Here is a 288358-nt window from a genome sequence, read left to right as displayed (position 1 = left end):
GACCTAGAAAATAGATCAATAGGATATCATTTAAGAATTATTGAACTACTTGAAAAATGTAAAAAAGAAATTAGACATCATATTTCAAAACTTATCAAGAAAAAAGTATCATACATTCTTGAGTTGGGGATGAAATATAAAATGAAAGAATATCAATCACTAACTGAAAGAGAACCCAAAATGAAAATTCCTAGGAATTTTAGAACCAAATTTCAAAACTCCAAGCTCAAGGAGAAAATATTATACAGAAAGAAATAATTCAATTATCATGAATCTTCAGTCAGGATAACACAAATTTTAGCGACTTCTCCATTAATGAACAAGAAGACTTGCAATGTGATACTCTGGAGGGCAAAGCACTTAGGATTGCAACCAAGAATAACATACCCAGCAAAACTGAGTATAATCCTTCAGAAGAACAATGGCTATTCAATGAAGTAGAGGATTCCTGTTTTTCAAGCATTTATGATTAAAAAAAGACCAGAGCTAACTAGAAAATTTGACTTTTAAATATAAGACCCAAGAGAAGCATAAAAATGTAAATATATAAGAAAAATCACAAGAGTTTCATTAAGATTAAACTGTTTAGATTTCAACATGGGAAGATGATACTTGTAATTCCAATGAATTTTATCATTATTAGGGCAATTAGAAGGAGTATAAACAGAGGCATGAATATGAATTGATAAAGGTATGATTTAAAAAAAAAGATTTAGGGGGTGAAGATTAGGGATACATTGGGAGAAGGGAGAGGGTAGAGGTAGAAATGGGAAAAATTATCTCACATAGAAGAGTCACTTGTACAGTGGAAGAGAATAAGGGGGTAGGGCATGTAATGCTTGAATCTTATTCTCATCAGAATTGACTCAAAGAGGGAATAAAATATGCATTGGAATTTAGAAATCTATCTTGCCTTATAGGGAAGTGGGAGGAAAGAGAAATAAGATTAGCCAGGATGGTTCAAGAAAGGGCAAATTGGGAAGGATGGTAGTCAGAAGCAAAAATGACTTTTGAGAAAGGTCAGAAAGAAGAGAGAGAAAGAGAAAGATAATTGGGTGGGTGGGGAGATAAGATGGAAGGAAATGCACAGCTCAAAATCATAACTTTGAATATGTGAATGAATTTGCCCATAAAATAGAAGCAGATAGCAGAGTGGATTAAAAACAGAATCCAACAATGTGCTGATTACAAGAAACATATTTGAAGCATAAAGACATACACCCAGGGTAAAGCTAAAGAGCTAAAACAATCTATTATGCTTCAGATGAGGCAAAAAAAAAAGTCAGGGGTAGCTATCATGATCTTAGAGAAAACAAAATTTAAAAAAATAGATGTATTTAGAAGAGATAAGAGGGGCAGATAAGTGCCACAAATAGATAGAGCATCAGGTCTGGAGTCAAGAAACCCTGAGTTCAAATTCAACCCCAGACACCTGATACTTGCTGTGTGACTTTGGACAAATCACTTAAACCCCATTACACAACAATGCCCCCCCAAGAAAAAGCAAGGAAAACTACATTTTGCTAAAAAGGCACTATGGACAGTGAAATAACATCAATACTAAACATATATATTCCAAATGGTACACTATCCAAATTCTTAAAGAAAAAATTAAACGAATTATGGAAGATAATAAACTGTAAAACTGTCTTAGTGGGGGAGTGGCAGCTAGGCTGCATAGTGGTTAGAGCCCTAGTCCCAGAGTCAGAAGGATCTGAGTTCAAATCCAGCCTCAGACATGAAATAATTAACTATGAGACCTTGGGCAAGTCACTTACCTCCATTGCCTTGTCCAAAAAAAAAAACTATATTAGTATGGGGATCTCAACGTTACCCTCTCTGAACTAGAAATAAGTTAAGGAGAGAAATAGAATTTTATAAAATTTAGCTATGATAGATGTCTGGAGAAAACTCAATGGGGACAGAAAAGAACACCTTTTTCTCAGTAGTATATGATACCTATACAAATTAACCGTGCATTAGGACATAAGAACTTCAATACCAAATACAAAAAAAAAGCATAAATATTAAATGTATCTTTCCCAGGTCATAATGCAATAAAAATAATTTCAAAAAAGAACCATAAAAGCAAAGATTGAATATTATGTGAAAATTACATGATCTAATCCTAGAATGAATGGATCAAAGAACAAATCATAGAAATAGTCGATTTTATTAAAGAGAATGACAAAAATGAGAGAATATACCAAAATATATAGAGTGCCACTAAAGCAGAACTTAGAGAACAATGTATATATCTAAATGTTTATATTAAAAAATAGATAAAGAGGGGACAGTAAATAGAGCACCAGCCCTGGAGTCAGGAGGACCTGAGTTCAAATTTGATCTCAGACACTTAATAATTGCTTAACTGTGTGATCTTAGGAAAGTTACTGAACCCCATTGTCTTAAATAAATAAAATTTTTAAAAACTAGGTAAAGAAGAAATCAATGAACTTGATAAGGAACTAAAAATAAGAAAAAGAACAAATTTTAAAACCCTCATTTAAACATCAAATTAGAAATCCTGAAAATCAAGGGAGAAATCTTTAAAAATTGTTTTTGTTTTTTAGTTTTTGCAAGGCAATGGGGTTAAGTGGCTTGCCCAAGGCCACACAGCTAGGTAATTATTAAGTGTCTCAGGCAGGATTTGAACTCAGGTACTCCTGACTCCAAGGCCGGTGCTCTATCCACTGCGCCACCTAGCCACCTGTATTTTATTAATTTTTAAAGATTTAAGGGGGCGGCTAGGTGGCATAGTGGATAAAGCACCGGCCCTGGAGTCAGGAGTACCTGGGTTCAAATCCGGTCTCAGACACTTAATAATTACCTAGCTGTGTGGCCTTGGGCAAGCCACTTAACCCCATTTGCCTTGCAAAAAAAAATTAATAAAATAAGAAAACCATTGAACTAGGAGATGATTTTATGAAAAAAAAACAACCAATAATATAGATAAAGCATTGGTCAGTTTGATTTTAAAAGAAAAAGGAAAACAAAATCACCAGAATCAAAAAAGAAATAGGTGTAATCAACACTAATAAAGAGGAAATTAAAGCAATTATTAGGAGTTTTGTGCCAAATTATATGCCAATAAATATGAAAATCTAAATAAAATGTATGAATATTTATAAAAATATTAATTAGCCATATTAAAAGAAAAGAAAATTTATTATTTAAATAACCTCATCTTAGAAAAAGAAATTGAATAAATAAGTTCCCTAAGAAAAAAATCTCCAGGATCAGATGGATTCACAAGTGAATTCTAGCAAACATTTAAAGAACAATGCTAAAAAATCTATTCATCTACATATTCATATATTTCTATATACCCATATAATCTAATACTATATAAACTTTTAGAAAAATAGACAAAGAATTCCTATCAAATGTTTTGTGTGACAAAAATATGGTTCTGACACCTTAACCATAAAGAGAAGAAACAGAAATAAACCTATCAACCAATTTATCTAATGAATATTGATTCCAAAAATTTTAAATAAAATACTAGTAAAGAGATTCCAGCAATATGTCACAAAGATAATACACTCTGATCAAGTGAGATTTATACCAGAAATTCAAGGCTGGCTCAAAATTAGGAAAGCCATCAGCTAATTGACATCTTAATAGCAAAACCAAGAAAAATCATATTTATTTGAATAGATGCAGAAAAATCTTTTAGAAAAATACAGCATTCATTCCTATTTAAAATAAAGCAATACTGGAAAGCACTGGAATAAATGGAGCTTTCCCTAAAATAAGTGCTAAATCTAAAATCATCAACAAGTCTTATTTGCAATGGGGATAAGCTAGAAGCCATCCCAATAAGATCGGAAATGATGGAAGAATGTCCATTATCGCCATTATTATCAATATCATGTTAATTCTACCTTTAGCAATATGAAAAGAAAAAAAAGAAAGAATTAGAATAGGTAATGAGGAAATAAAACTCTCACACTTTGCAGACAATATGATGGCATACTTAAAATAGCCTTAGAAAAATCAACTAAAAAATGTTGGATCAACAACTTCAGCAATTTTGCAGAATATAAAATAAACCCACAGCAGTCGAGCATTTCTACATACTAACAACAAAGTCTAGCAGTGAGAGATAGAAGGAGAAATTCCATTTTAAATCATTGCAGACAATATAAAATACTTGGGAATTTGGCTGCAAAGACATACCACAGATTTTATGAACAAAATTACAAAACATTTTTTCCCACAAATAAATACAGATGTAAACAACTGGAAGAATAATAATTGGTAGTGGTTAGGCCAAGTCAATATAATAAAAATGACAGTTCTAAATTCATTTACTTATTCAGTGCCATGCCACTCAAACTATGAAAAAAATTTATAGAGCAAGAAAAACTAATCATAAAATTCAACTAGAAGAACAGAAATTCAAAAATATCAAGGCAATCAATGAAAAAATGAAGGTGACCTAGCAGTACCAGATCTCAAACTTTATTTCAAAGTGATAATCATCAAAATAATCCAATACTGGATAAGAAACATAATGGTAGACCAGTGGAAGAGATAATATTAAACGATAGTAAATGACCATAATAATCTAGTGATAAAAACAAGAGATATAAGATTTGGGGACAAGAACTCACAAGAATTTGACAAAAAAAAATTGCTGAAAAAACTAAAAAGTAATTGACACCCACTATGTATAGATTAACATTTTATGCCACAAGATCAGGTACATAATTTAGACATAAAAGGTGATATCAAAAGCAAATTAAGAGAGCACAAAATATCTTACCTGTTAGATCTATGGTCAGAAGAAGAGTATATGATCGCAAAAGACATAGCATTGTGGAAAGTAAATGAATAATTTTGATTACATGAAATTATAAAAAAAAATTGCACTAACAAAACTAATGCAGCAAAAATGAGAAGGAAAGCAGAAAACCAGTGAGGTGTGTGGTATTGCAGCAAGTTTCTGTGATAATAGTTCATTTCTCAGATAAGTAAGAGAACTGAAAATTTATAAAAACTTGAGTAATTCCCCAATTAATAAATGGCCAAAGGATATAAATAGGCAGCCTTAAGAAAAAGAAATTAAAGCTATTGATAGTCATAGGACAAAACACTCTAAATCACAATTTTTTATTGTGCATGTTATTTTATTTTTTCCATTACATGCAAAGAGAGTTTTCAACATTCATTTTTCATAAACTTTTGAGTCCCACATTTTTCTACTTCTCTCCCTTCCTTCCCCCTCCCCACGACAGCAAGTAATCAAATATAGGTTATACATGTTTAGCATATTTCTATATGAATCATGTTGTAAAAAAAATAAGAATTAAAGGGAAAATTGAGAAAAATTAAAAATAACATAAAACAAGATTCAAAAAGTGAAAATACTATGCTTTGGTTTGCATTCAGCTTCCATCACTTTTTCTCTGGATGAGGATGGCATTTTCCATGACAGTCTTTTAGTCTTTTAGAATTGTCCTTGGTCTGGGGGCAGCTAGGCGTAGTGAATAAAGCACCAGCCCTGGAGTCAGGAGTACCTGGGTTCAAATGCGACCTTAACAATTACCTAGCTGTGTGGCCTTGAGCAAGCCACTTAACCCCATTGCCTTGCAAAAGCCTTTAAAAAAAAAAAAAGAATTGTCCTTGGTCATTGAACTGCTGAGAGTAGTTATGTCCATCATAATTGATTTTTAAACTATGTTTCTTTGTACAATGTTCTTCATTCAGTATCACTTCTTGCAAGTCTTTCAAGGTTTTTCTTTTAAATCTGCCCATTCATAATTTCTTGTTTTTTAGATTTTTTTTCTTTGCAAGGCAATGGGGTTAAGTGGCTTGCCCAAGGCCACACAGCTAGGCATTTATTAAGTGTCTTGAGGTCGGATTTGAACTCAGGTACTCCTGATTCCAGGGCCGGTGTTCTATCCACAGCACCTCCTAGCTGCCCCCTCATTCATAATTTCTTTCAGAATAACAGTACTCTATCACATTCATATACCATAATGTATTCAGTCGTTCCCCAATTAGTGGGTACCTTCTCATTTTCCAATTCTTTGCCATTACCCCCCCAAAAAAGCTGCTATAAATATTTTTGTACAACAGGGTATTTTCTCCTTTATTGTGATCTTTTTGGGATAGAGGAGTACAAATTAAAACAACTCTGAGGTACCACTTAATACCTATCAGTTTGAAGAATATGACATAAAAAGAAAATGACAAATGTCTGAGGGAATAGGGGAAAAATACACTTTTGGTGGAGTTGTGAATTGATACAGCTATCCTAGAGAACAATTTGGAACTATGCCCAAAGAATTATAAAATTGTGCATACCTTTTGACCCCACAATACCACTACTACATCTATATCCCAAAGAGATTTTTAAAAATAAGGAAAAGTATTGTTATGTAGAAAAACATTTCTAAGAATAGCAAATATATGTGATGGCAAAGAATTGAAAATTGAAGGGAATGCCCATCAAGTAGGGAATGGCAGAACAAGTTATGGTTTATGATTGTGATAGAATACTACTATGCCATAAGAAATAATGAGTAGGATGCCTTCAGAAAAAAACTGAAAAGACAAACTGATGCAAAGTGAAATTAACCCAAGAACCAGAAAGCATTATACACAATAACAGCAATATTATATGATGATCAACAGTGAATGATAGGGGCTGCTAGGTGGCATAGCGGATAAAGCACTGGCCCTGGAGTCAGGAGTACCTGGGTTCAAATCCGGCCTCAGACACTTAATAATCACCTAGCCATGTGGCCTTGGGCAAGCCACTTAACCCTATTGCCTTGCAAAAACCTAAAAAATATAAGTGAGTGATGTAGCTATTCTGAGCAATACAATGACCTAAGATAATGCCAAAGGTCTTATGATGAAAAATCCTCTCCACCTCCAGAGAAAGAACTGATAGAGACTAAATGCAGATTGAAATATATTTTTTATTTTTCTTTCTTTTTTAGGTCTGGGGTTGCTATATAACTAATATGGAAATAGTTTGCATTATCATTATAGGAAGTTTGGACAAAAGTTGGTATATACATATATGTATATATACATATATATATATATATATATATATATATATTTGCTAGGCAATAGGGTTAAGTGGCTTGCCCAAGGCCACACGGCTAGGTGATTATTAAGTGTCTGAGGCCGGATTTGAACTCAGGTACTCCTGACTCCAGGGCCGGTGCTCTATCCCTTGCACCACCTAGCTGCCCCAGTCTATATATTTTTAATCATAAGAATTTTGATTATTAAAGCTTTTCTTTCTTATTCTGATTTGACTTCATCATGGGAATTGTTACCAAATAAAATTATATAGGCTAAAAAAAACAATAAAAATATAAATACTAATTTTTTACATGAACTCTGCAGAGACAGATCTTCAAAAAACTGATGGGGTAGGATGCCATATATTATTGGGAACAGCCATTGATTGCTTCTCAACCAAAAATAATACAAATTTTCAATCATTGTTTGAATTTAATTGACCAATTTTCAATCAGTTAATGTCATTAAATGGATGATAATATTGTGTGTGACCAACCTAGAAAGATTTGTTGCATATGCTTACCCTAATTACAACTATTTTTTTCTTTTTATAGAATTCCATAGAAGACTTTTGAGCATGTCATAATTCCATAAAAATCTAGGAGAAAAAAATCTGACTTAAACCTCTCAAAACAGATTAAGTAGGTATCTTTCTTTGATAGCAGCAATATTATTGTTTCAGTCACTTCAGGATGGTACTAAAGGTTTGTGAAAATCTGATCTGGTAGTATACAGGATAGATGTGGGACTGAGAGAAGGACTGGAGGCTCATTGCTTCAAGCACCTAGAATTGGAGCACTTATAAAGCAATAAGTGCTCCCAATAGTGATCTTATCATAAGGAAGCAATGCAAAACAGGAAAAAGAGGGGTAGTTTTAAAATCAAAGAAGTAGATTCAAGTCCTCTGTAACTTACTCTCTTTGCATCTAAGTATAAGTTACAACTTTCCTGGACATCAATTTCCTCAATTCTAAAATGAAAGATCTACAATTCTGCATCCTCCTTTATTTGGCACACTATGCTCCTATTAATGCTGTCTAAAAGTCAAATGGTCTTTTTGACTGCCATGCCATATTGCTGATTTATAGTGAGCCTGTAATCTATTTCATTGCCCTTTGGGTTTTAACCACAATGGAAAAGTATTCAGTACTTTATTTTTTTAAATAAATTTTATTTATATTTTTATTTTTATATTGCCCATAATTTTACCTCATCCCTGTTTCTTTCCCATCCAAAGTCAATCATTATATCACATAATTTTCATAGAAAATAGAAAGAAGAGCAACATCAATAAATACATTAAATAAACACATTATATACAATTTTCCTTACCCATGACCTCTCTATCTCTGCAAAAGAGTAAGAAGTATCTTCTCATAGGTCTGGGTGACCAAGCTTATTCTTAATAAATCCACAACATTCATTTTCTATTTTTAAGAATGTTGTTCATGGGGTGCCTAGGTGGCACAGTGGATAAAGCACCAGCCCTGGAGTCAGGAGTACCTGGGTTCAAATCCAGTCTCAGACACTTAATAATTATCTAGCTATGTGGCCTTGGGCAAGCCACTTAACCCCATTTGCCTTGCAAAAACCTAAAAAAAAAGTTGTGGTTCCTTTAGTTTATATTGTTGTAGTCATTGCATATATTGCTTTCCTGGTTCTGTTTATTTCATTTTACATCAGTTCATGCAAGTCTTTCCATATTTCTTTTTCTTTATCATTCATTATTTATTACAGATAATAGCAATTACATTCATGAACTACAATTTATCTAGTCATTTCTCAACTGACTGGCATCTACTCTTTTTTTACAATTCTTTGCTATCGTAAAAGTACTGCCATAAATATTTTGGTGTATAAGGAGCCTTTTTTAAAAAAAAATCATATTACTGGGATATATGACTAGCAGAGGCATCTCTAGATCAAAAAGGTAGGAATGTTTTAAGCACTTTATTTGAATACTTTTAAAATAATTTTCCAAATAGTTATGCTAATTAATAGTTCACCAAAAATGGATTAATGCTGCTTTCTACAATCTTTTCAATATAGACTTATTTCTACCTTTTTTGCTGAGTGTGAGGTGAAATTTCATGTTTTGAATTTGCATTTTTATTATTATTATTAGTGATTTAGAAAAATCTTTCATATAAGTTTGCAATTTTTATTTAAGAACTTCTTGTTCAGATCTATGCTTTGACTACTTTCCTATAGGGAAATGGTTTTGGTTTTTCATTTTTCTATTAGTTGTTCCTATGTCTTGGACACCAAACCTTTATCAAGAGATGTTTGATACAAAGATTATTCCTTCAGTCGACTCCTTCTCTTCTTATCCTAGATGTATTAATTTTATCCGTCGTGCAGAACTTTCAATGATCTAAAGCTACTGACATTTTATAATCAAAATTTTCCAACTAATACTCTAGAGTTAAAAATCATAAAACTCATAGAACACCATAACCTTAGAAGAATCAAGTCCAAAAATTCTTTTCAAAAACTTCCTTAAACAATGCAGATATAAAACCTTTTCCCATAACAGCATGAATCCAAGAGACTCTAGCAAAATGTCATTAATTTTCCTTATAAGATCTAGTCTAGACAATAAGACTCAAAGCTTTCAGGAGTCTATGTTTGGGGTGAATGGAGAAAAGTTCACATTACATTTTCTGGATGCCAAGAGCAAATTCTCTTCCTCCATCTAGTATTACCTGACAGTTCTGACCTCCAACCTGTGCCCAGAAAGGGATAAGATACTATGTGTAGGGAGGGATTAAGAAAGGTAGAAGGAATGAATTAGACTGTTTAGTTGCAATCTCAAGAATTAATCAGCCACTAACTTGCTCTTATTTCATTTCATTTCATACCAATGATTTCTGAGGTATATAGTTGATTATAGTCTAGTGTCATTGACATTCTGTCTTCTTCCTTAAACAGGATAGCCACCTTCACTTTTCAAAATTTCCTTTATATTTTTATATTATTTTATCTCATAACAATCTTATGTAATCAACAAGACAGGTTATAGTGTTTGGCTTCAACTAACCTTTCCAATCTTAGCTTTCCCTTCCCCTCAAATATTATCCTAATCAAATTGGACAATTCAATTCCTTCTTCTCATTCTTCTTTCATATCTGTGCTTCTGTTTCCCTGGACTCATTCCAGGAAACAACTCCCCATTTCCTTCAATTCCCTCTGTTGCTCCTTCTTTTATTCTATTTGGTTGCCTTTTTCTATACTCTACTTCTACCCCCTGAAGAAAGTGGACTCTTCTATCTCAAATTTCTCATATTACTTTTTTGCCTTTACCTCTTCTTTGTATATATTTCACTCTCCCTTTCATTCATTCAATAAAGTTGTTTTTGTATTTGCCTTTTCCTCCAATAGATTGTAAACTCCTTAGGAACAAATCTGTCATAATTATCTGTCAATTCACTGAGCCTCATATAGTACTTTGTACCTGTTTTTTAAATTGAATACTATGACTTGCATTAAAATATTCTTTAACTGTAGATTATTTTTTATATTTAATACCTCATTCATATATTTAAGATTAAAATTATCTGTCATTGCTGGATTATCTTCTTCACCATATCTGCAGATTCTTCCCTTTGCAGCTCCCCTTTAGGTTTTCTCCCTCCATTAAAAAAATAAGTTCCTAAAGGTCAGAGACAGATATTTTCTGTATCATCAGTGCTTAGCACAGGGTGTAGCCCATTGTAAGTGCTTCAGTGCCTCTCTATTTCTAGATCCCTAACATTTATTTGTCTGAGTGTTAATCTTTAGGCATCCCTGATCACATAAAACAGGACATGAGTTGCTAGGATGGATAAGCAAAAACTCTCATCATGGTCAGTATTATCAACGCCCCTCCAAAACAGGGACAATGAATCAATCAATCCACAAATATTTAATGAGTATCCACTCCAAGTTCATAATTGTGGTAGGCACCACGAGAGATACAGAGAAGGCAAGGAAAACATGATCCCTCCCCAAGGGAGCAATAAATCTACTTGGGAAGATCAGACACATTTAAAATCAGATAAAGACAGAATTTTGTTACAAAAGATGCCAATTTCTCCGTCATCCTTCCAGAAAATGAAGATAGGGATGGGGATTGAGAGGCTCCTGGGAGGATATTACAATAACAATATATTTGACTAAATACATGATATAAGTTATATATATTTTAAATTCATTAAAGTTTAAAACTGCCCTAAAACTTTCAGGATATCATATATGGCTTTGGATATATTATATGATTAGGTCCTCACAGATATCCTATGATAGAGGTGGTACCAATATTGACATTACTATTTTATAGATGAGAAAACATTAAGGAAACTAAAAGAAATTAAATAATTTGCCTATGATCAAACAGCTACTGTCAGTTTTGAGATTCAAAGAAATATTCCTGAATCCAACACTATGCCATATTATTTTTCATGATATATTCTTCTTTTCTCCTAATCTAGTTGTGAGTAGAATTCAAGTGTGCTATGAGATTCAAATTAGATTATGGAGATATGGAGATGAAGCATTTTGTGAACCTTAAAACATGATATGATAGTTATTATTATTGTTGATATTGTTAGTAACAATCTATGGTGAGCAGGTCTCCAGTCTAGTGATGTGTTCATTCCCTTATTTCTATTGTAATCCTGCTGACATTAGTTGATGTTTATAGAGTAATTCAGAAGTGTGGTTGTAAATGTTTACCATCCTGGATGGGGGAGAAGCATATACATATATGTGTGTGTGTTTGTATGTATACATATATATATATATATATATATATTAAGCACAGAAACCCATTTATCCAACTTGATAGCAAAACAGAAATCAGAGCCCCTAAACCTGAAGAGACTGAAGAGGTTCAAGAGCTTAAAGAGGATTAAACTATCTTTGCCTCCTGCTAACACCAGCTGTACTCTGACCCTCAAGCAGTCACATGGCATTGATCTTCATCAATAAAGGGTGTCCCTTACCAATAGGCTTTGCAATTCAAATTACATTCTTTCCCCATACTGAAACTCTTTGTAGGTCAGCAAAATCTGATTCAAAAATAAAAGCATTAGTACTTTAAACAAAGGTGATACCCTAGGTAACTTACCTTAGGTACCATTGAAACTGAGATATAACAAATGCGTATTGAGATGAAGGAGATGGTTTCAGCGAACTTTGGTAATACTTATATTGATTCAAAGAGAAGTGAGCAGAACCAGGGGAACAATCTATCCAGTAACAACAATATTGTAAAGATAATCAACTGTGAAAGATTTGGTAATTTTGATTACTACAGTGATCTACCACATTTTTCCAAATGACTCATGATGTAAATGCTATCTCCAAATAGGAAACTGATAATCTCATAGTATAGATTGCAACATATTTTTAATTTCCTCTATTTTTCTTGATTTGTAGAGGTGGGGGAGAAGAATGGTTAATGTAAAAATATTTTCCATTCATTCATTCATAGATATGAAGGATATCAAATTTTTTGACTTCCCAATGGTAGAAGAGTGGTAGAAGAACAAAAGAATTTGTAACTGAAAATAAAACCAAAATAATTTTTAAATGCAAATCAGCTGATATGCAGTAGATATATAATACCTGGGAGGATACTACAGTGACAACATGCTTAATTACATACAGGATATAATAATAATACACATTTCAAAAGTACACACATATCCAGATTACCCAGCAATCAACCAAAAATAAGAAAGCAAAGCTAGTAACACTTTCAATGAACCTATATATAAAATCAACTTAACTATAAGAAGGAGCATAAAACAATTAACAAAAAGACATTGCCATGCCATGAACACCACACAAAATAAAGTCAACCAAACATAATATTTTTTAAAATATAATTAACATATACAGCAGTAAGCACACAATCACATGGAAGTCACTTTTCACATAGGAAATCTCTAGTTTTATTGTCTAGATACAAGTGAAACCATATCTTTAAGTTTACCTGAAACATCATAACATAGACTACTGATTGATCTAATAAGTCAAGTTCTCCTGTCTCTGAAAGATCTCTTAGATCCTATACCAAAGCTAGTCATTGATATGGGCTGATCATCAGGATCATTATAAATTTGAATATCTGATAATGATGATGTTTGTTCTTCATTCTTGAAGAAGACCATGACATCAAGGAGGTGATGCCATGATGAGCACATGAATTGGATTTAAGTTGAGGTGGGGCTGGACTAAGGCACCAGCCTGTCTCCTCAGGAGCCATCTGGGTCCAGGGGTCAGATATAAATCAGGATGACTAGAGATGACCTTGACTGTGAGCAACCAGGATTAAGTGACTTGCCCAAGGTCAGTAAGTGTCAAGTGTCTGAGGCCAAATTTGAACTCAAATCTTCCTGAATCCAGAGCTGGTACTCTATCCCCTGAATCACTTAGTTGTTCTGTTCTATTCTATATGTATGTATGCATGCATATATGTATGTACATATATTTGTGTGTATGATACAGTACAAGATATAATATATCTCTGTTTATATATACATAAATATAAACATGTATCTTCATCTGGGCTGGCAGCCATTTTAAATTGGTTATCATTATGTTGTTCTTTTTAACATTTAATGTGCATTATTAATATTTTCTTAACTATAGGCAATCAGCAAAACAATAAATCAAGCCCTGATTTGTAGTGATTTTTGATTTCTTAGGAGAAAATGCTCACACATAACATTTAACAATTTCTCACAAGCTTATTGGAGTTGCCTCCAGTACATCCCTGATGGAATCTCTAAAATTCATCTGTAGTATATGAATCATAAGATTTAGCATTGTACCCCAAAGACATTTTTGACTTGCCCAAGAAAAATGAGTAAATTCAAACTGAGGTTTGGATTTTTGCTATATCACTGTCCCCTGAGATTTTTTCTTTTTGCTATACCACACTGTCCCTGTTTCTATCTATGTTTCTGTGTTCTCATATTAACTGTATTCTATCATAATCATGACAGATATAAATCAGGATGACTGGAGATTGCTCTGGATGCAAGACAACCAGGATTAAGCAACTTACCCAAGGTCACATAACTGACATAATCATATACTTAACTTAGCAGTGAAAATTATAAATGCTAAAGGATTTCAGAAGACTGAGAGGTCAAAGAGAGTTAGAATGAGTGAGAAAGAATTTATAGAGAAGAAACTGGAGGTCAGTCTTAAAGGATATCTCTCATTTGATTTGAAAGAGGAAAAAAAGTAATTTCAGGAAGAGGAAATAAAACATGTTAAGAGGTGAAAATGAGAATGAGGTTGGGGCGAATGACAAGAACAGTATGTCACCAATGAACTTCTTTATTTCATCAAGAAAGAATAAGAATGGATAGTCAAGGGATTTTTACATGCAAAAAAGTCAGTAGTTACTATCCATCTGAGAACTCTGATCTTGGAAAAGCAGAGTTCTAAGTATCACCAATAGCTTCACAGCTAAATTGCTTGGAAAATGGAATTTTAAAGGTGGAGAAATGATTTTATTTTTACAAATGATATTCTGATCCTGCTGGGAACTCCAGAAAAACTTACAACAGAGGAACTCAGTTTCCCAATGACTGGGTTTTTTTAAAATCAGAGTTGACATTTACATCAATTTTGCTGAAAGTGAATATTTTCTTTTTTTTTCTCCTCCAGTATAATGGGTGAGAATAGAAGCATTTCAATCCTAAAGCCAAGGGAAAATATATTTGAAACTACAGCCAGAGGGAAAAGATTAAGGCAAATACCTACTTCAGTCCCATCCATTAAGACACTCAGGATAGCAAATCGTGCCTGGGATTGATTGCCAGCATCCAGTGTAATGCATCCTGCTTCCAGACTTTGAATAGATGTCGCTCCATTGTCTAAATCCATTGCCTTCTCTTACCCCAAATCCTGAAAGACAAGAGGGAGGTGGTTGCTAATGGAGCAACCTGGTAAGATGTCTGAGGAACACTGACTTGAAAGAACCACCCCCTTAGACAGTACAAAATGATTTTCAATATTATGTTTCTGATTGGTTTGGGTCAAGTTCTCTTGAGAGAAGTCACCTGGATTGCTGGAACAACCTCCCTCCTTCCCCCACCCGGAATTCATTCTATTCACTTCTATGAAATCAGTCTTCCTGAAAACATTTTGCATACACCAAAAACCCTTTTATGACTCCCAATTGGCTACTGAATCAAATCTGAGGTCTACTACCTCATGGTCAAGGCCTCTCCATAGTCTACACCTACCTTACTTTCTAAACTTGATTTCTACTTTTTCACAGCATGTACCTTGTCCTCTAGAGTCAGTCTGGTTTCCTCCCTGTCCCCCATCCAATTTTCATTCCCATCTCTATTAAACTATTCTCTCTCCCTCTCTCTCTCTCTCTCTCTCTCTCTCTCTCTCTCTCTCTCTCTCTCACACACACACACACACACACACACACACACACACACACACACATTTTTCTCCCACTGCTTGTATGCAAGTCCAACCCATCTTTAAAAACTCAACTCAAGTTCCACCTCCTCCAATAAGACTTCTTTAATCATTCCAGCCCACATGCTTAGCTCTCATCTGAACTACTATAATACTGATTTTCTACATCATTCATTTGATTAATAAATTATAAAGAGCTTTGTAATAGGCTTTAACTATTTCATGTAGACATATCTTCTTCCCCAAAGCTGGATTTTTGAGCTTTAGGAGAACAGGAACCAGATCTTTTTTTTTCTTTGGTTTTTGCAAGGCAATGGGGTTAAATGACTTGCCCAAGATCAAACAGCTAAGTAATTTTTAAGTGTGTGAGGCTGGAGTTGAACTCAGGTCCTCCTGACTCCAAGGCAGGTGCTCTATCCACTGCAAAGCCTCATATATGTTACTTATGAAATATCACAAAAGCAAATTATTAAGTATCTACCATGTGACAAGCAATGCTCTAGGTATTGGCAGTGCAAAGAAAAAAATGAATCAGTCCCTGTCCAAGGATATCTTACATTTTATAGAAGGAGCTTTTAACTTGTCAAAGCTTAACTTAACAAAACTTTAACTTTAAAAAAACTTGTCTTTTTAAAAATATTTCATAACTTCTAATAGAATTGGTTTCTTCTGTCATTCTATTAATTTTATTTTATGTATTTAAAACCATCATTCTGAAAAGGGTTTTTTTTAGGTTTTTGCAAGGCAGATGGATTTAAGTGGCTTGCCCAAGGCCACACAGCTAGGTTTATTAAGTGTCTGAAACTGGATTTGAACCCCCTAAGAAGGGTTTTACAGGTTTCAACAGCCTGTCAGTGGGAGGTGATGCCATGACATAAGAGTGACTTGGATTTAAGGTGAGGAGAGGATTGTTGTGCAAAGTCATCAACTCACTTTCTTCTCCAGAGTCATCTGGATCCATTGGTTAGATATTGATCTGGATGCAGTAGGAAACCTTGATCTTTCTAAGCTAAGATCTTTAACAAATCTGTTTGAATGAGACAACTCCCATTTAGTGATGAAGGCTAAGTAAGAAAGAAATGAAGCAAATAATGACCATTCTTGATTGGTCGGAAAAAAAATCAATTAATCTGGAAGGTCTCCCACTGAAGTTCTGATGTATATCTGACCACTCGGCCAAGATGGTTCCAGAAGAGAGAGTGAGGTTTGTGTCTTTGCAAAGCAGCCCAACTCCCTCACTAAAATCCAATTCATTTGCATGTCATGGCATCACCTCCCTAGTGTCATGTACCTCTTCTAGAATAAAGGACAAACCCTAACCCATGTGAGTAGCAGCTGTTCCACTGCTGGCTAATTGGGCAACACAATTTCTTTCTCTCTTTTTCTCTTTTTCTATCTCTCTTCCTTCCTTCCTTCCTTCCTTCCTTCCTTCCTTCCTTTTTTCCCTATCTCTCTTTCCTTCTCTATCTTTCTTTCTTTCCATTTTTCTTCCTTTTCTTTGTTTCTTCTTTTCTTCCTCCCATCCTTTCATTCCTTACCTGCATGTGCCTTGCCCAAAGGAATGTAAATTTTGTTCACTGAAACCTGACAAGACATCCTATAAGTATGCACAAAATAAGGAAACACTCAGGAAAAAAGGTGACCCACCCTTGTGAGTTTGAGTTCAAGTAGACAGAGACGAGTAGATAAACTGCCAACCTAAGAATGCAGAGTTAAGGGAATAGAAAGATTAGGAAATCAAAATATAGGAAGTTTCATTAAAAACAAAATAGATGTCTATTGCCAGGAGAATAGTCAAACAAACTTTAGCACTTAAATATAATGGCATATTACAGAATACAGAGAATCATAGAAAAATCTATTTGAACAGAGTGAAGTAAGCAGAGTCAAGAAAATAATAAACATGGTCACTACAACTATGTAAATAGAAAAAACTGCACACCCAAAAAATCAAAAGTGCATGCCATAAAAATCAAACTGGAGTTTAATGAAGAGATATGAGAAGGTTCTCCCAAACCATTCCTTTGTGGATATGGGACGCCCACAGTCAATTATATGCATACTTTTAGACTTTTCAATCTATCAGTCAATTTTGTTTATTTTTTCCTCTCTAAAAAATACTATTCTTGTAAAAGATAGTTCACTGGGAGGAGGAGAGGGAAAGATATTTGAGGTAGCTATGATGATACAAGAAATAAAAAACATCAATAAAAACTTATTTTTTAGAAAAATTCAGGGAGTCCCAGGGAGTTGACATTTTGTCTGACTCTCTGATTTTCTGAAATTTGTTCTTTTTTTTAACTTCAGCTGTTTGTGTTCCTTGTACCCAACAAATGTGGGTCACCCTGCATGGTCTCTTGCCAATAGTCACCCCACTGAGCTACAGGCCCATATGCTTCTAAAGGGGAAAAAGGAAAAAAAAAATCTCTTCATAAAAGTCACGGTTTTCTTTTGCTAACCTCCTTTCCACAGACTTCCAAGCAAAAGTGGTAAGGTTATACTGTGAGAAGAATCAGAAAAACTGCTATTCTAAAAATTCCAAGAATAGATTCTTCAGTTCTGTTCAGCACTAGTCCCAGGCCATTCTTGGAAGAGGAAATGTCTTTCTGTATAGGTTGCATTCCTGGCATCACGTCTATGCTAAGTGGAATATTTTAAAAATAGTTTTAACAAGCATTCTGACACAGAGTCCATTCTACATGAGAAAAGATGTAATCACAGAGAACTCCATTTAGTGAAACCCAAGTTGCTGTGGGTGCTATCTGATGTCTTGGTGAAGAGGTGTCCTTTAGGAAGCCCATAGAGTGAAAGCACAATATAAAAATTGAGAATGCAGTGTTGGTTTGATATTAATAGCTCTAAACTACTTTCTCCACTCTTCTATTATCTGCTGCTTTGGAGATCATGACAAGGGATTATCTATACACAGAATGGCCATTAATCTTTATTAGATGCTGTAGAATAAAAGGTTTGGGGACCATCTTCCAGAGCTGCTACCACCCAGCCCCCTGCCCCTACCTTGAATGAAATAAATATTGTATTAAGTAACATTAAATCACACTCATATAATTCTTTAAAGTTAATGAAGTGCTTTCCATACAACTGTATGAGGTGGGAAGTATAAATATTACTCCCAATTTATAGGAGATGGAGATGCAAAATGGTAAGGTCAATGGAAAGTTGTCCTTGGAGTCAGAGAAACTCTGATTTTAAGCCCTGTCTCTGGCACATAATTGACCATATGACCCAGAACTAATAAATAATAATTAATTGATGTTCAGATTGTAGTACAAACATAAGAAGGAAACCTTAAAACCTCCACCCAACTGTTTCTTGTTTAATACCATTTGCAAAGGAAATTCTTCCCTTGTAACTCCCATCCTATCATTGTTAGAAAGGCTAAAACTTCTCCTAGAACTCTTTACACATTCCTCTAGACCTCTTCCACAAAGCTCAGAAGAAGAAAAGGAGGTAGAAGTAGTTATTCAATAGTATTATTCATCCATATCCTCTACAATGACCTGCTAAGATGTTGGCTTTGCAGGTGGGTCTATGATATGTTAAAAGCTGGAGCACCTATCTGCAGATGGTATCTCAAAATCTGAGAGTTAGTTTTAATAGCATATAACCCACAAAAACCAACCCTGAAGCTACATACCTTTCAATTCCCAGTCCAGCCTTCAAACAAAGGGGTAGGAGAGAGCATACTAGAATAACCACTGAAAGTCAAGTCAGGGGAAAAAAAGTCAAGTCAGGAAGATAAAGCTAGCCATTGAATGAAGAGATGAAAATAATACAAATGTCAATCCTGCCCAGATGGGGCAAGACACAATAAGGGAAGGTTATTTGATTGGTTTTAATCTTGAATTCTATCTCAGAAACAAACTACAGTGACATTCAAATCACAAGTATCTGGTCAGACTTGTAAATTGAAAAGAAAAAAGGATGCAGAATTCCTGGTGCAACTCATAAAAACCCCATAACACTACCATATAGTAACAATGAGAAGGGTTTAGATCTGAACATGATATCTGTTTATCCCAAAGGCAAATCCAAACTTATTTCTTTATCAAATAAAAGTAGAGATAATGTGAATAGCTATATCATAGTTGTTTACATGATTAAGAAATACAGAACTGAAACACAGAGTAAGATATTTAATGAAATTAGAGGGGTTAATACAACTGCACATTAGTCCCATGCTATGTTTTTTAACTATATCTCATTTCATTTGATCAGCAAAAACTATATTATGGTGTATATAAATCAATTAAATAAGAATTTCCTGGTAGAAACAATAAGAAACTGCCTTTCTTGGGGGAATAACTCCATTGTCAGTTTGGATAAAGAACCTTTTAGGACATTTAGGGATGGTGTGGAAGGAGAATCTTTGGCAGTATTTTCCCTTTTGGAAAAAATAATAGCACTCTTGGTCAATGTTGGAACTTAGTGGCAAGGCAGATGTGGATTAAAGCAAGGAAACAATACTTAGAAACAGTACTGAGTACACTGAGTGGAGAGACAAAGCAGATCCAGGGAACAACATCATCTGTACCTAGTTGGGGCAGTAGATGGAGTACTGGGCCTGGAATAAGGAAGACTCATTTTCCTGAGTTCAAATCTGGTCAGACACTTGCTAGCTATGTGAACCTGGACAAATCACTTAAAACCCTACTTGCCTCAGTTTTCTCATCTATAAAATGAACTGGAGAAGGAAAAGGCAAACTACTCTAGTATCTTTGCCAAGAAAACTCCCGATGGGGTCATGAATAGTCAGACGTGACTGAACAACAACAACAGCGCTGTCTAATGTTCTGTCAATGATGGTCACTTCAGCAATTATACTTGGCAGAGTCAAACATCATTCCTCAAAAAACTAGGTATACCTATCTGCTTGGTATAGCGTCTGTACATATAATTTTTCATGTGTTCACATCTTGCTTCTCAGTTTCTTAAGGGCACAGACCTTATCTTTCCCCTTTTAGATCTGATGCAGTATTCACTTACAGGGCTATGCTCAAGTCAGCACAGGAATTCCTAACTCTGGCTCTTATTAACTGTTATCATCTTGGTCAAGTCTCTTCACATTGCTGAAGTTGTTTCCTCTTCTGTTTTGGTTTAGTCAAGAACTATGATTGCATTGATGAAGGAAATTCTAAATGAGGATGTTTACTCTACTATTATAGATGACATCTCCAACTTCCCATCTTAGAGAGTTGTCTGTGAGCATTAAGGGTTAGATGCTTGAAGCCACCCAGATTTATTCAAGCTGAAACAATCACTTTTCTTCTTCCTGGGTAGCAACTCTCTTTGTAGCAGTTTGTGGTATCCTGGGGTCTCCCTGAGGTCCCACTTGAGGTAAGTGGTCAGGATCTCATTTCTCACTTCTTGGTGTCTCCTCCTCCCCTTCTCAAGTTGTAATGTGTTCTAGACTCTATTTCATATTATTCATCCATAGTTATACCCAGAGAAATTGACACTGTGATAGAAACAGTAAACCTCATCACTCTTAGGGAATCAAGAATAATATACTATAAGCAATGGCAAAAAAAAATACAGGAAAGTATGAAACCAAGAGCTAGACAATGTAGTTCTGACTCAGTCTCTCCAGAAGTTTAGAGAAGAAAGAGATTAGAATGTCCAGAGATGGAAGCCAGAGACTTGAGCTGAGCCTCAACGACCAAATAGGTCAGTGCTCAATTAACTAAGTGCTATGATGAATATAATCGAAAGCCAAAATGTTTGTTATAAACAAGAAGTACTTGAAAAGTCTCTAACCCTGGAGCCTGGACATATGTACCACTCTAGCAATGCTGTTCCTATAAGTGGTTTTTCAGAAACATTTATCATTTCTGATAAGCACTGCTGCATTCAGATGGCTCCTGATGTTTTTTCTTCAAAACAACCTTAGAAATCTTAATTCTTCCCTTGTTTCTAGCTTGTTTACTTTTCTCTTTTCTTTTGCTCTCAACTCTTCCTGTTGCATGGAGAGGGCTATTAAGAGCCACTTTCTAGATACAGTAGCCTTCTCCCTTGTCAGTTATGCAGAAATATATCTGTAGTTTTCTTGGGGAACCTAAGAAAACTGCTATCTCATCCTTTCCTTTAAAAAGAAACTTCAGGGGGCAGCTAGGTGGTGCAGTGGATAGAGTATCAGCCCTGGACTCAGGAGGACCTGAATTTAAATGTGATGTCAGATACTTAATAATTGCCTAGCTGTGTGACCTTGGGAAGTCACTTAACCCCATTGCCTTACCCCCCAAAAAAGAAAAAGAAACTTCATTTATCTTTTTAATTTAAAGTATATCAATGAAAGGCAGCATGGTACAGTAGACAGAGAACTGGTTTCAGAGCCAGGAACATTTTGGATTTAAGCCCTACTGGAATATGTGATCTTGGATAGGTTGTTAAATTCTCATTGTACTAGGCAACTCTCTAATGTTCTATCATTCATGGTAAAGGGAGTTTCTTGACTTCCTAGCCCCTACAGCAGAGTTGGTAAAAGATTGTTTTTTTATAGGAGATCTAAAGGAGATAGTTACCTACGAAGGATGATTTGAGGACTATGATAGGGACCAACCCAACTTCAATAACTAACATTCTCCTATTAGAGATTCATTCCTTGGGGTCTCAAAGGTTTCCTTTTTTAATTCTCATTCTACTTTTATTTTCCCCTGTGAATTGCTCCCTCTATTGGTGTATACTGGTGGGACCTCATAACCTTCATAGCGGGGAACTAGTCCAAGTGAAAATCAGCCTAGTGCCAGTTCTCATCAAAGGATTCTAGAGTTCAGCACTGGAAGCAATTTTAGGGACCTTTTAATCTAACCCCATAATTTTACAAGTGAAAAAATTTGAAACCCAGAGTAACTTACCCTGAGGTCATTCAAGTGGAAGACATAAAATACAGTATCCAAACATTGATCCTCAAGAGTCAGAAGCCAGTTCTCTTTTCTCTGTACCAATCTCAGTTCCTCCAGTCCCAATGTCATCATTGTCTTCATTATAAATACATTTTGTATTCTTGTCCATTTAGTGAGTTGCTGCACCCAAAAGGGATGTCACCTGATGGCCAAATTTCTAATGATATACTTCTTTGTTCTAAAGAAGTCCCAGTTTGTTGTTCAGTCCCATCTGACTCCTCAAGAATCCATGGACCATATTGACCATAAAGTTTTCTTGACAAAGATACTGGAGTGGTACGTCATTATATTCTTTAGTGAATTAAAGAAAACAGAAATTAAGTGACTTGCCTAGTGTCACATAACTGGCAAATTCTGAGATCAAATTTGAACTCAGGTCTTCTTGACTCCAGGCTATCTAGCAACCTTACTCTTTTAAGGAAGACAAGATCCTGTTTAAGTTATTTATTATTGTTGTAGACGTTATCATATTTTCCATTTAATAAGGTCTTCTATTCTGCTGACACTCCTTTGAGAATAAAGGTTCACTTATACCCAATGATAAGGCAAAGAGCACATCTTTTGTATACCATTATTGCTCATTTCTATTAATAATAGCAATAATATCAATATACAGTTTTTAGAAATGCTTTAATCCTTGTTATACCTTATTACCCCAAGCTAGATAATGCAGATATTATCTTCATACTGCAGATAACTAAATAATCTCAAAAAATGAATTAATCTTATGTCATGCAGCTAGTAAGAGTGATAGAACAAGGAATAAAACCTAGAACTTTCTTAGTTCACATAAGTATTCTTTCCACTCTCTGCTACATCTACATGCTACATCTTATGGTTTTTATCCAGCTCATTGCCAGACTCCAAATCCTCTTTGTTTAACTCACTGTAGCAGATGAAAGATGAAATGACTGAAGAAATAAAGTTTGGAGTTTCTGAGCATTTCAATTTATTAAGAAATATATGCCAACTGCTCAACATACCAGGATCAGTCCTTCTCAGCTCAGGCCCAGACCCTGAATATAGGGAGATAGACGTTTATACATTAAAACAATTAATCAAATAAGACCAATTAATTAAAAGAAAACAATTAATCAGTATACAAAATTAGGTAGTCAATTTGATTTCTAATTGAAGGAAAGATTAGGGATTTTCCAAGTTGAATAGGTGAGAGTGAATAAATACAGTTCCCTAAAAAGAACAATCAAAGGAACAATAATTGATTGATCAGTTGGGAGTCACTTTTCAGATAAGACATATGGGTTGCTAGAAATATATAACTGTGAGAAAACTTCTTTCATCAGTCTTTGAATCTGATCAGGTTTCTGGTTAATATAACCTTGGTCCTTAGTTGAGGTCTCCAAACTGCAAATAGAGGTAGTCCAGCTCCCCAGCCATGCAAGGCAAGGCTCAAATAATGTTAGGGTGTTCTTCCAACTCCCACAATTGAGAGAAGAAAATAAAGGTTTCTAACAAAATAGAAGTGGGATTAAACCCATAATTGAATAGAAAGAGAAATGAGCTAACTCAGAGCAGTCACAAGATGAAATCAGTGTAGTTGATTCAGTTCCCACAAATAACCATTTACTATGCTAATTCCCTCCATTTCATCACATAGGCCTATGGAACCTCCAAAATAAACTCACTTTCTCAGGAACACAAGAGACAAAAACAGGGTTCTTTCCTTGCTAAACTCTTAGTATTAAAACACATGTTCTTAATCTAGGGTCTAAAATAGTTTTACCACTGTATTTCAATATAATTTGGCTGCCTTTGTAATCCTACTAATTTTATTTTTAGCTTTCAAAATTATGATTCTGAGATGGGAATTCATACCCAACCAAAAAAGGGGTCTATGACACAAAACTGGTTAAGAACCTCAACACTACAAAGATGAAAATGACTATCAAACACTACAAAGGAAGAATACCTTGATCAGTTTGTTAGGAAATTGATTCTTGGTTGTAAATCAAGATCTTTTGCCTTCTGGAATATCATATTCCAAGCCCTATGAGCCCTTAATGTAGATGCTGCCAGATCCTATGTAATCCTGACTATAGAGCCATGGTAGTTGGATTGTTTGTTTCTGGCAGGTTTTAGTATTTTTCTCTTTGACTTGGGAGTTTTGGAATTTGGATATTATGTTCCTGGAAGTTTTTCTTTTGGGATCTCTTTCAGGAGGTGGCCAGTGAATTCCCTCAATTTCTATTTTACCCTCTGCTTCTAGGATCTCAGGGCAATTTTGATGTATTACTTCTTGAAAAATGAAGTCTAGGCTTTTTCAGGTAGCACAATAATTTTTAAATTATCTCTCCTGGATCTGTTTTCAAGGTCAGTTGTTTTTCCAATGAGATATTTCACATTTTCTTCTAATTTTTTTCGGAATATTTTCATTTCTTCCTGATTTCTCGCAAAGTCATCAGCTTCCTTTAGTTCCATTCTTCACTTGAAGGAGTTATTTTCTTCAGAGAGCTTTTTTTATCTCCTTTTCCAGCTGGCCAATTCTGTTTTTTAAGTCATTCTTCTCCTTTTTTGCCTTTTGTGTTGCTTTTTTTCCATTTGACCTAAACAGGTTTTTAGAATATTATTTTCTTCAGTATTTTCTGTATTTCTTTCACCAAGCTGCTGATTTGATTTTCATGATTTATCTGCATAGCTCTCATTTCTCCTCCCAATTTTTCCTCTACCTCCTTTAATTGCTTTTAAAGAATTTTTTGAGCTCATCTGTAGTCTGAGCTCATTTTTCTATTACTCTTGGAGGTTTGGGGCACAGAAGCTTCAATTTTGTCATCTTCTGAATCTTCCATGGGACTAAAGTAAATTTCTATGGTCAGCGTCTTCTTTTTCTTTTGTTTGCTTATTCCCTCAGTCTATGACTGATTTACTGCACTTCTTGGGGGGGGGGGGAGGCCAAGGTCTTATGAGAGGCTCTGACTGCTCTTTTGCCTGTGCTTTGGTCTATGGATGACCCCAGGCCCTTCCCTCTGCCCAGGAGCTGTGAGGAGAGTCCCTGCTCGACTATGGTATTTGGAGGCCCAGACTGTAACCTAGATTTGGGGATAGGAAAACAGCTGAGTCCTGCCTCAGGGAGATCAGAGAGGCCTCTGCAGTCTCCTCTGATTCCCTTACCATCTGTGGGATCTACTCTGGAGGTACAGGCTGGCTTCCCTGATTCCTACTGCATGTTCTTATTGCGGGGCTGCTCTGAGGCCAATGCTCCGCACTCACTCTGGTGTACCAGAGTTCTCTTACCATCACTTCAAGCTGTTCCCAGTGATCCCTGGGCCAGGAGGTCTGGAAACCACCCCCCCCCCGTCATGGACCCAGGTGCCCCCAGGGATCTAGGCACTCAGTCTGGCTGCATTGTAATCACAGTGGCTTTCCCAACCCCCATTCCAGTGAAAGACCTTTCCCATGGAACTTCTAAGTTGTCTTGGACTGGGAAATTGTAACATTCAGTCTTTCTGTGGGCTCTACCCCTCTAAATTTTGGCTAGAGTCATAATTTGACAGCTTTTGGAGTTTTTTTAGGGAGCAAGCTTCCGGGAATTCCTGCCTTCGCACAGCCATCTTGGTTCTGTGCTCCCAAACACACATACAGCTATATTACAAGAAAGTTTATTTACAGGTTGGATATATGTCCTGGACATTCTGAGACCTCAGCTTCTCTCCACTACCTCCATTCAGTTTCATACTGTTACCTGATATAATGGGATGACTCTAAACTGAAACTTATTCATTGACTGACAAATCTCTGCCTGGAATCAATATATAGTAAAAAGTCAATGACCACTCTCTACTACTGACCTGGCCCATTTACATAAAAACTGTCTGTCCCCTCCCCCTTGGTCCAATGATAACCTACTTGAACTCATTCCTCAATGATGATCATACTCCCATGCTGCTATAACCTCTCCAGTATGGGGGTGTATGGTACGTTGATAGAAAACTGGTACCTCTGGTGTGAAGGCTTCCTGAGTATCAGGTTAAGATAACCAATGCACTTCAAATCCATCAGTGGATTAGAGGTATATTTGTCCCAAGTATGTGAAGACTTCCTCCAATGGAAGGGGTAGATGAGAACAATTTATTCTGATGGACATGAATTCTGCCAAAGCAGGCTGTAGAGTACTAAGAATTTGGTCAGACACTGAAGATGCCAAGATCATTCAATGCCTCCTGGGCCATCACCCAGGGTTCTGACTTTTATCCTGCCACTGGAATTTGATGAATATGGAATTAAAAAACAAGGCTGATAATTTTGTGCAATTTTGCTTCATGAACTCATCACCTTGTAATATTATTGGTTCTATTCAAAAACAAAGATTGAATAACTATACTTTCCCCAGTGATTCTGAACCCTGTCATTGCTATCATCCAATTTTCATTGCCTCTTCTATCACTGCCCACTCAACTATTCTCATTTCCCTCAAATCAATCTACCCTCCCCAGCTCCCAATCAAAATTATCTAAGTTGTCCAGTATGCTCTCTGTACTGCATGTTCTGTTGGTGATAAATGTGCTTTCACTTTGAACTTTTTCCTTTATCAATCCCTAGATATTTTCTTGCCATGTGATCCTGGAAAAGTCTCAGTATCCTCACCTGTAAAATGGGAATAATAATAGCATTTACCTCCAGAGGTTGTTTGGGGATAAAATGAGACAATAATTGAAAATCACAAACAGTAAAAGCTTTGTAAATGTTAGCTATTGTTGCTGTTGCTATTATCAACACCATCTTCCTTCCTTCTTTTCTTTTTTTTTGCAAGGCAATGGGGTTAAGTGACTTGCCCAAGGCCACACAGCTAGGTAGTTATTAATTGTCTGAACCCAGATTTGAACTCAGGTTCTCCTGACTCCAGGGCTGGTGCTCAGTCCACTGTGCCACCTAGCCACCTCTTTTCTTACCTTCTTGAAATCACTGAGACAGATTCCTTGACTCTTTATAGCACTAGTTGCACTTTTACTCATAAACCCCCAACTCATTAGTCATGGTAGAAGAGTCACAATTTTCCTGATTTCCCAATGTCATTTCCAAGTTCTCCATATACTTCCTCACTCAATAACACTTTCTTCTTTGGGGTTCATTCAGATTATATTTATACTCAATTGATATCTAGCTATCAACAGTCTACTTCTAATACACGCTTCTTTTTTCCTCATTGACTCTGGTTCCTGGTTCACAGTTTTTCTCTCCTTTCTAAATTCAGTCCTTTCTGAGATGACTTCATCATACATGATACACTTTCAAACTCCCTAATATCACAGTTGTGCAATTTACTCATTTCTCATGATTTTGACTACACACAGAGATGGTCATACTCTTGATTCTACCATCACTGACAAAGATCCCACTTTCATATACATGAACTCTGAAAATCCTTTATCTGTTGTCATGTACCTTTTCCTCTTCCTTCAATCCTAAATCCTTGCTGTGACTTCAAATCCTTCAAATTACTCAGCTTTTTTTTTAATTAGACCATAATCTCTGTACTGGCTAGGTTCCCATTCCATCTTTACATTTACCCTTTGGGAAACCAGGTCAGCTTTATGCTATCCTCGAGTCCTTTGCCCCTTCTCCTATCTCTGATCTTGCCTTGTAAAGTCTCAATCTTAGATTACTACCACAACTACCTTCACTCCTACTCAAATACTATACTAAATAAAGGCACCCACCTTCTAATTGAGTCCACTACAATTTCTTTATATAATGTCAACTAGGCCTTTACTGTGGCAAGGCAATCCTTTTACATCTCCCTAAATAATGCACTATATCACACTCAACACATCAGTTTTCCCATACCTTTTTATCCTTTCTAAAAAAAAATAACTCCCCTCCTCTCCCTCTTATTTGATAACCTTGCCTCATATTTCACTGAAAAAAAATGAAGCCATTTATCAAGGTCTCTCTCTTTTCCTCTCCTTATTTCATAGTTCCCAGGTATTTACACCACTATTTTCTCCTTCACTGATGTGATGAATTCCTAGAAAGGAAACTCCTTTTCCCCCAAGACATATCAGTAACTCATCAATAATGTACAATTGTAAATGGCTTCCTGAAGGTTTACATGATTTGCCCAGGGTCATACAACTACTATATAAACCAAAGGAGCTGAATTTGGGTTTCTTGACTCCTTGGTGAGCCACTTATCTACTGTGCATGATGTGTAATGACATTTATAAAGTGTTTTAATGAATTTATCTTACTTGAATTTCCCAGCCATTCATTAGGTTGATTGCAGGGAGGTGATACTACATGTATTATTATTCCCATTTCACAGATAAGAAAAACATAGCTCAGAGAAATTAAAGTGATTTTTCTCCAAGGCCACAAGCTGGTAAATGTTAAAGGCAGAAATCTAACTTAGATCTTCCTGTCAAATATAGTCAAATATACTATATACTATGTCATGTTTCCACTGGATGTAGTGGATGAAGAGTTTAGACCTTTTTGATTGGTAATCAGGAGTCACTGGAAGCTATTTTATCACAGTTGCAAAATTATTAAATTTGTATTTTAAGAACAGTCTGGAGTTCAATTTAAAAAGGATTCCATCTGAGAAAAAATATAGAAGAACGATAGTTACACAAGAGGACTTGGTAAGAAGCTAGCACAATGAGCATATTGCCCAAATCTTTAGACATATGTAACTAAAGCACAGGTTGGCAGAGGCCCAATACAGTCATCCTTTGCAGAATAGGTGTCTTACTCTCCTCTTCTAGCCTAGTGTGGCATAGAAGGTGATCAAGGAGGACTAGCACCTCTGATGTAAGAGTTCACTGAGCTATTTTCAGGGCTGCTCATCTTCCCTTGATGTCTACCCGACCCTTGACTCTAATCTTTGACTCCAAGTAGCTGCAGCATTCATAGAGGTCTCACCCTAGTAAGCTATCTAAAGCAGGTTGAGGGTAACTGAGAGGATTCAACCTGTGGGTGAGTTAGGGAGATAACCACCCCAAGCATGTGAAAACTTCCCCCATGGAATGAGTGGCTGAGAATGAGTTTGTCCAATAGCCATGAAGGTGACTGAAGCAGGAAATGTGGAGTGTTTAGAGCTTGGTCAGATATCAAAGACATCAAGGCGATCCACTGCATCTCAGGCCATTGCCAATTTTCTTGACTTTTGTCCTGCCATTGGACTTCAAGACTGAAAAACAAAGTGAGACTGACAACTTTGTGGAACTCTGCCTCTCTTAAATCCTGTTCACACACAAGTCAAGACAACACTGCTTGGATACTAGAAAATGAAGGACAAACAACAACTAGTCTAGTCCTAATATCCTCATGTTCTCACATCATCTTACAGGTTCTCTGAATCCAAGTCCATAAGCACTTCCAGGCCAGTTAATATAGGAGACAGAAGTAAAATTAAGATAATGGTGATCCTAGTGTCTCCAATTCTCAAAATGTTGACTCAGGTACAAGGACTCAATTTTTTTTTTAACTCCTCCATTTCCCACTGTTTTAGCACCAACTCTGTCTCTTAGATTCATGGATTCAAGACCCATTTTTTTAATCCTCCACTGGAATTTCTCACTATTTTGGTCCCCAACTCTGACTCTTCTTAAAACTTTCTAGGCAGTAATTTACCAAAAGAAGTAAAAAAGCAGACCTGTCACCTTAATTGGGGTAGGTACTTCACTAACCAGCCATACAACTCTTCATTTATACCCTTGTTAAAAATCTCTTAGATTCATTAACTGTTAGAGCTGGAAAAGACACTAGAGATTAAACTCCTTCATTTTGCAGGTGAAAAGCCTTAGACACAAAACAAACAAATCTGTTAAATCTACCAAAGCTCACATTCTCAGCCAATACCGATTACTGTTGAGATTGCTCTTCTAAACTCCACACCACCTTTAGTAAACAATTTAACATGACAGAAGAAGAGGATAGTCTGTCATGCCCCAGTGCTCACTGCTGGTTTCCCCTTCACTTTTGATGGGAGACTGGGAATAAACTCAGCTGACACAAGTATACAGGTAGCTCTGGGCCCAATAAGAAATAATTTTAATCGCTAACCATATTTGCTGATTCCAGAGTAAGCTGTGTCTTTAATATGAAGCAGATCAATGCATATCACCAGACCAGTAAAACCAATGAATACCCCATTCCCATGATAGTAATGACAGAAGGAAAATCCCAGAAGCCTCATCATCAAAAGTGTCACTGCTAAGTGCTCCTTTCTAGCCTGTCTGTTCCACCTACACTCTCCTTACACTGTTCACTATAATGTCCATGTCAATGCAATTGGAAGTATCCCTGAGGAAACTTCCAGGTCCTGCACAAGTTGCTATTTTTATGGACTTCTGTCTCTGGGATACACAAAGTCCCATTTCCCCAATATGTTGGTAGTCATATTGGAAAAGAGTTTAGAAAATGAGCTAATTCCTCCTTAAAAAATCTCCTAACTTCTAGTTTAAGAATTGATCAGAAATAAAACATTTGATAGCTTTCTATGATAGTTAAAAACCTAAGTGAAGAACAAAATTCAGCTTGGGAAGCAGAACTGAGCTGACTATTCTGGGACTGGATAAAGTTTATGTCCAATGAGAAAACTAGAGTTACTATGAAATATCATTTGGTAAAAGAAATTTTATGTGAGGTGTGCCTATATATAGTCCAGGCAAGAGAATGAAGAGCTCAACTATGCTGGGAGGAATAGAAATGGAGAGGAGGGGAGAGATGGAATAAATGTTCAGAGGTGGAATATTAAGGACTTGACACCTGATTGGATATAAACATGAGAGCAGGGGAAGAAAGAGAAAGGAATCAAATATGTGTAGCCTGCCTTTGAGGGAGAAGGAGGGGGATGGGGAGGAGAAGAGGGGGAGGGAGAGGGGAGGGGAGGGGAGGGGAAGAAGGAGAGAATCTGACCTTAACTCTTGCATTTTCTTCCTCTTTGCACAATTCTTTTATACACTTATATTTAGAGCTTAACAAAGTGGCAAAATGGTGGTGCCATTAATTGAGAAAGGGAAATTGGGAGCAGGTTCTAGAAGAATAATGACTTCTGTTTTTACTTTAAAATTTTGTTGCATAGCACTAATCATGCCAATAATTCATCTCAGTTTATTGCATATTGAAACCAAGTGTTTTACATACCAAAACACCAAATTAAATTAAGGCAAATTCAATTACTTTATATTTAGATCTCCTTCAAAAAGTTTTAGCATAATTTAGATTATTTAATCTGAGATTAAAAGTTTGGATTTTGGTTTGGTTTGATTTTGAGGAAGGGAGCAGAATTTATATAGTCAGAGACTAAATTATCAGGATAACTTCCTCAGTTCTCCACTTCATTTCCTACCAATAAACCACAATCAATTTAATACTCATCTGCAAACATCAAATCAAGCAGTTAGTTTCCTGATGTGAAAAGCTCTTTTATGGGGTCCATTGAAATCCTCACCCAAGATAGTTGCTATTATGAAGTATTTGGATGTTTTAATTTGAATTTTTTTACTATATACAATTGCTACTAGGAATAGTTAAAATTATAAGCATACCACACACACACATATACACACACTCACACATACACACATATGTAAATATATAAATAAGCATCCTCATGGTTTGTTTTAAATAGTTATCACAAAGATTCCCAGATTTCATTTCAACTGATCCATAGTTCCATAGTGCTACCCTCAGCTCACCTCAGGAGCTCTTTCCCACCTCTCATGCTACTGGCAATGAAGTTGTACCAGCAGACTGGAGGATAGGACATAAATTTACATCAAATCCCACCATTATACCCTGGTCCTCTCTCCTTCTTTCCAATGCCATGGAGACCCCATCTTCAGAGTTTGGAAGTCTGCTCAAATTCCATTAGCCATCTTGAACACAGCTCTTTAGGAGTAAAAGCCTATCCAGGGCAGCAGCATTGAAGTACTACCTTTGTAAAGCTCTAAACTGGCAGTGCTCGGAAAAATAAGTCTGAATCACTTGTACCAAACCAGAGAACAGAAGGAGTGAGGCAGGTAATCAGGATGGGGCACTGTGTATATGAGGGCAATGAAGCAATCCACCAATTCTGAGGGGAAAGAACACGGAATCCACCTGGGTCAGTTCTGACCAACTATAAGTCAGATGGGATCAGAGAACTTGATTGGGGAACTGTAAATTGTCCAGTGTGAGAGGAAATTAAGATGCTTTAAAATAAAACCCCCAAGGGAACCAGAATGAGAGGGAAAGCAATCAGCAATTGAACAATAAGGAAAATAAATGGCAGAAAAGACTGAAAAGTACCAAAAATTTCTGAAAAAACTCAAAGTTCTTGAATACAAACAGGAAAAGGAAAAAAAGGAAAACTGTAGTAACAGCAGCTATAGTAAATGAGTTCAAGTATCTATGAATAAATACTGCAAATTAAAGGAAAATCATTCAGCACTTGATAAGGCAGGGGACCCTGTAAAATATGAAGAAAATACGGAAAGAACATGTTCTTCCTGAATGGTTTAAAAGACAAATGAGAATTATGAAAGCAGAATTTTTTCTGCACAGCAAAAATAATAAACAGAATAAAAAACTTGAATCTGCAATGTCAAACCTTAAACCCCCCCCCAAAAAAATGAGAAAACAGGTTGAAAATGAAAATACATAGAAGTAAAGGACAATCTAGAAGAAAGTGGCAAAAAACAATAATATTAACATCAAAAACAATCAAAAGAATAATATCATAAGGAAATAATAAAAGAGAACTGTCCAGAATGTCCAAAAATATTTATAGCAGCTTTTTTGTGGTGGCAAAGAACCGGAAATTGAAGGGATATGCATCAGTTGGGGAATATCTGAACAAATTGTGGTATATTAATGTGATGGAGTACCATTGTTCTATAAGAAATTATGAGGGATGGGATTTCACAAAATCTAGGAAACACTTGCATGAACTGATGAGTGAGCAGAACCAGAAGAACATTTTGCACATTAACATTATGAGATGATCAACTATGATGAGTTAGCTCATCTCAGCAATACAATAATCAAAGACAATTCTAAAGAGCTTGTGATGAAAATACAACCCATGTCTAGAGAAGGAGCAATAGAATATGAATGTAGACCAAAGCTTACTGTTTTCAATTTTTAAAAATTTGTTTTATGCATTATGTTTTTCCCTCTCACGTTTTTTCTTCCCTTCTTGATTTGATTCTTCTTTCACAACATGATTAATATGGATAAATGTTTAACATAGTTATTCATATATTGCCTATATTAGATTATTTCTGTCAGGGGAAGGAAAAGGAGGGGAGGGAAATGTAAAACTCAAAATCTTAGCAAAAAAAGAATTGTTGAAAACTATCTCTACATGCAGTTGGAAAAATAAAAAAATATATTTTTTTAATAATGAAGAGGTGAAGAGATTATGAAAAAGGGTAACATAGGGGTGTCTAGGTGGCACAGTGGATAAAGCACCGACCCTGGAGTCAGGAGTACCTGAGTTCAAATCCGGCCTCAGACACTTAATAATTACCTAGCTGTGTGGCCTTGGGCAAGCCACTTAACCCCATTTGCCTTGCAAAAACCTAAGGGAAAAAAAAGAAGAAGGGTAAAATATCACCTGTACAAAACTATTCATAGCAGCTCTGATTGTGGTGGCAAAGAATTGGAAATTGAGTGAATTTTCATCAACTGGGGAATGACTTAATAAACTGTAGTATATGTATGTGATGGAACACCATTGTTCAATTAGAAACCAGGAGGGATGGGACGCCTGGAAGGATTTGTATAAACTAATGCTGAGCGAGATGAGCAGAACCAGAAGAACACTGTACACCCTAACAGCAACATGGAGGTGATGATCAAACTTAATGACTTGCTCATACCAACAAGGGCAACAATCAGGCACAGTTTTGGGATATCTGCAATGGAGAATGCCATCTGTATCCTGAGAAAGAATTGTGGAGTTTGAACAATGACCAAAGACTGTTAACTTTAATTTTAAAAAATGTTATCTTATTATGTAATTCTGTTATATTTCATACTTTATGTTTCTTCCTTAAGGATATGATTTCTCTCTCATCACATTCAACTTAGATCAATGCATACCATAGAATCGATGTAAAGACTAAACAGACTGCTTTCTGTGGGGGTGGGGGGAGGGAAGCAAAATTAGAGGGAAAATCGTAAAATTCAAAATAAATAAAATCTTTCAAAATGAAAAAATTACCTAAATATAAAAAATAAAATAATGGAAAGGATTAGCTGAAGGGGATAAAAGGAAGGAGAACTCTATTAAATTAAGAAGAAAAAAGAGGGGGAAGAAATAAGTAACAAAATAAAATAACTGATAAAACTAAAGGAGAAGGGGTATCAAACAAGAAGAGGTCAGGATCAAGGGTGAATGGAAGTGTTATGGTAAGAATAAGGCCATATTTTTAAAAAAGATTAAAGAAAATGCAGAAATACATTACTGTTTATAGCAGAAGAGTGAACTTAAAACTGAAAAGTTTATACAGAGTCAACATTAATGCAACTAGGTTAAGAATTGTAGTAATCAAATAGTAAAAATAAACTTTGTATCAAATTTCTGTGATGAGAATTTGGTATATAATATATAAGCAACCAATAAATGCATGCATTAATAAATAGAAGACAAATGATTAGATAGATAGATAGATAGATAGATAGATAGATAGATAGTAACTCCAAATATATAAATGGTCAAGAGATATGAACAACTGTTCTCAAAAGATGAATTGCAAGATAATCACAATCATATGAAAAATGATCTAAATCAAAAATAATGAGAAGTGCAAATTAAAATAATTCTAAGATTTACCTTATACCCTACAAATTGGTAAAAAAAAAATGACCAAAAATGGCAACAACCTTTTTTGGGATTTTGGAAAGACACATTCATACATTATAAGTAAAACTGTAAAACAGTACAACTATTTTGGAAAACAATCCGGAATTATATCATTAAATTAAATAAAATATCCATGTCCTTTGAACAAGAGACTTCATTACTAGACATATACCCCAAGGAAGTCATTGATAAGAAAAAAGTCTCCATATAACCCTAAATACTGTTTGAAGCACCTTTTGTGATTTCTCAGAAATGGTAACAAAGTAATTACCCATCAATTGGGGAATGACTAAACATCAGAGTTGACATGGGTTGAAGATCTGAGGGATAAGTTTTTTTTTCCCCCAAAGATAAGCCAGTGACAAGCAAAAAAAAAAGTGAAAAAAGGTTTGAACTCCCCATCCTTGTCTTAAATTTGTGCTCTGACTTTCCCATTTTTGTCTTAAATCCTGGGACCCTCCCAGTACCCCTCCAACTTCTATAGAGTTGAAATGTTTTGCAAACTTGACTGTATGCCTTTCAGGCAAGGCATAAAAATTAAAATGACTCTTCTCAATATCTCTCTCTCTCTCTCTCTCTCTCTCTCTCTCTCTCTCTCTCTCTCTCTCTCTCTCTCTCTCTCTCTGTGATACCCATAGCTGTGATGGTTTAAAATGTCTTCTCAGGACAGCTAGGTGGTGCATTGGATAGAACACCGACCCTGGAGTCAGGAGTATCTGAGTTCAAATCCTGCCTCAGATATTTAACAATTACCTGGCTGTGTGGCCTTGGGCAAGCCACTTAACCCCATTGCCTTGCAAAAAAAAATAATAATAAAATAAAATAAAACATCTTCTCTATGTTGGTAATTCTGAAATCTAAAGCACCAGCCCCCTTATCTCTTCTGAGCTCTAGACTGATATTCTCAGTTTTCTGCTAGATATTTTCAAGTAGGCATACCATTGGCACCTCAAACTCATCAAAAATAAAACTAATTGACAGAGAAGGAAGAGCAAGCTGTAGTCGTTGCTTCACACATGGTCTGCACCCAAGGCCCCAGTAATGTAGCATTTCTGCTGGGCACTGGGGAATCGTTTCCAAAAATGTCCTGCCCTGCTGTGTCCTGTCATTTACTTCCTAGACTTTTCTGTATTATTTCAGACCCCTTTGTGCCAGTCCCTCGGAGAGTCCAGACAGGAGTGACTTCAGGTGCTTTGTTTCCAAGCCTAGTCCCAGGCTCCCGGGGCTCATCCAGCAAATACCTGGTGGAGTTTCAGGCAGGAAAAATGTCATTGAAAGGAACTGCAGTTACCCCAGATAAATGAAAAGGGCTTGTATATATTCAGCAAATTGATGATTCCCTCATTCATTTCTGTTGGAAGGATAGGACTTCTGGTACCCTAGAAGATGATTTAATTATTTTTCCTGATGACTGTGAATTTAAGCGAGTACCTCAGTGCACTACTGGTAGAGTATATATATACTGAAGTTCAAGGCTGGATCAAAGTGAATCTTCTTTTGGATGCAGGAGCGTAAGACTGAGAAGGATGAGGAACATTGCAGGAAAGTAAATGAACACTTGAATAATCCACCTATGCCAGGAGCTTTAGGTGCCAGCGAAAGTGGAGGCCATGAACTTTCAGCACTTGGAGGTGAAAGTGGTGTGTAGAGCCTTCTAGGTAACATGAGTCATAACCATCTCATGCAACTTATTGGACCAACTGGTTTGGGAGGACTTGGTGGGCTTGGTACACTGACAGGCCCTGGTCTGGCTAGCTTACTGGGGAGTGGAGGGCCTCCAACAAGAAGCTCTTCATCAAGCTCCTGAAGCCAGTCAGTTTCTGTAACCCCATCTTCCCACCTCTTCTTCTGCTCATGCTACACCAGCACCCAGTGCTCAAGCAATTGCCTCTGCAATTAGTCCAAGCCCTGCACCGAGTTCAGTTGACTTGGCCAGTGTACTAACTCCAAAATTCATGGCTCCTATTCTGGCCAATGCTGAAGTCCAAGAGCTGTTGCTGCCTTATCTTCCATCTGGAGAATCTCTTCCACAGACTGCAGAATAGATTCAGAATAGACTGACTTCTCCTCAGTTTCAGCAGGCATTAAGTATGTTCAGTGCTGCCTTAGCCTCAGGACAGCTTGGCCCACTTATGAGTCAGTTTGGTTTACCAACTGAAGCTGTTGATGCCCCAAATAAAGGTGATGTTGAAACATTTGCCAAAGCCATGCAGAACAATGCCAAGTCAGAACAAAAGGAAGATGATGCAAAGGACAAGAAAGACGAAGAGGAAGAGTTTAGATTAAATTATTTGCTATCTTTTAAGATATTGGAAACTCTTAGTAATTAAGTGACTTAGTAGTGTCACTAGTTTATTGCATATCATTATGCCTACATTCAGCCTACAAAATAAAGGACTTTCCTTTTAAAAAATAAAAATAAAACTAATTATCCAATTTACCTAGACCCCCCCCACCAACTTTTCTTTTTCTTTGATTTTTACCACTACTCTTCCTTCCAGTCACCCTTCTATCCTATTCCTTCTTTCTAACCAGTTTTTTAAGTTTTCTTTACATCTTCATCTGTTTGACCACAACCAACTTGTTCAGTCCTTCACTACTTTCCCCTTGGTCCATTGACTGAAATTACCTTTTAACTATTTTCCCTAAATTTAACCTCTCCTTGCTACAATTCATTCTCCATATTTTGCCATATTGATCCTATTAAAGTACAGGTATGTATAATTTCCCTGCTTAAAGATCTTCAGTGACTTCCTTTCACCTTAACTCATCTACTTAGCATTTGAAGTTATTCATAATCTCACTCTAGCCTGCTGGCATAATAGCATGGCAAGATTTGCAAAGCACTTTGAAAATATTATCTCATATGATCCTCACAACAGCCATTGGAGGTTGGTACACTAGCTGTCCTCATTTAGTCATCCCCATTATTCCTCTTCATGCTCTCTACATTAACCTTCTTACTAGTTCCAGTATATGACATCCATTTACCTCTCCTTCCTTCCCTGTTCACCTCACCTTCACTGAATGACTATCTCTCTGCAAAGCTCAGCACAAATGCCACCTCTAGGCATCTAAATGTGTAATGGGTAGATCTGAATTAAATCCTACCTGAAACACATAATAGTTCTATGACTTTGGGCAAGTCAATGATCTTCTGTCTGCCTCAGTTTCCTCATCTATAAAATTAAAATGACAGCACCTACTTCACTGAGTTGTTTTGCAAACCTCAAGGTGATATGTAAATGCTACATAATATTACTGTCTCCTAAAGAAACATTTCCTGATTCCTTTCATTGATATTGTTCTTCCCCACAAAATATTTTGTATTTATTTTTATGTATATTTATTGTGTATATTTTTTAATGTGTGAACATGTTGTATCTTCCACTGGAATGTATAAATCTTTCAGGGCAAGCAAGGATTGTTTCATTTTTGCCCTTATATCCCCAGCATCTATTATATGATCTGCCATGTAGATGGCATTTGATAAATGTCATTTGAAACTGAATTCTTCTTGAATCCAAGCTGGGGGTCAAGTTTACTGGAGAAAAAAAAGAGAAGTTTCTAAAAAACAAAAAGTACTTCCAGAACCCAAGTGGAGGAGTTCAGAGATGAATGAGAACTGGAGCCAAAAAACAGCAAGAGATAAAGGCTATGTAAATACAATGAGTCATTTATTATTTGTTTTGTCTGATCTTAATTTATATTAATATTTTTGGTCAAATCTATTGTAATAATCTATCTCCTGGTAATAAATGTCTAGAAATGACTCCAAAGCAGATCCCCAATTACAAGCATAAATAAAGCTACTTAGCTTACTTACTTCATTTGTTTTTCAAAGTTTCCACTATCTCTATTTATCCTCACAAGTTAGAATTATAAATGAAGACCTTTCAAATCAAAGTTCTTAAATATTTCTTCCACCCCAAGGGTAAATATGAACTAAAAAAGTATAATCAAAGAAAGAGAAATTTGTTCTTAGGTTAGTACTTTTATCAAATTAAGAGTTCAACTCTCAACATGGAATAGGAATCACAGATGAACTAAAGGACAAGATAGGGTAATTAAACAACTTATGATTTTCCTTCAAGAGTTGTAGATATTAACAATGTCATTTATACCTATTTTCAAATGAATTCCAAAACCAACTGAACATTTAAAATATTTTAAATTTTCCGCCATTTTGAATGATCCATACCAATTTATTGCTGCCTTAATTAGTTCATGTCGTAGAGTCAAAAGTTGAATGAATATGCAATAAAATCTACATAATCAAAGATAAAACCAGAAAGTGTAAATCATAAACAGAAGGATGACAACCGCTTTGAAGAAAAGTTGCTTATTTTTAAAGTTCTATTTAGATAGCACTGCCCTGTCTAATTTTTCTAGACTTTCAAGACAACCTTCCTTTCCAGTTAAGAATTGTGCAAACATTGCACATCTTCAACATGCCTTGCTAACCACAGATTCCATTATGTGTTTAATAATTGACTATTCAATAGAGCATTGATGCATTTTTGTCAGGAACTAATTCACCTTTGTCTTTGCATCAGCATGAATGTACAGTGAATCACAGATGTGATCTTACAAATGCTTTCAAGGGCTCCATTTCCTTTGGTGTTCTCAGTGTTATTCAGGCCAAGCGCTGTTCACAAAAAAAAAAAAAAAAAAAAAAAAAAAAAAAAAGTGTTCTTGCATGCTAAAACCATCCTGCAAATGTGATTTATGAAAGCAGGCGGGTTGCAAGACTACACCTTCTCCCTTCTAATGAGAATGAACAAATCACTCTATGCAAGGTGCTTAACCCAGGAACAAAAATTGTGGAGTGCAAAATTAACAAAAATGAATACCCTTACAACCTATTAAGGCAGAAGACCTGCCCAACAGGAAATCAAGTTGAAATAAGTTGGCAGAGAAAGCAGAGATTATAGAAATCATATGTCTCAGCTTTTCTGTAGTGAAAAAACAGGCAAGGAAAATCCCCACTGTATCCTGTCAAGCTCCTACCTTCCTTTTATTGATTTGAACTTATGAATTTTAGAAAACTTGCAAAAATACAAATGGTGTATATTTTGATGAACTGGCCACATTGTCCTATGTAATGCTCTCCTATGAAAGAAAACTCATAATCCTTTGGCTGACTAAGTAAGCCCAGGGCTGATGGTGTGGATCAGATGTTTAGGATGATTTGTATTATATTAACTTTGCAGACAAAAAAAAAACAGTTTATGAACTTATTCCACAACCATTCTTATTCATTGCAATCATCATGGTTGTATTAAGTCAATTCCTCTGGATTTCATTTCAAATGGGTGCTTGCATAGCCTGTGCTGGCTTATTCAATTAGATATAACAGAGACAGAGGACTTACTGCTGATTCTGGTTACAAGTGTCCAGAGATCAGCCTGCTTTGTGGGAAGAAGATAGTGAGCTGTTAGAATGGGTAGCATCGTACTCCTCTGCAATACATCTTTTGAATTATCCAATATTCTGGGTGGGAGAAACAAATCAGTCTTCCTGACCTTTTCAGAGGCTAGTATGTAATTTGATGACTCATATATTGTTATTCATCCTTTCAAAAATCTAACCACAAAATCTGATTCAATGATTTTTCTTGCCAATGGAACAGAGGTCATAGATTGAGTTTCTATTGTTTGGGGGTCAGGGGGAAGGAATCTAAATATTTTTTCTTTTTGAATTTGTTCTAAATTAACTCTCCATTAATTTTATCAAGCAATTCTTTGCTCTCATGTTTTAAACCTGAATGAAACAAAGTAGTTCCCCCAGGTTCAACTCCCATAATTTTCTTTGTGCTGATCATTGTTCTCAAGATTTTCATCAAGTTGACTTTAATACAGTCATGAAAATTAGCATGAACTCAGAAATCCAGGGCCTGAAAAAAAACTAAACTGTGGAATAGTTCAACACATGTGGAAAATATAGCCCTCTCTTCAAATGTTAGGTTGGAACTAAGTTTCAAACCAGATGATTATTAATTAATTATAAATTAATTTTATAAAAGTCATTTGAAAACTTTCCAAACATTATTGCTTAGTGTTCAAAACCTCTCAAATTAGTCTATCTGATGTAACCTCCCCAAAAGGCCATGATGTGGGTAATCAAAACAAATGAATGAGTTTGAGGTTAAAAAAAATAAGAACAAAACAGAATTCAACCAAGTTCCAAATAAATGAACAGATTGGGTGAAAACAAGGGTTCTTCAGAGCACTGGACCCTAGAGAAGGGAATCAAGTTAGAAAAACTGAGATGAGATAAAAATAGAAAGCATTTTTGAAAGAGTGGACTGTTAAACCGACCCACACTTTCAATTTCTGTATACTACTTATGGGTTGTTGCTATATTGTTGTTTTAAAGGTTTTTGCCTCATCCTGCATTGATGTCCCAGCATGCTCCTCAGCCCCAAGAACACTATGGTCCAACCAGAACTGGTGATTCAGCGGAGGGAAGACGGTATCTCTGCCATATTCCCATTTTCCAAACATATTCCCTTGACTCCCTGTTAGTGTCAGATGATTTGTGAAACCAATTTCCCTTTCTTAAAACCCCTTTCCTGGACTCTTCTTAATTGAAAAACTACTTAAACTATAGAGTTACCTCAAAAAGAGTCCCAAGAAAAATGTTAAAGAAAAAAAAATCATATAGTATAAGTGAGACAATGTGGTTCAATAGCAAGAGCACTGGCTCTGGGGTATGAGGGCCTGGATTCAAATCTTGACTTTGAAGTTTATAACCTGTTAGTTTGGACAAGAAACAACTCTAATGGCTTCAGTTTCCTTACCTATAAAGTAAACCAGATGACCTTTGAGGTCCCTTCTAGCTCTATATCTATTAGAGTAAGTAACGTTATTACCATTTCACTGAAAACCTTAAAATTAAAAGTCATTTAGCAAGGATTCATTCATTCATTCACTTATTTAATAGATACTTATTAAACAGCTATACAAGAAAAGCAGACCATAGCAGAAAGGTAAAAGTTGACCTTGGAGTCAGGAAACTTGGATTTATGTCCACCCTCTGACCCTCAGTAATGATGTTATTTAGACTGTAATGCAAGTAACTCACAATATAGATTTATATAGATTATAGATCAGTTGCCAATCTACTTTGGTAGGTAGAGTTTGATAGTCAGCAAACATTTATTAAGTGCCTATTATGTGAGGTTATGAAGATTTTGAATGCCACAAAAAGGTTTTGTATTTGATCCTGGAGTTGATAGGGAGCCACTGTAACCTAATGAGTAGGGAGTTACATGGTCTGACCACCTCTTTAGGAAAATCACTTTGGTGGATAATGGAGAATGGATTGTGGAGCAGAGAGAGAGAGACCTGAGAAAGGCAGATCAATAGGCTATTACGATAGTCCAAGAGTGAGTTTCTAAGGGCTTACTTGGGAGGTGGCAATAACAAAGGTGAAAAGATATATTGAAAGGCATCGCAAAGGTGAATTAAAGTAGCTTGGAAACAAACTGGATATGGTTGGGGATAAGGGAATAGGGGGAAGAAGGGTATAGGGGGAAGAAGGGTAAGAGAGAGTGAGAATTGAGGATGATACTAGGTTTGAGCTTGGAAGTATGGTGATGCTTCTGAATTAGGGTTAGGAAGGAGGATATTGGGGAAAGAAAAGTTCAATTTTTGATATGTGGAATTTAAGATATCTACTGAACATGTAGTTTGAAATGTCTGAAAGATCTGGAAATATAGATAGTAAATCAGCACAGTAGTTAGGATATGATGGGTAGTTTAGAGAATATTAACAAAGAGATGATCATTAAATCCATGAAAGCTGATAATATCCCAAGTAAAGGAGTATAGAAGAAAAGATAAGATGGCCCCAGACAGAACATTGGGAGATATTTATTGTTAAAGTGCCTGTATGCGAATCCAACAAAGAAGACTGAAAAAAGAGAGATTTGATAGGTAGGAGGAGAACCAGGAGAGAAGTTTCCTCAAACCCTGAGAGAAGAGAGTAACAAGAACAGGATGATTGGCTTTGGCCTTCCACTGTTGTCAGCTGCCAGGCCAGGCTTCGGTGCACAAACCTTCTGTGGAGAAACCATCTGGGATGTTACAAAACTTAATGAAAACTGTTTGGACTCCACTGAAGCCCTACTATACCTAGGTTTACCAGGAAATCTGGGTAGGAATGGGTGTGATGGGGTACATTGTTTACAAAATCAGAAGTGCTGATAAAAAAAGTAAAGTTTTGAAAGGTTCAAATTCAGCTGCTCATGGACATCATTAAGTGAATTTACCTTAGGATTTTTCATAACATCAAGCTGGTTGTAAATTTGGGCATTTGACAATGGAAGAAAGAATACAAGGATTTCCCATGTTAACTCTTAGGCTTCTATTCATACCATGAAATAAAGTCATATATATCTATATATCTATATCTATATATAGATATATAGATATAGATATATAGATATATAGATATATGTATATATATACATATATATGTACATATAATATCTTTATTTCTTTATTAAAAGAACAGGATGATCAATCAAATCAAAGGGTAAAGAGAAGTCAAGAATGAAAATTCAGAAAAAGCCATTGAATTTGACAATTGTGAGATCATAAATAACTTTAGAAAGAACTGCTCCAAAGGAAGATGAAGTCCATACTGTAAAGTTTCCATACCGGGAATTCTCCTCCCTGATTAACTCACAAGGCTGGGCAATCCTCTCCCCCACAAAGGGTCATAGTATTGTGCCAGATGCTATATGCTATGCAACAACTTTGCAGCTCTATTGAGCCTGAATAGGTATATGGTATTTGGAGCTTGATAACTAGAGCTATGCCTTAGTCTTAATTACACATTCATGGGCATACTCTGATTACCATGGTTTTACACACACACACACACACACACACACAGCACATAAAATACATACTCCTTTTTTAGCAATAAGTCAAGATGACTAGCAAAGGAAAGAAGGTAGCTCTACCTTATTCCCATTTTCCGAACATACTCCCTTGACTACCTATTAGTATATTCTTTTCCACATTCAAGGCTGCCCTTTGAAACTCTTTTAAACCCATTTTTGTTCTATATCACAATATTGGGGATGCTAAAACACTGATTTGCCTAAGGCCCTTCAGCCCCTAGAAGTGATCCTTGTAATGAGAATTATTGATTGCATTTTGTGAAAGTTTGTATTAGTTCTTTGGCTATTTCCATTATTCCCCTGATTTTAGCAGTAATTTGTCCATTTGCTTATTTTCTCAAAGGTATAGAGAATTCTAAAGGAATCCTCCTGGGATTTGAAGTTGAAATATCTCAAATTGGGTTTCAATTCTTAAACATTAGATACATGGATGAGTAATAAAATTGGATAAGTAGGCAATAAAGTAGACACTACCATCAATTTAGTCATCTGAATGGGAATGAGCTACTATTTAGATTACCTCATATTGAAGTTAAAATATTAGCCCTGTCCTTGCTCCACCCCAGCCCCATGGCATTGTTAACAAGTAACTTATCTTTCCTCTACACTTTTGATATTATCCTAGGTAAAACAAGCAGGAAATGCAATTTGTTGCTAAAATATTATAAAGAATATCCTGAAGTCATATATGGATTTTAAACTAAATACCATAGAGAAAACTAGGTGATACAGTAGATAAAGCACTGACTTTGGAGTCAGGAGAACCTGAATTCAAATCCAGCTTCAGACACTTATTAGCTGTATGACCCTGGACAAGTCACTTAACCTTGATTGCTTTAAAAAAAATTATCAATGCCCTAAGGTAATTTATCTCAATTCACATGTATAATCAATATTTGATTATGCTTATTTAAAGTTAACTTGATCAGGTGATATGGTATATTTCAGATATCAGGACAGTTTTCAATTATATAATTTGTAGTGTGCAGTGAAGTTGGTGATAAAGATTCTAATGGTATTAAGTATGGTCCTCACAGGATTTATTTTCTAAGTAGCTCATTGATCTCAATAGATAAGAGTATACTGGAAAGAGTGCTGATTTTGGAGTTGTAAAATCTTGGTTCATGTCCTGACTCTATCTTGGACAACGTCATGGCTTAGACAAGCTATCTTTCAGAGCCTCAGTTTCCTCATATATAAAATTAAGAATTTAGGAAAGATAAATTCTATTGTTTACTATTCTGAGATTCTGTGATTCCATAGAAGTAAAAATAGAAATCATACAACTTTGTGTTCTCAAGCTAAAAATTAGATACTTTCAGAGTAAAATTAAGGACTCAGTTATATGATTCATTGGGATACAGTTAGAATCTATAAAAATCAGGTGAAATCTTCTAGCCTTAAATTTAGAAATCATGCCTCACTGCTTTGGAAAAAAACAAACAGCTCTCTCACCAGCCATTTCCCAGTCTTCACTATTAGTCAATCTTCCTAAGTAGGTATGTCATATTTGAGTCAGAAACACTCCTTTTTCTTACCTCCTTCATTCCCTAGGTGAATAGATTGTAATGTACTCTCAATTTACTTCTCTTGATTGTTATCTACTTTAAAACTTCCTACTCTTGCACATAATAGGCACTTTATGAATGCTTATTGGAATGGATTGGATTAGATTTTCTTATTCAAGACTGTAACCTTCCAATTCTTGATCTGGTAGAAAATTACTGTCCCTCAATTCAATAATTTAACAGCTTCATTTTTGACAAGATTCAAGCCTAAAAATATCATATTAGGACCTTAATTATTCAGATTTTTAAAAACTTTTCTAAGTATTTATCATGCAGGAAAGCATTGTTCTGTTTGCAAATAATATTATTTGGACCTTGCAGTAGGAAAAGGATTTTTTCCTAGGAGGAAAAGGGGGGGAAAGGGAAAAAATTTATGTTGAATGGAAAATCAAAGGGAGATAATTCCAGAAATACTGCAGCTTCTGCAGTTGTTAGAAAATTGCAGCCATTTCATTGGATGAGAATCTATTTTTTTTTATTTCAAAGTGGATACTTCACCTTTCAAAGGGCTAATGTACTGACTACATATTGCACTCATTGCTCAAATTTCATCTTTTCATTAACAATAGCAAATAGCAAAATTGTGCCTGAACTGCAAAAATATTGGAGCCAATAGTTCACATTACAAGCAGAAAGAATACAGTCCACATTCTCCATTATTGGTTTAGTTCCACCAGGCTCAGCTATGCAGTGAGAACATGACTACTTAGTCCACTACCCTCATATACATAAACCTTATGCTAAACTGTGGGCATGAAACAAAGGAGGAGAATAAGAGAAAGGTGTATTCCAATGATCATGTGCCAAGGATGGTACAAATCACAAAAATTAGGAAATAATTGTTGCTTATTAATGCATACATCTCTATCACATACACAGAGAGAACTGCCTGATATTCCAATTCTAAAAGTATATTCAACTATTTGAATTGAACTTTCTTCATCCTTGCATATGAGTCTATGAAAAAATGGTTATTTATTATACATGCACATCTATTTATAAAGGAAGTTGTAGCCTGCATAGCAGTCATTCCCCAGTAAGACCTTCTCAGCAGATGGACTATACCAGTTGAGGTTAACTTTCAGGCCTCAAACCTGTTGGTGATTTAAGTGGATGGCTACACCAAGCAAAGAAGGTTTCTCCCAGAGGAATGTGTGGATGAGAACAGTTTGTTCCATGGACATGAAAGGGACTGGAGCAGGTCCTGTGGAATGCTTAGAGCTTGACCACACGTTGAAGATGCCAAAGTCATCCACTATTTCCTAGATCATCACCAATTGTCTTTATTTTTTGTCTTGCTTCTGAACATCAATGACTCTGGAAGAGAAAGAGAGAAGCTGACAGCTTTGTGTAACTCTGTCTCACTTTTATCCAGTTCTCACACAAATAAAGGCATCAACCTGGGATGTCACTGGTCCTCTTTGAAAACAAAGGACAAACAGCCACAATATGCATATGTGTATCTATGCGTATATAAACACGTATACATATGTACAAGAGAGAGAGAGAGAAGTCTCATCTAAAGTATCAGCATAAAGACACATTTACCCTTTCTGAAAATGATTCTGTGGGAAAAAGTTCCTTCTTCAGGGTCTATTTCTGTGGTAATGGCTGCTGAAGGGATAGGGTTAACTGTCACACTCAGTCACCATCGTCTGATGCTGATTTGCCAAAGAAAGGACAGGCCAATTAGTGTTTGGCAATAAGTCATCAGATGGCACAAATAAAGGGAATATGCAGTCTGCTTCTTCCTTCCTCAAGAGGCACTTAGCAATTCTTCTGTAGCAGTGATAACTTGAAGCACTGTTGCAGGTGCCATCTGGCACCTGAGCAGAGCATGGACCTGGGCCTAAATGTGACACAATAAAGATGGATGAAAGACTTGGGGCTTTGTGCAACCAATTACCATCATTTTGTGTGAGATCTGAGGTATTCAAACAACCCTGCACAGATGATCTGTACTCTAACACGATATTTATTGAATACAGACTGAAGCATGCTAAACAACAAAAAGAAAGTCTGCCTCCAGAGAGAAATTACTAACCAAAAGCTGTAGTTTCTTTTTTTGTCCTTCATTTTTTTTATTTTATTTTTTTATTTATTTTTATTAAAGATATTATATGAGTTTTACATTTTCCTCCAATCTTGCTTCCCTCCCCCCCTCCCCCCCATAGAGAGCACTCTGTCAGTCTTTACTTTATTTCCATGTTGTACCTTGATCCAAATTGGGTATGATGAGAGAGAAATCATATCCTTAAAGAGAAGAAAAGTCTGAGGTAACAAGATCAGACAATAAGCTATCTGGTTTTTTTTCTAAATTAAAGGGAATAGTCCTTGCACTTTGTTCAAACTCCACAGCTCCTTATCTGGATACAGATGGTACTCTCCTTTGCAGACTGCCCAAAATTGTTCCCAATTGTTGCCCTGATGGAATGAGCAAGTCCTTCAAGTTTGAGCATCACTCCCATGTTGCTGTTAGGGTGTACAGGGTTTTTCTGGTTCTGCTCATCTCACTCAGCATCAGTTCATGCAAATCCCTCCAAGTTTCCCTGAAATCCCGTCCCTCCTGGTTTCTAATAGAATAGTGTTCCATGACATACATATACCACACTTTGCTAAGCCATTCCCCAATTGAAGGACATTTACTGGATTTCCAATTCTTTGCCACCACAAACAGGGCTGCTATAAATATTTTTGTACAAGTAATGTTTTTACCCTTTTTCCTCATCTCTTCAGGGTATAGACCCAGTAGTGGTATTGCTGGGTCAAAGGGTATGCACATTTTTGTTGCCCTTTGGGCATAGTTCCAAATAGCTCTCCAGAAGGGTGGGATGAGTTCACAGCTCCACTAACAGTGTAATAGTGTCCCAGATTTCCCACATCCCTTCCAACAATGATCATTATCCTTCCTGGTCATACTGGCCAATCTGAGAGGTGTGAGGTGGTACCTCAGAGAAGCTTTAATTTGCATTTCTCTAATAATTAATGATTTAGAGCATTTTTTCATATGGCTATAGATTACTTTGATCTCCTCATCTGTAAATTGATTTCACATATCCTTTGACCATTTGTCAATTGGGGAGTGGCTTTTTGTTTTAAAAATATGATGTAGTTCTCTGTATATTTTAGAAATGAGTCCTTTGTCAGAATCATTAGTTGTAAAGATTGTTTCCCAATTTACTACATTTCTTTTGATCTTGGTTACATTGGTTTTATCTGTGCAAAAACTTTTTAATTTAATATAATTGAAATCATCTAATTGGATTTTGGTGATGTTCTCCAACTCTTCCTTAGTCATAAACTGTTCCCCTTTACATAGATCTGACAGTTAGACTAGTGCTTGATCTTCTAATTTGCTTATAGTATTGTTTTTTATGTCTATGTCCTGTAACCATTTGGATCTTATCTTGGTAAAGGGTGTGAGGTGTTGGTCTAATCTAAGTTTCTTCCATACTAACTTCCAATTTTCCCAACAATTTTTATCAAAGAGGGAGTTTTTATCCCAATGGCCAGACTCTTTGGGTTTATCAAACAGCAGCTTACTATAATCATCTCCTGCTTTTACACCTAGTCTATTCCACTGGTCCACCACTCTATTTCTTAACCAATACCAGATAGTTTTGATGACTGATGCTTTATGATATAATTTTAGATCGGGTAGGTCTAAGCCACCTTCTTTTCCACTTTTTTTCATTAAGCTCCTGGCAATTCTTGACTTTTTTATTTCTACATATGAATTTACTTACAATTTTTTCTAACTCGTTAAAGTAATTTTTTGGAATTTGGATTGGTAGGGAACTAAACAGATAGTTTAGTTTTGGTAGAATTGTCATTTTTATTATATTAGCTCTACCTATCCATGAGCAGTTGATATTTGCCCAGTTATTTAAATCTAATTTAATTTGTGTGAGTAGTGTTTTATAATTGTTTTCAAAAAGATTGTGAGTTTGTCTTGGCAAATAGACTCCCAAATATTTTATATTGCCTGAGGTTACTTTGAATGGGATTTCTCTTTCTAGCTCTTCCTGCTGTTTCTTGCTAGACATATATAGAAAAGTTGAGGATTTATGAGGGTTTATTTTATAACCTGCAACTTTGCTAAAATTGCTAATTGTTTCCAGTAGTTTTTTAGATGATTTCTTGGGATTCTCTAGGTAGACCATCATGTCATCTGCAAAGAGTGAGAGTTTTGTCTCTCCCTTCCCAATTCTAATTCCTTTAATTTCTTTTTCTTCTCTAACTGCTGATGCTAACATTTCTAATACAATATTAAATAGTAGTGGTGATAATGGGCATACTTGTTTCACCCCTGATCTTATTGGGAATGGTTCTAGCCTCTCCCCATTGAATATCATGCTTGTTGATGGTTTCAGATAGATACTGCTAATTATTTTAAGGAACAGTCCATTTATTCCTATACTCTCTAGTGTTTTTAATAGGAATGGATGCTGTATTTTGTCAAAAGCTTTTTCAGCATCTATTGATATGATCATATGATTTCTGATAGGTTTGTTATTGATATAATTGAGTATAGTAACAGTTTTCCTAATGTTGAACCAACCCTGCATTCCTGGAATAAATCCTACATGATCATAATGTATTATCCTAGTGATGACTTGTTGTAATCCTTTTGATAAGATTTTATTTAGGATTTTTGCATCTATATTCATCAGGGAGATAGGTCTATAATTTTCTTTCTCTGTTTTAACTCTTCCTGGTTTAGGTAACAGTACCATATTGGTTTCGTAGAAAGAGTTAGGCAGAGTTCCATCTTTACCTATTTTTCCAAAGAGTTTATATAGGATTGGAACCAATTGTTCCTTAAATGTTTGGTAGAATTCACTTGTGAATCCATCAGGCCCTGGAGATTTTTTTTTAGGGAGTTCAGTAATGGCTTGCTGAATTTCTTTTTCTGAAATAGGGTTGTTTAGGTATGTAATCTCTTTTTTTCATTTAACCTGGGCAACTTATATTTTTGTAAATATTCATCCATTTCACTTAGATTATCAAATTTATTGGCATAGAGTTGGGCAAAATAATTTCGAATTATTACTTTAATTTCCTCCTCATTGGTGGTGAGTTCACCTTTTTCATTTATGATACTAGCAATTTGGTTTTCTTCATTTTTTTAATCAAATTGACCAGAGGTTTATCAATTTTATTGGTTTTTTCATAATACCAACTTTTGGTTTTATTTATTAATTCAATAGTTTTTTGCTTTCAATTTTATTAATTTCTCCTTTAATTTTTAGAATTTCTAATTTGGTACTTAATTGGGGATTTTTTATTTGTTCTTTCTCTAATTTTTTTAGTTGCATGTTTAGTTCATTGATTTCCTCTTTCTCCAATTTATTCATATAAGCATTTAGAGCTACAATATATCCCCTGAGAGTTGCTTTGAATGAATCCCATAGGTTTTGGTATGTTGTTTCATTATTATCATTATCTAGGATAAAATGGTTAATTCTTTCTATAATTTGTTTTTTGGTCCACTCATTTTTCAAAATGAGGTTATTCAGTTCCTAATTGGTTCTGGGTCTATATCTCCTTGGTCCTGTATTCCATATAACTTTTATTGCATTGTGATCTGAGAAAGATGTATTCACAATTTCTGCCTTTCTGCAGTTGATCATTAGGTTTTTATATCCTAGTACATGGTCAATTTTTGTATAAGTTCCAGGTACTGCAGAGAAAAAGGTATATTCCTTCCTTTCCCCATTCAGTTTCCTCCATAAGTCTACCATATCTAATTTTTCTAACAATCTATTTACCTCCCTAATTTCTTTCTGGTTTGTTTTATGATTTGATTTATCTAGATCTGATAGTGGGAGGTTGAGGTCTCCCACTATTAGAGTTTTGCTGTCTATGTCTTCCTGTAATTCTTTCAGCTTCTCCTCTAAGAATTTGGGTGCTGTCCCACTGGGTGCATATATATTCAATATTGAAATGACTTTATTGTCTATGGTACCTTTTAGGAGGATAAATTTTCCTTCCTTATCTCTTTTAACGCTATTTTTGCTTCTGCTTTGTCTGAGATAAGGATTGCTACCCCTGCTTTTTTTACTTCAGCTGAAGAAAAATATATTTTGCTCCAACCTTTTACCTTTACTCTATATGTATCCCTCTGCTTCAAATGAGTTTCTTGTAAGCAGCATATTGTAGGATTCTGGTTTTTAATCCATTCTGCTATTTGCTTACGTTTTAAGGGAGAGTTCATTCCATTCACATTCGAGGTTATGATTACTAATTCTTTATTGCCCTCTGTGCTATCTTCCCTCTGTTTGCATTTTTCCCCCTTCCCCCACCTTTTATCCATATTCCCCAGTCTTTTGTTTCTGAAAACCACCCCCTTCACTGTTTTTCCTCCTATATCACACCCTCCCTTTTCTTTCCCCTTTCCCTTTTTCCCTTTTCCCTTCCCTTCCTTTTGTTATTTCCCCTTATTTCCCCATTCCCCCCTCCTCTTTTCCCCTTTTAATACCTGAAAGGTTAGATGTTTTGTAAGTTAACTGAGTATGTGTAGGTTGACTTTAAGCCAAATCTGATGAAAAGAAGATTCAGGTGTTTCTCCTCTGCTCTTCTTCCCCACTATTACCATAGGTTTTTTGTACCTCTTAGTGTAATGAGATTTACCCCATTCAATCCCTTCACTCCTCCCATCTCTTTCCTGTCCCCCTTTTTAAGGGCAGTAGTGTTTTTTTTAGATCCTTCTGTCTAAGTCATAGAAAATTCTGAGTGTCTGTCCCTTCTAGTTCTGTACATTCTGTCGAATAGAGTCAAAATTCCTGAGAGTTACTAGAGTCTTTCACCCAAGTGGGGTTAAAGCCCATTACATCCCATTGGATAGTAGTCTCATGGATAGGTCATGAATGTCCATCATTTCTTGCTGGGTGTATTCTCTCTGTTAGAGTTACATTTCTCAAGGTTTATGAGAATTATTTTTTACCCCCATGCTGTGGTTTAGCCAATTTCAACTTACTGGATTGCATTTTTTTTCTTTTACCACCCCCCCTTTTTTTTACCTTTTCATGTGTTTCTTGAACCTCCTCTTTGATGTCCAAATTTTCTGTTTAGCTCTGGCCTTTTCATCAGAAATTTTTGGAATTCTTCCATTTCGTTAAATGTCCATCTTTTTCCCTGGAAGAGAAAGCTCAGCTTTGCAGGAAAGTAGATTGTTGGCTGCATTCCAAGCTCCCTTGCTCTTCAAAATATCTCATTCCAGGCCCTTCGATCCCTTAAAGTTGATGCAGCCAGGTCCTGCGTGATCCTTACTGTGGCTCCTTGATATTTAAATGGCTTCTTTCTGGCTGTTTGCAGGATTTTCACTTTTATCTGATAGTTCTGCAGTTTGGCCACAACATTCCTTGGTGTTTTCATTTTAGGATCTTTTTCTGGTGGGGATCAATATACTCTTTCAATAACTACTTTGCCCTCCGATTCCATGATATCAGGGCAGTTTTCTATCACTAGATCCTGTAATATTAAGTCCAGGCTTTTTTTCTCTTCAATGTTTTCAGGAAGTCCTATAATTTTCAGGTTGCCCCTCTTCGATCTATTCTCGAGGTCAGTAGTTTTGTTGATGAGGAATTTTACATTTGCTTCTATTTTTTCTATTTTTTTATTTTATTTAACTGACTCTTGCTGTCTCATGGAGTCATTAGTTTCTGTAGACTCCATTATTTTTTGGGGGGAGGAGTTTTCTTCATTAACCTTTTGCAACTCCTTTTCCAATTGGTCAATTCTACTTTTGAAAGAGCTTTCCATTTGACCAATTGAGGTTTTGAGAGAATTAATTTCTTTTTGCATTTGCTCATTTGAGGATCTGAGAGAATTATTCTCATTTTGTAATTGTCCAATTGATGATCTGAGAGATTTATTCTCCTTTTGTGTTTGTCCAATTGTACTTTCTAAGGTATTAATTGTCTCCCCCCAAATTTTTAAGCTCCTTCCTTATTTCTTCAAGGAAGTCTTTCTGTGCTGGAGACCAGATTGTATTCTCCTCAGAGGTTCCAGGTCTCTGTAAGTTGGGGTCTTTCCCTTCCAGGAATTTTTCTATGGATCCACCTTTCCAGTGACCCTTCTTCATTATGCTAAGACCTTGAGTTGGGGGGGGTGGGGCTGGTTCACCTGGGCTTGAGATTGCTAAAGGCTTTACTGAGTGCAGTTTCTCTGGATGGCCAGTAGGAGGTGCTGGTTGCCCTCTCTGGAGTGTCTGTGACCTTGGTTGGGAGGCCTTCTCCCTTTGCCGGAAGGCAGGCGTTGGAACTATTGAATTCTTTTGCCTTCAATCAATGGTGGGCTTTACCCTGGCCTGAGGTCATTCCTCAGCTGGGCTGGTTCTTCTGCTCACACACCTGGACCTGAGGCAGAAGTAATTTGCCTTTGTTTGAGGAGAAGCCTCTGTGCAAAGGAGAGGTGCCCTCAGAGTTTCTCAGACCCAAGAAGCCTAGGGATGGTGTCTGCCATTCTCCTGCACCAGAATACTTCCCCCAGCTTGGTCCCGGAGCTCCAGGGGGACAGCACCAACACCAGCGCCTCTGCTTCCCCGCGGACCCAAGCCTCTTTCGTCCAGCCCCACTGCTGATCCAGCAGGTCTGCTCTCGGGCCCTCAGACTCCCGGTTCCAATTCAGCTGTTACTCTGGCTGATCCGGGGCAGATCTGCCTTTGGAGCCCAGACTCACCCACCCGGATTTGTCCAAGGCTGCTGCAGGAGACAAATCCTGAGGTAGCTGTTCTTCTGGCTTTTCTTTCTGGGTTTTCTGGATCGGATTTCTTTTAAGAGGTTTGTTTCATGTGATAGATGGGGAAGAGATCAGGAGTCTTTAGAACTGTGCCTGTCTTCTCTCCGCCATCTTGGCCAGGAGTCCCCCAAAAGCTGTAGTTTCAAAGTAAAAAGAATACTTTTTGTCACTTGAGAGTTCTTACAAGAGGCAAAAAGAGGAATTGTTTTTCCATCAGAATTGAGTATTTTTAGGATTTTTTTAAAAAAGTATTCTTAAGTTGTGACAACAGTAATGTCTTTAAAAAACTGCATAATCACAAAATTAAAGATTTAAAAATTCACATTTTACCAGGCATATCAATACTGTTGACATCATCTCCCCAAAAGTCTGAGATATAGCATAATCACTCTTTTAAAAACTCTTCCATAAGCAGAAGCAACTCATTACATTTTCAGATAGTTCTATTTGCTAAATAGATCTTTCATATATTGAGCTGAAGTCTGCTTCCTCATATTTATCATCTATTAATCCTAGTTACACACAGTTGCACAGACTATGTCAAATCCCTTTATCTCCCAATAAGACAATAAAACTTCTGAAAAAGCTATACCCAATGTTTTTTTTCTTTCCCAAGCTAAACACCATCAGTTTCCTCAATTTATCCTCAAATGACTTTTATTTTTTTTTTTTACTTTTTTTAATGACATTTTTAAGTCACCTATTATCCAGGTCACCCTCTAGCTATTAAATTCTCTCTCAAAATATGACACTCAGAATTGAACACAATGACCCAAAACAGGGCAAGAAAGGTGAACTTATTACCTCCCTTATTTTGGACATTGTATTTCCCTTAATTCAGACTAAGATTACATTGGAGTTTGTGGTTGTTACTGGGTTTTTTTTTTATCATGATTCTTTGTTGAGGTTTTAGTCAATGGGAACCCCTAAGAATTTTTTACATGACCCATTCTCTGAAGAGAGTTTGTTTAAGTGCAAAGAATATGGAATTTGGCATGAGGTTAGATCTACCTGAATTTGAATTATATCTGACTGTAACTAATTGTGTGGTTATATGCAAGTCAAATTACTTACATCTCTGATCCTTGCTTTCCTCATATATACAATGAAGATCTTTTGTACCTACCTCAGTCAATCGTTTTGAAGATCAAATAATGTATATAAAGCACTCGAGTGAATGTTAACTATTATTTTGTCATATCTTCTTAGTTCTATACATGTGTATTTGATTTTTTTGTAATTATAGCTATTGTATTTCATCTATTAAGATGAAGCCCATTGCTCCATAGCATCAAGATCTTTTTTGATCTTGATCTTGACTCCATTATTCAGCATAATAGGTATACTTCTCAGATTTATATCATAATTCAAACTGAAAAAGCACGTCAACTATTAAAAAGTAATTGGAAAAATTTTAAACAAAAAGGGATTGGTAAATTCAATCTTACAACAAGTTGCTGGAAGTCTCCCTCCAGATTAACACTGATCCATCATTTGAGAAGCTTTTAAAAATTATTCTTTTTATCTTTAAAAAACTATTCTTTTTATCTAGCCTACATTTCTGCATTTTATACATAAAGACATGATAAAATTCCTTTGGTTTATTGCTAAATTCCAAAGAGAAAAGATTTTCAACATATCCTTTAACTGTAATTTGTAGTACCCATCCTCTTTCCCCTTTCCAGAGAATTACGGAATATAAAATCTGTCTAACACAACCAGTACTTGACCAGGACTCCCTTCTGCAGCACCATAAATAAGTAATCTTCTAACCAACCTCTATTTAGCTACCAGTAGACTTGGACAGCCACTCAGGAGATCTTGTTCAGTTCTAAGGATCCAGGTCTGCGTGGGTCCCAAGCTCACTCTGCTAGGTTGTGTATACACTGCTGGATAAAAGTTCTAAATTAGGGCCATGTTCTTGGATGCTTTCAGAAAACTTTGAATCCATAATTTTACCTTTGTCTAAAAAGCAACATCAATTTATTGTTAAAGGCAAATGGACTTGTGGATTACCCAATAGGAAACCAAATCTCAAGCCCCTACCAACTGATGGAAGCTGCCTCCTTTAAAAACTTGCTTTATTTGAGGTTTCAGCTATGAGACCTTGGCATAGTGGAGACAACTCCACATAAAAGTTAACAAAAATTCTTAAGTACTATATACAACTAAGTCACAATGTATTTAGAATCAAATTTGCCCATCATATTTTATTATTTACATGCCCCTGAAAATAAGAGTTTCGCAAGACCTCTGAGTAACAGACACCATCAAGTAGCTTTTATATATTTGCAGTATTAATCTAGGACATTATTTCTCATTTGATGATTAAGGGTAAAATGTTGCAGATAAGATTGAGTATTTCAAGGAATGAACTCACAGACTTTTTGTAGTTTTAACAAGACATATAGCACATATTCTCTGGGAACCTTAGATGTGGGACATTATCAGTTTGCAATATTTAAACGAACAGCTTCTTACTATCATATCTGCAAAATCATTTCAACTTCATTCAATAATTCTCTCCCTCTCCTTCTCTCTCTCTCTCTCTCTCTCTCTCTCTCTCTCTCTCTCTTAAATTTTGATGTGTAGCCACAGATTCTACTGTTGAGCAAGGGATATGTCTGCTGTGCCTCTCAGCTACCCCACAGCAGAGACAGAGTGAAAGGAAAGAGAAAATATAGTACATGGTAGTGGAGAAGTACAAATGGAGGGAGTTGCAATCAGCAAAGGCAATGGTGGAAAAATATGGAAGTAACTTTTGTGATGGACTTATCATAAAGAATATGATCTACCCGCGACAGAGCTGGTGGTGTTGGAACACAGCCTGAAGCACATTTTTAATTATTATTATTTGGGGGGGGGGGGTGCATTGAAGGGCAAATGGGGCTAGGTGGCCTGCCTGGGGCCGCATAGCAGGGCGATCGGTCGTTGGGTGTCTGAGACCAGATTTGGACCCAGGTGCTCCTGGCTCCAGGGCCAGTGCTCTGTCTACTGCACCACCTAGCCATACCTACAATTGTTATTATTATTGTTTTTTAATTTTAATTTTTTCTCTTCCCTTTACTTTATTGCTCATTTGGGTCTATATTTATGTTTACTCTTAAACAAGAATATTTTAGTAATGTATAAAAAAACATTATTTGTACAAAATAAGAATAAATAAATAAATAAATGGGGGAAAAAGTACCAGGGTAGTAAACTTGGAGCTGCCACGATGTGGCAGCAACTATAGTAGCATAGCAATACAAACAGTTTTTGCTTTCTCTAAATTCACATTATGCAAATTCAATTTTACATAAAGAATTCTGAAAGAAATCTTCATTCCAAAAACTTATCTATGTTAACTTTGCTGTACAGTACTGTGCTCTCTCTCTCTCTCTCTCTCTCTCTCTCTCTCTCTCTCTCCCTATCCTGACTGGGGATTCCATGGAGAAACAATACCACCTCCAGAATGTAATGGAAGCTTGGTTTGAGAACTCCCAGTTGCCAGACCCCTGCCCCCTAATATTTTCTTTTTCTAGATTCAGGCCAGGTTTCAATGTGGCTGGTCCCTCTTGCTATATTTGGGAGATATCTGTACTTAGATTAAAACAGTCCAGGCAACTGAGAGCACCAAGATTCTTAGTGTTCTATTCTGAAATGCCAGAGAGTTCTAAGAAATCTAGCTCTCTGAAACAAAGAGATCCACGGAGGCCTAACTCTAGGAAATGGAGGTACAAGATAACAGGGACCTGGAGTAAGACTAAGCAGGGGCAAACCCCTTAGTCAAAAGTGCAGCAGGAACTAGAGCTATAAAGAAAGAAAATACTATCACTATAAAATCTTATTTTATAACTAAAGATGACCTAAAATCCAGCATAGAAAGAGAAAATAATTAACAACTATAAATAGAGATGCTAAGAAAAAAATGTACTTTCTACAAGAACTACATGAATACCTAAAAGAAATAAAACTAGATGCCAAACAGAAATTTATACCTATGAAAGGAAATCATGGGAGTAACCATCCCTTGAATCTTGCTTATACCTCAAATGTTCAAAGAAAAGGATAATTCACACTCAACAAATACACATACACAAATGAAGAGTTTGGTTTCAATTTATCAGAGGAATAGAAGAGAAAAGGAAGAAGGAAAAGAGTGGAAGAGAGTGAATAAATTCAAAAAGGGATTAATCATAAGTAAAACAAATTCAAAACTCAGAGAAGGGAATCTGAAGAAAGGTATAAAAGGAAATAAGAAAGGACAAGAATCTATGATAAAGAAAAGATGGAAAGCAAAAAAGAAAAAAGAAGTATAAGGGCATAGGATGGAAGAAAATATAAAAGCAATGATCGTAATTGAATGGGATGAGCTCTCCCATAAAATAGAAGAGAGCAAAATAGTTAAGATAGAAGAATCTAACATCTTGTTTACATGAAACACATTAGTAATAATATAAAGACTCACTCAAAATTAAAATGAGAGTTTGGAGTATAACAATTGCTGCTCTGGGCCCTAGAGCCAGAAGGCCAGGTAGGTTAGATTTCACCACTCCCCTAGGATTCTTCAATATCCTTAAGGAAGATTGGGAAGTGTTTAGCTTCTCTGCTATTGGCTCCAACTGATGGTATTCCCCCAAGTGTAGGGATGGGACCTGCAGCTCAGTTCCATTTAGCCACTAACAGTCAAATTAACTTTTATAAATAAGTATTTATATCAAAGACATAGTAATAACTACATAAACTTTTACTCCCCCCCCAAAATGAAAGAGGCATAATAATCTTTATCTATACCATCTCCCTTCTGGGAATAAAGGTAGAATTAGCTTCATAGCTTAATTCAATTCCTTTAGCATCCAGACCCAGTTCCAAATCTAAAATCCCTTTCAGATCCAAGTCCTAGGCACATTGACTTTATTGATCTTCCCTGTCAGACTGGAAGAGTACAATATTTCTCTGGAATTCTGGTTCCAAGGTCCCCATGACTTGAACTCCTGGACCTATTGGGAATCACTACCAGCACCTAAAACTGAAAAGGACATACAAAACAGAGCAAAAATGGACAATTTCTCATAATCAGAGTATTAGAGAAATATCAGGGGAATGAAGTCCTTTCCCTCCCATTGGGAAACAATTTTTACAAGATCTTTCTGATAAAAGTCCTATTTCTGAAATACATTTGAAACTGAGTCAAATTTATAAGAAGATTAGTCATTCAAAGAATATGAACAGATAGCTTTCAGATGAAGACATTAGATCTATAGTAGTAATAAAAATGCTCTAGATATTATTAATTAAAGGAAAGGAAATTAAAACAATTCTGAGGTGCCATCTCATACTTGTTAGATTGATTCATTTGATAGAAAAGGAGAATGCTGAAAAGAATATGGAAAAACTGGGACCTAATGTACTTTTGGTTGAATTATGAACTGATCCTACAATGCTGGAGAGCAAAGGACTATAAAACTGCATATACCCTTTGAGCCAGGAATAGCACCACTAGATTTGTATCCCAAAGAGATTATAAAAAGGGAAAAGGACCCACATGTACAAAAATATTTCTAGCAGCTCCCTTTGTAATGAAAATTGCAGTGATGTCCTCCAGTTGGGGAATGGCTGAACAAATAGTGTTAAATGAATGTAATGGAATATTACTGTGCTATAAGAAATAATGAGCAGGCCAGATTTCAGAAAAATCTGGAAAGACATGAATTGACACTGAATGAAGTAAGCAGAATCAAGAGAATATTGTACACAGTACCAGCAACGTGCTATGATCAAATATAACAGGTTAACCTCTTCTAAGCAATACAATGTTCCAAAACAATTCCAGAAGATTCAATATGGAAAATTCTATTCTCATCCAGAGAAAGAATTATGGAATCTGAATGAAGATCAAAGCATACAATTTTCCTTTTTATCCCCACATGGTCTGTCCCTTTTGTGCAGATTCTCCTTTCACAACATGACTAATATTGAAATACGTTTAGCAGGATTGTACATATATACCTTATATCTGATTGCTTGGTGTCTTAGGGAGGAAGAAGGGGAATGAGGGAGAGAGAAAAATTTATAACTGAAAATCATATAAAAATGAATGTTGATTGTTGGTGGAGCTGTGAACTCAGCCAACCTTTCTGGAGAGCAATTTGGAATTATACTCTAAGGGCAATAAAAATATGCATACCCTTTGATCCAGCAATACCACTTCTGGGTCTATACCCTGAAGAGATCATGAAAAAAGGGTAAAAGCATCACGTGTACAAAAATATTCATAGCAGCTCTGTTTGTGGTGGCAAAGAATTGGAACTGAGTGAATATCCGTCAGTTGGGGAACATTATACACAGCTACTTGACTCAGTGGATAGAGCACTGGCCCTGGGGACAGGAGGACCTGAGTTCAAATCTGACCTCAGACACTTAATAATTACCTAGCTGTGTGACCTTGGGAAAGTCACTTAACCCCACTGCCTTAACTAAATAATTTCTTTAAAAAGACCAAAGATACAAAGAACCAGAAGGCAAAGTAAGGATAGAAAGAATCTACTGATCATCTCCTGAAAGAAATATCAAAAGGCAAACTCTCAAGATTGTCATAGTCAAAACTCAATTCCAACATCAAAGAAAATTACTGTAAGCATACAGATAGCCCAAGTAAAAAGGGCAACATTAAGTAAGACCTGGCAGACTCTATCAAACAATCTTGTAATATATTCTCAAAGGGAAATGATATAGGCTTACAGTCACTTATCCTTTAGAGTTGATGACCATAATCCTAGAAAGAAAAAAATAAATAACCTTTTTTTTCCAAGGTTTTTGCAAGGCAAATGGGGTTAAGTGGCTTGCCCAAGGCCACACAGCTAGGTAATTATTAAGTGTCTGAGGTCAGATTTGAACCCAGGTCCTCCTGACTCCAGGGCCGGTGCTTTATCCACTGCGCCACCTAGCTGCCCCCATAAATAATCTTTAATACAAGAGAAGATTCATATATATTTCTGAAAAAAAAAGTTAAGTGGGAACTTGGAAGATAGTTAATACATATTCAAGAATCAAGAGAAATTTATAGAGGTCAATTTAGTTAATTAGTAAAAACTATATGATGATTTGTGCTAATATTCTAATAGAGGGAGAAGAAATAAGTATCCCTTCAGGAACTCCATGTTTTCAAAGAGCATTAAGGAGTGAATAAGAAAAATGGAGGTCCAGGGATGAATTGGTTCCACTATGAGAGTTAAGTAAAAAAAAAAAGAGTAAATGGAATACAAGAATAAACAGAGGAGGATAAGATGGTAGGCTTGCTTTTTCTTGTAATTGAACTGCATGTGAAAAAAGTGTACAACATTAATTTGGTTTGACTGAAAGATTAGTCCCCATATACATAAAAATATTTATTCTAGTTCATTAGTTACAGCTAAAAAATGGAAACAAAGTATATGCTCATTGATTAGGAAATGACTAAATAATTATGGTACATAAGTGTAATGGAATATTACTGTACTGTAAGAGATGATGACAGTGATGAATAGAAAGAAGCATGGAAAAAATCTAAATGAAATGATACAGAATGAAGTATGTAGAATCAAGAAAAGATCATACGGGGAAGCTAGCAGCAATGAGGATAAAGCACCAGCCTTGGAGTCAGAAGGACTTGAGTTCAAATTTGACCTCAGACACTTAATAATTATCTAGCTGGTGTGACCTTGGGCAAGTCACTTAACCCCATTGCCTTGCCAAAAAAAAAGAAAAGAAAAGAAAAGAAGAGACCATGCACAACTACAACAAACATGTTTATGCATACATACATGCAGATATAAATCAAAAGTGAATGTGCACAATATAAAGAACAGGTGTGAATTCAAAGAAGAGATGAAAAAACACCTTCCATCCCTCCCCTTTTCAGATATGTACAAGTATTGTACATATTTTCAGAACTTTTTGCTACATGGATTATTTATGATAATTTTTATCTTAGTTTTTCCATTTTATTCAAAAACTGCTATTTGTTACAGATAAGGGAAAAGCAAGAGGAAAGAGAAAGAAAACTTCAGAGAATAAAAGATATCAATAAAAACTTGTTTATAAAAAACGGTTATGGGAGCATTGAAGTATAATTAGCCACCTATAATCAAAGAAAAACCTCTTTCTTTGGCAAAAAGGCAATGTTTAATATCCATTTGTGAAAATTTTGAGTTTAAGTTTATGGGGGGGGTGAGGAGTTAAGGAAGGATTGCCATCAATTATAGTAAGGCAATCTAATTGTGATTTAATTTTTTTATTTTACTTTTTTTTATTTTAGTGTCTCTTCTATGGTAGAGTCAAATCTTGTGACTTTGGAACACAAGATTGGTACATTTTTTTATGCATAGTCTATTAAGGAAAGATTATTTTGTTACATTGCTAAAGTAGCCCCAGTTTGACCTTACGTTCTAGTAAAGTATTATATTGCTGTATTTAATAATCTATGAAAAAATTACTATTACATTTAGTATATATGCTTTGAGCTGCTAAAGATGGAAAGTAGAAAACAGAATAAAAAATAGAAAATGAAAATAAGTGAAATTTTAAATATTTGATCAAGACTTCTATTTTCAGGGAACCAATTACTATCTTGAGCTTTCAAGTATGAATGTGAGTAAAAGAATACTATTCTGAATTATTAAAATGACTAGGGGAGACTTTTTTAGATAAAAAAATTTATTTTAAAATAGAATATAGACTTCTAAGCTATCCTTTGCCTAAATATTTAACACAGAGATTTTGTAAAAAATAAAACAAAATTCTAGGTTTCATATAATCATCTGAAGTTGTGAATCAGATTTCATCATGGATCTAAATAATGGAAAATATTTTCCTTTCTAGTCACAGTAATTTGAATCAAGAAAAAGGCAAGTAAGAATTACTGGTGTCTAGATTCTGGAATATTTTTAATTACTTTTCATTTAAGGTATGCATAGAAACTGAAACTATAATAAAAGAATGACATAACTAGAAAATGATTTATAAAAGAATTTCTTATGATTAGTAGTATTTATTATTTAGGGTGCTTGTTTTTAAAATATTTAAGATTTGAAAAGTTTGTGCTCTTATTTTAAACATTCTCCCCATTCTTCTTACTTAATACTTGATTTTTGCAGTAAACTTTTGTCCTTATATTTAGTACAAAGTTAAATTTTAGTCTAGGTCAAAACCAAATCATTAATTCTGGTGCAGAATTAATGATGTTTAACATGTAATGATCTATAAATTCCAATTCACTTTTAGAATTAGTGCTCCTTTGTCCAAAAGAACCTAAAGTTAAATTGGTTTATCCAGAAAACTTGACTAAACTGTTTTTAAAGCAAATATTTTCAAATTCTTGTAGATCAACAACCCACTCTGGCTTCCACTTATTAGTGTCAGAGTCCTTCCCAGTCCAAGCTAAAAAGTTTTGGATGAAAGGGGGAAGGAAAAAGTATGGGAAAAGATCAGAGGAGAAATAAAAGTATAGAAGACATAGAAAAAAAAAGAAAAATTAAAGCAGAGTATAAGAGAACCACAGAAGACCTATGGGATGATCTTGTCTAATCTTTTCATTTTGCAGATGAAAACAATGAAGCTAAGAGATTAAATGACTTGAATAAGAAAAGAGGAAAGTAGTGAACTCAGTAGAAGCAAAGTATACAGGAAGAAGAGAGTGGATAGTGGTGTTAAAGGATGGAAGAATCTCAGTAAATAAGCCCAGGCCTAGAAAATATTAGATGCAGTCTAGTCACTTAAACAAATACAAACCCTACTACATAAATTATCACTATCATCTTAGAATTTTAGAACTTAAAAGGACCTTAAAGTTTGATATTTACTGTGCACTTGCTATATGATTTCAAGATACTGTAAAAAAACAAACAAACACATGCAAACATAGAGAGGCTAGGCAAAGATAAGATCTGGAAATGGTAGTTAATTTGGTTTGACTGAAACATTGGACATAGTATGACATAGTAGATAGAAATAATAATAATAATAACAATTATAGCAATCTGAGGTTTACAAAGCTCTTTATATATATATATATGTATATATATATATATATATATATATATATATATATATATATTATTTAATTTGAAATAGGATGTCCCATATTCAAATACCACACCAAGCATATCAGTGATGTTGGCCAAGGCCAGCCACTTAATCTTTCCTGGCTTCAGTTTACCCCTCTGTGAAAACACGAATAATTATACCTATAATACTACACAGGGTTGTCGTGAGAATCAAACAATACAATGTTTTTAAAATTCTTTGAAAATCGGGGAGGCTAGGTGGCACAGTGGATAAAGCACCGGCCCTGGAGTCAGGAGTACCTGGGTTCAAATCCGGTCTCAGACACTTAATAATTACCTAGCTGTGTGGCCTTGGGCAAGCTACTTAACCCCATTTGCCTTGCAAAAAAAAATTCTTCACAAATCTTCAGTACCATACATATATGCCAGTTATTACATGAAGTATGAACTAAGTGGATAGTTCATTGATCTAAATAGTACAATGACTTTCAACACCAGACTATGGATTTTATATTTTATCCTCCAGACAGTGAACAGCTATGGATTATTTTTTTTAGCTAGTGAGTGATCTGATATAATCATACCTTTCAGAAAATTAGTTAAGAAGTTATGAGATTCTGAATTAGGGTAAAGGCCATGGGAATGAAAAGGAAAGGACTAATGTGAGAGAAATTACATAAAAGAGAATTGGGCAATTAATTAGATAAGGGAATTGAGGGGTAGGGAAGAGTAATATCCAACTTGAAGGTTTCTAGTCTAGGTAAATGGGAGAAGTGCCAGGTTTTAAGAGACCAAAGTGTTATAGATTTAGAGCTGGAAGGGAAGGGATCCAATAGATCAACTGATTCTATCCCCATTTAACATTTAATAGATGAGGAAGCTGCAGAATCAAAATGTGAACACAAGTCCTCTGACTCTACTTCCAATACATGTTCCCCTAGTGAAACAGAAAGAGAAGTGTCAAAGAATGTACCCATAGTTGAAAATATTGTGCCAGACTATTTCCTAATCAAGAGAAAAATAACCAAGGGATATGACCAAGGCAGTTTGCAAATAAAAGGCAGGCTTTTAACAAGAGATGGGGACCAGACTTGTGATTTCATTGCTACAGGATACTCTAAGGTGAAGGGTCTTCAATGCAGATAGGCACCATCTCTGTAACTGATAGTCTTAGAAATTTGCCTAAAAAAGAACAGAGATTAAGTGACTTGCCCAGGGTCATACAACCATTATATATCAAGGGTAGAATTCAAATGCAGGTCATTCTGGTTTTAAGACCAGTCTTATATCTATGATTTTATACTGCCTCCAATAGAATAAAACAGCTAGGTGGTGCAGTGGCTAGAATACTGATCTTGGAGTCAGAAGGATGGAAGTTCAAATGTGACCTTGGGCAAGTCACCTAAAGCTTATTGCCTTACATCCAGGACCATCTCCAGTGATCCTGATTCATATCTGGCCACTGGTCCCAGATGGCTCTGGAAAAGAAAGTGAGCACCCCCCTCACTCAAATCCAATTCATATGCTTGTCATGGTAACACCTCCCTGATGTCATGGTCTTCTAAGGAGAATGAAGGACAAATATCATTGGCAAAAAAAGTGGAAAAACTCTGAATTTTTACATCATAACCATCAGACATAAAGTTACAATTGCTGAAAGGGATGTTGACACACACTGATGTGCTGTTGAAGCTGTGAATTGGTACAGCCATTCTGTAATTTGAAACTGTCCAAAATAATCACCAAATCCTTTGATATAGGAATGCACTACTAGACTTATACCCAAAGATATAAAAGACAAAGTAAAGGACTCATTTATACAAAAATATTTATAGCAACACTTTTGGTATAATACAAAACTGGAAAATAAAGGGATACTAGGGAATTTGGGAACTAGATAAGGAAATTATACTGTAGGAATGTAATTATTGTCCTGAACAAATAATGAAACAAATTTAAAGAAAATTCAAAACACTTTTATTAACTGATACAGAATAAAGTGAATGAAACTAAGAAAACATACGACCATAACATTATTAAGATAAGTTGGAGATTTCTTATATGATCTTTTTTTCTGGTACTCATTTATGAAAATGTGCATGTCAGTTGATAATTGTCAAGTTTAGAATAACAAAATAATTACTCAAAAAGAAAATATAAAACTAGAAATCACAGAGAAATCTAGGCTAAAGATACAAATTATAGAAGTTATCACTTAAGATTGAATAAGAAGAAAAAGAAAAGTGTGTTAAGAACAAAGTCTTTTGGAGATGTTCATATTTAAAGGACAGGTTGAAGAAGGAAAATATGGTTGTTTAGGATCATAGGACAATATATTTAAGGACTGGAAGATGTGACCATAGAGGCCATCTGATTCAAAATTCCATTATTTTACATATGAAAAAACAATTACAATTGTAAGCTTAGACAAATAACTTACTCAAGAATAAACAGGGAACAAGCGGGAGAGGGTGGGAGTTGAACATAAGTTCTTTGCCTCCAAAGTGAGTTTGTCATTAGATCATCAGGATAATAATAATAATAATAATGGCTAGGATTTATATAGCTCTTTAAATTTCACACTTACAAATATTACCTCATTTTATTTTCACAACAATATTTGAAGGCAAATGTTATTGCCAATTCCCATTTTATAGATGAGGAAACCACTTTGACATGGAGCTGCCTCTAGCTCCTAGTAGTAGCTTCTCTACAAGAGTTCAGGTTTAAAGAGGAGACCTGGAGAAGGTATGTGGTGTTCTAGAGGTATCTCCATGTCTAATTTTATGTTATACATTGTAGAAGTAAATGATTTTTATTTAATTATAAAGTAATATTAATTTAATAATAGATTGGTTTTATAATATATTATGAAACTATATCTTTGATATTTTTCAATATATTAATTTTAACTTATTAAAAGAGGTTTTTTAATCTGGATAGAAATGCAACCTGACAAAACTGACAAAGTTAACAGATATTATAAACCTTTGACTCAGACTGTCAAGAAAGGGACCTATGGGCAAGTTGAACTGAGTACAGTCAACTGCCTTCCCTAGATAAAGCATATCCTTTTATCTTGAAAAGCACAACCTTGCCCCCTATCTATAGCTACTTGGTGAATGCTCTTTGAACCCTATAAAACCATGAATATTCTTTGAACAAGTAATACTTCTACTAGGTCATATCCCAAAACGATTAAAAAAGAGAAAGGACCTATATATACAAAAATATCTTTAGCAGCTCTTTTGAAAGTGGCAAAGAACTGGAGACTGAAAGGATGTCCATGAATTGGGGAATTACTGAACTAGTCATATATGATTGTGATGGAATACTATTGAGCTATAAGAAATTATAAGAAGGATGCTCAGAAAAACCTAGACATATATGAATCGATGGACTGAAGTAAGCAGAATCAGGAGAATATTGTCTACATTAAAAGCAAAATTGTCTGATGATCAATTGTGAATGACTAAGTTATTCTTAGCAATACAGTGATCTAAGACAATTCTAAAGGACTTAGGGGAAATGCTGTCCACCTCCAGTGAAAGAACGATGAAGTCTGAATACAGATCAAATAATATTTTCTTTACTTTCATTTTTCTTGCTTTTTTGTATTTTTTTCCTCATTGTTTCACATTAGTTCACATTAGTGCACATGTATAACCCTTTATCAAATTGCTTTTCTGCTCAGTGAAGGAATGGGGAGAAAGGGAAAGAATTTGAGACTCAAAAATTGTTTTAAATGAATTTTTAAAATTTTTACATGTAAGTGGGTGGAAATAAAACAAGTTTTTTTTTTTAAGTGTATGGTGTAGTGAACAGAGAGCTATCCTAAAGACAGGAAGACTTGAATTCAAGAGCCATTTCTGTCACACTGTCTGCATGACCCTGACCAAGTCATTTAATTTCTTAGTGCTCTATATAAATAATTTTCAGAGAGATGCCATGCTACATTGGTGAAGAGAAAGACACCTCACCTGAAAGTTTTTTATACAAATGAAATCATGGAACTGGCTCATACTTACAGGTGTACACATTGTTTCCCCTAAGAATGGGGACATTGATTTTGTCTTTATGTCTCTGGCACTAAGTAAGCATAGAACCTGGTTCTAGTAGCCTTAATAATGGTTTGTTGCTTGATTAGTCAATGTCAAAATAATTGATAATATGGTAGAAATTGTTAATGTCAATTGTAATATTGCACCAATCTTCTTAAATGATCTTAGTAATGTCAGAATTTCAGTTTATCCTTGCATTCCATTTACTTTTTTTGGAGGAAGGGCTTTTTAAGATTTTATTTGAGTTTTACAATTTTTCCCCCTAATCTTACTTCCCTCTCCCCCACCCCCCCACAGAAGGCAATTTGTCAGTCTTTACATTGTTTCCATGGTATACATTGATCCAAATTGAATATGATGAGAGAGAAATCGTATCCTTAAGGAAGAAACAAAGTATAAGAGATAGCAAGATCAGACAATAAGATATCAGTTTTTTTTTTCTAAATTAAAGGTAACAGTCCTTGGTCTTTGTTCAAACTCCACATTTCTTTCTCTGGATACAAATGGTATTCTCCATTGCAGACAGCCCCAAATTGTCCCTGATTAGAAGGGGCTTTTTTTTTAAATGGAGAAATGGGATTAAGTGAGTTGCCCAAGGTCACACAGCTAGTAAAGATCAAGTGTCTGAGGTCAAATTTGAACCTTGATCCTCCTGACTCCAGAACCAGTGCTCTTTTTCATTGCCTGCTTTCCATTTCAATTATGTTGAGCTGAAATACATCCTAAACCCTCACTCTGAGTTCCTTGTAGAGGAACCTAACTTGAGTTGCATCTCGTCTTCTAAAGCCTTCCCTTGAGATACAAGGTATCAAAGGGCAAAATAGCCAGAATGAAGTGTTTTTTATTGCTCAAAGTGCCAAAGGCACCTGGCCTCACTATCTAATGTGACTCCCTCTTCCTTTTTTTCCTAAAATTCTAAGAATCTTTTCTTGTGAGTTTGCTGGTGGAGACATCAACGAGGATGGCAGGCTTGCTCCTGTTATCTCCATTAACTTTGCTTTCTTCCTCCACTCATGAATTTGATTTATGTCAAGACAGTAAGCCTTTAAGAAAGGCTTCTTGTTTGATTAGCCCTCGACCCACAAATGCAGACTGGGTCACAGTGATGGATTCACAAGTGCCGGCGGGATGAGACATTCTTCCTCAGCTCTCAGGATCTCCCCATCCAGCAGCACCCCTTCATGCCTCTTCCCTTGGGGAGTTCCTTCCACAGCCTTCATTTTCGGGGTTCTTCATTTCCCACCCTGCTGCTGCTTCTCCCTCCACGGCCTCTGCCAAGAGTACCTTTTTCCTAACCTTCGGCCTCTTAAAATCGGTCTATCCCCATTGGAACGTCATGCAAAGACTGACAAATTGCCTTCTGTGGGGGGTGGTAAGAGTAGGGGGAAAACTGTAAAACTCAAAATAAGTAAATTTTTTTAAAAAAATTATGTTAGTTCCTCGGTGGTTAAGGATGGGGGAGTAAAAGGAATGCTTCGGCGTTCTGCTTTTGCAGTATCCCCATCTCTCAGAGACTAAAACTGCTCGAGGCCCGGTTTTCCTCCAGTCCCAGCAGCAGCGCCTGGGGCTCCTCCAGCTGCCCGCAGTCTGGGAAGCCTTTGGCGCCTCCCCACTTGGTCCTGTGCGGCTCTGGTCCGCACATGAACTTGCCCTTGGTCTTCTCCCGGGGGGCGGGGGCCTCGCGCCAGCTGCAGAAGCGCCGCCTCTCGGAGGGGGAGGGGCTGAGGCCGGGAGCGCGCCTGCGGCTTGGCGGGCGGAAGCAAAAGCAAACCCGGAAACGGGCCCGGAAGGAGGCCCAGGTCTGAGAGGTGGGGGAGGGGAGGAGAAGGGAGAGGAAAAACAGAGCGGACCCGAGGGGGACCCGAAAACGGGTGTGTGCCTCGCACAGGAGGGGGTCAAGGCGAAAGTTCAACAACAGCAATAGTTAACTTCCGACCCTTCCCGGAGTCCCTCGGGGCCCAGAAGGTGTTCCCGTCTCATCCCGCGGGCGCTCGACGATTGGAGAACCTCGCTAAATCCCGCCTTCCGCGGGGGCAGCCTGACCAATGGCTGCGAGGTGGAGGGGAGGGGCCTGTGGGGGTGGGGCCCAGGGGCGGGGCTGCGAGGGCGCGCGAGCTCCTTCTGCGCCTCCCTGTGGGAGCCTCCACCTGACTGACGGGCCAGCCCCGTCTTAACTTGTCGGGATTAGCTGCCCGAGCGCTGCGCCCTTAAAACCCCGAGCCCGGCAGGTAAGAGTTGTGCCCCTTGGCGCCCCTTGGCGCCCCTCGCCTGCCCGCCAGCCGCCATTCGCTCATGCGCGCTGCGCGGAAGGCGAACTCTGCATTTCCTCAAGGCTCTTCTGAAACGGACACGGTGTGTCACTGACATGTTCGTCGTCCAATTAAAACGCTCCCCAGGCTCCCGCCCTCCGGGGCTTTTCCCTTGAAGCTACTTGACTTGGCACTTCTTGCCCCCGGAGATGACCTTCAGGTCCTGGCAGAGCTCGGAGGGGTGAAGTGGTGACAGACGTGGCCCCGATCTGACAGGGCGCTCTTGGGGCCTCCGGGATCACTCTTCGGATGACTTTCATTCCCGGGAAATCCGTTTGAGAGATCCCCAGATTCTCCGTCATGCTAGAAAGAGAGGCTGTGCGATGTCATGGAGGGGATACACAAGTGCGAGGCAGGAAAACTGGGGTCCGCAGACTTAGAATTTCTCGTTTTACGGATGATGCCCAAAGAGGGGAAAGCACTTGTCCAAGGTCACTGGGTAGTTAGAAGTGGTCGAGCTGAAATTCGAACTCCGGGTCTCGAATCCAAAATAAATCCACTCCTCTTTCCACTGTCCAACCTAAATCATCAAGGAGGTGACCCTATGGTGTTTGTAAGACCTGAGTTCAAATGCGACCCCAAATTCTTAGTCGCTGTGTGACCAGTCCCATAACCCCGTTTGCCTCGGTTTCCTCATCTATAAAAATGAACTGGAGGAGAAAGATAGCTCCAGTATCCCTGAATGCGACTGGAACAACACGACTTCAATCCAAACCAAGTTAGTCTTCTCAGTAACATTTTACAAAATCTCCAGTAAATTTGAAATTATATAGTTTTGGGATACAAACTATACTTAGTCCTAATGTTTAATGTTTAACCTCTCCTTTCCTGAGTTATATTCTACTTCTATTTAAGCCTTCTCTAATTCCTTGAAGCTTTGTTGTCTACTCGAACTCCAATTGAATTTGCTGGCTATAGCGTGTCATTTAGCATTTGATTATTTAATGATTCTTTCACTAAAGCTAGGAAGGTGCTGGGTAAATAACCTATGACTCTATACACACACACACACACACACACACACACACACACACACACAAATAAGACGTACTTATAAACTTAACCTGTATTTTTAACATTTTTCTCCATCACTTTCTTAAGTCTAGGTAATCTCCAAAACAATTACTCAAACTGTTATGTAAGTGCCAGTTTTCAGGTGAAAATGCTCACGCTAAAAATGTGAGCACACCCTTGAATAAAAAATCCTGCTTTTAATGGGAAGGTCACTTAAGATTTCTTGATGTTACAGATCAGGGCAAACTGGCAAATCTTAACCAGACTAGGGGCGGTTAGGTGGCACAGTGGATAAAGCACCGGCCGTGGAGTCAGGAGTACCTGGGTTCAGATTCAGTCTCAGACACTTAATAATTACCTAGCTGTGTGGCCTTGGGCAAGCCACTTAACTCTATTTACCTTGAAAAAAAAACCACCTAAAAAAATCTTAACCAGACTGAAAGTCTTTTGTATGGATCCCATATTGATTCTTGCCTGAAGCTAGCCTAAATTAGGATGGAGAGAAACCTTGCTGTCAGGTTGGCTGTCAGGTGATGAATTTTTTTACCCTAGTAATTCCAAAATATCTTTTAAGATGTGAACTATTTGCATAGTGGAGGCAATATCCACACTAATGAAATCTTGAAACTTGAAAGTATTTGCCATCTGTACTGTTGTTTCATAAGGCTTGTAAACTTATTGAGCAGTAAACTTATTGTCTTTTATTTCTCTTGTATTCCCTAAACTAGGCCACAGAACTCTTGGTAGATGCTTTGCAAATATTTGTTAGTTGGTTGATTTCTTTTCCTTTGTTTCATTTAAGTTTATTCAATAACCTCCATCATTTTGTGTATATAGACATAGGCTATTTGCTGATGAGAAATAAAGAGCAGACCACATGAGTCTTTATGCACAATTTGTTATTAAACAGAAGTGTGAAGCATGAGATCCTCACCTTTTCTTCTTTCAGGCAATAGTATCTCACTAGCTTGAAAAAATAAATTCACCTAATTAAGCCATTTAGTCTTCCATGGGCACTCTCATATGTGATATGTATATGTATAAACTTATATATGCATGTATATTTAATATTACTGTTTTTTAAATAAGGAAAAATAGGAGTGTTCATGATATAGTAGAGGGAATTGTGAATCAAAATACTTTCTGAGAGACTTTTCCCCATTGCCTAGCCAAAAAAGAATATTCTTAATCTTTGTCAGAGTATGCTATCTATTAAATGGGAAGGATAATTGAAGTGTAGGTAACTCTAAAAGTAGAAAGAAATGAAACTTTTTCATTTTTTTAAGTATTTGACATGTGATACTTTTTTCTAAAAATGGATGAAATTGTTCATTTGTACCTTTCAAGTTCTAGTTTCTTACCATTCAGATAAATCTGTGCATCCCCATCATTCAACTTTGGGGTATTGAAGTTCCTAAATGAATCCTGTCTTTACTATTGTCTGTCTTTGCTCATTTATCATGATTCATTGCAGCAAACAAACTTTTAAAATATGGCCTTCCTATAATTGCCAATTCATTTTGAAGTACTCTGGGTTCTTTATGAATACATCAGCCATAATAGTTTTGTTGTTTAGTTTAATCAACAATTAACCAGATAATTTCCCAATCTTTATCCTTCTCCCATGAAATCTTCCCTTTCTCCCCCATACCCACCCCCTTCAGGCCATGAAGACTTTGGGAAGGGTGATATTTTCTTTTTTTTTAAAAGATTTTATTTGAGTTTTACAATTTTTCCCCCAAACTTACTTCCCTCCCCCACCCCACCCCCACAGAAAGAAATTTGTCAGTCTTTACTTTGTTTCCATGTTGTACATTGATCCAAATTGAGTGTGATGAGAGAGAAATCCTATCCTTAAGGGAGAAACAAAAGTATAAGAGATAACAAGATCAGACAATAAGATATCTGTTTTTTTTTTCTAAATTAAAGGGAATAGTCCTTGAACTTTGTTCAAACTCCACGGTTCTTTATCTGGATGCAGATGGTATTCTCCATTGCAGACAGCCCAAAATTATCCCTGGTTGTTGCACTGATGGAAGGAGCAAGTCCATCAAGGTTGATCATCACCCCCATGTTGCTGTTGGGGTGTGCAGTGTTTTTCTGTTTCTGCTCATCTCACTCAGCATCAGTTCATGCAATTCCCTCCAGGCTTCCCTGAATTCCCATGGCTCCTGGTTTCTAATAGAACAATAGTGTTCCATTACAGACATAAGCCACAGTTTGCTAAGCCATTCCCCAATTAAAGGACATTTACTTGATTTCCAATTCTTTGCCACCACAAACAGGGCTGCTATGAATATTTTTTTACAAGTGATGTTTTTACCCTTTTTCTTCATCTCTTCAGGATATGGACCCAGTAGTGGTATTGCTGGATCAAAGGGTATGCTTATTTTTGTTGCCCTTTGGGCATTGTTCCAAATTTTTCTCCAGAGGAAGGGTGATATTTTCAACAAAAAGCTTTACACATTGAAAGGTACAAAGGGTATCATTATAAGTCAGTTATGTCTTCCCCTTTGCACTCAGGAAGGATGTAGTCTATTTGCCTTTCCTCTTATCAAATGTTCATGCATCTTCTTCTCTTAGCAATATGCTAGTTTCCAACTGAAATTCTTTCTCACTATGGAAAACGCAGGACTGTTGTAAAGCCCTCCATTTATTCAAATAAATATTTTTTCCTCTATGTAATCTATAAAAAGTAATGTTTCATATTATCAAGTTATAAGACTAAGGCATATGTCCTTTAACATTTTTTCAAATCAAATGCTGTAGAACTGTATCTCATGATATACCCCCCCAAAAAAAACAAACCAAAAAAACATTGCTTTTCCAGAACATCACCTCATGTGGGCTGTTCCAATGTGCTAAATACTCAAATATGTGTGTGTGTGTATATGTGTGTATATATGCACATGTATATATGTGTGCATATATGTGGGTATATATACATATATACGTGTGTGTGTGTGCGTGTGTGTGTGTGTTAGGTTTTTTGCAAGGCAATGGGGTTAAGTGGCTTGCGCAAGGCCACACAGCTAGGTGATTATTAAGTGTCTGAGAACGGATTTGAACTCAGGTACTCCTGATTTCAGGGCCGGTGCTCTATCCACTGCACCACCCAGCTGCCCCTCATAGTTATATTTTCATATAAAATCTTTGTTATTTGGAAAGGCTCACTGGTGAAGGGAGGAGAGTAAAAGTATATTAAGAAAATTAATATATTTTAAAAAGCAAAAGAGTAAAAAAACTTCGTTTCTTTTAAAAAGTATTTTTTCTCCTATTACAGGTAAAAAGTTTTTAACATTCAGTTTTTTATAAAATTTTGAGTTCTAAATTTTCTTCTTTCTCTCCCTCCTCCTAATACAATAAGCAATATTGATATGGGTTATTATGTGCAATCATGTGAAAAAATATTTTCATATTAGTCATATTCTAAAAGTAGAAACAAAACGAAAGGGGAAAAGGTATGAAAAAAATCAAAATGCAATTTGCATGAGACTCCCATCAGTTCTTGCTTTAAATGTGGATAGCATTTTGCAACATGAGTCTTGGAATTGTCTTGGCTCTTATTGCTGAGAAGAGCTAAGTCATTCATTAGCAAATCATCTCAAAATGTTGCTTTAATAGTAAAATTTTAAAAGTCCTTAGATTTAGAACATGGTTATATCTTCTAAAACATTGTGTTTCACTCTGGGTCAGGAATATCAGTGTATATGGAGAAGAGGGAGGGTTCACAAATCCATATAAACTTGGAGTATTGTTGATTTGTTCTTTTTCTTGCAGTACATAGTTTCTCAGCTAATAATTGTCAGAGGTGGAATTTAAACTCATCTTTCATTCTTTGAGGCCATCATTGCATCCAGTGTGATGTATTGTCTTTTAAATGTAGAGATGAATAAAGTAAAATTTCTTTTAAAAATTATTAAATTATAATAACTTTTTCTCATTAAATATATTCTTACTTAAAGATTCATCTAAGGCAAGAAATAGCATGTAGGAGTTCATAATGTTTTAATGTTTAAAATATACTCTTCCATTCCCTAATTGATAAATGGTAAAAAAAAAAAAAGATAAGAACAAGTGTTTCTCAGAGGAAGTTATCTAAGCTGTTAACAGCCATGTGAAGAAAATAACAACATATCCAGTCCGTCAGCTTATCTAAGTTAGAAAAAGTAAAATGACAGTTATTGCAGGGGCTGTGTGAAAATGAGTTTATTATTGAACACTGATGAATATTATTGTATATTGATAGTGAGGAATTTGAAACTATGTCCCCAAAAGTCACTAATCTATGCATTGCTTGTACACTTTAAATAACTAAGGCTGTCACTACTAGGCCTATTTCCCCCCAAAATGAAAGAAAAATGAAAAGGTCCTATGTGCACAAAATATTTATAGTACTCTTTATAAGGTGGCAAAATACAGGAAACTAAAAAAATAATCATCAGTTAAGAAATGGCTGAACAAAATAAAGTTTTATGAGTATAACAATACTATCATGGTATAATAGGTTTAAAAAATTTATTACAAATGTATTTTTTTCTTTTCCTTTAAATTTCTGGGGGATTGAGGGAAGGCTGATAAATGATTGTTAATTTTAAAATGAAAGAAAAAGATGTTTTTTCCACACCCCAAAAGGTTGGAAACTATTGCCCTAAGAGATCAAAGTGTTTGCTATTAGTTCATTAGTCTAATATACTATATTACATATAGGTAAAAATATGTCACATGGAGAAGAACAAAATGTGTGTAAAAATAGATAAGCTTCAAATATTTTTCTGAGTGTGGATACCCAGTTTCAGGAAACCAAGATAGTATAATGACCATGCATGCTGCAGAGGCCTTTGGGGTTGAGGCTTCTGGCAGTGACCAAGCTAACTTGCAGTGAGGCTTATGTGTCTGTAACTGAGCATCTTCCTGTATTAGTGTATACCCTTCAACTTTCTATTTCCTATTGGTAAAGAATGAAGACTAGAACAGAATGTTCTGTCAAAAAAAACAGTCTCATTAATAGTTTAATTAATATTTTATGTTACTATAACATTATTTTACTTAATTTAACAAATCAACAATTGGTTTCCATGAATCTTAAACACTGGCCATATTACTTTCTCCTCTGAAGCAAAGAAAATAAAATATTGATTATTATTAGAACCTAAAGAAACTACCTCTAGTGGCATAATTATCAGCATACTACCTTCATTCGCTTCCTAAAGAACCTTTGTAATGTAATGTCATATTTCCCCATGTATAAGACACACCCTTTACCAAAAAATTTGGGGTCTAAAAACTGAGTGTCTTATACAGTGATTGTTGATTTTTTAACTTACATTCAGCATTTTTTCCTCACTTGTCTTTGCGCTCATTGTTTAGCATTTGTTACTAGTATATCGGGTTACCTTTTGCCATGTTCTGCCCAGAAATGGCTCAGAAAAGATTTTCCTACAGTGCTGAATTAAAGTTCAAAGTGATCCAGTTTGCAAAAGTGAATGGAAATCTTGCTGCTCAATGTCAGTTTGGTCCTCCTCCATCTGAGAAATCAATCTGAGACTGGCTATGGGAAGAAGAAACCCTCCTGAAAACACTGAGGCAGAAGGTGGGAGACAAGTCAGCAAAATGGCCTGATTTAGAGAGGGAACTGGAGATGTAGATTGAAAAGCAAAGGGTAAGAGGAATTCCTGTGTCTACAAAGATGATTCAGCATGAGACAAGAATTACTGATGTAAAAAAAAAAAGTGACTGATTTCAAAGGAGACACAATTGATGCTTCAGGTTCATGAAACATAATGGACTAAACATGTGTCCCTGTACCAGACTTGCCCAACAGATGCCTGAAAGCTCTGAGCAGAAGGTCCTTGAATTTTATGATGACTAAAACATGAATTCAATAGCTTTATGTAATACATTTTTTTTTTCAAATTTCTGGCCCCAAAATTAAGGTGCATCTTATACCTGGGGAAATAACGGTAGTTCCTGGGTATCCTTATTCTCTGCAGGATTTAAGCTGAAAGGAGAAAGGAGTTCATTTAAATTTTTCTCCAACCAAGACAGGAACCCAAACAAATAATACTCAGACCTGTTGAAAGTGAATATTAGTGACATTCATTTTTGAAGAGGTTCTCATAGAAGGAATGTGTTCACAAGTAAAGCTAGTTCATAGTTTGGAGTTGGGAGATTTTTTTCTTTTTAATCCAACCATTCTTTCTTTAGTTTATTCTGATATCTAGTTTATCCTGATGACTACTTACACTTGAAGATAGAAAAGGAGGAACCTTGACGATAAAACATTTCTACCTCACCACAGGAAATAAGCATTTAGGATACATATAGAGAAAAGAAAGTGATTGAGGTTGATGGAAAAAATTTAACAGCTGTAGAATTGATACAGTTCTAGCTAGTTTCTAGTCAAGACTCATGTAAAATCCAGAAGGATCAGGTGTTCGTTTCCTTTCAATGGTAGCTCATTAGTTGGTCTTCTCTAAGTTTAAGAAATGCAATCTGTACTTCACTGTGTGTATGATGGGGGACGGGTAGGAAGATCAGGAAAGGGTTGAGTAAGGAAGGGAATTTTGAGACCTATGCATGGGAATCCTGGGTTTTTTTTTTTTTGTCCTCTGTTCTCTAAGACCCATGACATCAAGAGATTGATGTTTTGATTTGCAAATAAATTTAATTTTTAAATGGAACAAAGCTTGCAGAGTCATCAACTTCACTCCCCTCCAGAGTCATCAAAGTCCAATGGCAAGATATAGATCAGGATGGACTGGAAATGCCCCTGGATGCAGTAGGAGACCTTGACCTTTTTGGTTTTTTTATTTTTTTTTAGGTTTATTTTTTTTTTTGCAAGGCAATGGGGTTAAGTGGCTTGCCCAAGGCCACACGGCTAGGTAATTATTAAGTGTCTGAGACCAGATTTGAACCCAGGTACTCCTGACTCCAAGGCTGGTGCTTTATCCACTGTGCTACCTAGCCGCCCTCTTGCTACCTAGCCACCCCCTTGCTACCTAGCCGCCCCCTTGCTACCTAGCCTCCCCTGACCTTGACCTTTTTAAACCAAGACTTTCCCAACTCTCAGTTTGTCTGAGGCAATACCCATTCAATAATTAAAGACTAGGTAAAAATTGAGGCAAAGGATGGCCTAATTTGCTTTCACCAAAGAATCAATCTGGGAGAGGAAGAACCTCAGAGTTTCTGACCAGAAAATAGAGAATAAGTGGATTTGAAACATTAAATTTTTAATCTTAGAGTATGAAGAAAGAGAATAAAGAATTCCAGTTCTGTATTTGAATTCTAACTTTGTCATTTAGTAGCAATGTTAATTGCTTAACTTTAATCACTTATCTTTGTTGCCTGAGTTCTTTAACAGAACTGGGAATAATAATGCATTATTGGCAATGCATACCTCAAAGGGAATTTGTGAGGATCAAATTAGAGCTAATATATCTATATCTATATATATGTGTGATCATTATTTAATAACATTGAGGCAGCAAGTTTATTGGATGGGGAACTAGCCTCAGAGTTGAGAAGACCTGGATTCATATATTACTCTGCCACATACTAGCTGTTTAATCCAGGGCAAGTCACTTAGGTTCAGAGGGCTTCAGGCAACTCTTTTTGATTATAAATTGTAGAAAAGTTTCTGGTTTGCCTTGGTAGAGATTTTTTATTGGGGGGAGCTGTCAGTACCTAAAGAAATCACAGGTCCACATAAAGGAAAAAATACCTTAATGATTAAGCTTCAAAGGTACATAATAATTTAATTTAAGAACCTCTGATTTCTCAGTAATCAAGACTCATAATGTATCTGTGAGATATACACAGTATACCTGTTTCATAAATTATTAAACAGGAGTTTATTATCAGTGATTAATAAAACACCACTGACCTTGACATTGTTTCCTTATAAAAATCTGAAAGACTTGTTATAATAGAATCTTTTCTTACAGTCAGAAAAAAGCCGTTTTTTTTAATGGACTAGCCTTCTTTTGTCTAAATGTAACTGACTTTTGAGTAGCCATTGATCATACTTTGTCTTAGTTTTTTTCTTTCAGACCCTAATCCCTAATCCGTTGTTAGCCAAACATTTGTTGTGTGTACTCCAAGGGCCTTGGATGAAAAATATTTTTATATTTCTAAATTTTTTAAAGCATTTGTGGACATTAAATTAAAATGACCTTCATAGATCTTGTATCCTTTTAGCTTTGGAAGCTGGGAACACTTAATTTCTACATCAAGGTTCAAACTAGTGCCATTCTCTGATATCAGACTTTTCCCTAGGTAAGGAGGATTTAACCACTATCTGAGACTGCTGCTAAAATTCTAACCCTAATTGGCTTACTATGAATTCCATAAGTCTTGCTTTTGGTCTTGGGTCTTAGGTCCCTGGTGGAAATTCACTGATATTTCAAGATGATCTGTATATAATCAGGAATTCTTGTAAACCAGCCTTTTAAATCTGCATTTTATTTAAACTAAAGGAATGAAAGCAGAAAAATTGCATTCAGATCTATAAGAATTCGTGTCATCTAAACCCTTATTTTACGGAGGGCCCCTGGAGGAGAATAAGGGACTCAGCTGAGGTCACATGGGAACCAGATGCAAAGCTGGCTAAGTAGCTCTAAATTCCTTCCAAACAGCTCCAATTTTATCACTTTTTTCCCCCACTTCATCACACTGCTTCAATTTATCAGGAAGCATTTGTTTATTAAGCCAGACACTGTATTAATACCAGGGATACAGTGACACAAATGAAATTACCTCTGCCCTCCAGAAGGTTATATTTTATTGGGGGAAGTGTGGTGTATTTGTAACTGTGGTACTCCTTGTGGCTTCATTCCCAATTCAGCCTAACAGTTTGGGGGGGGGGGGCAATAGGGTGGCTACTTCCCTTCGGGCTCTAGGGGTGAATCTGAAGGGCTGTTCATGAAAACTACCATTTAGGAGTCCTAACAATGTGCTTCTCCTCAGCCAACTTTAATTAGCTTTTAAATGGGGTGTTCACTGAACAGTTATGGCAGGGTCAGAAACATCCCCAGAATTGTGGAGATGCATATGGCTCTTACAAAATAACCCTGGGGAGAGCTGGCTCAAACAGAATATTTGTGGCCAAAGGGAAGGGTTGTAGCTCTTGATTATTGGAAATGTGGGGAAAATGATTCATTATATTCAGGAAAAATTATACTTTTTAAATCCAACTATATGAGATTGAAGATTATCCATACTCAGAATGTTTCCTGATCCCAGTAAATCTCTAAGAAATACTTAAAATGGGTGCAAGGTGTTTTGAGTTCCCCCAGATCCTAGATGCACTGAAAACATTGTTTCAGGATCCCATGCCTAAGACAGTGATGATTCCCCCAGGCTTGTGTTTTCGGTGGTCTTTGTGTTTCAGTCAAGTTGCCCCATGGACAAAATTGCTTTCCTTTGTGATTGTAAGGCTTCCCTGGGATAAATCCTATATAATATAAATCTCCCAAAGCCTAGATGAAAGGGAGCCACACCTCCTATCTGCCTAGCTCTCCTAATGACCTAATAAATTTCTTTGGGGTCTATTTTCACAAACAACAGGAGTCATCACAACCTTGTTATAAAACAAGATTAGTATTATTATTATTCTAGGAAGAAATTGTGTTATTACTACGTTTAAAGTATTGGAATTCCTTGAAACTCTAAGATGGGATTCTCTGAAAGAGCCCTGTCACTGGAGGTCAAGAACCAGTTATCAAATTAATCATCAGCTTGGGAATCTAGGGAAGTTGGTGATTACAGTAGCTGGGTCAGATAAAGGTTTGAAATATAAATTAGAATGCATAGGTGTCAGTCTTTTCAATTCTGCCAATGAAATGAATACTGGAAGCACCTTTGGCCAGAAGCTATAACTTAGTGGGAGGTATAGCAAAGGGAGCTAATTATAAGATCAGAAAAGAAAGACACCTATTTTGAACTCTGAAGAGACAACTATGTGTAAAGGATAGACTTCTGGGCTTTAAAATGGGAACACCCAAATATCTAAAGTCAGATGACTTGAGGTTCAGTTAGTTCAGGAAGCTAGTTAGAAATAAAAGATCTTAACTTTACCTGAATGGAGGAATCAGTTTAGTTTATACTTAAATATATTAGACTAAACCTCAAAATGCTTCAGAGGATGAGAAGAATTACCCTAGCAAGATACAAAAGGGTGAGTTTATTATGTAGGGAAGTGCAAAGGTGAACACATTTAAAATATTTTTTAAATACATTTTAATCCCAGAAAATTGCATTTTCTATGGCAAATAGATTATCTGTGTTACAGTGAAGTCCTCAGAACCGCTAGTGGATAGTAACCCTCTGGGAATACAGTTTTCAAATTGCTTTAAGCATTTAGATATCTCTTTGCTGTTCCCCAGGTAGGGTTAATCTGAAGATTTTCATTATGCCTTTGTAGGTCAATGATTGATTGTATACTTCATTCATTGTTTTGTTTTACTTTACTTTCCTACTTAATTCCTTAGGAAAGTGTTTTAACCTAGCTGAGTGTTATTTGGATTATGGGGGTAAAGAAATTTGCTCGCATATGGTCCATAGGGTCAGAAGGAACATTGACATTCTCTTAGTTATCTGCAAGGTGGTATTTCTTCACACACCTCACCATTCCATCTCATCTCCAAACTCAAATGTTGCAATCTCCTACCTCTATGCATTCACTTTAGCTATTTACGCCCTTTGCCAGGAAGGTACTGTTTCCTCATTACCATTTTTCAGAATCTATTTTGAGTCAAGGTCTAACTCAGGTGCAATTTTTTCTCATAAGCTTCCCTAATATTCCAAGTTTGGGTTTTGGGTTGTTGGGTTTTTTTTGGGTGTTCCCTGCCTCTTCAATTTATCATCTAACTATATTCTCTATGCATGTTGTATTTTACTTAATACAAGTGTCTTGAAGCAAGTAACTGCTTCATTTTTGTCTTGTGCTTTGCATATACACACTAGGTTAGGGATCCTCAATCTAATATATTTTGGTGTACCCTCCAATGACTTATTACAATATATTCATCCCTCCTTATCTTAAGTGACTCTTGTCCATATCCTTGCAAAAGTTTGCTCCGCGTGGTTTGTTGGAGTCTTTCTTCATTTCTTTTGTCATCAAGGGGTTACCCAGTGGATGATCTTGACTGTCTATTCCTTTTTCTAGCCAATATGACCAACCAATCTTCTTTTTGGTCATAAATTTCCCAGATAACACCTTTTTCACAGATTCTTCTCCAAAGTGCCTTATTTATTGTATACTGTGGGCCTCTCATAACCAACACATCCCAATCCATTGGCCTTCCCTGAGGTAGATCAGTAACTGTTCTGCAACTTATAATCTTAAATAATTTACTGTAGGGATAGCTAGGTGGTATAGTAGATAGAACACTGACCCTGGAGTAAGAAGGACCTGGGTTCAAATCCAGTCTCAGACACTTAATACTTAGTGGTGTGACCTTGGGCAAGTCACCTAACCCCATTGCCTTGCAAAAGCCAAAAAAAAAAAAAGAATTTACTAGAGCTGAGATAAAATGACTTGTTGAGGGTCTGGGTCAGAAATAAGGATTTATACCTAAGTCTTGGGACTCTAAGTCAATTTGTACCCAAGTTTTGTGACTCTAAACCAACTTTTCTATCTACTATGTTATTCTACTTCTGGTGAACATATTTTCATGTAGCACCATCATATTCTAGAAAAATTAACTTTTTTCATTCTTTTGATTGTTTTCATGTAGATAGGTCAAATTCTTTTTAGTGGCTATTGATTACTACAAAGAGACTCTTAAAAACATATGTAATTAGTAAATATTTATTGAATTGAATTGAAATGTTCTTTTTACCTACTCCTAAGCACTAGCAATCTCAATGTGCTGAAATTTAGCAGGACCACACACAACTCAAGAAAACATAATTTATAGGCACTTTAGGAAATCCACCCAAGTCACCAGATTTCCCAAGGCTGCATTTCTTGCTTTTCTTTACTTTAGTCTGCTAAGAGAGACAGAGATAGAGAAGAAAAAGAAGCAAAGACAGAGAGAAGCTGATACTATCCTTAGAAATAGTCTCAACTGCTCCATGGATGGGTTGCTTTGCCTTTCTGATATTATGGTAATTATTATCATTTTACTTCTTTTCATTATGGCATCGACACGTAAACCTTTGCTGTATCTTGCCAGAATCTACACCTCCCAGCTACTTCCCATCAATCTCCACATTATATGACCATCTACCCACTTTGTGTCATCTTCCCCCCCCCCATATAAGTTCCTTGAGTACAAGGACTCTTTCATGCTTGTATTTATATCGTTTTAGTACTAGTACAGTGACTGGTACATAGTAAACACTTATAAATGCTTATCTGCCTATCTGTCTTCTTTCACTATTCTGTTTTATATTGTTACCTATATACTTATTTGTAAATAGCAAAATATCTATGTAGGTTTATATATCTCCACTTTTATACTGTAAACTCCTTGAGTACAATGACCTTGCATATAACTTCTACCATTGTTAGCCTGGTGTTGGACAGATGTCAAGCACTCAGACTTTTTTTTATTAATTAATGTTCCAATGAAGTATACTTTCTCTTCTGAGGGGAATACCTCAGATTACTTTCAATCAGATATTTTTGTTGCTTTCTGTAGAAAATTAGATCTTTTTTGTTAAATTTGTTGAAAATGATAGAAACTAGAAGTGAAAGTTGTATTTAGTTTTAAAGAGTTTTATGGAATGTACTAGGTAGAGGTGATTCAGAATTTTTGAATTTCAGATTAATGAGAACAAATATAAATTAGGCAAGCATGAAAGTGGAGTTAAGAATAGCTCTGCTTAGAATAGATCTTGTGATTGTCAACAAGTGTGTCTGTACATCTTTATATGTCTGCTCATTGATTTCCTCCTGCTTTTATTTCTCTCTTTGTTGTATAGAAAAGATTTGATTCTTTGGGGTCAGAGGGATCAAAGAGAACTGTTTGACTTGGAAGGTGTGGCATGCTTAGGGTGACTTTAAATCATAGTTGGAAAGGGGTGAGGATATCTGTATAATTCCACAGCTGAAAATCTAATAAAAATCCAGATAATTTTAAGCAATAATTCTAGCAATAAATATTTGATAGTATTGCCACCAGATATCTTCTAGCTACTCAAATTCATGTCAGTTCTGTAAATTTGGTAAGGGGTAACTGCTGATAAATATGTTCTGTATTGCTAATCTTTTCTAATCTTTATGTGTGTTGTTGAGGAAAATAGTAGTCATAAATTAATGGATTAACATCTGGAGGACCTTGTCATTCTGAGGGAAATCTTTCATTTGGACTGCAGAATTCTGCCCAGGACAATGATGAACACTTTGTAAGTAAAAATCTTGAGGATTGGAACAAAGTTATCTCTTTGATCATATTGTCAAAGAAAAATATCAATCTGTACCCTGAATTTTAGGTATGAGCCTGCCAGAAACAATTTTTATTAATTTAACATTATTCTAATTCCACGCATTGTTCAGTTGTATCTGATTCTCTGTAATTTCATTTTGGGGTTTTCTTGACAACAATACTGAAATTGTTTGCTGTTTTCTTTTCCAATTCTTTTTATAGATGAGGAACTGAAACATGCAAGATATTAAGATGACTTGTTTAGGGTCACCCAGCTATTTAAGGGTCTGAGGCAGGATTTGAAATCATAAAATGGACTCTTCCTGATTCCAAGTCTAGTACTCTATCCAATGTGTCACCAAGCTGCCTAGTTTGGAGAGAAAGAAATGTCCAAATTGACAGATGTCTTCCATTGAACATCTGTCTGCCTCTTTCACAATCTAAGGTTCTTGAACAAGGAAAAGGTCATAGTATTAAAATAAAATTTTAGGTTAATGTTACAAAACAATAATCACACCTACTTGATGTCATAGCACCAACCTCTTCATGGGGTGGAGGAAGGCAGCAATCTTAACTAGAGAGGGGATTATTTCTCCTTTTACCTTAGCCTTTGTTCTTGACATCTTACATAGTTTCCTAAAGGAAAATAATTTAAGCTAGAAAACATTATTTTTTAAATAGTTTCAATCAAACTAAAAATGAGGTTTTAAAAATGCTCCTTTAACATCTATTCAGGAATCCTATGTGATCTTTTATAGTCATCTTAGAGTAAATATAACTGGATCTTGCATTTTATATACTTCTTAACTCCAAAAATGTAGTCTGTTACACAAAATAACCTAAAAATGAATGTCTGTTTGTTGTTCCTGTGCCCTGTTTTTTGCTCTTCTTCTAAGTTAATCTTTCTTTTAATTCTTTTTGGGGGGGCAGGGCAATGAGGTTAAGAGACTTGCCCAAGGTCACACAGCTAGGCAATTATTAAGTGTTTGAGGTTGAATTTGAATTCAGGTACTCCTGACTCCAGGGCTGGTGCTGTATCCACTACACCACCTAGTGGCCCTTCCAAATTAATCTAAAGTATTCTTTGAGAGTTCTAAGAAGGTGGCATAGTGAAAAGTCACAATGGAATTAAACTAGCTCTTCAGTTATATCCTTCCTCACATCCCTGATAAGTGAAAAGGAAAATAAGGGAATTCCCCAAAGAGCCTCCAAAAAGAATTGCCTCTCAGATAACAAAAGAATGAGGAAATGAGTGAGCATTAAAAAGGGGGAAAAATCCTCTGGTATGATGAACAAATATTTTGGATTAGAAGATCCCAAATAGAATTTAACAAAAGAGGATTAAAATAACAACCCCAATAGTTTCCACAGAAACAAAGCTGGAATTAACATGACTTCAAATTGGATTTTTGAAAAAGACATTAAAAAATGTGAAAAAAGATTTGATTGTAGGGAAGATCTAATAGTTGTAACAAGAGATTTTATATTAATAAAAATAGAAAAAGACAAATTGATAAAGTCAACAACACAGAGAAAAACTAGAATAGGTGTTTGCTGACTTCTGTTGTTCACTAATCTTCAGTTGTGTCCAATTCTTTGTGATCAAATTTAGGTTCTTCTTGCCAGATACAGAAATGTTTTGCCATTTACTTCTCTAGCTGATTTTCCAGATGAGGGACTCAAGCAAACAGAATTAAGTGACTTGAACAGGGTAGTGACCAGGTGACTTGACCAAGCTAGTAAGAGTCCAAGGCCAGATTTGAAAGTGAGCCTTCCTGATTCCAAGATCAGGGCTCTAACCACTGTACCACTTGGCTGCCTATTTGCTAGCTAAGGGACAACTTTGTGCTTTTTTTTTCTTGGTGTTCTGGTTTTGGCCCCTGCTTTAGATTTATTAACTTTTGCAGGAGACAGTTCTGATCAAAGTTGGTGACTCTACCTTTTCTCATTTCCCATTTTTGTCATTCAGAAGGATATGAATTGGTACTGGACTTGTGATTTCATCAAAATCTGGTGTTTCCAGCTGAGGAAACTCCTTCTTAACAATGTAGATTGACATCTCCTCTGTGACAAAGTCTTCAAACACTGAGAGGTTAATTGACTTGCCTAGGGATGGATAGCCAGGATGTTATCTGAGATAGGTTTGAACCCAGATCTTCCAGGCTCAGAATTTGACTCCCTATCCACTAGGGCAAGTTGTCTGTCATCTGTTGTCTGGTCCCAGGCTTGGAGCCATATTTATTTAGTGTCTTCCTTGGCCCTACCTATAATCTCAGGTCATATGCTTTCCTGGAACCATAACATCTCATCCCTTTCTCTCTTGTGGATCTGTAACTGTGGTCAGAAAATTTAAGGAAGCAGAGAAGGTATCACAAAAGAAAAAGGAAAAGAAAAGGAAAACAAATGTCACCAACCAGATGGTAGTTTTATTGTAATAACAATAACAGCAATCAGCATTCATATAGCACTAGAAAACTTGTAATTTGCTTTACACATATTATTTGATTTTCATAACCACCCTATGAAGTAGGTGCTGCCCACAGGTATTATTATTATTCCTGTTTTACAGATGGGGAAACTGAGACTTTTAGATGTGTGACTTTCCCATGGTTCAAAACTAATTAGTGTCAGAATTAAGATTTGAACTGACACCTCTTGGTCATCAGTCTTTCTGCTATCTCATGCTCTCTGGGAACTTGTGGTCATTAGGTCATACACAACTGAAGGTATGTTTATAGGAATGGTAAAGAAGGATAGAGCAGCTTAGATAGACGTGGGGTGTAAAGTTTTTTAGTATTCTGAGGAAACAAAAAAGAATGTACATTATTAGGGTTTATTTAGGGTGATTACAAGATCATTGTTAAATGAACTGACATATAAACATTCATCAGCATTGCCATGAGGGAGTAGTTGGTCCCTTAGGAGCAACATTGATACGTGAATAGTCATTGACAGAATTTGAAAATTTCTTGTCCCTTCAGCAACTATCTATTTTGAGCTCATTAATTATCAACACAAATAAATCAGTACAAAACCCTGATCATTTTCTTTGGGGACTGTACATATTCCTTTGATTTCTCTTATGCTTATCAGTCTCTTGTCTGTTTAAGTCAACAGAATTGATGTGTGCAAATAAATAGTTGAAACAAGAAATAATTGTCTCAGTTATAGACAGTGATGGATTCAGTAAAAGATTAGATATGTTAGATTTATTCTGTCAATAGTATGCTTTTTTCCTTCATTGTGGTATTCTATAGTTGAAATATATATTTTAAAAATCCTATTGTTTTGCTCAATGTCTATTCATATTACATATTTTCCTGAAATTTTATAATGTTTGAGATTCCTAAAGTAGAGTTTTCTTTGACAAACTCTGTAACCTTGGAATATTATGGCAATAGGAATAATAACATTTAGTTACCAATTGGATATGAAATTGTGAAGGCAATGGAAAGAATAAATGATAACACCAAAATTTATAACATGAGTTAACTGGATAAAAGTTGCTGTTACTTTGAATGAATAAATGAAGCATAATTAAGAGCTTACCATGTACCTATACCCAAGATACAAATAGAAAAGTAAGACAGTATCTGTTTTCAAAAAGTTCACAATTCAATGAAGAGACATAACATATGGAAGGATTGAGTTTCAATTTGAATGGAAAAGACCCATGGTCTTTAGGGTATAGTAGCAAAGAAGAGGTTAATGCTTCTTATAATCTGATCAAATAGTAAGAGTTCCTGATGCTGAACTATTTTACATTGCTAAGATTAAGTGAAAAGATCATTTTTTTCTGGGTCTTCAGTGGGTCTATTAGCTCTTCAACCTGCAGAAGCAGTTGCAAGGCTGCATCTTCCCAGAAGGATAGCTGTGGGTCCTGAGCTTAGAAAGATTGCTATCCTCAAGGATCTTGTTTTGATCCTGGGCTATCTCCTTCAGGCTCAGAGGGGAGATGTGATAAAAAGTATTCTTATTTCTCTGGTAATGCTGCCTCTTCTCAGGTGCCGTGCTGTTTCAATTAGACTGACTTCCCTTGCCCTGTGTGTGGCAGCTGGTGGAGATATATGGTCCCTTTCTCCAAAAGAGTTTCTTCCCTAGATAATACCTGTGAAGACGGGACTGGAAATAGGACCAATAGCTGCTGCCACGTCTAGGCCTCCTGTGCCTCTCTAACTGTTGGTGGCCATTAGTAGTTGTTGCTGGCAGTGATGAGGCGGGTAGACTCTGGTTTCTCCCCAGTATGACTGCAGGGCTTGGGCTAGAAGCAGGTCTGGTGTTTTGAGTAAGGGTGGGACTATTATTCTCAAGATTCTAGGGATCAGGGTCCCAGGGACTTCATTACAGTCTTGGGGGAAATGATAATCAAGATTGTGGAGGTTTGTTTGACTTGCCCTGCACATTCTGCTTTCTCTTTTTCCTTCAGGATGCCTTCATGCTTTGACTAACTGGCTTATCTACCCAGCATGTGTCATAGGACTGGCACTTTGAAAACAGTCAAATCAGTATTGGTAATATATGTGGAGGGAAAGCTTAGATTTGAACATACTGAGTTTAAAATGTTGAAGAGACATTCAAGTTGAAATATTTGCTAGCATTTAGAAGTAACAATTTGGAGCTTGTGAGAGTATGGGGAGAAGATCTAGCCTATTGCATAAAGGGGCCATGGGATCAAAAAGAAGCGGGCAGAATCGAGGGGAACAGTATTATTATTGAGACCTATCCTTAACTTGGTAATGTGTCCAGGTTAATTTCTTTATCCTTATATGGAGCCATAGAATTTTAGAACTGGAATGATTCCATTCACCTCAAGAGATTATTTTAATCTTATTGGTATGGAAGTATGGACCTAGTGACCAATTACATCTACTATGTGACCAGCAGATTGACCACTTGGTTTCGAATCTTTTGGCTAAAGTATACCATAAAACAGATTAAAAGTAAAAAAAGGTCCTCAGTCCTGGGAAGCCCAATACCATTTCCACAGTCTCTGTGTGAATATAGAGAAAATAAGACCTAGGGTACTAAGAAGCCAATAGGATTTTTTTAAACCATATATACATGTATCAATTTAATTGTAATTTGTCAGATATTTGTTCAATAATTAATGAATTAAGAGACTGCTAGATGAAGTAACTGTAACAACACTGAACTTCTCCCAACAAAATAAAACAAGGTGCAATTTAATGGAAAGATGGCTCAATAGAGAGGTGAATAAAATGACATTGGTAATGTTGATTTCATCATTTGCCCAAAGACAAAAAGAAACATTCTTTCATGGGTCAGTTGGTCATATCAACATAAGCATAATAAAAATAGATCTCCAAGAAGATAACTGTAGCAGATGAAACATCTATTGAAAGGATAACAAAATAAAGAAATATTCTAAAAAAACTTGGCAAGACCCTTCAGATTAGATCAATATGTACCTGGAAAGGTGGTGACTTCAATATGAAGGTGAGCACAGGAGAGAATAGTAAGAAGTGTTCCAATCCAAAATCATTTTTAATTACCCACTGTGTACAAAGGCAATGTGCTTGGTACTAGAAATGAAAAAATGACTGAAAAATAGTCCCTGACAGCAAACTTACAATATCTTAAGGGGATTCAAAATATAAACAGATAAGTAAAGACATAATCACCCACCTCTACAATAAAGGAAGGAAGCTACATTTCCTTATCTCTTCTCTGGGACCAGTACTGAATGACTTCATTTTATTACTCTTTTCAAATCTAAAATTATATATTTCCAACAGATTCAGCAAAGTAGTCTCCCTACATAAGCATAAATTGATATATAGTTATAAAGCACTGGGAACAAGAAGAGTAAAAGTGGAAATAATAGCCAGTGAAGAGGGCAGAGAAAGGGAATCAAGGATTTTTTTTGGAACAGATTATTTTTTTCTAATGATTCTAAATAAGAAGAATCTGTGTGTGTGTGTGTGTGTGTGTGTGTGTGTGTGTGTGTGTGTGTGTGAGTGTGTGTGTGTTGTGCACCTTTATGGAAATATGTCATGAAACTCAACATATCCAATACTTAAAAATAATGTTTTCAACCAATATACATACTATATACATATAAATATGTATATGTATATATAATTCTCCTGAGTCGAAACAGTAAAATTTCTAAGTTAAGACCATTTTTCTCATCTTTCCTACTTAATTCAGCTACTTAGGTCCCTCCAAGTTTCCCTGTTCTTCTAAATACAATGTACTTTGAGTATACTTTGTTATTGCAAAAAAAAAGTGGGGGGGGATACATCATAAACTCAGGCAGAAACCAAGTTTGCAGACTTGTGAATTCCACAGAGGTAGTCTGCAGCAATGAATGATGTTCTGCTTTTGAATTGCAGCTCTGCATTTGCCCACGTGACATTGGACAAGTCTCTTGACTTTCTGAGTCTGTTTGCTCACATATAAAAATAAATGGGTTGGAGTAGATAATATCTGAGGTCCCTTCTAGCTCTAAAATATTCTAGCTCAGGGCAGCTAGGTGGTACAGAGCACCAGCCCTGGAGTCAGGAGGATCTAAGTTCCAATCCAACCTCAGACACATAATAATTGCCTAGCTGTGTGACCTTGGGCAAGTCACTTAACCCCATTGACTTAAATGAAAAAAAATTTAAAAGAATAAAATAAAACTAAAATATTTTAGCTCCTAGAATACTTGAAGGTCAGTAAGATGCCTGACCATCCAAAAGTAATCTATTATGGAATCTACACAGGAAAAGTCAAGTAGATGAAGAATGAATAATTTTCCGATTATGAGATGTTGTTAGAAAGGCAGCTTATTGAATTGGTTCATTCCTACATACAAGTATTGCCAAAGGACAGGCAGTAAGCAAGGCTTAGAGTTGAACAAGAAGAGTGGAGAGCTGAATTATTTATGGAAAACTGTGCAGTGGTTGCAGCAAGTTCTTTTCCTAGACACAGAAGCCAATCTTTTAATATTGCTATTCTTTTGTGAAGTTGGATTGACTGTGGATCATGCAATACCACAATCTCTCAAAAATCAAAATTATATGTACCCAAAGGATAATAGGGAACTTTAAAGTGGATGTAAATGGACTATAATGCTTCATCAATGAGGATAGGTGCAAGGATAGCATAAAAAAAATCAAAAATATATTTGACTTAGGAAACAAAATGAGCTGGTCAAGTTTACAATGAGGAATAATAGAGTTGTACTCATATCCAAAAAATTGTGTGTGTATTTTTTTAATAATTATAGGAAGATTGTCAGATTGGATACAGATACTTTGTCTTATGAAAGTACATGGTCAAGAACTGCAGAGAATGAAAAGTTGCTTTTTAACTTTCTAGACTTCAGAGTCATTTCCTTTCTTATCCTGAAACAGCCTGTCATTCTTACTTCCTATTCACTGTTATATCTTCCCCTTCACTGCTCCACCCCCAAATTCTTCTACTGATGACTCTTTCCTAGAACCTCCATTTTGTGGAAGGAACCTGCCTTCATTCTCCTCCCTATGCTGTTCTTGACTTTTCATATACAATAAAATATATGCTAATAATAATAATTACTATAGCACCCATTATAATTTTCCCCAACTTTTTCTTTTATGTATTGTCTTCTTTTGTTAAAGTGTAAGCTCTTTCAGATCAGAGACTATCTCTTTACTGGTATTTGTATCCCCACTGCTTAGTACAGTGCCTCTTCCCTCACTCCATCCTTTCTTCTCTTCATTCTTTCCTTCCTTCCCTTCCTTCCTTCCTTCCTTCCTTCCTTCCTTCCTTCCTTCCTTCCTTCCTTCCTTTTGCCCACATTGGTAAGGAGTACCCACAGTAATGAGGTTGAGATTCTATTGAAATACAAATTAATTTGGATCAAGGTACAACATGGAAACAAAGTAAAGACTGAGGGAGTGCTATCTGAGGGGTAGGGGTGGGGGAGGGAAGCAAGATTGGGAGAAAATTGTAAAACTCAAATAATATCTTTAATAAAAATAAATTAATTAATTAAAAAAGAAATACAAATTAATAAAATATATTATAAGTGACAATTCTTCCAAATGAAGAGGCTTTGTCTCATTTTAGAAGAATAGCTGGGTGACTTGTAATATGTAAAGTTGGATAGACTATTTGAATAGTGTCTCTCACTCTGTTTTTTTTTTCTCTCTGGTATTTTTAATACCTCTTTGGGCTAAAGAGTATCAGTAGCATTTCTTCTAGGTATAGTCCTTGCATATTCAGTAATGATGCCAGGTATAGGCATTCTAATATTTGGTCCCCTCAGAAAGCTGTTGCCCAAATCTCTCAACTTTGACCAAAGAAGCTTCCTTTTTCCTCTGATTGTAACCCTAAAATCTAAATGATGCAATGGATAGAGTGCTGGGACTGGAGTCAGGAAGATTTATATTCCTTAGTTCAAATCCGATCTCAGATACTTATTTGTTTTGTGACCCTGGCCAAGTAAGTTAACCCTGTTTGCTCAGTTTCTTCTTCTGTAAAATGAACTGGAGAAGGAAGTAGCAAATCACTACAGTATCTTTTCCAAGAGTACCCCAAATGGAGTCACAAATATACACAACTGAAAAATGACTGTACAATAAAAATCTCTAAATAGGTTTTAAATTATATTGTTCTTAGAGCAGGGATTCTTTTTGGAAAAAAGTTGGAAAGAAAAGTAGGATACATTAATCAGAGGAATCAGTCAATGTTCATGAATCCCCTGGAGTCTATTCTGTTAACTTCCTTTTGTTTTGTCTGTTTGAATATACAAATAAAATGAATATTATAGGAAATAACTAAGTATATACTAATAATGGTTATTACTTGTACTATGTTAATTATATAACAAAATATAGGTATTTTGTATATATCACAACATTTATATAATGCTGTATCAATATGTTGATATAACAGGTATCATTTATATAGTAAGTTATTGTTTGCAAAGCACTTTACAAATATTATCACAACAGCCCTGGAAAGTAGACATTATTATCTCCAGTTTTACAGTTGAAAAGACTATGGTAGATATCTAAGGCTGAATTTGAACTAAGGTCTTCCTGAATAAATGATCAGTTTCCTAATCATGGTGCCAACTAGTTTCCTGTTCATTTCCACTTGAGAAAAGAATCAGTGATTTTTAAAAGCTTCTTTATAAAAGAATTGAATTTTATTATCTGTTTGCTATTAAATATGTGCACATCTAAATGCGGGATGTTTCAGGCATACTGGGCAAATAAATCCATAAGTTCAAATCTGTAAGATAAAATTTGGGCCTCTATTCTTATTCTTATTCTTCTAGGTTTAAGACTTAATATGTATGAAAAGTTTGAACATTTTCAGTTATAAGACTGCTTGCAACTCCTAAGTTGTATGGATGACTTGAACATTCAAATAGCCTTTTTTGCATAGTTGGTATTCAGTGTTAAATAATAAAACTCTTCAACTTAATTGAGTCTTAAGTTTGAAATAGAAAATAGCAAATTATACCTGCAGAGGTATTTTCTTATACTTTAATTAAATGTTACTTTGACGATTAATGTTGACTGTCAATTAAATAGGATATTAAGTTGCAAGAAACCTCTTTCCATGAACAATTCTGATCCATTTCAGTCAAGATGTCTTTGATTTATTGCATTAAATTTATCAACTGTGATGCATTGCCACAACAAAGCAGTGCTCTTTCATGCTGCAAACTTTTGAGCTGAGTTTTTTTATCCTTAAATCTTATTTTAGAATGATCCAGTATTAGATCAAATGGGCATCCACTTAGATTAGGATATCCAGGCTGTCTGACTTCTTAGTAAAAGTGGAAAAGTGCAATTTGAATAAGAAAGTGCTTGGATTGTAATATCCAACACATTAAAAGCAGTCCAACTTCCAATTAGTGAATGAGAATCAGCTTTTTTGATGATATTGTTTTGTTCCAGTTTTGATGTTTCATTTTAGGTAAACTGCTGATGGGCATTATGAGTGACTCTCAAATGCCTGATATAGCAATTCTTGTCTAACATAACAGGCCACTTTATATTTGATTTTTTGAATTTTTTCTGTAATTTTGCTACAGGCAAAAGATGTAGTAATATCTAATTCTTTCCTATGTCCCTAGCACAACTTGGAAAATTTTAAAATGCTTAGTTTTCTTCTTCATCTAGAGAAGTAAAAATAATTGTAATCGAAAATGGGTAATTTGCAGCTACAATGTCTGCCTGATAATCAAAAGCTTTTTAAATGGAAACATGAGCATATGTTTAGCATTTCTTGAAATGAGAAAAAGATTAAAATACCTATGATGTTCTTAAAGAGGAGAGGGCATTACTGTTCTGAAATCTTGGTTGGGATCCTGCTTGCTATTGAGCTTTTATGATGATTACATCTGCAGAATAATGTATAAAGCAGGGTTGTTTTTCTTGGAAATACTTAGCATACAATAGAATTAACTCTCATTTATCCTCTTCTGAATTATTAGTGTGCATTAAGGAAATGCAAAGTAATTTTAATACTCTTTAATACTTTAATAATTCTCTTAAAAATAATTGTAAGGTAAAGTCTGATGCAAAATCATCATGAATTCCAAAAATAAATAGGATTTAGGGATTATTTGTTGATTTGGATTATTTTTTATTTCTATTTGCCTTCATTACCATGACTCTTTGACAACTGACTGTGGTAGATTTATCTCATTTTTCTAGCCAATACAAAAGATTGATGTGGAGCACTTTTGTTCTACCTTTGCTTTAAATCTTTGGAGTATGTGACAAAATAGGTTTGAATTCACCCTATTCATTTTTTAATGATTTTAAAAGTATTGAGGTGAATATAGAATGTTATAGTATGTAGTTGGGTTTTTTTAAGCTTTTTTTTTAAGGTTTTTGCAAGGCAAATGGAGTTAAGTGGCTTGCCCAAGGCCAAACAGCTAGGTAATTATTGTCTGAGGCCGATTTGAACTCGGTCCTCCTGACTCCAGGGCCAGTGCTCTACCCACTGTGCCACCTAGCTGCCCCTAAGCTTTTTTTAAAAGTAGTTATCCTTGTTGTTTTTAAACTTTAAATCAAGCCTCCCCCCCCATAGTTAAGAAGATCCCATCTGCTAATTTGCAGATGGATGGGCCCATCTGCAAATATGATGAGCTCATATGAACCATAACAAATAAATTTCCCATAGTGTATTCTCCCTTTCACAAATGAAATTCAAGCAAAAACAGCCTATACTATACTCCCTAATTTCTCAGTTGAGCCATTTAAATGACATTCCTCTCTCCAAGGTTACCAATGATTCCAATTATCTAAATACATTAGTTTTTTTCTCGGGTCTCATTCTTCTTGATCTGTTGACAGTGTTGGACTTTATTCCCATTCCCTTCTTCCTTTATACTTTCTCTGTTATGGATATTCATAACACTTGTTTTCTGGAGGTTTTTCCTGAATTTTTGACTGTTTATTCTCACTCTCCTTTACTGAATTGTCCATCCTGGTCCTGTCTCCTAAATCTGTGTGTGCTCCAGGGCTCTGTCCTGGATCATTTTCTTTCTTCCCTCTCTTCTCTCTTTTTCTCTTATCTTTCTCTCCTCATGGATTAAGTTATTATTCCTATGCAGATGGCTTCCACATCCACATATATCTAGCTTTCCTCTCTCTCTTGAGCCCCACTACTGCATCCCTGCCTCCATAATAGACATCTCCCCTGAATGTCTGACAGGTATCTCACACTCACCTTGTCCAAAAGGAACTTGCTTTGCCATTCCCCATAAGTCTACCCCTGTTCTGAACTCCCCCATTTTGTGAAGAGCACTACTACCCTCCCAGTTACCTAGGTTTGAGTTGTTGATTTTTCACGATCACTCACTCCTAATATACAATCAGATGCCAGTGCCAAATCTTGTAACTTCTACTTCCACAACATGGTTCATTTTCATTTTCTTCTCGCTATTCATAATAAAACCACCCTAATCAGAGCTCACAGCTCATTTCATTTGGACTATTGTCTCATCTCCTAATTGAATTCCTTGAATCTAGTCTCTCTAATCTTCACACAGCTGTCAAATTAATATTCCTATACACAGGTGATGCTTTTATTTCCTTTCTCAAGAAGCTTCAGTGACTTGTTATATCTTAGGATAAAATATAGATTCTTTTTTGTTTGGCATTTAAAACAATTCATAATTGGTTTTCAACCTCTATCTTTCCAGTCTGGTATAATTACTCAAACCCTTGATGTACTCTCCATTGCAGTCTCTGACTAGCTTATTGGTGTTCCTTTTACACAAAAGTCCTTCTCCCATCTCTGTCTCTTTGCCCAGGATATGTCTTTCATGCCTTTCAGTGTTAAGAGTAGAATCTCTGGCTCCATTCAGATTTCAACTCATGTTTTATTTCCTACATTGAGGACCTTTCCTGATCTTTCCCAGTTGTCATTCTTCCCTCTCTTCATACTCCTCTAGTACTTTGTATAAATGATTTATCTTTATAAATGTTGTTTTTTTATCCTTATATCACCAGTACATACCAATGAAGATTATTTGATAGCTTTTTTTTGAAATCAGTATTTGAATTCACAACCCTTTGATGATGTAGTAAATATATCCTAAAAGATCAGATGTAGAAAAAAGAAATAAATGACTAGCCCAGGATCACTCAGTAATTGTCAGAGACTGGGGTTTTCCCCAATATCTTCCCAACTCTCATGTCCAGCACTCTATCCATCATATTGCTACAATTGATATAAAATACGTTGGATAGGTGATGAGAGCCAGATTCTAAAGGCCATTATTTTCAGGCTTTAGAATTTGTATTTTATCCTATAAACAAGACACAGCCATGGAAGGTTTTTGAATGTAAGGGTGAGACAGACAGACAGACCTATGTTCAGGAATGAATAATTGATGCTGACTATTCAAATACTCCCTAATTCAAGTACCTATTATGTGCCAAATAACTGCTGGGTACTGGGGATACAATGTAAATAATGACATAATCCTTGACCCCAAATAAACTTAGGTTCTATCAGAGGAGACAGCCTGCATCTTTAAGTGTGTATAAGGTACAAAAACAGACACAGCATAACTGATTTTTTTTTTTAAAATATAATTTATTTATTTAGTATTTTAATTTTTCTGTTATATGTAAAAACAAATTTAAAGTTCATTGATAAAACTTCTCTCCCTCCTTTTTATACATGTAATTTTTACATGTAATTTGAAAAATTCTCTCCCTTCTTTCCTCCTCCCCTCCCCCATTGAGAAAGCAAGCAGTTTGATATAGGTTAGAAATATATAGCCATACAAAACATTTCCATAGTCATGTTTGAAAGACAAAATAGACACTCCCTTCCAAGGAAAAAAAGTATGCTTCAATCTGTATTCTGAAAACCCCCAACTCTTTATTCATCATAAGTCTTTCAGAATGGTCTAGAGTCATTGTATTACACAGTGTCTCTCTGGATGGGAAGGCACAAGCAGCTAACAGGAGAGGCCTCATATAAAAGATGATTCTTAAGTTTCCTGGAGACTCCAAGATGCAGAAGTGTGGATGCTTGGAAGGAAGGAGAGCATTACAGGCATGGGGACACTGAGTCAGGAGATGGGTTGATTGGGTGTGAGGAATGGCAAGTAGATCCCTATGACTGGACCCTAGCATGTGTAGAGGGAAGTAATATTTAAGGAGACTGAAAGAGCAAGATTGTAGAGAGTTTAAATGTCAAATTGTAGGAGTTTATATTTGATCCTAGGAATAAGAAAAAGTGAGGGAGGAAATATTTCATTTTAGGATAATCTCTTTAGTGGCTATATGGAGAATAGATTAGATTAAGGAGAGTCTTGAGGCAGGTTATCAGTTAGGAGAATATTTTAATAGTCCAGACAAAAGTTAAGTTGACTCAGTGAATGAAGAGAATAGGTCCATATAAGTGGGTTTGGAGGTAAAATGATCAATACAGGCAGGGCAACTAATTGGATATTAATTATGTGGGTGAGGGAAAAAAAGTCAAAGATGATTTTATCACCATGAACTTGAATGACAAGAAGGTGACGCCAACAGCTATACGAGAATTAAGAAAAGGAGTGGATTTAGGAGGGAAAAAATTAATTCCATATATTTTTTACATGTTGAGTTTTGGTATGCCTTTGGGATTGAAGATTATGATGTTTGTCCTTTGTTCTCAAAGAAAACCATGACATCAGGGGAGATGGTGCCATGACAAGCACATGAATTGGATTTGAGTGAGGGGGAGCTGTGCTAAGTCACCAGTCTCATTTTCTCCTACAGAACCATCTGGGTCCAGTGGTCAGATATGAGTCAGGATGGCTGGAGATGGCTCTGGATGGGGGGCAGTCAGGGAGACTTGCCCAAGGTCACAAAACTAATAAGTGTCAAGCGTCTGATTCAAACTCCTGTCCACCTGACTCCAAGGTCAGAGCTCTCTTTCCACTGTAACACCTAGTTGCCTTTAGGATTAGATTAGAACTGGCTGTATACATTTGGAATTATCTCTTTACCAATGACCCATAAATCTATTGGAGCAGATATAATCACTGACAAAGAGAATGAAGAAAAAGAAGAGTTAACAGGATAGAACTCTGGGGGTACCCTTAGGGTGTCCATGGTATGCCATGGAAGCAGGATATGGATAATCATCCAACAGTATATGGATCATACAAGTAGGAAGAGAAACAGTACAAAATAATGTCAGGATAGCCAAGGAAAGATAGAATATCTAGTAGAATAAACTTACCATTTCTTGGAGGTTTTGTTAACAACAAATACAAACCTAATAGATTGCATTATTTTTATTCTTTTTTGATATTCACAACTTCTAAAATTGACATTTTCTTTGCCTGCAGAAAAGGAGAGATCCAACTTTACATAATTTTAGATTATTTTCACAAAAGTATAAGGGATAGAAATCATCCCTACTATTTATTATAAAAAGTATAACAATGTTTCATCAAAACTGGAATTTTAAATTGAGTAAACATGTATTTTCTGAAAGTTCCTTGGAAATAAACCCTTAAAAGGGAAAGCAGAATGAGGGAGGGATACAGGGGAAATTTCAACAATGTTAAAAAAGATATTAATTTTTTTAAAAAATAAAAAACAATTCAGATTATTTTTAAATGACTGATGACTTTTAAGTCTTAATTCCATCAAATGTTAGTCAACAAATTTATTGAGCATTTAGATGATAAGGTCATAAAGATTTATAACTAGGAGATAAGAAATAATTTAGTTCATATGGCTCATTTTGTAAATGAAGTTTAAATTAGGTAACTTTCCCAAGATCATGTCAGTATTAAGTAGCAGAGCTGAAATTTGGACCTGGGTCTATATTACAGAATCATAAGATAGGAAACTACCTCAAAGCCCCACTAACTCAACCTGTACCACCTAAACAAGAATCTCCTCTGAAGTGTACAAACAAGGGCAACCTTAAACAAAATTGCGAAGTCATTGAAATTTGTCCTCATTCTTTCAGTGACTAATTCCCCTAATTTTCCTGGTTTCAGATTTACTCAGGGTCTTCCTTGTCACCCCATGCTGCTTCCTAGCTCTACAGCTAGATATTAATACTCCCTTTTCCCTTGTAAAGCTCCTATTTTCTCATCCATTCAGATAAGATTCTTTTCATTCTGAAGTGAAAACTACTCTGTTAAACAAATTATTGCTGGTGTTTTGAAGAAAATAGTTCAGGGCATTTAATAAATGCTTTTTAGATTAAATTAGATTGTATTGAGTTGTTTAGGACCAAGCTTTTCTTCCCAGATTATATTTGCATTTAACACTGACCTTCTGGAGATGATGTCTTTGCACTTGGGGTCTAATACAAAGTAACAATTGTGGTTATTCAGCACCAGGAGGAGTTTTAAATGCAAGATATTGTTCTGGTTATCTCACTTATATTTGAAACAAGAAACAAACTATGCTACTTTCCTTATGTCTTATAACATCATAGAATAAATATTGGATTGTTACTCTGGTATTTTTCACATTTTATAGAAATCTATAATCTTGGGGCGGCTAGGTGGTGGAGTGGATAAAGCACCGACCCTGGAGTCAGGAGTACCTGGGTTCAAATCCAGTCTCAGACACTTAATAATTACCTAGCTGTGTGGCCTTGGGCAAGCCACTTAACCCCATTTGCCTTGCAAAAACCTAAAAAAAAATCTATAATCTTTGCTATGGGAACATGAGACTAGCTTCATAGTTATACTACCATTGAAATGATTATTATGGTGTTGATATTTTCCCCCCTGAATTAATGTATTATTATCATATAATTGATCATATTGACTTTTTCCTTAGTCCTAATCAGCTGTTAAGATAACTGAGACAACCAGAGTGAATCTTCATGATCCAGTTATTTCTTTCTTTGAGTTTGACAGAGCTTGAAATGGAGTATTCAGAAGAGTGAGTACAGTAATGAAAGTTTCAAGGGATGCCAGCTTGAGGAGAAGAGCAGACTATTCATAAGTGACTCAATCAGTACACTGTAAGCCTTCATTGTGTTTGCTGGTTTATGAAAATTTATTGCCTGCAAAGATTCCTCCCAGGGAGGTCTTAATGCTGGCTATAGCAAAAGGTGAAAAATCCCATTTCAAAGGGTTGAACCCCCAAATTCCAGATATTCCCCAAATATAGTGGATATCATTTGGAACAAGAATATTACATATATATGACCTGTATACTAAAGATTATCCCTTTTCTCTTTCACTTTGGTATTGATATGAATCACATTTCACAATTGAGTAGATATCAAATGTCATCTCCTATTGCATTAGCTACTTTAAAAAAAGACTAAATTACTTTGGATTCAATTACAAAGAAGTTCTGAAAACTCTGACCTTTTTTGAATGTATCTTTGCTCTCATTAACCATAGTGAATATTTGTACATTTAGTGCCTATTGGCCACTCCAATCAGCTGTGGATGATTGTAGTAACTTGACTCCTGAGGTTCTTTTCACAGATACACTATCAGAACTAAAATTTACTAAGTCTTCCCTATATAGAAACTAAACATAAGAAGTTTACAGAATGCATCTTCAATGTATAGAAACTAAACAAACACTTCTAAAATGAAAAAAATTCACGTAGCATTTTAAAAATAATTATCAATTATTAAGTGTTCTACAGCCTTTGACTGGCTTCTGTCATATTGCAGGTAGTGTTTCCTAAACCAGTTTTGTGGTGGGCTCAAAAATATGTGGATTGAGGTTCTCTTTATCTCAGAACTCAGATTTCTAGTTTCTATTTCCTGGAACTGTACTGAATATTTTATGGATATTTTAGATTTCTTTGAGGAAATTTTGTGATTAAAACTTAGAACTTTTTACCCAGGATGTCATAATCTTTACAATTGAGCTGTAACCTCAGATTCTGATTTGGCATTACCAGGATATTAGATAATCAGAGTTCCTGTGTTATTCCTGTGTGTTTTGGGGTTGACTGTTATAGCCAGCAGTTAAGTTTTAAATCCTTGAGACCAGAGACTGTTTTTCTTTCTTTTTTTTTTAATTTATGTTTCTAGCACTTAACACAGTACCTAATACAGAGTAGCTCTTAAATATTTGTGAACAATCATTTATTTACCATAGTCTACTCTGGATGACACTATGCTGTGCTTGCTTGTGAGTCAATCATCTGTGCTGTGCTGGAACCCAATAACACTATGATATCATATACAACTCAATTAATGCAAAGAGTAGAGCTCTTTTAGACACCAGCAAAAAAAAAAAAAGAAATAAAAACCCACCCAGTGAGCATTTGGAATGGTTTTATGCAGGCTGAAAAGTCTACCAATAGATGTTAAAAGTGGTTTTTAAATCTGGTTTCCAATATATTTCAACTTACTTTTGGGGTGAATAATATACCTTTCAGAAGAAACTTTTTTATTATACTATTTTCATTCATAAGGAAGATAGAACCTGATATAACCTCATTCTGCAGATTGGATAGAAGGAAGATAGAATCAGATATTACCTTATTCTGCAGATTGAAAAAATAGGTCAAGAGGTTAAGTTGCATATTCAAGGTCACACAGACAATCTAATGACAGAGGCAATGTACCAAAGTAAAGGATGACCCATGCTTTTTACCCAATGACATTTCATAACTACAAAGCAAGTAAGGAATTGCAGCTTTAAATTCACATTGTTTAGATATCTAATCTTTTTTTGAGAGTCATAATGTCTTAAGAATAGCAAGTGGAGAACTGTACTCAAGTCTTTAAATTAAATCTTGCCTAAACCCAGAGATACTATTACATTCTTAAAGATCTCCTGAGAACACTATATCTTTATGTCTAGACAGTATGTTTGCTTAAATGTCTTTCGTTTAGTAGATACTTGATAAATGTTTAGCTGAATTGAATTAAGTTGAAATGATGCTTTTTACATTAAAAATTATGGAAGATACTTAAATAAACCTAGGCTTAAGGTCAAATGTGTTTACCTGTGTTAAAATACTACAGAGATATTTGTGTATATACAGACAGCTAGGTGATTCAGTGGATAAAGTGCCAGGCCTTGAATCAGAAAGGTTCATCTTCCTAAGTTCAAATTTGACCCCAGACAACTTAGTAACTGTGTGACCCTTGGCAAGTCACTTAACCCTGTTTGCCTTAGTTTCCTCAAGTGTAAAATGAGTCATAGAAGTACATGACAAATAACTCCAGTATCTTTGCCAAGAAAACCCCAAATGGAATCACTAAAGAGTCAGACACAACTGAACAACAACCATAGCAACAAATTTAATCTAGAAAATTTTCTTGATAATTGAGGTATCCTGTAATGTCCTCTAGTGAAAGTGAACATTTAAGAGTTGCTTTTGTCTTTACCATACTTATGCTAATGTTTTATATTTTAGTTTTCAAATCTTACAGCAAACCTGCAAGCTAATAAATTAAATTGCATTGCTCAGCGTTCCAGTGTGCATTCTAGGAATTAATCCAAAATGGTTTAGACTATTGCATGTTTCAGCACAACTGGCTTTGGTCATCTGCTATTGATATAGAAATTAAAGCACAGTGATGAAAGTGGTATGTTAAAATACATTATAAGATAAATGATTGAGATTTCAAAAAATTAATATAAATGCTTTTGATAAAAGTGGAATGGCAAATAATGAAAAGCAGACAGAAATGCAAAGAATTAAGTAAATCCTTGCAAACAGACCTTTCTTACCTTCTGAGGGGGAAATCTGATAACACAATCCATTGTAGTTCCCAAAATTTGTAGCACTGCAGGCAATTAATGATAATGTGAAAGAAATACACTAAGATTCTTTTTTTAAAAAAACAATCAACACATCGATTTTATATTCTTTTAGTGTTTTGTGTTGTCTCTGGGGTACTCAATCAGAGTTAGGAACCAGATGAATTCAACAGCAGAATTAATTAATTAATTAGCTTATTTATTTATTTGTTTGTTTGTTTATTTATTTATTTTTAGGTTTTTCCAGGCAGTGGGGTTAAGTGGCTTGCCCAAGGCCACACGGCTAGGTAATTATCAAGTGTCTGAGGTCGGATTTGAACCCAGGTACTCCTGACTCCAAGGCTGGTGCTCTATTCACTGCGCCACCTAGCCGCCCCAACAACAGAATTAATTACAGAAAAACCATTACGATAAGCTGAGGGAAGATGGAGAAACCAAGATACATAAAACACATTTTCTAACCTCAAGAATCTAGCAATCCATTGGGTAGGTATATCATGTAAACAAATAGCCATGAGACAGAATGAAGCATAAATACATAATAACCATGTAAAAATTAGTTTTCCCAGAAAGAGTGGAAATGGAAAGAAAAAGGCAAATGTGATAGAACTGGGAATTGCTTCCTCTAAGTATTATACATCTAACTTTGTTGCTGTCCTATCTCTGTAGTGGTGCTTTGAAGTTACAATAAGCCTCACACTCTTTAGACCTGAAGCCCAAATCAAAAGATTATAGACTTAAGCTAGAAGAAACCTTGGAGACTACCCAACTCAATCCTAACTTTTACAGATAAGGTAGAGAAGTGGTGACTTGCCCAAGTTCATATAGCTAGCATGGTCATGACTTGAACCCAGACCCACACACTATATTGGATCAAAAAGTCTTGGAATGCCTAGTTTTTTTCCCAAAACTCTTAGGTTAAAGCACTATATTCTACATTAGTCTTTTTCTGATATTTCCTTGCTACTACTGCTCTCCCTCCCAAAATCTTTGTTTTGTATTTATGCTTTTTTCTGACTGACTTTTTTTTTAAGACTTTTCAAGGCAACAGGGTTAAGTGGCTTGCCCAAGGCCACACAGCTAGGTAATTATTAAGTGTCTGAGGTCAGATTTGAACCCAGGTACTCCTGACTCCAGCTGGTACTCTATCCAATGCGCCACCTAGCCACCCCTGTATTTATGCTTTTTTAAAAAATTTTATTCATTTGCCTTTGGGACAGGAGACCTCATCTTACCAGTAGATATAAAAGAACCTGGACAGCCAAGATGAATCTTTCTTTCTTTTCCCCATCATCCCCCCCTCCAAATAAGACTCCATGCCTAACATATATATATATATATATATATATATATATATATGCACATATATACATGTACACACACAAACATACATACATACACACACATATACATCTCTATATGTCTCAATTGATAAATGATAAATACCTTCAAGATAGGAATGCTTTCTTTTTGTCTGTGGGTGTTAAGTGCCTAGCATTTGTTGATTTATTGATTTTTTTAAAAAACATTTTATTACCACTTCAATCTGTGATCCTTCTGTAGGGAAGAAGATATCATGCTTTTGCTTTTGATGTTAAAATTGTCCATTGTAAAAATAGTCATTTAGCAGATGTTAATTAGATGCCTATTTTGTATCAAGTGCTATGCTAGACCTTTAAATAAAGTTTAGATAAAGCAGACAATACCTTCCCTTCTGGAGCTTATAGCCCAGTAGGAGACACAAATAAATTTAATACACAATATTCAGTAAGTTCTCTAATGACTTGTAATAAAAAAATCTTATGTGGAGTTAAGAATACTGACTTAGAGGTAGAAAAGCAAAGGATACATTCAGCAGACAGAGGGTGATATTAACAATAGGCAGTGTTTATAAGACATTTTAAGGTGTATAAGTATTATTTTATTTTATCTACAACAAACCTAGGAGGTAGGTGCTATTTATTATCCCCAATTTATAGATGAAGAAACTGAGGCAGACAGAGCTAAGTGATTTTCTGAGGTTCATTAGTAAGTTTCTGAGCCTGGATTTTGAACTAAATCTTCCTAATTCTACAGCCAGCTTTCTATTCACCAGCTACCAATTTAAATGGGGCACAGAGTAGGTGAAGGGAAAAAAAATTAAAAGACTGGAATTAAACCATTTTCTCAGATTTTGGAAGGTCTTGAATGCCAGGCAAAATTCTTAAATTCAGTAAGTATTAGGGAGCCATTGAGGAATTTTGAGTGGAATAGCATGACTGGATCATTGCATAAAGGTTATTTTGAAGATTCTGTTAAAGCAAGAGTTCTAGGGGACAGCTATGTGGTGCAGTGAATAGAGCACTGGCTCTGGAGTCAGCAGGACCTCAATTTAAATCCAGACTCAGACACTTAATAATTGCCTAGCTGTGTGACCTTGGGCAAGTCACTCTTAACCCCACTGCCTTAAATAAAAATTAAAAAAAATAAATTAAAAAAAAGCAAGAGTTCTAAAACCTAAATTTGGGGTCCAATGACTTCCAAAGGTTTCATTCACAGATTTTTAGGAGGTTTTGATTGGGGAAAATTGCATCTTTATTTCAATATATTTGGTTTCCTTTTTAATCCCTATGTATTTTATTTTATGCATTTAACACTATTTTAAAAGATGACACTTTATCTTGAAGGAAGATGGAGATTCCAAGATGCAGAAATGTAGATGGGGAGGAAGGAGACCATTACAGGTATGAAGGATACCCAGTACAAAGCCAGTCTTTCAGTTTTACCAGATTGCCAAAAGGGGTCTGCCACATATATACACACACAGGGTAAGAAACTCTTTACAAAAGAGAAGAAAAGTTTAAACGGGAAGTCCTATTTAGAGTCCATTGTCTTGGAAGGCAAATAAAGAAGAGAAACAATTATGGTGGAACTTTCCCAAGACTAAATTCAGATGTTGTTCAGTCCTGTCCAACTTTTAATTACACCTTGGCCTTTCTCTCCTCCACTGTCTCTCAAAATCTGCCTAAGTTCATGTTCATTGTTTCCATGATGCTATCTATTCATCTTATCATCAGTTACCCCTTTTCTTTTGCCTTCAGCCATTCCCAATATCAGTTTCTTTTGCAATGAAACCTGTCTTCCCATTATGTGACTAAAGTATTTGTTTTAATATTTGACCTTCCATTGAATAGTCTGAATTGATTAAGTATCGACTGTTTTGATCTCCTTACTAGCCAAGAAAATCTCAAAAGTCTTCCATTTCACCAGAATTTGAAAGCATCCATTCTGCACTCAACTTTCCTTATAATCCAAATCTCACAGCCATACATTGCTATTGTAAAAATCATAGAGAGTTGTCATAGCTTCCTTCCAAGGAGCAAGTGTCATAATTTTGTGACTTTGTAGTTGATATTTGCAGTGATCTTTGAGCCCAAGAATATAAAATCTGACACTCCTTCCATTTCTTCTCCCTCTGTTTGCCAAGAAGTGATGGGACCAGTTGCCAAGATCTTAGTTTTTTTTTGGGGGGGGGGGGTAATGTTGTTTCTATCTAGCTTCTACACTTTCCTCTTTCTCCCTCATCAAAAGATGTCTTAATTCATCACTTTCTGCCATGAGAGTGGTATTATCTGCATATATGAGATTGTTAGACTTTTGATTCATCCAGCCTGATATTTTACATGGTATACTCTGCATATAACTTAAATAAGATGACAATATACAGCCTCATTGTACTCCTTTTTCAGTCTCAAACCAATTTATGTTCCGTGTTCAGTTCTGTTTCTTTTTGGCCTTCATACAGATTCTTAGGAGACAAGTGAGATGATCTGGTTCTCCTATCTCTTTGAGAACTTGCCACATTATGTTGTGATCCAGACAGTCTAAAGCTTTAGTGTAGTCAATGAAGCAGAAGTAGATGTTTTCTGCAAGTCCTTTGATTTCTCTGTGTTCCAGCAAATATTAGCAATTAGTCTCTAGTTTTTCCATCTCTTTGAAAACCAGCTTGCTCTTCCGATAATTCTCAGTTCACATATTGCTGAAGCCTAGCTTGAAGAATCTTAAACATTGTCTTACTGGTATGTGAAATGAGAGCAGTTGTTCAGTAATTTGAACATTGCCCTTCTTTAGCATTAGGACATAAAACCTGTTCCAGTCAAATGGCCGCTATTGAGTTTTCCAAATTTGCTGGTATATTGAGTACAGCACTTTAACAGCATCATCTTTTGGGGTTTAAAATAGTTCAATTGGAATTCTATCACCTCCTCTAGCCTTGTTGTTAGCATTGCTTCCTCAGGCCCATTTGACTTCATTCTCCATGCTGTCTGGCTCTAGATCAGTAACCACAAGATCTTGCTTATCAGTGAGATTAAGATTTTTCTTGTATAATTCTTTTGTGTACTTTTGCCACCTCTTTTTTATTTCTTCTGCTTCTGTTATATCCCTACCATTTTTTTTGTCTTTTATCAAGCCCATTTTTTTGCATAAAACTTTCCCTTGATATCTCTAATTTACTTAGCAATCTCTTATCTTTCCCCATTCTATTGTTCTCTTCTGTTTCTTTACATTGTTCTTTTAAGAAACCCTTCTTATCTCTCCTTGCTATTCTCTGGAATGCTACAGTCCTTGGGATATTTCCTTTCTCCTTTCCCTTTTGTTTTTCTTCTTCAGCAATTTTTAAAGCCTCATCAGATGACCATTTTTGCTTTCTCTTTTCTTTTTTCTTTGTGATTTTTTTGTGGTTGTTGCTACCTTCTGCACAATATTTTGAATCTCCATCCATGGTTCTTCAGATACTCTATGGACTAGATCTAATCCTTGAAACTATTCATTTCATTTCATATTCCTTCCTTTATGTAGTCTTTCCTAATCCCCCAGTTGTTAGTTCTCTCTCCAGATTACCTTGCATTTACTTCTTTGACTATTTGATATGTATCTTCTGATGACATGTAAGCTCCTTGAGAGCAAGGACTGTTTTTTTATATTTGTTTTTGTATTCCTGACTCCCAGTACAATACTTCATACAAATGATATGTGAATTGACCTGTTTCTCTTTGAAACCAAGAGAACAAACAACATATCAATAAATGAATTAAAAAACATTAAGCACCTGCTAAGCATGATGCTAAGTCCTTAGGAATACAAATAGAAAAAGTGAGATAGTTGCTGATCTCAGGGAACTTACCCTAATGGGATAAAGAACACATAAAAGAAAGCTTAGCAGCAAGGTGAAAAGAAAAGCCCAAGGATAGTTAGGATGCCTTGGTCAGATGAAGATGTCCAAGGATTTTCGGTGCTTAGAGGTAGAGCAGATGGTAAGGCCTGAGGATACTTCTCACTGGAAGGAATGTAGTTGATGATTTTCATTTTATCCAAGCTATGTAAATAGTCAAATGGCTTGGATAGGGTTTGAGATCTGTAGATCTTTAGCCTGTGGAGGGGCTAAAGGGAAGACTGAAGAGTGAATGCCAGCCATCACTTTCCTTGTTTTCCTGGGATTTTGGTAGCTTGGGCTGAAGGGGAGCAAGAAGAAGGAGGATCACCTTATGGTCACAGGTTTAGAACTTGAAAGTGCTTCAGAGATGGTCTGATCAAATCCCCCATTTTACAGAAAAGAACCTGCAACCCAGGCAAGAAAAGTGACTTGCTTGTGGTCATACAGATAATAATAAATGGCAGGAAGAGGGAATAATTGTTGGAGCAAGAGCTGAAAAATCAGGAGTCCAAGGTACAGGTGGAGGGAGTATCCAGGAACTTAAGGGGACTCACCACCAATGGCTTCATTCTTCTCAGCAAAATAGGGCACTCGGGCAATTCCTTTAAGTTTGCGAGAATAATCCATCTAGGGCAGGGATGAGTAATCTTTTTTTCTGCTGAGGATATTTTGATATTTATAACATTATTCACAAGCTTTATTTAGTCAAACATTTAATTCATTCCTAAAAATTTCCCAGAGTTATTGATGCCAGACTAGGATGGTGAGATGGTGAGCCCCACTCCTGATCTAGGGAGTAAATGAATTTTGGGGCTTCAACCATCTCACAAATTACAGCCCCAGGAAGTTTCTGTTTGCCCATGCTAGCTTAAGGAGTTGGTCAGCAAGAAAGCAGATAATTGCCTAAAAAAGGCAAACAAGCAGTGTGGCCTTGATCTTGGAAGTAGAGGCAAGAAAGCTGATATGTTTAAACTTTTTACAGCAACTGAATCACAGTTTAGCAAGAAGACATAGCTTTTCCACAAGAGTTAACTTTGGACTCTACCACCATCACAAATAGTAATACAAGATCACTTAAGCAAATATAAATTAAGGAGAATTTGGCAGGGACCTGCAGAATACCCATTGTGTTTGTTGTTTTTATCAGTAACAAATAACAACTACATATGTACAAAGTGACAAAATAGTCACTCCCACTAGCAGATTAAAAGAAAGTCCATTGTTGACCTGTCATGAAGAGTAGAAAGGTCTTCTGCCTTCCCTGAGCTTTGTATCCTAGAGTGAATGAGTAACTGCTGATCATCACCAACCTGGTGACCATCTGCCAAGCCTCTCTGTTCAAATGCATGGTTGATAAGAAATTCCTGACTGGGCTTAGTAATATTGTAAGTCCTTAGAAGATAATAAGTGCATTGAATTGGATCATTTAGATCTAAAAGGAGATTGTTAGGATGGCTCCAAGAAATGAAAGGTTTGCCATAAGTATAGGTGGGCATCTATATTCAAGAAACTCTTAGACTTGTTCTAAACACTTGAATGCATATTCACTACACTCTGCCTTTCCTTTTAAGAAAAATTTGCTCTGCTTGTTGAAGCCACAAAGGATGCCCAGCAACACCATTTTCTAGATTATCTCCTCCCTAGTCCCTTTTTTCCATTATAAAAGCATATTGTATAATTAGGTAAAATATATTTGTAAAACTTTTATTTGCTGGTCGATATTTTTGACAATTAAGAGATTCTGGGTCTTATATGATACATACACACACACACACATATGTATCTGTAACTAGTTACTCATTGGACATTTATTTGTATAAATGTAAATAAATGTCCAATAAGCAATTAATAATGTAGGACGAAGCTGACTCAGACTGGCTATATACACACATACTTATACAGTATACTATTTGTGTATATTTAGGATAATATTGCATATTATGTATAATAGATATACTATATATATATATGTGTGTGTATGTATGTATGTATGTATATAAAATAGTATGTGTATCCAGTCCTAATCAACTTCAGTCCTGCACTTTGTTACTGTTCAGTCATGTCCAACTCTAAATAACTCCCATGGACTTTGTCTATGGACTTTTCTTGGCAAAAATACCGAAATAGCTTTGCATTTCCTTCTCCGTTGTATCCCCATTTTACAGATGAAGAATTGTGACAAATAGGGGTTAAGTGGCTTGTCCAGGTTCACATAGCTGGTAAGTGTACAAAGGTGGATTTGACCTCAGTTCTTCCTGACTCCAGACCAAATCCTCTAAGCAATATGCCACCTAGTTGCCCCATATATAACTGGTTAGTGCTAAATGAGGGTATTTAGCTATTGGGACAACTAGGTGGCAGAGTGAATAGAGCACCAGCCCTGGAACCAGGAGGACCTGAGTTCAAATCTAACCTCAGACTCTTTGTATTGGCAGTTTATGCAACTAAAACGCACTCCCAAACAAATATTTTGCATATATTTGTGTTTATTCTCTTTCCATTGGCAGTGTTTTACGAGGTGGTTGTTGTTGTTATCCCCATTTCACAGATGAAAAAACAAACAAACTGAAACTGAGTGGTCAAGTGAGTTGGCCAGGGTTCTACAGTTAAGATGTCTGAAATGGGATTTGAGCTTAGGTCTTTCTGACTCCAAAGCTGGCGCTCCACTCCACAATCTAGTTTGTATGTGTGTGTGTGTGTACCATATGTATATTTGCACATATACATTATATACTATAAAAATAGTTTAAAATACAATATATATGTATGATATATGCAATGTGAAAAACTAGAATAGTATAGTGAATAGATATTTGTCCAAAAGTAGAAAATGAAGATATTACACCAAGTAAAAATCTGAAAATCCCAAAGTGGAAATGAAATAGGAATGAGAGCACTCAAGAAGAAAGGATAAAGGATTGAGATGAAAAATTAAGTTTCCTTACCCCCTATTTACTGCTATTTCAGGAAGTAGTTGAACAGGCTTTGAAGACATGTCCTCTAGAAAACCCAATCAACATTCGTGAGGAGGCCTAAGACACTCATATAACCCTATCTAGAATTACCTGTCAAAGGAATGTGTATCCTTAGGGCATCCATTAAAAATAGAACCTAGAACACATAGGTGTGTTTATGCTGTTCTTTCCATCAGAAAAGGAAGTGCAGTATCTTGCAATAAATTTCTTAAAGGTAGGAAGGACTAATCACTCTTCTCATTTTGGTATTGCTTCATATAGGTTTTGCTTTCCCCTCACATGCTATGAATTAGATTCTAGCAACCTACACAATAAGAAACAAAGGGAAGTGATCCTGAGAACTAATTCTGATCAATAAAGAGCAATCAGTTGCTAAAGTAATTAAAAAATAAAAGCTAAATTTTATATGGCACTTTAAGATTTGAAAAGCACTTTCCAAAAGTAATCTGATTTGTTCCTCTCAAAAATCTTGTGCAATGGATGATATTATTATTATTCCCCTTTTACAACTGAGGAAACTGAGCTGAAGAAAAATTATGACAACAGTGGTTACTTTGGGGAACTTTTTAGACAAGGAAAGCAAAATTTCATATATATATATATATATATATGTATATATATTTATATTTGAGTGAGTATATTTCAAAGGGCTTGGAGAAAAGAATAGGTAATGTCTAGCATCCTAAAATTTTACAAGGAATGTCATCTTTAAGAGGGGTTAGAAACTCTCATGAATGAAATTTCAAAGACAAACACAATTGAGTTCAAAGAAGAAAAAAAGAAGGTTGGCAAGCTGTCTAAAGAGAGACTTATTGACCAAGTTAGATTCAAAAGGACATGTATTGAAAGGGACACAAGAATAGGTAATGGAATATGAATACAAAAGAGGGGTATGTCCCATAAGAATTGTCAGAAACACTAAAATTAAGAATGAGCTGAGTCTAGGGATGAATGTTAAGGATAATTAAATGAGCTTTTTCTTTATTAGCTATGTTAGGGAGAAGAGAGGTCAGAGTAGAGATAGGGCCACTGATTGAGATGGATAGGATGATGATAATAGGTGAAATCAGAACTACTCAGCTTTTATTTTACTTTTATTTTTTCACCAAGGAGAGTGAGCTTCAGACCAGGAAGAATAGAACAGGCAAAAAAAAATTTTTACCAGGGAGTTGAGTTCAACTCACCAGGGTCAGACAAACTAGATCTCAGGGTACTTATGTTATCTATGAAGAATGAAAGTAGTGTGACAACACCAGCAGTACCCAAATATTGTCAGTGGTTTCAAAAAAGGAAAGATATTAGAACCTTCATACCAGGAAATATTCTAGAGCATACTGTTAAAGGAGTGGTTTATAAGCATTTTCTAAAAATAGGCAGTTATTAGAAAGAACTAGATGGTACAGTAGATAAGAGTATTGGGCCTGGAGTCAGGAAGACTCATCTTCCTGAGTTCAAATCCAGCCTCAGATACTTATTAGACGTGTGACCTGGGTAAGTCATTTAACCCAGTTTGCCTCAGTTTCCTCATCTATAAAATGAATTTGAAAAGGAAATGATAAGCTACATAAGTATCTTTGCCAAGAAAACCCCAAATGAAGTCACAAAGAGTTGAACACAACTGAAAAAATGACTCAATACAATTATGGCTTCATCCAGAATAGGTTGATTCTTCTTTCCTTTTTTGAGAAAAATGCTAGATCAAGAGACTTCCATGCTAAACCTATAGTTTCAGTAAAGCTTTTGATAAAGTTTATAATGCTTCTTTTGGATATATGATGAGACATGGGATTTCAGCAGAATATTTGACATGATCTTTCATGTTGTCCTTGTGGATAAGAGAAAGATATGAGATGGATATTAGTACACTTTGGTAAATATGGAAGTGATCAAATGACAGAATCCAAAGTATAATTATACATTAATTAATTAGTACCAGCTTGGACTCTAGTGGAGTATCCCAATAAACTATACTCTTGGGTATGTGCTGTTTGATAATTTTATTGTGAATATTGGCATTGATGGGTGAAGGCATTGATGACATGCCATCAAATTTGTAAATGACACAAAACTGGAATAGATTGCTGACATGGATGATAGAGGCTTTAATGATGGGCCGAATCTAATATGAAATTTCATGGGGTTAGATATTGATTAAAAATTAACATCACAGCAGGTGGTGAGAATAAGATCTGGGAGTTTTCGTGAACTGCAATGTTTGCACATACCAGAAGTGTGACTGTACAACCCCCCCTAAGCCAAGGGTCCATTAAGAGAAACATGACATCCAGAATGAGAGAATAATCTAGCTGTGCCCTATTCTAGTTACATTGCAAATTATGAAGGACATTCGTAAGTCATGTCCAAAAGAGCATATCACCAAAAACTATGCTACATAAGGATGTCTATCCTTGATATTAGAATAATTAATAGGGGTATAAGAACTGTGTTCAAAAATTTAAGAATTCCATCTTGTTTTGCTTAACCTCAGAGAGCAGAACTAAAAGAAAGGGTTAAATATTTCAGAAAAGTAGAATTAGGCCTAATAAAAGAAAAAATAACCAAAATTAGAGCTGTACAGTAGTGGAATGTTCTTCCTATAGTGGTGGGGAGTTCCTTTTCACTTACAGAGGTCTTCAGGCAGAGGTTAGATGACTACTTATTGGGATAAGTAGAATTCTTATTCATCTATTAGTTAAATTCTCAGCAAGCACTGTGCTAAGCAGCAGGAAGAATGAATGGATGTATGAATGAATGAGTGAATGAATGAATGAGTAAGTGAAAAGATTCAATCTGAGATTCAATGATTCTGATTATGGATAAAAGACAGATTATTTTCTATTGGGGTCATCAGGCCAAGCTACATAGAGCAGGGAAGACTTGCACTGTGTGCCTGAAGAAATGAATGAGATTTCAATAGGCAGAGAAGACAAAAATTTCCAGTTTATGGGAAACAAAATAAGGAAAGGGAAAAATAAAGTTAGTTTAGTGGAACAATAAATAGACCAGTTTAGTGAAACTGAAAAGTTCTGTAGAGAAGTATTGGGAAATAAGTGGAAAGTTGCAGGAAGATGCCAGACATAAGATTTTTATACTTTCCCTTTTATGTAATAGACTGAAGTTTTATGAACAGGGGATTAATATTATGAAAGTGATATCTTACAAAGCTTAATCTTCTGGCAGTGTATAGAAAAGATTAGAAGGGGCAAGATAATATAGGAAGAGGTTTTTTTCCTTTTTAGAAAGAGATTTTCCAAAATATTTGAGAGGTTGTTGCACTACTTCAGTTATAAAGTAGCAAGGACCTAATGACATTGGACTTGTAAAGATATAGATGGATGTGACAGACATTGGAAAGCAAAAATAGACAGGACCTGGTAGACTAAATGCCACCTATTTGACTTTTCCTCATTCTCCTCTTGGATCTTCATCCAGATCATGTTTTTTGTCATATAGTGAGTTTTTGTCCCCCAAACTGGGGATTTGGATTTATCAAATACTACATTCTATGGTCATTTAATACTATGTCTTGTGTACCTAATATATCTACCACTCTATTTCTTAGCCAGTACCAGATAGTTTTGATGATTACAGCTTTGTAGAACAGTTTAATTTCTGGTATGACTAGGCCCCTACATTTTTTTTCTTAATTCCCTTGATATTCTTAGCATTTTTGTTCTTCTATAAGTTGTTATTATTTTTCTAGTTTTATAAAATAGCTTTTTGGTAGTTTGATTGGTGTTGTATTAAATAAATTAATTTTGGTAGAATTGTAATTTTTATTATTTTTATTTGATCTTCCCATGAGCAGTTGATATTTTACTAGTTGTTTAAATCTGACTTTATTTGTGTGATAAGTGTTTAGTAATTGTGTTCACCAGTTCTTTGGCAGGTAGGCTTCTAATTATTTTATGTTTTCTACATTTATTTTAAATGGAATTTTTCCTATCAGATGCTGCTAGACATTGTTGCAATATATAGAAATGTTGATGATTGCTGCAGATTGATTTTATATCTTGCAACTTTGCTAAAATTGATAATTATTTCAACTAGTGTTTTAGTTGATTCCCTAGGATTCTCTAAGTGTACCATCATGTTATCTACAATGAGTGATAGTTTTGTTTCCTCATTACTTATTCTAATCCTTCAATTTCTTTTTCTTATTGGTATAGCTAACATTTCTAATACAATATTAAACAATGGGGTGATAATGGGCATCTTTGTTTCACCCCTAATGTTATTGGGAAAGCTTCTAGCTTATCTTATTATTATTATTACGGATAATCTTATTATGGTTTCAAATATATGTACTAATAATTTTAATGAAAATTCCATTTATTTTTATGATTTTCAGTGTTTTTATAATAGGAATGAGTGTTATATTTTGTTAAAAGCATTTTCTACATCTATTGAGATAATCATATGATTTTTGTTTTTTGTTCTTGATATGTTTACAGAATTCCTAATATTGAATCAGTCTTTCATTCAAGGTATAACTCCCATCTAGTCATAGTATATGATCTTTGTGGTATATTGCTGTAATCTCCTTGCTTGTATTTTATTGAAAACAGGTATCAGCATCATATTTGTGTCATGAAAGGAATTTGGAATTGTCTTCATCAATTTCAATGCATTCTTTTTTTTTTTTAATTTTTGCAAGGCAATGAGGTTAAGTGACTCGCCCAAGGCCACACAGCTAGGTAATTATTATTAAGTGTCTGAGACTGGATTTGAACTCAGGTACTGCTGACTCCAGGGCCAGTGCTGTATCCACTGTGCCACCTAGCTGTCCCTTCAATGTATTCTTTTTAAAGCACTTTTTGTGCCCCCTACACAGTAAACTCCAGTGCTTGCCTGTCTCCTTTAGGATCAAATATAAAATCCTGTTTATTGGGCATTCACAGCAGCTCATAACATTCCTTCCTCTTCTACTTTTCCAATCATCTTACACCTTATACCCCTCCCCATCTCCAAATATTCTATGATCCACAAGCAAGACCCTCAGATTCTAAAACTGGCTACCTTCTGATTCCTGGAATTCTCCCCGTCCTCAACTTTTCCCTACTAGCTTCTCTGACTTCCTCCAAGTCCCAGGTACAGGCAGCCTTTCCCAGTATCTTTATTTGTAGTGCTTTCTTTTCTTTCAGCTTGTTTGTTTATAGCTATTTGTAAATTCTCTCCCCCATTATATTGTGAGGACAGGGACGTTATTTTACCTGTCTTTTTATCCCCAGTCCCCCAAAAAACTGACTTACACAAAGTAGCAATTTAAAAAAATTTTATTAACTGAATATCATTTTGTTAAAAGCCTTTTCTACATCTATTGAGATAATCATATGATTTTTGTTTAATTTGTTATTGTTATATTGACAGAATTCCTAATATTGAATTAGTCTTTCATTCCTAGTATAACTCCTGCCTGGTCATGGTGTATGATCTTTGTGATATATTTCTGTAATCTCCTTGCTTGTGTTTTATCACATGAAAAAAAAAGAATAAGTCAAAAGTGACTGAGGTTTAATCCCATATTCTTTAAATTAAGTTATTAAATCATGCCCATTGACAAAATTGGGGAAGTTGGAAGCAGTAACTAGTTTTGTAGATGACTGGTTTTTCTCCTACTAGAAAGTGTTTTAAGAAGATCTTTTCAGAGTCTCCTGTTTGCTGGTGCATCATATTGATTTTCCTGCTTATCTGTTCATATGCTTAACCTTTTGCTTTGCTTTTAGTCTCTTGTTACTTTATGCTCCTTAACTTTGTCATGTGTTCTGAATTTCAGATTCACTACTTTTGATGTGACCTATGATATAAGTAGCCAAGTAGGAAGAAAGAAAATGCTGTTATTTCTGGCAGCCTACATGACCTGTGAGTAATTCTTTTCTTCTTTCTTTTCCTCTCTTCTCTTCTCTTCTCTTCTCTTCTCTTCTCTTCTCTTCTCTTCTCTTCTCTTCTCTTCTCTTCTCTTCTCTTCTCTTCTCTTCTCTTCTCTCCTCTTCTCTTCTCTTCTCTCTCTCTTTCTCCTGCTGTCCTACCCTCTCTTTTTCTTTCTTTGCTGAGTGGTTTGCTTTGCTTTTCAGAGATAAAAAGATATTTCTATTAACTTGTCCTATATGATATTTGATGTTCTGAAGTATGCATGCAATTCTCTCCATATTATGATAAATGGATATCCACATTCATCCAAGGATACTTTGTTTCTTAGAAGCAATTGAACCAGATAATCTACTTTTTAAAAATTAACTTATTCCACAAACATTTCTTAAATGTTTACTGTGTACTATCCTCTAGGAATATAATAACAAAAAAACAACAATGCTAGACTTAAAAAATTTACATTCTACTATTGTAGAGGGAAGGAGAAAGAATTATAATATGTACACAAATAAGTAAATATACAAAACGTGCAAAATAAATGTGAAGTAATTTCTGGAGTGATGATACTAATTGAGAGAATTAGGAAGATCCTTTGTAGGTGTTGGCATTTTAAGCTGTCTTTATAAAAATTTTTATTTATTTAAGGCAATGGGGTTAAGTGACTTGCCCAAGGTCACACAGCTAGGCAATTATTAAGTGTCTGAGGTAGGATTTCAATTCAGGTCCTCCTGACTCCAGGGCTGGTGCTCTTTCTACTACACCACCTAGTTGCCCCCTTAAGCTAAGTCTTAAAAAGAGTTGGATTCCAGGAAGTCTAGGAAGAGAGACTTCTGAAGTCCCATATGTTATGAAAGTCAAGAAATCCTGACTTGGAGAGGAAATATGATACAAGTATGGTATGATCAAATGCTTATTTTTCATTTGGCAGTGTATTTTTCATGCAAAGCATAAAAGATTCACCTCTTGAGGCAGCTAGGTGGCACAGTGGATAGATTACCGGCCCTGGAGTCAGGAGGACCTGAGTTCAAATCTGGCCTCAGACACTTAATAATTACCTAGCTGTGTGACCTTGGGCAAATCACTTAACCCCATTGCCTTGCAAAAACCTAAAAAAAAATTCATCTCTTGAGTAGTCTATAAAAAGGAGATTGAAGTCACTGATTCCAAGATAATTTCTTAATGTTCCCCAAAGTCTGTATTATGCAATAAAAGAAAATATAATAAAAACAACCCAATTGCATTGTTCTTCCACAGTTGAAAGCCATTCCAAGACAGTGTAGTGACTTTCCTCCCTAGCACCTCACATGTCTCCCTCCTCTTTACTTTTTTAAAAGCAGGAAAGAACTCAATAGTAGCTTATTTCTTTGAAGTTTCAACCAGTTTATTCTATGCAGAAGGAATTTGCATTTTAAACCTTACTCTGAAATTATAGAACAAATTACATTGTTCCTATTAAAGGGATTTGAAGCATCAGTAAGCATATGAGGGAAATATTTGGGAGTAAGAATAATTTCCTAATTCTTCTTAAATTCTGCTACCACTATTCCTCTTAAGGTTCTGAAGATAAGCTGACCTAGTCACTAAAGGTTAGAAGACTGGGTCATAAGGACAGAATGGTTTTAAAGAGGCAACATGAGGTATATATATACATATGTATAGACAAATGAACTCTGAATTTAGAACCAGAGGATGTGATTTTTTAAATCTTGGATCTGGTACTTAAACAGCCTGTTTAACCTTGGAGAAAGGGCTAGGTGATACAGTAGAGTCCCAGATTTGGAGTGGGGATGACTCTTCTTCCTGAGTTCACATCCAACCTTGTACATTAGCTGGGTGACTGACCCTGGGCAAGTCACATAACTGTTTTCTTCATTTCCTCCTCTAAAATGATCTGGAGAAGGAAATTGCAAACCTACTCCAGTGTCTTTGTCAAGAAAACTGAAATGGGATCACAAAGAGTGGGACACAACTGAATAACAACAAACTTTTAGAGAAGTCTCTTAACCTTTGGGACTTCATTTTCCTAAATGATATGTAAGGACTCTTGAAATCTCTAAGTCTAGTAATCTATGATCCTCTCTAGACTCTCACCTTTACTTTCCCTGGAAAGAAGAGCCACATGTGACTTCAGCATCTTGAAATCTTATTGTTAGAAGTTCATTGGGGTAGAGGACCACCTTCCCTACTGTCTTCCCTGGTACCACATTAATGCATTCCCCTCATCCACAACATTCACACACGTGTTATTAAACCAGTCAGTTCATCCATAGCTTGAAATTCTCCTAAAGCAAATCTCTTGAAACAATAGAAGAGGTTAACTGACCATACTATCTACTATCAACTCATTCCCATTAGATGAGTTGAGTGGACAGATCAAAGTATTAGACAAAAGAGTATGGTACCTTAATCCTGGGCCATTGTGAAGAGAAGATAATGCAGGATGATTGTGCACAAACCAGCTGCTTAGATCTTTTTCTTTGAAAGTAAGAATATTAATATTTATATGAATGACCAAGATAAACATTAAATTGGAGTTATTGATGAAAGCTTTAAAATGAGATCAGTAAGAATTGTTAGTATGAAAAGCTTAGTAACTGCCATTTAAGTAAAGCTACTTTCCAATTCCTTGTTTTCATGCAGCCCAATAATGATTATATTTATTGTTAAATATATACCTGATTGTCAGTTCAATTGATTGTTATCCTTCGTAATCGAAAAAGACTATAACATCTAGTGAATGATGACAAGATATATACATTATGTTGATTAAAGTGAGGGAAATGTTGTGCTAAGACATCTTTTCCCTGCCTCTTTCAGAATTGTTTTAACTCAGTGGTCTGATAGTATAGGAAATAGGACCTCTGGTGTTGATCTGGATGCAATGAGAGACTTGACCTTTTACATGTCATGAAGATACTACAACATTACAGTATTATAAGGCAGAGCATCAGGATGATATTTTTATGCCAACAAACTTTTTCAATCACCATACAAGAATGCTGTACAGTCTGACACTGCCCCACCTTTCTACTAAGGTTTGCTGCTATGCATCCTGTGGACTTACTCTGTACTTAACTTTCACCATATCTTTGCCTCCATATGTCTAAGTCATCCACTATCTCCTGGTCATTGCTTGTTATCTTGACTTTTGTCCTGCCACTGGACTTGAGTGACTCTGGAAGAGAGTGATGCTGAGAATTTTTATGCTTCTCTTCCTCACTTAAATTCAATTCACACCCAAGTCAAATCTTAGCCCCATGATGTCTTTGATCTTCTTTCAAACAAAGGATAAAGAATAGCAAGGCAGATAGGTGGCACTGAGGATAGAGCACTGACCTTGAAGTCAGGGGGAAGGAGTTCAAACCCAGCCTCAGATACTTGACATTCACTAGCTATGTGACCTTGGGAAAGTCACATAACCCTGATTACCTCGCATCCAGGGTCATCTCCAGCCATCCTAATTCATATCTGGCCACTGGACCTAGATGGTTCTACATGAGAAAAGTGAGGCTGGTGACTTAGCACAGCATTCCCTCATTCAAATCCCTATTCACATGCTTGTCACGGCATCACCTCCCTTGGTCTTGTTCAAAAATGAAAGACAAACATCATCAAAGAACAAGAACCCTGTGTCTAGAATACCCATCTTTTCCCATCTTTGCTTGTTGAAGTCCTTTCTAGCCTTCAAGATATAAAACACATGTCATCTCCTGCATGATCTTTTCCTGAACTTCTCAATTGGATGTTTCTATAGAAGCAGAAATTTAGAACTGGAAAGAACCTTATAAGTCATCTAATCGAAACTTTATTTTTATTGGTGAGAAAATCGAAACTCAGAGAGACTAAATGACTTATCTAGTCTCATACAGCTAGTAAATGTTAGGAGAAAAATTTGAACACAGATCTTTCTAGCTTGATTCAGCACTCAATCCACTCTGCCATGTTACCTTTCCTTTCTTCCTTCTTCAGGAGTAGTTACACATTTCTCCTAACAGGTTTTCTTATTTATATTTTTGTTTTCTTCCCCTATTAGAATATAATATCCAGAGGGCAGGAGATATCTTGCTTTGGTATTTATATCTTCAGTGCTCAGCACACAGTAAGCATTTAATAAACACTTTTCATTTCAGTCTAATCTTTATACCAAAATCACATTATCTCAAAGTTGGAAAAAACCCTGTAGCCCATCAAGCTTAACTCATCAAAGAATAAGAATCTTTAAAACACCCAACTAGTGGTCATCCAAACATTCTATTTAGCGGAAACCCACTGCCTTGTAGATGGTCTATTCTATGTTGAGATAGTTATAATTGTTTGGAAGTCTTTTTCTACATCAAGCTTAAATTTCCTACTTTGCCATTTCCACCCATCGTAGATCAAGCAGTACAGGGCTAGTCTCTCTTTTAAATGGAAGGAATTCAGACACTTGAAGATGATCATTTTAACCCTTCTAAATCTCCTTTTTTCCAGGTTAAACATGGCAAGTTCCTTCAGTCTGTCTTCTGGCGAACCTTCATTACCTTGTTCATTTTCTTTTTAATCTCTCCAACTTATTAATTAATGTCTTTCCTAAAATAGTGACAACCATAAATAAACATTCTACTTCAGTTGTGATCTCATTAGGATAACATACAACTGGACTATCTCCCTAGACACTGCGCCTTCCTTAATGCAGCCTAGGATCATATTAGTTTTTGTTTTGTGTTTATTTTTTGACTACCTAGTGACACAATTGACACATACAAAGTTTGTAATCCATTTAAACCCCCAATCTTTTTCAAATGAAGTGTTGTGTAGCTACTTCTTTTCTGTCATATACTTGTGGTATTGATTTTTTTGAACCCATGTAAAATTTAACTTTTTTTCCTAGTTAATTTTATCTCGTATAATGTATTTAGAAAAGAATGTATATGAGTATTTGTTGATAATCCTTTAGTCAGTATTTTTTCAGTATTAATAAGGTTCAATATTTTTCCATACCTTTGATATTAATCTTCCAAAGAAATTATGATGAAAATATTAGTAGAGAATAGCACATTTTTACAAGCAATATTCTTGGCTCTTCTTCCTCTATCTTCCTCTTTCTTGATTCCTATCTACTATCTAAATCTGAATATTATCATGATTCAGACTTGGGATTTTTGTGGGCAATGTGTTTTGTTAATATTGAAGCACTATGGTGATGTGAAATATTATCATTCACATGGGTATGGTTAATCTTTTCAACTAAATTATCAGCACTTTGAGAGGTAAGACTGATCTCTAGATGCTTCATTAAACCTTGTACAGCACTTTGTACATTGTAGCTGTTAGATAAATATTTGTTGATTAAATTCTATTAGACTGCATGGCATTCTTTTGGAATGCCTTATAAACCAAGATCTTAGTTAAGTAAGCCTTCTACATATTTCAAATTGATTAAATATTCATTAAGTATATACTATGTATAGAATGTTTCTGGGCACAAGAGATGTCAAGGTAAACTTAGACATAGTCCCTATCCTTAAAGAGTATAAAATCTATTAGTGGAGTTAACATTACACAAATAATAATAATGCAAATCTGATAATAATTACAAGAAAGATGCCTATTCAAAGTGCAATAAGAAATTCAAGAAGGGAGAGAATTCTATTAAAAAATTCCTGGGAGTAGCTAGGTGGTGCAGTGGATAGAGCACCAGCACTGGAGTCAGGAGGACCTGAGTTCAAATCCTGTCTCAGACATATGATAAGTTGTGCAAGTCATTTAACCCCACTACCTTGTAAAAACTAAAAAACAAACAAAAACAAGGAAATCCTGGAATTTCTCAAGTAGGAGATGGATCTTGAGTTGATGCTTGAAGAAAGAGAATGATTTCAATAAAACAGTAAAGATGGTCCAGGAGTCTATTTAGGAAGAGGTAAGAGAAATGCTAACACTGAATCAAACATTTAATGTGACTTTTCTTAGAATCCAAATACACATTATTATATAACTCCTCTAGTCTATCCTAGGCTAGGTTGGATTAGTACCAGAGGGCAAAAGGGTTTTAAAATCCAAGGGATAAAGATTAAGATTTGTTGGACTAGAGATTCAGGCCAGAAAATTACTTATTAGAGCAGGAAGCAAAGTACAAATATTAGAACTGACCATTTGTTCGCTCTTGTAAATCTACACTTCTCGCAGTCTGACTTCTCACCTCATCATTTCATTGAAACTTCCCTTCTAAAGTTACTGATGTTCTCTTAATTTCCTTTCATTTTCTTTTTTTTTTTCATTTGTTTTGGTGAGTCAGTTGGGGTTGTGAGTTTCCCAGCATTATATAGCTAATAAATCTAGTGTCTAAGGCCAGATTTGTACTCAGAGCATCCTGACTTCAGAACCAGTGCTCTGTCCATTGAGCCACCTAATTGCCTCTGTTCTCTTAATTTCAAAGTATAATGACCCTTTTTCAGTCCTCATCCTCCTTAACTTCTCTGAAGCTTTTGATGCTTTCAATCAACTTCTCTTCCTAGGTACTCTCTCCTTTCAAGGATTTTTACTAAGTCTTTTTTTGTCAGATTTTTTTTTAATTTTACAATTTTTTCCCCAATTTCACTTCCCTCCCTCCACCCACAGAAGGCAGTCCGATAGTCTTTATATTGTTTCCATTCTGTACACTGATCCAAATTGGATGTATTGAGAAAAAAATCATATCCTTAAGGAAAAAATACAATATAAAATATAAGAGATAGCAACTTACACAGTACATAAGGTAACTTTTTGTAATTAAAAGTTGATAGTCTTTGGTCTTTGTTTAAACTCCACAATTCTTTCTTTGGATACATATGGTATTCTTCATTGCAGATGTCCTAAAATTGTCTCTGATTATTGCACTGATGAAATAAACAAGTCCATTAAAGTTGATCATAACCCCCATGTTGCTTTTAGGGTGTACAGTGTTCTTCTGGTTCTGCTCATTTCTCTCAGCATCAATTCATGCAAGTCTTTCCAGGCTTCTCTCTGAATTCCCATCCCTCCTGGTTTCTAAATTTGTTCAGCCATTCCCCAATTGATGGACATTCACTCAATTTCCAATTCTTAGTCACCACAAACAGGGTGTACAAGTGTTGTTTTTATCTTTTTTTCATGTTCTCCTCAGGATACAGGCCCAGTAGTGGTATTGCTGGATTAAAGGGTATGCATGTTTTTATTGCCCTTTGAGCATAATTCTAAATTGCTCTCTAGAGCTGCTATGAATATTTTTGTACAAGTGATGTTTTTACCCTTTTTCATGATCTCTTCAGGGTGTAGACCCTGCTGGATCAAAGGGTATGCACATTTTTATTGCTCTATGGGCATAATTCCAAATTGCTTTCCAGAAAGGTTGGATCAGTTCACAATCCACCAACAATATATTAGTGTCCCAGATTTCCCACATCCCTTCCAACATTGATCATTGTCCTTTCTGGTCATATTGTCCAGTCTGAGAGGTGTGAGGTGGTACCTCAGAGATGCTTTAATTTATATTTCCCTAATAAGTAGTGATTTAGAGCAATTTTTCATATGACTATGGATTGCTTTGCTTTCCTCATCTGTAAATTGCCTTTGCATATTCTTTGACCATCTGTCAAATGGAGAAAGACTTGATTTTTAAAAAATTTGACTCAGTTCTCTGTATATTTTAGAAATGAGTCCTTTGTCAGAAATACTAGTTGTAAAAATTGTTTCCCAATTTACTACATTTCTTTTGATCTTGGTTACAGTGGTTTTGTCTATGCAAAAGCTTTTTTAATTTAATGTAATCAAAATTATCTAGTTTGTTTTTAATGATGTTCTCCATCTCTTCCTTAGTCATAAACTGCTTCCCTTTCCATAGATCTGACAGGTACACAACTCCCTGATCTCCTAGCTTGCTTATAAAATTGTCTTTTATATCTAAATCCTGTACCATTTTGACCTTATCTTAGTATAGGGTGTAAAATGTTGTTCTAATCCAAATTTCTGCCATACAAACTTCCAAGTCTTTTTTATCAAAGAGAGAGTTTTTATCCCAGAAGCTGGACTCTTTGCGTTTATCAAACAGCAGATTACTATAATCATTTTCTGCTATCTCTTTTGCAACTAATCTATTCCACTGATCCACCACTCTATTTCTTAGCCAGTACCAGACAGTTTTGATGACTGATACTTTATAATATAATTTTAGATCTGGTAAGGCTAAGCCACTTTCTTTTGTACTTTTTTTCCCATTAAATCCTTGGATATTCTTGACTTTTTGTTTCGCTACATGAATTTACTTACAATTTTTTTTCTAGCTCATTAAAGGAATTTTTTAGAATTTTGATTGGTAATGCACTAAATAAGTAGTTTTATTTAGGTAGAAATTGACATTTTTATTATATTGGTTTGGCCTATCCATGTGCAGTTGATATTGCCCAGTTATTTAAATCTGATTTTATTTGTGTGAGAAGTGTTTTATAGTTGTTTTCATAGTTTCTGAGTCTGCCTTGGCAGGTAGACTCCCATGTATTTTATATTGTCTGAAGTTACTTTAAATGGGATTTCTCTTTCTAGCTCTTGCTGCTATATCTTGATAGTAATATATAGAAATGCTGAGGATTTGAGGTTCATTTTATATCCTGTGACTTTGCTAAAGTTTCTACTGTGTAAGTCTTTCACAGTCTCTTTTACTGAATTTTCATCCATGTTAAACCCCACCCCCCAACTTAAGTTTCCTCCAAAGGTTCTGTCTTGATTCTCTTGTTTGTAACATGTATCATCTTCTTGCAATTGATTTCCAGGTCTTTGTACCAGACTCTGATCTTTCTCCTGAACTTCAGCCCCATATCTCCAAATTCCTTTTGAACTACTCAAACTGGATGATTTGTAGGCAACTCAAATTCACTATATTCAAAACAGAACTCATTCTCTTTCCCTCAAACAGCATCTTCTGAATTTTGCTGTTACTATTAAGGAAACCACTAAGCTCCCAGTCACCAAAGCCTATAGTTAAAATCCCCCTCATACCCACTCACCAAAGCAGATTCCCCTTCAAGATGTACCAGTTGACTTTTGGGTGGTCAAAACTGGTCACAGCTGAACTCTATGCTCTTTCTTTCGAACTTGGAAGATGGTTGCACAATCTTCCTGCACCCCTAAATTTTTCCACCCCCAAATACATAGTAACCTGTCCTTGTGCCCTGTCTCATGCCCTCTGTTCCTCATTTCTCTGACCTGGAACCAGGGCAGTTCAGAGCTTTTCAGCTCTGATGCTTCTAGATCATGGATCCCAGCAACCTTTTGCTCATAAAGGGACCATAATCAAGTTGATTGTCAAGACCTGGGAAAATTTTTGCAGCCTAAATCCAGGGTTTTCATGATACTAGAAAGAAAAAAAAAGTGAAGAGTCAGTGTTTGATTGAAAAGCTGGGTCTGCTAATGCAAGCTTATTACTGGTATCATGGAAAGTAGGGGAGGAGTTCTGAATGAGTATCAATTCCTGGATTTGGATCTTTTTTTTTAACCTCCTGGATTCTGGCTTTCTAAAACATAGAGATAGCTGAAATTGTTTTATCTTTGCCACATAATTTCTGCTTTGGAGAAATATGAGAGGCCATAGAAATACAGAAAAAAATGTTTATTCTGCCATCTTGTTGCTCATGTCAACATAGAGTCCCTCAGCAGCTTTTCCAAACATTTCCTCCTTCCTCAATCCATCCATGGTTTCTTCCATCTCCATTCTCTTAGCTGAAGACCTTGTCCCCCTAATTCACTGAAAAAAAACAGTGAGGCCTACTCCTATACTTATTCAGTGTCATATAAATCCAAATACCAAAAAATTATTTTGTACAGCTAGAAAAAAATACCAAAATTCATCTGGAAGAACAGAAGTTCAAGAATATCAAGGGAATAAATGGGTGGGGGAAATGAAGGAAAGTGGCATAATAGTACCAGATCTCAAGCTGTATTTCAAAATGGTAATAAAACAATCTGGTATTGGCTAAGAAATAGAATGTTGGATCAGTAGAATAGTTTAGGTACACAATACACTGTACTAAATGCCTGCGGTAATCTAGTGTTTGATAAATGCAAAGATCCATACTTTTGGGGAAAGAATTCACTATTTAACAAATTTGGGGAGAAAATTAGAAAGTAATTTGGAAGAAATTAAATATAGACTAATATTTCATACTATACCAACTTAAGGTCAAAAAGGATACATGATTTAGAATATAATCAGCAAATTAAGGGAGAATGGAATATAATATCTGTTGGATCTATGGGTAAAGGGAAAATCTGTGACCCTAAACAAGAGATAGACAGCATTTCAGGATATAAAATTGATACGTTTGCTTCCATCAGATTAAATTAATTTTTTTGCCAAACAAAACCAGAGCAGCCAAGATTGGAAGGAAAGGAAAAAACAGGACTTTTTTTTACAAGTTTTGCTGAGATATATATGTGTTTGTGTGTGTGTGTGTGTGTGTGTGTGTGTATGTGTATAAAATATATATGTATATGTATATATATTTACATAGAGAGAAAAAGAGAACTGAGTCACATTTATAAGAATATAAATCATTCTTCAATTGATAAATGCTTAAAGGATATGAACAGGTAGTTTTTAGATGAAGTTATTAAAGCTATCTAAATCTATAGTCATGAAAAATGCTCTAAATTCCTATTGCTTAGAGAAATGGAAATTAAAATGTCTCTGAGACCCTACTTCACAGCTCTCAGATTGGTTAATATGACAGAAAAGGAAAATGACAACTATTAGAGGGAATAAGAAAAACTGGGACACTAATGCACTCTTAATTTTTTTTTTGTATTTTGTATTTTTTTTTTTTTTTTTTTGCAGAGCAATGGGGTTAAGTGACATGCCCAAGGTCCACCGCTAGGTAATTATTGTCTTAGGTCAGATTTGAACTCAGGTCCTCCTGACTCCAGGGCTGGTGCTCTATCTATTGCACCACCTAGCCACCCCACTAATCCACTCTTGGTGGAATTTTGAAGAGATCCAACCATTTTGGAAAGCAATTTGAAGTTATTCCCACAGGTATATAAAACCATAGAATACTATTGTAAACTATTGCTTTAAGAAATGCCAGAAAGAGGGGCAGCTAGGTGGTGCAGTAGATAGAGCACCAGCCCTGGAGTCAGGAGGACCTGAGTTCAAATCCAGCCTCGGACACTTAATAATTACCTGTGTGGCCTTGGGCAAGCCATTGAACCCCACATTTGCCTTTTTAAAAAATCCCTTAAAAAAAAGAAGTACCAGACAGGATGGTTTCAGAAAAATCTGAAACTTACATGAACAGATGCAAAGTGAAATAAGTAGAACTAGGGGCAACTAGGTGGCACAATGGATAGAGTACTGACCCTGGACTCAGGAGTACCTGAGTTCAAATCTGGCCTCAGACACTTAATAACTACCTAGCTGTGTGGCCTTGGGCAAGCTGCTTAACCCCACTGCCTTGCAAAAAAAAAAAAAAGAAATCAAGAAGTAAGTAGAACCAGTTCATTATACACAGTAACAGCATTATTGTATGATGATCAATTGTGAATGAGTTAACTATTTTCAGTAATACAGTGATCCAAGACAATTCCAAAGCACTTGCCAAGGCGAACATGCACCCTGGATTCCAATCCAGCCTATCTTTTCCAGGAGATTATCTCCTCTTTTGTTCTTATTTTCTAACTAATCTTCCAACTCCCCTGTCTATTGGCTGCTTCTTTGCTCCCTTCAGATGTGCTCTTATCTTTCCCATCAAGCAGCTAGATGACACAGTGGACAGAGCACTGGCCTTGGAGTCAGGAGTTTGAATCCAAACTCTTAACATTTACTAACTGTGTGAACTTGGGCAAGTCATTTAACCCCAATTGCTTCACATGCAGGGCCATCTCCAATCATCCTGATTCATCTTTGGCCACTGGATCCAGATGAATCTAGAAGAGAAAGTGAGAATGGTGACTTAGCACAGCACCCCCCTCCCCCCGACTCAAATCCAATTCATATGCTTGTCATGGTATCACTTCCCTGATGTCATGGTCTTCTTTGAGAATGAAGGACAAACATCTTTCCCATATTTAAAAGAAAAGCCCTCATTTGATCCATTCCTGCTATATCTCTCCCTTTTATGGCAAAATTCCTTAAGCAAGCTATCTGTAAATGTTGAATCAATTTCTGTTCCCCCTCTCTTTTTAACTCTTTAAGTCTAGTTTCTAACCTTACCATTAACTAAAATTGCTCTCTCCAAAGTTATCAGGGTCTCTTGTCACAACAAATGACTTTTTCTCCATCCTCATCTTTCCTGACCTCTCTACAACCTTTGTTGTACTTTGTACTGTGTTTATTCAGCCTCTCCTTAGTATTTTCTTCCTTCTAAGTTTTCATGATCCTGTTCTCTTCTTGCCCTGCAATCTCTCTGTCTCTTGTGCTAGATCTTCATCCAGGTCAGGCCCAGTAACCATGGGTGTCTCTCAAATTGCTGTCCACTGACATATTGCAGTTGAGGTCAGCAAAAATCTTAGACAACTGTACATAGGTTTCTTAAACAGATCAAAATAGACCATTACTGCATAAAATGGGCACAAGAAGAGATGCTAGGTGCTCATATGAGACTGACTTTTCTTTGGATATAGGTTTTTAGGAGAATTTCTGACCATTGAAGTTCTCTGACTATAACTAGCTGATTATTACAATAAATCTGGTCCAGTTTAGTGACTATAATGTTTATTGCTTGTAGAAGAACTTTTCAAGTGATTTTTTTTCCTTTAGGCATCCAAATTCAGGTTTCTGTGAATTTGTAGATTGTGATGTTTGAGTGTGTAGATAATAATGCAGTGTCATAATGGGTTTGGAAGCCCCATTCCATTCAGTGCTATTCATATCTAGAATAATCTATATTCCCCCTTTCCCCCACTCCCAGTCTGTACTGGTGAATAACACAACCTCTTACAATTGGTATACAAGGTATGGCCTCAATTGCTGATGGCAATCAGCATACTCTCATTGTAGTAGAGAGCCTTAACTTTACATTTTTCTTTATAACAAGTAGTAGCAGGCTCAGCATTATAAGGGGAGAGTCAGTATAACCCTTTCCAATTCCAGCTAATAGAATCCTCTCTGAAAATTTTAAGGAAATAAGATGCACAAGAAGTACAAATCACAAGTGGGCATGGAAGAGTCCTACTGGAGGGAATAGTTACCATGCCAGTGAAGTAATTAGACTTTAGAGTACCGGTTGAATATCTGCATGAAAATGTCCAGCCAGCAACCGGAAGTGGTAGACTAAAGGTCAAGATCAGGGAATGATGATTTTATCTTAAAAGTCATCTATATATATAAGTGATTGCTAAATTCATGGGAATTCAACTGTTAGGTTATCTGTCACTTATTATATCTTCTATTTTTCCACTTCACAATGATAACTGTACTAGCTACACTCTGTTTCCTATTCATTTCTCTGATTTGTTAGGATCTTGAAAAGCAAATAATGAAAATTTTGTAAATAAATGAATGTAAAGCAAAAGAAAGTATTATATAGATCTGTTAAACCATAAAAGACTGACCAGATAATAATGCTAAGGAAAAATATTTGCAGATTGATGGTTGAATAGTGACATCTAGGTGGTTTAGTGGATAAAATCCTGGGTTTGGAATCAGGAAAATTCATCTTCTTAAGTTCAAATATGACCACAGACACTTACTAACTTTGTGACCCTGGACAAGTCACTTAAGCATGTTTGCCTCAGTTTCCTCATCTGCAAAATGAGCTGGAGAAAGAAATGGCAAATCACTAGTTATATTTGCCAAGAAAACCCCAAATGATGTCACCAAGAATCAGACACAACCAAAAAATCATTGAACAAAACAAGAGTCAGGTTCTGAGTAAGGACCTAAAGGATTGGAGTAGGGGGAATGAATTTAAGTGTGTATAAATATATATGTGTGTGTGTGTGTGTATATATATATATATATAGCGATTTTTGTCTTTGAGTGGATCTTTTTAACTTACGTCAGGGTTTATAACTATGTTGTGTATAGTGGAAAGTGCCAGAAGACTGATCTGATCCACAGAATCTTACATTATATTCTTAAGGAATCTAATTTCAAGATTGATATTTTGAGGTTTTTGACAAACCTATTAAACTCAACACACACACACACACACACACACACACACACACAGATGTACATGCACACACATTCACTTGAAAATTCCATAAGGTCTAAAACCTGGAACAAGCCCAAGTCATTTGAGATTTTGTTAACTCGAAAATATTGGAGTATTGTATCCACAAATTAAAAATGTAGTAACTCAATTTTGAGGCACAGTTGTTATTTGGGAAAAACTCATTGAAGGATGTAAACTCTTTGAAAAGGATTGTTCTTCATTTTTATCAAGTATCAGAAAACACTTAAAACTGTCCAACCATATGGCCAATAAGCTGTTCAATAAAGAGTTCAATAATTCAACATAATGAATCTGTTTCTTAGAGAAGGAAATAACATGGGTTGTTGTGTTAGTGAACCATAGAAAAGCAGATTTATACTCTTTGAGATTTAATCCTTTTATATTCTATATTCATTTTTTCCTTCTTAGAAAACTACTACATCTAAAAGTTATTAACTTCAGATTTTAAAAAAATCAATTGCTGTGCCTTTCTTCTTATATGTTTTTTCTTCAAACAATACCAAATAGTCTGTAAATCTGAAATAGGGTTCAATTAGGGCAATATCTAGCTACAGATATATGCACATATGTGCATTTGTGTATATTTGCACAGACAAATATATAGCATATATATGCTATATAGATATATAGTATATCTACTTAAACTAGTTTAACTATATGTACATATGTATATGTAGTTATACTTTTTCATATGTATATTGATGAGGGGATTAAGTAGGATATTAATATTTAATAATGAAGCAAAACATGCTTTCAGATCCTGAAGAGAACAGGGAAAGGGGGAGAAAAAGAAGTAATCTAAGAGAATGTTTGCATAAGCTTTTCAAGATAATTGGGCAATGGTTGAACAACAAAAACAACAACAACAAAAAGATTGAGTTTTAAAGATAAAACTAAGGAATGGCTAGGTGGTCCAGTGGCTAGAGCACTGACTGGCTCTGGAGTCAGGAGTATCTGAGTTCAAATCCAGTCTCAGACACTTAATAATTACCTAGCTGTGTGGCCTTGGGCAAGCCACTTAACCCCATTGCCTTGCAAAAAAAAAAAGATAAAACTCAAAAGGGCATTTTACCCTTATATGACACATATAAATTATTTAAGGAGTGCCAGAAAAATAGACCTGGACTATTCTTTCAAGTAAAGGAGGAATCAAAGTTCTCCCCAAAGAACTATATATGTATATGTTTATATTATGTTTAGATATATAGAGACAGATAGATAGATAAATATATATATATATATATTTACATCTGTATATGTATGCATGTGTATATATGTATATATAAGCTACAAATAAAAGCCCTGATAAAAGTTTAAAAGACCCACTCCAAGACTGTTTTAGATAGATAGATAGATAGATAGATAGATATACAGACAGATAGATAGATAGATAGATGTATGTATGTCAACTAGATAGCACAGTGGATGGAAGAGAACACTGGTCTTGAAGTCAGAAGGATAGTGGTTTGAATCCCTCCTCAGACACTTGACTCTTACTAGTTGATGGACCTTGAGCAAGTCACTTTACTCTGCCTTGCATCCAGGGCCATCTCCAGTTGTCCTGATCCATTTTTGGTCAGTGGATCCAGTTGACTCCAGAAGAGAAAGTGAGATGACTTAGCACAACCCCCACTACACAAATCCAAATCATGTACTTGTCATGGCACCACCTCCCCTGATGTCATGGTCTTCTTTGAGGATGAAGGACAAACATCATCATTATTTGCACACACACACACACACACACACACACACACACACACACACACACTCCTATATACCTATATATATAATATTTTTGCCACCCATTTTCAGTTTCTTGTCCTATATTGTTGTTTTTCAGTCATTTCAGTCATCCCATTTGGGATTTTCTTGGCAAAGATAGTTGGAATATCTAAATGTTTCCTTCCCATCTCATTTTAAAAATGAGGAACCTGGGGTAAACAGGGTTAAGTGACTTGCCAAGGCCACACAACTGTGTAATGTGTGAGTCAGATTTTAAGGAAGCAGATGAGTCTTCCTGAGTCTGAGCCAGCACTCTATTCACTGCACCATCTAGCTGACCTTGTACTTATATGTATATATGGGGGGTGGGGGTGGAAATCTGTGAGTCTGTGTTATACATATATATAAATTTGCATATATGATTATATATAAATCCATGTGTAGTCATATGTATATACTCATATGTATATATTAAATATGTTGCCCTAGTTGAACTATAAGTATATGTCTATATATTCATATCTGTGTTTATATGTATATACTATACACACACACACACACACACACACATATATATATATATATATATATATCTTTATACTCATCCTTTATATGTTGAGTTTCTTTAATGTTAGAATTCATGAAAAAGTTATAAATAAATATACAGGAACTTTTTAAATGAAAGTCTTCTTTAAAATTCCTGTATATTCCTGATTATAGAACATAATGAATTTAATTTAATCATTTCTTAATGATCCATTGTTATAAAGAGTAGTAGTTTATTTCACTATATATATATATATATATATATAGTATAACTATAAATACAGATGAAATTATGGATAGTATATATAGAGTTGAAAGGCAATGAAGGATGTTAATTGTTGTTGCATGTTAGCACAATAGCTTTTGGAGTTAGAAGAGCTCAGTTCAAATCCTATCTCTTATATTCGCTACAAATGAGACCTTGGGATCTCATATGAACTTTGATTCCTCCTTAACTTAAAAGAATATCTCAAGTCTATTTTTCTGGCAGTTATAATTTAATTTATTACTTAATTTATTCTGAATAATTATTAATCAAAATAAATATTAATTAATTATTAATTATTAATTTAAGTATAAAATGTCTCTTCCTTTTTGGTTTTAGCTTTAAAACCCAACCTGTTGCTGTTGTTGTTGATGTTCAACCATTGCCCAATTATGTTCAAAACTTTATCCAAAGAATTCCCCTATATTACAGTTCTTTTTCCTCTTCTCCCCCCCCCCCCAAAAAAAAACTGTCCTCTTCAGGATCAGGAAGTATGTTTTGCTTCCTTCCTAAATATTTACCTCTGACTTAACCCCATCCTCTAGCCCTCCTTTCCCTATTGAGTTTCAGTGTTTAACTTCTATTTCAGATAAGATCTAATACTTCTTACATGTTTTGCATATTCTTATCACATACCCCAATTATGAGAATTTGCAAGTTCACTTCTTCATCCTTTCTACTCTAGTGTATTTCTCCTATTGTCTTATCTTTTCTTTCCCTATGTTCCCTCAGAACAGAAATAATCCAATCTCTCCCTTATACTACATAAACTTCTATTTTGTTTGTTTGTTTCACTCACTCAATACCCTTTATAAGACATTAAGGTTCTAAAGACATTTTTGTTTCTTCTCCTCATTGAAATGTTAGCTCTAAATAATCATACAGCTCCTTCTAGTTGTTCAAATAAATCTTTCTCTTTTTGTCTTTACTCTTGTATTTTTGTTTCAATGTTGCTTCTCAGCTTTGTTTTTTTAATCAGGAATGTTTAAAAGGTTTCTATTCCATTAAATGCTGTTTGTTTTGGGAGCCATTCAGCAGCTGCTCCCTGAATGCTCAACACATGGAAGGTAAGGGAATGGAGGTAGACTATGGAGGTCTGTGCTCTGTACCTGGAACAGAACTCTGGGGCTTTGACCATATTCAGAGCCTGTTTGCAGTCTGGGGCCCCTTAGAGCAGGGACCTTCCTCACAGCCCCAGGGCAGAGGGGTGAGCTTGTGGCTATTCAGCAGACCAGGAGAATAGACAGAGCCACCCATTAGACCTTGAAGGAGTTGAGGTCCTTGCAGGGATATCCCAATAATACTCAAAAGCTCAAGAAACACCCCAAAACAAGGCACAGGCTGGGAAAATGAGTAAGCAGAAAAAAAAAGAACCTGACCATAGACAATTACTTTGGTCCTATGGAGGACCAAAACACACACTCTGAAGATGAGAAAGTCCAAGCTTCTGCATCTTCATATGCTTTGTTTCCTTTAGGATTATCTTCAGTTTTGCAGGTTAATTTATTCTTGATTGTAAACCTTTTGTCTTTTGAAATATTACTTTCCAACTTCTCCTCTAGTTTTTAGTATAAACACACAGGGTTTGTGTGACCCTGATTGAAGAAGTTCCTTGGTACTTGAACTAAATGCTTGCAGTATGTTTTCTGGATGTCAACATAATTAGATTTTGTCTTTATCATTTCTTGGACTTTTCCTTTTGGAACTACTTTTATGATCAATGAATTTTTTCATTTAGTTTTCCATTACTTTTTGGTTCTGATAGATTTAGATTATTTTCATTATATTTTCATGTAATTTCCAAACTTTGAAAAAATGGACTTCCAGCCAAGATGGCAGAGAGAAGACAGGCACAGTTCTAAAGTCTCTACTGATCTTTCCCCATCTATCATATGAAAACAGAAAAACAGAAAACAGAAATCCGACACACAAAACCCAGAAAGAAAAGCCAGGAGAAAGAACATCTTCCTCAGGATTTGTCTCCCACAGCAGCATTAGCTGAATTTGGGCAGGTGAGTCTGGGCTCAGAGGGCGGTTCATCCCCTGATCAGCCACAATAGCAGCTGAAGTGGAGCCAGGAGTCTGAGGTCCCAAGAGCCAGACCTGCTGGATCAGCAGTGGGGCTAGATGGCAGGGGCTTGAGTCAACTGGGGAGCAGGGACACTGGAGTTGGTGCTGTCCCTCAGGAGCTTGCTGACAGGGTGCAGGTAGGGGGGATAGTAGAGTACCGGTGCAGGGGAGGTGCAGTCACCATCCCTGGGCTCCTCTGATCTGAGGAACTCTGAGTCCATGCCTCCATTACTGCTGAGGCCTCTTCCCAGAACAAACATTTGCAGACTACTTCTGCCTCAGGCCCAGGTGTGTGCGCAGAAGAATCAGCCCAGCTGACAATTAAGAGAGGAATGACCTCAGGCTAGAGTAAAGCCCACCATTGTTTGAAGGTAAAAGAATTCAATAGCTCCAACTCCTCCCTTCAAGCAAAGGAAGAAGGCCTTAATCAAGGTCACAGACACTCCAGAGAAAGCAACCAGCACCTCCTACTGGCCAGCCAGAGAAATTTCATTCACTGAGTAAAGCCTTTAGGGATCCCAAGCCCTTGTGAACCAGCCCCTCTGCAACTCAAGGTCTTAGCAAAATGAAGAAGGGTCAGCAGAAAGATGGATCCATAGAAAAATTCTTGGAAGGGAAAGACCCTAACTCAGAAAGACCTGGAACCTCTGAGGAGAATATGATCTGGTCTTCAGCACAGAAACACTTCCTTGAAGAAATAAGGAAGGAGCTTCAAAATCCACTGGAAAATTTGGGAGACACAATTAATACCTTGCAACAAGACAACAAATCGGTAGAAAATACAATTGGACAAATACAAAAGGAGAATAAATCTCTCAGATCCTCAATTGGGCAAATGCAAAAAGAAAATAATTCTCTCAAAACCTCAAATGGGCAAATGGAAAGCTCTTTCAAAAGTAGAATTGACCAATTGGAAAAGGTCTTACAAGAGGTTAATGAGGAAAACTCCTCCCCCCCAAAAAAATGGAGTCTGCAGAAACTAATGACTCCATGAGACAGCAAGAGCCAGTTAAACAAAGTCAAAAAATAGAAGAAAATGTAAAATACCTCATCACCCAAACCACTGACCTTGAGAATAGATCGAGGAGGGGCAACATGAGAATTATAGGACTTCCTGAAAACTTTGAAGAGAAAAAAAGCCTGGACTTAATAACAGGATCTAGTGATGTAAAACTGCCCGATATCATGGAAACAGAGGGCAAAGTAGTTATTGAAAGAATACATTGATCCCCTCCAGAAAAATATCCTAAAATGAAAACACCAAGGAATGTCCTGGCCAAATTCCAGGACTGTCAGATAAAAGAGTAAATCCTACAAGCAGCCAGAAAGAAACTATTTGAGCCACAGTAAGGATTATGCAGGACCTGGCTGCATCAACATTAAGGGATCCAAGGGCCTGGAATGAGATATTTAGAAAAGCAAGGGAGCTTGGAATACAGCCAAGAATCTACTATCCCACAAAGCTGAGCCTTCTCTTACAGGGAAAAAGATGGGACATTTAACGAAATGAAAAATTTCCAAAAATTCCTGATGAAAAGACCAGAGCTAAATAGAAAATTTGGACATCAAACAGGAGGTTCAAGAGACACATGAAAAGGTTAAAAAAAAGGGTGGTAAAAGGGAAAAAACTTCTATCCAGTAAGTTGAAACTGGCTATATCCCAGCATGGGTAAAAAGATTCTCATAAATTTTGAGAACTGTAACTTTAACAGAGAGAATATACCTAGCCAGAAATGATGCACATTCATGATCTATCCATGAGACTGCTATGTAATGGGATGTAATTGGCTTTAACCCCACTTGGGTGAAAGACTCTAATAACTCTCAAGAATTTTAACTCTATTAGATAGAATATACTTAACTAGAAGTGACAGAAACTCAGAAGTTTCTATGACTCAGATAGAATGATCTAAAAAAAACCCCAATTATCTCCTTAAAAAGGGGGACAGGAAAGAGACAGTAGGAGGGAGGGGATTGAATGGTGGTAAATCCCATTATACTAAGAGATACAAAATACCTATGATAATAGAGGGGAAGAAAGGAGCAGATGAGAAACACCTGAATCTTCTTCTCATCAGACTTGGCTTAAAGTCACATTCTCAGTTAATTTATAAAACATCTAACCTTTCAAGTATTAAAAGGGGGGGAAAGGGATGAAGAAAGGGAAGGGGAGTGGGGAAAAAAGTGGGAACCAATAAAAGGAAGGGAAAGGAAAAGGGAAAAATGAAAAGGGGAAAGAAAGGTGAGGGGGTGATATAGGAGGGCAAACACACTGAAGGGGGTGGTATTCAGAAACAAAATACTGGGGAATACGGATAAGGGGGGGAAGAGGGAAAATATAAACAGAGGGAAGAAAGCATGGAGGGCAATAAAGAATAATCATAACTTTGAATGTAAATGGGATGAACTCTCCCTTAAAATGTAAGTGAATAGCAGAGTGGATTAAAAACCAGAATCCTACAATATGTTGCTTACAAGAAATTCATTTGAAGCAGAGAGATACATATAGAGTAAAGGCAAAAGGTTGGAGCAAAATATATTTTGCTTCAGCTGAAGTAAAAAAAAGTAGGGGTAGCAATCCGTATCTCAGACAAAGCAGCAGCAAAAATAGATAGCGTTAAAAGATATAAGGAAGGAAAATTTATCCTCCTAAAAGGAACCATAGACAATAAAGTTATTTCAATACTGTATATATATGAACCCAGTGGGACAGCACCCAAATTCTTAGAGGAGAAGCTGAAAGAACTACAGGAAGACATAGCAAACTCTACTAGTGGGAGACCTTAACCTCCCACTTTCAGATCTACATAATTCGAATCATAAAATAAACAAGAAAGAAGTTAAGGAGGTAAATAGATTGTTAGAAAAATTAGATATGGTAGACTTATGGGGGGAATTGAATGGGAATAGAAAGGAATATACCTTTTTCTCTGTAGTACATGGAACATATACAAAAATTGACCATGTACTAGGACATAATAACCTAATGATAAACTGCAGAAAGGCAGAAATAGTGAATACAACTTTCACAGATTACAATGCAAGAAAAGTCATATGCAATATTGGGCCAAGGAGATATAGACCCAGAACCAATTAGAAACTGAATAACCTCATTTTAAAAAAATGAGTGGACCAAAAAACAAATTATAGAAAGAATTAACCATTTTATCCTAGATAATGATAATAATGAAACATCATACCAAAACCTATGGTATTCATTCAAAGTGACTCTCAGGGAATATATTATAGCTTTAAATGCTTACGTGAATAAATTGGAGAAAGGAAATCATTGAAGTAAACATGCAACTAAAAAAATTAGAAAAAGAACAAATAAAAATCCTAAAAATAAATACCTAATTAGAAATTCTAAAAATTAAGGAGAAATTAATAAAATCAGAAGCAAAAATACTATTGAATTAATAAATGAAACCAAAAGTTGGTATTATGGAAAAACCAATAAAATTGATAAACCATTGGTCAATTTGATTAAAAAGAAGAAGAAAACCAAATTGTTAGTGAACTCACCACCAATGAGGAGGAAATTAAAGTAATAATTTGAAATTATTTTGCCCAACTCTATGCCAACAAATTTAATAATCTAAGTGAAATGGATGAATATTTACAAAAATGTAAGTTGCCCAGGTTAAATGAAGAGGAGATTAAATATCTAAACAACCCTATCTCAGAAAAAGAAATTCAACAAGCCATTATTGAACTCCCTAAAAAAAAATCTCCAGGGCCTGATGGATTCAAAAGTGAATTCTACCAAACATTTAAGGAACAATTGGTTTTAATTCTATATAAACTCTTTGGAAAAATAGGGAAAGATGGAACTCTGCTTAACTCTTTTTTGAAACCAATATGGTGCTGTTACCTAAACCAGGAAGAGTTAAAACAGAGAAAGAAAATTATAGACCTATCTCCCTGATGAATATAGATGCAAAAATCCTAAATAAAATCTTAGTAAAACAATTGCAACAAGTTATCACCAGAATAATACATTATGATCAAGTAGGATGTATCCCAAGAATGCAGGGTTGGTTCAATATTAGGAAAACTGTTAGTATACTCAATTATATCAACAACAAACCTATCAGAAATTATATGATCATATCAATAGATGCTGCAAAAGCTTTTGACAAAATACAGCATCCATTCCTATTAAAAACACTAGAGAGTGTAGGAATAAATGGACTGTTCCTTAGAATAATTAGCAGTATCTATCTGAAACTATCAACAAGCATTATATTCAATGGGGAAAGGCTAGAGGCATTCCGAATAAGATCAGGGATGAAACAAGGGTGCCCATTATCACCACTACTATTCAATATTGTATTAGAAATGTTAGCATCAGCAATTAGAGAAGAAAAAGAAATCAAAGGAATTACCATTGGGAAGGAAGAGACAAAACTCTCACTCTTTGCAGATGACATGATGGTCTATCTAGAGAATCCCAAGAAATCATCCAAAAAACTACTGAAAACAATTAGCAATTTTAGCAAAGTTGCAGGTGATAAAATACACCTTCATAAATCCTCAACTTTTCTATATATGCCTAGCAACATACAGCAGGAAGAGCTGGAAAGAGGAATCCCATTCAAAGTAACCTCAGACAATATAAAATATTTGGGAGTCTGTTTGCCAAGACAGACTCAGAATCTTTTGGAAAACAATTATAAAATACTTCTCACACAAATTAAATCAGATTTAAATAACTGGGCAAATGTCAACTGCTCATGGATAGGTAGAGCTAATATAATAAAAATGACAATTCTACCAAAACTAAACTATCTGTTTAGTGCCCTACTAATCAAAATTCCAAAAAATTACTTTAATGAGTAAGAAAAAATTGTAAGTAAATTCATATGGAGAAAGAAAAAGTCAAGAATTGCCAGGAGCTTAATAAAAAAAAGTGCAAAAGAAGGTGGCTTAGCCCTACCTAATCTAAAATTGTATTATAAAGCATCAGTCATCAAAACTGTTTGGTATTGGTTAAGAAATAGAGTGGTGGACCAGTGGATTAGACTAGGTGTAAAAGCAGAAGATGATTATAATAATCTGCTGTTTGATAAACCCAAAGAGTCCAGCTATTGGGATAAAAACTCCCTCTTTGATAAAAATTGCTGGGATAATTGGAAGTTAGTATGGAAGAAACTTAGATTAGACCAACACCTCACACCCTTTACCAAGATAAGATCCAAATGGTTACAGGACATAGACATAAAAAACAATACTATAAGCAGATTAGAAAATCAAGGACTAGTTTACCTGTCAGATCTATGGAAAGGGCAGCAGTGTATGGCTAAGGAAGAGTTGGAGAACATCACCAAAAACCAATTAGATGATTTCAGTTACATTAAATTAAAAAGCTTTTGCACAGATAAAACCACTGTAACCAAGATCAAAAGAAATGTAATAAATTGGGAAACAATCTTTACAACTAATGATTCCGACAAAGGGCTCATTTCTGAAATATACAGAGAACTGAGTCATATTATTTTAAAAAGCCATTCCCCAATTGACAAATGGTCAAAGGATATGCAAAGGCAATTTACAGATGAGGAGATCAAAGCGTATGGCCAGAAAGGATAATGATCATTGTTGGAAGGGTTGTGGGAAATCTGGGACACTATTGCACTGTTGGTGGAGCTGTGAACTCATCCAACCTTTCTGGAGAGCTATTTGGAACTATGCCCAAAAGGCAACAAAAATTTGCATACCCTTTCACCCAGCAATACCACTACTGGGTCTATATCCTGGAGAGATGATGAAAAAGGGTAAAAACATCACTTGTACAAAAATATAGCAGCCTTGTTTGTGGTGGCAATGAATTGGAAATCAAGTAAATGTTCTTCAGTTGGGGAATGGCTTAGCAAACTGTGGTATATGTATGTCATTGAACACTATTGTTCTATTAGAAACCAGGAGGGACGGGATTTCATGGAAACCTGGAGGGATTTGCATGAACTGATGCTGAGTGAGATGAGCAGAACCAGAAAAACACTGTATAACTTAGCAGCAAAATGGGAGTGATGATCAACCTTGAAGGACTCACTCATTCCATCAGTGCAACAATCGGGAACAATTTTGAGCTGTCTGCAAAGGAGAGTGCCATCTGTATCCAGATAAGGAGATGTGGAGTTTGAACAAAGTTCAAGGACTATTCCCTTCAATTTAGAAAAAAAACAGATATCTTATTGTCTGATCTTGTTACCTCTTAAGACTTCTTGTCTCTTCCTTAAGAATATGATTTCTGTCTCATCACATTCAATTTGGATCAAGGTACAACATGGAAACAAAGTAAAGACTGACAGATTGCTTTCTGTGGGGGGGTTGGGGGAGGGAAGTAAGATTGAGGGGAAAATTGTAAAACTCAAATAACATCTTTAATAAAAATAAATTTTAAAAAACAGGTACAAGAAAACAAAAAAAAATGGTGTTCAGGGAATCCAATGATTATTAAATGATCTCTCCTTGATCTTTTTTTCTAAGGTAGTTATATTTAATGTTAGCTATTTCATATTTTCTTCTATTTAAAAAAAATCTTTTGATTTTGTTCTAATATTTTTTGTTGTCTTATGGAGTCATTATTTTGGTTTCATTTAGTCTAGTTTTCAGGGATTCCATGTCTTGAGCAAGGCTGCCTCTTTTTCTTCTAAACTGCTTATTTTCCTTTCACTTCTTTCCTCCACAGCCTTAATTATATGTTTTTATTCTTGCTTCATTTCTTCTAGGTATTCATGTAGTTCTATTGGAAAACTCATTTTTTTCCTTTTAGCATCCACTAGCTAATGTTATGGAGTTTCTCCCTTTGAGTCTGGTTCTATCATCTGCTATGATTTTCGGTAGGGTAGTTGACCATGCTTGAAGATCTTTCTCTATGTCACCTAAGTTATTTTTAATAACTCTATTGCTATCCCATCTTTGGGTTCTGGAAGTTCAAGGCCTCTTTGATGTCTTTGGAACTGCTAAGTCCCTGGACCTGAACTGCTCAAGTCCAAGCACCATGGCTTCTTATTCATCTACTTGCCATTGTTTCCTGCTCCTGCTATTCCCAAGGACTTTGAAGGTTCTCAAAATCCTGGGACTTTCTCAGGAGAGTCTTCTGCTGACTCAGAATCTCCTAAAACCATTTCTAGATTCTGTGCTAGTGTTGGTTTTACTGATACATCTCCCTCCTCTTCTGCTTTTTTGTGAAGTTTTTGGTATGAAGTCACTGTAGTATCTCAGTGGATTTCTTGATTATTATTTCAATAAATGTATAAGAGATGGGCAAACTGCTGATGGCCATTGTGGATAGAAGTGATTTCAGTCAGTTCTCAATATAAAATGAAGGGGTTTGACTGATGTCCCTTTTCACTCTAAATCTAGAGTCCAGTGATCTCTTTCAACTCTCTTATTTTGCAGATGAGGAAATTTGTGTTTTCCATAGGTCATGTGCTTAGCTAACAATAATGATGATGCTAAATTCTAGAATTGTTAAAATCAACTAATTTTTGTTGTTGGTGGTGTTGTTGTTATTCAGCTGTCTTCAACTTCATATGATCCCATTTGGAGTCTTTTTGGCAAAGATACTGTGGTTTGTCATTTACTTTTCCAAGATGTCCCTATTTTACAGATGAAAACTGAAGCAAATAAGAATTAAGTGACTTGCACACAGTTAGTGTCTGAGATCAGATTTGAACTCAGATCTTCCTGACTCTAGACTCAGTGCCCATCCATTGTGCCATTCAGTTGCTCCAGGAGAACCAAACCATATTTTAGTTAGGCACTACCTAACTGCCCTATTATTGAATTAGAAATTACAAAGTAAATATCCTGAGAGATCTATTGACCTTTATGCTTTTTCTTTTATTGTCACAAAGCTTTTGACATAGTTTTGACTTCATGTTTGTTTGTTTTTTCATGTTCAGTAAATATGTAAAATGGACCTTAGTATAAGAATATGGCATCCACCTAGAAAACATTTTTATTTCAAATTCTTCACCCCCACAATACATCAAGAGCAATCTAAGTGAAAGTAGCATTTTTTCAGAAAGACTGAGCCTTCTGCATGTGGTTCTTACTACTTAATCTATTATTATCTATCATATATAACTAAGTATTGCTTCCAAATTAAAAAGGAATTTATTCTGAAACACTTTACAAATTACTTGATGTGCATGGATGACGTCAAGTTATATGCCTCAGATGAAAAACAAGTTATACAATTTCTTCATTTCATGAATGTAATTTGCTCTCAATACCAATATTTTTTTAACAAATCTCAAGAAAAGGTAGGTGTTGTGGCTTGCTTCCTTGGGGCCCACAGCGGCTACCTCCCTCCAGGAGGGGAGCTAAGAATAAGGAGTCAAGCCATTACTGCCTTATGCCTCCAGCTCAATTTTATTATTGCTTAGCTATTACATATATACTGTTAGGTCTTCCAGGGTAGAACAAAGAATAATGAGGTAATTGTGCGGGATGAAGGCAGTGTGTACATGCAGCATCTTGCATTACAGGATAGTGGGTACGTTAGGGAGGAGATGATAAGGCACAGCTGTGTCTAGTGCCCTTGGTCAGTGGAGTGGAATGTCCTTCTCCCAAGGACTCCAGCTCACCTTATCTCTCAGGGTGGCAAGCCAGCTCCTGAGACTGTCCAGGTGGTAGTTTACTTGGAGATGATTTGAGTCATGGCTGTTAGAATAGTCTGTGTACCCACAGGTAGGTAATGAACATTTTGATCCTGAATATGGAAATCACCTTGAACCAATGGGTGATGGTAATATCTACAGATACTTTGATTGACTCATGTCTTGGTTGACACATCAAGCATGAGTATAACAATATTTGTGTAAAAAAGCTTTTTGGCATACTGAAATTATTGCTGTTAGTAAATTAGATTTAAAGTAATAAACAACAACCAATACTATTAATGTATATTAAAGAACTATTAAAAGGACCGTGATAAATTTGGGAAGTATACCAACAGAAACCTACATAATATTTGAAACACAAAGAACCATAACTATAAGGCAGCTATAGAAATTTCTTTACCAAAAAAAAAAAAAGATTGAAAGGTATTCTTAATATAGAGAACACATGATAAAGTTTAAAAAACTTATAGAAATTCTTTTGGAACATGCAGATCACACTTTACCAATACTGATAATACTTCAGTACCATTCAATTTGTTATATGTAACCCAAAGTGGCTTGCTTTTGATGGAGCATACGAAACAACTAATATCTAAGAATGGAATAAAAAAAAATGCTTCTGTACAAAATATCCACAAGACCTCAGTCAATAATGCTAAAGAGAAGCATCAAGCAAATGGCTAAGTCATGAAGTTTTATTTATGGAAGTAGAAGAAGTTATGATGATAATTCAAGACCAGGTCTTTGCCACAAGAAATCACAAAAGGGTTATCCTTAATGAACTCAGACTGAATAGCCACTGCAGCTTATGCAAACTGTTAACACTTTAGCACCTATAAAATACCTATCAAATGACCTAATGGCTTGAATTATCTATCAAAAGCTTTCTGTCTTTCATGAACTGATAAGACACCAGTTCTCAATACTGTAGTTATGCACCTCAAACAATAAAGCTGTACTAGAACTAGATCATTATCACAGACATGATACCTGCAATTGCCTAAGATTATATTAATGTCATAAAAACTTAAGAATGGTGTTTTCACTAGATGTTATCATACTAAATTTGCAGTCTGCATGGAAAAATGTTTTCAAAATTGAGGTTTGTCAGAATGTAAAAGTTATGTGGGAACAGAATAAGGTACACATATTATTTCTATTTCATCTGTTACCACACTTGTCTTTAGGATGCTTTCAATGAACCTATAGGTGATGATCTTGCATCCTAATACTTTTATTGAATTGCAAAGAGCAACTATTTTGTCAACCTATTCAATAATTTGTAGAAATTGTGGAATGATTGCATGACTTATTTCAGAACCATTTCATCTGAACCCCAAAAGCTGAAAATGCAAAAGTAATAAAAACAGCATTTATTTAAATACCTTGATCTTGATAAAATGCTTTGCATTTTATTGTGTTAGTATAAACTTATTTTATGTATCCATATATCTATATATAGAGATATCTATATATCTATATATCTATATCTATATATATCTATATATATCTATATATATATATGGATGTATATATATGAAAGAAGAAAGATAAATGGCTTAACCAGTCACATAACTCGTGTCACTAGCTAAAGGGGATTTGAATCCTAGTCTTCCTGATTTTAATTCCAGCCCTCTGCCCACTATACCACACTGCCAGATTGAGAAGTAGAATTCAAATATTCTGACTCTAATCCTGCCATGTTGTTTCAGAGGCTACTGAAATAAAAATGACTTCCCCTTAACCCCATAGAGCCAGGAGAGGTAGCTTTTGATTGATGTGGCTTTACCCTGGCACAATGATCCCCATTAGTAGCTTCTGAGTTTTAAATGGTTCCTTATATCATTACTTCCTCAGCCCCATTTCCGAATCTGCAGGGTTCCTTGCCTCCCTTCTGTTGAACCTTTTCTTTGGTTTAAGAAGCCACTGGTGGCTGCTTGACCCCCTCTTGTAATCATTGTTGCTGCTAATCTCTTTTGCTTTCTCCTCTTCCTCCATCCACTAGGTGTCCTTCTTGTCTGTTCTGTCTCCTGCACTTTCTCCATGCTAATAAGCTTCCCCACAAAAGGCTGACCTTTTGTAGACATCAGCCAGTTTCAGAATGTTCCTTTCCACACACAGATGGCAGACCTTCAAAGCATGGCCCAGTAGGTTTAATTGTCAGCTCTTTGGCTTTTCTTGGCCTTGTTTATTGCTGATATTTAGGAGCTTCCTTCACCACTGAAGAGGATTGATTTCTTGCCATAAGGAACCTCCTTAACCCTCTCCTTATTCTTTCCAGAACCAGAGCTATTCCATAACTCTAAGAATGCTAGATTATGGCTAAGCAGTTTTGCTCTACATGTGAAAATGTACATGTATATATTAAATGTTCTGAGGGTTTACCCCCTTTTATAAGTAATAATAGTAATTTGGGGATAGCATTTGGTTAAATTCTTAGGGGATATTTTATAAATAACTCATTTAAGAGTCTAAGGGGAAAAGGAAAATAAAGCATGTATGTTATCCCCTGTGAACAACAGCAAAGTTGTTAGCTCCTACAACCCTTCAGCAAAAGGGTTGCTAAATAATGAGAGAAATGGTGGGAGAAAGGGATTAAATGGAGAGGAAAAGAGGTATACACTAGAAATAGAGGGATATTGATAATCTAATCTCAGTTGCTGACTTCTCTAGGAGGGGTGACTCCTCCATGGACAACATTCTTCCTCAGAGAAAGGGATCTGCATACTCTGATACAAAAAGTATTTTCTATCTTGGGACAAAGCTCTCCACATTACGTTTTCTCATCTATATAAAAAGCCTGAAGAAGGAGCAATAAAGATACAAACTATGAATGAGAGACTAAAAATTTAGAATGAACAAGAAAGGAAGAAAATGAAGAATACAAAGCAATGAAATTATCCTAGAAGGATCATGGGAAGCACTAAAATAAGTGAACAAAGAAAAAGGGAAAAATAGAGACAAATGGAACTTACAGTAACCAATTAATTGGGCCAAGAAAAACAGAGGAGGAAGGGGAGAGGGGAAAATAAAATAATATGTAAAAGAAAAAAGAAAATAATTATATAAGTAAAAGCCCATAACCATGGGAAAGTGACAAATGGGAGTAAGGGTGAGTAAGAAAAAATAGCTTAGGAGTATTGGGTTGCATAAAAATAACATAAGCAGACCTAAGCAGATAGACTAAGACTGACTTAGATGAAGGGAAAATACATAGACACACACACACACACACACACACACACACACACACACACGTGTGTGTGTGTGTGTGTATTTAAAAGCAATTTAATTTAATTTAAAAGCAATGCTAGAGATATAACTGGAGAAAAACATAAGCCTGACTGATGAAGTTAAATATAAATGGATGAAACAATCCAGTTAAATGAAAGAGGCAAAATGCATTTTAAAAAGTCACATTATTGCTTACAGGAATCATATTTAAAAAACAAATACAAACATAGAGTCAAAATGAGAGGCTAGAACAAAATTTATTGTCCATAAGTGGATCTTAAGAAACAATTATATTGGGGCAGCTAGGTGGTACTGGATATAACACTGGCCCTGGAGTTAGGAGAACCTGAGTTCAAATTTGACCTCAGACACTAAATAGTTATCTAGCTGTGTTTCCTTGGCCAAGTCACTTAACCCCATTGCCTTGCAAAAAAAACTCCAAAAAAAAAAAAAAATAAAACAACCAAACCAAAAAATAATAATAATAATTATACCCTAAGATAAGGCAAAAATAAAACTTTATGATATCAATAGAAATAATAAAATAATCATTATGCTTAAAGGAATCATAGATGATGAACCAATATTAATCAATATTAATATTTAATTTATATACCATAAATGATATAGCACCTAATTCATAAAGGAAAATCAAATAAATTATTGAGAAGAATAGTCATACTGTGATGGTAAGAAATTTTAATGTTCCTCTCAAAGCTGAACAACTATAACAGAAAGATAAAAAGTAAAATATAGAACTGAACTTGTAGAATTTAGAACTAAAATATGGCATTTTCTGAATGGGATAGCTAAAAATATACATATTTCTCAACACTTTGTCAACATTCTAACAGAAAAACAGATGACATTAGTGCCCATAGAAATTACAAAAGAATACAAACAATGCAGAAATATTAACACATTCTTTGCAAGAGATAATGCAATTACAATGGTAATTATTTCAAGGCTCACATGCAAAAGATACAGATTTAAACAGAGACTTAATAATTTAATGCTAAGTAGCAAGTAAGACAACAAATAGATTATAGAAAAAAATATAATAATGAGAATACATATGAAAATTTTGGAGATGCATATAAAAATGATGCCCAAACATATTAATAAATTAGAAAAAAGAAAATTACTGAACCAAATATGTACTTTAAAAATTAGAGTTAGCTCTATACACTTTCAAAATAAGAATAATAGAGGATATATATATATATATATTGAAAATTAGAGAGTGAAGAATTTTTAAAGTATTTTTACATTACCTGTAAAAACAATTTTCAACCTTTAATTTTAAAATTAATTTAATATTCTCTCCCTCTCCTTCCATGCCCCTTATTGAGAAAGCAAGCAATTTGTTATAGATTATACAGTTATAGTCATGCTAAACACATTGCTATATTAGTCATGTTGGAAAGAAAAAGAGACCAAAATAAAAACCTAAGAAAAATAAAGTTTAAAAAGTAGACTTTGATCTGTATTCAGACTCTATCAGTTCCTTCTCTGTGGATGAGTTGTATTCTTCATCATAAGACCTTCAGAGTTGTCTTGGATCACTTGTCTCTGAGAATAGCTAAGGCATTCCGGGTTGATCATCTTACAACATTATTATTATTATTATTATTACAGTGTAGAATGTTCTCCTGGTTCTGTGTATTTCATTTTGCTTCAGTTCATGTAAGTCTTCCCAGGTTCTTCTGAGGGCATCTAGATCATCACAATAGTATTTCATTACAATCATATAGCATAAATTATTTTGTCCCCAATTGATGGGCATCCCCTCCATTTCCATTTTTCTTGCCCTCAAAACAAAACTGCTATAAATTTTTTAGCATGATTCCAAATTATTGTACATGATGGTTGTGTATCAGTTCATAACTGAGAAGTTGTTAAATTGGAAATCAAAAATATTGTAGAACTGATTGACAAGACTAGAAGCTGTTTTTTGAAAAGACACAAAACTTTGGGTGAATTATAAATTTTATCTTACTTCTTTTAATATATTTTAGTTTTTAAATTACATTTTTTCACATATATTCCTTTTTCACCCAGTGAAAAAATATTTAAAAAGAATATAGCTCATCAAAACAAGCACATTGGTCAAGTATAAAAGTACATGCAGTTTCAAAACCTGTCATCCCTCATCTGAAACAACAATAATTTTTAGGAGAACAGAATCTATGTGTCAAGGTTAAGCAAGGAATTGACTAATTGGGAGAAATCTTTGCATCGAACATCTCTGATCAGAACCATTATCAAGTGCAAAATGGATATCTCTACTTCATTTCTCATAACTTCATTTTGTTCATTTATTTTTACAAGAGATCAAAAAACCCAAATAAACCAATATGATTTTTTAAGAAATGATGAAACATCAACTTTACAGAATTAAAAATGAACAAGGTATACTAATAATAAGCCCAGAAGAAATCAACACAATTATCAAAACCTGTCATATCCAAGGTATATGCCAACAAAACCGGGGGAGAAATTTAATATCATCTACAAAAATATAACCAAATGGACATCTCCCAAATCTCAGAAAAAGAAGCTGAATGAGTTTTAAAGACCTAGCAAAGGACAAAGTTTTCTTCCAAATGTATTTTGGAGAATTCTACTGGATTCTAAAGAGCAATTAATACATGAACTATACAAATTATTCTCAAAAAGTACAGAAAAAAAGCACTCAAACTGCTTTGATGAGACAAATATAACCCTAATGCCTAAACCAGTGAAGGACAAACCAAAGAAAAAGAAAAAAAATTATAGACCTATATGATCAATAAAGATCCATTTTAAAGTTTTAATTTTTTTATTAAAGATATTATTTGAGTTTTACAATTTTCCCCCAATCTTCCCTCCCCCCACCCCCACCCCCATGGAAATCAATCTGTCAGTCTTTACTTTGTTTCCATGTTGTACATTGATTCAAATTGAGTGTGATGAGAGAGATCATATCCTTAAGGAAGAGACAAAAAGTCTAAGAGGTGACAAGATCAGACAATAAGATATCTAAATTAAGGGAAATAGTCCTTGAACTTTGTTCAAACTCTTTTGAACTTTGTTCAAGCTCTTTATCTGGATACAGATGGTATTCTCCTTTGCAGACAGCCCAAAATTGTTCCCAATTGTTGCACTGATATAATGAGCAAGTCCTTCAAGGTTGAACATCACCCCTATGTTGCTGTTAGAGTATACAGTATTTTTCTGGTTCTGCTCATCTCACTCAACATTAGTTCATGCAAATCCCTCCAGACTTCCCTGAAATCCTGTCCCTCCTGGTTTCTAATAGAACAAGAGTGTTCCATGACATACATATACCACATATACAGTTTGCTAAGCCATTCCCCAATTGAAACACATTTACTTGATTTCCAATTCTTTGCCACCACAAACAGGGCTGCTATAAATATTTTGTACAAGTGATGTTTTTACCCCTTTTCATCATCTCTTCAGGATATAGACCCAGTAGTGGTATTGCTGGATCAAAGATCTATACTTGGGGTGGCTAAGTGGCAGAGTGGATAAAGCACCGGCCCTGGAGTCAGGAGTACCTGGGTTCAAATCTGGTCTCAGACACTTAATAATTACCTAGCTGTGTGGCCTTGGGCAAGCCACTTAACCCCGTTTGCCTTGCAAAAGCCTTAAAGGGGGGGGGGGGGTATGCTCATTTTTGTTGCCCTTTAGGCGTAGTTTGAAATTTCTCTCCAGAAAGGTTTGAATGAGTTCACAGCTCCACCAACAGTGTAATAGTGCCCCAGATTTCCCACAACCCTTCCAACAATGATCATTATCCTTTCTGGTCATATTGTCCAATCGTAGAGGTGTGAGAAGCTGTAATTTGCTTTAATATAATCATTAATGATTTAGAGCGATTTTTCATATGGCTATGGATTGCTTTGATCTCCTCATCTGTAAATTGCTTTTGCATATCCTTTGACCATTTGTCAATTGGGGCATGGCTTTTTGTTTTAAAAATATGACTCAGTTCTCTGTATATTTCAGAAATGATTCCTTTGTCAGAATCCTTAGTTGTAAAGATTGTTTCCCAATTTACTACATTTCTTTTGATCTTGGTTACAGTGGTTTTATCTGTGCAAAAGCTTTTTAATTTAATGTAATTGGAATCATCTAATTGGTTTTTGGTGATGTTCTCCAACTCTTCCTTAGTCATAAACGGCTGTCCTTTCCATAGATCTGACAGGTAAACTACTCCTTGATCTTCTAATTTGCTTATAGTATTGTTTTTTATGTCTATGTCCTGTAACCATTTGGATCTTATCTTGGTAAAGGGTGTGAGGTGTTGGTCTAATCTAAGTTTCTTCCATACTAACTTCCAATTTTCCCAGCAGCTTTTATCAAAAAGAGAGTTTTTATCGCAATAGCTGCACTCCTTGGGTTTATCAAACAGCAGATTACTATAATCATCTCCTGCTTTTGCACCTACTCTATTCCACTGGTCCACCACTCTATCTATGTCTTAGCCAGTACCAAACAGTTTTGATGACTGATGCTTTATAATATAATTTTAGATCAGGTAGGGCTAAGCCACCTTCTTTTGCATTTTTTTTCATTAAATTCTTGGAAATTCTTGACTTTTATTTCTACATATGAATTTACTTACAATTTTTTCTAACTCATTAAAGTAACTTTTTGGAATTTTGATTGGTAGGGCATTAAACAGATAGTTTAGTTTTGGTAGAATTGTCATTTTTATTATATTAGCTCTACCTATCCATGAGCAGTTGATATTTGCCCAGTTATTTAAATCTGATTTAATTTGTGTGAGAAGTGTTTTATAATTGTTTTCAAAAAGATTCTGAGTCTTATTCCTTCAATTTCTTTTTCTTCTCTAATTGCTGATGCTAACATTTCTAATACAATATTGAATAGTAGTGGTGATAAAGGGCACCCTTGTTTCACCCCTGATCTTATTGGGAATGCCTCTAGCCTCTCCCCATTGAATATAATGCTTGTTAATGGTTTCAGATAGATACTGCTGATTATTCTAAGGAACAGTCCATTTATTCCTACACTCTAGTGTTTTTAGTAGGGATGGATGCTGTATTTTGTCAAAAGCTTTTTTACAATATATTGATATGATCATATAATTTCTGATAGGTTTGTTGTTGATATAATTGAGTATACTAACAGTTTTCCTAATATTGAACCAACCCTGAATTCCTGGGATACATCCTACTTGATCATAATGTATTGTCCTAATGATAACTTGTTGTAATTGTTTTGCTAAGATTTTATTTAAGATTTTTGCATCTATATTCATCAGGGAGATAGGTCTATAATTTTCTTTCTCAGTTTTAACTCTTCCTGGTTTAGGTAACAGCACCATATTGGTTTCATAGAAAAAGAGTTAAGCAGAGTTCCATCTTTCCCTATTTTTCCAAAGAGTTTATATAGAATTGGAACCAATTATTCCTTAAATGTTTGGTAGAATTCGCTTGTGAATCCATCAGGCCCTGGAGGTTTTTTCTTAGGGAGTTCAATGATGGCTTGTTGAATTTCTTTTTCTGAGATAGGGTTGTTTAGGTATTTAATCTCCTCTTCATTTAACCTGGGCAACTTACATTTTTGTAAATATTCATCCATTTCACTTAGATTATTAAATTTGTTGGCATAGAGTTGGGTAAAATAATTTCAAATTATTACTTTAATTTCCTCCTCATTGGTGGTAAGTTCACCTTTTTCATTTATGATACTAGCAACTTGATTTTCTTCTTTTTTTTTAAATCAAATTGACCAGAGGTTAATCAAATTTATTGGTTTTTTCATAATACCAACTATGGTTTTATTTATTAATTCAGTACATTTTTGCTTTCAATTATTAATTTCTCCTTTAATTTTTAGAATTTCTAATTTGGTATTTAATTGGGGATTTTTAATTTGTTATTCCTCTAATTTTTTTAGTTGCATGTTTAGTTCATTGATTTCCTCTTTCTCCAATTTATTTATGTCAGCATTTAGAGCAGTTGCTTTGAATGAATCCCATAAGTTTTGGTTTGTTGTTTCGTTATTATCATTATCTAGGATAAAATGGTTAATTCTTTCTATAATTTGTTTTTTGGTCCACTCATTTTTTAAAATGAGGTTATTCAGTTTCCAGTTGGTTCTGGGTCAATATCTCCTTGGCCCAATATTGCATGTGACTTTTATCGTATTGTGATCTGAGAAAGATGTATTCACTATTTCTGCCTTTCTGCAGTTGATCATTAGGTTTTTATGTCCTAGTACATGGTCAATTTTTGTATAAATTACATGTACTGCAGAGAAAAAGGTATATTCCTTTCTATCCCCATTCAATTTCCTCCACAAGTCTACCATATTTGGTTTTTCTAACAATCTGTTTACCTCCCTAACTTCTTTCTTGTTTATTTTATGATTTGATTTATGTAGATCTGATAGTGGGAGGTTAAGGTCTCCCACTAGTAGAGTTTGCTGTCTATGTCTTCCTGTAGCTCTTTCAGCTTCTCCTCTAAGAATTTGGGTGGTATCCCACTGGGTGCACATATATTCAGTATTGAAATAACTTTATTGTCTATGGTTCCTTTTAGGAGGATAAATTTTCCTTCCTTATATCTTTTAACGCTATCTATTTTTGCTGCCACTTTGTCTGAGATAAGGTTTGCTACCCCTACTTTTTTTTTACTTCAGTTGAAGCAAAATATGTTTTGCTCCAACCTTTTGCCTTTACTCTATATGTATCTCTCTCTGCTTCAAATGAGTTTATTGTAAGCAGCATATTGTAGGATTCTGGTTTTTAATGCACTCTGCTATTCACTTACATTTTAAGGGAGAGTTCATCCCATTCACATTCAAAGTTATGAGTATTAATTCTTTATTGCTCTCCATGCTTTCTTCCCTCTGTTTGTATTTCCCCCTTTCCCCCCTTATCCGTATTCCCCAGTATTTTGTTTCTGAATACCACCCCCTTCAGTATGTTTGCTGTCCTGTATCACCCCTCCCCTTTTCCCCCCTTTCCCTTTTTCCCCTTTTCCCTTCCCTTCCTTTTGTTAGTTCCCCCTTTTTCCCCCACTCCCCCCTCCCTTGCTCCATATCCCCTCCCCTTTTTCCCTTTTAATACTTGAAAGGTTAGATGTTTTGTAAGTTAACTAAGTATGTGTAAGTTGACTTTAAGCCAGGTCTGGTGAGAAAAAGATTCTTGTATTTCCCATCTACTCCCTGCTTCCCCTTTATTACCCTAGGTAATTTTGTACCACTTACTGTAATGAGATTTACCCCATTCAATCCCCTCCCTCCTCCCGTCTCCTTCCTGTCCCCCTTTTTAAGGAGGTAGTGTTTTTTAGATCATTCTATCTGAGTTATAGAATATTCTGACTATCTGTCACTTCTAGCTAAGTACATTCTATCTAATAGAGTTAAAATTCTTGAGAGTTATTAGAGTCTTTCTCCCAAGTGGGGGTTAAAGCCAGTTATATATCATTGGATAGCAGTCTCATCAATAGGTCATGAATGTCCATCACTTCTGGCTAGGTATATTCTCTCTATGAGAGTTACAATTCTCAAGATTTATGAGAATCTTTTTCCCCATGCTGGAGTATAGCCAGTTTCAACTTATTGGATAGCAGTTGTTTTTTTCTTTTACCACCACCCCCCCTTTTTTTTACCTTTTCATGTGTCTCTTGAACCTCCTGTTTGATGTCCAAATTTTCTATTTAGCTCTGGTCTTTTCATCAGGAATTTTTGGAATTTTTCCATTTTGTTTAATGTCCATCTTTTTCCCTGGAAGAGAAGTCTCAGCTTTGTGGGATAGTGGATTCTTGGCTGCATTCTAAGCTCCCTTGCTTTTGGAAATATCTCATTCCAGGCCCTTGGATCCCTTAATGTTGATGCAGCCAGGTCCTACATAATCATTACTGTGGCTCCTTGATATTTAAATTGTTTCTTTCTGGCTGCTTGCAGGATTTTCTTTTATCTGATAGTTCTGGAATTTGGCCACAACATTCCTTAGTGTTTTCATTTTAGGATCTTTTTCTGGAGGGGATCCATGTATTCTTTCAATAACTACTTTGCTCTCTGGTTCCATGAGATTGGGCAGTTTTCCATCACTAGATCCTGTAATATTTAAGTCCAGGCTTTTTTTTTCTCTTCAGTGTTTTCAGGAAGTGCAATAATTCTCAGGTTGCTCCTCTTCAACCTATTCTCGAGGTCAGTGGTTTGGGTGATGAGGTATTTTATATTTTCTTCTATTTTTTCCTATTTTTTGATTTTGTTTAACTGGCTCTTGCTGTCTCAAGGAGTCATTAGTTTCTGCAGGCTCGATTCTTTTTTTTTTTAGAGAGAAGTTTTCTTCATTAACCTTTTGCAACTCCTTTTCCAATTGGTCAATTCTATTTTTGAAAGAGCTTTTCATTTGACCAATTGAGGTTTTGAGAAAATTATTTTCTTTTTGCATTTGCCCAGTTGAGGATATGAGAGATTTATTCTCATTTTGTATTCATCAAATTGTAGTTTCTAAAGATTTCTTTTCTTGTTGCAAGGTATTAATTGTCTCTCCCAAATTTTCCAGTTGATTTTTAAACTCCTTCCTTCTTTCTTCAAGGAAGTCTTTCTGTGCTGAAGACCAGATCATATTCTCCTCAGACGTTCTAGGTCTTTCTGAGTTAGGGTCTTTCCCTTCCAAGAATTTTTCTATGGATCCACCTTTCTGCTGACCCTTCTTCATTTTGCTAAGACCTTCAGTTGCAGAGGGGCTGTTTCACAGGGGCTTGGGATCACTTGAGGCTTTACTGACTGAGTGCAATTTCTCTGGCTGGCCAGTAGGAGGTGCTGGTTGCTTTCTCTGGAGTGTCTGTGACCTTAATTGAGGCCTTCTCCCTTAGCTTGAAGGGAGGGGTTGGAGCTAATGAATCCTTTTGCCTTCAATCTATGGTGGGCTTTACCCTGGGGTGAGGTCATTCCCCTCCTTGTTTTCAGCTGGGCTGGTTCTTCTGCTCATATACCTGTGCCTGAGGCAGAAGTAGTCTGCTATTGTTTGTTCTGGGAAGAGGCCAGAGGAGCCCAGGGATGGTGTCCAAGGCTTTTCTGTACCAGAACTCTCCCCACCCCCCTTCCCTGTTATCAAGCTCCAGAGGGTCAGTGTGCCTCTGCTCCCTAGTTGACTCAAGCCCCTGCCGTGGAGCCCCACCACTGATCCAGCAGGTCTGGCTCTCAGACCCTCAGACTCCCCAGCTCCAATTCAGCCCCTAATCTGACTGATCTGGGGCTGTTCTGCCCTCTGCGCCCAGACTCACCAGTCCGAATTTGTACAATGCTGATGAGGGAGACAAATCCTGAGGTAGATGTTCTTTCTCCTGACTTTTCCTTTCTGGGTTTTATGGGTCGGATTTCTGTTAAAAGGTTTGTTTCATATGATAGATGGGGAAAGATCAGGAGACTTTAAAACTGTGCCTGTCTTCTCTCCGCCATCTTGGCCAGAAGTCGCTAAAGTTTTCATTTTTTATCAGAGCAAAAAGATCAAAGCAATTGATCTACAAAATCCTTCACCATGAACAAGTTAGATTTCTGTGACGTATGCAAGGAAAATATGCATTAGTAGAAAAACTGTAATTATATTGAGGTGTAAAACATCTAAAAGTCACATTAACATTTTAGTTGAAAGAAAACCTGTGTCAAAATATAACACTCGTTCAGACTAATAAAGTCCAAATAAACCCCTAGAAAGATTTTTTCTACATAATAAAAATTTATCTAAAATCAAACTCTAGTATATATACAACAGGAAATTGCAAGAATATACTAAAATATACATAGAATAGTAAACAAAGATGTCTTCTTAATAGTTTAAAATTTTCTAGCAATAGCAACAAATTAAGAGAAAAAAATTGAAGGCAAAAAGATAAGCAAAGAGAAACATATTGTTTAAATTAGAATATATAGTTGTTTCTTTTGATAATCCTAGAAAATCAGCAGAGAAATTAATTGAGACTATATTTTCAGGAAAGTTTCAGGCTATAGAATATACCCACAAAAATCACAACATGAGTTGACACTTGGAGAGTGTATCCCATACTAGGGAGCTGCCTTTCCTTCTCTGCTTCCTTTTCTGAATTGGGGTACTGGAAATGATTCTGGATGCAAGGCAAGTTAAGTGACTTGTCCAAGGTTGCATAGCTAGTCAGTGTCAAGTATCTGAGACTGGATTCAAACTTCTGTCCTCCTGACTCCAAGGCCAGTGCTCTCTTCACTGTACGACCTAGCTGGCCACTAGGTCTTTATGGCTCTGGAGGGGAAAGTGAGGCTGGTGACCTAGCACAGCACCTCCCCCCCCCACTCATATCCAGTTCATGTGCTTATCATGACATCCCCTCCCTGATGTTGTAGTCTTCTTTGAGAACAAAAGACAAACATCATCAGTTCTTCCTTCTCTACTATTCTGGTTCTAGTCAGCAAATCTGTACTATGGATTGATTGTGAAATATCTAGTTGGAACACAATCCCAAATCTACTACTTCCTTCCCTTCTTTTTTTTTCCTCCAGTATCAACTTTAATTCTTTTAAGGAGAATTTCAGGAGAATCCTAATTTATATGCTTTGTCTTTCATAAATTTAAGAAGCCCCTCTCCAGTCGAAGGCAAGTTGGAACACTTAACTGATCCCCTAAATAGATTTTTTTTTAAATTTAATTGAGGGAAATTCTAAAGTAAAAAATTTATTTTAATTGCCCACCTGTCTTTCAGTGGAATGCATTGTATTTGCTGGCATCATCTGACTCATGATAGCCTACTAGTTAATTCAAGATATTTGAATTTTTTTATTTGAATAAGTCAAAACTCATCATGTAACTGCAAACTATTCTTTTTTTATCAAATAATTAACATATTTGCAAAATTCTTAGAACTGAAGTGATCACTGAAGGTATTCCTATGGGCCTCTCGTAATTAGCAAGATTGCTTAATTGATTGACATGTTTGTTTTCTGTGAGGTGTGACAGATAGATGACTCTAGCTAAGAAAGTATATAGCATGTGCAATTATTTTAGTGGCAATATGTGTCCATAGCAACAGCAGTTGAATTTAACTAAGTTTAAAGGGAAAAAAAATACTTTGAGTTCATGTGAAGGTTGATTGCCCTAGAGAAGTTTACAAATCCTTTACTGATGAAAATGATTTCCCTTGGTACTGAAACGTTTTGTTGTCAACTCAACAAATACAATTGGCATTTTTGTTGTTGTCAAGAAGGGACTGGTCAATAAGTTTGTATTATGAAAGATGTTTATATAATCCAGTTCCATTCTGCCAAAAGCAGTTAGCTTTTTGTCTGTAATAAACAGTAATATTTTCAAGTTTTTTTAGTTCCCACAGTACATCCTTAGTAACTCACCATAGGGAAAGGTAAACTGACCTTCTTACCCCTTATCTAGCTTATGGTATGATACCTTGGATAATATTAAACACTTTATCATCTTGACCGCCGATTTGATACCCTGGAGAAGGTCAGTGAAAATGTAGTTAGTTTGATTTTGCTATACTTGATTCATCTGAAACCAGTACATATTCCAGAGGCAAGTTTATTATTTTTGAAATAATAGCAGGATGTCTTTTATATGTAAAGATGACACTCTAGGTTCAGCATAAGTAGGATATGACCTTGGACTTTTGTTTTATTGTGTATTTTCTAATGGGTTCCACTGAGACGACACTGTTTTATTTGAGTCACCAAAACACTTACAGGATTAGTCTGGTGGTTTATAGATGTGAAAGCTAACAGAACCGGGATGATGGGCAATCTTCAGAGGATAGAAAGGTACATTAGAGTGGATTGGAGAATCAGTGCTAAGAGACATGTTTTGGACAGGAAAACTGCTCAGCACTTATGTACAATAATTATCTATAAAGAGGCAGAGGTAACTGATTTTATGAGTAATCTAGAGCTTAAATATAGTGTATCTAGATACATTTCTTTTGTATAGGTACTCTGGAATCCTGTGCTTTCTTGCTCTGTCCATAGCTCTGACCCAGTTTTGTCCATCACCATTTCTTCTGTAGTATTCAGTGGGTGTTATCCATCGTTCATATGAAAGTCAGTCTCTGACTGCCATGAACAGTGAAGCTCTTGGCTTAACATTCCCTACAAGTTTCACTAGATAAAATGACTGTCCTTTGCCATTATTTACTCCTAATCTGGTCTTCCATAGTTCTATGCAGTTTCAGTTTGCCTAATAACTCTTGCCTAACCCTCTACAACCCTTGGCAGGTGGAGTACATCATCTGTTTTTGTATTTTTTACCCAGAAGTATATTTCATCAGGTGAAGCCTCCCCAGCAAAACCTGTTCTATAATTTTAAGGGAATTCAACTGGCTACACCTAGCCCACAACCCTTCCAAGAGAGTCTTGAACCAGAATAAAATGTAATTGGGAAGTATTTGATTAAATAAATAAAAATGTAACAAAACATAGATAATGTTATATGTAGTTTTAAAAGTTAATATGTACCTACAGGGATCTTTAGAACTAGTTTAAGGGCTCCCATTTCTATTTGAGTTTGACACCACTGCTATGTATCTTGGTTAGTTCTAATGCACAGTCAGAAATGAGATACTGGGGGCAGCTAGGTGGTGTAGTGGATAAAACACCGGCCCTGGAGTCAGGAGTCCCTGGGTTCAAATCTGGTCTCAGACACTTAGTAATTACCTAGCTGTGTGGCCTTGGGAAAGCCACTTAACCCCGTTTGCCTTGCAAAAACCTAAAAAAAAAAAATGAGATACTGATCTGAATTTATCTGTGACACCATAGTTCTCTCTGACCTATGGCCTCAAAGAAACTTGCCTAGCAATCTACAATGCTTCTTTTAACAAATTCTTTATCTACAATATTATGTTCAGGCATTGTGAATTTTATAAGTTGATGTTCTCTCTCCCCAACATCTAGGCAATACTCCTCCTCATCAGTACTTCCTGTTGTTCTTGGGGCTCAGGAGAGCTCCCAGTTCCCCTAGCACCACTCTATTTCCATCTTGGATCACATTTATCCCTCCAAAATCAATGGGAAAATGTTGTTCAGAATACTTAGGATAACTACTTGAGCTATCAATAATGGGGGAATAAGGCTTGGAAAAGAGAACTGCCCACCCTATCCTGGGATGACAAAACTCACTCTTCCTGCTATATATAAATCATATTTTAAAAGTATGTGACTTTGTTGGTGAAGCTACTCCTATTGTTTAGATTGCAAGTCCTCCATGACCTAGTAGGTGATCTTTGAGAGTTGTTGTGGTTGAAATATTTGCTACCTTGCAACCAGTCTGATGAACCCTTCCAAACACATCCGGGTCCTCAGAAGACAGACATAATAGTTTGTCACAGGGTCCACAAGTAACACTTTTCTAGATTGGTGTAAGATCTGTCAGATTTTGTACCTTATTGGTACAGCCTATAGGAGCCTTACCCTAGCTCCACACACCAGTGGATATTGGAATGGGAATGACATCAGTGGAAGAATACTGATAATAAATATTCAAAAAAGCTCCAACCCAATATAATTCAAGACTTCTTTTTGGTCTCAACATCAAATTGGTATCACTATGTAGGCTTTCTCTGTGTTTAACCCTCAATCCCACTGCATGACTGGCCTATCACCTTTTCTGGTCATAGCTCTCTGGTACTTTCTATTCTTTTGCATTCAATTTATAATCTACTGTGACCTATTAATAACTACTCTGTCTTTCCATTGCCTTTTGGAGAACCCTTAATTTTGATTCTTTAGAGATTGTGGTATTATATAACCCATGCACCCAACATATTTTGACCACCCTCTAGAGGCATGCCCACCTTTTCACTGAAGTCCTTACTAGAATTTATATCTTTGCAATGGTTGTGGATGTAATTATCTTCATGGTAACTGGTTTTTTTTGCTCAAGTACATAATAAACAGTACAGTGCCTATATTGCAAAATGACCAAATGTCCCATAAACTATTTCTTGTATTTAAAAACATGGTGCAAACAATTCCTTTTATTTACATTTCCAAAGAGAACTTATGAGTTATTCCTTCATTTTGCTGTTAACTTACTTTTTTGTTTCAGGACTTCATTTTATTGGTAGAACATTAATATTGATTTAATCCAGTTCTTAACATTTAACATCAATGTGTTGATCATCAGAAAAAAATCTCATGTTTAGAGTACCAAGAATCAAATTAATGTCTGTGGACAATATAACATACCCTCTGAATACTGCTACTCTCAGCCCCCTTATCACCATCACTTCAGAAGCTAAAGAATGCTTGAATTTTTCTATACTTAACTAAACTACTCCTTGAACAACAGTCACAGACTATTGCCAGGATAATACTTGAAACCTTTTTTGCATGGAAAACTTTGCAAGGCTTTTCATTCATTACAGTGAGGCATCACAGTAAGTTTTTTTTGTAAAGAATAACACTAATTCCTATTTATACAGTGCTACATGGCTTCAAAGTACTTAAATATATAGATCACCATAAACCCATGAAGCAAATTGCACAAATATTGTTATTCACACTTTACATATGAGAAAAGGGAAGCCTATAGAAATTAAGTGACTTTTTAAAGGTCACATGTCTACAAAGTGGGACAGCTGAGAACCAAACTAATGTCATCTGATCTCAAATATACCACAAAACCTCATGTGAGGGAACATGGTTTGTTGTTACATTATGATGTATGATTTATTTTATCTATCTTGATTTGAATTAGGCTCTATGAGGGCAGGTGTTCACATATCCACTTAAATTTAATAAAATTCTTTATCTCCTAATGCTATGATCTGTGCTCTGTGAACACTTATGTTCTTGTTGATAACTAACTTAAGACCTAAAATAGCCTATCTATACATAACAAGACTCTGTTTTTAATGCTTAGTTTCTATCAATATTTTTATAAATTGTCTTATTTATGAAGATATACCTTATCTTAGGAACATATCTTATCTCTTATCTATATGAAGATATAGATGACATATTTATCAATAAGTTTCTTTATGTTGCATTAAGTATATAACATAGCCAAAGTAAGAATTTTGACAGTATCATAAAATTGAATTCTTAGGATCTATAAAAGGGTTATTAACATTTTTAAGAACAACTTGTACAATTGCTTCTCATTTGGTTGGTCTAACAATATTTGCATGCAGAGTAATCTGGTCATAACAAGCTTGAGATATAGTGTGGGTGGGATATATCTCCTTGTTTCAAAAGAGTGATTTAGCATACGTGAGGAAGAAATATAAAAGAAAGAGCCCTATTAAATGGCATTTTTATCCATCAGCTTCACACTCAGTTCTTATTCAAATGTTGCTGTAATTTACAGTTTCTGGTAGCTTTGAAAAAATTGGATAGAACCCCAGGTTTCCTATGATGCTATAGTTAGATGGTTTAATGGGTCTAGAAATTATATTTTGCCAAAATGAAATAAAATTTTGAAAGGTTTGTTCATAGTTGTGAATAATGGTTATATTATTCTGATATCGACATAATGATGCTGTTCTTATGAATAGCTCAGAATACTTCACAAATAAGATCTCATTAAACTTTACAACATCCTTGAGAAGATCTTAGATACCTTTTACCTGCATTATTTTTGCTCTGCATGTAATACTTCTGTTGACTCAAATGTAGTGTTAAGCACTAAGAAAGAGGCACACTAAAATAATAAATCTCCTAATCTTTATTACGCAACTGGGATAGTCGAGCTATGAATATCTTTGTGCCAAGACTAAAGAACTCTCCTTGGTTCAGATAATTTAGTTCATCCCCAACCAACAGATGGGGGAGCTAGATGTTGCAGAGAATAGACTGTCAGACCTGGAATTATTGTCCAAAATTAAAATCTGGATTCAGATACTTCCTAGCTGTGTAATCCTAATGACGTCACCTAACCCTGTTTGCCTCAGTTTCTTCATCTGTGAAATGAACTGGAGAAGGAAATGACAAACCACTACAATATTTCTGCCAGTAAAACTCCAAATGGGGTCACAGACAGACACAACCAAAAAATGACTAAATACATCCAACAAACCCCACTACCCTGGACAAAAGAAGTTTCATTTCTGTTCATGGCATTTCTCCTGGTAGTTTATCAGGCAGCACATACCATATCCACTATTCCTCAGCCCCTTGTGAAGCCACACTGACTCTGTAGATTACTCTCTTACAAGTGAAGGATCAGTGTGTTAAGGAGTTTTCTGACAAGAGCTAGACCCATGAACCCAGTCCTGCAGTTCCCTAAGATTTCAACAGGTATCCTTGGACTCCTAGGGGATAAACTCTCCCATATAATCCAGAAGATTTCAGTCAGCTTTAAAAGCACTGGACCCCTCTGCCTGATATATCTTAGCTGGAATAGAATCAGTTGGTGCTTGCCACACAAGAGCTTAAAGGTATGCAAAGCCTCTTCTTTAGTCGAAAGTTTGACTAGAGAAGGATTAACTTCAACCTGAGGTACATAGTCAGTGACTTCAGCTTTGGTTGATGTTGTATTGAGAACACCTGGGAAGTGTTCAACTTATCTCTCCAGGATCTTGTCCTTATCATTATTCACTGTGGCTCCCTTAGGGCTGAATAGTGGAGATGCACCATAAATCTTTGGCCCATAAATAGCCTTCAGAGCATCATAAAAACACTTATGGTTGTTACTGCCAGCTTTTGTCCTACCTTGCAAGTTCCGAGTTCTTTGGAGCTGGAAATGGTACAGTAAGGTGAAAAACAGTTTGACCTGTACTGAGTATTTTTTTTTCTTTTTAATTGCTTATATTTGTTGAAATTCAGAAAGAGGACAACCACTTTTACTCTCTTGAATTTAAATATTACCATTGCTTTGGGGTATCTGGTATTTTTCCCTGAAGTTGCAGGAAGATAGAGAAATAATGAGGGACTCTCTAATATCCTATAGTAAACTTCCTTGTATTTATTGGTTGTGGCAATCCCATAGTTCAGGCCCTTATCACTTCTTTGCCTATATTCTTTTTGCCTTGGTACCTTCTGGCCATTTCAATCCATGCTTTGTAGAAATGCCAAAGAAATTTCCTTATGATGCCTGATCCTACTATTCCCCTACTCAATAAACTCCAGTGGCTCCTTATAACCTCTAATATAACCTCTTGTATCTAATTCACTAACAGACTTATACTAATTTTTGTTCAATCCTTCTTAGGAAAAATTTTTTTGCCATATAACATGAGATTATTTCAGAAGATCGAAAGAGTTGAGGACCCAGCCAGTAGTGATCAGATGTGATAAAGTGGCAGTTTCCTGTGGCAGACGTAGTGAGCATTTTCATGGGAACCACTGTATAGACTCTAATTTCACTTAATCTATGGCCTAGACCAAACAACTTTATACAAGAAGATGCATGTGTTCTGTGGTGCAATACTGATGGATGATAGAAAGTAAAACTATTCCATTCCTGTTTGTAGAAAAAGATAGGTCTGTGATAAAAATTGAAACTTGTGACTAATGAAAAGATAATAAAAGAGTATCTATCTACCTGAAATTAGTTTAGATCCATCAGCTTGGACTAATTACATTCTCAGGGTCAGAACCTTGTCCTGTCAAAGCATTGCAAGGGAGGAAAGTGAGTAAAGGCTTTCAGTCAATTGAGGTCAGAACTGCTTTTGAGACCCTGTCAGCAGCTAGAAAGATCCAAAGATGACAACAGGTCAAGTGGAGTGAAATAAGGTGCTAGACAGGGAACCCAAGAGAAAGATGCAAAGGGACAGCAAAAGGAAGCAACCTAAGTAGGAAAATGGAATTCAAGACATCAGGATCAAAGTTACAAAGAAATCAGATGTTTTGAAGTTAGGTCACTATAGAAACAAGTTGTTATGTTACAGTTTATTGATTATTTATTTGATTGTGATCCAAAGGCACAGGAATCTTCTCTAACTTGAGATGTTAAAGGGATCAATATTAGAAAACTAGAGTTCTAATACCAAGATTATTAAAGAACTACCAGATCTATTTGTCAAGCCATAGTGAGTGATCTTTGCAGAATCTTGGCAAATGCAAGAGTTGACAGAGACTGGAAATTGACAAATGTATAGATTTTCAAAAAGAGAAGAAGGTGGATTCTACCAGTCTTCAATTGTCAAGTTAGATGCTGATCCTCAGAAACATTTAGAGTGGATTATTAAATGGTTGATTTCTAAGCACATAGAAAACAAAATGATAATCACTAAATATAAGCACAATCTCACTGAGAACATTTTTCCAGACTAACTTAATTTCTTTTTTTTCCATCATTATTAGTTGGATAAATCAGTATATCTAAATTTCATCTGTGCACTTGACAAAGACTCTCTTAATATTCCTTTATAAATCTTAATATGTAGTCTGAGTTATAAAAATAAGTGGAATTACAGGACCTAAAGTATTAGTTAGTAAAAGTGTGTCAATGTGAAGAAGGGACTGGTGGTATGTTACAGGGCTTAGCTCCTCTTAACATTTTTATTAGTGATTTATCTGAAGATATAGATGGCTTACTTGTCAAGTTTACAGATGCTATAAAATGAAGAGGGATAACTAGATGCATGACAAATATCAACTTCAATGCAAACCCCCAAAGTCCCACTCCAGATCTGCCTATCCTTTACCCTGTGCCCTCTTGAACTGCTCTATAATTAATCAGCTTCCTTCATTTTGATCATCTTCTCTTGTTCCTTCTATCTTTTGAAATTCACTGATGGACACCTAGATAATTCTGAATCCTTAGCCATCTTTTCCAGGTCTAGCTACCTCTTCTCATACTGCCATTAATCCCAGTGGATGGTTAAGAATACCAGACTTCATCACTATAACTCCGCAAAATGGTTGCCTAATTGAGATTCTGGAGATTATCTACTGATCCTCAAGATATTCTCCCCTCTGTTCTCAAAAAAATTCAGGACTTTCCTCACAGTATTCCTCTCTGTCCTACCCTACTTCTTTCTAGGGTATTTCAGTGTACATGTTGGTGCTTCCTCTGTAATTTCTCAGTTGCTCAAACTACTCCTCAAGAACTATCTCTCCCCTTTACTTGAGCTACACACTTAAGGTAGTCACACATTTGATTTTGCCATTTTCAAGAAGTATTCTCTTTCAATATCCAAGAATGCCAAAAAATTTTTATCTGATTATATTTAATTATTCCATCTTTCCTAATGCCTTGCTATTCAGAAATAATCCTCCCCATGACATCCAATTCCTCTTATTTTATCAGTACTTTCTCAGGCTATCATCCCTGTTCTAACTACATTCTCTTCCTTCACTAATATTGAATACTTGGTAGTTCACCTGTACCCTATCCTTTACTCTCAAATCCTCTGTACCCTCTTTCCTATTGCTAATCATGCTAGAAGTCATGAAACCATGACTTGAAACATGAAATCATATGATGGACTAGGTCCACAAATTAATTATCTAATCTCAACTAGACCTTCACCACAGAAAGTAATATTTTTAATCATCTCTAATCTATTTTCTATCCTTATCTTCACAGTAGTATTCCAGACCTTTTCTTCTCTCTTTGAGCATCTTTTCCTTCACTGTCAGTTATATTTTAACAAAAAAAAAATTATCTCACTTTCCTCTGACTTTATTTTATACATGGCTGATCCCTTAATTGCCAGATTCATTGGCCTTTTCTCATTCTTCATTCCTCCTGAGTTCATTGTAGCATTTGACACTGCTCGCCACTCTTCAGGATACCTCCTCCAGGATTTTGTGATATTGCTTGCTCTTGGTTCTCCTGTCTGATCCCTTAGTCTCCTTTTCTAGATCTCATCCAGATCATGTAACCCCCAAGGTTCTGTTGTAGATCTCCTTCTGTTTTCTCTGCTTCAGTTTACCCAACTGTAAAACTGAAATAGTAATAATGATAGCACTTGTCTTACAGGGTTGGTGTGAGGATCAAATGAAATAATGTTTGTAAAGTTTTTATAACATTCCTTGTACATAGTAGGTGATTAATAAATGCTGTTTACTATTTCTCTCCAGTCCCCCATCTATCATGGCCCATTATAATAGCAAATAACTGTAACAAATTAGGAGTCCATCAGTTAGGGTATGATTAAATTATTATGCCTGAATATTGTGAAAGGATCAGTAGTCTCCCTAAAGCAGCTTCCTTCCTCCCATATACACAAAATATAGAAGCATTGCCTAAAAACGACAAAGGTGCCTCTGATTGGCCCAAGCTTCCTGATATGACTTCCTGGTCATCTAAGGGAATAAAACATCCCATCCATGTGGAGTCTGAGCCTCTCAGACTTAACAGGTACCTAAGACTACAAAATTTGCCATATCCTAATGACTAGACATATTTCCATATGGAAATGAAGGTGCCTGCATCCAGAAAAGCTAATTGTATCCTTATTCCATGTTGGAATATATTACTATGTTGAAACCTTCTCCTTTGTCAAATATTCAATTATTTGCACATACCTTATTTCATCCAAAATTGAAAGGGAAGTGAGAGAGTTCTCACACCAAAAAATAGAATATTACCATGCTGTAAGAAATTATGAATATGATAAATATAGAGAAAAGGAAGACTCACATAATGATAAAAATGAAGTAAACAGAACCAGGAAAACAATATGCATGATGATTAAACAATATAAATGGAAACAACCACAACAATAACAACAACAGAATCAAAACTGAATGCTGAAAAATTATAATAACTAAATTTGATCCCATATAAAAGATGCAAGACTACGTCCCTAAATCCTTTGCAGAGGAGCGAATTACTGCATGCAATGTTAGATGTTTTTCAATGTATTGATTATTTGTGCTGAACTTTTATTTCTTCCTTATTTCTGTTTATTATAAAAGATGGCTTTCTGGGAATTGTGGGGGAAGGATTGCAATAAGAAATTAATCTGGGGTGGCTATGTGGCATAGTGGATAGAGCACTGGCCCTGAAGTCAGGAGTGCCTGAGTTCAAATCCGGCCTCAGACACTTAATAATTACCTAGCTGTGTGGCCTTGGGCAAGCCACTTAACCCCATTGCCTAGCAAAAAGTAAAAAATAAATGAATCTGATATTTTAAAATATCATTAAAATTCATTTTATTTTCTAAATAGGCTTCCTATTTAAAAAGACTTCCTGTGGTTACTGAATTTCATTGTATTGACAATATTGAAACTGCATCTGGTTGGTCATTTCTCAGGAATGCTATAACAGGGATTCAGCAGGTCAGGGAGGGTTTATATTAAAATTGCTTCCCATGTTCCTTCAGACTTCCAGGTTCTGTGATTCCTCTGTTGATGCCAAAACATCCAGATTTAGGTTAAATATTAATTTATATAGCTGAATATTCATATATTTCATTGTATCTGAGTATTAAGTACATATTCCAAAGATATACACTATCATGTTGAATTTTTACCCTGCCAGTCACATAAGTGATAAATAACTACTCTTTTCATTATTATGAGAAACTGACTTGAAAAACTGTTGTGGCAGTGTTTATTGAGTTCCATTTTTTTCTTTTAGGTGAGATGTACTGCTAAGCCAGATTTTGATGCTTCTAACAAAATGAGCTGCAAGATACCAGTTATTCTCCTTGCCTGTGGCTCCTTTAACCCCATTACAAATATGCACCTGCGTTTATTTGAAGTGGCTAGAGATCATCTTCACCAAACAGGTCAGCAAAATAAATCTTTTGCTGTTGACAGTGCTATTTAGATTTCATAAGGTTGACATTTTAGATTCTTTCAGTTTAAGCTATTATTGTTAAAACTACTGTATTTGGTTTGTAATTTACATCATCTCCAATAAAATGTGTGTGTGTGTGTGTATATATATATATATATATATATTATATATATAATATATACATAAATGTGTGTATATGTACATATAGATAGATAGATAGATAGATAGATAGATAGATAGATAGATAGATAGATACATCCATCCCATTTTCAGTATTTTTTCTAACAGGTCATATTCTTATCTTTGTAATTATATAATTTTAGTAAGTTTATGGCAGTTATTGCATTGAATGCCAACAAGAGGTTAGGTACTTCATAGAACATTTGATCCTGTCATTTCAATTCCAATTTAAAATACGTAGTAAAATTAGAAGATAAAATATGTATTTTATAACTCCTATCATAGGATGAGTACCCAAGCACATTAATTGATGAGGATATTGACATTTTCTCTTTCGTGATCAAAACCTTTTCAAAAGTCACATATAAAGATTTAACAGTCACACACACATACACACACACACACACACACACACACACACACACACCTATAGACCCTAAAATATATGCTTTGAGAATAAGAGGCAAAATCCATGTTCATTTTTATGACTCCAGACAAATTCATATAGACTGATAGACAGAAACATATATACATACATACATACATGCATACATACTTATCAATACATGGATAGGTATATAGTATAAGTAGTATAAGTAGACAGATATATCCTAGATACATAGATATATAGGTACAAACATAAATACATGGATATATATAAATAAATACATGTATAGACACGTGAATATATAGATACATACAGAGATATATACTTGCAGATACATGTTGATGCATACATGGATACATAGTTAGCCTATATAGATACATACATACAAATATGAATGCATTGATATATAGATTGATAGATACATAAATGTATATATAGATACATAGATGGATATGTAGATATAAACAGATATACTTAAAAAATCTAGTTATAGTTAGATGCATACATGGATACATAGATAGCATCATAGTTAGATAGATGGATGCATAGATACAAGAATAGATATATAGTTACAGATGGATACCCACATAGATAGCTGAATACAGATAGATTTGTATGTTTGTATATTTTTACTATTGTATATATTATATATATATAATATATATCAGCTTCAATCCTACTCAATTTCAGTCCCTTTTTTCATTACATATTTTTAATCTGGACTTGGGAGTACATAGGAGGGACTCTATTGAAAACCCCTTCTTAGTTACTGTCAGTTTTATTGAGTCTCCTAGGACACATTTAAGTTATATGATTAGCTCCTACCTAGTATGTGGCAAAGACAGAACCTGAACCCAGTTTTTCTGACTCTAAAACTTGCCCTCCATTCATACCACACTGTCTCTCTCTCATAAGCCATCTCAACACAATCCAAAATGCCTGACATGATTGAGCACATTTAGGTGGATCTCTTTCATCAGTGTCAGGGCATTTCTGAATCATATAATAGTGATACTAATAAGTATTTTTATATTCAACAAATAGTTTGTTGTACAAAAAAAAATGATTGAATCATGATATCAGTGTTAATCATTTTTCCAACCTCCCAAAAGTATCTAATTTTACTTGATTCCCTCCAATGGATCTATCTTATTCTTTCATTAACCGTGTTATAGAATTTGGTATATACAGATATTCCAATAGCAAAATATAACCAAGGAAAAAGTAATATTAATAACTCCAACAAACTTAAACATAGTAAAAAGTTAAAGTTAAAATAAGTTGGATAAAAATATTTAGCTCAGGGGCGGCTAGGTGGCATACTGGATAAAGCACCAGCTTTGGAGTCAGGAGTACCTGGGTTCAAATCCAGTCTCAGACACTTAATAATTACCTAGCTGTGTGGCCTTGGGCAAGCCACTTAACCCCATTTGCCTTGCAAAAAAATATAAAAACAAAAAAACAAAAAAAAATATTTAGCTCAGTACTTTCCTGTAATGAATCTGTATTAAATAAAAATGTTTAAGAATGATTATAATCAATCAATAAGCAAATCAACAATTTTCTATGAAGAACTTAACTAAGTTCTACGCATATCGTGCCTTGCACACAATATGAATACAAAGAAAAAGCAAAAATATCTCCCTTGTCCTCAAAAAGCTTGGTACAGTTAAATTGATTTGCTCAAAACTACAACATATTCAATCCCATGGCAGATTTAGCATGTTCTGTCATGTCTTTGTTTTATGCATTCCATTAGGTTACAGAATATGTGCATTTTCAAAGTATACAACAAATTACAAAACTACTTAAACCCATAGCATTGCTACCAGTCAAGCTAGAAAAATATTATCTAAGGAAATCCCTATGAAAATCTCAAAATAGCACTGAAAGTAAATAAAATAAGTTTCAAATCCAACAAAAAGTGAAGTTTCTCATGTTTCATATTTGATCTGGAGAGTCTGAGAGAATAGAACTCTGTGCACTGCATTTTATCATTTAGTTTTCAAATCCTCATTATAGCAGCAAGGTTCAACCTAAAAACATCAAAATGGACACATATTAAATGTAGGCTCTATTTCAAAATAGTTTAGTTGAAAATTCTTCAGAGATTCTTTTGATTTTAAGGAACTTTGTAATGTTGTCCCAAGCCTAATATTCTTTCCTGCTCTAAAACTAAGAGATTTAATGTGTTTTATATAATGGATCCCATTGATATTCTGGTAAAGTGTATGGGTCCCTTCTTCAAATGTTTTTAACTATATAAAATAAAATTTATTGGCTGAAAAAGAAAACCAATTGTATTGCTTTAAGCTGAGTTTCCTGGTTTGTCAAAACCTTCCTAACCTTTCTCTTTTATATTCATTCTGTCAATAACATTTATTGAATGCTGTACTTGACAATAGGGATCTGTTTCTGCCAGCAAGGGAGAATATTTCAAGTACATAACCTTTGGATTGTGTGAGATATGTTTATATGTGTGATTAGGATACCTACAATGAGATACCACAGAAATGAATTCATAGTCACTACCAGATATCACAGTCCTTGAGATATGAGCAAATATCTGAACTTAGACAATTTCTAGGCCACTAAAGAAAATAGTGGTGTTTAATGAGTGCAATGTGGGTGTAAACAGTGTGTTTATATAATAAAATGAGGAATCAGGAAGCTTGGGTTCATGTCATAGTAATCATAATAATCATAGTAATTTTAATAGAGAGAAGGGGAGTTTGACATATATTTGAAAAAAAGATTAAAAAGAAAAGTCACAAGATTGAACTGAGGGAATATACATGTTTATAGAATAGAAAGAACAAGAATAGCCAGTGGAGATAGAAATTGATTTCACAGTCAAAAAGGTGAAAGCATCAGATTAATGTAGTACCAGAGAAACAAAGGAGTGAAACAGATAGAAGGAAGTTGACAATGTCACATATCTAAGAGCAAAGAATAAAAAAAGTCTTTGGATTTATCTAGTAGAATATCATTAGTGACCCTTGAGAGAAGAGTTTCAATAGGGTAATTGGAATGAAAATCAGATTTCAGGGGTTAAGAGTGGACTGTACTTCAAAGGGCAATTATCAAAATAATTTTCTTCTAGTTAAAAAATAGATCAATTGGTGGAATAGATGAAGTATATGACATGAAAGGAAATGAAGATAATAGCATAACATATGATAAATAACTCCAAAGACTCTTTAACTTCTAGGTCAAAGATTCACTATTTATTAAGAACATCTAGGAAAACTGGAAAGTAATTTGGCAGAAACTGGGTTTAGAATAACATCACATAGTACACCAATATAAATTCCAAAATAGATTCATGAGCTCAATATAAAAGGTCATATCATAAACAAATTAGAAGAGCAAAAAAGAAAATACTTATCACTTCTGTGGGTAGGAGGAGAGTTTATGACCAAACAAGGGATCACAGAAGAGAAAAGAAAATTTTTGTTTGAAAAAAATTTTGCACAAACAAAATTAAAGTGTCTAAAATTAGGAGGGAAATAGTTAATTCAGGGAGAAAAATCTTTTTATCGTGTTTCCCTGGCAAAGTTTTCCTGTGGGACTGATTAAAATATATAAGAACTAGAGCCATGTTACTATAGATAAATGGTAAAAGAATGTGAGCATAGTGCTCAAAGAAGAAATCTAAAATTGGACAAAAAAAAGTTGTCCAAGACACTGATAATAAGAGAAATGCTCATCAAAATTCATACACATAAAATCAGACAAAAAATGACAACTTTGGGAGTTGCTGTGGTGCTGGAGAAGGAAACACATATATCATTAGTGGGGCCCTGAATTGTTCCATTCATTCTGAAAAGCAATTGGATCTATACCTATACACTCCAAATTTCCTCAGTATTCTCAGTGAAGCATAAGGCAAAGTTAACCTACTGAGAATGAGAGAAGAGTTAAAATTGGATCCTTTCTGTGTCCTGGACTACCTGCTGCTGTTTCCTTGTCCACTTGGGTAATCTATACCTAAAATATTACTAAATTGTCTAACCCCTTTGATCCATTGATAACTCTATTAGGCTCACTCCTCAAAGACATCAAAGAAGGAGGAAAAGAATCCATATTCAACAGTATGTATGTCAGCTCTTTTTTGTAGTATCAAAAAACTGGAAATTCAGGATTGTCTATTAGTTGGGGAATAACTAAATAAATTATGATATCTGAAATGAAAGGAATACTAATGATAAAAGATACTGTTTCAGACAAAACTGGTAAAATATTTCTGAACTGATGCAAAGTGAATTGAATAAAACCAGGAGACCAGTTTATACAATAATAATAACATTGCAAAGAAAAGCAACTTTGAAAGACTTGAATATTGATCAATACAATGACCAATCACAATTTCAAATGGCTGGTAATGAAATATTCTAACCCCTACCTGAAAGAAAGATGATAGACTTATACAAAATGGCAGAAAAGTCCAATGTGGTGGGGCTTGTTTTGCTTGACTGTTTATAACTAATACATACGTGAAATGGTAAATGATAGAATTACCAAAATAAAAGCAAAGATTAAGAAAATGTAGTTATTGAAACATTTTAAATGCATAAAAATATCATATTTTAAGGTCAGTAGAAAATCAGGACAGCTTTTAAAAGAACATTAAATTTATTACATGATTAAAATAAAAAGCTATTCATAATAGAGGTTTTTTGGTTTTGGATACAATTCTCTTTTTCTGTTATGTTATAGGAATATTTTTCCTATTTGTATTGGTTAAATTTGATTTTTTTTTAAAAAATGGAACAGAAGAGTGAGTGCACATAAAAAGCGAAAGTACTCATGTAGATCATTCTAAATTGATTTGGTCATAAGCACTATCAGTGTCAAAGAATTGAGGTTTTTTGGTTTTTGGGTTTTTTTTAAGATAGAGAAAGCCAGGGGGCGGCTAGGTGGCATAGTGGATAAGGGGCAGCTAGGTGGCATAGTGGATAAAGCACCAGCCTTGGATTCAGGAGTACCTGGCTTCAAATCCGGTCTCAGACACTTAATAATTACCTAACTGTGTGGCCTTGGGCAAGCCACTTAACCCCATTTGCCTTGCAAAAACCTAAAAAAAAAAAAGATAGAGAAAGCCTAAACATGATTACAGACAGAGAAGAAGGGACCAGTGAAGGAAGACAATATACTTGGTGGAGAAAATGAACAAAATTGATGATGCAAGGAAAGAGAGAATGAGAATAAGATCACCAGTCTTAAAGGAGTTAGACATAGAAAGGAAGAATGGAAATTTTTCTCCTAAACAATATGAAAAGAAACTGGATAACCAGGTAATTTAGTAGAAAGAGTAAAAGTTTGCTTCAGTTTCCATATCTGTAAAATAAATCGAAGAAAGAAATGGCAAACCTATTCCAATATCTTTGCCAGGAAAATCCCAAATGGGTCATGAAGAGTTAGACAGGACTGAAAAACAACAAACAAAAACTGTGGGAAAACAGAGGTGAATAGGTGGTGTTAGAAGCTCGAAGAGAGAAGTGTTCACTCCAAATTTTCTCAGTATTCTCAGTGAAGCATAAGGCAAAGTTAACCTACTGAGAATGAGAGAAGAGTTAGAATTGGATCCTTTCTGTGTCCTGGACTACCTGCTGCTGTTTCCTTGTCCACTTGGGTAATCACTGACCTAAATGTAATAAGTGAGCCACAGGGTGTATTCTGCAAATTTCACCTTCCTTGGATTGACCTCCAATTTAAGAAGTTGAAAATACCTGGCTTCCTTAGTAAGTATAACAGCCTAACTGGAGTGATTAGATCTATTTTATTTAGTATTCCTTTATCTATATGAAAAAGCAAAAAACAAAATTTTATCTGATATTTTTATTATCATTCCATGATATTTTATGAGACAGTTTTCTAACTAGCATGTCCCATGTGCTGTCAGTGCTGTGAAATGTATTGCACCATAAAGATAACAGTACAATCTAAAACTATCCTTTTCTTCTTTTCACAACTTAAGAAGAAAAAAAAATGCTTTATTGCTCCCAATTTTTTTCCTCTAAGAGTTCAAGTTGAAATTGAAGAGTATTTATTGTAATAACATTTAAACTAACAATTTTCATTGGTGAAAGAAAATGTGTACTCCCTAGCGTCTGATCAGTGTCCAACATGATGAATTTCACAGTAGCTATTGCTGTGACTTTAACTTTGATTTTCCATTACAAAATGTATGTTGAGAGAATTAAATACCTCATGATAAGGTGGTGCAATATAATCTAGAGATAAGGTTGAAGTATAAGCCATAATAATTCCATTTAAGACTGCAGCAGTGCCAACTTCTATGCTCCTGAGCTTTAGAGGATACCATGAAACGTAAAATAAATATTCTGTAAACTCAGTATGTTATTTTAATATTGAACTGGCTCAGAAAGTTTTTTAATCAAATAGAGACATTTAATATATATTCATAGGTAATTTTTCAGGCTGTTCTGAAGCACTATTCATTTACACATTTCCAATTTAAATGACTTTCTGGAGGAGACTGATTAGAAACATTGAATCAATGATGTTCAAATTCTAGCAGTCATTCTAGACTGATTTTTTTACATTTAGATAGAGGGCTTGAGAATTTGGGGGCATAATTATTTTATATGAAATTCCTTAGGGTGTCAATTTTAACTAACAACAAGCCAACATGCTTTTTTGCCTGCATAGTTCTTACCTGATAAGTTACCAATTAAAGGATAGTTAACAGATTTAGAGCTGGAAACTATCTTGAAGATCCCTTCAACCTTGTTTTACAGATAAAACCTTAGTCCCATAGAGATGTGATGACTTGTCCAAACTCTCACAAGTGTAATAAATAAAAGATTTTAAAAGTTGTTCTTAGGAAAATATGATTTTTTAATGCCCCATGCAATAGTGCTTTGCTGTAACACTGCTCTTAGGTTACATGTTTTGGGACTATTTAATATTTAAGTGCTTTGTAACAATGTTCTTAACTTCTTCCTTTGGACCCCATTCAACTCTAACCCCTGTTCTATTATTAACAAACTCTTCTTTATCCTGAATCTCTTTATATACTTTCTCCATCTTCTTGCCCTTATAGAAACCTAAATCTCCAGAAACTTGGGCCTCCCTGGCTATTGCCTACAGGATTAGGGCTCTTCCCTCATCCCTTCCCTCTCTCATACCTCAAATTTCTGGCTCAGGAAGAAGAGATAAACTCCTTGCTTCTCATCTCACTTACATGTTGTTACTTTACCAACTTTGCTCACTAACCCATCCTGTTTGTTTATTCTATCCATCAACCATCTCAATCCTTGTTGCAGTCCTATAAACCTCTAGCTAATTCTCCCTCTTTTCTCAAGTAACTAATCCACACTTTTACTGTTCACCTTAATTTTAGCCTCCATAATTGGTGACACATTGATGTCCTCTTGAATGCCCTGACCTTCCCTTTCTTAAACTTTCAAGGCTTCCATTATCATTTCACCTCAACCATCCACAGAAATGGTAATACCCTTGATCTTTCCATCACCCATAACTCTTTGAATCCAAAAATCCCAAACCCCTCAATCCAGTCATAACTTCATAGCCTTAAGTTCTCCTCTTACCTCAAAAACTATTCTCTCTTCATCATAACCTCCATTTCCTCTACCTCATTTTTTCAATCCACCACCCCTACTCTGACCTTTGTTCCCTATGTTGATCCTATTCAGCCTGCCAGTTGAACCAATTTGAGCCTGCATTATCAACTACCCTAGAATACCAGACCTTCTTGTCCAATCTCCACTTGTTTTACCAAATCTCAAACCAATTGTCCTCATCATCTACATTCTCTGCACCTATCTATATACAGGCCACACAGTTCTTGTGTTCATACAATAAGGGTTCCTTAGGGGGTTTGGGGAATGTTCTCTTCTTGCCTTGAACAAACAGATCTCCATTTTTTAGTTCCATGTTAGCTCATGATGAGTTAAGTATTCTCCAGTACTCAGGTAGCATGTATCTTATGACTCAGCACCTCCTACTGAGCAGTAGGGTTGGACAGAATCCCTACTCTAATTCTCTTGTCTTTCAGTTTCATAGCTTGCTCTGGGGCTTGCCCCTATGGGCCAAGTAAACAGCCCTGGGACTGCTTCATACAGATCCACACAAGAGAGGAAAAAGAGTTGAAACACTCCTAGCACAGCACCAATATCTCTGGAGAAAGTCATGTTACAGTGCCACCTGGATCCATTACATATTCATATCTAATATTGACTATATTGTGATTGTTACATGACAGTCCTTTTATTCTTCCCTGATACTATCTATTCCAAACCCCCTTTCTCCTCCAATCTCCTATAATATTTCTCCACATGTCCTATACTTCAAATAAGGTAAACTTAATTCCTATTTTACTGAAAAGGGAACATAGGTTGCAAGTTCTTTCTTCCCTACACTGCTCCCCTTATCTCAATCTCTTCTTCATTCACTCCTCCTTTACTAAAGTCTTTGATGAATAGGTATTTACTCTCTTTGTTTTAGTTAACCTATCTGTTTATGCTTTGATTTTCTGTCTCCTTTCACCTCCTTCCATTGATCATCTTCTATCTCTTCAGTCTCTTTATCCACTGAATCATTCCCATATATCTACAAACATGCTCAATTATCACCTATACTTAAAAGGATTGTCCCCAGATACCCAGAGATTTCTTAAGGCAAAGATAACTGACTTGACCAATAGCATATAGTTACTTAGTGATGGCAGAGGAGCCAGAATCCAGGTCACCTAGACCTATTTTGGAGTAATGAGAAACTTAATTTTTGACTAATTCACCAAGAACTATAATGCCATTCCTGGTGTAGCAACTAGAGAGCTGGCCTCAAGGCTAGGAAACACAACCTGGCTTCAGATCCTACCTTTAAAATATTTTAGCTCATCACCCTTAGAATTTTGAGTATAGGCAGCTCTTTAAAACCTCCTAAGTTGCAGCCAAGTTGCTGACTTGTATTGATAAAAGTAGTTTTCAGAGGTGGGAATTCCCTCTATCCATAAAATAACAGTCTAATATTTATTCCTATCCCCTACTAATAGGGAAAACCATCTTCTATTACTGAATTCAACAATTCCATCCAATAAACATGAGTGGCTATTGCTTTGAAGATGCTATACTAGGTTGCTGACAATAAAAATACAAAATAACATACAGTCTCTGACCCCTAAAGGAACTTGCAATCCAGTCAGAGAATTACAGTGGAGAGAGAGAAATCACTTCTAGGTATAGAGACGAGAATTAAGTGCACTAAAAATCTTCTCCCTTTGAACAAGTGCCTGTGCTAGGAGTGTTTCAACTCTTTTTCCTCTCTTGTGTGGATCTTTATGAAGCAATCCCAGGGCTGTTTACTTGGCCCATAGGGGCAATCCCCAGAGCAAGCTATGAAACTGAAAGACAAGAGAATTAGAGTAGGGATTCTGTCCAACCCTACTGCTCAGTAGGAGGTGCTGAGTCACAAGATAAATACTACCTGAGTACTGGAGAATACTTAACTCATCATGAGCTAACGTGGAGCTAAAAAACAGAGATCTCTTTGATCAAGGCAAGAAGAGAACAATCCCCAAACCCCCTAAGGAACCTTTACTGTGTGAACACAAGAACTGTGGGACCTGTCCACATATTTTAAAAATAGAGGCACTATGTTCCAAGGAATGTTCAGAGGCACCAGTGTGGACTCTCTATATAATAAAGGCCTAGATGTTAGAACACTACACCTTAGTAGGTTAGATGGCAAGCATATGCTTGTGAGTGGGAAAATCTTAAAAGCTTTTGAAAACAAGGATTTTTAATTACTCATATATGATATACCATTGAAATTAATATAAAACAGTCCATAATCCATGAATCTGTGTCATGTTCTTGAAATATGTTTCATATTGGTGGAATTCATAAATTTTTTGGCCTTAGAACAGTTTTCTGTCAAAAATTATGAAGCTGGTAATGGGAACTGGTCCTTCTTATAAATCAATGAAAAATCATATATCATGTTCATATTGATATTAAAATCTATCCCAAAATTATTTTCTCTCCATGCCACAGTCTAATATTATAGTTCAAATGCCTTAGACTCAGTTTGAACTAGTCCAGAAATGGCCCATAGGCCCTATTTTACATAACCACCAATATTACCACCAAGAATTTAATCTTGATGACCCATGCAGTGCAATTGAAGAATTAAAAGATTTACAAACTGATTATTCAGCAACATTTCATCTTACTGAGTAGAAAAGGAAGCTAAACTACTTTAATTTTGTCCATAAAACTATGTTTAGCTGCAGCATTTAACTTAGTGATGACCTATTTTACAGAATCCCATGGCAAATCTGAGGCTATATCCTTCAGTGTAATGATAAGTATATAGAAAAAAAATTATTGAAAAATGACAAGGATGTTGTTAACACATCATCAAAGTTCATTGAATTGCTAAAGGTATAAAGTTAGGTCCCACCTGAATTTCAAAAATAGAATGAAAGATATTAACTATCAACAAAATACTTTTCTTCTCAGATCTCCATAATATACTTGTTTTTTTATAATGTTTAATGGAAATATTGATGTCTGATGATAGGAAAATATCTTGCCTTAGATAAATATGGTCATTACATTTTCAGGAGCAGTCAAAGAAGATAGTACAGAATGTGGTTAGGGAAAGGGAAATCAGTCAATGATAGTCAACAAGAATTTGTTAAGTGCTTACTATATACTAAGCATAGGAAAAGTGATTAAACACCTGAAAAGCTATTTATAGGAAAACTTCAGGCATTTGTAATGAGTTCATATAATTAATGTATAGTAATTATAGGTGAAGATGTTCATTTGATTCAACCTTTTTTCCAAAAATCCTTCCATTAAGTAAGTGCAGATGATTTTTGAAGTTTCTGGATGCTCTCAGTTGAGGACTCAAGAAAACCATAGAACATTTATCTTGCAAAGTACTACCATATAGATTTGAGTGGTTTATTTGAGTCCAGAATTGAGTGACTCAGCACTAAAATTCATTTAATCTGTTTTTTATGATAATGTTTTCCTTAAAAGCAAAGTTGTAAACCAGTAGTGCACACATTGAATAGAATATTACTACCTTCCTCTCACTCTCTCCGTTCTCTTTGTAATTAGATTAAAGGAAAGTAGCAGAAAGTAGCAACAGTGAAGGAACAAGTAGCCCCTGTGAGGAATGCTTAGCTTTTGAAAATCAAGAAGTCCTAAGATTTGGAAGTTATCCAGATGTTGTTAAAACAACATTAAGTTGAAAGGGAGTATTATTAAATGTAGAAGCAAGGGCGGGGAGCAGGAGAGGAAGAACTAAATGATCAGAAAGTAGACCTTTGAAAACTAACGGATCTCTTTGAGGGGTTTTAATACATTAAGAGAACTTAATATCTTGAGTATCCAACTAAATGAATTTTAATTCATTTCATCTGTAGTCTATATCACCCAATTGTGGATTCATATTACTTTGCTCTTTGAGGAATATTTTAGAAAATAAATGTAGTTCAGTTGACTCAAACCCCTGTACCAGTTTAACTGGGTACCTCCAAATTTACCTGAACTCAATTTGCTCTTTATTGACAGACTTAGAAAACACAATTTGAAAGTAAAATATATGGGGTGGCTAGGTGGCGTAGTGGATAAAGCACCAGCCTTAGAGTCAGGAGTACCTGGGTTCAAATCCGGTCTCAGACACTTAATAATTACCTAGCTGTGTGGCCTTGGGCAAGCCACTTAACCCCATTTGCCTTGCAAAAACCTAAATAAAAAAAAGTAAAATATATAAGTGGAATCTAAATAATTAGCAAAGACTTGGAGAAAATCTCAAATTCCCAAGATTTGGCACAGTCATTTTTCAATCATGTTTGTGTCCAACTCTTCATGACCCCATTTGGGATTTTCTTGGCAAAGTGATAGAGTCTAACCTCTGCTCTTTCTTCCCAAACTGCCCCCTCCTTCAATTTTCTAGCTTTGTAGAGGAGACAAAAAGAAAATATTTGTCATAGAAATAGAGTTGACTTGTAAAACTCTCAAGTGAAAGGACATAATATCTCTCAGTCTCAATATCTCTACACAATCTGAATACCTCCTCTATTTGCTCTATGGTTAGTCTGCATGGGTTCTCAGAATTGTGTCAACATTTTTAGGCTTATGGCTAGCAGCATTTCTTTGCACACAGCTACCATCTTCTCCAGCCCCAAAGTCTCCTCCCCCTCCCCAGACTCTACATTTTCTGATAGTTTCCATTCTTCCCAAATATTACTTCTCATGAAAAATCACTTCTTGGGAAACACAATGGAATGAGTAACTCCTCTCTGGTCTCAAGAAATATGTGAAATTTCAAACCTAAATTAACCCATTTTTTCCTCTAGCATATGCAGTGAAACCACAAATATTCATTAAAAGTCTAAACAGTAGAAAATACTAAGCTATGCAATGAAAGAGATTCTGAGTTTAAATAAGATATGGTCTCTTCCTTTTTAGAGATTATAGCCTAATAATAAAAACTTTAATAAATTTTTAAAAGCAAGGATTTTAAATTGCCTAAGCAAAATGACTGAGAGGAAAAGCACAAAATTGTTTGTAATAGGGGAGAAATAGTAAAGAATACTAAAGATCCTACTATAAAAGTTCAAAAATGAAGTTTAAAACTATTAAGAGCAAAATCTATTGATTCTTTGCCAAGTTTTCAGAAACTGCTCACAAAAGAAAACAAGACATTTAGAAATGAAAGAAATAAATACTTCATACAGAAAGTATCATGTACATTAACAAAAAAACATCAACAATCCCAGAGATCTGGTGCGTCTCTATATTCTGTATGTAGCATCTAAGTTAATTCAAAGAAAAAACCCATGTAGAGAGAAATGAGAAAAACTAAAGGAAAATCAGCACAGAAGAGAAACAACTACAGAGGTCACTGAGGAGAATTTGAAAGAAACACACAAAATGAATAGACTTGAAAAAACTAAACTCTGGTTCTGTTAGATTGCTGTTCTAGACAGCTTATATTTTTCTCCAAGTTTAATTGATAGAAGTTGGATTTATTTTTCATCTTATACCCTATCTCAGAGGTGCAGATCTGAGGATAGAACTCTCAAAACTGATGGAAACCTCATGCTAGCATTAGTAGTACCATGGTGGGGGGCTGGCTAGGTGAGCACCGGCCCTGGAGTCAGGACAGGAAATGAGCTATCTGATTATTTTTATACATGATACTAGACTTGTTTTCTTGGATAATTTTTTTATCTCCATAGTCACAGACTGTTTCTGATCCCTGGAATATATTCTATATTCATTCTATATTCTATATTCTTCTTCTTTTACATTCCCAAATTTCCTTCAGAGTCCAGATCAAATGCTACCTTGTAAATGAAACTTTTCCTCATTCCTGCAGCTCTTTGTGCTCCAACTCTTTCTGCTATCTTATATCTATACTGTATTTGTTTGATATCCACATAATATGTTATTCCACCTCTCAGATTATAAGTTCCTTCACTGAGACTGGATACTAATTTAATTTTAACTTTATATCCTCAATACCTAACATTGTACCTGGTAGCTAGTAAGTACTTAAGAAAGATGTGTTTATTGATTGATTTTGCTAATCCAGGTTTGGTCATGCAATTAAGATGAATATAGCAGCCTTTGATTATTGTTTCTGTTTCTGCTACTATAGTCATTATTTTATATACTGTTATCCTAGTTCTACCTTCACTTTATGTAAGTTCATATAAATATTCCCATATTTCTCTAAACTCATTTTTCATTTTTAATATAAAACATTCTTTTTCATTTATATACCACAATTTGTTCATATATTCCCCAACAGATGGATATCTACTTTGTTTCCATTTGTTTGTCACCACAAAAGTTAGGCACCTAATTGATTTTGAGAATGTTCATAAATTTTTGGCTTGAGCAATGTAAAACTTTATACAGAAATACAAAAAAGAAAATTAGAATAGAAAAATATACCCAATTGGAAGTAAACTTTCAAGCATCAACTAGATCCCTTTCATTCATGCTTGATTTTTGAGCCTATTATTTAGCAATAATGATGATGATAATAATAATAACAGATAACATTTATGTAGCACTTTACAAATACCAAGATCACACAGAAAGCTAGTAGTAGAGCTGAGAATTTAATTCGGATCCTCAATTCCAGATAATAGGGCCTTTACCCCCTTTGTTTTCCTTTTAGAATGTTTTTATATGTCTCCCTTCCAATCCTGCATGTCCATAAACTAGATCCATTTTATATGTTCATTCCTATGGTTTTTCTCCTAGTTCAGTCTCCTGTCACCTCACTGTCAGATTATTATGGTGACTTCTTATTTACCTTTCTCTCCCAATCTCACCTTTTTTCCGATCCATCCTTCACCTTACTGATAAATTAGTCTTCAAATACTGCTTTCATCATGTCATTTTTCCCTGCCAATTATCCTTGCTTCTATGGTGTTCACAGTCTAGATATTGCCAACACACTTATGCAATAAAATGAAAAACTCATATATCATTTTAGACTAGAATATGATGAGAGGTACAGAATTCAAGGGAGGTACGATCATTTTTGAATCAAGGTGAGGAGGGAAAGCTTCACAAAAGAGATCATATTTGAGGTGGGCCTTAAAGGATAAGTAAGATTTCAAAAAATTAGCCTTGAGGAGCAGCTAGAGCCCTGTCCCTGGAATCAGAAGAACCAGAGTTCAAATCCAACCGCAGACACTTACTAGCTGAGTGACCCTGAGCAATTCACTTAATCCTGCGGCTTCAAAAAAAACAAAAATGTCTTGGTAGGGGAGGAATATTTTAATTGGAGAAATCAGTTAAAGGCATAAAAATGGGAAAGCATTAGGCATATACAAGAGACTGAGAGCAACCTAATTTGACTTTCCATTACCTGTGAGGCAAAGTTCCTGTTTCTTAACCAGACATTTAAAGACCTCACCTATCTTTCAAAAAAATTTGAAATTGCTCCTTTGTAGTTTTCTTCCTAATAGTTCCCATTCATAATATTTTATGCCTCTTCAGCCCCTCTCCCTAACCCCTTACTCTCCTGCTTCTATAATACGAGCTTACTTGTACTTTATGGTCCATCTCAAATCCTAACTCCTTCATAGAGCTTTCCCTGATTAAACATATCCATGATAATCCCTGCCAGGTAAGATACCCTGTCTCTTTCTATTACTCTCAACACCCAGCATGGTTTCTTACTCAGAATAGGCAATTAGTAACTATGTTGGCTGGTTGATTAACCACTTTCCATGCACTTATGTTATCAACTTTTGAACAATCCATTAAGACAGAAATTTAAGGATCAGATTTGAAAATTAATATTATATGCTATAGGAAGAATAAATCTTTATTTTAATCTTCCTAATCTCAATTCACAATTTTTTATCTTTTACTTAGAAAATTATAATAGTGGTAGAACGTAATCAGAGTGAATAATATTTAGCCCTTAGTCCTTGAGCCACTTATTATTCTTTCACATATAACTTATAGTTGTTCGAGATCTCTATATTAGAATATTGTATTACATTAGAGCCTCCAGTATATATAGTAGTAACGTGGATTTCTTTGTTAATGGTGATTGCAAAAGCAGTTCCAAAGTCACTTAACTGTGAGGACCACTGATCAAAGTCATTTAAAATCTGGCAAAGCCTCATTAATTCACATTAATAACTGGGCAACACATTACAAATTGCCAGACATTGAACATTAGACTACATTATAATATAAAATATAAAAGCAGTAACATTACAAAACATTTTTCTCAATTGTTTTGACAAGTATAGTTTTGTTTTAAATATTTATAATAATTTGTAATAATAGGGTGATATAAATGTGCTGAGGCATACTTTGTGAAAATAATGAAATCTTTATAGTCCAAAATGTTATTAAGCCATTGCCTCAGAGGAGTATAGGACTGTAGGAATGTTTTTGAACACTAAAAGAATCCTTTTAAAATGCTGGCAGAGATTAATCAATTTGTTCAGGTTTCTCAAAGCAGATCTTAGCTTTGTCCCAAGTAATTTTAGAGGGCGATTCAGGACTCTGAATTAACTAAACAAACTGGCATTAGTTAATATTTGTCCTAGATATGATTCTGGGTACTGGGGATACAAAGACAAAAATGAGTCAGTCCCTGTCCTCAGGGAGCTTAAATTTGTTTTTATCAGAGGTAATATATAAAAATACATGATATTTAGACTAAACAAATGAAAGTAATTATATAACATAATACATGTAACTTTAAGAAGGAAGACACTTAACAGCTAGACTGAAAGACTTCATGTGGTGTTTGAGTTACAAATTAAAGGAAACATGTTATAGCTGTATATGTAGAGGTGAGGGACAAGTGCATTCCAAGTGTCAGCTAAGGCATTTTGCAAAAGGAAAGAGAATGCTAATTTGGAAGAAGTAAAATGAAAGAATCATGTATAAAGAAACTAGAAACAGGTTGAAAAGTGCTTTGCATGCCAAACAAATTTCTATTTGATCCTGGAGGTAATAGGAAGCCACTGGAATTCACTGAATAGAGAAAGGTGTCACATAGTCATAACTGATACAAAAGTCATTATGTTTCTGTGTGAAGAATGTTATTGCTGACCTTGCTTTGCCTCCTGGGTTAGATAATACATGGCATCTGATTCCTGATTTAGATGATTCCTAATCCCTTTTTCCTTTTGTCAGAATTCAGAGAATAGGAAGAGATCAGAAGGTGTTGTCAAAGTGACAGAGCCCTTTTGAATATTCAAAAGACCTAAACTTCAGAAGCTTGCATCAAAGTCTCTACAAAAAAACTTTTCTGGAAACATATAAAACATAAAGAATACATTCAGAAAAGAATACCCAGTTACCTAGATTACTCTGTGCCACAGAGGTCATTCTCACGGTCCTCTTTTCTTCTTCATCATTCATCTACAACACCAGAATAACCTACAGATAAGCTTAGAGACCCAAATTCTTCATCTCCCCACCACAACCTACAGACATTATCATAATGTGGAAAAGGATAATAGCCTTTTTAGATCTGTAGCCTGATGACACATAGAGCAGTTCTCCTACTTTGCTGATTTTGGTAATACCCTTCTACCACCATAGACGCCTAAGCACGAGTTCATTCTTTAGTATTTGTTAATATATATATATATATATATATATATATATATATATATATATATATATATATATATATATATATATATATACATATATATATATATTTCACATATATTTAGTATGTCTGATTGTGGTGGGCCTTATCTACTTACAGTGAGTTGGTTCCTCTCATTGGCTCATACCCCTCTGCAAAATTTTATTTCTAGGAAATCTCTAAAATAAAGCTTAAATGTAGTTTGTGTCTGTTTTCCTAAGTGTGGATAACAAGATCCCCCAACACCCTTATGGGGATGCAATGTACTAAATGCATATTATTCATGGGACAGGTTTAGTTCAGCTTTTGTGAGGTCAAGGAACTTCAGAAAAAGGTTCATATGATTCATACAATTCCACTGAATTTATTGAAGTGCTCATAAAATTGGTCAATATTATATACATATATATATTATATTTATGAATATACTCTAGGCTAATATAGTTAGAAGTAAAACTACTTATTCAGGATCAAATATTTAAATATAATTCCCTAAGTCTTGATGACATTCCTGGCCCTCTCTTCTCCAACACTACCATAAAAGCTACCTTCCTCCTGATCTCCAAAGACCCTGGATCATGCTCAGACTGAGTTGGATCAAGTTCATTGGTCCATTAGAGAATGAACCCAAATTCACACACTGTCAATAAGGGAAACTTTTGATTATTTTGATTAATTTTGGTCATTTTCATCTATATTTTACCCAATTCACTTATTAAATTTTTATGCCCTGGACCAAGGGAAAGACATGAAATACAGATGGGTAAAATTAATGTTCTTATTGCCTTGAAAATATGAATAACCCAACACCTGGAGTCAGGAGTACCTAAGTTCAAATCTTTGTGCACTTTTACACTTTTTGTTGTTTTTCAGTCATTTAGTTGTATCTTAACTCTTTGTGACCTCATTTGGGGTTTTCTTGGCAAAGATACTGGAGTGGTTTGTTGTTTCCTTCTCTGATTCATATTTTATAGATGAAGAACTAAAGCAAACAGGGGTAAGTAACTTGCTCAAGGTCACATAGCTAGTAAGTGACTGAGACCAGTTTTGAACTCATGAAAATGACTCCTCCTGATTCCAAACCCAATGCTCTATCCATTGTGCCACCCATCTGCCCTAGTTTTAGGCTACCACAGGTTAAAACTTCACTAAGACTTTTTGGGATGCTAGGTATAACTGGGCACCATTGTTTTTAATTAGTATTTTAAAATAGTTAAGTCAGCCACAGTCAAACAGATTAGATAGTTCTAGCAGTAAAGGTGAAGTTTTTTACAAAAAAAATCAGGGGGGGCAGCTAGGTGGCACAGAGGATAGAGCACCACCCCTGGAGTAGGGAGGATCTGAGTTCAAATTCAGCCTCAGATACTTAATAATTACCTAGCTGTGTGACCTTGGGCAAGTCACTTAACACCATTGCCTTGCCAAAAATAAAAAAAAATCTGAGTTGCCTTTAAAATTTGGATTTTTGTCCTCTTGGGGAAAGACTTGAAACTCAATCCTGATATGTTCCTAGGACTGTGCCTTTAATTGGGAGGTTCTCGATCTCTCTGGAGGAGAATACATGAGACCAGAAAGGCTACCTGTGTCTATTAGATTTAGAGCAGTTGGTCTATTGGGAATGTTAGGAAAGGTTCTCAGAAACTGACAAGAGGACAAAAAAAAAAGGGCCAAACATCCAGAAGCTTAAAGCCCTCAATTTATAGATGAGGAAATTAAGACATTTATCTTTTCATCTGTGGCATATACTAATCACTAGCTTTAAGCCATTTTGATTGGCATCCCTCAGAAAGCAAATTTTAATAAAATAAAAAAGAGATGACTGAGAGTGAATAATATCACATGTCTAGGCTAAAAAGAACTGAAATAGGCGTTTATACAACTAGCTGTTATACTGGAACTGCTTATTGAATTATTGCTGGACTTTGACAAGGTATAAGGAGGTGAGGAAGTGGGGAAAAGGGGTTAAGCAATCATGAGAGCCATTGACCAAACTGAAATTGGGTATGTCTTATGTCTTATGTCTTAGAAGCAAACAGGACTCTAAAGCACGTTTACCCCATAAAATCTGGATCTGAGGATACTGAGAGTTTGGTAAACTTTTGGCAAAAACACATTTGTTATAGGACTAAGAGATATTATAGGAATAAAAGATAAACTAATTCAAACTCCTTATATCATAAACTAGGAAACTGAAGGCCAAATAGGAATCTAATGTTAATGTTAACTTAAAATATGTATCTAAATTATCTAAATTTTAATCATCACCAGGTAATCTGTTGCTTTCCTAACCATGCTAATAAGAAGTGATATAGGGCCTTTCTTGTATTACTATTTCATGATTTTCTTTTTTTGGGGGGAGGTGTTTATTTTTATTGATTAATCTCATCTCAGTGCTCTAACAATAACCACTGCTTTCTCAATATGCAGACCAACTCAGAAAGTTAAATCAAATCATCAGATGTTTTTATAGCAAAGAAAAGACTCAAAAGACCAGATATAGTTATCAAGAGATTCCATATATACAAAATTCTTACATATTGATACCTTAAAGGTCTAGTTCAGTTGCCATCAGATTTTCCATGAAGCCTTCTTTAATCTACCTGACTCTAAGTGATCCTCTTTGAATCTCTCATATGCTTTATTTGTATCTTTTATGTACCACCTTCCATTTATTTTGTAACTATGTGTGCATATGTATTAGCCCTCAAGTCCATTTCTTATTTCATATTTGTATCACAAGGCCCTTACAGGATGCTTTGTACATACAGAGCATTTATTGAATTCTTGATTAAAGGCCCAATTCTGTGCTTTCAATTAGTCTTCTTGAAAGTCACATCCCTTTCATTTTAATATTTAAAAAAATTTTTTTTAACAATTTAGAAGTTTATTGTTCTGTAATGAGTTAAAATAAATTCATTTTTGGCCAACTTACTTTTTTCTTTCTACAAACCAACACAATTGCCTCCCATATAAGAGAATGAGTAGGCGAGCAGATACCACCATTAGAGCTCCATCAAAGAAGTCATGTGAAAGCATCTAACTCCATAAACCTTCATTTTAAAAGTACACTTACAAGCCCAGCTGACCAAATGCAACAAAGTTTTAAAGATTCTCTCAGATGTGATTCATTGCTTTGGACCTTGATTCTGGTCCTGTCTGTGTCCTTTGATCCCAGTGGTTGTCTTATTGCCCACAGGCATTACCAACTTACATGGACAAGTTGTTTGCCTCTAACCCTTTCATACTATTTTGACTAGTCATGGGGATAATATGATAACATTAATTTGGAAAGAAAGAACTATTTGGAAGAAAGAAAGAAAGAAAGAAAGAAAGAAAGAAAGAAAGAAAGAAAGAAAGAAAGAAAGAAAGAAAAGAAAGAAAGAAAGAAAGAAAACTTACAGTCTTCTGTCTCACCATAATCTATCATTCCATCTTTCCCTTATGCCTCTCTCTAACTCTCCTAAACCTATCTCTGACCTCACTGTGATTAGTAATCCCTTTGCTCCTTCAATCCGCCCATTTTCCATAGTCATTAGCTGTACTTTGACTTTACTTTCCTCACTTTTCAGTCTCAAGTTCTTAGTTCACTATTTTATGCCTGAAAGTTTCTCTGCTTTCTAATTACCTCATCCTTTTCTCTCGTTATCATCATCATCATCATCTCTTTCAAAATTTCAGCTCTGGATTACTCCTACCATTTTTACCCTTCTCCCTTGCTCATAGACTGGAGCCCAGAATAGAACTGGAGCAAGTCACATAAACATGCTGACTAGGTACCTTATTAATTAATGTGATTCAACTTTAACTGGATGCTCACTATAGTAAGGAAAACTTTTTAGTCCTCTGTAATCACCTTGTCTCATTCCCCACAGAAGCTATTGCAAACTATCTCTTTCCTCCTCACACCGCTCACACATCTCCCTCCTCCTAACTATCCCTTACCTGAGATTTTCACCTGTTACTTTACTGAGAAAAGTGAGTCCATTTAACATGTACTCCATTTTCTCCCCTTCTCTTCATCTCCAAAACCTTACATAATCACTCAATTCTTTTCCTCCAGTCTCTAAAAATGAGGAAGTCCTTCTCATCCCTTTCTTCTCTACCAGAATGAAACCTTCAACTCCCCCAAACACTTGTTCTTTCTGTAATTGCCCTCAAGCATGCTTAAATCTCCCATGCTCATAAAGACTCCTTCATTAGTTTTTACCATTCCATCAGTCTTATAATCTCTCCTCTCTTTCTTGACTAAATCCCTAGAAAAAACTTTCCACATTAGCTGTCTCCACTTCCTCTGCTCTCACTCTTTATTTGGTTGTTTGTTCATTCATTCATTTATTCATTTATTTTGTACAGCAGTCAGGGTTAAGTGACTTTACCAGAATCACACAGATAATAAATGTCCAATATCTGGTCAGATTTGAACTCAGATTTTCTTGACTCTAGAACTAGTGCTTCTCACTCTTCAACCCTTAGCAGTCTGTCATCTTTCATCCTAACTCAATTGAAAATGGTTACTTCAAAATTAACAGCGACTTCTTAGTTACTTAACCCTGATTGCCCACATCCAGGAACCATATCCAGTTGTCCATTTTCATATCTGGCCTCTGGACACAGATGGCTCTGGAGGAGAAAGTGAGGTTGGTGACATAGCACAGCATTCCCCTCACTCAAGTCCATATCACATGCTTGTCAGGGTATCATTTCCTGAACCCACAGAAGAACCCAGTGAGGCAGTTCTCCTACTCAAGGTAACCTGGAAAAGAGCAGAAAGGCTCTGCTCCCCAGGGTTGGAGGGGTGGCCTGCCAGAGCAAAAGAACTTCAGCCTCCCGGAGGCAGCTCCAGGGCTCTGGGAGCTGCGGCTCACAGCAACGGGGCAGTTTCCTGACCTACACCCTGGGGAACACCAGGCACAAATTGGGGGAACAGCGGGAGTACCTCTGCCAGAGCGAGCACATGAAGTCCAGCCCTCAGGGCACACAGCAAGCAGCGAGCAGCAGCCTGGCCAATGCAGTCCCAATCCAGGAAAGAGAAGCAGGCGGAGCGGGTAAGCAGGAGCCCACAGGGCATGAGCCCATTGAACCTAGGGAGGGGAGTGAAGGGAGAGAGACTGCAGACTTCTGCCCCTGGAACAGGACTCTGGGGTTCTTAACACATTCAGATACTGATCACAGTCTAGGCCCCCCATAGAACAGCAGGGACCCCCCCCACCTCAGCCCCTTGGCAGAGGGGGGTGCATATGGTCATTCACAGACCAGGAGGGAGGACATAGACTCTCACACTGAGACCCTTGTGGGAGTGTCCCAAAAGCTCAGGAAGCACCCCAAAAACAGGCTAAGGCTGGGAAAATGAGCAAGCAGAGAAACAAAAGGAACACCATTGAGAAATATTTTGCCTGTGAACCCAAGCAGGATCAAAACACTCAGTCTGAAGATGAAGAAGCACAAGCTCCTGCATCTAAAGTCTCCAAGAAAAAAAAACAGAAATTGGGCTCAGGCTATGACAGAGCTCAAAAAAGACTTTGAAAATCAAATAAGGGAGTTAGAAGAAAAACTGGGAAAAGAAATGAGAGAGATTCAGGAAAAACATGAAAATGAAGTCAGCAGCTTAGTCAAGAAAATCCAAAAAAATGCTGAAGAAAATAGCATGCTAAAAACCAGCTTAGGTCAAATGGATAAAACAGTTCAAAAAATTATTGAGGAGGGGCAGCTAGGTGGTGCAGTGGATAGAGCACCAGGCTTGGAGTCAGGAGTACCTGGGTTCAAATCTGACCTCAGACACTTAATAATTACCTAGCCGTGTGGCCTTGGGCAAGCCATTTAGCCCTACTGCCTTGAAAAATCTAAAAAAGTTATTGAGGAGAAGAATGCTTTAAAAAACAGAATTGGCCAGATGGAAAAAGAGATAAGAAAGCTCTCTGAGAATAACAAATCCTTCAGACAAAGAATAGAACTCAGGGAGATTGATGAATTTACCAGAAATCAGGAATCAACACTTCAAAACCAAAAGAATGAAAAAATTAGAAGAAAATGTGAAACATCTCATTGAAAAAACAACTGATTTGGAAAACAGACTTAGGAAAGATAATTTAAAAATTATTGGAATACCTGAAAGTCATGATCAGGAAAAGAGCCTTGACATCATTTTCAAAGAATTACTACAGGAAAATTGCCCTGATATCCTAGAAGCAGAGGGCAAAATAGAAATGGAGAGAATCCACCGATCCCCCCGAGAAAGAGATCCCAAAAAACCAACTCCCAGGAATATTATAGCCAAGTTCCAGAACTCTCAAATCAAAGAGAAAATATTATAAGCAGCCAGAAGGACACAATTCAAATATTGTGGAGCTGCAGTCAGGATCACACAGGACTTAGCAGCAACTACATTAAAAGCTCATAGGGTTGGAATATAATATACCAGAAGGCAAAAGAGCTTAGAATGCAACCAAGAATCAACTACCCAGCAAAACTGAATGTCCTCTTCCAGGGAAAAAAGATGGACTTTCAGTGAACCGGGGGAATTTCAAATGTTCCTGTTAGAATGGCCAGAGCTGAACAGAAGGTTTGATCTTCAGATACAGGACTCAGGTGAAGCACGGAGATTGGAGGAGAAGGGGAAAATATGAGGGACTTGATGATGAACTGCATTTATTCCTGTATAGAAAAATGATAATAATATTCATATGAACTTTCTCGGATAATAGAGCAGGTAGAGGGAGCTTTTATAGTTGAAGCACAGGAGAAAGCTGAATTTGAAGATAAAATATGGTGTAAAAATGGAGTCAATAGAAAAAAAGGGAAATGTAATGGGAGAAAGAAAAAGGAGAGGGGGAAATAGGCCAAGATATTTCATATAATAAGATTTTTCTTTATTACAATGAACTATTGCAATGATATGGAAGGGGGGAAGGCAAGGGGGAATGAGGGAATCTTCGCTCTCATTAGAGGTAGTTAGGAGAGGAAACAGCATATATACTCAATGGGGTATAGGCATCTGGAGTAAGAAGGAGGGGGGGGACAGGGGGAAGGGGGGGTGTGAGTGATGGAGGAGAGGATGGACCATGGGGAGAGAGTGGTCAGATATAACACATTTTCTTTTTTACTTCTTGCAAGGAGCTGGGATTGGAAGGCCTGTCCAGGACCATAGGGTCAGGTGGATGCTGGGCCTAAGGGGTGGTAAGGGGGCTACGGGCCTCTTGGCTCCAGAGCCCAGGATATGTCTGCTGGGCCACTAAGCTACCCTACAGCAGAGTCAGAGTAAAAGGAGAGAGAAAATATAGTACATGAAAGTGGAAAAATATGAAAGGAAGGAGTTGTGATCAGCAATAGCAATGGTGGAAAAATATGAAAATAACTTTTGTGATGTACTTATAAAGAATGTGATCCACCCATGACAGAGTTGGTGGTGCTGGAACACAGACTGAAGCACATTATTTTATTATTATTTTTTTTTTGGGGGGGGGGGGTTAGGGCAAATGGGGCTGAGTAGCCTGCCTGGGGCCGCATAGCAGGGCGATCATTGGGTGTCTGAGTCCGGATTTGGACCCAGGTGCTCCTAGCTCAAGGGCCACTGCTCTGTCCGCCACCCAGCCACCCCTACTGTTATTACTATTTTATTTTATTTTAGGTCTTTTTTTTTCTTTTTTTTGGTTTATGCAGGGCAATGGGGTTGGGATGGCTTGCATGTCACACAACTAGGTGATTGTTAGGTGTATGGGGCTGGATATGGGCTTGGGTGCTCCTGGCTCCAGGGCTGGTGCTCTGTCCACTGCGCCACCTGGCCATACCTACAATTATTACTATTATTTTTTTATTTTAATTTTAATTTTTTCTCTCCCCTTTATTTTATCACTCAAGTGAGTCTATATTTTTGGGGGGAGGGGGTACTTTGTTTACTCTTAAACAAGAATATTTTATTAATGTATTAAAAAAGCATTGTTGGGGCAGCTAGGTGGCGTAGTGGCTAAAGCACCGGCCTTGGAGTCAGGAGTACCTGGGTTCAAATCCAGTCTCAGACACTTAATAATTACCTAGTTGTGTGGCCTTGGGCAAGCCACTTAACTCCATTTGCCTTGCAAAAAACCTAAAAAAAAAAAGCATTGTACAAAATGAGAATAAATAAATATTAAATTTAAACAAAATGAAAGACAAAGGGACAACTAGGTGGCACAGTGGATAGAGCACTGGCCCTGGAGTCAGGAGTACCTAAGTTCAAATCTGGCCTCAGACACTTAATAATTACCTAGCTGTGTGGCCTTGGGCAAGCCACTTAACCCCATTTACCTTGCAAAAAAAAAAACAAAAAAACAAAAAAAATGAAGGACAAACAATTATTACAAAGATTGATGGTCTTTTCCCAATCTAATCTCCCTCTCTGTAGTATTTAATACTATTGATCACTGTCTCCTCCAAAATAATATCTCTCCTAGGTTTATGAGACACCACCTTCTCCTACTTTTCTTCCTCTACTCCTCTATCTATGTTACTGGCTCATCAGCTATTCTCACTAACTATAAGTGTTTCCCATGACTGTCCTGGTCCTCTTCTAGTCTCTCTCTCTACATTCTCTCTTGTTGAACTTCACCAGTTCCCATGAATTTAATTATCATCACTATTCAAATGACTCAGATTTATAGTCCTAAGTCTGGGTATCAGTCCCACATCACCAGTCGACTATTGGATGTTTCAAACTGGACGTTCTTGGCACATTCAAACTCAACACAGCCAAAATGAAATTCAGTATCTTCCTGCCCCCAAACCATCCTCCCTTTCAGATTTCCCTTTTTTTCTCTCTAAGGAACCATTTTTCACCAATCTCCTATATTCACAGCATCAGAATTATCTTTAAGTCCCTACTCTTCCTCACCACAAATACTCAATAAGTTGCCATATCTTGCTATTTCTTTCTCTGCAATATCTTTCTCATCTGATCTCTACTCACATAGGTAGCACTTTAGTACATAAAATCCCTCATTATTTGTCCCCTAAGTCTTTACAACAGTTTCTCAATTGCTCTTCCTATCTCATATCTCTCCACACATCAATCCATCATCCATGACTGACAAAATAATTTTCCTTAAGCTGAGATCATGTCCTCCTACTCCTCACCTAATTGTAGTGAATCTCTGTTGCCTTTAGAATAAAATATAAATCATTCTGTTTATTCTCCCTTATCCTGTTTCTCAATCATTTAAATATATATATATATACATATATATATATAAATTTTCTTATATATTCTCTTTTAAAGTCTTTTGCAGCCTATTTTTCTTCTTTTTTTTTAGCAAAGGGGTTAAGTGACTTGCCCAAGGTCACACTGCTAGGTAATTATCAAATGTTTGAGGTTAGATTTGAATTCAGGTTCTCCTGACTTCAGAGCCAGTACTTTATAACCCCTGGGGTTCAGCCTTTAAAAAGCTGACCCTTTCAGTCCTAAGATGGTACAGGGAAAGGAGTTGCATGAGAAGGCTAGCCCAAGAGAACACCCCAGAACCGAGAAGCAAGTGTGCTGGGGAGGTAGCATTCCAGGAACTGCCTTGACAAACAGTGGCATTGAAGACTAGGAGGGTATGAGCCATGTCATGAACAGCATCATCCATGGCAGCCTCAGTTCTGAACTGTGGAAACCGATAATGGATAAGGAGTATTAGTATAGTCAATGCTGCTGAAATAGCCCTGTAAACAACAAACCTACTGAGAGAGATTTCTTTATTTTCATTTCCTTCTTTCCTTTCCTTTGCTAGGGGAAGCATGTCTTTCTTTCTCAAAGAGTATCTCTGCTTAAATTTAAGTATTTTTTTAAACCTTTCTGCTTAGTTCTCTTTTATGCTGATTTTTATGATAAATCTAATTAACCACGCATTGCTCACCCAAAGGTGTCATTGTACAAATTCAAAGGAGAGAGATAATATGGGAATGTCCAGAAGAAATAAATAGATTTTATACTTGCTGTTTATTTCTTTCAGAGGAATTTTCTGACTAGGGGCTCCAAGATATAGAAAAAAAAAATTACTAGTTAATTTTTATAACTTCCCAGAACAAAAAGAGAAACAACGAACACTAAAATCTTTTTCTCTAGGCAGTGAGTCAGCAGTTTGGCCGGGGGAGGCTGGGACTAGGTAGCTGGAATTGGAAGAAGAAAGACCTTGACATTTTCTCCTTATTTCCCACAACCCAATTTGGAAAAAAAAAAAACTACTCCTTCCAGAGAAGGAACTAAGGAAGTTGATGGAGAGAAAATCATGCCAGAGGGAAGGAGCCAATGTAATGACTGGGGAAGAGTTACAGCCTTTCCAAAGAGGGTAGAAGCAAATGAGAGTCTAACAACTGTAGCATGGCACTGTACAACCACACTATTTTATCTGAATATATTCAAATGAAAAAGCCAAGGCCCAAAAAACTTCAGTAATTTTCCTGAAGGCACATAAATAGCAGAGCTATGATTCAAAACCAGGTCTTCCAACTCCAAATCCATTGTTCTTTCTGTAATTTTAGGCTACTTCTCCAATCCCTGACTTCTATTTTCTGGACAATTCCTAATTCTCAGCCAAGCCATTGTCAATTGAGTGGGCCCAGGCACACATGTTGTTCCTCAGGATGCCTTAGCAAATACTCTAGAGGTTTCCAGGACCCTGCTCTATAAGACCCATCCCTGTATGAGACGTTAATAAGTATCACTGCTCATTGGAAAGTGAGAAAGAAACCCTTTTCTGGTTTCAAAAAATGAATATAATTTTTTAACTTTTTTTTTAGATTTTTCAAGGCAATGAAATTGAATTTGAATTTGAATTTGAACTCAGGTACTCCTGACTCTAGGGCCAGTGCTCTATCCTCTGCGCACCTAGCCGCCCCTAATTTTTTAACTTTTAATGATCCATTTCTTACTATAAACTTAGAATATCATCTTCACTTGTGAGTTCTTACAACTGAATCATATTTTTCCAGTTGACAAACTTATTTTCATATTTCATTAACAAAGTTGCCCAGATGGAAAGGGAGCTACTTTGTAGATTGTCAGGAAGAATTGCATACCATGTTTAGTTTGTTTTAAATATCATGCCTCTATCATTACTTTTTCTAAAATCTATCAGTTTGAGGCTAAAGGATTCATATATAACTATTGTTACCACATCATTAGAAAATAAAATGATCCCATTAAGTAACAAGCAGGTGGTAGTTATTGTTGTTCAGTCTTTTCAGTCATGTCTGACTCTTTGTGGCCCTATTTGGGGATTCTCTTGGCAAAAATACTGGAAAGTATATGTTCTTACTCCAGCTTATTTTACAGATGGAAAAACTGAGGCAAGCAGATCTCCACAACTATTAAGTGTCCAAGACTGAATTTGAACTCTTGCCTCCAGTTCCAGCATTCTATCCACTGCATACTGCTGCAGTTAGTTAGGAACACATATTATTCATAAACAGATTTGTCATTTCATCATTCAAATTGCTGTCTTGGTGCAGTTGTTTGAATTCAGAATTCACTAGCTTTATTTTTAGTTAGCCAGATTCTCTATTTTGTAAATGAATTTTGGAGAAGGAGTGTATATACTCATTCAGCTCTTTCTTAATGTTGTTTAATGGAGCTAATACTCCCATAATAGGATTTTGAACAGTATAAACTGACAAATAGATACATTGATTTTTTTCAGCACTTGCATAAATTTCAGAATTCCATTATTATATATATATCCATAAATGGATAAAATATCTCTACTTTCTCTTACCAAGGAATGTACCAGGTGATTGAAGGCATAATTTCCCCAGTAAATGACAACTATGGAAAGAAAGATCTTGCAGCTGCGAAACACCGGGTGGCCATGGTACAACTGGCCCTCCAGACATCCAACTGGATTCGAGTGGATCAATGGGAGAGTGAACAAAAGGAATGGATAGAAACAGTGAAGGTGTTGAGGTAATGATAGCAACATAGGGTCTTTACATGGAAACCCTTGGTTGAAAAAAAAAGCCCACAAAAAGGGTAATAATCAGACCTTTGGCAAAGCCTTCTTAATCCCAAATAAGGAAGCATTCATCTTTTGAGAGATGTACACAAATTAAATTGATTCCACATTGTTTTATTATCTACTTCATTTAGATTTCCAACAAAGAGAAGGTTTGGTGTGGAAGGGGAAGGGGAAGTAAGAGATATGGGGTTATAATAACTGTCTTCAAGTATTCAATAGGATGTCATATTCAAGAGGGATTAGAATTATTCTTCTTAGCATTAGATGCAATGAGCAAAGGATGCAAAAAAAGATAAATTTGACATAAGGAAAACCTTAACAGTTTAAAGTCACCTTACATTAAATGGGCTGCCTCAAGAGGGAGTGTGTTCCACTTCCCCAGGGGCAGCTAGGTGGCACAGTGGATAGAGCACTGGCCCTAGAGTCAGGAGTACCTGAGTTCAAATCAGCTTCAGACACTTAATAATTACCTAGCTGGGTGGCCTTCCGCAAGCCACGTAACCCCATTTGCCTTGAGAGAAACTTTTAAAAAATGATGAAGAGTTCTACTTCCCTGGATATTCTCAAGTGGAACCTAGATGACCACTTGTTAGGGATATCATAGAAGGATTCTTTTTTCAGATTCACTTTGGACTTGGTGATCTCTGAGAACCCATAACTGCTTGTCATCTGTGATCACAGACAATAAGTTTTTGTGTCACATGTGAAAATACTGATTGGCAAATGAAAACCCACTTTACACCTTGGATCAGTTTTTGCGGAGTTTTATATTACTAGTCAATGTTTTGGTGATAAAGGGAAGAAAACAGTTATATTAAAGTCCAGAAAAAACAGACCCATCAGGGGTGGCTAGGTGACGCAGTAGATAGATCACCAGCCTTGGAGTCAGGAGTACCTCGGTTCAAATCCGACCTCAGACACTTAATAATTACCTAGCCGTGTGGCCTTGGGCAAGCCACTTAACCCCATTTCCTTAAAAAAATCTAAAATAAAAAACCTAGACCCATCTTATTCAGCACTATCTATATCCACAATATTTTCAAAGAAATCATCTAGTTTGTATTTCTTTAGACAGTCATTAAAAAAAAGAAAAGACTATATTTGAAGGTCATAAAGGTGTGGTGTGACCTCAAGGATACAGGATGAAACACAACATGTGTAGGATGGGAGGCAATATAGAAGACTGAAGGTAGTATAATAAACCTGAACTTAGAAATACCTGGATTCAAACCATGCCTCTTATACTTAATTACTGTGTGATTATAGGTATATCATATAAATTATCTGAACCTCAGTTTTCTATTAAATGGGTATATTTTATATCTACCACATGAGGCTATAAACCTCAGATAACATAATTATAAATGGTTTGCAACTTTTAAGATGCTGCATAGATCTAGCCACTGTCTCAGGGAGCATCCATTCCCACAAATAGTTCTGGTTTCAAGAATCCCAGAGTTCATTTCTTAGGAGAACTTGATTCCCAAAGAAAAGGGAATCATCTTTTTCTCATATTCTATGACTTATCCCCTTCACCCAGAGTTCAGAGGAAATCTCTTAAGTAAAGCTGAGTTATGACTGACATCTAGGACTTTCCAAAAGGGATCAATAGATTGCCTTCTAGAAAAGATATTCAGTGAACAAAGTATGATATAGATATATCATATATATGATATAAAATATGACAGCTATTTAGTTCCTCCTTGTGAAAGAAATGCTTAAAACATGACTCATTGACAAAATACTTAAAACATGAAAGAGTAACCAATCTTCCTAATTATATCCTTCAAGGAAATAAAGACAACTTTATAAAGTAGTTTAATGTATATTCCATGTTCACTTAGGCTTTCTACTCTGGAAAACTTGCAAGTCCAGATATATTGGTCAGCAAAACTAGTTCTTTAAATCTTATTACTTTAAAATCTTACTAGCAGTGCAGTCCTTTTCCAAGAAACTGATATGGAAATCACCTTTTACCAGGAAACTTAGGAATTCTCCAACTAAGAAAGAAGACATCAAGCTTGTAAATCTCTCAGTCAAGCTTGCCATCTCTCCAGATAACCCTTCAATCTCCTGTCCTTAGAGAAAGAAACAAAAATGCCAAAAGAGGCAACCACAGTCTTATGCTTCCTTCATAAGTAAACATTCATAAGTAAACATATGTTCTCACAGGTCTGTGAGATTTTATGAGCATAGAAAGAAGTGAAGTTCCTTTTTTCCTGTATTTTGAGTCTAGGGAAAGCTATGTTCCAAACCAAGCAGAAACTGGAAGAGGTAGGAAAAGAAAAGGGGAGGGGGAATGAGAGAGAGAGAGAAAGGAAAAGAGAGAGAAAGAGGAAGTGGAAGAGAGCAAGAAAGGGAGGGAGGGAGGGAAGGAAGGAAGGAAGGAAGGAAGGAAGGAAGGAAGGAAGGAAGGAAGGAAGGAAGGAAGGAAGGAAGGGGAAAAAGATGAAGCTTTTCTCTACAGTTGCACTAAGAGGCTACCAAGTGAACAGATCCTCTTGGTTCAGTCATTAATCCTTTTTAATATACTCTGTTCATAGGACCAAAGGATATACTTTAGAAAGGAGCTATGTCCCATACCACATAAATATAGATTCAAATCCAGTAGTGCTTAATTTACTCCTGCTACATAAACATAAAATAGCATAATCCTATCCTCTTATACAGTCCTCAGCCCAGAACTTCTAGTTCCCAATGCATACACCTCATTATACAGCCCAACCTCTTATTCCCTTACTTCCATCTACCTCAAAGCAAAGCCCCCAATTTCCCAATCCAGATCTGCCTTCCCTTCCACTGTATCCTCTAAAATCTGTAATTAATAAACTTCTTTCCTCTTAAACCCCTCTATCACCGCTTCCATCTTCTAGCACTCAGCGAGATCTGATTCCATCCTGATGATACCATTTCCTTCACCAATGTTTCTATACTGATTGTACTTTCAATACCCTCAACTCATTGCTTCTGGTGGGGGTCTCAGAATACTCCCTGTTTTTCCTTAGTAACTTCCAGACTCTTCTACCACCATCATCATGCTCTCCTCTTATGAAGTTCATACCATCCAAGTTTGTTACATAATCTAGATCCTGATATCCATAGTATATCAACTCCCAGGATGTCCTTTCTTTCCTCAATGAGTTCAGTGCTTAGTTCACAATCTTTCTCTCTTCCCTAACTCTTACTATCATACTGTGAGAGCTCAACATGCATACTGATGTTCCCTCAAATAATTTAACTTCTTAGTTTCTTAAGTCTACTCAGTTCCCATGTCCTACTCTACCTCAATTATACACAAAGATGGTCATACTTTTGATCATGTCACCAACCACAAATGTCCCACTTCCATATTCAAGAACTTCAAAATTCCTTTGTCCAATCATAATGTTTTAGTCTTCCATTATTCTCATTCTTTGTCCTCATAGTGACCTTCATCCTCTCTGTCCTTCATTTCTTTCCCAGATCATAACCCCTGTATTCTCTTCTCTTTCCTATCCAGGATACTTGAATAGTTGAATCTTCAACTGTAAACTCTCCTCTAATTTTGAATCTCTGATTCCCAACCCCCCCACTCCCCACCCTTGTACTTTCAGGGATCAGATTTTGTCAAACCTCAAACCTAGATGACTGCTACCATCTGTCTCATTCAATTTTATTTGTGTGATATTGAACAGAACTGTAGGAAATTACAAAAATCATCCTGATTAAATCCACTAAACTTATAATAATAACAACAATAATAATATTATAATAACATTATAAGTATTATTTAATTTTAGTTGGGCTTTCACTGCATCAAAGCAATCATTTTTCCTCTCTATTCAATTTACTTTGTCACAGTGGTTGTTCTCAGCTTAGTCATCCCTTCTCAAACCTCCCTCAGCAACCCCTCACCCAATCTTTTCTGCTGAAAAACATACTTCACTGAAAAAAAAAATGAAAACATTTGCTGAAAGCTTCCTCTTCTTCCTCCTCGTCTCATATCAGTCAAATATCTTCCTTCACTCTGAACTGCAATGAAGAGATGAACTTCCTTAATAAGAAAAACCTTTCTACAATCTCATTCTTTCCCATCTTTTCCAGAAGTCAATCTCCCCATTGTTCCCCATTATTTCTTTTTTTTATTTATTTAAGACAATGGGGATAAGTGACTTGCCCAAGGTCACACAGCTAGGCAATTATTAAGTCTGATGCCGGATTTAAACTCAGGTTTTCCTGATTCCAGGTCCAGTGCTCTCTATCCACTGCACCTACCTAGCTGCCCCCAAAATTAGATTCTAACCTTTTTTGGCATGACACTTGTGAATTTTTCTTTGTAAAAACAATGGGATCAAGTGACACGTAACTAGCTAGTGTCAGGTATCTCAGACTGGATTTGAATATAGATCCTCCTGACCCCAGGAGTGGTGCTCTATCCACTGTACCACCTATATCCAGGTAACACCTGGCTACCCTCCCACATTATTTCTTGTTTTTCCCCCTCTACTGACTTCCTGTAAACCAATCTACATATCCCTCATCCTTAAATACTCACTTGATCCCATCTCTGATAGCTGTTGTCCCATATCTCTCCTTTTTTTTCACCTAAATTCCTTGAAAAATCTATTCTAGGTGCCTCTGTTTTCTCTCAATCTCTTCCAGTACTTCTGCAATCTGATTCTGATCTCATCACTTAAATAAAATTTCTCTCTCTGGAATTACCAGGGACTTTTTTCTTTGAGGCAATTGGGCTTGCCCAGGGTCCCACAGATAATAAGTGTCAAATGTCTGAGACCAAATTTGAACTCGGCTCCTCCTGATTTAAGTGCTGGTGTTCTATCCACAGCACCATCTAGATGCCCCCATCAATGAACTCTGAATTGTCAAATCTAGTGACCCTTTCTCAGTCTTCATCCTTGACATCTCTGTAGCATTTGACAGTCACTCATTCCCCCCTAGATATTCCTCCCTCTCAAGGTTTTCACAGCATTGCTTTCTTCTGATTTTCCTGCTACATGTCTGACCACTCCTCAGTCTCTCTAATTGGTCTTTCATCTATTTCATACCCAATAATTATGGCTGTTCCCCATGAACACTCTTCTTGTCTTCCTCTATACTAATTCACACATCTCATCAGCTCCAATAAGTTCACTTATAATCTATGTAAATGATTCCCAAATCTATATATCCAACCATAGTCTTTTTCCTAAGTTATAATGTCTCATCACCAACTACTTTTTGGACATCTTCAAGTGTATATTCATTAGGCATCTGAAACTCGGCAGATTCAAAGTAAATCTCATTATGTTCCCTCAAAAAACCTTTTCCTTTTCCCACCTTTCATATTTCTTTTTTTTAAGGTTTTGGCAAGGCAAACAGGGTTAAGTGGCTTGCCCAAGGCCACACAGCTAGGTAATTAATAAGTGTCTGAGACCGGATTTGAACCCAGGTACTCCTGACTCCAGGGCCGGTGCTTTATCCACTACGCCACCTAGCTGCCCCCTTTCATATTTCTGTAAAGAGTACTGCCATCTTGGTCAACCAAACTCTCACCCCTTGTGCATCTCACACACAATCCTTCACCTCTTTTGTTGGCTGTCTAAAATATTCCCCCCTCCTCACTTCTGCCACTTTTTGATTTCCTTCAGACCCCAGTTCAAATCCCACCTTCCATGGGAAATCTTTCCTGTTTCTCCAAGCTACTAGTACCTTCCACTCTCACATTGTGTTCCATCTACTGTCCATGTGTTCTATTTATATATATTTTGTCTCCATCTTGAAGATCAAGGACTATTTTATTCTTTTTTTTTATCTATAATGTTAGTAGAGTTCTTGGCATTATTATAAGAACTTGAGAAGTAATTTTTGATTAACTGGTTATTTGGAACAAGAGGACTCACTTTCACGTCTCAGGTCTATTCCTGATTATTCTTGTGACTATGGGCAAGTCTTTTTTCCTCCAACTTCCAGTTTCCTTATCTATGAAATGAAGAATACTAGATAATTAACAAATTCCCTTTTAACCCTTACCATCCTATGGTTCTGTTTTGAAGTTTGGATTTTTTAGCCCCATTTTCTCATCATCCAAAACTTGGGGCTTTTGAATTCAGGTTTTTAAAGTAGAAAAACAGACTATAAATCTAGAAATATTTATTCAGAAGGCCTTTAATTGGATTTTTAAAAGTTGGGATTAGTGCACAGCATAGATAATTTAGCTATTTAAATGATCCATGCAATTTCAGTATGCAGGCTCTGCATATTAGTGTAATGAGTTATTGACTTGCATTTGGGAGACTTTAAGGAAGAGTTGCCAATGAAGCACAAACTCATGCCTGTAAAACTTGAAAGTGGTTTTGGTATTTCGTTGTCAGAGGGGATTGTGGTATTTCTCTGCCAAGTCATGATGGCAACAAAACAATGCTGAATGGGATTGTAAATTGGGATTTGTGGATTTTCCCAGCTGTGAATCATTGAGGCTCTGGGGAAGAGAAGAACAATTGATAAATGACCATAATTCATAGATTCCTTATTAATTCATATATCATTTTCATTTTACCAGGAGGAGGAGGAGGGCTCCAGTCACTAAGGAAAAATAGATGTTTTACTAATTCATGTACACTTTATAGGCAAGGCAGTTACACTACATCTACACCACTTATAGTACATCTGTAAAAGGTGTGAATTGAATTTTATCACATGGTATTTTTAAAAGAAGCTATCCATTGATCTAAAAAAAAATCTTGTACTAAAAATTATCCAGGAGGTCAATTTTGGGCATAACATTAATATACATGTATTATTTTATAAGAATAACTCATATGCAACATTAGTTCTTATCCTTCCACCTTGAAGAGGACCAAAATGATATCACTATGTTGAGGTCAAAGTACCATGTGTCTGACAGTGGCTCAGAAGGTTCTACCATTGGTCAGGCACAAATAGTCCTTATGAACACTTGAAATAGAGATGTCTCTAAATTTGTGCATCTCATGTTTCTTTTGAACTTCTGAAGTTCTGCTCTGCTTGTAGAGCACAGTGTGTGCCGTCTTTGATGTGGGCACGCCATGCTGGGCAGTCCTGTGCCAGTGTCTCTCAAAATCAATTCCAGAGTTCTTCAGAAGGATCTTAAGAGTGACCTTGTATCACGTATTCCAAAGCAAAATGACTGTGTACGAGTCCAGCTCCCTTCTTTCTCTTCCAAATAACAAGAAATATAAAATGGAAAAAATATTAATTATCTTTCAGAAACCACAAACCTACAAAGACAGTAATAAAACAAAAACTAAAGAATAAAATGTATAAATGGTAAATAAAATATTTATTAAACCCTTATATGCCAGGTAATATGCTAAACGCTAAGAATACAATACAGAAGTGAGACAATTCCTCCCCTTGAGAAACTTCCTTTCTAAGATGAAGAGATAACAAATAAAGGGAAATGATGACCAAGGAATTAAGTTGTAGCTTGGAAAGTCACAAGGATAATGACTGGATTCATAGGGCCTCCAATTGAAATGCCTTTTTCAGACCTAAAGAAAAAAAATGATAATATTAATTTGGTTACAATGTCTGGAATAGGAGATTGAAAAGGGAGGTTCTGTGGAAAGGGGAGTAGTAGCAGGGCAAAAAGCAAGATGTCTCAGGTAGATAGCATCATAGAAGCATAGTCTAAGTGGGAAGTGGCTAACTTATGGGCTAGTTTTATTTGTGCAAAGAAAACTCTGCCCCAGGACAGGAATTTAGAAGCTAATGATTGAAGTGAATAGAGCCAGGAGAACTTTGAATACATTAACAGCAATATTATGCAATGATGAGATATAATGGACTTAACTCCTCTCAGTAGTTCAGTGAGCAAAGATAATTCTAAAAGATTTGTGATGGAAAATGTCATCCACATCCAAAGAAAAAAGTATGAAGTTTAAATGCAGACAAAAGCATATGTTCATTTTTTCAAATTTGTTTCGTTTTTTTCTTTCTCACTGCATAAAATTTTCTTTTTGTTATGATTTCTTCTCTCACAACATGACTAACATGGAAATATATTAAACATGATTGTATATGTATAACCTATATCAGATAATTGCTACCATGGGGAAGGGGAAGGAAAGGGAGGGAGGCAGAAAAATGTAGAACTAAAAATCTTACAAAAACTGTATATTGAAAACTAACTTTATATGTAATTAGAAAAAAATTAAATATAAAAAACAAAAAGAAAAGAAATTATAAGCTAAATGGATTTGGGTCCCCTTCATTTCAGGATATGATTTCTAAAATTCTGGTCTTAGAAGATATGAGGCAGCAGTGGAGTAAATGAAATTGCAAGGTGTCATAGAATAATGATATCTACATTAATAAATGAGTTAATGTCATAGAAACAGATTAAGTTATATTAGACAAAATGATAACAGTAAGGCAACATACTAAATATATGAAATGTAGCTAAAGCAATCCTTAGAGGGAAACACATATATACACATATATCTTTTAAAAATTACATTAAAAATATAAAAACAAAGGCATAATTAACTGGGAATGGATAAATTAACTCCCCCCCCCAATAAAAAAGTAAAAAAGAAACTAAATTAAAACAAAAAAGACTAGTGAACTGATAGACCAAAAAAGGAAAAAAAAATTTAAACTAACTAAAATTGATTAGCCCTTAGAATTGGGCAGCTGGGTGGTACAGTGGATAGAGCACCGACCTTGGACTCAGGAGGATTTGAGTTCAAATATGCCCTCAGACACTGAATAATTACCTAGCTGTGTGTCCTTGGACAAGTCTCTCAACCCCACTGACTTGCAAAAAAAAAAAAAAAAAAGAATTTTCAAAGGCAATATGAGACTAAATTGCCAAAATAAAAAACAAAGCAAGTGAATTGATCACTAGAAATGAAATAAGGAAGATTGTTAGAAACTTTTTTACCTAAGCATACCCAAGCAAAATTGAATTTCTAAAGAAAAAAATATAAGGGGCGGCTAGGTGGCACAGTGCATAAAGCACCGGCCCTGGAGTCAGGAGTACCTGGGTTCAAATCCGGTCTCAGACACTTAATAATTACCTAGCTGTGTGGCCTTGGGCAAGCCACTTAACCCCATTTGCCTTGCAAAAAAACCATAAAGAAAAAATATAAATACCCATAAAATACTAAAAAACCAAAAACATCATTGATATTGATATAGACTTTTATACAAAACATTAGTGAAAAAACCTGTAGCAATTATCTATACTTTAAAAAATAGTTCATTCAGAACAAAGCGGATTATTTGCCATATGTGCAAGAAAAGTTCACCATCAAAGGATATAGAAAGGCAATTCTCAGATGAAGAAATTAAAGCTATCTATAGTCATGAAATAGTGTTGTAAATCATTCTTGATTAGAGAAATACAAATTAAAACAACTCAGATATCACCTCACATCTATCAGATTGGCCAATATGTACAAAAGAAAAAATGATCAATTTTGTAGGGGATGTGGTAAAACTGGGATACTAATACATTGTTGGTGGAGTTGTGAACTAATCTAATCTTTTTGGACAGCAATTTGGAATTATGTCCAAAAGGCGATAAAACCATGCATACCTTTTGACCCAGCAATACCACTACTAGGTCTCTAGACCAAAGATATCATGAGAAAAGGATAAAAAAACCAACCCCCGTGTACAAAAATATTCATAGTACTTTTTGGGGTGGCAAAGAATTGGAAATTGAGGGAATGCCCATCAGTTGGGGAGTGGTGAACAAATTGTGGTATTTGAATGTGTTTTTGTTTTTGTTTTTTTAGGTTTTTGCAAGGCAAATGGGGTTAAGTGCCTTGCCCAAGGCCACACAGCTAGGCAATTATTAAGTGTCTGAGACCGGATTTGAACCCAGGTACTCCTGACTCCAGGGCTGGTGCTCTATCCACTACGCCACCTAGCCGCCCCATGTGGTATTTGAATATTTGAATGTGATGAAATATTATTGTTCTATAAAAAATCCTGAGAGAAGGGATTTTAGAAAAGCCTAAGGACTTACATGAACTGATGCTGAGTGAAATGAGCAGAACCAGAAGAACATTATACATACTAACAACATTAAATGATGATCAACTATGAAGGACTTATTCATTTCAGCAGTACAATAATCAAAGACAATTCTAAAAGACTTCTGATGGAAAATACCATCCTTATCCAGATAGGAAACTGTAGAGTTTTAATGCAGGCCAAAGCTCACTATTTTCAATTTTTATAAGTTGTCTTTTGTATTCTGTTGCTTTTTTTTTACCCTCTGTTTTTATCCTTCCATTTGAATTTGATTTTTCTTTCACAATAATATTAATATGAATCTATGATTAGCATAATTACAAATGCAGAGCCTATATTAGATTGCTTTTTTTTTCTCAGGGGGGAGGGAAGGGGGAAACAAGGGAGAAAACGTAAAACTCAAAACCTTGCAAAAAAAAGACTGGTAAAAACTATTGTTGCATGTTGCTGGGAAAACAAAAATATTTTTCTAAATGATTTATTAGGAAAACATCATAATTTTATATACATTTATAGATATATGTTTATACATATATACATTTTAATATATTAAAAATAATATATTTGTGTCAGTAAATGCAAGGAGAACATGGAATAAAAAGCCATTCTCATATTTCTTAAAAAATAATAGGAATGAAATAACCTTTTCTGTGTTGAAAATTTATCAAAAGGGTTCAAGTAACTTTCATGTAGTAGACAAAAATGTACTACGATTAAGTCAGTTACATTTTTTAACTGTTTCCACCCAGAATAATCAAACCATATGGTTTGAACCTAGGCTTCATTCTCTTTTTTTTTTTATCCAAACTTCTCTGGTCACTACCTAAGAAAATTAAACATTTTTTTTATCATTTAAGGTAAGCCTTCTCACTTAAAAGTACAGCATAAAATTTCTGGCTTCACAGTTTGCAAAAGTACTACTATTACAATTGCCAAATAGATGGATCAAATGATATTGAAGTGTAGTTTTAATTTACATTTCTCTAGATGATTATTGATAGTTTGAGGTTTTTCCCTGAAAATTTTTCTTTGCATCCTTTAATCAGTTATTTATTGGGAAAAAGAATTCTAGTCTTATATTTTTGTGTCAATTCCCTATGTATTTTAGATGCTAGGATTTTTTTAAAAAGAGATATCAATACAATTTTTTCCAATCCATATTTTTTCTTATTACTATTATAGCTGAATAAGACTTTCCTTACAATACCCCTGTGAGAAAGATAGTAAATGTGTTATCCATATATGTAAACTGAAGAAAATCTCATCAAAATTTGGATCCTGACTTTAAGCCATTTTTTTATACTATCCTGCTGGCATATAACATTTTAGATAACTAGTTTGTCAACTGCAGAAAGGCAGAAATAGTAAATACATCTTTCTCAGATCACAATGCAATAAAAGTCATATGCAATACTGGGCCAAGGAGATATAGACCCAGAACTAAATGGAAACTGAATAACCTCATTTTGAAAAATGAGTGGACCAAAAAACAAATTATAGAAAGAATTAACCATTTTATCCTAGATAATGATAATAATGAAACAACATACCAAAACCTCTGGGATTCATTCAAAGTGACTCTCAGGGGATATATTATAGCTCTAAATGCTTACATGAATAAATTGGAGAAAGAGGAAATCAATGAACTAAACATGCATGCAACTAAAAAAATTAGAGAAAGAACAAATCAAAAATCCCCAATTAAATACCAGGTTAGAAATTCTACAAATTAAAGGAGAAATTAATAAAAGCAAAAGCAAAAAAGCTATTGAATTAATAAATAAAACCAAAAGTTGGTATTATGAAAAAACAATAAAATTGATAAAGCTGTGGTCAATTTGATTAAAAAAAGAAAGAAGAAAACCAAATTGCTAGTATCATAAATGAAAAAGGTAAACTCAACACCAATGAGGAGGAAATTAAAGTAATAATTGGAAATTATTTTACCCAAGTCTATGCCAATAAATTTGATAATCTAAGTGAAATAGATGAATATTTACAAAAATATAAGTTTCCCAGGTTAAATGAAGAAGAGATTAAATACCTAAACAACCCTATCTAAGGAAAAGAAATTCAACAAGCCATTACTGAACTCCCTAAAAAAAAAATCTCCAGGGCCTGATGGATTTCACAAGTGAATTCTACCAAACATTTAAGGAACAATTGGTTCCAATTCTATATAAACTCTTTGGAAAAATAGGGAAAGATGGAACTCTGCCTAACTCTTTCTATGAAACCAATATGGTGCTGTTACCTAAACCAGGAAGAGTTAAAACAGAGAAAGAAAATTATAGACCTATTTCTCTGATGAATATAGATGCAAAAATCTTAAATAAAATCTTAGCAAAATGATTACAAGTTATCACCAGGATAATACATTATGATCAAGTGAGATTTATTCCAGGAATGCAGGGTTGGTTCAATATTAGGAAAACTGTTAGTATACTCAATTATATCAACAACAAATCTATCAGAAATCATATGATCATATCAATAGATGCTGGAAAAGCTTTTGACAAAATACAGCATCCATTCCTATTAAAAACACTAGAGAGTGTAGGAATAAATGGACTGTTCCTTAGAATAATTAGCAGAATCTATCTGAAACCATCAACAAGCATTATATTCAATGGGGAGAGGCTAGAGGCATTCCCAATAAGATAAGGGGGTGAAACAAGGGTGCCCATTATCACCACTACTATTCAATATTGTATTAGAAATGTTAGCATCAGCAGTTAAAGAAGAAAAAGAAATTGAAGGAATTAGCATTGGGAAGGAAGAGACAAAACTCTCACTCTTTGCAGATGACATGATGGTCTATCTAGAGAATCCCAAGAAATCATCCAAAAAACTACTGAAAACAATTAGCAATTTTAGCAAAGTTGCGGGTGATAAAATAAACCCTCATAAATCCTCAACTTTTCTATATATGTCTAGCAAGAAACAGCAGGAAGAGCTAGAAAGAGAAATCCCATTCAAAGTAACCTCAGACAATATAAAATACCTGGGAGTCTATTTGCTAAGACAGACTCAGAATCTTTTTGAAAACAATTATAAAACACTTCTCACACAAATTAAATCAGATTTAAATAACTGGGCAAATATCAACTGCTCGTGGATAGGTAGAGCTAATATAATAAAAATGACAATTCTACCAAAACTAAACTATCTGTTTAGTGCCCTACCAATCAAAATTCCAAAAAAAATTACTTTAATGAGTTAGAAAAAATTGTAAGTAAATTCATATGGAGAAATAAAAAGTCAAGAATTGCCCATAGCTTAATGAAAAAAAGTGCAAAAGAAGGTGGCTTAGCCCTACCTGATCTAAAATTATATTATAAAGCATCAGTCATCAAAATTGTTTGGTATTGGCTAAGAAATAGAGTGGTGGACCAGTGGAATAGACTAGGTGCAAAAGCAGGAGATGATTATAGTAATCCGCTGTTCGATAAACCCAGAGTCCGGCCATTGGGATAAAAACTCCCTCTTTGATAAAAAAACTGCTGGGATAATTGGAAGTTAGTATGGGAGAAACTTAGATTAGACCAACACCTAACACTCTTTACCAAGATAAGATACAAATGGTTACAGGACTTAGACATAAAAAACAATACTATAAGCAAATTAGAAGATCAAGGATTAGTTTACCTGTCAGATCTATGGAAAGGGGAACAAGTTTATGACTAAGGAAGAGTTGGAGAACATCACCAAAAAACAATTAGATGATTTCAATTACATTAAATTAAAAAGCTTTTGCACAGATAAAACCACTGCAACCAAGATCAAAAGAAATGTAGTAAATTGGGAAACAATCTTTACAACTAATGATTCCAACAAAGGACTCATTTCTAAAATATACAGAGGACTGAGTCATATTTTTAAAACAAAAAGCCATTCCCCAATTGACAAATGGTCAAAGGATATGCAAAGGCAATTTACAGATGAGGAGATCAAAGCAATTCTTAGCCATATGAAAAAATGCTCTAAATCATTAATTATTAGAGAAATACAAATTAAAGCTTCTCTGAGGTACCACCTCACACCTCTCAGATTGGCCAATAGGACCAGAAAGGATAATGATCATTGTTGGAAGGGTTGTGGGAAATCTGGGACACTATTACACTGTTGGTGGAGCTGTGAACTCATCCAACCCTTCTGGAGAGCTATTTGGAACTACGCCCAAAGGGCAACAAAAATGTGCATACCCTTTGACCCAGCAATACCACTACTGGGTCTATATCCTGAAGAGATGAAGAAAAAGGGTAGAAATATTACTTGTACAAAAATATTTATAGCAGCCCTGTTTGTGGTGGCAAAGAATTGGAAATCCAGTAAATGTCCTTCAATTGGGGAATGGCTTAGCAAACTGTGGTATATGTATGTCATGGAACACTATTGTTCTATTAGAAACCAGGAGGGATGGGATTTCAGGGAAGCCCGGAGGGATTTGCATGAACTGATGCTGAGTGAGATGAGCAGAAACAGAAAAACACTGTGTACCCTAACAGCAACATGGGAGTGATGATCAACCTTGAGGGACTCACTCATTCCATCAGTGCAACAATCGGGAGCAATTTTGGACTGTCTGCAAAGGAGAGTGCCAGCTGTATCCAGATAAGGAGCTGTGAAGTTTGAACAAAGTTCAAGGACTATTCCCTTTAATTTAGAAAAAAAAAAACACATATCTTATTGTCTGATCTTATTACCTCTTAGAATTCTTTTCTCTCCTCTAAGGATATGATTTCTCTCTCATAACACCCAATTTGGATCAAGGTACAACATGGAAACAAAGTAAAGACTGACAGATTGCTTTCTGGGGGGGGGGGGGCGCAGAGTAAGATTAGGGGAAAATTGTAAAACTCAAAATAAATAATATCTTTAATAAAAATTAATAAAAAATAAAACTAATTTGATTGGCTGAAACAACTAAACAACAAAAAAAGCATTTTAAATACTTGCAAAAGTAAATAGATGGAAAGTTAATCAAGCTCCTTAGACGTTTTTAATCATGAGATAAACCTTAAAAAGAAGCATCATTGAGGTTGGAAAAATTGAGCATGCTTTTCTGCATAAAATAATGGATACTATTGTCCCCTTAACCCCCTCCCAGCCAGTCTGGAAGCATCAGTCAATTAACATGCATTTATTAAATACCTACTGTGCTTGTTGCTATGGATACAAATATATTTAACTGATACCTTGGAAGATCCCCAATTCTTCTACCGCACTAACCCCATTCCCACTACAACCTTACTTCTCTCACCCACATCCTAATCCCATTCATAAGCAAACCCTCATAAGCACTGCCTATCCAACTGACCCCTTACATTTCCCATATCCCACAATCTCTCACCTCTTCCTCCCAATCTCCATTGCTTTGGAGGCCCTTGATCTAGGCCACCTGCCTGAACTGGCTTTTCCCCCAAGTTTCTTGCTAGATAAGGATAAAGGAATCCTAATTCCTCCTGCTGATGTTGTCATGGGGCCAGGATATGAATACTGTATTTCTGACATCACAGATTCTGAACACATTTTCTCATGGATATATTGTTATGCGTAGTGATACAAGTTCTGCCATATGCTTAATACAGTAGTTCAGGAACATTTTGGACTAAGTATTTTTTAACTACTAGTCTGAGATTCTAACTCCTGTATAATAAGGGGGAAATGCCTTCAGAATTCCAAGAAACAGCCCAACAAATGATTTAAAAAAAATTCAATCCACTCAATAATTGGAAATTGTTTGTATTTGATTTTCTTAAATCTAGGAATATCTCAATTTTCTTTGGCAATCTGCATCCTTTTTGAAATAATGGCTGTGTGCTCTTAGAAAAATAAAGAATATTCAATAAATATTTTTAAATGGAAAGATTTGGAGCAGTCTGTATCATTTTATTAATAGATCTTATAATAGGTGATGACTGTAATACATTCTTGAATTACTTCATTGAAAGTTGAAATGAAGTCAAATGGTGGCTTAAAAATCTGAAAATACAAAGTCATCCTTTTGTGTATCTGTGATGATTAACTCATAGAAACTTTTCTTTCCTTTTTTTGTAAAAAAAAAATATAGACACCACTACAGTGAATTGCTCAGATCCTTACCCAAGAGGAAAGAAGCCACATGCTCCAGGTCAGACTCTGAAATATCTACTGAGAATATTTCCACTCCATCATGTACAGGTTTGTGATTATTGTAAATAGCACTTTTTTTCTTAAATGAAGAATAAATATAGAACAAATATTAGAAGCATAAGATATTTGAGAGGCAAGGTGATGCAGTGGATTTGAATAGAAGATACCTGGGTTTAAATTCTAGTACTGATATCAAAGGTCATAACCTTTGGCAAATCATTTTACTATTCTGGGCTACCTCATTTTCCACTTATGTCAAAGGTGTAAAAAAGTTTTCCATCAACCCACATAGTTATCATGCTGCTCATATAATTAAATCTGGGAGGTCATCTATTCAAACCTGCCCCCCCTCTTTCCCAACTCCCATTTCACAAATAAAGCAACTGAGGCTTAGAAAAACAGTGATCAAATAACTAGTAAGTGTCAAACCTTAATTCTCTTGACTGCAAGTCTAGTGACCTTGTGATATCTCACATTCTGATAGAATAGGGTGGGCCCTTATTCTGTAGTTTGCAGTTATCAACCCAAAGTAAGCAGTAGCCCTTGTAGCTGCAAAATGAATAAGAAACCCTTACTATACAAACACTTAACTACTTATTAGTCTGGGGATGATGGTTGTTGCTTTGAAAATCCTTTATTGGTAATAAAGTATTACTGTGATTTTAAACAGGGAAAGTACATCAAAGGGACTGACCCTTCAAAATAAAGTAGGTTCACCAAATGCTGAAATTTTATAATTTGAATGATGATCATATGAAATATATAGGCTTTTCTTATTCCTAATTACCAGAGTTCTTACAGTGTTCACAAAGCATGATATAAGTCTCACATGCAGACAGGAAGGCACTCTGATGAGTCTTTCCCAAAGGAGAGACATCCCACCTCTGTCCTTATTAAATGTGTGACCCTGGAGAATATATTTAACTCTCCCTGTGCCTCAGTTTCTTCATCTGTGACAGAGGATTGGACTAGATGGTCTCTGAGGTCCTTTCTAATTCTTGACTCAGACTTCTCATCCTATGTATAAGAACAATTTTTATTACTCTTCCATACTGGCTGCAGCATATCTTTCCAGGCTTATAAAATAGTACTCCCCTTCACATATTCCTGGATGAAACCAAGTAGCCTTCCTGATTTTTCTCATACATGACAATAAATGTCTTGCTTTTCCTATTTGTGCATAGACTGACCCCTGTGCTTAGAATAACACTCCTGCTTAGAACCCCTAGAAGTCAATTCAAAAACCATTTTTACCATGAGAATTTTCTTGATTCTCCCAGTGGCCCATTCTGTCTTCAAGAAATTACCTTCTATTGATTGTATCTCCATAGAAATAGTATGTATATGTGTGTGTGTGTGTATGTGTATATGTCTATGTCTGTGTCTGTATGTACAGGCTCAAACAGGCAAACCCAGAGATGTCCTAGATGTAACTCAGTAGCCATGAATCTAAATGACTTCCATTGGGCTAACCTTCTTATTTGATGCTTAACTACTCTAAGTGATTTTTTTCTAACTATTTCATCACACTTTTCTGAGAGACTGGAGTTTCTTAAAAGAAGTAATCCAGCCCACTCTGCTTTTCAGTTGTTATCCACAATAAAAGGTGTTAATTAGATATTTATTGAAATGTTTATTTTTGAGTTTTAAACAATAAGAATACTGAATTGAGGTTCGTTTCTGGCACCAAACCTAAAATCTTCTGATCCTAAAAGTACAAGGTAATGAGAATTAATTAAAGTGACAGTTTTTCAGCCATAGAAATTAAGAATCTTTAGTATTATTTTTGTCAGTTTTTTAGAAGTAATAGTAATTAATAAGGGGTGGAGTCAAGATAGCAGCATGAAAACAGTCTTTCCTAGGAGCTCTCTCCAAAATATTTCAAAAACCCTTAAAATTACAACTCTAACTAAATTTTCAAGAGATAGAACCCACAGAAAGATGCAATGAGTCATTTCTCCAGCCCAAGGTAACCTGAAGATTGTGGGAAGGCTCTGTTCTATGGGATTGGAGGGGGCAGTAGCGCAGCCAGGATCATCATGTCAGAGTGAAGAAACTCCAGCCTTCAGGAAACAACCCATAGGGCTCCTGTGTTCCTGGGACTGCCAGCTCCTGGCAACAGAAGCAGTTTCCTGACCTGCCATCCTAGGGAACACCAAGAACAATTTGAAATATCAGCAGGGAAACCCCTTCCAGAGTGAGCAGGAGCCAGAGTGGCCCTCAGCATAGCCAAGGCCATCAGCATAACTGCAGCCCTCACACACCTGCCCTGATCCCAGGGAACAGAAGCAGGCCCACAGAGCTGTGCAGCAGGGAGCTACCCAGCAGCTGCTTCCAGAGCACTCAAGCCACAGAAGGTATGGGAATGGGGGAAGACTGTCGAGGTCTCTCCTCTGTCCCTAGGACAGGACTCTGGTGCTTTGTCCATATTCAGTCCCTGGTCATAGTCTGGAGCCCCACATTGTCATAGAGCAGGGACCTTCCTCACAGCTCCAGGGCAGAGGGGTGAGCTTGTGGTCATTCACAGACTAGAGCACACCAGGAGAGCAGTCAGAGTCTCTCATAAGACCTTGAAGAAACTGAAGTCCTTGCAGGGGTGACTCAAAAACACTCAAAAGTTCAGGAAGTACCTCAAAACCAGGGCACAGACTGGGGAAATGAGTAAACAATAAAAGGAACCTGATCATAGGCAATTACTTTGACCCCATGGAGAATCAAAGCACACTCAGAAGATGACAAAGTCCAAGTTTCTGTATCCAAAGCCTCCAAAAAATATAGGAGTTGGTCTCAGGCTATGACAAAGCTCAAGAAAGATTTTGAAAATCAAGTAAGGAAGGTAGAGGAAAAATTGGGAAGAGAAATGAGAGATGCAGGAAAAACATGAAAACCAAATCAGCATCTTACTCAAGGAGATCCAAAAAAAAAAAGCTGAAGAAAACAAAATGTTAAAAACCAGTTTAGGTCAAATGGTAAAAGCAGCTCAAAAAGGAGGTGGAGAATGTCTTAAAAAGCAGAATTGGACAGATGGAAAAGGAGATAAGAAAGCTCTTTGAAGAAAACAACTCCTTCAAATGTAGAATGGAGCTATAGGAAGCTGATGACTTTGTGAGGAATCAAGAAACAATAATAGAATGAAAATTAGAAGAAAATGTGAAATATCTTATTGAAAAAACAATGGATCCAGAAAACAGCAACTGTAAATAAATAAAAATAAATAAAAACTTTAATAAAAAATAGTAATTAATAATAATTGAGTGTTTTAAAATTTGTAAAGCATTTTACACAATTATCATTTGCTCCTCGTAGCTACACTTTAATCTTGAAATCTTCCAAGACCTCTAAATAACCAAGGCAACTATAAAAGCCATTTTCTTACTATTTTAATTTCATGTAACCAAAAGAAATTTTCACCAAGTGAAAAATAGTTTCTGTTATCTAGGATAATATAGGAATATTTATAATAGGTATATATTTTTAAGCCCTAAACCCTACTAAAAGCATGAGATATTCTAATTCTGAGTTCATTCAATAAATATTTTTAAGCCCCTACCATATAAAAGGATCATTCTAAGTTGGATGCCAGTAAGACCAGGTTGGGTTCCCTGACCTCAAACAGCTTGCAATCTAGCAAGGAAAAAGTATACATCTCCACAAATAACTCTAATATGGGTAGAATGTGAAAGTATAATTAAAGATACCAAGTGTTATAGTAATTCAGAGGAGAGATTGTTGTAGGGAATAGAGAATAATGTAATAATGAAAGCACCATTTTTGTCTTTATCAGTGAGTCTGCTGTCATAAAGTCTATGTTTGAAATGGACTTTAAAGGCCATAGGGTCTAAGGTCAATGGGGACCTCACTGATCTCCTGGTCTAGACTGTTTAATTTACAAAAGATGGACTTTAGACTCATTGAGCTAAAGCAACTTGCCCAGTATCACCCAGGTGGCAAATGGTAGTTGGTTGTTGTCCTTTGTGCTCAAAGAGTGCCTAAATGGTAAATGGTAGAGCTGCTATCCAGAGCCATATTTTCTGACTCCAAACCCAATGCTCTTTATTCTACTGCCTTGGAAATTATGAATCTCCTTTATAACATCACATGTTCAGTGGTTATCCTGCATTTGCTTGAACCCCTCCACTTTGAACTAATGTACTACTTCCAGAGTCAGTAGACTTTTTCTAGGACATCTCTCATAGTTAGAAAGTTTCTCCTTATATTGAGCTGAAATCTTTCACTTTTTAGTTTTTGTCCATCAATCTTCATTCTGCCCCATGAGACCAAGTAGAACAAGCCTAATCCCTCTTCCCTGTGAATGTAGCATATTACTTTCTGCAGCTTCATTTTCCTGCTGCCAGTAGAAGTATTTCTCCCATCATTTCTATGATTTGCTGCCCTCCTTAGACTCACTTACATATTCTTGTTCATCTCTGAATTCTGTTCTACTTTAGCTTGTAAAACTTCTAGATTGATGGTAACTTAAGTCCCTTCACTGTCCCCCTTGATTCTTAAATACGATTCTCTAATGCCTATTCACCTCTGGTGGTTTTTTAAAATTTAGCTTCATGTACTAGATGGCATTTCCTTTCCTTTTTACAGAAAGAAACACTTGATCTTGTTTCATTTTTAATTGAATATGCTGTATTCTAAGGCTCTGAGTTGCTGCACATGAATGACTTCTTTGTTGCTTTTCAGTTTATCCTCTCTCTCTCTCTCTCTCTCTCTCTCTCTCTCTCTCTCTCTCTCTCTCTCTCTCTCTCTCCCCTCCTCCCCCTCCCTCCCTCTCTGTCTGTCTCTCTTTGTTTCTTTTCTACCTCTCTATCTTTTTCCCTCCCTGCCTCTCCCTCTGCCTCCCTTTCTCCCTCCTTCCTTCCCTCTCTCCTTCCTTCTCTCCCATTCCCCAGTGCCCCTGATCTTACCTGACTTCATCTAATGGAAGCCACTCCTAATTAAGCCTTGCAATTTTAAGGATCCAGTCACATCCTGTGGGCTGCATTGCTCTTTTGGCTAACCCCTTCTCCTTCTCTGCATGATACCACCAAGTTTTATAATTCATTTCTGTGACTGTTATTGATTTGGGGCCACCAAACAAAACATCTGAAAAAAATGGTGCAGATTCTTTGGCACAGACTGGAATTTTTGTGCTCCTTTGAATTGTAGCCCAGGCAAAAGCCCATGGGCTTTAGGACCATTATCCATTGAGGATGCAGCCTTTCGTAGTAATTTAGTGAGCTGGTAGAAAACACTAAGGACATTAGATTTGTTTCACTTTATTGCCTGTAGGACAAGTTATATTGGTCGTCTTTTTGCAACACCAGCAATTTGTTCTCTTTGAACTTGAAAAGCAGAAGCTGCTCAATCTGGAGAATTTCACAGGAAATATTTGAATTCCTTTGTTAGGATGGATGATGGTTTTGCCCAGAGTTGAAATCTGAAGCAGGCTTGGCCCGCTGGAGGTAATCCATTGTAATGTACTACTTGCCATTGTGCAACAGGAAAGACTGTCACTGTTAACCGGAGCATTGATGTGGTACTAGGCACACTCTTACCCTCTAGGCAATATGTTTGGGACACATTCTCCTTTATTTTCATCATTAACTTAATCGAATAATACCCAAGCCTAAGGTGCTGAAAACTCAGTCCACAAAACATCAGCAGATTGGAAGGAAGTATCTTCTCTTCGGTAGGTAGGGAAGAATTATACAAGAAGAAATAAAGTGACTTCCCCAAGATCACTTAAATCAGAAGAATTAAACATGAATTGTCTGAATACTGTGCTATGTAACACTTAATCCATCTAGAAATTTACCTGAACATTTTAAAGACTAAAGGCTAAATATATAGGGAAGGGAGTTATAAAGCATTCCCTGAATTAGATATGTTTTTGTCAGGGAAAATTTGCATAATCAAGTGCTTCACTTCTGTACCCAAAAAGGTATGGGTCCTTCCATCTGACATGCACTCTGCTGTATGTATTGTCTCCTATTAGAATGAGTTGCTGGAGAGAAGGGATTGCCTAACTTTTCTATTTATATTCCTAGTGTTTAGCATAATGCTTTGCTTCTAGTAAATCCTTAATAGAAATCACTTTTGTTAATTCATACACAAAGGATGTTACAATCTAGCCTTCAACCCAAAAGTCTCACTGTCTCACATTTAGGTTTCCAAGGCTCTATTTTCTCCATGTAGAGATGGTTCTGGGAACTTGTCTTTGTCCTATATTTATTAAATTTTATTGAATTATCACATTTCATTTCATTCCTTATCTTCTTTGATCACTGAACAAAAACTACTGAGTTCCCTGACCTTCTGGGTCCCTGGGCCAATCTGACTCTTTGGATTCAAAGACCTTAACCCAAGGATTTCTAATTTACCTAAATATTCTAATTTCTGATTATTCCTCTCCCTGCCTGCCTCTAGATTGCAGTACTTACCTAGACTGAGTACCTACTTCTCTTTTCTCTTCTGCCACATGAGTTCCTTTTTTGCAGTTTGTTTATAAGGCAAAAGAAAATATACAATTTCATAGAGTCATAGAATCATAAATCCAGACCAGCAAGGTATTTTAGCAGCCAAGTAGTCAATCTTCCTCATTCTATAGATGAGGAAACTGCGTTTCAGATAATGTAAGTGTCTTGACTAAGTTCACAAAACTACTAAGCATCAAAAGTGGGATTTGAACATAAGTCCTCTTCAGAGACAGTGTATTTTTCCAATTTGCAGTAATGTCTTTCTAACACAGTAAGTGAAGATTATTAGGAATAGTAACTAAAATAAATTTACCCTGTTTAGACTTAGTATTCTGAGCTAAAACTTTATTAAGACTCGATAGGTATGGCGGGAGGCAGAGCCAAGATGGCAACAAGAGAGGATTGTGTCTTAGGCACTCTCTCATAAATCTTTGAAACTAAGGACTTTAACTAAGTTTTTGAGAGACAGAATCCATGGAGGGACCCAGGGAGGCAATTCTCCTACTCAAGGTAACCTGAAAAGGAGCAGAAAGGCTCTGCTCCTCTGGGTTGCAGAGGCGGCCCACCAGAGGGGCGGCCTGCCTGAGCAAAAGAACTTCAGCCTCCCGGAGGCAGCCCCAGGGTGGTGTGAGGCGAGGCTCACGGGGCGGGGGGGGGGGGGGGGGGGGGGGGTCGGGGTCCTGATCTAAGCCCTGGGAAGCACCAGGCACAGATTAGGGGAACGGTTGGGGGGAGAGAACCTCTGCCACAGTGAGCATTGAAGCCCAGCCCTCAGGGCACACAGCAAGCAGCATGGCCAAGGCAGTCCAGATCCAGGAAACAGAAGCAGGCAGAGCCATTAAGCAGGATCCCCCAGGGCATGAGCCCATTGAACCTAGGGAGGGGAGTGAAGACAGACTGCAGAGCTCTGTCCTCTGCCCCTGGAACAGGACTCTAGGGCTCTGACCACATTCAGATCCTGATCACAGTCTAGGCCCCCCCCATAGAACAGAAGGGCTGCCCCCACCTTAGCCCCATGGCAGAGGGGGGTGCATATGGTCATTCACAGACCAGGAGGGAGGACAGAGCCTCACACACTGAGATCCTTGTGGGAGTGTCACAAAAGCTCAGGAAGCACCCAAAACAGGCTAAGACTGGGAAAATGAGCAAGCAGAGAAACAAGAGGAACAACATTGAGAAGTATTTTGCTCATGAGCCCAAGAAGGATCAGAACACTTAGTCTGAAGATGAGGAAGCACAAGCTCCTGCATCTAAAGACTCCAAGAAAAACAGAAATTGGGCTCAGGCTATGACTGAGCTCAAAAAAAGACTTTGAAATTCAAATGAGGGAGTTAGAAGAAAAACTGGGAAAAGAAATGAGAGATGTAGGAAAAACATGAAAATGAAGTCAGCAGCTTAGTCAAGGAAATCCAAAAAGATGCTGAAGAAAATAGCATGTTAAAAACCAGCTTAGGTCAAATGGATAAAACAGTTCAAAAAGTTACTGAGGAAAAGAATGCTTTAAAAGAATGGGCCAGATGGAAAAAGAGATAAGAAAGCTCTCTGAGGGAAACAAATCCTTCAGACAAAGAATAGAACTCAGGGAGATTGATGAATTTACCAGAAATCAGGAATCCAATACTTCAAAACCAAAAGAATGAAAAATTAGAAGAAAATGTGAAACATCTCATCGAAAAAAACAACTGATATGGAAATCAGATTTAGGAAAGATAATTTAAAAATTATTGGAATACCTGAAAGTCATGATCAGGAAAAGAGCCTTGACATCATTTTCAAAGAATTACTACAGGAAAATTGCCCTGATATCCTAGAAGCAGAGGGCAAAATAGAAATGGAGAGAACCCACAGATCCCCCCTAGAAAGAAATCCCAAAAAACCAACCCCCAGGAATATTATTGCCAAGTTCCAGAACTCCCAAGTCAAAGAGAAAATATTACAAGCAGCCAGAAGGACACAGTTCAAATATCATGGAGCTGCAGTCAGGATCCCACAGGACTTAGCAGCAGCTACATTAGAAGCTTGTAAGGCTTGGAATATAATATACCGGAAGGCAAAAGAGCTTAGAATGCAGCCAAGAATGAACTACCCAGCAAGGCTGAATGTCCTCTTCCAGGGAAAAAGATGGACTTTCAATGAACCAGGGGAATTTCAAATGTACCTTTTGGAATGGCCAGAGCTGAACAGAAGGTTTGATCTTCAGATACAGGCCTTAGGTGAAGCATAGAGATTGGAGAATGGGAAAATATGAGGGACTTAATGATGATGAGCTGCATGTATTCCTGTATAGAAAAATGACACTGATAATACTCATATGAGCCTTCTCAATTAGCAGAGCAGGTAGGAGCTTTTATAGTTGAAGCACAGGAGAAAACTGGATTTGAAGATAAAATATGTTGTAAAAATGGAGTCAATAGAAAAAAGGGAAATGTAATGGGAGAAAGAAAAAGGAGAGGGAAAGAGGCCAAGACATTTCATATAAGATTTTCTTTATTACACTGAGCTATTGCAATAATATGGAAGGGGGGAAGGCAAGGGGGAATGAGGGAACCTTTGCTCTCATCAAAGGTGGCTAGGAGAGGAAACAGCATATATACTCAATGGGGTATAGACATCTGGAGTAAGAAGGAGAGGGGTGGGGACAGGGAGAGGGGGGGGATGTGAGTGAAGGAGGAGAGGATTGACCATGGGGGGAGAGTGGTCAGATATAGCACATTTTCTTCTTTACTTCTTGCAAGGGGCTGGGATTGGATGGCCTGTCTGGGACCATGGGGCCAAGTGGATTCAGGGCCTAAGGGGTGGTATGGGGGCTTAGGGCCTCTTGGCCCCAGGGCCAGGGATCTGTCTGCTGGGCCACTCAGCTACCCTACAGCAGAGTGAGTGAAAGGAGAGAGAAAATATAGTTCATGGTAGTGGAAAATTACGAAAAGAGGGAGTTGCGATCAGCAATGGCAACGGTGGAAAAATATGGAAGTAACTTTTGTGAGGGACTTATAAAGAATGTGATCCACCTGTGACAGAGCTGTTGGTGTTGGAACAAAAAACCGAAGCACATTTTTATTATTATTATTGGGGGGGGGGTGCAGGGCAAATGGGGCTGGGTGGCCTACCTGGGGCGCATAGCAGGGTGATCGTTGGGTGTCTGAGGCCGGATTCAGACCCAGGTGCTCCTGCCTCAAGGGCCAGTGCTCTGTCCGCCACCCAGCCACCCCTACTATTATTACTATTTTATTTTTTTTTAGGTATTTTTTTTCTTTTTATTTTGGTTTATGCAGGGCAGTGGGGTTGGGGTGGCTTGCATGTCACACAGCTGAGTGATTATTGGGCGTACGGGGCCGGATATGGGCTTGGGTGCTCCTGGCTCCAGGGCTGGTGCTCCGTCCACTGTGCCACCTGGCCATACCTACAATTATTACTCTTATTTTTTTATTTTAATTTTAATTTTTTTCCTCTCCCCTTTACTTTATCACTCAAGGGAGTCTATATTTTTCGGGGGAGGAGGTATTTTGTTTACTCTTAAACAAGTATATTTTATTAATGTATTAAAAACATTGTACAAAATGATAATAAATAGATATTAAATTTAAAAAAAAATGGATTTTAATGTAGGAAAGGTCTTTAGGAAATATCCAGCTGAATTTTCCCCTTCCTCTCCCTACCATTAGATAGATGAAAAAACTGATAACTAGAGTAGATTAAGTAGCTCACCCAAAGTCTTAAAAGAGCCAGGATTTTAATCCAGAGCAATCCAGAAACTAAAAAGATCTCTCTAGACTGGGAGCTAATATTCACTTGTCTGGGCTGTGATACTATGGGTAGGGAAGGGTATCAGAATTAGAAAAGTTTATCTGTTTGTTTTTAAAAGTAAAAGAATTCTGAATTTTAGAACATTACTATGGTTTATGGTAAACTTGAGAGGTTAAATGAACAATAAGTTGGTAACAAAAAAAAACGACTCTATAGATATGGCACATTGTTGTATTTTTTTTTCTGTCTCCAAGACTCTCTTCCAAGCAATCAGGAAACCTAATATTTGAACTTCAGTCTTCTAGCAATACTCATAATAGTTAACTATCCAGATATACACCTTCACTTCCCCCTACCAAGGAATAGATAGGAAAATACTAGTAAGTATGACAGTATCTTTCACCTCACAATTATTATAATTATATAATTATATATATATATATATATATATATATATTTAATTCGTACAAATATATATCACCTCAGAGTTTGAAACAGTCATCTCTCATTTTAGCAAGAGAGTAAAACCTGGTAAATTTGGACCAATAAGCCACAGATTTGAAAGAGGGAGATCATAGGAAGCTCAGAGATCTGAAGTGACTTGCTAGTTAGTGGCAGACCTGGGTTTCAAATCTCAGGGATCTTTCAATTCATCAACACATGTTTATTGATTGCTGAGAGGACAGTCTGAAATAATGAAAAGTATTACTACTTTAGCATTATTATATTAGTTTCAAGTTGGATGCATATAATAGAAACCAACCAAATGCACAACTAGAAGTCATGCCTTAATGAAAAGATAAGAATCATTGCTAAGTGATTCTGCTAAAGCTTTTTCAGTTTACTCTATTAAATAAGTTAAATTTCTCCCTCATGATGTTTTTCACTCTTTAAATAAAACTTTTCACTAATACAGTTGGTATAAAAGTAGGCACCTATTTAAGCTGTGACCAGAATACCATAGATTCTACATCAGTCAAATTATTTTGTGAGATTTTTATTATTTTTGGGGGGGGGGGGGTTGCAAGGCAATGGGGTTAAGTAGATTGCCCAAGGCCACACAGCTAGGTAATTATTAAGTGTCTGAGTCTGGATTTGAACTCAGATACTCCTGACTCCAGGGCCAGTACTCTATCCACTGCACCACCTAGCCGCCCCACTTTGTGAGATTTTTAAAAGATTCTAAGAAATGCCCATTTTTTTTTAAATTAGATCTTTCCCACCACCTCTCACCTCCAACATGTATAGTAGTATCTATGAAGCTGCATCTTTCTCTTAGTAGACTATGACATTACATTGGAATGAGATGTGCAATGTTCAGAGAATGGAATTATTTTTTGAAAGAAGGAAAAGATAATCACTTTTAAAAACAGATAAATTCATTCTATCATTTATTTTTGTCCTTCACAATACTGCAAACAAGAAGAAACTGGGCTAGGCTAAGATAACAGCTTACTCCAATGTACTTCTAAACACCATGTGATTAAAGTGCTTATACCAAACAAATATGAGCACAACTCCAAGGAATTGTCCAGATTCTTTGGATCTATTGGAATTTCATTGTGTAAAATAATGTTTGAAACAAAGGCTATAATTAAGACTGAAAAAGATTTTTGTCATTGTGATATTTCTTGTGATATGATTAAACCTATAAATGTAGATTATCCTTGACTTTTTTTTTTAGTTTTTGCAAGGCAATGGGGTTAAGTGACTTACCCAAGGCCTCATAGCTGGGTAATTATTAAGTGTCTGAGGCTGGATTTGAACTCAGGTACTCCTGACTCCAGGGCCGGTGCTCTATCCACTATGCTGCCTAGCTGCCCCTATCCTTGACTTTTAATAGAAAGATATGTATGACACAGAGTCAAATACCAATGCTACTTTGGACCATAGCTATTTGTCTTATATTGAAAATGTTGACTAGCTTCTTCCCTCAGATTTTTCAGACCAGTTTGCCTGGATCTTTCCTTCATATTTATCTTATTTTCAAAAGTATTTGTATCCTTTTCTATCTCCTATGGTCAATGAGATTCCTAGAAAATATAATAATATTTGCACCTAGTAGTGTCTTGATAAATATTTGTTGGATGGAAGATTTAGCTACAAATTATAATCAGAGATTCTCCCTCTGACTTTTCATATTACTTTCAAATGTTAAATGAGAAACTAAACTCATTCTCTTTATATTTTTGTTTTTTTAGAGCAAAAACACAAAAAAAAACTCAAAAGATTTCAGTTCCTTCCATACTCCAAACAAAAAAAAAGTGAAATTTTCCATATTAATGTGATATCATCTTTAAAACAATCTCTCTGTATCTTCACAGTGAACCTCCTTGTTTTTTCAGCTGCTCCTGAGTTAAAGCTGCTCTGTGGTGCAGATGTACTGAAGACATTTCAAACCCCCAACCTCTGGAAAGATGAACATATCCAAGAAATAGTTGAAAAGTTCGGCTTGGTATGTGTTAGCAGGGCTGGTCATGACCCTCAACAATATATCTCTGAATCAGCCATTTTAACTCCCTATCAACATAATATACATCTAGTCAAGAATGTGGTGCAGAGTGATTTGAGTGCCACATACATAAGACAAGCCTTGTACCAAGGACAAAGCGTGGAGTATCTGCTTCCAGACTCAGTCATTTCCTACATTAAGGTCCATAACCTTTACCTGGAAGAGAGCAAATAGACATAATTAAAGGGAAAAAATGATGATGGAAATGTGATATATTGAGCATACAGCACATTACCAAGTTTTCTGAATACTCCATCTTTCCAGAACTCCCACTACCACCAAAAACAAAAAAATCACAATTAATTTTATTGATCATGTTTCCTGCAAAAATAGGAAAGTTTTCCCATTGGAAAAAAAATATTGTCATAAAAGAAAAAAGTGTGCTAAAACAGTTACTTCATTGCAAGTTGAGAAATAATTTAGTAAAAGAAAATATTTTGAGGCCATGAAGTTAAGAATTTTTATGAGACTTCTTTACATGTGAAATTTGGCTTCCTTCCACTGTTATTAGGAGCTTTCAAAGTTTACTCCTTCCTTACTCATATATTTTCAGCACTGTGCATATTGAATTCTTTAATAAGTCTTTAAGCACAATATCCTCTTCTTTATTGAAGATATTTGACAGGATACTAATTGCTTTACAGTGGAATTAGTAAGCTTTTGTTTTGAAAAGAATAGTACTAATTGAGCAAAATCGTAACAGGAAGTTCAATAGTAACAAGAATGGACTCCTTGGCTGTATACACAGCACTTTGCTAAGCAGTATTAGATATTCCACAGAGAACAATTTAAGAGGAATTTATTTCCTCTTAATAAAAGTGAAAATTAAACTATTTTCTAAGCAAATGTTTTTATATATTTAAATATCATAAATATTTTTAATACTGTTCTAGCAGGAAACATGATATTCTTGACTGAAAAAAGTTAATCCACCTCATTTTAACAGTATCTTTTGAATGTTTCATATCTGCATGTTGGCATACATAAAAAGTAAATTGACACCAGAAAGTCCTAAAGAATTGTTAATGTATTTTTCTTTTTTTATATTGTTGCATACCTCAGGTTGCTTTTACTGGCCATTCAGAGATATCAGCTTATGGGCCAGTAGAACCTGAATAAGCTAAATCCCTTGTCACAGGGTACCAAAGAGCTAGCAAAAAACCCTGCGCTATTACTGAATGTGATTAGGAGTGTTCTATAATTTGAGCCACAGCTGATGGTACTTTTATTCTTTTTGTTTCCACAAGGGAGGCTATTGACATGTGTTCATTCTACTCCAGGTTTATTAAGAGATTTTCACTGGAATAGGATGGAGGGAAATATAGCTAACAATAACAAATGTAGGGGGGAAAAATGAAGCTGCTTCTCTGATGGACTTATGATAAGGAATACAATCCATTCCAGAGACAGAGCTGATGGTATCTGAATAGAGACTGAAGTACACTTTTTTCTTTCACTGTATTTTTCTTGAGGTTTCTCTATCTTGGGGGGGGGGTTATGTTTACTTTCATAACAAGATTATTGTAATAATGTGAAAATAAATAGATATGTTTTTCAAATTAAAGGGAAAAAAGAGAGACTTTCATTCAGATGAATTTACATTTTCATACTTCCTGAGGATTTCTACTTCAACCAATGAGTGTGCAAACCCCACAGAGAAAATTTGCTTATAGAAAAACATAGCCTAGTTATTCCATATTCTTTCCAATAATGCCATCTTTCAGATGGCATCTTTCAGGTGGCATTATTTCACTCTTGCTTTTTCATCAAATCCACTAAATCTTCACATCCTTCTAGATTATTGTTCCCAAACTAGGGTGCAAGGAGGCTGTAGACCCTGACCACCTACCTTCCTTCGGGGCCAGCTCTCCAGGCTACCACAGCTATATTCAGCCCTCTCAAACTCATGGTATAGTAAAAAAAGAGCATTGAAGTTTTAAGTAAGAAATTCTGGATCTCACCCCTAGTTCTGCTCCTCTGTTTATAACACTTGTGTTAAGGGCTTTCTCCTGACCTGAAAGGCATGGATACATTTAGGGGATTTCTCAATTCTTTGGTTCTTTTTTTTTCTTGTTCACTCATTTTCATTTGGGGTTTTCTTTGCAGAAATCCTGGATGCTTTACCATTTCCACTATGCCACCCTGCTGCCCCTATTTGGTTCTTTGCCCTGTGCAAATGAACTGGGGACATCAGTTTCAGTTCTTTCTTGAGACTATATTCCAGCTTGCCCTTACCTCATTCTCTACAACCCTGTGAGAAAGCGAACGCAAGTGTTATTATCCCACTCAATTCATGAAGCTTAAAATGTACAAGTTTTATTTACCATTTAATAGGGACACAAAGAACTTGCATCCAAGACCCTAAGAGGGTCAAGAGAAACTTTCTTTTCACAACAGACAATCTTTTCATCAAAAACCTGTGACTTGTAGTACTGAACTCATTATGGAGTAGAGAGAGCAAAAAAGTGGGGTTTGTGCCTCTGTGTTACTGTTCTTCAGTCATGTCTGAATCTTCATGATGCCATGGATCATGCTGTCCATGAGGTTTTCTTGGCAAAGATTCAGGAGTGGTCTGCTATTTCTTTCTCCAATGGATTAAGGCAGAGGATAAATTATTTGCCCAGGGTCACATAGCTAGTGTCTTAGGTCAGATTTGAACTGGTCTTTCTTCAGACTCAGAGCTCTGTTCACTGTGCTATCTTGCTGCCTCTTTACTAATTGAGGATCTTTTGTTTGCATCTTATGGTTCTTATCACATGAAGTCATTAATCACTACTACAATTCATTCCTTTCTATAGCATGGCCCTGTTGCAAGTAAGTGGTTCTCACTCCTTGCAGACCCCTCCCCATTCTCTGTTGTTTTGAAACTCCAACAGATTGTGTTTCAAAAAAAAAAAGGTCTATTGCTTGGACTTATGCCCAAAGGGCAATAAAAATGTACATATCCTTTGGTCCAGCAATACCACTACTGGGTCTATACCCTGAAGAGACCAACACTTTTGCAAAAAATTTGAAATTGAGTGAATGTCCATCAATTGCGGAATGGCTGAATAAATTGTGATATATGTACATTATGGAACAATATTCTATTAGAAACCAGGAGGGATGGGAATTCAGAGAATCCTGGAAGGATTTGCATGAACTGATGTTGAGCGAGATGAGTAGAACCAGAGGGACATTGTACACCCTAACAGGAACATGGGAGTAATGACCAACCTTGATGGACTTGCTCATTCCATCAGTGCAACAATCAGGGACAATTTTAGGGTACCTGCAATGGAGAAACCATCTATATCCAAAGAAAGAAGTGTGGAATTTAAACAAAGGCCAAAGACTATTACTTTTAATTTAATTTTTTTAGAAGGTATCATGTAATTTTGCTATCTCATATATTTTTTTCCCTTAAAGATATGATTTCTCTCTCAACCCATTCAATTTTGATCAATGTATAGCATGGAAGCAATGCAAAGACTATCAGACTGCCTTCTGTGGGAGTCAGGGGAGGCAGAGGGAAATTGGGGGAGGGAAATTGTAAAATTCAAAAAACAATTTAAAAAAAAGAAAAAAGATCTATTGCATTAATAATAATGACTGGCATTTATATAATGCTTTCAGATTTGCAGAGTATTTTATACTGATTATTTCATTCATCTGAGGTATTATCCCATTTTATTTACCCTCATTTTCTTCAACCCTCTAATTGGAGGCCTGGAGAGTAGAGCACTACACTCCTTCCAAAACCTTCCTTTATAGAGGACTCATTACCTTCCGAGAAATAGCTCTGTTCTCCATCAACAGATTTTTACCTTCTACTCTCTAGGACATGTCCCCCACTGGGGAGTCCCCATTTTCTTCCCCACCCTCAGTGTTTTAAAGCTTCCTTTTGTGTATTGCCTTTTTTCAATAACTTGGCAAGCTTCTTGACTGTCTATTTTTCTTATTTCAATCCTCAGCACATAGCCCAATACTTCACATACATAGTAGGCACTTAATAAATGATTGTTGAATTAAATCAAATGTAAGAGGTTAAGGAGGGGCAGGTCTTTCTGATTTCAAAATGAATGATTGTTGAATTAAATCAAATGTAAGAGGTTAAGGAGGGTCAGGTCTTTCTGATTTCAAATTCAGCACCATATCCACTATGTAACTCCTCTTCTGATATATCCTTCTTATAGCAGTTCAATAAATATCTGTTTTTAAATAAGATAATATGTATAAAACATTTTGCAACCTTAAAGTGCCATATAAATGCTAGCAGCTGCTCCTACTGCTGCCATTGCTACTACTTTTAGTACTACTACTATTATTATTATTGTTATTATTATTATTATTATTATTATTATTATTATTATTATTTTCAACTCTGTGCTGCCTTATAGTGATTCATTTGCTTCTTCTTTCCTCCACCCCTGAACAATATGTGTGAACATATGTATTAGCACTGGTTTCCAAGTTGAAGAAAACACTGCACCCAACCCAGCCCTTGTTTTTTATTTCCCATTTTCCCTGAGAACAACTAGCAATATTATTTCAATTGCCCTGGATCCCCTTCTTGAAAGACCTCCAAAAGAAATGGGAGGGGTAGAATTTCTTGTGCCAAGATGTGGATCCCGTTATATTTAAAGTGACAGGGGGAAGCTAGGTGGCACAGTGGATAGAGCACCAGCCCTGGAGTCAGGAGGCCCTGAATTCAAATCTGGCCTCAGACACTTAATAATTGCTTAGCTGTGAGACATTGGGTAAGTCATTTAACTCCATTGCCTTAAAATTTTTTAAAAAATAAAATGACAGGGTTGGATAAATTATTTATGGTCCCACCAGCTCTAAATCCCAATGTCCTACAATCCTTATTACCCACTTCCCTTTTCCAGCAATGCATATACCTTATTTTTTATGGAGTTTTGTTTTTTGTTTTTTTTTTTTTTTGGCAAGGCAATGGGGTTGAGTGGCTTTCCTAAGGTCACACAGCTAGGTAATTAGTAAGTGTCTGAGTTCAAATTTGAACTCAGGGCCTCCTGACAGCAGGGCCGGTGCTCTATTTACTGTGCCACTTAGCTGTCCCAATGCACATACCTTATTAATCTAACTTCATATACCTTTTTTCCCTAAAACAGCAGCACCTATTGGTCTAGTTCACACTATTCATGAGAGAGCATCATGGTACAGTGGATAGGACACTAAGCTTGGAATCAGGAAGAACTGAGGTTGAATCCTGCCTTGGTTACAAATGTAGCTGTAAGACCCTGAGCAAGTTTTTTTTAACATCTCTCAGCCTCTGTTTTCTCTTCTATAAAATGGGGATATCACCCACCTCACAAGGTTATTAGAAGGCTCAAATGAGAGGCGTATGCTTTGCAAACCTTGCACAATAAGCTTAATTATCCATTTATAAATTTTAGCTACAGTGAGATGTTTAGTATATTCTGTATAAATCCCTCTCCTTTTACCTCCTCTGGAGATATTAAGTTTACCTTCTTATCTATGGATTGTGGACAGCAAAGTAGGAAACAATTTCAGAGTATAATGATAGCCATAAATGTGGCAGATATGGCAAAGTGAGGTACTGTAAGAATACAAGTTTAGACTGGCATATTCCTGTGAATCTGTTTATGGGTATACACTGTCAAACAGTTGAAACTAAGAAATATAGATGATGTTATCGGGGAAAATGCCATTAAAGAAGATGCATTTACATCTATTTTGCCATCACACCCTAATAATAGGACATTTCCACTTGGCTGTAATTGAAAACAATATATTGTCTCCCCCTTTGAAAGAAGGGTTTGTTTTATTTTCCCACATTTAGCACAGTGCTTGTAAAGTTTAATAAATAGTAAAAGTTTAACAAAAGATTTTTTTTTGTTTCATTCATTCCTGGAAGGCAAAAGAATTGTGGACTTAATAGAAGTTAAATTATTCTTCATGAAGGGGTGGCAGTAGGAATTGTGAAAGGAAAGATCTTAAGGTCACTGATGTAAATAAAAGCTGATTACATTGTAGAAGTCACTGTGTCATTGGCACCTTTCTGGGAAATATGCTAAAGCAATATCAACAAATCCTCCTGTCTAGACTGTGCATTCCCCATGGTTTTAATCTTTTCCTTCAGTGGTAGATAATGCCTGGAGAAGTTTTCTCTTTCACATTCACCATGGACTGAATATAACAGGTTTAACTGCATACTCATTATACTATCTAGTAAGGCAGAGAATCTCATATAAGGTAAATTCTCTTTGGATTTTATTCAAAGGAGTTTATTTCTTGGAAGTACTTGAAAGAAATTCTTATTGTATCACTTTACTTATGCCTATAGACAGATTTTTTAAACAAGCCTCTAGTTTCACTAGAAATCCATTGAAGAACACTTCAATAAACATTTGAGTTCTTACTCTGGGAATTGGGAGAGGATAACAAATCTTCACTCTCACTACAGTCTAGTTAGTTATGGGACGCAACCTATAAATAACTGACTAGCTCTAGAAGCTTATTCCTATTGAGAGAGACAATGTACAGAAATATTTACAAAATCAATACTAGGAAATTCGTATGGTCTGTAATGGGTTGATAAGAATAGATGGGGAAATCCAAGAAAGGTGTCATATAGAAGGTTCCTAAACTGTGAGTTCTGTGTATACCTTATATCTACTTCTGTGGCAACCTTTAGACAGATAACATTCCCTTCTGTAACCTTTGTGATTGTAAGCATTTCACAAGTTAACAGTTCCCACCATTCTCCCTACTCTGTAGTCTTCTTGACTCATTCCTTTATTTATCTGGTTCTAAGGCTTGCATGAGGTATGTTCTGATAGATTCTCCAAAATTCATAGTAATATATAAGTTCCCTCATTAATTAGATAAGCCAGAGCTTCCACCTCAGAGATCAAAGAAAGTCTTTTTCCCCATAAATCTTTTCACCCATTTCTGAGACCCCCTGATTAGTAAGCATCAACATTACTAGAAATACAATTTCAAAGCATAGTGCATTTAGAGTTCTTCAATTTTGGTATCTTTCACATGAGAACTTTCTCCCTTCCCAGATGCAGAGCACCTTATTATATTCTAGAAGAAAGTTTCATGAATTGCCCTGATCATAAACAACTTGTCTCCTGGTGCCTGAATTGCTGACCATGAGGTTCTCTCCATTTTAGGCAATGTCTCAGGCATCCAACAAAACTTCTACTATTGAACATTTTCCACTTAGTAAGACCTGCACCAACTTAGATGTTGCCAGCCTGGACTTCAAAAACCCAAGAGCACATTTACCTTGGTTCCCAGGGATCTTTAACAAATTCAGGTGTGAAATATCACCAAAATATCCATTTCTATCTAACCTTTTTTTTCTTTCTTCTCTTACTAAAATTTAAAATCCACTATTTTCTTCCAAATATTATAAAGTAGTTGTATATTCTAATTTGTTTTTATTAATTCATATTAAGATAGGTATTTATGTGTGTATATCTATATATTATGGGACCAAAAATACAGCTTTCAGTACATAGATGCCCCAAAATGATTTTAAACTTCTTACCATCTAATCAAACTTTTCTTTTGCATTTAATTAGCTGGGTACATTGTTTATTTTAAAATAACTAAAAGATAGCAATAGTTTCTTCTGGGTAAATTCATATATATGTGTGTGTATATATATATATATATATATACATATATATATATATATATATATATATATATATTTGTATTTATGTCATATATATATATGCAATAAAATTTCCTGTCTTAAATAATGGTTTATATGTTATAATATACTTTGTCCAAATATTCTAAGTTTTGTATTCTAGCCTGAGGAACAAATTTTTTCATTTTTATTATACTTTCTGTCACTTGGGATAGGAATATGTGAAATCACATTCTAAACCTACAGTGTGTTGCATATTGGCAAGGTAAGTTCAGTAATTGGGTTAATATATGAATATGAATGTTTTCATAGCTACTCTCTCACTTCCTATTGCAATAGTGTTCTAATCCTCACTTTTTCATGAATTTATTGGCATTTGGTTCAGTTTCCATTGTGTATTTTTTTAATTAACATATCTATCTGTATATATCTTGAACAAATCATTTTTATATGTATATAGAGAGTTTTTATTTTTAAAAATTTATTCACATTAAATACAACAAATAAGTGTTGCTATAGCCCAAACCAAATAATCACTTGGGAGTCTATTACAGTAAAAGAATGTTTTCCACTTGTTATTTCTGTTTTCCATATTGGAGAAATTATATTATTATGGAAAAAAAATAAAACAACTAAGACTAAGAAAGATAAATCCCCAGTCAATCTGCTAAAATTTAATTCTCTACTTACATTTGTTTCTATGTGAAATTGAGAGGTGTGAAATAACCAGATCCTCTCAGCCAAGGTATTTTCTTTGCTTACTTTAATTTTTACTTTCTCCAGACATATAACCAAGACTTCAACTCATGGATGATCAATTCTCATGGCCAATACTGACTAATTTCCACTCAACTAATAGTTTTTCTTTTCTCCACCTAAAACAAAACAAAGACAAATCTACCCTAGTCTGTATGAGATCTTATTAATTCACTGTCATGTCATGTATAAAATTACTCTAAGATAAATCTATATCCTTAGAATTTTAGTATGTAAAATTATAAATAAAAACTAGAAGTTAAACAAATGAAAGGTGATTAATGAATTACAAGTGAATTTGTTGCCTAATACTTTATTCCTTCAAATGGAAGTACTACTAGTGAACTTTAATTTTTTTTAATACAATTTAAATATATAGGCCACCTTCCAGGATGTCATTCACAGATGCCAAAGTACACCTGTATTACCTTAATGTTTGCCAAAGCAAAACAAAAATATAAAATAAATTTATATATAATTTATATAAATTATTTTCTAAATAGGAAAATTAGATTAATTACATTTTTTAAAAAGTCCTTCCACTAATAAGTGATAATAACTGATATTTTCATGGCATTTTAATCCTTCCAAGGTATTATTTCATTTTAATTTCACAACAACTTTGTGAGCTAAGAATTAAAGGGGGGGGTGGAACCAAGATGGTGACGGGGGCAGAGCCAAGATAGTGACAAGAAGGGATCTAGTCTTAGGCACTCCCTGATAAAATGTGAAACTAAGGACTCTAACTAAACTTTCGAGAGACAGAACCCACAAAGGGACCCAGTGAGGCACTTCTACTCAAGGTAACCTGGAAAAGAGCAGAAAGGCTCTGGTCCCCTGGGTCAGAGGGGTGGCCCACCAAAGCGAAAGAACTTCAGCCTCCCAGAGGCAGCCCCAGGGCTCTGGGAGTCTCAGCTCACAGCAGCGGGGGAGTCTCCTGAGCTGCACCCCGGGGAGCACCAGGCACAAAGTGGGGGAACAGCTGGGGACCTCTGCCAGAGCAAGCACGTGAAGCCCAGCCCTCAGGGCACACAGCCAGCAGCTTGGTCTTTCCCCAGCCCTGATCCAGGAAACAGAAGCAGGAGCCCCCAGGGCATGAGCCCATTGAGCTGAGGGAGGGGAGTGAAGAGAGAGAGACTGCAGAGCTCTGTCCTCTGCCTCTGGAACAGGACTCTGGGGCTCTGACCACATTCAGATCCTAATCACAGTCTAGGCCCCCCATAGAAAAGCAGGGCCACCCCACCTCAGCCCTGTGGCAGAGGGGGGTACTTATGGTCATTCACAGACCAGGAGAGAGGACGGAGCCTCACACACTGAGACCCTTGTGGGAGTGTCACAAAAGCTCAGGAAGCACCCCAAAACCAGGCTCAGGCTGGGAAAAATGAGCAAACAGAGAAATAAGAGGAAGACCATTGAGAAATATTTTGCTCATGAGCCCAAGAAGGATCAAAATACTCAGTCTGAAGATGAAGAGGTACAAGCTCCTGCATCTAAAGACTCCAAGCAAAACAGAAATTGGGTTCAAGCTATGACAGAGCTCAAAAAAGACTTTGAAAATCAAATGAAGGAGTTGGAAGAAAAACTTGGAAAAGAAAGGAGAGAGATGCAGGAAAAACATGAAAATGAAGTCAGCAGCTTAGTCAAGGAAATCCAAAAAAATGCTAAAGAAAATAGCATGCTAAAAACCAGCTTAGGTAAAATGGATAAAACAGTTCAAAAAGTTATTGAGGAGAAGAATGCCTTAAAAAGCAAAATTGGCCAGATGGAAAAAGTGATAAGAAAACTCTCTGAGGAGTACAAATCCTTCAGACAAAGAATAGAATTCAAGGAGATTGGTGAATTTGCCAGAAATCAGGAATCAATACTTCAAAAACCAAAAAAAATGAAAAATTAGAAGAAAATGTGAAACAGCTCATTGAAAAACCAACTGATATGGAAAACAGACTTAGGAAAGATAATTTAAAAATTATTGGAATACCTGAAAGTCATGATCAGGAAAAGAGCCTTGATATCATTTTCAAAGAATTACTACAGGAAAATTGCCCTGATATTCTAGAAGCAGAGGGCAAAATAGAAATGGAGAGAATCCACCGATCCCCCCAAGAAAGAGATCCCAAAAAACCAACCCCCAGGAATATTATAGCCAAGTTCCAGACCTCCCAAGTCAAAGAGAAAATATTACAAGCAGCCAGAAGGACACAGTTCAAATATCATTGGAGCTGCAGTCAGGATCACACAGGACTTAGCAGCAACTACACTGGAAGCTTGTAGGGCTTGGAATATAATATACCGGAAGGCAAAAAGAGCTTAGAATGCAGCCAAGAATGAACTACCCAGCAAGGCTGAATGTCCTCTTCCAGGGAAAAAGATGGACTTTCAATGAACCAGGGGAATTTCAAATGTTCCTTTTGGAATGGCCAGAGCTGAACAGAAGGCTTGATCTTCAGATACAGGACTCAGGTGAAGCACGGAGATTGGAGGAGGGGGGGGGAAATATGAGGGACTTAATGATGATGAACTGCATGTATTCCTGCATAGAAAAATGACACTGATAATACTCATATCAACCTCCTCAGTTAATAGAGCAGGTAGAGGGAGCTTTTATAGTTGAAGCACAGGAGAAAGCTGAATTTGAAGATAAAACATGGTGTAAAAATGGAGTCAATAGAAAAAAAGGGAAATGTAATGGGAGAAAGAAAAAGGAGAGGGGGAATAGGCCAAGATATTTCATATAATAAGATTTTTTTATTATTACAATGAGCTATTGCAATGATATGAAAGGGGGGAGGCAAAGGGGAATGAGGGAACCTTTGCTCTCATCAGAGGTGGCTAGGAGAGGAAACAGCATATATACTCAATGAGGTATAGGCATCTGGAGTAAGAAGGGGGGAGCAGGGGGAAGGGGTGGGGATGTGAATAAAGGAGGAGAGGATGGACCATGGGGGGGGGGGGTGGTCAGATATAACACATTTTCTTTTTTACTTCTTGCAAGGGGCTGGGATTGGAAGGCCTGTCCAGGACCATAGGACCAGGTGGATTCTGGGCCTAAGGGGTGGTATGGGGGCTCAGGGCTTCTTGGCCCCAGGACCAGGGATCTGTCTGCTGATCCAGTCAACGACCCTACAGCAGAGTCAGAGTGAAAGGAGAGAGAAAATGGAGTACATGGTAGTGGAGAAATAAGAAAGGAGGGAGCTGCGATCAGCAATGGCAACGTTGGAAAAATATGGAAGTAACCTTTGCGATGGACTTATCATAAAGAATGCGATACACCCATGACAGAGTTGTTGGTGTTGGAACAAAGACTGAAGCACATTTTTTATTATTATTTGGGGGAGGGTGCAGGGCAAGTGGGGCTGGGTGGCCTGCCTGGGGCCACATAGCAGGGTGATCTTTGGTTGTCTGGGGCCAGATTTGGACCTGGGTGCTCCTGATTCAAGGGCCAATGCTCTGCCACCCAGCCACCCCTACTTTTATTACTATTTTATTTTATTTTGGGTCTTTTTTTTTTCTTCTTCTTTTAGGTTTTTGCAGGGCAATGGGGATCAGGTGGCTTGCATGTCACGCAGCTGGGTGATTGTTGGGTCTACAGGCCGGATGTGGGCTCAGATACTCGTGGCTCCGGGGCTGGTGCTTCGTCCATTGCGCCACCTGGCTATACCTACTATTATTCTTTTTTTAATTTTATTTTTTTTCTCTCCCCTTTACTTTATCGCCCAAGCAAGTCTATATTCATGGGGGGAGGGGCATTTTGTTCACTCTTAAATAAGAATATTTTATTAATGTAAAAAAAAGCCCTTTGTACAAAATGAGAATTAAAAAATAAAATTAAAAAAAAGAATTAAAGTGGTCTCTTAAGATGTTTTTCCCCTATAATCATTCCTCCATTAGAAAATACCTATTACATGTTTCTTTTTCTGCTTTTTTGTGTGTGAGGGTGCTTATTAAATTGTAAATTAAAGGAAGAGTTTATTCACAATCCATATTTAACAGAAAAGGGTAAAAATAGAAAAGGGTAAAAGAGATAATTTTTGGACTATAAGGTTGTTAGGAAGAATTATGGAAGAAATTCAAGAAAAATAATCTGGGGGAGGCAGTTAGGTAGTATAGTAAATAAAGAACTGGCCTTGGCTTCAGGAGGACCTGATTTCAAATCCAGCCTCAGTCACTTAGTAATTACCTAGTTATGTGACTGTGGGCAAGTCACTAACCCCCATTGCCTTGCAAAAAAAAGAAAAAGAACCTGGACCAAAAATGAATTGGCCAAAAATATTATAGGAACACTTAGCCCTCTATCCCAAACTCTTTTCACTTGCCAATAATGAATACATAGGAGGAGCAAGAAATAGGGGATCTGTCAAAGAGAAACAGAGAGAGTGAAGGAGTGTAGCCTGTATGTAAATATAGTAACCAACAGAATTATTTTTGGCATGAAAGCTTATGTTGGAATAGAAGTATAAACATGTAAATAAGCATCAATCAGGTATAGTAACTTTTTAGGCACAAGAACTGGTATTGTAAACCCTTGATGAATCAACAGAGGGCTCCTGAATTGTTAGTGACTCCCATCTCAATTTCTTTAGGACTGAAGTCTTCAGTTTCAGCCTGACACAGTCACACTAGTAGTTTCCTATCACCTGATACCAACCTTCACATTTTCACAAATGAAATTAATGCATGTAAAATGAGAAGAAAAGTGTTTCACTGGGGAAAAAAAGATTTTGTATCACATTTTTCAGATAAAAGTTGATATCCAAGATAGGTAGAAATATAGAAGAATATAGAAATATATAAGAGCACAATTTATTTGCCAAGAAATAATTGATCAAAGAATATGAACAAATATTCTCAAAATAATTGCAAATTATTAACAGCCATGTGAAAGAATTTTCTAAATCACTAATAAGAAAAATGAAAATCATTTTAACTTTAAGGTCCCACCTCATACAAAAAACAGGCAGATAACAAAGCTTGAAATAGTTTTGGAAGGATTATAAAAAAAGGTACAGTAATAAATTGGCAGGGTTAGTGCAAATCATTCTGGAAAGATCTTTGGAATTAGAAGAAGAGGGACTAAAATATCTTTTGACCCTGGGATTCCAGAGATGTAAAGCAACCATGCTCTTACTTTGTGTAGGGAGTGAGAAGAATTCAAGGGGAATTTTTTATGGGCCAATTTTATAGGCTTTCTTGACTCCCTTCCTTATTGATTATATTAATTACATACTTAATTTGTGTGTTTCAATTGCTAGATATATATATATATATGTGTGTGTGTGTGTGTGTGTATATTATATATATATATATACATATATATATGTATATATATATATATATCCCCAAGGAAGGAGGTTACTGACAGAAAGATTCCACAACACCAAGAGTATTTTTGGTAACCCTTTTTTGTGATAGTGACGAATTGGAAATGTTAAGAAAGTGCATTGTAAAACATAAGACCTTATATAATCTCGGACGTAAAAGGATAACATTATTAAATGTGTATATTAAACGTGCACATGTGAAATAATTGGTACATAGAAAATAGTTTATAGTAAAGTATTTTGTGATATGGACAATTACAGAATCATATATACATAATAAGGGACTACTTGTATGAGAATTCTCTAAATAAGATTCATAATTTAGAGTTTAGCCAGACAACTCACACTGGAAAATTCAAGTAGATAAAAAAAAAGCATATTGCTTTGTAGCTACATCTATGGGAAGGGGAGGATCAAAGAAACCTTGAGACTACTGCTTAGAGTGACTGGAATGATAGCTGACAGCAAAGAACCAGAAGAGCAATTCAATTGTAATCTTGCTTCTCATTTCTCTTTCATTTTCTATTCACATCTTTAAAATTTTTTAAGTTGGTTGAGGTCCTTGTGTACACCATGTCAGTTTCTCCTAAAAACTCCCATTTTTCCTTCTCACCAAAATTACCTGTGTCATTTGTTCAAGATGTATATATTTATGAACCAGCTATATCTGTGGTCCACATGACTGTATACTGTAGCTTTCTTCATTTATGTGATTTTCCTGTTTTCCTGTTAGTATTCAAAATAATAAGTCTGCCAAGGAAAGTTAAGGACAACTTAACCACCAATCATAAAATGTGGGAAAAGTGCCTCAATCAATATGATGGAACTATAGGGTCACTGAAATAACAAAAAGAATTTCTAGTGGTTGGCAGAAAGGATTGGATGCCTCTGAATTCTATAGAGCTTTTGGAAGAGTAAGACTTGTCCCAACTGGCTTCTAGATCTCTTTTCTTCAGAACAGGTGTAGCCCTCTAGTTCTGTCCATTCTTTTCTGGCTGAGCTGAATTAGCATATACCACTTTCTTTATGTTTGAGAAAGGCAGCAACAATGTTCCACATTGAATCTTTTCACCAATATTAGCAGAGATTTCAGCTTGAAGGAAATCCCTGAGTCTCAGGCCACAAGCCTGTGAGTTGGGTTATGCACACTGGTCAGAGCAGAGAACCTGGTGGCTGAGGGGTGCAGAGTGAGCATATTGAAGATTAGCATTCTCTGTTTTTAAATCAGAAGGCTTTTGCCTAGTGAACATCTTACTTTCTTGTCGTGTGGTTATTGTATAAGATGCACCCTTTTCTGAAAAATTTGGGGGTCTAAAAACTGGAACCAACTTATTCAGTTGTACATTTTTTTAATTTGCATTTCGCATTTTTTCATGCTTGTCTTTGTGCTTATTGTTTAGTATTTGTTACCAGTATATTAAGTTACATTTTGCCACATTCTGCCCAGAAATGACTCAGAAAAGTTTATCCTACAGTTCTGAATTCAAGTTTGTTCTAAACAAGCCAGCATATTCTCCTCTCTCAGCTTAAGTAGCCTAGAGCCACTCCAAACTTTCCTGCTACTATGCTGATTTGTGGGAAGGAAAAATTGTCTATAAATAGCAAAAGAAAGGAGACTATGCTTACTGTGGGAAGAATTAATCCATTTATTAACAGCTCTTTGCAAGATACAGGTGTCCCTTAGCAAGAGACATACATACAAGATTATATAGTAGAAGACCCCTTTTCCTCCACTCTGATTCCTGATAGGTCCTCATCATGGGGGGGGAGGGAGTAAATTCTTAGGACACACCTCCCCTCACTAAGCAGGTACACCAACTTTCACACACACCTCTAATTCAACCTATGGAAAGTTACTTAACCTTTTCCTTTTTGTCTTAACTCTGCCCTTCCTGTAAACATTTTGGCAACTCTTGAGTTTCCACAAAGACCAGGCATCTGGGTTTTTGTAATATATTATCTTCACATACATTGAATATGTATGCGAGATTCTGTGAGATTCTGGCAATACCCTTTCCCAACCTTGTGAAAGCAAAACACTTGATTCCTTCCTACAATTTCCCCCTTTTTTCTTTTTTTTTATCAATTCGGCTTTCTATACCTTCCTAATAATTCCTCCTTCAAATAATAATCTTTATTATTGGCATAACTACTGACTTTTTCTATCAAGATCTCACTTCCTCATTATCAGACATGGACCCATCCTAGTTTCCAGGTTTACCAACTTTCTGATGTCTCTGCTTATTTCTTTACTACTTGCTTATTAACCTATGTTTAGGCAGCAACTTGATAATTTAATCAGGATATAAATTGGACATCCATGGCCCTAACTCCCATCCTGTGCCCAGGTAGCAGGCCCATAAGTCTAGAACCAACCCTTGGCAGATGGGTATATGCAGCAGTAATCACAGTTTTCTTTACCATAATGGATCCTGACAAGGGATCCAGGTACTGTCATTACATCTCACATGAGTCTTAGTCCACCTATCTCTTTTAAGTTGTACAGTCCAGACTAAACAATGTACACAAAGGCAAGAGATGGTAGAGATGAACTGGTTGGGGTCTCTCCTCTTCTCTTCTCCCCTGGAGAATGAACTTCTGTATCTTCTGAATCTGTTCCAAAAGGTTCTCTCCAGCTCAGGTGACTAGTTGAGGTCTTCTTTTCTGGTAAAGAAACTGCTTAACATTTTACTCAGATCAAAACACATGTTTTCATCACAAGACAGATTTTGGATCTTATTACAATTTACAAATTTTCCTTACTGTGATATTAAGACACATACTTCACTTTTAACACAATAAACTTCTATTGGTGTTTTACTACATGAGCAAATTCCACTGAGAATTATCACATTAACTTAAGCTTGTTACAGTCTTAACCTGTTGCTCTCCTTACAATAATGACTCAAACATCCTTAACCAAAATGAATGTTTTTCAAAAATATTCCCAAATTTTCCATGGATTTCCTTTTCCTGGTGTACTTATTTAACTCACATTCCTTTCCTTAAATTAGACCTTGAAATTGTAATTATCCTAAAAATTTCCCATTCTTCTTCTTACCTAAATATCCCTTCTGACATAAAAACTAAGGAAACTTAATTCCTATCTTAACATGTAACTGATAGCAGATGTCAGAACCACACACCTAATCCAAATCACCTAAAACCTTTTTATTAGATTTGATTATCATTTTACTATAAAGATCCAGAACATCAAAGGAAAATTCCTTTATAGCTATAATTATTGAATGCCAGTATCCAGGCAGAGATCATGTGGGTAATCAAGTGTCTTAGGCCAGATTTTATTCTTTCAGGCAAGATATTACCCAGGCAAGGCATTATCCAGATGTCACATTGGGGAAATAAAGTCAAAAAGTCCAGCCTCAGCCCCTTTGACTGCACATCCCTGTCTCCTGACATCTTCAGCCCATTGACTTCCTTGGCTCCAAGAACAACACAATGACTCAGTAGCACTTCCTTTTTGCTGACCATCCTGGTATCTGACATGAAAAGAGAAAATTGATTGAAAGTCCCATGATCTAAAATTGTTGTTTTACCTAATTAGAACTTCCAGTGAATCCAGTTTACTAAATTCCAATTATAGTCTTAATGGGGGTCACAATTAATGAATCTCCTATATAAAGCTCTGAATGTCTTTCCTGGGTCCTTGCTAAAAGCAGGAATTCTAACTATGACTGGCCCTACAGACTGGCCTCATCTCTTACCTCTTATTAGAGGACTCTGATTTCCAAACTCCCATCCTTTTGTCTGAAATCATATCTATTCTATCTCTCTATATATATAGATATGGTGTAGCAAATTCCCCTTGGCTAAGGAACCCTCTTTCTAGCCTGTTGTATTTTACAACAAATAAATGCCTCCTTTTGACCAGGAGATTGCCTATCAGCTCCTAAATAACAATTATACTAAATATTGTCACAGAAAAAAATTTCAAATTATCTTTCTTGTGTTTATCTTTCTCATATTACATAGGTGCTTTTACTTCAAAGCAAACAATCATAGCTTTGGAATATATATATATGGATAGATTATCTATACACACATATACATATATGTATATAATATTCCTAATTCACATATACAGCAAGAAACTTCTATACATAAACTTGTTTACCTACTAACCATCCTTAACATACAAATTTTTATCATTATTTTTGCAAGGCAAGTGGCATTAAGTGACTTGCCCAGGGTCACTCAGCCAGGCAATCACTAAGTGTCCAAGGCCTGATTTGAACTCAAGTCCTACTGACTTCAGGGCTGGAGTCACCTAGCTACCCCCTCTTCCCAACATACAAATTAGTTTTCAGAATTCTTTGGGTTTCTTTTTTTTTAGATTTTTGCAAGGCAATGGGGTTAAGTGGCTTGCCCAAGGCCACACAGCTAGGTAATTATTAAGTATATGAGGCCGAATTTGAACTCAGATACTCCTGACTTCAGGACTGGTGCTCTATCCATTACACCACCTAGCCACCCCAGTTTTCAGAATTCTTTAAAACCATTAGAATATCTCAGGTGACTTTAAATTTCCAACATATGCTAGTAATTCCAATATAACAAAACAACAATAAGAATAACAGAGAAATTACTAGATTGAACAAAGCAATCCTTCCATTATTACATTATGCATAAATCCAAAGATCTATCCCAAAAGGGGTCATAATTTTTGATATTTCCCTTATTGCCCTTCAAAGCAATCACATGTTAATTCCCAGGCTTTAGCAATACAGTATTTAAATAACTTATATATTATAAGTTACCTTACAGTGGACACACAATCAGAACCCCCCACATCAGCTGTCTGCATTTACCAAGACTGAAGTCCACATTCCTGACTACTTTAAAATTAAGCATACATCAATTTACATCAAACATAAGATTCTTATTTAAACATCTCATTCTCCTTAGAACAAGAGCAAGTGAATATCCCACTATCATTACACTTTTGTCTTCAAGACCTCTTTACCCAGATTCTCCAAGAATCCAGTCTCATACATATGATGCATTTAAAACCTCAATGCAATTCTTATTTATGCCATAAATGCTAGGCACTGTTAATACATTTTCTTATTTTCAAATAACAGATGTTAAGTAGATTTTACTTTTAGTTATATATATGTATATATATATATATGTGTATATATATATATATATACACATATATATATATGTATATTTTCCCTCCCACAAATATGGGATAAGACAAAATTATTACAACTTTCCTCCTTTACCAACAGAAAACTTTATGAGATTGTGATAATGTATTATCAATATCAATTTAAGATCACAACAAAAAAGATTACAAAATTTAGTACAATATTTCTCTTTCCCAAAAGAAATCAATAAATATCCCTGATAACATAATTATATAATTTTTCCTCTTAGTAACACAATACCACTGTCCTTTAATTCAAAGGTGTTACAATAGAGTTTAAAAATCCCAAACCACTTTAACAATCTAAGTTATTTAATTCCCCCCAGTCTGTACACATTTTTCAGAATGTAATTATACTAATAACCCTCTTTTAAAATCCTCAGAGTGCTTCCCAAAACACTAATTCAGAAAACTTAAAAATAGTGAGAGTCATCACTTTTAGGCCTCATGGCCAGAGCAGAGACATTCATTAAACATGATTTCCTTTCAATAAAGCTGTCTCTAATACCTGATTTTATATTTTCTTTCTTTCCCAATCACATATCCCACCTGTGATGAGGTCTCTCTTTCCCTAAGTCTCCTGTTGTCCCCCCTGCCACGGGTGGATAGGGCACTCCTCCAGCTAGACTCAAATTTAGAGTTAAAGCAGAAATTATCCCTCCTATAACTTCTCACTCTCAATCATCATCTCTCTCTTCCTCTCTTCCTTTTTAAACTTTCCCCTGCACAGCTTTCTCTGTAAGAGTCTCCCCCCCCCTCTCTCTCAAGCTCCATCTCCCAGCACCACTGCTGCTGGCTCAGTGAGGGAAGGGCTGCTCTCCATGGGGGAGACACTGAACTACAGATTTTCCTTTCTCCTCCCCCCACCTTCTGAAACTCCTGGGCCCAACTCCAGATCCCCCACAGTTTAAAACTTAGATGGGGTCCTCAGACCCAGAAATACCTAACACAGACACACACACACACACACACACACACACACACACACACACACATCACACACACACACACACCCAAGGGCTCATCTCTGGAGTCCTGAACCCTCAGGTTTACCAAAGGCTCTTGACTGGGCCTAAGGAACAAGAGCCCTTGAGTTTCCTAGTCAATGGTCATGAGGGGCATGTTCTGTGCCTCCTTCTCCAAACCAGGGCATTCCCTTTTAAAACGTCCTGCTCTACCACATTTGAAACATTTGTTCCATCCACTCCATTTCCCTTTTACTCCCCTAACTCCCTCTTTAACAACTTGAACCATCATTCTGGCTTTCTTTTGCTGTGTCTCATCCTCTTTCCTGATAAAAACTCTCTGCGCCTCCCTTGATAGTTCCTCAAGTGGTTACATGTTCCATCTTTCTAATTTCTGCAATTTCTTGTTAATATAGGCCAGGGCTGACAAACTTTACCCTCAACATGCCTTCTGTCACAGGATCCTAGAAATCCAAACCTGAATATTTTCTCACATTTTCCCACATTCTGTCAAGAAATCTAGAAGGTGTTTCATCCTTCCCTTGGAACACTTCAAAAGCCTTGTTCAGATTTTGGGACTTGGGGACAGTTTCCTTGATCCCCAAGATACTAAGGTCCCTCAAATCCTGCATGTGTCTCCTATGAACTAGGTCATTATTATTCCAACCTGTATCTACTTTCAGATATTTAACTTCTACAGGAAGAACCCCTGGAGCTAGGGGATGCTTCCTCTCCCACCCCTCCATGGGTGCTTTCCCAGTCCTTCCCCTCTCTTCCCTCATGACAAGTACATCCAAGATTGACATTAATTCTTCCCAAGTGAAGAGGTTGGACCCTAAGAATTGTTCCACTTTTTCAGATAACCCCACTAGATTCTCTACTAATGATTTCATCTCCTTTTTGAGTGCCTTGACTATTGAGGTACTTACAAGGGTATTCACATACCCTATCTCCCCCTCCCTGTCCTTCCATTGGCATCTCCTGAAATGGAAACAGGGACAAAGACCTCCAAGACTGAGAACCAGGGAATGGGATGTAAGGCAGAAACAATATCCTCCTGTGTTTCTTATCCCTTTCTAATTGATTCAAAAATAATTTAGTATCCCCAATTATCCAGCATGCTGCATATTCTACCTCCTCTTTGTTTAAAAGTACCTTGTTGGGGTGGCTAGGTGGCGCAGTGGATAAAGCACCGGCCCTGGAATCAGGAGTACCTGGGTTCAAAGCCAGTCTCAGACATTTGCTAATTACCTAGCTGTGTGGCCTTGGGCAAGCCATTTAATCCCGTTTGCCTTGCAAAAAAATAAAAAGTACCTTGTTATTAATTTTGCACACCCACTCTTCATCTGACCAATTTTTTGGCCAACACACTGTCTGACCCTGAATGGGGTGTCTTAGGCCATTCAAAACAGTAGTATTTAATCAACCTACTCTTTTCTTTCTCCTGGTTAGAACTCCTACTATCCCAGCTAGCTAGCATTTGCTCCAATGGACTAGTCTGGGGAATCCTTTGGGAGACTTCCTCTTCTCCTCCCCTTGGCACCTTCCCTTTTGATCCTAGGCCTCCCATCTCCAGGATTTTCTCCCCATGTCCTAAGGGCTGATCTCGTATACCTGGAATGAGGACTTCTAAACCCATGCAAGGGCAGTACTGTAGACATACTTTCCTACTTTATAGGATCACTTCCATGGTTCCTTCTTCTTTAATGATTCCAACACTCCACCCAGTCAACTCCAGGATCTCAGGTTTTTCAGAACTTCACCAAAGAGAACCCAGGAAAGGAAATGGGGAACTGCTTAAATCAGTAACAGGAGCACTCTTCCCCACACTCTTCTCCATGGTCACCTTAGCAATTCTGCAATCCCTGGATGAGCCACCAGGTTTGTTATAAATAAGCCAACATATTCCCCTCCCTCAGCAGAGCTGAGGGAAAAGTTCAAGTAGCCCAGAGCCACTCCAAAATTTCCTGTTACTATGCTAATTTGTGGGAAGGAGCAATTGGCTCTAAGTAGCAAAAGAAAGGAGATGATGCTTACTGGAATGTAGGAAGAATTAATCCATTTATTAACAGCTCTTGCAAGATAACAGGTGTCCCTTAGTGAGAGACACCCCCAAATCCTCACTACATACAAGATTATACAGTAGAAGACCCCTGCTTCTCCCCTGTGATTCCTGATAGGTCCTCACTATCGGGGGTACATTCTTAGGACACACTCTCCCCTCACTAAGCAGGAGTACCAACTTTCACACCCCATCCTTTTCCCACTTTGTTCATTATGCTAAGGAGCAAAAACAGCTACTTCCTTTGCCAAGTGTAAGGGAAAATAGCACTGACTCTCTCATTCAACCTATGGAAAGTTACTTAACCTTTTCCTTTTGTCTTAACTCTGTCCTTCCTGTAAACAGGTTGGCATCTCTTAAGTTTCCACAAAGACCAGGCATCCTGGTTTTTGTAATGTATTATCCTCATAGACATCTGTAAGATTCTGGCAATACCCTTTCTCACCCTTGTGAAAGCAAAACACTTGATTCTTTCCCACAAAGTTCAAAGTGATCCAGTCTGCAAAAGTGAATGAAAATCGTGCTGCTGAACATGTTTGGTCCTCCAACAACTGAGAAAACAATCTGAGACTGGCTACCTGAAGAAAAAACTCTACTGAAAATGCCAGAGCAGAAGGCCATATGAGAGGCAAGTCAGCAAAATGAAATGATTTAGAGAGGGGATTGGAGAAGTGGATAGAAGAGCAAAGGGTAAGTGGAATTCCTGTGTCCACAAAGATGGTTCAGCAGGAGGCCAGAAGAATTTACTGGTAAAGAAGTGACTTATTTCAAAGAAGACACAATTGGTGCTTCAGTTTCATGAAATGGAATGGACTAAGCATGTGTCCACACACCAGACTTGCCCAGGGAGAGCTTGTGGTCAACCCCAGACCAGAGCACAGGCAGAACAGTCAGAGCCTCCCCTAAGATAGTGATCCTTCATCAAACACGGATGAGGATGAGGTAATAGATGGGTTTTGACAGTGATGAGGTATGAATTTTATGATGAATAAAATTTGAGTTCAATGTAATACTTTTTTTTACATTTTATGTATTACAATGTAATACATTTTTTTTCAAATTTCAGGCCTCAAAATTAAGGTGTGTCTTATACATGGGGAAATATGGTATCTGTAATACAAAATTCCTCTTGAGTTTTTTTCTTTCTTTTTTTGAAAGTTGGTGAAACTGGAGAAAATGCATGGTTGGTCACATGGCCTGGGGGAAAATTAATACTTCCCAAATCCAAAGGAAAAGTAGGGTATCTATAGTAAGCAAATAATCCATAGTAAATAATCCATTCAGCTTTTTCCCTAAGGAAATATAGGAAAGATTATTAATTGACTTTTCCCTGCTTCACTAGGTTCAGCAGTGCAAATTTCACCAAAGACAGCATTTAAATCATACTCCCTATAGAGACTTAGGTCTTATCATACATAGTTATTCTGGTAAGAGGGAATTCAATCATCTGCTCTTCATGGCTCCACAATCACATTTATTGTTTCTGATGGTCTCTTGCTTTGCTTGGTTTTCTGTTCCTTCCAAGGTCAGTTTCCCACTACTAGAACCTAGTGATCGGTAAATCTGCCACTGCCTTCAGTCATCATCTCAGTTTTTTTTTAATTATAAAGATTTTATTTATTTTGAGTTTTACAATTTTTCCTCTAATCTTACTTCTCTTCCCCACCCCCCACAGAAGGCAATTTGCCAGTCTTTACATTGTTCCCATGGTATACATTGGTCCAAATTGAATGTGATGAGAGAGAAATCATATCCTTAAGGAGAAACATAAAGTATAAGGGATAGCAAGATCAGACAATAAGATATCTGGGTTTTTTTTCTAAATTAAAGGTAATAGTCCTTGGTTTTTGTTCAAACTCCACAGTTCTTTCTTTGGACACAGATGGTATTCTCCATTGCAGACAGCCCCAAATTGTCCCTGATTGTTGCACTGATGGAATGAGCAAATCCAAGAAGGTTAATCATTGCCCCCATGTTGCTGTTAGGGTGTACACTGTTTTTCTGGTTCTGCTCATCTCACTCAGCATCAGTTCACATCATCTCAATTCTTATCTATGATCAAGCCAAGATAGCTTAGGGGAGAGGGAGGGGGAATGGGCCAGAAAGTGGGGGGGGGGGGGGGAAGATGTGGAGAAGGGAAGGGATCAGACAGAAAGAGACAGAGAAAGACTAAGTAATTTCTGGGTGTGATGGAAGAGTATGAACAGCTTGGGGACTGGATCTGAGCAGGTCTCCTGTATGCAGTGGCTCTTAAGCTGAATCTCGAAAAGAGCTAAGATTCCCAGGAGTCAGAGGTGATGAAGGAGAACATAGCAGGTGGGGAGTGCAAAATGTTATATATGAGAAGGCCAGTGCAACTGAAATGGAGTTCTTGAAAGGAAGTAATATCAAATCAGTATAGAAAAATAGACAAGCCAATTTATGGTAGTTTGGTGGCACAATGATTAGAGTATTGCAGCTAAATTCAAATCCAGCCCCAGACACTTACTAGCTTTTTAATCTTGAGTCACTTAATCCTGATTGACTCTAAAAAATAAAGAAAAATAGACTGGAACATGATTATGAAGGGTTTTAAAATGATCAATAAAGGAGTTTAATTTCTTAGAAGCTATAGAGGGCCATTGGATTTCCTTGAGCTGGAGAGTTACTTCATCAGATCCATGCTTTAATAATATCAATTTGTTCCCCCAAAGGACAATAAAAATGTACATACCCTTTGATCCAGCAATACTACTACTGGGTCTATACCCTGAAGAGATCATGACAGCACTTGAATAAAAATATTCACAGCAGCTGTTTGTGGTGGCAAAGAATTGGAAATTAAGTGAATGTCCTTCAATTGGGGAATGGCTGAACAAATTGTGGAATATGTATGTCATGGAACACTATTGTTCTATTAGAAACCAGGAGGGATGGGAATTCAGAGAAGCCTGGAAGGATTTGCATGAACTGATGCTGAGCGAGACGAGCAGAACCAGAAAAACATTGTACACCATAAAAGCAACATGAGGTTGATGATCAATCTTAATGGATTTTCTCATTCCATCAGTACAACAATCAGGGATAGTTTTGGAGTATCTGCAATAGAAAGCACCATCTGCATCCAGAGAAAGAATTGTGGAGTCTGAACAAAGACCAAAAACTATTAACTTGAATTTAAAAAAAAATCCTATTATGTAATTTTGCTATCTCTTATATTTTGTCTTTTTTTTTTTAGATTTTTGCAAGGCAAATGGGGTTAAGTGGCTTGCCCAAGGCCACACAGCTAGGTAATTATTAAGTATCTGAGACCGGATTTGAACCCAGGTACTCCTGACTCCAGGGCTGATGCTTTATCCACTGCACCACCTAGCCACCCCTATTTTCATTTTTCTTAAGGATATGATATTTCTCTCAACAATATTCAGCTTAGATCAATGTATAGCATGGAAACAATGTAAAGACTAACAAACTGCCTTTTGAGGGGAATTGGGGGAAGGGAAGAGAGACTGGGGGAAAATTGTAAAATTCAAAAAATAAATAAATCAATAATTTAAAAAAGAATATCAATTTGACAGCTGTGATGGATGAGGGTAGAAAATGGAGACAGGAAGACAAATGTAAAACCATTACTAGATCTTACCTTTTCTGCCATTGTCTTGTATATTTCCTTCCTTAGTCAAATTCCTTGGGAAAAAAAGTCATTTATATTCAATGCCCCCCTTCCTTTCTTCTTACTCTCTTCTAAACACTCAGTAGTCTGTCTCCAGACCTCATCATTTAACTATAACTGCTCTTTCTCTCAAGTTATCAGTGATGGTGATCTTCTAATTGACCAATCTAACCATCCTTTCTCAATTTTTGACTTCTTGACAACTTCTGCACAAATTTGACATCACTGATCATCTTTATTTCTTGGCTACTCAACCCACTGCTCTTTCTTATTTTCCCCCTTATCTATCTGTCTGCTTCTTTTTAGTTTCCTTTGCTGAATCATCATCCATGACTTTGTACTTGTCCTTCTCTCTTTCCTCTATACTCTCTTACTTGATGTTCTCATTGATTCCCATGAGTTCAATTTCATTTTCCTGTAGAAAAAATTTTGATAAATTAATCAATCATTCAATAGGCATTTACTAAGGAATAACTATGTGCATGATTGTGCAAAGCACTGAAGATACAAAGAAAGTCAGAAATATATGTATATGCAGATTTTTTAAAAGGGTCTTCAAGTAATCTTCAATGAGCTTGTGGCCTAATGAGGGAGAAAAACACACATTTACAAATTTTTATACAAAGTGAACTAGAGACAATCTCAGTAGGAAGGAATTAGAAGTGGGAGTGAGGAAGTTAGGGAAATGTACCCGGAAAGCCTTTTGCAAAAGGTAGGACCTGAACTGATCTCAAAAGAAGCAGAGATGAGGAGGGAGAGCATTCACCAACATTCAGTTAGTGAAATGGAATGGAGTTGAGATGTGGAGTATGATAAAGAAAAGGGGAGGGAAAAAGGACCTATGTGCTGGATCACAGAGTAGGTGGACATAACAAAGCAGAGGATTTTGTATTTGACTTGAAGAGTTTATTGAGTAAAGACAATGATATGGTTGTGCCTGTGCTTTAGGAAAATCGTTTTCATGACTGAACAGAGTATGGAATGTGGAGAAAAGCAATGAAGCAAACTCACCAGAATACTATTGAAATGGTGCAGACATGAAATGATGAGGTCTGCACCTTTGGTGGCAGTGTCAAAGTGTAGAAAGGGACATAGTTGAGAACTATTGCAAAGGTAAAATCAATAGGTGTTGGCAAGAGATTGGATATAGGGATGGGGTGGGGTGAGAGATAGTGAAAAGTCAAGAATAATACCTAGGTTGCAAGTCCAAGGGACTTGGAGGATGTGTTAACCTCTATAGTAATAAGGAAGAAAGGAGAGAGATAGGACTAGGAAGGTAATGAATTCTGTTTTAAACAGATTGAGTTTAAGAAATCTACTGGATATTATTCATGTGAAAAATATTTAGAAGTTTTGATAGACTGGAAGCTCAACATATCAACAGGACAATATGATAGCCCAAAAATGCTAGAACTATTATACTGTTTAATGAGAGATAAGTATCTTTTTTTGATAAATGTCTCACTTGCAAGATATATAAGGACTTGATTCCAATTTCTAAGAATTCTCCAATTGATAAATGGTCGAATGATTTGATTAGTCAGTTCTCATGAAAATAAATCCAAGATATAGACATATAAAAATACTCCAAATTACTATTAAATTAAAAAAATGCAAATTAAGGCAACTCTGAGTTTCTACTTCACTTTGGCAAGGTTGAAGGGGAAAAAAGGGGGAAATCGCAAATATTGGAAAAGCCAAGGAGAAAAAAAGCACATTGAAGTATTACAGGTAAACATATAAATTATTCCAAACATTCTAAAAAATATTTTGAAACTATGAACAAAAAAAAGTATTAAATTGGGGATACCTATCAAAACCACTATGGGGGGGGGGGCAGCTAGGTGGTACAATAGATAGAGCATTGGCTCTGGAATCAGGAAGACCTGAGTTACCTCAGTCACTTAATAATTACCCTTGGTAATAATTACTTGGACAAGTTACTAAATTCCAATGCCTTGTAAATCCCACCCCTAAAAAAGGGGGAAAAAAAACACTACTAGGCTTCTACTCCCCCAAAGAGATCAAAGAAAGAGGAAAATTCACTATATGTACAAAAATATTTGTAGCACTCTCTTTTGTCTTGACAAAGAACTAGAAATTAAAGAGGTAATTATCAGTTGAGAAATGATTGAGTAAGTTATTGCATATAATTGTAATGGAATATTATTATGCCATAATAAGTGACCAAGGGTTGGTTTTGAAGAGACCTGGAAAGAATTGTATGATCCAGGTAAAACTGAGTTAAACAGAACCAATAAAACAATTTATGCTAAAACAACAACGTTGTAAAAATAATTAATTTTGAAAGACTTAAGAACTCTCACCTTTATGGTGTCAAAGAACTGGGAACTATGGTGATGCCTCTCAAATGGAAAATGGCTGAACAAACTATGTTATATAATCACAATGGAATACTACTGTGCTTTAAAAAATTATGAACTTGTTCATTTTAGGAAAACATGTATAGATTTACACAAAATAATGAAGAGTAAAATGAGCTAAACCAAGAAAATGTTTACAGTAACAACTAGTGCTTAATTTGTGTTTAATGGTAACTATCTAGGGAGGAAGAAGGAGGAAAAAAAGAAAAAAGTCTTATAACTATTATATAGTTAAAAGGAATAGCAAGTTGTACATAATAGATTTGCAGTTTCTTGTGTAATCATCCTTTTATTCTACTATGTTATGGAAATGCTTATTTCATAAATTAAGAATAAAATAAATTAATTTTTAAAAACACAGGGGTTGGATGACTAGAAGTTATCTAGACCAGGGGTCCCAAACTTTTATGCTACAAAACTTCCCAATGGGATCAAACCAGATTAAAATGCAATTTGGAGATGTTTAATAAAATAAATAAGACACCACCAACAACAAAAGAAATCTGATTAATGGAATTATCCACCATAATTTTGGAGAACCAGAGATGATGTATTTTACCTACCGCACAGAGAGATGGTGAACTAAATATGCAGATTGAGATATTTATTTTTGGAAATAGACTATATGGAATTTTGTTTTGCTTGCATGCATATTTGTTATATATCTATATACATGCAAATTTGTTACAAGAGTTGAGTTTTTCTTTTTGGGGGGGGATAAAATAAATGCCTGTTAATTGAAAAAATAAAAACAACGAAGAATGAGAGGAAAAAAGAATTGTCCACAACGAGAGAGGTAATTTCCCTACCATACTCTGCCCAAGAATATTGTATTCAGCTCTGGGTGTGACAGTTAGGAAGACACTTGACAACTAGAAACACCTCAGAAAGAGGCAACCAGAAATCATGTCACACCAGGATGGATAGAAGAAACTTTGCCAATTTAGTCTGAAGAAGAGACGATTTATGGGGCACATGATAGCTGTCTTTGAGCATTTGAAGAGTTGTAACTTGGAAGAAGTATTAGGCTTTGCCCCAGAGGATACAAGTAAGTACATTGGGTAGAAGGTACAGAGAGACATGTGTCAACATGATTTAAAGAAAAACAAATACATGTAGAGCTATCCAAAATGTGCTGCCTGGGGAGGTAAGGAGTTTGCTTTCTCTAGCTATCTTCAATTGGAGCCTGGATGACCACATATCAGCCGAGTTATAAATCCACTTTCAGTCTGCAAAAGCAATGGGTTCACCTCAGCTCCCTGACCTGGAGCCCTTCCCAGGAGGCTTGGTTTCTGGATAACAATCTATCTAAGACAGGGTTTTTTTTTCCCAATAAGATTCTACAGGTTAAAGACTCACTTTTCTTTCTCTTCAAATCAAATTCAAATGTTTATCAAGTCCCTAAAATGTGTGAAGCACTGTACTAATCATTGTGGTACAAAGACAAATGATATTTTCATTCCCTTAGCAGACCCCCCCCCTTCCCATACCACCATCACCACGTGAATCTTCTACTAGGTGTCCTCCTCCCTCCTGGTAGGCTGAGACTCAGAAATATGCTGGTAAATATTTAATAACTAGATATTCGAAAGAAAAAAATGTTCTATGACACTTTTAAATTTAATGTGCATTATTAACATTTCCTCCATCACTTTCCGAAGTCTAGACAAACAACAAAAGAATAAATCAAGCCCTGGTTTCTAGCATTTATGGATTTCCAAAGAATAAATGCACACCCTGAAAATTTAAGAAATGAGCAGGTTCTAGCCCATTCCTAAAACCAGAGCTGCCTTGTAACAATTTTTTTTGTCATGCCCCCTTGCCTCAAATATCCCTCTTTCTTTCAGATACTTAATCAAAGGCAATCCATGCCTCAAAGCACCCACCACCTCAAAAAAAACGAAACTGAAGGTCTTGATCAGAGTCTGGTACTTAAAACTGGAGAACTAATTGACTCTTAAACACTGTTATCAGCTATTTTGAAGGATTTGCCTCTTATCAGTGCTTAGCTGCTCTGAACAGACCAACAGATTCTTACTTTGTTTATCCTTAATATGGAACTATGCAATCAGCTTCAATGGAACACTCCTTTACCCTGTGAATTCTATTTCATCCAGAGAATTTTTGACCTCACCAATCATCCTGTCCCATTCCCCAGACCCACAGAGGAAGAACAGTCACCATTTCAGACTGCAGTGTCATAAGCACAAGAAAATTGCGCCCCCCCCCCCCCCCCGGAAGCCCTACCACTCAGGCATGGTAGCCAATGGTTCTGGTAAGCTGAGGAATTTATACATTGAGCACTCCTCCAAGTCAAAGCTAGAGAAGTCATTTCTTTTTCCTAAACAAGAACCAAAGCAATCTGGATGGGTCTCCAACTCTCTTCCTTCATCCTTTGAAGAAAGTCACACTAGAGGAAATCCAAAGGACAAGGGAGGTACAGATAGAAGTAACTGGCATTCCCTCTCTACCACTTCTGATTTCTTTCATCTCAGGGGAGCAGCTCAAGGGAAATTATTTGCCTAAGGTCACACACCTAGAACCTTGAACTTGAGTCCAAGTCTATAGCACACCTTTTTTTAAAAATATTTTTTAATTTATTTTCAACTACATATAAAGGTACTTTTCAACAATCATCTTTTTGTAAGGTTTTGCATTCCACATTTTTCTCCCTCCCTTCCTTCCTTCCCCCTCCCCTGACAGAGAGCAATCTAATATAGTTTATGTATGTACAACTGTGTTAAATATATGTCTATATTAATTATGTTGTGAAAAAAGAATCAGAATTTTTTTAAAAAGCAGGAGGGAAAAAAACAGAGCAAAACAAATTTGAAAATTTGAAAACAGTAAGCTTTGGTCTCCATAGTTCCTTCTCTGGATGTATAGATGGTAATTTCTATCACAAGTCCTTTACTATTATCTTGGATTCTTGTACTACTGAGAAGAGCAAGTCCATCACAGTTGATCACATAATGTTGTTAATGTATATAATATTCTTCTGGTTCTGCTCATTTCTTTTTTTGTTTTTGTTTTTGCTTTTAGCTTTTTACAAGGCAAACGGGGCTAAGTGGCTTGCCCAAGGCCACAGAGCTAGGTAATTATTAAATGTCTGAGACAGGATTTGAACCCAGGTACTCCTGACTCCAGGGCTAGTGCTTTATCCTCTACACCAACTAGCCACCCTGGTTCTGCTCATTTCACTCAGCATTATTCATGCAAGTCTTTCTAGGCTTTTCTGAAGTCTGACTGCTCATGATTTCTTAGATAGTACACTTTTTTTGTTTTTTGCAAGGCAATAGGGTTAAGTGACTTGCCCAAGGTCACACAGCTAAGTAATTATTAAGTGTCTGAAGTTGTGTTTGAACTCAGATCCTCCTGACTCCAGGGTCGGTGCTCCATCCACTGCACCACCTAGCTGCCCCGATAGTACACTTTTTAAAAAATGTTTTTTGGTTTTGTCTTTCTGTCTTTCCCTAAAACCACCCCCTAAGAACCTTCTCTTGTAATAAGGTACAGTTAAGCAAGGAAATTTACCTAATAATAACATGTACTTCATTCAGCAGGAGTACCAAGAGGAGGAAGACTTGTTTCATCTCTAGGGACAAAAGTTATCACATTGACCTGAAGTCTAATGTTTTCTTACATTTTTGTGATTATATCATTCACTTAACAGATATTTATTATCTACTATGCATCAGACATTGTGCTAAGTACTAAGGATACCAAAATTTTTTTTTAAAGTGCAATTGCATTTCCTGCCCTCTTGAGCTCATATTCCAAGTAAGGAGATAACATGCAAGATATATACAGAGTAACTGGAGATAATCTCAGAGGTGAAACACTGGCAGGGAAGGGTAAGGTTGAGGTAGGGCAGGTGTAATACTGGGAAAGGTCCTTTCAGAAGTCAAATTTGAGCTGGAACCTGAAGGAAGCCAGGTATGCCAAAAAGCCAGAGATAAGGAAAGAAATCATTCCAGGCTTGAGAGACAGGCAGTGAAAAGCCCTTAGCTTCCCAGTCTTACAATTTATACCTCCTGTGTACAATTTTGTCAAGTCACACTGGTCTCTTTGTAGATCATCAAACATGACACACTCAATTGACTGTCCTTTTCACTCTTGGAATGTTCTTCCTCCTCATCTCTACCAAACTTCCCCAGCTTCCTTCAAGTCTCAGCTAAAATTCTGCTTTCTATAGGAATTTTTTCATAATCCCCTTCTAGCTCTTCTCTTCTTTTAATTATTTCCAATTGCCAGTATATATATATAGCTTATTTGTACTTGGCTTTTTGCATGTTTTCTCTATTAAACTATGAGTTCCAGGAAAGCAGACACTATCTTTTACCTACCCTGAGCTGACCATGGAACCTGGTACACAGTAGACAACTAATGTTTGCTGGCTAGATTAGTGCTGCTAGATTGTAAAGTGCATAGAAGAGAGTAAAATATAAAGAGTCTAGAAATTAGAAAGTTACCAGATTGTGGATGACTTTGAAAGCCAGACAGAAGATTTTTTATTTGTTCCTAGAGGCAACAGGAAGCTGCTGAAATATATTGTCTAAAGGAATGACATGATCATGCTTTAGAAAGATAATTTTGACAGCTGAATGGAGAATGAACTGGAGTGGAAGGTGGGGAGACCAATCAGTGGGTTATTATAATAGTCTAGACATAGAGTGAAGAAGTCTAGCCCAAGCTTTCTAGAAGAGAGTATAAGACTAGAGAAAGGGGCATATTCAAGAGATATTATGAAGGCAGACTTGACAGAACATGGCAACACATTTTGGATATGTGTTTGGATGGTGGTGTTGTGAGCAAATGAGAAGTTAAGGATAACAGCAAGGTTATTAGTCCAGGTTAGTAGAAGAATGGTACTATTACCTTTTACATAATTAGTGGGGAAGACAAATGAATTTTGGCCATGTTGATTTAAAAATATCTACATGATATCCATTTTAAGATGGCCAGTAGCAGTTGAAATCAGAAGAAGAATTAGGGCTGGATAAATAGATCTAAGAATCATTGAACCCATATGAGCCAATGAAATCATCAAGTGGGATATTATAAAGAAGGAAGAGGACCCCCCCCCAGAAAGACCCTTGGATCAAAGGATATGAAAAAATTGAAGGGGGGTTTTCTGAGATAGTTTTCTAGAATGTTGGAAGTAATTCACAGCTCTACCAATAGTGGATATATCTTTCTATAACCCCTCTAAAATTCACTCTTTCCATTATCATCTTTAAAAATTTGATATGAGGCAAAACAACATTGCTTTAATTATTATTTCCTTTATTACTATTTTTATTCTAAAAATGATTTGTTCTGATGATAATGGAAAGAAATACATAGATGCCAATCCCCTATATATCTTATATTTTAGTATTTTTGGTTTTAATCAAACAAGCAATTTTTAAAAATTTCATAGAGCCAAACTTTTATCATTTATGACCACCTCTGTTCCTTACTTGCACATAAAGACTCCCTGAGTTATGCATTTGAAAATCCATAAGGGAATTAGCAATCAACGGTAGAGGAACACTCCATAGATGGAGGTAGAAAGACATTCCCTTAAGGATAGCAGCATCTTCTAGGATTATGACCCCTCCTGACAGAAAAAAATCTGTAATTTTGTACTCTAGAAAGATACCAGTCTACCAAGCTCAGACAAGAACTAGCCCCTAAAGAAAACTTCATGAAGAATCCATAAAAGCAGAATAAGAGTCCTGGGATCAGAAATCAAGAGGTGCAGAATGAAGCATAAGGACAAGAACATTATCTTAACGTATTCTGCTTGCCTGTCCTTTATTACAAGGGAGTTCTATTGGGAAATACAGGAGGGAAGTTGTAATGTTACAAAGATAAAATAATATCAATAAAACTTTTTTTAAAAGTTCAGAGAAAGGAGAATTCAGTGTGCCTAGTTTAAAATAGTCCCAAAAGGCTTCCTGAAGAAAATGAGACCTAAGGTAGACTTGAAAGGACAATTAAAATTTGAATAGACATCAATTAAGGAAATAAAAGACACTTCAGGCAAGAAGAATAAAATGTGAAAAAGTGTGTAAATAGAAATGTATATATGTTTGTGTCTATATATGAAATATATGTTATGTATGATATATTGTATCTGATACAAAGGGAAATTTACCCAAGTCTTTGGGGAGATAAATTGGAAATTAGGGTTGAGGAGCCAGCTTCTCTTTACATGTCAGCATGTCTTTGTCTCCTCTGGAGTCAGCCCCTTGGAGAATCTGAAACCATGTTTGCATATATCTATCTCTCAAACAGGAATGAAGAACATTTTTCCTTTCCAGAGTTCTCACACTAACTTTGTCCCTTTTTCAGGCAGGCAGATTCTTTCTATCAATGAGACAAATATTATACAAAATTCTCCAGGCTTAAAAATCTAAATTATACCTATTTACAAACAATGATGATATTTCAATTTTATTTTTCCATATCTTTTCTCCCCCAAACTAAATATTCCTAGTTCCCTCAGTCTATTATTACAAGGCATGATTTTTGAATCATAGATTTGTAGTCAAGTCAAATCAAAAAAGCATCATTGTTTATTATGCTCCAGGTATCCTGGTAAGCATTAGGGATATAAATAGAAGCAAAAAGATAGTGCCGGAACTTAAAAATGAAGAAAGAGGGCAGAGAAGGGAAGAGAAAGACATAGTAATGAAGACCAAAGCAAAAAGGATGACCAAATGGACTGGCTCTTTCCTCGAAATGGGGATTCAAGAAAGAACTCACCAATAGGAAAGAGGCACAGAGAGAGAAGGCAGCTGAAGCAAGGGAGCAAAGTAAAAATTTTAAAAATAGAAGAAATTAGAAATCATGCAATCTAACGTCATAATTTTATAGATAATATAGGCTCAGAGAAGTTAAAATGATTTACCCAACATCAAAAAACTAGTAAGGTAAGGCTAAAGAGCAAGGTTGGAATGGGAAGTTAGGAGGGCAAATAATAGAAGACATTGAATACAAGGCTGATAAGTTTGGCTTTTATCCTGTAGGTAATTGGGAATTCTTGGAGTTTTGAGCAAGATTACTTGCTTTGAAAATTCGAAGACACTGGTAATTTCTAAGACAGTCCTATTTATGGGATTCTTTTTTCTATATATTTCTGATTTCTTCATTTACAAGTTATTGAACTTTGTAATTTTTATATACAAGACCTTGTATCAAAGGTAGGACTGGAGCTCACTTGGAGGAGTACACAAGTTCTTGAACTTTGTTATATATTATATTTTATTTTTATTATTATAGATTTATTATCACTTTTATTTATTATTTATGTTTACCATCTATCCTTATATACAGTAACAGAATCTTGCAGACCACCTTAACATATCGTAGTTACCCTCTGTTATTGCTAATGAAACAGGATACAAAAATCCTGCTTTGAAGTGCAAAGCCAAACAGCTGTCCTCTCAATGCCAAAGTCTCTGTTTTATTCTCAACTAGGATTGTTCTTTTGGCAAAGTTGCCAGTTCACATTGCAGTTTGTATGCCCTCCAGTTTTAATCAACCTTAAAAAAAAAAAGGAAGATTTCATGGAACTCTATTGAATGCTTTGTAAAAATCAATTTGTGTTACACCAACTGCATTCCTTTCATCTCTTCATTGTGTCACTCTGCCCTGAACATGCAAAATCATCAGTCTGGCCAGATTTGTTCTTTTTAAACCTGTCCTGAGCTTGCTTAGTTCCATTAATTTTTAACTGTTTATAGATTTTTTTAAACTTCTTAGAATATGTAGTCATTGCTTCCATGAGGAATTCAAGTTGGATTTAAATGTCTGTATGGAAGGCAATGTTATATACTGGTTTTTGAGTTAGAATTTGAGCTCCAATCCTCCCTCTGATATTTATTTACAAGCTGGGTTACCATAGGCAAAACTCTTAACTTCTCTGAATGTTATTTCTTCATCTATATAAAGAAAACAAAAATCCCTGTAGGACCTACCTTGATGTTGTAAGCAACTAAGGAGAAAATGAATATTAACCACTTTTGAACATTTTAAATGTATAAATATCAGCTGTTACTGAGGACCAAAATCTATTTACTATTTACTTTGTTTTACTTAAATATTTTTCAGATCCAGGAGAATCATCCTGATCCCAAAAAACTCTCTAAAATAATTGGTATATTTCTTTCATTCCAAGTCAAACAGATTCATATCTATTTACCCTTTAATACAGAATTAACCCCAGACTCTCTCTATAATTGACCTTTTTTCATTTTTAAAGAATTTGGGGCAGCTAAGTGGTGCAGTGGATAGAGCACTGGCCTTGGAGTCAGGAGGACCTGAACTCAAATCTGACCTCAGACACTTAATAATTACCTAGCTGTGTGGCCTTGGGCAAGCCACTTTTCATTTGCCTTGCAAATACCTAAAAAAAAAAAAAATTCAATTCATTTTCAACAATCATTTATTCAACATTTACTATGTGCCAAGTACTGTGCTAATTGCTGAGGATACAAAGGCATATATATATGTGTGTGTATTCATGCACACATAAATAATACACCTCCATACATATATACAAACATATGTGTGGATATACATACACACATGCACACACATGTACATACCCATATACCTCTACATATATACATATACATATACATACTCACATTTTTCTTGTTTAGTATAGTCTCTGCTTTCAAGGAGCTCACAGGTCAATGGTGGAGATCACATGCAAATAATAGTGTACAATCAATCTTTGCTCTGATTCAGTTATTTCAGCTGTGTTGAACTCTTTGAGACCTCATATGGGGTTTTCTTTGAAAAGATGCCAGAGTGGCTTGCCATTCCCTTCTTCAACTCATTTTACAGAAGAGTAAACTGAGGCAGAGTTAAATGACTTGCCCAGGGTCACACAGCTAATTAAGTATCTGAGCCCAGATTTGAATTCATTAAGATGAATCTGGATAACCCAGCACTCTACCACTCACTGCCCTACCCAGCTACCCACAATCAATCTATACATGATAAATTAGAGATAATCAACAGAAGAAAAGCACTAACATTAAGGACTTCTTGCAAAAGATTGCCTTTTGACTGAGAATTGAAGGAAACCTGAGATTTGGAGAGAGAGGGAATGGCAGGCTTGAGAGTTAGAGGAAATTTCAGGAAGTTGGAAGAGGAGTCATGAACAAAGAACAGTAAGGAAGCCAGTGTCACTGGATCAAAGACTATTGGGAGAAAAAGTTAAGAGTCAAGGAGACCCTTTCCCTCAGTGAGCTTACATTGTAACTCTAAAGATAGCATGCACATAAATACATCTATACAAGTCAGATAGTAGGCAGACTAGCAGTTGGAAAGACCACCTAAGAAGTGGACTAGAAAATGGTGCTTGAGCTGAGACTTGAAGGAAGCCAGGAATTTCAAGAAGCACAAGTGAAGAGGGAGTGCCTTCCAGGCCTGAGAGATTACTGGGGGGCAAAGGTGCAGAGATGAGAGAGGTAGAATGCTGTGTCTAAATTTGCACCTAAGGGGAGTATGTTGGGGTTTTTTTTTTTACTTTTTTTTTTGCAAGGCAATGGGATTAAGTGGCTTGCCCAAGGCCACACAGCTAGGTAATTATCAAGTGTCTGAGGCCAGATTTGTACTCAGGTACTCCTGACTCCAGGGCCTGTGCTCTATCCACTGTTCCACCTAGCCACCCCTACCTAAAAGAGTATGGAAGAAAATAGTATGCAATAACTTTAGAAGGTTAGATTGGAACTGGGTTGTTAAGGTTTTTAAATACCGAAGGAATTTATATTGAACTCTTTAAGTTATAATGAGTCCTTGGAATTTATTGAGTGGGTAGTTGGAGGATGTCATGGTCAAAACTGCAATTTATAAAATGTTATTTGGAAGGGGGATGGATTGATGTTGGGATAGAATTGAGAAGGGAGACCTATATACTAGACTATTACCAAAGTTCAGGTGAGAGGTACTGAGGGACTGAATTGGGGTGGTAGAGCTGTGAGAGTAGAGAAAAAGGCATAGGCAAGATGATATGGAAGTAGAAAGAGGTCTGGTAACTGGCACAGTGGATAAAGTTCTGATCTTGGAGTCAAGAGGATAGGAATTTGAATCCAACTTCAGACACTAGCTCTGAATTTGGGCAAGTCACTTAACTCATCTTACCTCACATCCAGGACCATCTTCAGTCATCCTGATTCATATCTGTTCACTGGACCCAAATAACTCAGGAAGAGAAGTGAGACTGGTGACTTAGCAAAGCTCCCCCTCACTAAAATCCTATTCATGCACTTGTCATAGCATCACCTCCCTGATTTTGTGGTCCTCTTTGAGAACAAAGGATAAACATCTATTCATCTAACTATTTGGTGAGGGAGACTGTGAAATCAAAATGAAGCAAAGAATCATGGGCATAGGGAATGCTGAAATTAATTGGAAACAAATTCTGTTTGCACTGTTAAAAAATTCTTCACTCTTCCTCTATCACTCTGCTAAAACACTTCATTTTGACCTCAAGTGCTAAAAAACATCATCTTGAGACCACCCAGCCCAGAATCATAGTTCCTCAACCCTTCCCCAAAAGGCAAAGTCTCCAAGTCACCACCTCTTCCCATGGACCCTGAGGGAGGATTTTAGGAGATTCTGGCAAAGGTTCTTTTCACTTTCAGACTTCTGCTTGATCTTGTAGTTGGAAGGTCAAAATTAAATTAGCAATCCACATGGTTTTCTTTAATCTCTCTTTAACTTCCCTATCACTTTCTTTGTGTTTTAACTACTTCTCAAAAAATCTCTAGTTTCATTTTTAACACCTGCATGCCTGGGGTCAAGTAGTGATTCTTTTTTTTTTTAAGTTTTTTGCAAGGCAAATGGAGTTAACTGAATTGCCCAAGGCCATACAGCTACGTAATTATTATGTGTCTGAGTCCGAATTTGAACTCAGGTACTACTGACTCCAAGGCCAGTGCTCTATCCACTGTGCCACCTAGCTGCCCCTCAAGTAATGATTCTTTGCAGGAAAACACCAAACCACTGCATTTATTAAATTCATGTTATGTGCCAGGTACTATTCTCCCAAGTATAATGAATATTTGTTGTGGCTCAATTATTTCAGTTGTATCCAATTCTTTGTGACCCCATTTGGGGTTTTCTTCAAAAAGATACCAGATGAGGAACTAAGGCAAACAGGGTTAAGTGACTTGCCCAGGGTCACACAATTGGTAAGATTGGTCTGAGGTCATATTCTAAGCCCTGGTAAAGCAAAGATAAAAATAAAAATTGCCCTGGCCTGTAAGGGAGGAATTTATTAGACGGAACAGAATACTCAAATTTTAAATAGACACACAAATGTGTGTATTTTACATACATGTTTGCATATGCAAAAAACAGATAATATACTATTGTACATGTCTAATATATAGTAAAACATAAATTCATGTATAAATGGACATGAGTACTAATAAGTGGGAGTATCAGACAACTCAGTTAGAAGGTGGCACTTGATCTAAAGGGAGGGAAGTATTCCATGATACAGAGGTGAAAAGGGAGAACATCCCAGGCTTAGGTGGGGTTTGTGAAGGGAGAAGATAGCCTATGAAAAGGCATAGACAAGAGTCAGTCAGTCAACAGGCATTTATTTGACAATGGGATACAAAAAGAAAGGGGTGGGGGGGATTCTGGGAACTGCCAAATAAGACAATTTGACTGGAGTGCACTGTGTGTAGGGGAGAGTTGGGAGGGGAATGTTAAATCAGTTTGGAATTATATCCTGAAGTCAGTCTGAGAAGAAATTTAAATGTCAAACAAAGGAGTTTGGATATTATCATACAGCCAACAGGAAGATACTGAAGCCTTTTGACCAGGGGAATGACAACGCTAGAACTGTGATTTAAGAAGATCAATTTGGCAGCACTGGAGAACAGATAGAATTGAGGCAGGGGGCACAGCTGGTAGACTATTGCTATAATATAAATGAGAAAGGATGAGGGCCCATATTTGAGTCCGAGTTATATGGTTAGAGAAAAGGAATGTATGGTAGTGATAATGTGGAGGTCAAATCACTGAAACTTGGAAATTGATTAAATGTTGTGATAAGGATCAGTAGAGATTCTATAAACTCCAGAGAACGGAAGAATATTGGTATTGTTAACATAAATAAGTAAGATTAGAAAAGAGGTGTGTTTTAAGGCAAGATGAGATCTGCTTTTGATATATTGATGAGGAAGAATCTTAGCTCTTTTATGGACCTTTCAAATACATTAACTATTAATTCACATTCTGATTCATCCTTCACCAGGACTATACAACTAGGACTATCTAGATTCTTCCTTCTCTAACCACAAACCAAATGAGGTCCTCTCTGACCTCTCTGTGGTCTGTATTGCTCTGTCCTTTTTAACTTTGTCTTCTGGTTGGCAACTTCCCCAGCAACAGCCTCCTACTGTCCCAGAATCCCTATTTCTTTCCAAATGACTTTGTCTTAAAAAGGTGATTTTGAGGAGGCATTATATGTTGCTGCTGACCATAGAACAAAAATTGGGGAATTAGCTGTTGTTATTTGTATATATTTGGATCTAGGATCTAGAGCTAAAAGGGATCAAGGAAGAGCTAATCCAACTATCTTATTTTATAAATATGGATACTATGGCTCAGAGAGGTGAAACAACTTGCCCAAGATCACACAGCATAGTAGGCATCAGAAGCATGAATTAAACCCAGATCCTCTGACTACACAGACAGTTCTTTATCATTGTAGCAATTATGATCTAGACTTATTATCCCAGAGCCAGGTCTTTCATATTTCCTTTTAGAGTTCTTGTAGTACCTCTGAGGGGCTGAAGTGTCTAATATGTGAGTTTCTTTAATACCATTGGCTTGACACCCCCTCCCCCCATGTTGACATCTCAGTTCTGTTTATTCAGTCAATTAGTTTTTATAATGGCATATTTACTTCAAAGATATCCTTAGAAGTACAAATAGTGTTCCTCAAACAAGTTTAGGGTGTGAGTGAAAGGTCAAGCAAATATATGAAAATTATAGGAACTCTGAGTTAGCTGAACTCCTTTCTGTAAAACTCCTGTAAACAGATCTAGAAAAAGTATCAGACCAAGACCTAGTGAGGAAACCAGAAAAAAGCCTCAATGAGCTATTTGTCTAACCCAGACTAATATAGGGAAACAAATAGAGTGATCTGGGCATGTGATGTGGGGAGAGATTGCACCAAGAACCCGCCACACATTGACACTCCAGTGACTCAGGAGAGGCTACGTACCAAGACAAAAGAAAGTCCCTGGTCCATATGAGAACACCACCAGACCCATGCTGGTATACCACAAGATCAATACAGGGACACAATGAGAACTAGAATTCTGACCAAGGGGGCAACAATTAAACTTTGCCTTGGATCAGATTATTCTGGGAGCACAATTTGAACAAAACTCAAATGAAATTCTTTTTTTCTTTTTCTTTTTTAAAATTTATTTAAGGCAATGGAGTTAAGTGACTTGCCCAATGTTACACAGCTAGGGAATTATTAAGTGTTTGAGGCTGGATTTGAACTCAGGTCCTCCTGACTCCAGGGTTGGTGTTCTATTCACTGCACCACCTAGCTGCCCCTCAACTGAAATTCTTGGAAGAAATGAATGGAGTTAAAAGTTTTCAAATGTTTCTAAAAATTGAGTGAGAGTGCTGGAGGGGGAAAAAAATAGAAAACAACTGAGAGCTATGGAATAAAGAATTGGAAATGGAAGAAAATAGACAGCTTGACTTGAGGTACATAACAAGATATCAAAGGTCCTAAAAATCAGAATGGATTAAATAGAAGCCAGTGACTCCATGAGGCAAAAAGAATGAAAACAAAACCAAAAGATTGAAAATATAGAAGGAAATGTAATATTTCATAGTAGAAATAACTGATCTGTAAGGCAGATTAAGAAGAAAAACATTAACAATTAAAGAAATACCTAAATGCTATGGTCAAAAACTTGGTTATTTCCAAGCCACTTAACCCCATTGCTTTGCAAAAACCTAAAAAAAAAATTTAGTTATTCTATTTCAAAAAAACTTAAAAGAAAATGGCCTGGGACTTCTGGCCAAGATGGTGGAGAGAAGACAGGCACAGTTCTAAAGTCTCCTGATCTCTTCCCTATCTATCACATGAAACAAAGCTCTTAAAAGAAATCTGACCCACAAAACCCAGAAAGAAAAGCCAGGAGAAAGAACATCTACCTCAGGATTTGTCTCCCGCAGCAGCTTTGGCCAAGTACGGGCGGATAAGTCTGGGCTCAGAAGGAGGATCAGCCCCGGATCAGCCAGATTAACAGCTGAATTGGAACTGGGAGTCTGAGGGCCTGGGAGCTGGACCTGCTGGATCAGTGGTGGGGCTGGACGAAAGGGGCTTGGGTCCACAGGGAAGCAGAGGTGCTGGTGTTGGTGCCCCCTGGAGCTTGGGGACTGAGCTGGGGGGAGAGTTCTGGTGCAGGAGAGCTGCGGACACCATCTCCTCTGCTCCCTTCTTCCCCTCTATTACCATAGGTTTTTTGTACCTCTTAGTGTAATGAGATTTGTCCCATTGGAAATCTAGTAAATGTCTTTCAATATGGGGAATGGCTTAGCAAACTGTGGTATATGTATGTCATGGAACACTATTGTTCTATTAGAAACCAGGAGGGACGGGATTTCAGGGGAACCTGGAGGGATTTGCATGAACTGATGCTGAGTGAGATGAGCAGAACCAGAAAAACACTGTACACCCTAACAGCAACATGGGAGTGATGTTCAACCTTGATGGACTTGCTCATTCCATCAGTGCAACAATCGGGAACAATTTTGGGCTGTCTGCAAAGGAGAGTACCATCTGTATCCAGATAAGGAGCTGTGGAGTTTGAACAAAGTGCAAGGACTATTCCCTTTAATTTAGAAAAAAATAGATATCTTATTGTCTGATCTTGTTACCTCTTAGACTTCTCTTCTCTTTAAGGATATGATTTCTCTCTCATCACACCCAATTTGGATCAAGGTACACCATGGAAACAAAGTAAAGACTGACAGAGTGCTATCTGTGGGGGGGTGGGGGTGGGGGGAGGGAAGCAAGATTGGGGGAAAACTGTAAAACTCAAATAATATCTTTAATAAAAATAAATTTAAAAAAATAAAAAATAAAAAAAGAAGAAGAAAATGTCCTGGGTATCTTACAACCAGAGGATGAAATGGAAATAGAGAAAGAATCCAGCAATTAACTCCTGAAAGCCCAAAATGAAAACTACGAACATCATAGTTAAAATACAGAGACTCAAAGCCAAAGAAAAATACTTAAAGCAGCTAGAAAGAATCTAGTTATCAAAGAACCACAACTGGGTTCAGATATCACTTAACAGCCATCACTACAAAGAAGCATAGAACATGGAATTTGATGTTTCAGAAGTCAAAGGTTATAGGCTTATAACCGAGAATAACTTACCTGTGAAAACTGAGTATCATATTACTGGAGTAAAAATAGATCTTAAATGAAATAGAGAACTCCTAAGCCTTCATGATAAAATAATCAGTGCTGCATAGAAATTTGAAGCTCAAACAGTGTGAAGTGAAGTATTAAAAAAAAGCAAATATGAATGAACAGTGACAAAGCAGTAAACAAGAAAAATGGGGAGATGAAGTATATTTCCTCACTGAACTCTATATTATCATGGGTCCCTTGTAGTGTGAATTTACTTAGGTTATGCATGGGAGTGGTTTATTTGTTTGTTTTTTAGCTTTTTGCTAGGCAATGGGGTTAAGTGGCTTGCCAAAGGCCACACAGCTAGGTAATTATTTAGTGTCTGAGGTCAGATTTAAACTCAGGTACTCCTGACTCCAGGGCTGGTGCTCTATCCACTGTACCACCTAGCCGCCCCCAAGGTTCTGTTATATCTTGATGATTTTAACAGAAAAATGAAAGAGCCAGGAGGAATACCTGAGATTATGAGACCAGAGCAAGAAAAAGGGATAAAGAAAGCAGCTGACACTTCAACATCATTCTTATTTGAATTGAATCTTAATTGAATGAATGGTAAAACAAGTAAAAATATATTCTCTCTCTCTCCATATATACTTATATAATCTGAAGTTATCAAAGGAAGCAAGAATATGCATATTCTTGCTTCCTTTGAAGTGTTCTAATTCAAAGCTATATTTCCTAATTTTTTGAGGTTGTACAGAAACAATATGGGCTTACCAAGAAAATTTGGGACCGTCAGAAAGTGTATTCTTACTTCCTTTGATCAATCCAGATGATGACGATGATGATGATGGTGGTGGTGGTGTGTGTGTGTGTGTGTGTGTGTGTGTGTGTGTGTGTGTATGTGTATGTATGTGTGTACATGTATAAACATATTGGGTAAATGAATATCTATCTGAATTGATCAAAACAATATTACTTTGATCAATTTATATGATTTATATATGTACATATATGTATATAAATATATATATATGTATATATATGGGGAGAAAGTAGTGTAAAAATTATATTTCACTTAATAGAAAAAAGGAAAGGGGAAGATTAGGGACAAAAGAATTAGAAGGGTAGATTGATCCTAAGTAAAATAAATTCTCAGTATATGCAAATGTTTTTAGACATGACCATTGTAGAAATCTTTTAAAGGCAGCAAGGTGTCACAATGGAAATAGGGTCAGACCTGGAGTCATGAAGACCTGTGTTCAAATTTGATCTCAGAAACTAACTAGTTGTGTGACTTGGGCAAATCATTTTAACCCTGTTTTCCTCAATTTCCTCATTTATAAAAATGACATGGAAAAGGAAATAGCAAACTATTCAATATTTTTTTACCAAGAAAACCCCAAGAGTCATAAACAACTGAAAATGACTAAACAAAAAAATCACAACAATATAGAAATCTGGTTTATTTGCATAGGTTTTGTTTTTCTTTGTTTTAAAATGGGAAATAAAAGAGAAAAGTCAGATTTTTGCTGATTGAAATAACTAAATAATCATTTTTAAAAATTCTGGGAGCACACTCTCCCCTATTCAATCAATGCTACAGTTTCCACATAGCATTTATTCCCTTAAATTCATGTCACATGAATTGCTAAGGAATAAGATCTTATCTCAGATATCTCTGGGCTGGGTTCCTTCATTGACTTTAGTTCAGGACTTTCAGATGACTCCCTCCCACTTCTCAAAATTCATAAAATTAAAGAGTCCAGGTTTATCTCCTTCACCTAAAACAAAAGAACAAACACTGAGACAAAAAAGTAGTTTTCATGAGGTCAAAAGTCAACCTTTGTGAGGAATATGGGGGCTCTCCCACAATATAATGTAAATCTTTTAGGTTTTTTTCCCAAAAGGACACAAAGAAATAATGCTCATAGATGGTTTGATTTCAACCACATTTTCAAGTGCTTAAGCCTTAAAGGGAAAAGACCCAGCCACAGGTGAGGTGGTAACTAGTAGAGAAAGGAAGAAAATATAAAAACCAGGGGTTGGTAGACACCTGTATTGAAAAAAAAAATGTTTAATGAACGTTTCTGCTCTGGCCATGTGGTCTAAAGGCGCTGACTCTAACTCCGTTTTTAAGGTGGACCCATTTCTGAACTAGAGTTTTGAGAATCAGGATTTTAAAAGAGGGGAATTAGTGTTGTTACATTATGACAAAATTTGTACAGAATGGGAGGAATTAAATAATCTGAATTGTTAAAGTGTTTGGAATTTTAAACTCTATTTTAATACCTTAGTTAAAGAAAAGTGGTATTGTGTTACTAAGAAGAAAAATACATAATTATGTTATCAGGGATTTTTAGTGATTCCTTTTGAGGAAAAGGTCTAATTCCTTTTAATGTTAAGCCTAATAATGATAACAATTTTATTTTTTTTGGATGGAATTTTTGGAATGTGAATGCTAGATTCTCTGTAAATGTATCATATATATGAGATTAGATTGTTGGAGGATCTGGGTATAACTGATGTGGGAGGCTCTGATAGATGACTGAACAGATAGCAATTGTGTGATCCCATGGTAAGGTAACTTATTGAACAAATATTTGGTTACCTTTTGTGAGCATATAAGCTATTTGAATACTGTAATGTTAAAGCCTGGAATTAAAATATGATTGCTTTGAAAGGATAATAAGGGAAATATCAAAAATTATGACCCACTTCTGGGATAGATTTATTGTTTCATTATATATAACTATATATATATATATAAAACATTATATATAACTAATATAATATAATATAATATAATAACAACTAATATAACTAATAACACACGTTGGGAAATTTAAAGTCATCTTGTTCTAATGGTTTGAAAGAATTTTAAAAGTAATAATTTTAATATTAAGGATGACTAGTAGTTAAACAAGTTTGTATAGAGATTTTCCAGTTTTATATACATATATATATATATATATATATATATATATATATATATATATATATATATAAAACTGGGACTATTTGTGTGTGTGTGTGTGTGTGTGTGTGTGTGTGTTTGTGTATGTGTGTGTGTGTGTGTGTGTGTGTGTGTGTGTGTGTGTGTGTATTCCAAATCTGTGGTTGTTTACTTTGAAGTAAAAGCACCCATATAATATAAGAAAGATAAACACAAGAAAGATAATTTGATATTTTTCTGTGACAATATTTAGCTGATTGTTCAGTGAGAATTTAGGAGATGATAGGCAATCTCCTAGCCAAAGGAGGCATTTATTTGTTGTAAAGTACAACAGGCTAGAAGGAAGGTTCCCTAGCCAAGAGGAATCTGATACATCATCTTTATATAGAGTTAAAGTAGGTATGAGCTCTAGAGATCAGAGGCCTCGAGTAACAGGTAGGAGATGAGGAATGTAGGGCCAACCATAATTAGAATTCCTGGGTTTAGCAAGGACCCAGGAAGGACATTCAGAGCTTTAAGTAGGGAATTCATTAATTGGAACCCCTATTAAGACTATAATTGGAATTTGGTGAATTGGACTCACTCAAAGTTCTAATCAGGTAAAACAACTATTTTAAATCATGGGACTTTTAATCAATTTTTACTTTTTTATGTCTGATACGTGCAAAAAGAAAGTGTTACTGTATCAATGTGTTCTTGGAGCCAAGGAAGGCCAATGGACTGAAAATTTCAAGTGACAGGTATATACAGTTGAAGGGTTGGCTTTTCAGTGCAGCTAATGTCTCACCTGGTAGAATAAATCAGGCCTAAGACATTTGACTACACACATGTCCTCTGCCTGGATGCTGACATTCAAAAATTATATCTACAAAACGAGTTGTCCTTTGATGTCCTGTATCTTTATAGTAACTATAAGCAAACCAGAAAAAGAAGTTTTAGATCAAGTGGATTTAATAGTCAGATAAGTTAAGTATGTGACTCTGATCCTGCTGTCAGCTACATGCTTAGATAGGAATTAAGATTCCTTCATTTTTATGTTAGGGAGATATTTAGGTAAGGAGAAGAATGGGAAATTTTTAGGATAATTATAGTTTAAAGTTCTAATCTAAGGAAAGAAATGAGTGTCAGATAAGAACATCAGGAAAAAGGAAAATCTATGGTATATTTGAGAATATTTTGGGAAAAAATTCATTTTGGTTAAGGATATTTGAGTCATTATAATGAGAGCTAAAGGATGAGAAATGTATATGTTACAAGCTTAAGTTAATGTAGCAATTCTCAGTAGAATTTACTCATATAATAAAGAAGTTCTGAAAGTTCATTGTGTTAAAGTGAAGTATGTATATCATCAGTAAGGCAAATTGTAAATTGTAATAAGCTCCAGAATCTCATTGTCTTATGATGAAAACATGTGTTTTGATCTGAGTAAAATGTTAAGTATTTTTTTTTCCCAGAAGAAAAAGTCTCAACAATCACCTGAGTTGGAGAGGACCTTTTGGAACAGATTCAGAACATGCAGAACTACATTGATGTCTACAGGGAAGAAGAGAAGAGAGAAATAAAGACCCTGGACCAGTTCATCTCCACTATCTCTCACCTATGTATACATTTTGTAGCCAGGGGATCTGCCCCTTTTCATACCTGTAACTTCCCCTTGATTCTGTAAGTGTGACACCTCTTCCCTCTCCTTATACATAATGAAGGTTTTGATGAAAAGGAGGAGAGGCAGGGTGAAGATGTTCTCCATTAAGGAAAAAGGAGGCCAAGATTTTTGGGTGGCATGATTATATTCTACATGAGTCTGTTTATCATATCTAGGGAAAGTCCTATCTCTGATTTAGAGAATGGGGTATGGTGGGAGAGAAATCTAGCTGATAGAAGTCTTTTGGTGTGGCTAACTGTTGGACTTTCAGAGGTCTACAGCAGCTTGAGAACTGGCCTTGGGCGCCAGTCCCGCCAAGTCCAGCCTAGATTCTCAGTTACTGGTTAGAGGTATACTGTAGAACAGGATTTTGGATCAGAGGAGAGAAACATTAGTGGCATATGACTGAGTCAGTTCAGGGTGACAATTGTTTAATCCCAGTCTGAACAGGATATTTCCCTGGGGAGTAGCAAATGACTGTTGATTTATGTCTGGAAGCAGGGTACATATTCTGGGCTATATAATTAACAGAGATAGGTGAGACTCATGTGAGATGTAATGATGGTACCTGGATCCCTTGTTATGATCCATTACAGTAAAGAAAATTATGATTACCACTGCATTAACCCATCTGCCAAGGATTGGTCAGGGTGTTGTTATCTAGACTTATGGACCTGGTACCTGGGCATAGGATAGGAGCTAGGCCTATGGAATCACAGTTTGTATCCTAATTAATTTCTAAACTGTAATGGAAACAATTATCAATGAGATAGCTAGGGCCCTGGACTTGCTGGCTGGCTAAGCCATGCAAACAAGAGAGAGAGTTATTCAACATAGAGCTGTATTAGACAATCTGCTGGCTGGAGAAGGCAGAGTTTGTGGTAAATTGAATCCATTAAGTTGCTGCCTAAAGATAGACGACAATAGGCAAGAAGTAAAAGACATCAGAAAGTTTGCATGTACTCCCAGACAAACCTGGAAAATCATAGAGTCCATGTCTCTGATAATGAGGAAGTAAAAATCTTGATGGGAAAAAGAGTCAATAGTCATGTCAATAGCAAGGATTGTGACTTAAGAAAGAAATCACTAATAAGGTATGGAACCCAAGTTCTTATTAAAAAAAAAAGGAAAGGGGGAATTATGAGGAATATGGGGGTAACTGGGTTCCACATGAATGTAAAGGGAGAATTGTTAGTTTACATTACAAAGATTGGGGTCTGCTTGTATTGTTGCCTATGGGCAGATACCTGAGTTAAGACAAAAGACTTAGCTTCAATCTAATCAAAACCCAAAATTAGGTGAGGTCTGCCCCACCTAGTTGTGAGATAACCTAGGGTCTGTGTCCTTCTCCTTTGAGCATGCTCAAGGAGGTAGCTATTCTTATTTATTAGTATAATGAGTAGGATGGGGAAAATTTATGAAGACTATGTATCCATTAGATTGTGACCCCAGTCAATGATGGGCATGAAGGAGGAGGAACAAAGCCTTTCAAAGTGCACATAACAATTAGCAATTCTGGATTTTGGTGCCCCTCTCCCCTTGAGAGAGGTGTGCCATTTATTAAGATGTCTTAATAAAAAACCATTTCAATCACTCTAGACTAAGTATTCACGAGCCATTTATAATAACCTTCTTTAAGGTTGCCATCTAGCAATAAGTCAGCTGATGAGAAGTTAAACCAAGAGAAAGAGACTGAGACTAAAACCTTTTGAATGATTTCTTGCCTGCCTTCCTTACCATCCCCTAGTTGTAGCTCCTTGGCCACAGTCAATCAAGAGGCTCCCCTTTACTGAATGGTAAACAGACCAGAATCAATCACACACACAATGTGTCCTCATGCCTCAGTATCTTTCTAAAATTCTTCCATTTCACATTCCACAACTCTCCCAGAGGCCAGGTCCTCAGCCTCATGAAATGGGGGCTTGCCTGTTAGACCTTATATAACGCCCCTTGACATCCACATAAAGTGAAAGTTCCTTTACAACAGATATTGTCTTTTTTTATCTTTGTATCACCAGTGTCCAGTACCTTAATAAATTGTTTGTGACATTGAAAAATTATCCTATTGTCTTTTTCTTTTAAGTTTTTGCAAGGCAAATGGAATTAAGTAGCTTGTCCAAGGCCACACAGCTAAGTATTTATTAAGTGTCTGAGGTTGGATTTGTACTCAGGTACTCCTGACTCCAGGCTGTTGCTCTATCCACTGCACCACCTAGCCCCTCTATCCTATTGTCTTTCAATCATACCAACATTTCTCTGTATTTTTAAGTAAGCATAGGTTGTTAGACATAGTAGGGGCCAAAATGAATGTGTTGATTTATTTTAAAGATCAATTATTAAGCACAGTTGTGATGCACAGACATTTTAAATTCATCATTGATTTTGTTCCCCTTTTCATTTATTCATTGGACTTTGTCTCTGTGTATTCCTTGGTGTAGTATATCTGGTAATGTCCTTCTTATTCCCTTAAAACCTTAAAGTTGGCATATTATTAATCATTCTTCTCTTCTTTACATTTCTTCTGGAAACCTCAATTTCTCCACTCTTCCATGGAATTTGTCTTTCCAGGTGTTTAACCTGGCCTAGTTTTTCCTTTGGACCTCATAATTTAATAAAATGTTTAAACTGATTTGAATCTTTAAATTCTCTCATTAAATCATACCAACTTCATTTTTCCCCTTATGTTCATTCTCAGAGGTCCCTTGGTCTATTTTGCCTGAATTATGATGATGACTTTTAGGATTCTCTTATCTCTTTCCACTTACAAAGATATATATCTATATCTATATCTATATCTATATCTATATCTATATCTATATCTATATCTATATCTACATCTATATCTATATCTATATCTATATCTATATCTATATCTATATCTATATATATATGTTGGGTTTTGCAAGGCAAATGGGGTTAAGTGGCTTGCCCAAAGCTACACAGCTAGGTAATTATTAAGTGTCTGAGACCGGATTTGAACCCAGGTATTCCTGACTCCAGGGACAGTACTTTATCCACTATGCCACCTAGCCGCCCCTACTTACAAAGATATTAATCCTGCCCTCCCCCAATAACTCAAACACAGGGCTGATTCATTTTGTATGGGAAATAATTTACCTACCACACTAGGATGAGATTTTTATTTTCTAATGTAAAAATCATAAGAATGCGTTTCCTCTCTATTATTTTCATTTCCAATTAGTGATAATTTGTTAGGATTATGGAACTCAGAATTTTAGAGTTGGAAAGGACCTTGGGGAATCAAGTTCTAACCTCCTCAAGCAGATGAGGAAACTGAGTCACAGATCAGTTAAGTGGTTTGCCCAAGAATACAGGGATAATATTAGAGCCCAAACCAGAAACCAGACATTTTGACTCTAAATCCAATACTCTTTAATGCCGACCATAAGACCTTCCATTTTATACAACTCTGTGGAATGCCTCAAGATCTTTTTTTTGTTTTTTGTTTTTTGCAAGGCAATGGGGTTAAGTGACTTGCCCAAGGTCACACAGCTAGGTCATTATTAAGTGTCTGGGGCAGGATTTGAACTCAGGTCTTCCTGACTCCAGGGCCAGTGCTCTATCCGCTGTGCCACCTAGTTGCCTCAGGATCTGTTTCTAAAAGTGAAAGAATAGGCAGGGCAGACAAAAAATATAATATTCTTGTCTTAGAGCACACTGTGTCAATAAGTTGAAGGCATTTTAAGAAAGTGTTTGAGTTTTCGTAACCAAGAATTTATCATAAAAGCATCCAGTCTATCAGTAGTGAGCATCTCTATGTTTGTCCAGGTTACTCCATGGAAAGCAATAGTAGCTAATTTTATTTGACCATACACAAAGCCCTTCTACCTTACAACCTCTCAGATCTTATATTCTGCTGAAGTGTATCTCTATGTCACATTGAGTCTTTGGGATAGAACTTTGTGGAGGTTCCCAGGATCCTGGAGAGATCTTGTAGCAGATTTATGGAAGAACATGAGTCACATGGGTTGGGCAGGCATAGTTTAGTAGTGATCTGCTCTATCAGAGAGAATCCTCAACAATGAACTTATACCTCTGGAACTATGGAGTGTGTTTAGGATGGCACCAAAACAAAGGAGGAAGATGAGAGAATACCATTAAAAAAAACAAACATCAAGCAACAAGTATGATCTTGCCTTTTCCCCTAGGATTTTAGCCCACCAAAATAAGTAAGGATGCTTTGTATGAAAGACTTGTGAACTGCCTTGTCTTTATGAACCATAGACTCATAATGTTAGTTTGTTTGTCTTTATGAGTCAGAGAATCAGAATGTTAGCTCCATTGACAAATGTTTTAAAAATTTACATGTTTTCCTCATAACTAATCAGGTGAGTCTCAGGGTGCTATAATTTCCCTTAGCACCTGAAACTTTCTCACCCTGAATTATCTATCCACTTCTCCCACTGGTGAATTCCTTCTGATGCTTAAGGGTGATTCACCAGAGAATTCATGCTCAAATTCTTCTCCTTGTTCTCTTTTGTACTCTCAGAACTTGGCCATACTGTTCCAGCTGCACAATCATCCTGGAATTTCCCTCAGTACTTTCTTGTCCTGAAACAATATTCTGCCTTTCAAGTTCCTTTTCCCATTGAAGGGAAATATTGCGCAAAATTATGTTTTATAACTATTAATTTGTAACATCTATACTGATCATGTATGTTCTTCCCACCACCCATTCCATTGTCCAAGCTATGAGATTGATGTGGGAGAAATTGGTGTCTCATAAAATGAGTGCTCTAGAGAATGAAACATTCACACTGGCCCTGGAGGTAATGAGTTCAGGATTTTTTCTTCACAAGTCCGAAAAATTTAACTGGCTTGAAGTTTGAGGACAGAGTGAATGACAAAGATTCAGGCTAGTGTGCCTGAAGGAAAGGAGAAAGGAAAACAGCCATAAGAGTTGGCTGGGCTCAGACCAGAGTGGGTCTGGCCTTGTGCAGAGTTTAGCCCAGACTTTTATAGTCTTGCCACTTCTGGCATAGAAGAGTAAGGAAAATTTGGCCAAAGGGGAAATCTTTTTGGGGTTTTTTTTGTTTTCTTTTTGCAAGGCAACCTGGGTTAAGTGGCTTGCCCAAGGCCACATAAGCTAGGTAATTGAACCCAGGTACTCCTGACTCCAGGGCCATATCCATTACTCCACCTAGCTGCCCCCAAAGGGAGATGAAATCTGACTGAGGTCAGTTAAAGGTTGATAGCTGAGGGGAGGCTCAGGAAGAAGGGTTTGAGGTTGCTCTTATCTTGGCTAATTTACATTTAACAATGGAGTTACATTGAACAATAGAAGGCAATTTACATCTGATTAGGGCCTGAGCTACCTTGGGGAGTCCTCAGAGACCATCAGAGAGGCACAAGTAACTGTTTCTTAATATTAAAAACTAGACAGATATTTCTCCTACAAGATGAGATAAGTGAACTCTAGTAAAGTGCCTTGCCCCTACTTGGCAAGGACTCAGTCAATCCCTGGCCCTAGGCACAAAAGCCTACATCAACAAAACTGGATTCCTGCCTAAACCTGAAAGATTTAAGTCTCAGACCTACCACCCCTCATCTACATACCTCTCATTATCTCATTTCTGCTTTCTGAGCTATCCAACCCCACCTAAGTTTATCTATATCCTCCTTAAAAGTTCATCTTCCTTCTCTGTAGAGCTGCTCCTTTGCCTTTGAAGGACAGCCCACTCTGGAGGAGTGTGATCCCCCACCCTTAGTCCTTCTCTACTACTTATGAGCATGACTTCCCCCAAATAACCTCTACACTCTCTCCTCCCCTTTTAGGTGTCCTTGATGTTTCACCAGACAAGCTTGTGTCTGTTTTTTCTTTCCTTAACTCCACTACTACTACTTGAAACACATTCTCTTGCTACTTCTCCAATAAACTTTTTGTAGACACCTGTGAATTTTTGTGTAATCTGTGAATTGAAATTTAAGCTTTTCCTCGCCTTTCTGAGTGAAAGTGGAATGAATTCCTCCCTAAAAGAACCTACACTGTTATGTCTATGTACTTCATGTGACACTCTTAGAATCATAGAACTAGAGGTGACTAGGTGGTGCAGTGGATAGAGCACCCGCCCTGGAGTCAGGAGTACCTGAGTTCAAATCCAGCTTCAGACACCTAGCTGTGTGGCCTTGGGCAAGCCACTTAACCCCATTGCCTTGCAAAAACCTAAAAAAAAAAATCATAGAACTAGAAGGAATATAGAGGACTTCTTGTTCATCCTTTTCCCCAAATTTGGAATGCCCTACATAGCACCCTTGATAGGTGATTGTATCATTTATAAGGAATATATATATATATTTATACATTTACACATATACACACACACACACATATTTCTCTTTATTATGAGAGAACTCCATTGACCTCAATCTATTGTCTGCTAGCCTAATAAATTGATGATTAATTACCTAGAAATTAGGTCTTTTGGACTTTTTCATTAGTTTTAATATGTATCTATCACTATCTACAAAAATAGCTCCATTGTTGGATATTTTACAAATTTTTTCTTAAGTTGTATTGGAATCTGCCTGCCTATAACTTATATCCATGTTTTAGTCTTTTTTTTAATAAAAAAAATCACAGAATAAGACTCTACCTTCAAGTATTTGAAAATAGTTAATATATCTCTGTCTCTTTGAAGAAGTCTCTTATTCCAGGCTAATCATTCTCAATTCATATAAATGTGACATCACTTCCAGACTGCTTATTGCTTTGATTTCCATCCTTTCTTTATCCTTTTACTATTCAGTAGTATGTCAACTATTTACAGACAAGGTCAGTTTCATTTTTGGCTTTGTATTCCCAGTACCTAGCACACAGTGGTAATGATTTAATATGTGGGTACGTGTGTGTTTAAAATGAATGCTTTGTTTTCATATCCTTAAAATCTGTCCAATAGAACTAAACACTTAAGATGTTATCTAACATAATTTCAGTTTCTATAAATCATGAATATTGGTCAGACCCACATTTGAGTCCTATTTTAAATCATGTTTCCATAAGCTAAGGGGCTGCCAGTCAGAAAAAAAAAGATCAGAGATCATGGAAGGGGAAGCTAGGTGGCACAGTGAATAGAGCACCTGCCCTAGAGTCAGGTGGACCTGAGTTCAAATTCAACCTCAGACACTTAATAATTACCTAGCTGTGTAAACTAGGGCAAGTCACTTAACCCCATTGCCTTGCAAAAAAAAGGAACAAAAGAGATCATGGAATATTTGGGAGGAGAAAGGGGAAGGAGAGATGGAGGGATAGAATTTAGAACTTAAACCTTTTTTTAACGATATTGAAAGATTGTTTTAACATGTAATTGGAGAAAAATAAAATAATATACATTACAAGAGATCATGGAAATATAGGGAAGGCTAGTAGGATCCTTATTCAGATCATCTAATCACCCAGGCAAGATAAGACCTCACAATACCAAGAAGAACTAATTTTTTTGTCCCATTACAATATTTAATAATCCTTATAGACACAGAGTTTCACTTTAGTACATTAAGTCAAAAAGAATAGAAGACTCAGTCACTACTCATAGAGAAAATTTCAATCTAGTTAGAAAAAAAGTAAATACATGTTAAGGCTTGAAAACAATTAGAAAAGTTATATGATATTGGGCAAATCACTTTAACACTTTGTACCTCAGTTCCCTCAAATGTAAAACTAAGAGACTGAATCAGATGATCTCTCATGTCCCTTTCTATATGATCTTTGAGTTGAAGTGCAAAGCAGATAAGAAAATAACATTCCAAAATAATGAGGGGGACCTGAAGAAAAGGAATCAAAGAATTTGTGGCTAATTCACATAGCCTTCATTTGGGAGCTTTGTTTAAACTGGCAAATTATAGGGGAAAGAATTGAGAAAAATAGAATGATCATGTTAGGAAATAAAAGACAAGAGAAAAAAAGTAACCAAAAGTAGGGTAAGTTCTTTTCCCCTGCTTTATCAGAAGCTAATTACTTTAAGGTTCATTCAATTAGCTGAGCAAGAGATCCAAGGGTGTCAAAAAAGATAAATAAAGAAAAAATGCATTTAGTTTTGAGAAGACTAAAATGTGGTTTAATTATATTCTTTAAATCAAAAGAATATGCATTTATAAAGGCTTACTTTGTGCCAGACAAGATACTATGCATTGAGAATGCAAATTTAAGCCAAAAGACAATCCCTGCCTTCAAAGAACTTGCCCTGGAAAGAGAGATGACAACACATAAAAGGGTATAGGTTGTTAATAGAGGTAAGAAAAAAGGAGGCATGATAGAGAAAGCCCACAAGAGGAATCAGGAGTACATCTTGGGGAGAAAAATTTATTCATTCAATCAAGAAATATTGACCGAGCACCTAGTACCCAATTAGCAGAGTGCTAAGTTCGGTTGAGGATTCCAAAGAAATATAAAATACAGTTCTCTTCACAAAAGATTTACAAGTCAGTTGGAGATATAATAAATACATGAATGAAACAGATAATACAAGAGCAGTGTGATTCAATGGGAAGAGCAGGGGGTTACTCTCTGAATCAGGAGATTTGGATTCTTGTCTCAGTTTTTCCTCCTAGTTTGTGTTGCACCTTGGGCAAGTCACTTTCAGCTTTAAGAATCTCAGCTTCCTAAATGAAATGAAGGTATTATTACTTCAAAATTATCTGAATCTAGTGAAATCATATATCATAAATCCATGTTTGACTTACATAAGACTGGTATAAGGAATAACACATGTTTGAAAAGATAGTGAGTTCAGTATAAGATTGGGAGGTTTCTTGGAGGAAGTAGACCTTGAACAAAGAAGATTGAACAAAGCAGGTTTTAGTTAGACTAAGGAAAGCCTTTCAAAATATAACTATGAATAGAAGCAGGAATATTTATGTAACATACAAAAAATAGAAAATCAAAGCATTATGTAATAATTGCTTTATGAAAGGTACAAACAAATAAGTATTCTAGGGATTGAGAGTACCATTTGGTAGTCCCCTGATCTAGTCCAGTGTAATTGGTGTTGATGGTCAGAATTCAGGTTTGTGAAAAAGTACTGGGTCCTGCCTCACTATCTGAAAGGACAATAAATGTACCCACAAATACACATATCATGTCAGGTAAAGAGCATACTTTATAGATAGATGTACTGAGGCAATGTATCTCAAACCAACAAATGACTGGTTTTTCAATGGGACAAATTGACAGCACCTAAAATCTCTTTGGGACCTTGCATTCTTTCAGGAAGATGAAAACAAACTTCTGAACATTCAGAGATATTCAGTGATAAAGGGATTTGGGATTGATTTCTGAGGGGAACAAGATCCCAAAGAAAAAGAACAAAAACAGTTTAGCTTGAATCCCATCCACATAACTTTGACTACAGGAAGATTAATGAAAGAATCATAGACTACCTGGCTCAAATAATCCAAAATATAAGCATCAAAGAGAGAACAGAATTACATTTATGTCTCAAATTCAGGTAGTGGGAGGGAGACTGTTTTGTCTCTACAAGAGAGATAGATGTTTATGAACCAGCCCCCTCATTCTGGCCAACTGAATCATCTGGGAAAATTGACACACGATTGGGACTGTGACAGTTTTGTCCTGTGGATACAAATGCAGTCTAAGAAAGCAGAGTTTCATGTCTTTAAACCAATGAGAAGTGATCCTTTAAGATAACATGACTTCATTTGACTTGGGGAAGAAATTTGTATGATTAAAAAAGAGACTGCTAGAAAGGTTAAAGAAAAAAATAAATTGAAAAACAGAGCAAACACTGAAGATATTCTAGAGCTAAGTTCCTTTCCACCTCTCTAAATAAAATCCATCCTTCATGGTAGATGGTAGCTCAGATTTAGAGCTGGAAGTGATGTTAGTAGTTATTTGATCCAACGCCCTTATTTTACAGAAGAAACTGAGGCCAAGGTCATATGACTAATTATTGGCAATGCCAAGATAGAAACCCAAGTTCTCAAACTCTATATTCAGAGCTTTTTCCATTAAGTAACATATACGCACAAACCTTCCCTGAGTTTCTAAATTCACACTGATCTTGCCAATTTGCTATAAGTCAATGACACTATTTGTCCATATCAAACCTGTTACCCAGTAGAATATAGGTTCTTTGAGGTATTCATATACTCAGTACCTAACACAGTGTCTGTCATACAACTGGGGCTTGATAATTGTTTCTTGCTTTTGTTTTTGCAAGGCAATGGGTTTAAGTGATGTGCCCAAGGTCACACAGCTAGGGAATTAAGTGTCTGAGGTCACATTTGAACCCAGATCCTCCTGACTGCAGGGTTTACTATGCCACCTAGCTACTCCTGACAATTGTTTCTTTTTTTTTTTTAGGTTTTTTTTTTCAAGGTAAAGGAGGTTAAGTGGCTTGCCCAAAGCCACACAGCTAGGTAATTATTAAGTGTTTTTTTTTTATTTTTTTATTTAATATTTATTTATTCTCATTTTCTACAAATAATTTTTTATACACTAATAAAATATTCTTGTTTAAGAGTAAACAAAATACCCCCTTCCCCAAAAAATATAGACTCGCTTGAGCGATAAAGGGGAGAGAGAGAAAAAAATTAAAATAAAAAAATAATAGTAATAATTGTAGGTATGGCCAGGTGGCACAATGGATGGAGCACTAGCCCTGGAGCCATGAGCACCCGAGTCCATATTCAGCCCATACACCCAACAATCACCCAGTTGTGTGACATGCAAGCCACCCCAACCCAACCCCACTGCCCTGAAAAACCAAAAAAAAAGGAAAAAAAAGACCCAAAATAAAATAAAATAGTAAGAATAGTAGGGGTGGCTGGGTGGCAGACAGCATTGGCCCTTGAGCCAGGAGCACCTGGGTCCAAATCCGGCCTCAGACACCCAATGATCACCCTGCTATGTGGCCCCAGGCAGGCCACCCAACCCCACTTGCCCTGCACCCTCCCCCAAATAATAATAACAAAAAAGTGTATTTCAGTCTTTGTTCCAACACCATCAACTCTGTCGTGAGTGAATCACATTCTTTATGATAAGTCCATCACAAAAGTTACTTCCATATTTTTCCCAACGTTGCCATTGCTGATCGCAACTCCCTCCTTTCTTATTTCTCCACTACCATGTACTATATTTTCTCTCC

General features: G+C 36.1%; 1 protein-coding gene and 2 pseudogenes across 8 annotated transcripts; all 3 read left to right on the top strand.

The window, feature by feature from the left end:
• The first annotated feature begins 36236 nt into the window (after positions 1–36236).
• LOC141505638 (proteasomal ubiquitin receptor ADRM1-like) lies at positions 36237–37550 on the top strand (annotated as a pseudogene).
• A 5755-nt stretch (positions 37551–43305) lies between these two features.
• LOC141521684 (ATP synthase F(0) complex subunit j, mitochondrial pseudogene) lies at positions 43306–43612 on the top strand (annotated as a pseudogene).
• Positions 43613–70619: 27007 nt separating this feature from the next.
• Positions 70620–279110, top strand: NMNAT3 (nicotinamide nucleotide adenylyltransferase 3). Of its 8 annotated transcripts, none has more exons than XM_074214891.1 (7): positions 70620–70758; positions 118347–118432; positions 170576–170726; positions 200190–200373; positions 216501–216610; positions 229119–229228; positions 277051–279110. In XM_074214891.1, exons 3-7 carry the CDS (start codon positions 170618–170620, stop codon positions 277153–277155), a joined length of 618 nt encoding a protein of 205 aa, XP_074070992.1. In that variant the 5' UTR covers positions 70620–70758; positions 118347–118432; positions 170576–170617; the 3' UTR covers positions 277156–279110. The 8 variants fall into 8 exon arrangements, 7 of the variants coding, with proteins under 7 accessions (XP_074070992.1, XP_074070991.1, XP_074070990.1 ...); XM_074214890.1 differs by having other exon boundaries at positions 277048–279110; XM_074214889.1 differs by lacking the exon at positions 277051–279110 and adding an exon at positions 236431–236893.
• The last annotated feature ends 9248 nt before the right edge of the window (positions 279111–288358 follow it).

Source organism: Macrotis lagotis, chromosome 1, assembly GCF_037893015.1.
Source record: "Macrotis lagotis isolate mMagLag1 chromosome 1, bilby.v1.9.chrom.fasta, whole genome shotgun sequence".
Classification (NCBI taxonomy): Eukaryota; Metazoa; Chordata; class Mammalia; order Peramelemorphia; family Peramelidae; genus Macrotis; species Macrotis lagotis.
This window is presented reverse-complemented; position numbering and strand designations above follow the sequence as displayed.

Excerpts from the sequence above, each read along its gene's own strand:
- NMNAT3 (XM_074214888.1), top strand. The coding sequence starts at position 170,618 with ATGAGCTGCAAGATACCAGTTATTCTCCTTGCCTGTGGCTCCTTTAAC. Across the intron at positions 170,727-200,189 it reads AGATCATCTTCACCAAACAG|GAATGTACCAGGTGATTGAA; the intron begins GTCAGCAAAATA and ends TCTCTTACCAAG. Across the intron at positions 216,611-229,118 it reads TTCCACTCCATCATGTACAG|CTGCTCCTGAGTTAAAGCTG; the intron begins GTTTGTGATTAT and ends TTGTTTTTTCAG.